We start from the raw sequence: 243,793 nt of genomic DNA, 5'->3' as shown, positions 1-243,793 counted from the left end.
ATTGCGGCTGGGAAATCCCTTCTCCACCACAGAAAAAAATCAAAACAGTGATCCTTATTAAAAGAAAAAAAAAATTTAAAATGAATGGCAGCTGCTCTGAAACAGACTTGGTATTCAGGCCATATAGGGTAAGATTATCCTGAGACAGCTTTGAATATAGTTAGCACAGCTTCCTTGCGGTGGAATTGATTATCTGGTAGGTCTTTTGCTCCGGCTGCCATTAACTGTAGATCTCAGCTCTGGGCAGACCCAGACGAATTCAGCCGGAAAGCTGGGTCTGGCTTGGGGTGGAAAGCCCACGGGTGGCAAACACGACCCAAATCCCACCCCGTGAGACCTAGCTGGGTGGATAACGGGTCCTTCCCAACCTCCCTGCAGAAAGCCCTGCTGTGCCGACTGCTTTCGATGCGTGTGTGTACGGACATGCAGTGTTCACAGTTGCCAGAAGTGGGAAAAACTGTTATCTCCAAGCTCAATTTTCTTAAATATTTCTAATCCTCTTTAGTCATCTAAAAGGGGAGCCCATCAGCAGTGGAGGCCAGCAAGTTTTCCCAGCCCTGGCAGGGCAAAGCATTGAGAGCAGAAGATGCCATCTGAGCTGTTAAAGGATAGGTTATGGCTCTGCTAGTTGTGGCTTTTAATCATAAATAAGTGAGAAATGTATTTATTTCATTCACAATTTTATACGCACCTTAAAAAAAGCAGTATTACTTTTACAAAATGTTAAGCCAGGAAGCACATCTTGCTACTAAAAATCTCTCAATATAAAAGGCAGCGTTTTAAAAAGCAAAATGCAATATAAAACAGTATATACTGAGAAAAATGGGCATGCAGAAGAGACCAAACCCCTCCTGCAGGCTCAGTACCTAGGAAAAAGCTCCCTCCAGATTAATCCATCGCCCCGGTTTTCATCCAGCCACTTCCCACAGGGAAATATCGTGGTCACACCAGTCGCCGAGTTGGTGATCTCCACCCGCTCCACCAGCCAGCCCGGTGCCAGACCGCTGTTGTCGTGCTCAATCCGGACTTTTTTTAGCTCCCCCATGTCCAGTGTTTCCAGGTAAAACCTGTTGGTTTTGCCTCGTTCAAAGAGGTTCCTGAACTTCTGCTTCAGCGCCCGCTTTCCCGAGTCCCCGTTCAACCCGAAGATGGTGATGAACACATTGGCGTCGGTCCCCGCGCCCTTTTCAAAGCCTGTGACCACGATGGTCTCGTATTTGACTGGCACCAAGCTCCGGGCTTTGCTGGCGAAGCTCTCGGTGACCTTGGCACACTCAAAGACTTTGTAGTCCCGTCTCTTGTAACGCAGAGGGATTTTCACATTGCACCTGAAAAAGTATCTGCCGAAGGAAAAAAACCAAAACAACATGTTAATGGTATGGTTGGCCACTTTATTGAGCAAATGGTATGGACTGGGCGTGCTACTAAATTGCCTAATATCAATGCTGTTTCAATACTTTTCCGTATAGTAGAGTTTCTCTCTAAAAAGACAGCCGTGATTGATCATTGCAACTGGAAAACCCAACATCCCCACAGACACCCTGCAGGTGAGAGGGTTGCTGTGGGGCACGTGTCACCTTTTTTTGCCCGTGCAATGGCACGTCCAGTTACAGACCCACCGAGGCAGGACAAGAAATCAGCCCCACAGCCCAGCACCACTGATTATAACTGGTCTGGGAGCAGGGAGATCAGCAAATATCCTCACTGATGGTATGGTTAAGGTTGGGCTAGGAACTAGAAAAAAGGGAATTGGAAAGATGGGAGGAGGAGGAGGTTTAAATCCCCCCTCGTTCCTCATCTAGATCACCCAGCCCGTCCTTAGCAGGCAAAAAAACCCCCCAACATCGAGCGCAGAAATGATAGGTACCAGATGCCGAAAGCCCTTGGCTCTGCAGTGGTGCCTCTGGTGATGTGCAGGGAGCACAGAGCACATCCATAAATTACCGCGTACCTGGCAGCCGGCCAGAGGCTGGAGCACTCTGCTTTTAATGATGTATTTCATTTCCAATGATGCAGATCATTTCCAAATGAGTTTTTTTCCCCCCCTCTCCCCCCTCCTTCGTCAAACTGCAGCAGGTCCTCCTGGAGGGAGCGTAGCTGGATTGCAGTGCGTGCGCGTAAAATAAACACCTGGAGGAAGGGTTACTGCCATTCCAGCAGTACTGTGCTGCTTGAACACTTCCAACACTTTTGACATTTTTCCGCAGCCAAAGTAAAGCACTCCTTTCTCTTGAAGGAAGCTTTGTAAATGAGATATTCTGGTGGGAGCAAAATTTTAGGCTCAAGGACAGAAAAACTGCATGAGAGTAAAGTGGAGGGGTTACCTGATGCTGCAGTTTTATTTCTTGGGCTATGTAATATCTCATGGTCTGGAGTTATAATGGAGCATGCCAGTCTTCACGAGGGGCAAGAAGAAAAATGATGACCTTTCTAGCCCTGGGATTTGCAAGAAAAAGCTTCTAAATGCAGCCCTTTCACATACTAAGATCTACTACTAAAAGGCAAAAATCCCCGTATAATTCAAAACTATTGCTGCAGCAGTATCATAACTCTTTTAAATTGGTCTTTGGCTTGACCGGGTAGGGGTTTTTTGATGTTTGAGATCGGGAATACCTGAAGTGAGAGCTTGCTTTCAGAGTGCAATCTGCTCCAGTTGCTCCTTTGCAGAGCAAACACCGCTGTGAAGTGCTGCGTCTGCAGAGCTGGAGCCCTGCTTCAGTGCAATGACAGGCTGCAGGCTTTACCGGTATCTCCTGGCTGCCCTCTTTATTTTAAAACAACTTTAAAAAAAAAACGGGGCTTTATGGGAAGATCTTTGGCCCCTTCAAAACACACTGGTTCAGCAGTTTCAGCATGCTCCCAGTGAGTTTAGTGCATGGATTTGATTGCACAGCTGTACTTTAAGAGTTCCAGTTTTTTCCCCACCAGGAGAAAAGAACATGTTTTAGTATGTAATTGACTGAGTTTTCACTCAGCAAATATTATTGTGGCTGTTCTGCTGGCTGATTAATTTGCTAGGAGAGACTCTTAGCTTCTAAAAAAAAAAAACCCAACCACTTCAAGGATTTCTTCTTAAACACTCAATTGTCTCAGCTGGAACAAACTCCTTATAGTTAAATTCCTTAACAGCAATGGAAATATCATGGAGAAGAAAAGAAATCCACAATTAACATTGTGGATGTTTTCTCTGAAGAGCAGTTTGTTCTGCAAATGGATGATCTTCTCCTGTTCCTGCAGGGTCGCTGTGATATCTGCTCCCTGAGTCGTGAACGTCAGCCCTTCCAAAGACAGGGCTCAGACCAAAGCGTGTTGGATCTGATGCGCTCAGGGCTCTTCAGACATGTTCATTTTTCAGCCATGGCAGATTTCAGTCATATTCAAATCAGAGTAGCTGAGCTGCATGACTGCAACCTTTCCAGTGGGCCTTTTGGACCGTACCAGAAGGATCTCTCGTCCAAACTGGTCTGAATTGGAGGTTCAGGTTTTGTGTTTCTCTCACCTTTTTTTCTAGGAGCTCTTTTTCCAAGACTTACCTAAGGGCCAGTCTGTTCAGACCATGCTACAAATGCCTTAAATTTCAGTCACTCTAAGTATTTTCCACAAGCTGAGGCATTACTTTGTCATAGCTGCGAGATTCACCCAAGTCAACTTATTTATAAACTTACCCGCACATATTACTGCCCTCTCTAACAACTCAGACATTGCACAGGCAAGTCAGGCAGGGATGTTCTGTACCCGACACACTAAACAGCTTGTCCTTAGCTTTCAGAAAGGGATGAAGATTGGTAAGACTTTCTGCTATTGCTTAAATCTGAAATGCTTCAGGAAGACGTATGGAGAGCTTCTCAGCTTCCCCACGTCCTCCTGGAGCGGCTCCTTCAGGTGAGGAGGCACTTACTTGTTGCAAAGCTCCATCTCCGTTATGACAATCTCTTGGACGTGCCAGAAGATGTCAGCTTTTGCAGATGACTTCTTCCCATCTTTTGGGCAGTGACCAACACAGATGGCTGCGATCTCACCAACGTTCTTCGAAGAAAACTGAAAGGTGTCTGTTGCTCCCCTAGAGGAAACAGGGAGCAGTTTCAGTGCGTATCTTGAAGGCTGGCAGTGACTTGTCTCATATGGACATTAAGTTAATTTGCACACGGGTACAGAAGATAAAAGATAAGCCTTCATTTAAAGTCATTTGATTTAACTACAATCATTCAACACAAAGTATAATTTCCATATTTAAATTTAGTATTTTCTCTGATTAGGGGTGACACTTTAAACTGTTGCCACTAGGACTTTCCAGGATAAACTTGAGCTGTTCCACATACAAAATCAATTTGCCTTATTATAGATAAAGCTAAAGAATGACTAATTTCCCCTCCAGCACTTATTCATTCATCCTTGACAGATACTGTATCTGTTACACATCTACCCACCATAGCTGTTTTAAATCTGCTAGTTCAGCCACCCTTCCCAAAGCTCAGCTTGAAAACAGTTTAGAGAAACGATAGGTCTCTGTCAAACCCTTGGCTGGCTCCCTGTCATGTCCCCTGCGTACCTGTTAGGTTTATCTCCTTGGACTGGTCCTTATTCTAACCTGCCTCCAAGGACAGACTGTGACTAGTGCTTTGGAGATTGGTGTCTTTAACTCCACTGTAGACACCATCAGCTTAAGGTCAGGAGGAAGCTCCTCCCCATCTTTCATGTTTCACATGAAATCTCAGCCATTCACACTAGACTCCACATCAGCTGTAATTTCACCTTCCTTTACAGACCCTCCAGAAAAACCTTTCCTCCCTGCAAAGCAACAGAGCATCAACAGTGTCCATGACTTTGAAGAGGTTCCCGTCTCCTAAGGGCATGCTGCGTCCTTAAATAAAGTGGAAAACCCATCTCACATCTGGAGCACGTTGGTCCCACATGGGAGAAGGAATCTGCCCCACGTTACATAGATGTGCCTCCAGCTCGTCTGCACATGAGGCTGATATTTGGCTTTCCTCACGCGACAGTGATCTTTCAGCCTTACTCCCCAGATTCGTCTGGAAAGTCAAATCTGAGCAGCTCTGACAACATTTAGCCTCTAACTATTTTTACTTTCTCTCTGATTCCCGCTGCCAGTGAGATGCTGTAAAAGGAACTAAAACCACCTCCAGCTTCCTTCTGCTCCTCCCAGCTCAAAAATACACAGCCTCCCCCGGGGGCTCGCCAGAAGCCTGTTTGTATGTACTAATACAAAAGGACACACACATGCATCATCTACATTTCCTTTTACCAAATGCCTTTTTCTTATCATTTTGAAACCTGCTCTGTGTCTGCCCATCGAAACCTAATTTTACATCTTCCTTTTACTCCAGGTGAGAAGCCATTAGGCTTTTTGGAAGGGGGCTGAGGAAGAGCATGACACAAACACAACTGTGTAAACCACCCTGGAGAAGAGGTGGCGTTTGTGGAAGACACACATCTGGTGGGGAGTTCCTCTAGCCCACCATCCTGTCCCACTACCTTTCAAATCTCCTTTTCTTGGAAGAGTTTTCCATAAGGAATTCTTTCGAGCGGCCCAGCTTTCCTTCTAAGATGATCCAGATGTTTTCCTTTGTTTCTGCATCTTCTCTGTCGCTTGTTACTGTGACAATCTCATAGGCTTTAAAGCATAATTAATACACACGTTAAACAGAAAAGGAAGAGCAGATGGCCAGAAAGATCTCTTCATTGGGCTGTCACTTTGCTTAAAATCTCTCTTCCTAATATTTGTCACAGCACACAAGAAAGCATTTGCAAAATAAGGATGGAGCCACGCTGAAATCTGTGGGACTTTTGACTTCTACGTGCTTTGGATTTCTTGCAGGGATAGAGTACATTAAAAATACAAGTACAGCTCAATCAGCTAGCAAGAGTAGATGGAGCTGCTCTTGAACAAGTTATGTCCAGCTCCCTGCTGTGCTAAACACTCTTTTTTTAACACAGCCCAAATCCAAGGTTTTGTACCACCGTTCCTAACAGGGACAGTGAGGATATCCAGGCACCCAACAGAATGTGCTCGGATGCTGTGGTGGCATGAAAGTACCCAAAATGGCAATCACAAGACTGAATTTTTGCAGGGGCAGAGTGAAATCACACTGAAGTAATGTGATTATTGACTCTCCAGGACTCTACTAAAGAGCACTGTGGTGCAGGAGTTCTTGAGATGCACTTTGCATATCATCAGTGCAGTTAAATAACTCACTCTCTCACTAGCTCACCACATTAGACACCAGTGTAATTACCTTGGACTCAGTGGAATTGCCCAGAGCAGACCCAGGGCTATGGGGTGTTAAGCTCAGCTGTCATGTTCAGCTGGGACACTTGAGCTAGTAGCCCAGAACATGTTAAGGAGGAAGCTGGAACAATGTTACTCACAAAGCTTTAAGGATTGAACTGATTTTCCACCTCAAAGACTCAAGCCCGTTATTTCTAATGAGACCATAACCATGTGTCCTTACGGCTGGATTGAACCATTGCAGATGGGCTCCTCTTCGGTTTCAACTCAGAATGAGATCTTTTTCTTCCTCGTAAATCCTGAGTTGTTTCTTTCCTATCACAGCATGGCGCTTTTAAACCAAAGAGTGCCTTAAATAATCCAACCCTTAAAGCCTGCAAATACAAATGCCTATTGCATGGGGACGCTTAGTGGAGCAGCTTGCAGGAGATACAGTTAGGACCACATGGCCTCTGAGGTCCCTCAGCAAATGCCACAAGTCAATTCTAAACTTACAGGTCCGTTCCTTCAGTTCCAGGATGTCATTATTGGCACAAGCCAGTTCCCTTATGAGCTGCCCATCGTCTTCACCTTTAGCCAGCCAGCGATCACACTGGAAGCGAAATGTCTTGTCCATGGCCGAGTCCTTCACGTCAATATATTCCAAGTGCCAACCTGGTGCGATTCCTAGTAAAACAACAAAATCAAAAAAGCTTTGGGTATTTTCACATAGCTTGGGTAAGGAGGTGAGACACCTTTCCTCGGTAGCATCCTGCTGGTGCTAGAAATGATTTGTATTTGCTTCAGATGATGTCACCAGTGAGCACGACATTGTTCTGATACTAAAACCGACGTTGACTTGCTCAAGACCATAATCTGATCTAGAGTCAGGCCGTGCTTTTGAGGGATTCGCTGGCTCTTGATCAGATATAAGGGTGTTAGAGCATGGTCCTGGATAAGCTAGATTTCAACCTCTTTGGACAAGACACCATCGCTTGTCCTTGCCCAACACTTTGCACAAGACAGGGCTTCTGCAATACCAGTAGCAGCAGCAGTGAGAAGGGAGAGATGGGGCTGGCGTGCCTCCTGTCAACGTACCAACCCAGGAACCATCCCAGGAAGAAGCACTGCTGTGGCTTAGGGACAACAAACCCTTACAAAGCCCCAGAGAAATCAGGGCCCTGTTTGCCAGAGCCAGAAGCACAAAATCTCCTGGAAATCAGGGGGTTTAGGGGCAAAAGTTAATAGAGCAGCTTCTGTCACAGAAACTGCTGCTGATTCTTCCTTCCATTTTAAGGGAAACATGAAGCCTCAAAGCCAAAAGAAAGACAGGAGTTCATGTTCCACCTAACCCCCACTCCTCCACCACAGATGTCTGTAGCTATTAAAAAAGACATAGCAGTGTGTGCATGGCTTGTGGTGGTCCCTTCACGTCCTGGGAGTGCTAGCTGGCCACAAGCTGTAGGGTTTAGTGTCTTTCTCTATGGCCTGTATCACCCCCAAACCCTTCATACTTGGATTTGAAGGTCAGAAGGTCAGAAATTACAGCTTGCTGCTTTGACCCTGCCAGCTAGCCCGTGCAAGGAAATTACCCATGCTATCCTGACTTTGACAAGCAACCAGGGTGAATTCACTAATGCTGGGACTGGACACGAGCACAAGACAGACTAAAGTGATGGATGTTCTAGCAGGGACCACCAAATCACCTAACTTTTGCCTTAGGGCCTTCTGAGGAGTCATAGCTCCCTTTTAGTTTTCTACTTCCTTTTTTTTTTTTTTTCTTTTCAGTGGAAAAGCAACTTGAAAATGAAGAAAAGGGCATTTGGGAACAGTTTCCTGATTTCTTTGTTGAAACAGAAGCAGCCCTTGTTGAGCTTGGGGGGACAGGAGGTTCTGACAGTTCTACTTACAAGTCTTGTTATTAGTCAGAAAAAGAAAGGTTATGTTCATGATGAGAGATCTCTGCTGACTTATTATTTACATCCCAGAGACATTAAACAACTCTTGCTCTTCCAAGAACTCACTGCCATGTGCCTACTTCCTTAGTTTGCAAATATTAACCTTCTTTAGCCCCGAAAAGAAAATGATGGCACCTTTTTGAGTTATGTCAACAAGTCACCCTGGTCCTGTGGACTGCGATCCCTCCACACCATGTGTTGGTAGTTCTCTACCAACCTCACAGCCATTCCTGTTTGGTACTTTGGGCTCCTGAACCTTCTTCAAGCTAGGAAACTGCCCGCTACAAAGCACAAAGACACCAAAGATACCACTTGCCCCTTAAATTTTGGGGGCACAGAACTGCAAAATCATTGTGGCTGGAAGGAACCGCTGGAGAACATCTAGTCCAACCCCCTGGTTAGAGCAAGCTCAGCTAAAATAGGTTGCTCAGGGCTGTGTCAGGTTGGGTTTTGAATGTCTACAAGAATGGAGACTCTACAACCTCTCTGGGCAACCTGTGCCAGTGTTTGATTACCCGTGCAGAGAAAAAAGCTTTTTTTCTTATTTTTAAATGGAATTTCCTGTATTTCACTTTGTGCCCATTGCCTCTTGCCCTGTCACCGGGCACTGGTGAGAAGAGTCTGGCTCCATCTTCTTCACTCCCCCCATCAGACACTTGTACACATCAATAAAATGCCCCTGCGCCTTGTCTTCTCCAAGTTGAACAGTCCCAGCTCTCTCAGCCTCTTCTTATACAACAGACGCTCCAATTCCTTAATCATCTTTGTGGCCCTTCACTGGACTCTCTCCAGTATGTTCCTGTCTCTCTTGAACTGGGAGGCCAGCGCCACGTGCCAATGACAAGACCTGTGCAAATACCAGGGGTGCAACCCCCAGGCAGGGGAGTTGGATGCACCAGCCAAACGTGCAAGACCTCCTCCAGGTTCCAGCAGCAGATCTTATCAAGTTCCCCAGGGCTCCCACTGCACTCTAACTGGAGCAACTTGCTCTTTGGGGCTGTTTGGAAATGTATTCTAAACATGTTGGCAGCGTCGGCCCTTAATCTTTTTGGCAGGCTGATTTCCACTTAAGTTCAATGAAGATCTCTGCAGCATATTCAGGAGGCTGCTCCACTTCCATCAAAACTTTAGCTAGAACAGTACAGAATGAAAGAAAGAAAACATCTCATCCTTCTCCAGCAAGAGAGATCAATGACTGCAGCCCAGGATAGAATAATTTGGTGATCTTAGTCTTGTTGCCAGCAGTGAACAGCGTGACTGGGACAGGATCAGTGCTAAGCAGCGGTGTCAGAAAAGCAGCTGAATGAGATGCACGTACCCTCCTCCCTCTTCTCCAGCCTGCTTCCAGCAGCTGCTCACCAGCAGAGCTGCAACAAAAACCTGCTTTTATATCACAGGGAGAGATGGACCGGAGCTGACTTTCCAGCACATGTCAGAGCTGAGGGCAAAGCAAGCACAAAAAGTGCAGTTTTTCCTGGTGTTCCCTACAAAAGGTGCATTTTTCGGCTCTGGGCTATTTAAAGAGCAAGCTCCGGGCTCTGTCAGGGGATCAACACAGAAAAGCAAATACAAACAGGTTGTTCCTTATAGCATAAGGGTACCTCAAATCAAGGAGCTGGCTGATCACTCTTAGAAAAATGGTGCTACCCCCCAAAGCACCTTCCAATCTGCTTTAAACTAAAAAATACTTATCTTCCCTCTCACTAGACCTGGTCTTTCCTTTTTCCTGTTTTCCTTCCTGATGGTTAGCAACTTAGATTAGGAGACCTGGAAGCTGTAGAAGCATCCTATACTGCTGTTCATTTCTCAAGAGAAATAATTCACCCCAGGTGAAACATCAAGGGTTTCACTGCCACAGCATTAAACCCCATTTAAAAGCTCATATGGAAATGGAAGGATTGGTTTGGGGTTGAAGAAACTATTCCGCTTTATCAGACAAGGTGCTGTTTTCCTCTTGATTCAGGCTGGGAAAAGATATATTTAATTTCTTTTTGCATTGATCTGGAAAAAAAAAAAGCAAAGTCCAGTAATGCACAAAGTCTAAATGTGATCCTTTCCCTCCACTGAGCTGGCTCTGTGTGCTGGGGAGCACATCAGTGGAAGGAGAAAAAAACTGTTCTTGCAGAACCACTTTTCAGGTCATGAAATCCTGGTTTCAGGTTATAATCCTGTTTACACCTTCTGTTCCTGTGTGGCTTTTGCTGAGCAATGGGCTCAGAGACATTACAGCACCTAAAAAAACCAACAGGAAAGGAAAGTACATCCCATACAGACGTAACCCCAGAGGCATCAAATCCTCAGCACAAGCTGGTTTATGGAGTGGGCATCAGTGAAGAAGTGCAGGATCTCTGCAGCAACGGCTCACCAGCCTTTTCCTTGGATACTGTTGGGTGGTGGATCCTGATCTGCCGCGAAAACCACAGTTGCTCCATCGCTCAACTTTGGGTGCTTGCAGAAGAGCCGGAGCAGATCTGTTTGTAACCTGTTGGCACTTCAACCAGCAGTACCAGGAGAACAAGGGCTCAGGAACAAACCAACTGCACGAATGCCTTGGAGACCATCGTGGGCTTTTCTGCAGTGACCCCAGTACAAACCAGGACCACTACTTTTGTCTCCATTACAGGTTTGGGGCAGAAGGGAAGAAATAGCACATATCTGAGCGGTTTCTGCTTGATTATGCAGGTCTCAGTCTTTAAAATAGTTTGGCCACCGCTGTGCCTTTGTGGAAGATCCCCTATCACCATAACTAGTGTTCAGCGTTTGTAACAAAAGGTACTTTGCTCCAGGCCTGTTTTGCTGCCATCGAAACCCCCAGCAGCAAACCTGCCCTAATAAAACCCGTGGCTGTGCCACGTATGCTCCTTAACGGTCCGCAGCTGGAAGTGACATTTTCAATAGCATGCAAAACATTTCAAAAGTAATTAGAGGAGGAGAAGAGCTTTGGGGAAAACAGAATCACTTTGCTTGCTTGACTCTGGCAGTTGTATAATTTAGTGTCATGTAGGGAAATGTACTCTCTTCCCCAAGTGTCCTTACCCAAAAGAGCAGGTATTTGTCCCGTTTATCGTCCTTTTCAAAAGGACCCAAGCTGACAAGCAGGTGATGTTGGGTGAGGACCCTCTGTGTATGTCTGCAAGGTCTTCACAGGACCATCCTGCCTTTTTCCCAGGCAATGCTAAAAGTGTGTGCTTTCCTGACGTTGAACACGCAGGTTGGATTGTAAGCTCCTTGTCATGCATTTCTGCAGTGATTAGCGCAGTCAAGTCTGACTTTAGAAGTAATAGATGTAACACAGATAATGACATTACTGCTTCATTTAACTAAAACCCCAACTTGCAGCACCAGAAGTTTCCTTTGCCTCTCTTGGGAACAGCCACCGCTTGCCCCAGCCTATATTCACCCCTAAAATATTAAGCTGTTCTGACACATGCAGACACATGGAGGATGGGAGAAAAAGAGTGAGAATGAACCGAGTCTGGTGTGTTCACCGCTCATGAGGCACCTGGTCCCTGACCTTGCTTAAGTGAATATTAATTGTTCCTTGCAAAGCGAGAGCTGGTGGGATCAAATCTGCGCTGGCAGAACCACATCCAGGCTTGGATACACACATGTCCATGGAAGTTAAACTGTCTCCACTGTTTGCAGCCACGTTCATCGACCTTCTTCTCTATCCCTTGTCTGTCTGTAGCAGATCTTCTTTGGTTTGGTTTTGAAAGCAGTCAATGCCCAATCAAGTCATTACTGGTGCTTATGTTCCCATAGGAGTAAAAGAAAAATCCTGTTTGGGACATTGACTGCTCAGGGGCCAGTGAAGAATTGCTGCTGCCCAGCCATTCGCAACCATCAGCCAGTGCTGCTCAGCTCCCTAACTGCATTTATTTTTTTTTACTTTTCACATTTTCTGAAACATAAAGTAATGACCATTACAAAGACAGTTCATCAGCCTTGTGTCCTCCGATATTATTTATCCCCTGCCTGGTTAGATGACCATCCATCCCTAAACACCACCACATGAGACATCACCCAGAAAGTGGTGGGAGTTTTGATAGCGGCGTCAGATTGCTGGAAATGGAGCGTTAATTGTGAGGTGTTAAAATGATAGCATCTAGCTTTGCATCAATACATCTCAAAACACTTTAAGAAGGTGAATAATTTTTATCCCCAATTTACATAATTGAAAATGAGGTACAGGGATGTGATTTACGCAAGGTCATTCGGCAAGCCAGTGGCAGAATAAAAATAGATCCATTTTGTATATCTCTCCTTTAGGATCATGTTAGTTCACACCACAATATTTCTCATCAGAGCAGACAGGCAATGCAAAACCTCTCACAACCTTTGATAAAGCAAAAGCTTAACACTTGGGACAGTTTTAGAAAATAGGTCCCCTGCCCCTCCTCCTCTCTGTTCAACTTGTTCAGTCCAGGATTTGACTCAGGTCAAAACCACCCATAAATTACTCTCAGACAAAAAACCCTCCACATCTTACAGATAAACTGCTCCTGTGCAAAAACACTTAACAGCTCAGAGTGAAGATATAACAGTTTCTTAGATGATATTCTTGCAATTGAAGTGTATTTTGTGTTTTATTGAGGCATACTTGATGCAAAAGCATTTAACAAGGATGCAGGATAATTTGTCCCCAAGAGGAGCAAAGGAGGCTTGTACAAAGAGAAGCTTTTACAGAATTTATAATCCTACAGCTCTATCTGGCCTTTTGGGTTCTTTCCACTCCGTAGTGAAGGGTTGTGCAGTTACAGGAGATTGGGAAGAAATGAATGTCTGTGCAAGGTCAACACTGAAGTCTTCACCTTCTCTCCAAGGCTGCTGTTTTGTTTGCTTACATCTTTTTTTTTCTTCTATTTTATGTCAATTCTGGACTGTGAGATCTTTGCGTTGTCTTCTGCTTGCGCTGTAATGCCTGTAGCACATCTTTGTGATAGGACTGTTGAGCGTAAGGAAAAAAAACCTACCATTGAAAAGAGAGGAAGGTGTATGGCATGTGAAGAGGGCTCTGCGGGTCGGTGCTGGGGTCTCCCGAGGGGCTGAAGACAGATTTGGGCAATCTGAAGGGCTGAGCAGCCACGGCACGGTTGCTGGTCTGCTACTTGCCGTTTGTGCCTTGCCTAAGGCATTGACTTGAATCCATCCAGAAAGATGCAGGAGTTGACGTTGTCTCCCTCTGTACTGACCCATCAGCAAAAGAGGGGGGATGAGGGACCCTCCTCTCCTTGGACAGCTTTACACATCTGTTTCTCTTCTGCTCACTTTTTATTTAAAGCAGGAACTATTCAACAACTCTGCCCCACGGATCAACGGAGTTTATGAGGCAACAGTCAAACGCTGAGAAGAGGGCTTAGAAAAGCCCTTCTTAAATCTGATAGCTGAGCAAATCCTTACAAAAGGCTAAAAAGGCAGATCTTTAGGTTTCTTTTAATAATTTATAGCCTACAAGTGCGCAGAATCCTGTCCGTATATTGCAGAAACATATCTCTGGAAAAACTGTGTGCTGTGAGTTCAAGGCTGGGGCAGTTTAAGATCTGATTCAAGATACTACTCCTTAAAAAGGTAGCTCCTTCAGAGAAAGAAAAGGAAAAACAAGGGGATGCTAATGTTTTTGAGTTGGGTCCAGATCAAGAAAGGGGAATAAGATACTTCTCCATTGGAAGAGCCGCCCAAAAGGACTCACTGGGGCAGTTAGACTATTTAAAACTCAATTAGACAATGCCATAGCAGTTGGTGTAATTGAGAGAAGGGCCCTGTTGAGGCAAAGAAGAAGTTGGGCTGCATAACCTTGTTATTTACTTCTGTCTTTGCTCCTATAATAACACAGAGAAGTCTGGTTTATCCATAATTAGACTCTTCCTGGCTCCCCTTAGCTGATGGCAACTGAGATAATCAAGAATCTGAAATTAATGACTGTAGAAAGACTGTTTATCATCTGGGTTCAAATCTACTCAAGCAGATGAGGGAGCTAAATCTAGATTTCCCATATCTCCTTGTTGCAAGGAGAAAAAGGCAATAAAAAAGGGGGGAAAAAAGCTTTTTCTAGGTAAATAATTCCATTACCGAGATACTGAGAAACTTTAAGCCATTCTTCCAGAATGGTGATTTAGTCCTTAAAGCAGAGAAAAAAATGAGGCCTATATTTAGAAAGCCAGCATTTCTACAGACCTACAGATACTGATCTTGCATAAATGCAGAAGTAAATGAACTGAGATATGAGAAAATACATAGTGCCTATCTGAGATCAGGAGATGGGGAGTCTGGAAACGATTAAATTTGCTCAGGGAGTCTAAATATATTAGGTAGAACATCGGTATCTCAAAGTAAACAGGGGCAAGATAAAAAGACATGGAGCAAAACTTAGAACTAAATTTCATTCACAGCAATTCATTGTTACCAAACTCTTGCTGGTGAGCTCGAAACATCTAAAAAAATCAGGAACAAGTTCCTTGAAATTGCAGTTGTGAAGTCTCTAAACTGCCTGTTTTCAAATGAGCGCTGACTTCCTCCCTAATCAATTTTGCTGAAGTCAGAGGAATTGGATGGGGGCTTCATTCCTCCTTTATGTCTCATACAGAGATGCCACTCAGCAGTTTTTGTGGAGAAAATGGCATTTAAAAGCATTAAAGTGGGACCATAAAACTGACATGCTTTTCCAGAGGAGGCAAACACAGTGTTTGCAATTTAAAGACGTTCTGTCAGTCTTTGCCATTGCAATTACAGTCTCTTCAACTCTGAACCCCCCCCCCGCCACTGCAGTCAAATTTCAGTAAAAAGATAAACAAAAGTGGGATGTGAACTGGGAACGAAGCCACTGCAGCAAAACTTCGCTGATGGGGACGGATGCTGAGCTGGACTTCATGGCAAAATAGCCACCTTGGGCAAGCCATTTAAATGTATTTTATCCTGAAATGGGGGCAGATTTGTTGACTTCTTGCTGGGACCAGGTGGTGTCTGAATGAAAAAGAAGCCTTGTGATGGTTCCCTTAACTAGCCCATAGGTGCTAAAGGCACCTAATGTGAGTCAAAACAGGCTGATGTTGTCATTGAGGCTGATTATTAAGAAAATCAGGAAAAGAACATCGACCGTGTTCCAAGTATTCAGCATGTGAGGAGCAATGGGGGAGGTCAGTGTGAGGCTGAGTCCTCCACAGACCATTGGCAGAGAACCATTTAGTCCAAAAAAGTAAAAAACTAAGGAAAGAATGATCAACATCTGATGCCTCAAAGTAATGGTAAATACAAGCACATTTTTCTTTAATACCCAAAGTCCCCTAAGCATCTGACAAAAACCATACACAATCCTCAATCCCTGACCCCACTACTCCTTTCCAAAAAATAGAGCCAGGAATTTCTAACTAGTGGCATAGCCAATTTATATAAATTATAGAGAGAGAGCAGGCATATATGCAAAGGATAGCTATAGCCTGGGATCCCAGCAGTAATAAATACTCTACCCACCCAACAAACTGTCATGCTGCATTGTGTGAAGTTTTAGATAGGATATGCCTTTCACATGACTAATGCAAGAACAATGAAGACAACATATGTTATGATTTAAACTACAGTTGTCCTTCTTTCTGGGGAGAAAAACAAGTACATTTTTGCTGAACAAAACCTGAGCATGTTGTTTGTCCAAGGCTGAACCCTGCAGTCAGCTAGGTCTGGTAAAAGCCCTATTAACTATTCTTTATAAATGGAAACCAGTGATATGAGGGAAATAAGGAAAGAGGATATGAGGGAAATAAGGAAAGAGAATATGAGGTTGCAGTGTGTATTTATATCCATAAATATGAAGGGTTTTTTTCAGGTTCTGGACACATGGTTTACTATTTTAGCTGACGCATGGTGGCTATCTGGGTACGTGCTCTTAGCCCACAGCAAATTTAAACTAATTGAGCCTATTGACTGCTTAGCCTAAAGCTAAACTCTTTGCTTCCTTCTGCCACTAACCAAGAGCATGCAGGTAGCAATTACCATAGCTCAGCTGCAATGTGGTAACTCCCCAACCTCTACCATCATCATCATCAGTGACACGGAGAAGGTGAACCGTGATCACCCGCGGAGGAAGGAAAAGGCAGCAAAAGCACCTAGATTAATAGGATTTGCTTGTCACGCAGCAGAGCAGACCCATGGGACTCATTGCCATGGGATGCCGTAGGTGCTAAATGTGTCCTGGAGAGTCTGGACGAGAAAACTCACTGAAAGTTACTTAATGGACAAAAATGATATCCAGTTCAGGAGATGCCCTGAGCTATGTATAGTAAAATGTAGAGAACTAGAGAAGGATTACACATGCTCGCTCAGTTCATCCTCTTCCTCAGACAACCAGTGATGCTTCTGTTGGAAAAAGCTGCTGGGCTCGACAGACCCTCGGTCTGACCCAGTTCTCATCTTCCTACATGCCAGCCTGTTCGTGTGCTGGAGCCCGAAGGATCAGCGCTGATTTTGTGGGCGTATTTCATTCTGTTAGCACGACCAAGCACTGGGGAGCCATAATGTCTTTTGAGGAAAATGTTCTTTTTGTAGACATTTTAGCTGGTAATATATTTGAAAATGAACCTGCAAGTCCATGTTGACTTCTTGCTGCTCTCGGAAAGACATCCGAACCACTCTTGCAGCTGCAGAGATGCTTGTGTGCTGAGCTGAAACTCTAGTGGGTATTTTGATAGCACTTTCCATTTCTGCATCTAAACTGCAGATTCAAAGAATAACTGGTTTGGTAACTCACATCAGGTAAAAGCAGCTCTCTTACTGCATTCAGCACTAGATATATAACATGATATTACAGAGGTTAATCAACTAAATTGTACTCTGTTGTGGGAGTGATAAATACAAGCCCAAAGCTTGCAGTGGCTGGGAATAAACGATCATGTTAGGTAGATGGTTCTATTATTTCCCATATTTCACAACAGACAGAGGATGTAATAAGATTTCTTTTCTTTTCTTTTCTTTTTTCTTTTCTTTTCTTTTCTTTTCTTTTCTTTTCTTTTCTTTTCTTTTCTTTTCTTTTCTTTTCTTTTCTTTTCTTCTTTTCTTTTCTTTTCTTCTTTTCTTTTCTTTTCTTCTTTTCTTTTTTCCTTTCCTTTCCTTTCCTTTCCTTTCCTTTCCTTTCCTTTCCTTTCCTTTCCTTTCCTTTCCTTTCCTTTCCTTTCCTTTCCTTTCCTTTCCTTTCCTTTCCTTTCCTTTCCTTTCCTTTCCTTTCCTTTCCTTTCCTTTCCTTTCCTTTCCTTTCCTTTCCTTTCCTTTCCTTTCCTTTCCTTTCCTTTCCTTTCCTTTCCTTTTTTTAATAAAAATAAGGAGGCAAACTTCCAGTGGGAGAATCTGATGCAGAGGTAGCATCTTTTATTAATATCACATGAGTTGCAGCCTTCTCCATCTGCCACAACTTGGAGATGTCACGAAGATGACAGCCAGGACATGTCCATACTGACATATAACCCCAGCCCAACCATCAGCCAGCTGCCCCAGTACAACCAGGTAATGACTGGGTACTCCTGCTGCCATTCCTCCCAGGACTTCGATAAATGCTACTGTCCAAGCTGCCTTGTTAATACTGACCCAGGTGGGTCTATGGGAGCCATCAAGCTTCATCTTTGGGCTGCAGCAAGGGCCTGCCGTTAGCAAGCCAGTCGTTATTAATGCGAGATCATCTCTTTTAGATGAAGATGGGATGGGATGGGATGTCATCGCAGCAGTGCGAGTGACGCCTTTCTTACAAGATGCTGCTTGGTACCTGAATAACAACACAAATGGCTATGGCAGCGGTACTGAGTGCTGCTCTCCTGTTTCTGAAATCTGTTAGGGTGTCCAGCAGCTGGGAAATGTCAGAATCTCTCTCGGCAGGGCACTGCACACTCACCGGCTGATGTAGTGATTTTAATAAAGACAGACACAGATCTTTATTTCTATCTTCTAAAGCTCCCTGTGTTATGCCAGGCTGCATTACCCCATGTGTCGGTGTCAGGCTGATAGCATTAAATTGCTAGGAAAGTGCCGTACTGGCCTGTGAAAAAGGTATTGCATTAAGAGCGTCGGTGTGTTGGGATAACAGGCTGGATGGCTTTGCTTTGGAGGAGCCATCGTTATCCGTGCTGCAGCGGTGGCTGTAAGCTCACACTGAAGCTGGGGGCCCATTAGAGCAGATGCTACACCAGCGTGCAGGGAGATGGTCTCCTGCGTGAAGGGGGGGTATGTCTAGACAGGCAAGATGGGACACAGGATCCAGGTAAAACCCTTGGGATTACCCAGCCTGCAGCAGAGCTGGGAACAGTGCCCTCAGCCTGCCCCATCTCCATGGAAGAAAATGTGTTTCCTCGAGTGAAAACGTTGTCCCAGCCTCTCCCACCCCCCAAAATCACTGCCCTGACCTTTGTTGTCGTGCCAGATCCGCACTTTGCAGAGATCTCCCAGGCTCAACATGTCCGAGAAGTTGAATTCATCCATCTGGTTCCTCTCAAACTTGTTAGACTTGTTGGACTCCTTCAAAGCCAGGGTCCCGCTGTCCCCATTCTCCCCAAACAGGATCAAGGACACGTTGGCGTCAGTGCCCGCTCCTGGAAGGAGAAAGCAAAGCACATCGTCACGAGCTAGCCTGCCATGTAGGGCTGACACCCAGCCCCTAATTGCATGGAAAAAGAGGCAGCAAAGGCAGGCTGGACGAGGCTGCAGTGATGCTCAGGTTTCTGTGGGTACAGCCGAGGAATTTCAGTGAATTTGTGCAGGATCCTGCAAGGAGGGCACTAACAAGCTAACGCACCAGCCCTTCGAGCCCATCCCACAAATACAGCTGGAATGCTTCCCCCTTGCCTTCGAGGTATGGTGACCGTGATGATGGCAATATTAATAAGAAGCAGGAGTATCTGCTCCTAACAGAGGACTGTGCATCACGTTGCTTTGCAGAGGATGTCAGTGCCGTGGCTCCCATTTTTCCAAGCAAAATGACTTACCCAGCAACACGCAGCAATCTGTAAAAGGGCGTTAAAGAACATATTTTGACGTTTCTAGCTACAAAGTATTAGTACCCATCGTCCTGGGCTTCCCACTGGGCCACAGTCCCTTTTCCAGACTTTGGTCTCCCTCTGCAGTCCCACAACCTCCTCCAAGCTGTCTTGTGGCACCGAGGACACTTCAGCTGGGCTCTGTCTTGGACCGTTTTCCCTGTCTTGCATGGCACAGGGATTTGAAAGCAAAGTGTAGATCATCAACCAAACCACTACAGCATCTTGTGGCACGCTTTCCCCTCCCATAGGTCTTCCTTCTGTATTCCTGTTTCTCAAAATATTCTCCGTGCTGCATTTAATGGAAAAAGTCGCAGTTTCTCATACAACAGTTTGCCCCATCGACTCCCACCTCTTCTTATTTATATTTGTTAGGAAAAGAATAATTTCTAAGATGATCTTTATTACCTGATATTGAATTTCATATGCCTATTACTGTCCATATTTTGCCGCATAAAACAGCCGTGCTGTCAATTTTCCTGACTTTTGGAGAGTTCAAGGCCAAACCATCACCTGCGGTGATCTTACGAACATTTTAGCTTGAAAGCGTTACAACATTTTTACCTGGCACTATTTATAATTTGACCAAAATTATTGCTTTTCATTTTTTGATGCCATAATAAAAAAGCAGATGCAAAGAAAGAAATTTGATTCCACATGCGCAGACATTTATTGCTGTGTGAAGAACCAAAGCCCTGACATTTTGGAAAATGAAAATAAGATCATCAAACCCAAATCTGTCTTACAAAGAAACCCAGCATCTGCTGCCCTCGGTTAGATAGCCCAGCTTTGAAAACTCTAACCGCCTGCCAAGCCATTTCTTACACAAGAGTACTGTAAATCCACTTTGGGCCACAAGGACAGTATTTCCCACAGCTCCATTCACAACACAATGCAGAGACAAAGTTGGGGGGACTGAAAACTTTTTGAGAAAGCTACTACTTCTTCGGGATAATTATTTGAATACAGAAATTAGGAATAAATCACAAGTCTTCTTGTAGAAGGAATGAAAAAAAAAACTAAAAGAAAAAAAAGAAGAGGAGAAAAAGAGTCATACAGAGAAAAGGCAAAGTAACATTTGGTGTCCACGTGAAAAATTGCCTGTGTTAAATTGGGGCTAATTTTCAGCAGTTCCCTGGGAAGGACTTAAGAAGGAAGAGGAAGCATCAGGGATTCAGGCGGTTCATCTGGCAGTACCTTTTATGACCCTAAAGCTTGCTGAGGTGAGGAACAAAGCAAACTGAAGTCCATTTCCTTACAAGGAGCAGGCTCCCAATTAATGCAAGGTCTCAAAAAGCACAGAACCAACTGTTTCTTAGCAAAACCTTCCCCGCAGGAAGAAGCTTATGAAGGCCTCATGCTGTGACATTTCCCTCACAAGCAATTAGCAGGAGATGGGAAAGAAAAGAACAGAAATTGCTGAATCAATGTACATTTCACCTATTTGGGTCTCTGATTTTTTTTTTTTTTTTTTGTTGGCGTTGTTGATTCCAGGAAACTGTCAGGCACATTTAGGAACTGTAACAAATTTGACAACTGAAGAGATGAAGGTACCATGGTTGCACAAGCCTTAACTGGCAACGAGTGCAATAGCTCATGGGTCGATACTGGGGTCTGCAGCACTGAACCTCGCCATCAACACCCCAAACAGTGACAGAGCGCATCCTCAGCAGATTTCTGGCTAACATTAAATCGGGGGGAGTACTGACTTGCTGAATGGCAGAATTCCAACCCGGCTGGACCTTGAGAAACTTGAGGACCGGGCAAGCAGAAATCCCATGAAGTTCAGCAAGGAGAAATGCAAAGTTCTGCATCTGGGGTGGAATAAACCCTGCATGTGTACATGCTGGGGAGTTGAAGAAGACCGAGAGGATAGAGCAGTAATATTCATATTTGGGTTGAATCTGAGCTAACAGCAAGTTCTCAAGTGTTCAATGCAAACCACGTATTTGGCTACATCAGGAGGAGCATGGCCAGCAGCTGAAGGGAAGCTCTTACCCCCTTTGCTCAGCGCCGAGGAGCCCATACTCAGACCACGGTGCTGGTTTGGGTCCTTGGGTCATGCCGAGACACTGAGGAGGGCTCAGTAGATGGTGCCAAGACGAGCAGGAGCTGGGGCGTACAACTGTGAGGAGAGGCCAAGGGAGATGAGCTGGGGCAGGTGAACAAGGACCTCTTGACCATGTGGATGGATAGTGATAATGATGACAGGGTCATCCGCTCTCGAGATGTCAGACCGTACCCCAAGGAGCCACAGCCACAAATTGCTGGGGAGGTTCAGACTGGGCATCATTTTCTTAGGAAAATGGTACCGGTCTGGATCAGGTGCCTGGGGAGGTGGTGGCACAACCATCCCTGAGGGTGTCCAAAACTCGGCTGGGCAGAGTCTTCACTGATTTGACCTAGTGCTGGCAATAGTCCTTTGAGCAAGAAGGTGGATGAAATAAACTCGAGAGGCCCCTTCCAACAAAAGTGTCTATGATTTTATGCATCTTATTGAGCAGCTGCCTTATTTTTAAGCAAACTGTAAGCTTGAGTCACAGCCTTCTGAGGCCAAAGAATGTCCTTCTTTTGACTTAACAGAGACTTGTATAAGGCACTAGGAACTGACACCAACTGTCCTAAATTATGCAATTTCTAGGCTGTAACTGAGCTGACAACATACTAATTAATCTTATAACAGCAGAGAGAAAAACCTCCTGCTTCGTTAATGCTTGGAAAATGAGAAAGCAGTATTTATTCTTTCTCCATCTTTATCGCATTACCATGTATATGACGCTTGCATATAGAATACAGAAAGTTTGTGTAAATCAAAATTAACAGGCGAGGACATTTTTGTGCCACAGAAAGAGCCATCAGGTGGTCTGGCTCTATTGCAGCTGTGTCTGTGGGTCATACTTTGAAGAAAAGGAGATTGTGAGTTACTTCTCTTGTGAGATCAAAAGTAAATCAAGATCTTGGTTTTAACCAAAGATTACCCATCTGACTTGGCATGTATCTGCCATAACAACCTCTTCTCCCCTTATCTGTGTGTAGTCTGAGAGCTGCCATCTGAGGTACTTCTGGTGGCGTCTGGGTTTGAGCCTTGAAAGGGAGATTTGACGTTTGCAAGAGAGGAGACTTTCCCTGACGCAGCCTCTATGCTACGTGATCATCCAAGTTGGGTGACTTCTGGAAAGTCAAACTGTAACTCAGAGGGTTCTTTGAGGAAAAAGTAAAACAGGACTGTTGTTAAATATGTGTGTATGGTGGCGAGGAAATGACTGCTGCTTTCTAGTTCACTGCAGGACATTTTTTGTGGGATTCATTTTCCCCAACTTTAGCCATCCAGCCTAACTTAATTGTGCAGGCTCTGCCTGAATCTGATGAAGACAGAGTGACAGAGACCCTCCAGATGATGATCCAGACCACTGATTAAGACTCCTCTGGTCCCTGAATTGACCAGAGACAGTCTGGCCTAGAAGGAGTTAATACCACAAGTATAATTTTTTTGAGAGTGACAAATAGGTTAGATGAATCCTACCCTACATTTTCTTTTTGTTTGTTTGTTTCAATGCCTCTGGTGCACTGGAAAGTTGAAAGCTATTGCAGAGAAAAACTTTATGCTTAGAAATAAACACGTCTGGTTCTATTCACTGTGGAGAATTGCTGTCCCTAAACGATGTCAGTGTGGCAGGAGATGATATAATATGTTTAAACTAACCGTCAAGGATAAAACATCTTTTTTCCTGTATTGGTCCAACCAGGAGTAATCGTGGAATACATAATGATCAAAGAGGGGAGATGGTTCATGACTTGTACCCTCTTTAGATAAGCTGGATAAAGTTCAGCATTATGTCAGTGTGCTGTGTGATCTAATCATAAACAGACTCTCTGAAACCTCTCTGTAATCTGCTCTTCCCTACTGGTTGTCGCTGTTCAAAATGAAATAAAATGCTTCATCATTAATACCGGTCATCCTTCATTCAATGGGAAGGGCAGATCTGTCTGCTGTTGCTGTCATCTTCTATTCTCCTCTCATTTCTATTTCCATTGCCTTTGTGAGTTAGGGCTGGATTTCACAAAAAGGTCACAGAAAGATCTACCATTATATTAGATGGATTGCCAGATACATAAACAAATCTTTCTCTCTGTCTTCTGTTTTTCGTATTTCACTACATGTTTTTCAGACAAGCAGCAGGCAGAGCAGATATAGATAAAAAATGGTGAGGTGGCACGAAGACACTCTGCCAGGGGAATTTTGATATTCTTAGATCAAACCTCACAAGCGGCCTAAATTACCACTGGTAAATCCAGGGGGGGGGGGGGGGGCGGGGGGAAGGTAGAGATCAGGAGGTGATGATGTGCACTGGTGTGGCAGAATCCCCTTTGAGGGTCAACCTTTCAAACAAGGTGTCTGCGTGATAATGTCTAACTTGTCCCATTTTGGCACAAGGCAGCTTGTATGTGGTTGCAGCTTTCATTTAGCAGCCTGACAGAAGTTCTCATGAAAAGAGGCAGTGATCCCAGGAAACGACATAGCAATCCCATTTCTTGGCTCTTGAAGCTCTGCAGCTTTCTTTATACTCTATTCCACCTCTTCTGGCTGGTGTGCATTTAGGGATGGTTTTTCACAGCCTGAGATAAATGGTCTCAAAACACTTTGAAAAGGAGGGTGAATTATTGCTGTCGTCTTTGGGCAAAGCAGATAGGGCTGACTGAATACCTGGACCCCACCAGCCTTGATTGTAGCCTTTTTTTCCCATCCTGTGTGGATGGATCTGACCTGACCAAAAAGAAAAAGGGGGTTCCTGACCATTGGAAAATGGTCTGGCAATAGCTTCTATTAAGGTGTCTTCAGAGGAAGCATCGAGCAGTCAAATCTGGGCCTTGTATCTAAATATTTTATGCCCAGAGCTCAGATGAGGATGAATCCCACAGTATAACACTGGCATGATGAACAGCCAGCCAAAATGCCGGTGTTCCAGCACAGTAGGGCTAAATCATGCTTTCCTTAACATAATTTCAGATTAAGCAGGAGATGTTTTCCATTGCTAAAAATCAAACTTCATACCAGAAGAGTCATAAAATACCCACCATGGACGTACCTCCAACATCACTGGTTTTAACCTGAAGAGTGTATGTTGTGTCCTCCATCATCTGCTCACCATTTATGACAGCTGGCATCTCACACACAAGACTTCCCTTGGCATTTTTCAGCTTTGACAGCCATTCACCATAGGTAAACGTGGCCACTTCTTGATTACTCAGGTTCTTCAGGATGATCTGCAAAGAGCCAAAATAAGGGAAAAAAACTTCAGCTAAACTTCAGCTACCATTTGAATGAGGGCAAAGTTTAAACTTATAAAGTGCACCGTGTGGTAGGACATGGGTAGAGCTTGGTCATAGCTTCAAAACCTGTACTGAGCTCTTCTGGGATAAACGGAGCTCTCTCATATGGACGATATGTGCTGTGGTGACTTGACCTGAGGAAGAGTCTTCAGAATATTGGACCTTTTCATGCATGGGGTAAAGCACAGGAAGAAATTTGCTCCTCTGGCATAAGCTTATCTCTAAGAGAGACAGCCCTTTCCTGGGAGCCAGTATGGAATTCACTCCAAAGAAGAAGTAACAGAGAGTAATTAAAAACCTCACTACCTCTCCTTGAAGTACACAGTATCTTTCTTTTGTCTGCCTCCTCTGTGCAAACACACCGCAATCATTGAAAAGATATGCAAACCAACCCCAAACAAGTTAAAGCAATGCACAAGATAAAATTAGGCCAGCAAAACTTAATGTTTCACACATTTCTCCCTCTGGGAAAAGGTGACAGAACAAACAGTATGCTACAGATATTAGTCACACTGTCTAACGTGTCACGGGAAGGAGCTCAGATGCTGTGGTCATAAGAACAGAATAGGAACCTATTTAGAACAAGCCTGAGAGCTGCTCCACCAAACACCTAATAAGATACCCACCTTTATGTGTCCTATTCCACATGAGCTCAGTGGAGCACCAGTCCACTGGGAGAAAGGCATTACACTTGCCTACAGCAAAACCCTAGCATAAATTCTCACTCAACTGGGGGAGTTGGAGGGAAGAGAGGAGACAGGGCTACAAATTACCATTTGTGGTACCATCTAACAGAAACAGAGACCAATACCTGAGTATAGCAGTGCATCAGCAGACAGTGTCTGGCAAGATATATCTCTGCAAAGGCCATGGAAGCGTGAGCCCAGACATGTCAGAGAAGTATGACGTGATATTAGGAAGAAATGAATCATGGAGCCGTGGAAAATGTTAAGTTAAAAGGGATACCTGGAGGTGTCTAGTCCCACCTCGTGCGCCAAGCATGGCTAAGTGCAAGGCCATGCCCAACCGAGTTTTGAAAATTTCAAGGGTGGAGATTCCCCCAGCACTTTGGGTCCCCATCCCAGGGCTGCACCACTCTCAGTGGGAAGATGTTTTTTCTTTACATCTGATCAGGATTTTCCTTGTTGCAACTTGTGTCCATTGCCTCACGCCTTTTCACTGTTCACCTCTGAGAAGAGACTGGATTGATGGTCTCTGTAACCTCCCTTTAAGCAGCAGAAGACTGCAAATAGATTCCCCCTCAGTCTTTTCTTCTCAAGGCTTAAAACTCCATTTACCTCAGCCTTTCCTAGTATGCCATATGCTTCAGCCCCTTGACTATCTTAGTGACCTTCCACTGCACTCTCATATATCAGCCTAAGAAACTTATAAAACTTATCTTGAGATAAAATGTGCTCAAATTCTGTCCTCAAACTGCATGTGTCCCAGTCCATGGCCTTCTGTTGACCCCAACCGAGCTTTGCCGGAGCCTTTAGCAGTTCAAAAGAAGAACATTGCCCCAGGTTATAAAAAATGATTTTTAAGGATGGCGGTAGCTACACTGAAGCTGAAGCAGTAGCTGTGCTATTTGTGCATTGTACAGTCCTGTGGGTAGGGCGCTCATCCGGGGTTTTCTCTCTGCCTGATGCTAAACAGGGAACTGTAACACAGCACCTTCATCCCAGAGGTACAGGACATTTTGGGCTGTGGAAGCTGTCCCACTTTTAGAAAAAGCTGCTTTTTTTCACAGCCAGTGACACTATTACTTTGTGGTCAAAAAACTGCTCTATGAGTCAAGAGATGTTGAATTAAATCCTTGCTTTGAACCAAACAGAAATCAGGTCTCCACCACCCCAGCTGGTGCCCTCTCTGCTGGGGCACGGACCAGAAGGAAGTCTCCTCCCTCAAGGATGCGTGAACGATGTCTACATCCCCTAAGGATTCCAACCTAGAAACTTTTCTTTGGCTAAAATTTGCAAATTTAAATCCTGAATAATCTCAGGTTGACTGAAAATGCCTTTTTTTCCCCCCCTGGGTGCATAAACTCTTTGCTGGAAAAAGTTCAGCCAGCTCTACCTCTGCCCTGCTGGGGAATGACAGCGACACTGTTAGTACCGAAACGTCCTGAGCAAAGCTTGCAGGGAAATGTCAGGAAAGCAGCGGGGGGTAGAAGCAGATTAGAGTTGCCAGCTGGAGTGCACTCGCAGGCAGAGAGATCAGACCTCTCACAAATAACCAGCCCATGCCCAACGCTCCAGATGCTGTCTGGGAAAAAACTGTCTGGCTACTAAAACTGCTGGAGCAAAATGCCCTCACTTTCCATCCCCAGCCCCTCACCCAGGATGAGTGATTTCAGCTTCATGTAAGCGGTTAGCACAGATGCAGAGAGCAGCCTCTGCTATCTCGTTCTGGGACGCTGCTCCAGAGAGGAGCAGACAGGAGGCAGAGATTCATTTCACCAGCTTCGTTTGCTCAGGGGAGATCACAGCAAGGGACGTGGGGGTAGCGGGGAAACCTGTGGCAGGCTGATTGCTCAGTCGCTACGTGGGTACGTTGCCTACCTTACCCAGCACGGATCGCCTAAACGCTGGGCATCCAGCCCAAGAGCATCCTATCGGTCCTCCCTACGGTCAACGGTCGGGGCTGGGTATCAGCAGGGAAGCAGCGCATCCCAACAAAGCTGGGAGCAGGCGAACAACCACTCAAGGCATCTCTCCCTCTCTCAGATCCATCTCTCTTTTAACTACAGAGGAGGCCTAAATAGTTTGGTAGACGAGGCGAAAGCCAAACATAGCTTTTTCGATGACTAAACCAGCACAAAATGAACGCCACCCTACAAGGAGATGTTTGTGGGTGTCGCCCGCACACACACAGAGGATGATGCAGGATGTTGATTTGGATTGTGAGGGTCAAGAAAGTCATCTCAGGGAGCTGCGCTGAGGGTATTTTTATTTTCTGTCTCTTCCTCTCAGAAAAATTAGCTGCCGCTTGGCAATGAGACTGCTACTTTACGTTGCAACTAAATATTTTTTAGGGTACCTGGAACTTGCTATGGACAATCTGCATGCTTTTAAGCTCAAACTTTATCACTAATTATGCATCGATTTTAACAGGGCTGTAGAACACCTATAAACAATGAAAAGAAAGTGAGCGCAGTGTATATGAATAAAATGTTGATCATTTGCTTTCGAGCTGAGCAAATATCGTAGCTGACAGGAACTTTAAACCAGCAACGTGAAATTAATTGTGCGCTGTATGCTGTAACAGAAAGGTTTGACATGTCCGATCATTTGATTTACCTCTCCCCAGCCTTCTCCCAGCTGCAGTGTAAAACACACTCCGCAGGGTCTCACACCCCACTAACGCCAAAATACCTTCATCCTGGAATTCATCTTCAAAGACTCAACCACAGGTTTTTATGGCTCTGTTGCATGTCTCTAGTCTTTCACTTAAAAACAGGCTCCTCTGACTGTAAAACAAAAAGACTTTGCTCTGTTGCAAAGAATAACAGTCAGCTTCAGCTATATAATGCATTGTCTCAAATTCTCTTAATCTCTTTTATATAAAGGAAAAAGAACTGAATAAAGACTGAGTCCCACATTCAGGATTATTTGTGACATTTGAATGCAATGCAATTAGTGCTTCATTAAGGCAGCTTCTTATCTGCCTGGCTTTGACAGCACAAAGTAACATTAAAATTCTGAGGGAAGCAACTCTGCAGAATTCAACAGTCTCACAATTCCTGTTATTTCACTCAGACAGCTTTCATCCTTTCTTATTTCTAGCTTTTCAGCTTTGTATCTAAAACACTGGGCAGCAGGTGAAATCATTGCGTAGACTGAGGAACCAGCTCTCCCAGGAGGAAGTTTCCAAAGCATGCATTTAGATAAGGTTCCTAATTAGAAGTCACAATTTTTTTTACAATGAAATGGTGAAACACTGGAAGAGGTCGCCCAGAGAGGTGGTGGATGCCCCATCCCTGGGAACATTCCAGGTCAGGTTGGACGGGGCTCTGAGCAACCTGATCTGGTGGAAGATGTCCCTGCTCATGGCAGGGGGGTTGGATGAGGTGACCTTTAAAGGTCCCTGCCAATCCAAACCATTCTGTGATTCCATGATTCCATGATTCTATTCTCTGATTTTTCAGAAACACAGAGCAGTGTCATGGTAGCTTGATGTGGAAGAACATGAGATTCAGCATTAGGTCAGAGGAAAATATCCAAACTCTAAGTCTCTCCCAGCAGTGGTGAGATCGGAAAGTGTTGTTCAGCTTTGGAGAGTTTTCGGCATGTCTTTCTGTGCATAGCAGCAATCAATAATATTCATTGTGGTCCAACACATCACTAAACAAATTTTATTCCCTCTGGAGGGCTAGGTATCAGCATTTAAAACTTATTCCCACTTTTGGTGCAGTTTGAATCTTTGGCACCAAGTTCATTACTTTGCTGAGATTCTGAATGAAGTTTCAATGTATTTTATCTAGACAGAAAAAAAATATGACTACTTCCCTGCTTGTAAATTGAATCTTTTGGCTGTGTACAACATCATTGATAATTCATGCATTTTAATTGGTATTTATGCATTTCTATTTCTGGTAAACTAAAAGCAGTATAAATTATGACCAGCAACAGTTTACAAAAAGACCGAAGAGAATTAAAAAGATCATTTATTGTTATTTTAATAGAACACGAAAACTGAGAAAATCCTGTAGATAAATGGAGCAACAAATGGTTAATTACGGGGTTGATGGCTTAATCTAGCTTCTCATTTCACTGTGCTAGTTAGCACTAACTGTGAACCATCTGTCTGAGAGTTTAGCACTACCCCCACAAGTATTTCATTATGCAGTTTTAATATGCACTTTTGACAGAAATGGAAATGGGCTCAGATCAGTTTTCATGTCACACCAGGCTACATAAGTTTTCAAGGCTGGAATACAAATCAGAGAACACAAATCCTTCCTCCCCTCTTCCAGAGTGCTCCTGTCCTCACTCTCTGCCTGGGAATGCAAATGTTATGCTTACCTTTGCAGGGAAGGTGGGAAAGAAAACTAATAAATAAAGTTCTTGAACTATCACTGGAGGTAGAAGATCCTCCATGCTCTGTTTCTCTAAGAAAAAGAGAAACTACGGGTGCAATTCTCAAAAGCTTTTAAAATCCTGGTCTAAAAGAGTTGCATGCGTGGTCCGCCTGTTGCTTCTGGAGGGCTATAAACCCATCGGATGGGTCCAAATGAGAGACTTTTTTGCCCACTTCCCTGGGAAAGCTTTGCTTTGGGTGGGACAGTCCAGCGGGCTGGATGACTGGACAGAGCTGGGACCAGGAAGGTGGGAAGGTGCTACCTGCCACTAAAGATGCCACCGTCCCTTGCCTTTGAGCTATTACTAATTCATGACTGCAAGATCTGGAATGTCTCTGGATGAATAAGCTTTATTTGATTTCATTTTATATGAATATGATTTATAAAACTCAGGGGAAAGTATCGGATAACTGGCAAAGGGAGTTTGACCAAGATGACTGAATCAAATCAGAGAACAGATTGAGTTATTCCTTAGGCACAGAGAGAAAAATTGTGTGTCTGTGGCATCTATTCTGAAGATATATGCTGGAGGCCTGATGCTTTGGAAAGCTGCACAAGAGTTGCTGAGAAAAAAGGTTCAAAGTGGTACTGCTCAAGTAAAAAAGGTACTGAAATGCTTTTTAGACCATGCTAATGGAGGTGAAGAGCAGTTCATCTCTTCACTGGAAACTGGTGGTTGCCTAGGACCAGCATTTAGAAACACATTATTTATGGGAAAAAGAAGGACAGCTTCAGACTAGTCAAGAAGGATGAAGGACTCAACAAAAAAAATCGTGCACTATTCTTTCTGACCATGGGCTAAGCTATTGGGTCTTACCCTATTCTCATAAAAAAGTCACAATACAGAAGTCCAGCGTGATACCTACTCCAGAAAAAACCATGCTAAATAAACATGGCAGAGATGTGTGACTCTCTTAATCACATCTGGTGGTGTGGAATCAGCACATCGATCCATCTCTGTCTTAGAAATATAATTATAGGGACCAGTAACAAGCAAACTACATTTAACTGCCCAAATAGAAGTGATCCTTACAAGGAGCTGGTGGTTTGGTAGAGGAGATAAAGGCAAGCACTGTGCTTTTGTGCAAGATAGGACAGTAGGGAAAAAAACCGCAATCAACAGAAGCTGCCGGAGCCACTTTGCATGTTCTATTCAAAATGCAAGAAGAAAATGACACCTTACTTGTATGAACAGGAAAAGAAAGAAATCTGCCTGTGTGCTAGAGGGAGAAGGGAAGGGGAGAGATGGGATGCTTCACCTGAAAGGACGGATTATTTGGAAATGTCCCACCCAGCCCAGGCCCACGCTAGCTGTCCCTGCCTGACAGAGGGGGATCCACTCTCCCACGGGGTCAGAGCCCGGCAGGGGTCTGCAGGAGCTGAGATACATCCCAGGGACCAGAAAATACTGCAGGTGCCCTGGGTGGCAAGCCAAAGCACTTTTGCAGGGGGGAGGAGAGTGAGATCTAACAGCAGAGACTGGTAAAGCTTTACAGCACAGCTTTGCCCTTGCTCTCTTCTCTTTTTTTGACTCAATTCGTGCAGGAAAAGACCAGGAGAACCCAAATGGAAAAAACGTAGGAAATTAATAAAAGCGAGTCACTGGCAGCCTTTCTCCTCTTCCTCAAAGGCTGAGAGGCCTCAACACAAACAGGTTGCAAAGAAATAGGCGATGTGAAGTGCATTACCCTTTCCAGGAACCAGTGCGGGCGAGTCCCCTTCCCGTCCATCCGGATCCTCATCTTCCTGAGGGGTGCGATGTCGGCGATCTCCATAATAAAACTGTCCTCTTGGCCTCGCTCAAACCTGGAGGGATGGAAAGACTGAGGAGGTTTCCCGCTGCTTTACGGCATCGTCGCCTCTCGATCCCCTGCCCATGCTGCAGCTCGCGTCTTGCCAACAGCCTCAAATTAAAAGTTTATGAGTGCACTTTATTGGACTTGAGCTTTCCCGTCCTGCGATCACCAGCTACTGTGTTTTTGGCAAGGCACCTCAGCACAGATTTGACAGGGATTCCTCCTCCCCTGGAAAATCAAGCCCATACGAGGCACCTGGAGCCGTTCCAGGCAGCCTGTAGCATACATTATCACTCTGTTTGTAACCAGAACAATACAGACAAAGCCAGGTTTCTGCGCATCGCCTTCCTCCTGGCGTCTGCCCATGTGCCTGCCCCTTAGCCCATCCCGACTAGAAGGCAAAGCAATTTTACTTAATCTTCTTTCGCTAAGATGCAGCGCGTAACTTTGCATTTGCCGCGGTGATAGACAGTTGCTGCGGCTCAGCTAAAAACGGCAACCTGATTGCAAGTCAGAGCCCAACGCCTAAGTTTAGTAAGCACAAGCAAATTGTGTTAGAAAGGAGCCAAAACTGACCATCCCGCACTCTCCTGCTGAATTTGAGGAATTTGGATTTGCAAACTAGCTCCATCTTTGGTAAGAACCGGGGTGGGTTTGTGTAACATTGCACGAAAGATCTTACCCTATGCTTGGCTGCTGTATATAGGCACAAGGATGTGTAGGAGCTGCTCATCCATAGCAATCAGCAGAAAGCAGGAAAAAGGGAAAAACAGCTAACATATGCTTCTTGAAGAAGATATTACGCTGGCTAGGACCGCAGCTACCTTACCTCCCTCTCAGCATCAATGATGCTAGGAAGAAAACCTTGCTCCAGTAAAAGTGTTGCCTCAGGCTCAGTATTACACTTTTAGAGCAAGTGTATCTTCCAGGTTTGCCCTCCAAATACTCTTGGCAGAACTGCTGTGGGCTTGGAGGTAGAAATCCAACCCTTGCTAAGTAGAAGGGCAGCCAAATCCAGGGGGTCTACCAAGCACGACCGTGACCAGTCTGCTGTTGAGGTTCCTCCTTCATGCAAACTTCTCCTTGGGAGTAAAGTTACCTGAGTCTGCCGAGAGGTTTGGGGAGAGCTCTGCAAACTGTGGGCACTACCATAATATAAATAATCCACAACGACGATATCTCGTTCCTGGCAATGTACACAGCCTCCTATAGCTGTGTGGTGCCAGGATATGGAGAAAAACCCATTTCTTTACCAACCTCTGCTCAGATTACACCCTGCAGCATGAATGTGATTATCCTCACACCATTATCTGAGCCTGCAAAACTGCAGATGTTAGCAATAGGGATTGGCTCGAGCCTCTCAGTTTTCATCCAGGCATTGCTTTCCCTGCACTCCCAGAGGCATTTGGATAGGGGGGTTTGGTCCCAGTCCATTTCCAGTTATTAAGGGTTATGTTTGCTCTTTGAAAAACTCCCCTCTTGTTATTCGTCTTTCTGTGGCACCGGATACCAAGACAGCCTGTCTTACTGTGAGAAAGAGAATGTGCTTTTGTGCCTGGACTGGATTTATTTCCACATCTATTTAAGAAAAAGGTGTGACCCTTCCAGCCTAAATTATCCCATGATCCTATGATCAGTTTTCATTACAATCACTATTACCTACAAAGCTTCAAAGAAGTCTCTCACTCTGATCCTTGCCAGGCTGAGCAACTCTAAGCTAAACAGTCTGTTAGCAAAATAAACCATTATTTATCTTCAGTAAATGCCCTGTTTACAGTTTGTAAGGCTGATACTCACCTGCTACTTCCAAGAAGCCATTGTACTAGAGGGAAGAAATTGCTAAAGTGACAAACTGGGTGACCCAAGAGCTCTTTCCTATTCCTAATTTATATGAACATGAACATAAGCCTGAAAAAATTGAGAAGGAAACAAGTACCCAGACAAGCTGACTGCTGCTATTCCTTTTCCAGGACACTGAAGCATTTATCTGAGGGTTTTCATTAAGCTTTCCTACCCATGCCTGCACTTATAAATATTTCTATTGCCCAGAGGTCTTGGCAATAACAGTAATGTAGCTAAAATTGCCTTAAATCTGCGGCAGGTTAGACAAACGGTTCTTCGTAATGCACTAAGCTGCTGTGAGTGAATTGGCACTGGATGGCCCCAATAAAGATGAAGTGCCTTCTACCACGCGGCTGCACCCCTCGCTGCTGGCGCAAAGGCTGGAGCGATTTCCGTGCGAAACAAAAGCTGGGGAAGCCTGTGCTGTTAACAGCTGGATGAACACCGGTGGGAATGGGGTGGAAACCGGTGGTATACGTGTTGGGGGACATGCATGTCCTCTGCAGAGGGTGCTAATGAGATGATGAGAGCTCTGTGCTGTTGGAGGTGTGATACAGAGCACCTCCAGCTAGCAGAGATGTGCCAGGACGTCCTCAAAGAATAGGACAGCATCCTGGGGGTATTAACTTATTAGTAGCTGGGTTTTACATATCCTTCTTCTTTATACAGCCCCAATGAGTTTTTCAACACCTTTTGCAGATCTTCTATTGGCAGAACACAACCCAAGCAACTAATAACATACAAACCGTGTGGCTCTCCTTTATTGCGTTTTCATATCCTTATATCAGAGGTTATCCATCCCACCCATATAGACTAATCTGATGGTTTTTTATAGGCCACATAGTTTAGGGATATCAGTTGCCTGGTCAGGTGGAGCAAAACTGCAAACTCTCTTTTGAGGGGCTGGAGATGTCTTAGTCCCTTTTACAGGCTTTTGGTTGATGTACCCTGATGTGAAGTCTGCTTTACTTTTAAATACAAACTGTCATGGTCCATTTTCCCAACTACCAGAATTGAATGTTGGGCTTAAAGTAGTGGGAGACAGATCAGTTTGGGATTGCTTGGGGTCTTGGAAGGGGGATGTCACCGATAGCCAGACATGCTGGTAACGCAGGTGCATTGCCCCACACATTGGATGTCTCTCTGTGATGGAGAGCAGGTCCAAGAGCTGTGCTTTTCTGTGAGACTCAGCCATGTTTCTCATGGAGATTTTAGTCAGCAGCACCTCTGCTGCATTTTTTTTCAGAGCAAACAAGGCTCGTGCTTGTTACTAACTAAACCCATGAAAGTTTCAAGCATAGCTGAACACGCTTGCCCAGACACCCACTCTGCTATGACAGCTGCAAGTAAAACATCCCCTGAGCAAACACCTCTGCGCAGGGAGCCTTATCTTCAATGATCCAGCCCACACGTGATATGCAAAGCTGCGGCGGAGGAACTGCATCACCAGGATGCTGGGGGAAAAGTCCAGCGTCACCTCAGCAAGCTGAACTCAAACTGTGTGCCCAAACGCTCCAGTTCTCCTGACGCTCTGTAGCTGCTTTGCTGAATAAGATCAGAGGTAGTCAATTAATTAAGTTTAAGCCTGATTAAAGCAGTCTCTAAAAGATGGGTAGTGCCACGTTCATTCTTGAGCATGCCAAAACTTTCTATACCGAGGCTGGTGCTAGAAAGGAACAGGAAAGCGTTAGGAAATGAATCGGTGGCACGTGGCTTTTTTTGGCTTAGAGAAACACTGGCGTCAGACTAGGGTTACAGTGTTTCTTAGCTGGTTCTGCTGAAGAAAACATGAGATTTCACCTTTTTAGTAAAATGAGAGCAGGCAGCGCAGCTCGCAGCCCGTTTCCATCTCTCTCCGCCGTCAGGCCACATCTGGGCAGACAGATGTTGTTGTGTGTCCCTTTCGTGCCAGCTGCAGACAAGCCAGCTCCAGTTCCAAACCCGCCCGGTTACATTAGCATGGCACAGAGCCTACTTCTCAGCAGGGCCCTCCGCTTACCAGCTCAGGTTCTGGCATCCCTCCTGCGGCTTCTGGACCAAGCTGGCTGACATCTGGCCAGCTCAGCGAACGGGAGGAGCAGACGGAGGAAAGTCAGCGCCTTCCCATCGCAGGCAATTCCCAAGGCAGGTGTGTGCCTCTTGGTTTGTCTTTCTTCCACTGTGCAGTTACTCACGTATCCCCATTAAATAATGTCTAAATTAAATGACTTATTTTTCCACAAAAGATGTGTTTTGCTGAAATTGCACCCGTGGTTTCAGGCAACGTCCACAGTTTCTCTTGGAGCCGATGCAGGACTTCACAATTCATATTTTTGCTCACAATACTTCTCCTTAAAGCCACTGAGGAACAGGGTAAACAAAACTTCTACAAACGACAAAGGATGGTTTCCCTGGCTACACAGTGCTCTCCTTTCCTCTGCTCTGCTAAATAAATTACAATAACACTTACAAGGGGCCCAGTTCTGACCCTATAAAGTCAATGGGAGTTTATCTTTGTGTTTCAGTGGGAGCATGATCAAAGCCTCAAGTGTTTCTTGACTTGATGCTAGAATCTGTTATCGCTCCACTTGTAACCAACAAAAATGACAAAGTTACTGTACCTGTCTCCATTTTTTTCCAGCTGCATCTCCTCAGTGTTCCCATTGGATCCAAAGACAGTCATGAAAATACTGGCGTCGGTACCGCCGCTTTCGATGTCTCCAGTCACAACCGTGACTTCGTAGAGGATCTGGTGAGAATTTGAAACAATCAGAAGATCTCATTCAAACAGCTGTCCTTAACCCAGGCAAAAGCCTGGGCAAAAGGCGAGACAGGCTTTGCAAGAGATTTACTTCTTTGCCAGAAATGGTTACAACACAATTTCTTGGTTTCTCTCCACACTGTGGTTCTCAGAGGCAAAGTTAGAGATTGAAATTTGCTATGGGACCTTCGTCTTTTTGCCTCATCTATGACTTTTTCTGCAGATTTTCTCAGCCTAGATAGACTCAGAGAGAGAGACACGTTCATTTTGACAACCGTATGCTTGGGGAGTGATGAAGACCTGGTAAACTGCTTCTCCACGGGAGTCACAACCTTCACGTCAGTGGGTAGATCTCCAACCCTCTGCTACTGGCATCTCCTCCTGGCCACCTCCCAGCACTCCAGACCTCCATACCGCACCAAACTTTTGCCATTTTTAAAAAACATCTCCTAAAGTCACAATTGTTTCTTTCCCTTGACCGCAAAATGTTTCCCCAAAGTGTTTGGTGTCTATCTGGGCCACATTTAGTCCAACATTGCTGATAGTTTTGAAGTCTATACATCTGAACACCCTCTACAGCAGAAAAATGCAGCTATCCTATTTCCCAGTGGGACACACACCTCTGCATTGCATGCAGAGTGTTCCCAGATCTCGTACATTAAAGGTATGTCAATTTATGAAAAGATGTTTTGCATCATTTTCACTTTATTAGCCTAATTTTGCTCTTTTCTCCTGACATGTGAATAGTAAGATTCAGAATAAAATATTTCAAAAGCATGCAAGTCCCAGTGGCTGTCAGTGGCGTTAAGACTTTTCAGCCACTTAGACGCTTTCAAGATTGTACCTATGGTAACAAGACCTCTGGATTTAAGAGGTGGAAGGATATCAAGAAACAGCCCCAACAAAACTTACTTCAAATAGTGCACTGCTAGGCAAATTTTATTGGCCTGAATTGTGATTGCCACATAAATAAACAGTGCAAAAGAATATTGTCATAGATAAATTATTTTTCATGTTTTTTTCAATTCTGAATAACCTGTCCATTACATATTCATCCATGCACGTTTTAAATCATAGCAAAGCATCATATTTGCTATAGGTAGGAGAAAAAAACCCTCTTCTACCAATGCATTAAAGGTTTTCAATGACTGTGGTGGACATTGACTAGTTTCTCTATGTATGGGAAGGCAAATACTCAATTTAAAGCACAAAAAGGGAATATCAAGCCAAGAAGAAAATTAAATTGAAATAGGTACATATGGCTGTGCAAGAGTCAAGCAAAAGCAAAATAAAAAAGCATTAACTTTCCCAAAGATGTTAAATGTATTAGTCTTCTTGAACTCTAAAAAAAAAAATTTAAAATCAGTTTCTAACTACAGCTGTTTATGAGAGAACAGTCCCAAATTCCCTCAACTAGGAGACTGATCAGAAAGTCAAATGCGCACTTCTGATTTCATGTCTTAAGCATCTCCCCTGATTTCCTTCAAACCTTTCAGTAAGTTTCTGGCCCAACACCATAGAAAAAAATTAGTTAGATGTGTCTATTTTTGGCATGCTTATGAAAATAAATATTCAGGATTGGGCTTTTAAAGGAAAACTGAACATCAGTCTTGATTAACATCCACTTCAATCTACGGGCAAGCCATCAGCTCACCAATAGAAGGTTGGAAACCTTATCTGGGAGGTTAAACAACTGATAGGAAGTTTTTAAGAGATTAGGTTTTAACCTTGATATTCAGTCCGAGGAAGGGTTTTTTCCCTCTTCGGTCAATTCTACCACTGAAACCTGTGTTGAGTTGTTGAATCCTTCACAGATGCTAAAAATGTTATCACATTTTAGTGTGTCTGGGGAACAAGAAAGATTTCAGGAGAATATCTTTAGCTTGGGAATCAAGAGCAGCATAGAGAAAAATTAATGTACTATGAAAGAGTAACCTCACTGTAAATAGAAACACATCAATAGAGATTTTAAATTGCCATACAGGTATTAAACACGGTATTATTGTCCCATTCATCCAGACTGTTATTTCTGTTATAAATCTTACATCCAAAATCAGCATAGCTCAGCTTTCCAATTTGTACTTGGTTGAAATATGGCATAGCACACATTAATTCAAATTTCATATATATGGATGAAAAGACTATATAGGTTTTTTCATTGCTTATTCAACTTTAATCAGTTATTCATTTCAAAGATCCAGCTTACAAATGTCTCCATGTTTTAACAACTTCCAATTATTATTAGTTTCTAACTGAATTCAGTTTCCTTATCCCGTATCGTAAAAGCTGATATGTAGCCACGCTATGCAGAGAAGAAAAGATCTCCATTGCTCTAATTTGATGAGTTGTTAGAAGTATCTCCTCAAACAAAACACGATGGAGTTAGATTGCACCAAGGTGTTCACCTTGCAGCTACTCCAGCTCCATGGGTGATGGCAGTGGGTGCTCCAGGTGTGGTGGCAAAACGAGGACACGCTGCTGAACCACGTCCTACCTGCTCTGCCTTACCTTCTTGTTCTGCCTTACCCTCTTGTTCTGCCTATGCCATGGCTGCATCCAGCCAGCATTATTAAATAGCGCTCTAAGTGGTAATGATGCTAAACCATTCCTAAAGGTTCTGCTAAAGAAATAACAAAGAAACCCTCTGCAAATAAAAGGCTCAAACCACGTGCAGAAGTCAAAGTATGAGAAGTGCTGGCACACAACCTACATCAGCACAGGGCCATGCAACAGCTAAAGACACAAGATGAGCCTAGAGCCTACCTTGAGGCCAACGTTAACGCAGTCCGCATCCAGGATGTTGAGGATTCGTGAGGTGAGTCCATCACCTTTGTCTCTGGCCAGCCAGCACTTACAGACAAAGTTATACATGACGCCTTTGGTGGGCACGACGATGGTGAGCTCTTCCACCAGCCAGCAGCTCTCAGGAGTAGCACCGTCATGCCCCACCTGTGAGAATCAGCAAGAAACCACCTGCTTGTTAAAGGGGATTTCTTCAGAGGAGAGACCCCGATCGGGTGTTTTAACCGGTGATGAAGGGCTAAGAGTGTTGACTACATACACCGTCACACAAACCACTTCTGCGGCGGAATGGAGGGAGCTGTGAAATCGTTCCTGCCGTTGCTGCCCAACAGGCAAGACATCAGCGTACACGGCAGCTGACGTGGGCAAGGAAGATCAGATCGTCAGCTGCTGAGCATGAGGGAAGGCTGGACACTGCCAGTCCCAAAAGTAAGCGAGGTAGACTGAACTGACCTACATGAAAACACGTCCAGTCTCTTACTACTATTCCATTGATCTCTATCTGCTAGTTTGCTGATCTCTGCAGGCCTGTTCCTCCACCTTTCCAACCCCTCCACTGCTGTTGCAATGCTTAGAAGCGACTACCCAAAGCTTCGTAGCCAATATGAAAGATGCAGCTACGCAAACACCCACATGTATTATTCAAGCGCTCCTTCCCTCACAAATCCACACCTAAGTCAACTATACATATCAAGCTGTTTCTCTGCTTCCCATCTCCTTAAACTGCAAAAGCTCCATGTTTGTATATATAGGACCCAACAGATGGAGCTTTTATCTGTAGCTGGTTGATTTTCAACGACCATCTCTTCCAAGCTCAAGAATGGTCCACCCTGGAGAGCAGGAAGCCACACAAGAGTGGGAGAAAGCCTGCATGGATAAAAAAAGGGCTCCTGACAAAACTTAAATGGAGAAAGGAAGAATACTAGAAGTGGCAGCAGGGGCAGGGGACCTGGAGAAATATGGAGACACTGCCCAAGTGTGCAGGGATGAGGTTAGGAAAGCCAAAGCCCACCTAGAACTGAATTCATCAAGGGCTGTGAAGAGCAGCAAGCAATGTTCCTACAGGTATATCAGCAGCAAAAGGATGCTGATGGTGCAAACTTCTCCAAGAAACTGCATGTGTCCCTCTTAAAGAACATGGGCAATTAATGGGGGGGCAGGCTTAAAAGCATAATTAAGTATCCCAGCTGATGTATGAAACTCAGTCAGTCAATCAGTCATTCCAATGAGCTATCTGTATATAAAAAGTTAAATAAAAGAGCTACCTGCAGTTCATTATTTTCAGAGCAAGTGTTGTTTTTGTTGTTACTAGCCAAATGAGATCTTTAGTTCTCGCTGGGTTTGGTTTTAAATTATTAGGATATTTAAGGTTGCTCAGAAAATAATTTTTAATAACAGGTTCATCTGGGGTGATATATCTGTGGTATCTTTTTTTCCCCCCCAAAAACAAGTGATCTTTTTTATCTGTCTCAGCCATCACTGCTATTAGGAGTATTATTACTATACTAATGTCTGTGCAGCTGCAGAAAATTAGAGTTAACCACTAGGGAAATTCAAGTCTACAATGGATGCATTAATTCTCAGATTCTTGGGGTGTGAGGGGAATGGGAATGTAACACTTGCCTTCCCATTCCCTCTCTGCCAGCTCAACTGCCCTTGTCCAAAACCAAAGCCCCTCCGAGACTGCACACAGCCTCTCGAGACCTTTTGCAGGGCAGCACGGATGAGGCGGTGGGGAAAGTTCAGGGCAATGGCTCTGGAGTGAAGCAGGGACAGAGCAACCAGAGGAAAAATCCCGAGGAGCCCATGAAAGTCTGCTGCTCGTTTGGGTTTGTTACAGTCACCTCCTAAAACCTCATTCCCAGACATTGCTAGGCACCAGATTTTCACAGCAACCTTTAACTCCTTTAGTATCAGTGACTGGCCAGAAAAAAGCATCCTGCACATCTAGCTGCCTTGGAAAACCTGCACACAAGCAGATTTCCAAGGGCTCCAAGAACGACGTTGTAAAAATCTGGGATAAACTCGTCCAGTGCTGAGTCTTCCGTATGGCTGGTCTTTTAGAGCAGAACGCTGGGATTTGTCTTTCAATTCCAAGCAATTCTTTAGCCAGACCATGCCAATACAGTGATGATCCAAAGCCATGGCCACACCAGCAGCGTAGCCTGGACATGCATACCAATATCACAACAAGTTTTTGGGGCTGAGATGTTTGGACTAAGTAAGAATGACAGAATTCCACAGGCAGCTTTGTCCTTGGGCTGTTTGAAAATCTGTGTAACTCATTCCCACCGGCCTTGAGGGACTGTTGAGTACTTCACATCACCAAGACTAAGATGCACAATTTGCACTGAGCCGCTCACAATCACTTTGAAACCGAATGCAACAACAGGGGAAAATTGGAGAGAATTTGAGTGGTGAATAGAAGGAAAAGATGCCAAGAAAATAGGATTACTTGCTTATTCTGGAGGGTACAGGGAATATTAGAGAGACCTGAGGGTCTTCCAGGATCAGGTCCCTAGTCAGTGAGGGAATGGATGCAACACTTTATACTCCACCACATTTTACTCTGTGCTTGTGATGGTGAAAGACTCTGAACCAGAAGTGGTTTAGAAGTGCAGACCAATGCAGGAATCTTCTGAACATACCTGTGTCTCTCTGCAGCAATGGCAGTCTAGGGACAGAGATACTTTCATTCATTAGGAGAAGAAATATTAAAACTTGTTTTAAGAACACAGTATAAAGTGCCTATACCAAATAAGTTGTATTATTTATTTTCATGTCAGCATGTCTATTAAAGTACACCAGTAGTAAATCTTATATCTGTAGGCTTACAAGACAGGTATAAATGGGCCCCTTTCGAATTACTTCATGTTCCACTGTTTCTGCTTTCACTAGAGTATATTTGCAGCAGGAGAATAACACCGAACTAGAAGTGGTATCATGCTGCAAATCTTACGATCCTACTAAATCCTGCAGTCTGCTACCTTGGTTATACAGAGGGCTTCTGGAATCTTAATCCCCATGCTATGTTATTTTCACATGGTAACTGATATTCGGAACTTCTTGCCTTCCAGAAGCAGCCAAATGCCAAATCTGAGAACGAACTGTTCCTCACTTTTCCCAAGTAGATAACTAGCAATTTTCTGCAGTGTCCCTGAACACTGCAATTTTCTACAAGGAAAATATGGACTGATTCCATGGCAACCACAGCAGACTGGCACATCGATGTCATCGCAGGGATGTGGATCAGCAAGAAGAGACCTTCCAAGCAGAGGGCACTGCATGAAGGAAGGCAGAAGGCCAGGAGCAGATGGCTCCTCCAGCCACGAGCTGGGGGGTTACAAACTAAAAGGGAAAAATGAGCAAGAGGTGAAGCGGTAGACTGGTGAGATCACTGAGGATAGGGGTGAAAGAGTGCAGAAGAACGTCATGCAGCTTGAAAGCTATATGTTTTTTCTTTTTCTAACTCCCTGCATTTCATTTGCAACTTTTTCTGTTCTTTCCCATTTGTAATCCTTTCCAAATTATTTCTTTTCCTTGCTTCTATTTCCAAGTGTCTCGTCCTATTTTCTCCTATTGTCTGTCCTTTCCTCACCCTACTCACTGTGTCTTTTCCAGCATCCTATTTATTTCTTCAGCTTGCTATTTCTGTCTCCCCGACACTGAGGTGTTATAGAGGTTTTTTCCTCCCTCCCTGTCCCAGCCCATGGCTCTTTCCATGTGCACACAGTCTGGAAGAGAAGGATTTATGTACTTGCTTCACTTTCAAAGTTTGACCTAGAGATGGCTAGATAGAAAGTGCCACTAATACTCATAATAACCAGGCACTTGGAGTGCATTAAGAAAATGGCTTGATAATAAACTCAAATCTAGTATGGAGACTTCTCAAGGTGTGAGAATCCATTGCTTGAATGAAAGCTAATGGGAGTGCTTCAGACTATCAGCTGCTACAAGAGGACATACAACGGCAAAGTTTTTTTAATTAGTTAGGATTTCTATATCTTTTTATTTTCACACATCTTCCTCCAAATACACAAGCATGTGCATCAACAGGTAGCTTTACTGCAACACAGGGCATGGGGTAAAAATAAAATTAAATAGGCTCTTGGAGTCCTCACGTGCTGTGGGTTTCAGCACTTGAGGGGCTGGAGCAGGCTTTCAGGAGATGGAACTGCCATATGAAACAAGAATGATGTACACAAACGCTCCGGAAGATTCATGTGAAGTTTAAGCTCAGTGATGGAAAGTCTATGCAAATTCTGTCTCCCTGAGCCATAGCAGAAAAAATGGCTCCTGTACTGAAATCTATTTGTGCACGTTACTTATAAATGATGATTAATTTTCTTCTCTAAGCCTGGGTCCTCCAAGCTGTGAAAACAATTTTCATGTTTAGCTAGAAAATTATACAAGATGTGTTTCTCACTGCAGGCACAATTTATGAAACCCAACTGGAAGTAGCATAAAAAATCAACTAGGAAAAAGACTGATGGAGGACTGCATCCTAGGAACCTTCACTGCATCCATCAATAACAGGATTTGACTAAGACAAAACAGTGCCAGAGATGGGACAAAACTGGGACATGTTACAACTTCCTTATAATTCAAAATTATCTTCTGCCTCCCAAGGATCTTGGTATCTTTACACAAAATATAAAGTGTACTTATTTTGAGGATCAGACACATGTGAAATCTCATTAGCACGTCCCTGTTTACATTCCTTTTAGACCCAGGTGTCTTTCCTTCACTGCTAAGAATAACAGGAATATGGGCTTTCTTTGGCCACGTATTTCATGTGCCTCCAGCACTTGCGCTGCATTCACAAAGTACCTCCACTTTTTTGATCTCTCCGACATCTAGGCCCCAAACAGAGAATTTCTCTACAGAACCATCTGCAAACTCGTCTTTTCCTTCTGGGAGATCCAGCCACAGCCTCTCCGTCTGCACTTTCTGAGGACCCATGATGATGATGAATACCCGGCTGTCGGTGCTGGAGTCATATTCCGTGCCCGTCGTGACGGTGATGTGGTACGGGATCACTGCAACAGACAGAGGTTTAGTCATCAGGAAACCCACACGCATACGCATTTACATGAGACTTCAGAAAACCAGGGACTCATCCCATCAGAGGGAGCAGTTTTGCACCGTAAATAGATTCACATCCCATCGAACTCATTTGGAGAAGGGATAACACCACGTTGCATTGGGCTACAAATGTGCATGGAAGACCGCTTCCCTAGACACACTTGGGACTGAATTCTGCAAGGGTTAATCTCCCCAGACAACCCTACTGGCTGCAAGGAGGTTATAAGTCCAAATTTCTCCCTAAGTGATGACAGAACAGCAAAGGGTTTGAATCCTTATTTACACTGAGAGGCCTTCCTGAAGATGAGGCTGAGCACCTAAATCTTAAATAGGCTATTAGACCAAAGTGATCTTATGCTCACTGTTCAATAAAGGCAAATAAATCTGTGCTGACTCCAAGGTAAACTATCACTGACTGAATGTCCCAGTACAACTGCAAATGTTCTCCTTTGTGCTTCATTCAAGGATTGCTGTGATCTATGAGGCAGCTCAGGGTTTCAGCATCCCTTTGCAAATCCAGGCCACCTATGAATAATCCTTGTCTTAAAGGTGGGTCACTCAATAATTTTATACATTGCATAGTAATATTGATTAGGAGAAAAACTTTCAGGCCAAGGCTTGGGACTTAGCAGGTTTTTCTGTGTTTTTCAGAAATTTGTGTTCAGCTGTTAAAAGAGAGGAAGTGCCAGACTGTTTTTCAAGTGCTTTCCAAAAGCTCATTTGGATAAGCCAAGCGGGTGGTGCAGAATTAGACACTGAATACTGGTTTGATTTCTCAGAACATTTGTGCAGGGCTGTTCAAGCCATTCTGACAAGACTCGGAGCTCTGAAACTTGCCTTGTCACAGACTCGAAACTCAGCCTGGCTTCATCATCACTGTTTCAATTTAAAAAAAAAAGGTTTATAAACCTTGACAAAAAAACTTGGTTGGCTTTCAAATCATCTGGGATTGACATCTAGTTTTGCTTTATGATGACTAACAACATTTTGGGGGTAGGGCTTGTACTGGAAACTTACATCAAGCTCAGAATATGTGTGCAATATCAGGAATTCACGTCGACCAAATCTGTTCTTACCTCTGGACAGAGCAGAACCCAAAGAGATTCATTCAGCCTCAGTTCGAGGATTTCATGTACCAACACAAAATGAACTGGTGATTAGGCAAGACTTATTCTCCCCTTTATGGTATCATTTACATTTCAGCGTGCACATCAGCATAATGATGTGTAATGCATTCTTCACAAAATAACCATTGGAGCTGCTGGTATTAACAGGAGAAAGGGTCTAGCTGTAGGCAAGACAGATTTTATGAGAATATCTTGAGGGGTCATGTTTAGAACAGCTCCAGACTACTCTTTTAAATCAAGTACATTTTGAGTAGGGACAAAATTTTCTTATATACAGTTTTTACCCTGTTCTCCTGTGACAGACTAAGTTCACAGAACTACCATCATTTCCAACTGAAGTTGCACCCTCAAGCCAAAGCACTTGAAACACATATATAAAAAATGAGAACTATGAGAAATTGTTATAATTTCCCACTTTAAATAATGGATACGGAGACATAGAGTAGCTTGCTACCAGACACCAGGAAACAGTTTGCTGTTCTTTCCTTTAAAAACCAGAAAAGCAGTCCTTTAAGTTGTTTATCTCCCTTCTCCATTGTCTCCCTCTTTCTCTGGGACTCCACAGTTCTACTTCTTCAAACCTGGGAGAACGCAAAACCTGGGCACAGCAGGACACCAGAGGTTCTCCAGCCCATCTCTCTTTGCCCCCCGCTTCCTTGAGTCCCTGCGCAGAGTTCGGGCTGTTTGAGGGCGCGCGTCCCCCTCCCACGGGGTTGCGTTTCGTTAGGGATGGAGACCACACCATCTCTAGCGCTTCTTTCCAGCATGGGGCAGGGTTCCCAGTTCGGATGCAAACAGGTTCCTAATCAACAGGACCTTTCTCTGTGCTCCATCCTCACATCACCTCCTGCCCCTCAAAGGTATTCACCGATTTGAGCGTGAGAGAGTCCGAACTGGGCTGCCCAAGTTGTCACTCCCTTTCCCAGGCAACTCCTAATACCGCTTCCCCTAATCAACTAATTAACAGCTGGCTTTTTATCCAGCTCAGGAGGTGGCTGTCTGGCTCGCACAGTCCATCTTATCTGACATTCCTTCGAGATGCAGTTTTCTTAATGAGGCCATGTCACTGCTGCAGAGATAGCGGTGATGACAAGCTCCAGGGCTCAGAGAAGAAAGACCACCCTGGCACAATGGGGATGATGGGAACTATCCTAGCTCTGCTGGAAAGGGGTTCTCCTGGGAGATGCTGATGTTTTATCCATTATTTGTGAAACTACATGGAATGCCAACGTGGCAGATGTTATCCATTGTCTCACCACAGAAGTAATATCAGACGGAACATGGGAATCACTTATTTTTCGTTTGAACACAATGCGGGATTACAAAAGAAGGGTTGCCCCAAGACACATGGGTTGCAGACCAGGTTAAGCAATGTGCAGCGTTGTGTCTGCTTCACAACTTAAGGGCGTGGGACATGCAACCCAGGTATCACAGCCCAACAAGCTACCGGGCATCAGCTGAGCTGCAGTAACCATTTGTGTGAGTTCCATTGAACCATGTCAGTAAAAGCTACCTGAAACTCCTAAGCCAAATTACATCATTTTACACTTGGCTTACTGCGGAAGTTTAAGATAAGTTTAATTATTTTGCACTTGCTGTGGACTAAGAGCACATATACAGACAGTAACTGTGACTCAGCTGCTGCCCAGTTGTTACAACACAGTGTCTTAATCACACCTCTAAAATCTTAATCTAAAGCTAAAAGACCCCATGTAGGTCGACAACAAACTGTAGATGCAATTTAGATGATAAATCATTGTCCTGGAACACAGAGGTGGTTAATCAAAAGCTATATAAATATAGAGAAAAAAGCTTGTGTGGTAATGAAGTTGCAAGGAAATATCAATGGACTGGGGAAGTTTTCTGCAAAAGTTAACCTCAGCTGATGGACAGTGATCTTCCAGGCTTCCTTCACAGCCAGGACAGAAACAAAACCTGCACAACTTTCCCACTTCCCATTGGCAGCAGCCGAGCAAGATTAGCTTCCCTGCATGAAAGTTGTCCTTTGCAGACAGTCCGGCATACTTCACTTTTTATAATTTGCAGTCTAGAAAGAGATTTTTCTTTTATATTCAGCTTTGCTTTGTCTCAGGAACCAGAGCCTAAAGATGAAAATCTACACTAGAGCTATCAACTGTTTCCATCGGTTATTTGAGCAAGAACCTCAGTCCAGATTTCATGAACTCCTTGTCTTTCAGTGACAGTGCTTGCAGACCCTCCTGCCCAATTATAAGACAATCCATCTTGTAGAAAAGAAAACTCGCCTGAGCTTTCCTAGTCGAAGCTTGTTTTCTGGGAGCCAAGAGACTTATCTGTGCTTTTGCTCAGCTCCCATATCCCACTCCCCTCCCAACCCAACAGCTGCTGTGATGCAGCTACCTGTTGTAACGAAAAAAACCTGAAGGGTTCCAAAATAAATGACATTTAGATTCATATTAAACAAACATCCTTGATGATGAGGCACTACTAGCCTGATCCTGAAAAGGGGAGATGGCTTAAGCATGGCAAATAATGTCTCAGGAAATTCAAAGCCTTCTTTGGTAACTCAGATCTAATATGCTACATGAAACATCATCCTGAGTAGGTCAAAGAGATATAGGAGGAAAAAGGCAGCTGCTATCAGCAACAAGAGCTACTTTAAGGAATCGTGCGGAAAAGAGCCTCTGATAATCCAAAGGAGGCTCTTTTGGTGTTAGCATGTCTGATTATCGTCCCTCTCACTGCAAAGAGCTTTGGATCCTTTGAAGGACACTTCAGACAAAATTATACAAAACTTGCATAAATTCTTCCCTTAACTCTATCAGACCCTGCTGTTCAGAGGGCAGTGTCACGTCTCCTCACCTCTGAAGTGCTGTCTGCAATGAAGTTGTTGGCGGAGGAGAAGGAAAAGGGAGTATGATTCTTCAGGTCAGTGGGTTTCTTTCTGAGGTGGCCCTATGGATGTTGTTGACTAGCTCCTTTTCCACATCTGATGGTGTGGAGGCACTCATCTAACTTTAGGCATCTAAAAGGGACACAACTTGGGATTGTAGTTGCCCATAGAGGTCCCCTGTGCCTTTTACCTCACCACAACCAAAAACCTTGAATAACCACCTACCGAATGATATTGCCACATTGTCCAAAGCACCACGTTGTTTGGAGAACCTGTGTCAGCTGGCAATGGAGAAGTTAATTCTAACAATCTACAGCATCACAGATTTCCACAGGAGAGAAAGAAGAGGGTTGGAAACACTGAAGTCGCTGTGAACTTCATGGCTTATCCCACTGTTAGGGTAGGAGAGCTATAGGAAAAGCAGCAAACATAGAAACTCAAGCACTGATCCAACCTTTCCCAAAGTGGTCGCAGAGAAGCAATTTGCTGTTCTGCCTCTCCCTGTTCTTCATCAGGACGAACGCAACCTCTCAAGGACTGAAAGCCAAGAACACATGCATGCATGCAATCAAACACGGTGCTCGCTCACATGATCCTTTTTCTGCTGCCTTGACCAAGCTGGATTTTCTCGTCTCCGTCACATTCGCATTGCTGTCCTGACTCGACAGGCTGACAGACGAGCCATCCAGGCTGTTTCGCTCACCGTCATAGCCCTAGTTGGAAGGTACGTATGGGAGGGTAATGAGGTTGAGTACTCAAGTGTTGTCAGCTGTTCCCATGTGCCTCCAAGAATGTGAGAATAAATCCCTGTAGTTTCCCAGGTAGCGTTTTGCTCGGTGTAGCTCAAATAAATGTGACTTGTAATTTACTGCAGGTCATTCATTTACTTCATTGGTAACCTTGACAGGCTATTTTGGATGCGTGTTACAATAGAAGAAAATATAATGGACCTAATGGACTTTAATGGTGTGTTGTGACTTTTCTCTGCTACCCGTGTGAGCAAGAGCCACAGACAATTCAGACGGATGGGACAGTGCCAGATTTGTTTACCAGGGCACACACTGTGGTGTCAGACTAATTGACCTGGTACAGGTCAAAGAGCGTAAGAGGGAGAGTACTGCAAATCTGAATTACATGAAACATCTATTGTATTTGAGGAGTTACTGCAGATGCGTTCAGTGTTGTTGTCCGATAAATGTGAGGCTCTTGTGACACAGTCACGTAATTTTTAAAAAAAAAAAGTGATTAGCTTTTCCTCATTATGAATTAATATGAGCAACAGGGTAAGTGTGACCACAAGAATTCATAGCATTGTCTGCTGCAATTTTATGAGGGAGCATATGGCAATACTCATCCATGGTGTAACTCTTCTCACATCCATTCTGTTGTACTCAGGATGAGTCTGGCCCAATTTCGTTGATGATCATTTTAGTGGTAACTGTCAATTAAAATGTCACTGAATTTTGCAAAGTGGACTCCTTAAATACAATGGACTTATAATCAGCTGCTTTATTATGCCTCACTGTATAGAAGCAATAGAGGTCTATTAATCTTGTTTCCTAATTTTAATTAGTGTATGTAGCTCGAATTCCAATTAGCTATATTAGCCTGAGAAAGCAACAGAGAATGTGCAAGTAGAAAGGGCATTTCACTAAAAACCATTTGGTGCTTTGAATGGTAGCAAAGAAACTAGATTTTTTTATGCTTGGCATTGGTGGAAGAAGTTGCTGAAAAGATAAATCCATTCAGTCCAATGAGGCTGAAGTCAAAGGACCTAATATTTTGGCTTGATGACTTTGAATATTGGGACCCATAACTAACCTACTTTGTGGGCACAGCAAGGAGAGCAGCAGGGAAATATACTCTACTGTGCATCAGCAAGGTACTTTGACTCTCAGCTGAAGATTTTCACTTAGAGTCCTAGATTTTCCTGTTGAAATTGCAAATTACAGAGGTAGTGATACTGGGCTGAGAGTGGCCATACTTTCAGCACTTGTCTGAAAATCACAAATTCATTTTGGACAAGTCAAAAAGCGTAAGTCCCTAAAGATCTGTCTTGGACTTCAACCAGACAGACAATGATTTTATATTTATTAGTAGCAATGGGTTGGGATCACAGCTTGAGCTGTAACCGTACCTGTTCATAAAGCGTACGCTCTATCTTTTTGTCCTCTTTCTTTTTAGAGAGCCAGCGCTCACACAAGAAAACGAACGACTCCTCTGTGGTCTCATCCAGGATCTCTACTTTTTCCAGGAACCAGTCAGGACTGAACATGCTATTGTCGTGACGAATCTTGATCTTGTACAAAATCCCAAGGTCCACGGCCTGTATAGTAAACGTATCCTCCTGCAGGGTGTCCAATAGCAGTTGCTTCTGTTAACGAGCTCTCAACAGATCATCTCCCAGACAAAAGCAAACGGAGACTACAGAGCACAATATGTGTTTAAATTCCGTCTCACATGATGGTGTTTGGTTAAAAGCTTTGCAGCAGTCTATAGAGGCATACCTGCACGCTAAAACTGTTCTGCAGGGAAGCGTTTTGAAGTCTGCTTCTGCTATGAGGGGAAGCTGCACAAAATGTCACTTTTTCAATTAGAATATTGAATTCCTGGAATTTTACATCCTGATTTTTAAGTCTAAGTATACTCCCTTTCTAATCCAGTTAGATTTGTATGGGCAATCCAGATAAGACAATCTTTGCCATCATTATATCTGAGTATCTCCATATGAGGCCATGAATATGACTCATGGACTGGCCACAGAGCACCCCTTTTGAAGTTATTTTGTCAAACACAGATGCAGTTTAGGCCCCATCAATTTCTCATGCTCTGCAGTGAATTACAATATATATTATGTACGTGCAAATCAGTTGCACAGAGGCTATGAGAATGAGAGACCTCAGGTTTTGTGCACTCTCAAATCTGCAGCTAACAATTCAAGCCAGTTTATATGGACCAAGCTCATAATTTGTCTATCAGTGACTTTGCAGAAACATCTACCCATTTGCTGCAGTGCCTGTCAGTTGTAACACCCAGCTGACAAAATCCATACAAAGCATTTTAAGAGGTAATGAACACGGTAAATGGAATCAATCAATTCATCCCTCATAGGAAAACTCAGGCTATAAAGACAGTCATGGACTTTTTAGGTTAAAGACTGTGAAATGGAAAGTATTGTTAACCCATTACATTTGTACCTGTCCTCTTTCAAACTTGTTGAAGTTTGTTTCAGATTTGCTGAGTTTTCTCTCTCCTGTGTCCCCCAGATCTCCGTAGATATTTAGGAAAACATTAGCGTCTGTCCCAGCACCATAGATATCTCCAGTGAACACACTTATCTTGTACGTGTGAACTGCAGAAAGAAACAGAGGTGTGATTTCTGGCCAGGTGAATTATCGAAGCCTATGTTAGATACTGAATTTACCTAAGAAAATGGTCCCCAAATTTCTGCTCATCACTCAGTTCTTGGAGGTTTAAGATCCCATATGCTTTATCCTTCCAGGCTTCTGGTAATAATCCAAAGGTTGGGGAATCACTGGGCTGAAATTTGCTGACTTTCCTTTTTTCCACCTAATCAATGCCTGTGCATTGCTTTGATCACATATTGAGCAGTTAAAAGTGCAAAGAATCATTATGGTGATTACTGGATACGATGTTGATAGAGGTGAAGGAACTCAGCACCTTTTCATACTGAGGCTCAAGGGACACACGTCTGAGAACAAGTGATTCAGTGTTGTGAATTCTTAATACTCCATCTTCCATAAACAAACTCCAGGGATTCAGATGTGCAATTACTATCAGAGTTAATGGCATGTATCTCTATAAATTCCCCAAACAGAAAGAGAACAGGTTTCTGGGTCCTTTTGCTGAGATGGTATTTAATTAAGGAAGTGTTGGAGCTGTATTGTTTAAGCACCCTTTCTCTTTAGCTTGCTCAATGATGATCCAATAAAACCTCATCAAATCTTTAGTAATGTGCTTTACTAACCCTGTTAAATACTCCTATTTTTATTTTGCTACTCTTTTCCCAATTACACAGGGAAAACAAACAGTTATCGAAAGCATCCTCTCCAGGAAAACAATTAGGGACTGTACAAGTCTCTGATTACCCCAATGGCATATGAGCCCCCGAGAATGCCTCCTTGCAAATCTCAGGGCAATGCAACCGAGGAAGAGGCACAAAGTCTTAGTTAGGATTCTTCTTTGTACATTAACAGAAAATAGAGAAATCTATATTGTTTTTTTCTTCTGTACCTAGCTTTCCGTGTAAAACAGGGCTCCTTTTGCTTCATAGTCTGTGAAAGATCTCCATCATTTTCTCTAAGAAATGAATCATGGCCATTCATCAGGCTAGGTGCAATGCCAGGTTTTCTGGTTTGCCTCTTCACATTATGTCCTACAGAATTACAGCTTCATATTTGCAAGACAACTGCTACACTAGTAATGAAGGAAGCAATGCATATAGTCTAATAATTGGTCAATTCATCCCTCTTTGGTTTTTGCTTGCCAGTTTTGGGGACCTTCAGGACTGAAATGCAGTCTACTGTATAAAAGATGATGCTCTGAATACCACGAGCTGATTTGCCATTGCTGTCATTTACACTGCGTCAGTGCTCAAGATGTATGCGGACTCATAGAGATGCAGAAGATGTAATTCCAGTCCCAGGTATTTTATATCTAAAGCAGAAGTTCCCAAACTTAGCCCTAGCTCCCAGCCAAAAGAAACCTTCAGTTAAAAAAAAACCCCTATTCCATAGACTGTAAAACTTATTTTAAGGCTTTGCCTTTAGAAGGAAAAAATGAGTCACCTAGGTTAGTTAACACATGGTAACTAATGCAAGGTAAAGCAACAGAAGTAGGTAAGTTAAAGAAAATGCCATGCAGGCATCTAGCAGTCATGCCACTTACTAATTGATATTAAAACTGCCTTTCCCTCTGCAGGAAAAAAATCTCCCATGGGCTATCATGTACTTCCTAACAGGGGAAAAAGTACACCTGTCTCTTCTAAAGGCACAGGGCAAAGGCTCCAGCCTTCCTTACAGCAAGGCACCTCTTCACTTGGCAATGGAAAACACTTACAATCCATATAAATTCCACCCTGACAATGGTAAATGCAAATGCAAATCAGACTCTGAGAGAAAAGAAACAGGGAAAGGAATGATTTTCTCTCTTGAATCATCTTGTTGCCAGATGCAAGAACTGAGAATGAAGGTGGCAGCTGAATTCAATTTGCTCTGCTCAGGATGTAGGAAGGTTCATGACTTCTCTCAAGGGCAGAGGGAGCGTGGGGTGGGAAAAGGAGGTTCTAGAAAAAAGAGTTATGAACAGCTGGGTGTACAGAGAGGCAATGAGTTTAGGATGAAACTTCAGTTCTTGTTCAGTTCCTTCATCTACCAGGAGGACCAAACACTGAATGTGAACAATTTATTCTCCTCCCCAGAAGCACTTTAATGAGGTGAGGGTGGCTGCCTAGAGCCAAATTTGTAGAGGGTATCCATATGTACCTGAAGAGCCGTAGGAAAAAACAACTTTGGGAGGAAAGAGGAGCGTGAATCAGACTGGTAGGGTAGGAAAGGAAGGAGCAGAGTGCACAGGACAGGTGAAGTTGGACAAACAAGTAAGGATGTTTGCAGAATCATCCACAAGTTTTGTTCCAAAAAATCAGATGAACAGGTCTGTACCTACTCCTAGGATTGTATTACCTTCTAATGGTTCTTCAACTTCTTCCTCTATCTGCTTGAGTGTCCCGTCCTTCATGAGTTTTTCAGTAAAAATATCAGATGGTACCAGTTCTCTGACAATCTCGCCATCATCTTCAGATTTTGCAAGCCATCTTTCACATGGAAATGTGACAGTTTCTGAGCCCTGAAGTAAACATGACAGAGATAATCTCTTCAAAATAATGTGAACACGTTAGCATTTCCCCTTTGAAAATACTCTGACATGCAGGCAAGGATTTTCAACTCATGTATGTATGCATGTGTATGTAGATGCAGACCTGAAACAGTATCTAGAAATAGATTTCCTCCAGAAAGAGGACATCTGAGGACTCTGAGAAGAAGCACTGAATGTGTAGCAGAGAATAGGATTCCCAATGGCTGTGTTAGACTGGCTGTATGATCCAGTAGATCTCTGCCCTTCCCAGTTTTCAATCGTGCAAATTCCTAACCGGGACTGCACCATTCCTGCTGAAGCTGTGTTTTACTGAGACTCTGCAATCCCTCTTCAATCCTTACGCAGGGAGCATTCTCTTTGAAGTCAGTAGGGGGTTTATTCTGAGTCAATACTTCAAGATTTTTGCCCTATAATTCTGTGACTGAAGCTGGTTTCCAGGCAATTCCCATACGTGCATTAAGAGGAGAAAAATAGCGATTTAATTTTTGATCTTTTGGTTTGACTTCACTTTGGTGGAAACAAATATGATTTCTTTCATCAAACAAACAAAAACAATAGAACATGTGTTTTCCACTTGGTAAACAAAATCAATCCCAGACTACTCATTAAGAACAGACTCCCATAAGGCCTCCGAGATGGTAAGATGCAGGCAGTTTTCTGTGTGCTGGGCACCCCAGGCTATGTCTCCATAAAGAAAGGGGCATGAGCCGTCATGCAAGTTGCAGAGCCCACAAGTCTGAACAGAAAAAAAAAGTTAGTTTTAGTCTCACAGTGACTAAATAAAGGAAGAAAAAAAAAAATGGCCCTTTCCTTACTGACAACTTCATCATTTCTCTCCTGAGTAGCCCAGGGACTTTCTGCCCTTTCTAGTACTCTGTGTGCCATCACTTTCACGTATAATATAAGTATGAATAGTGTCCACCTTAATTACTCTCATGCAATTATTTATCAAACCAATACAGCGTCCTTTCTTCACTATGTTTACTATTTAAATCCTAAAATATTAATATATAGTAGAAGAAGGGAATAGCTCTCCCTGTAGCAATCCTGAATGTTGTTATCACTGTGTACTACTGCACTGAGCAGCCTTGAGCTGCAGATCCTGCCCTCCCTGACACGGTCACTGGGGAGGAATAGGTTGTGCACCTAAGATTAGAGGTGCACCCCAGTCACTGCTCACCTGGAACGAACAGGTCATCGTACCACCACGCACAACTCCCAGACTGGTGGATCTGCTTGAGCTGAACCTCTCCCAGCGGCTTGTGTGACTTGAGCCTTGAGTCTGCAGCAGACTCAGCCTTTGAACCCACATAGCCCAAATCTTCTGCTGTCAATAAAACACCATTTCTTCTCCTCTCTGCTGCTCCCTGCGGTGCTGCTGTTTAATCCCAGACTTGCAATGTTTAACTCCGTAAGGCGGTTTGAAGCATGACTTTTACAGAACGGTGTCAAACAAAACAGGCAGCACTTGAGATGTTCTCAAATATTTTACTTTCAAGTGTTATTTGTGCTGTACGAGCAAAATACAGCACCTAATGACCGGCCACACCACTACTTCTGCCTCCCCGTTTCTGCACGGCTGTCTGACCACATAACCTGTATTATCTCACTGTATGCTGAGCCAATGAACAGTACTTATCTCCCCACCTACAGTCTGTGAAAAGAGGGCTTTCCAGAACGATGCTTCAGTGCTGAAACTCTCTCCTCCTGGTAGAGATCCCACTTCAGTCATGTCTCTTGCTGAAGCTTTTAACTGCTCTTAAACATCCATAATGTTGGCTGTACGTGCCGTTGATATGAACACTGTTTATTTGGTAATAGGATATCAAGGGACTTGAGTGCCTGCACAGTGGGGCATAATGTGCAGTTACTGCAAGAGTTAATTGTATCATTATTGTTAATCACCATGTCATTGCCACGGTTTTTATTGGAGTTTCCTTGTTAGTGATTGTATTAATATTTAAGTGACATAAAGTGCACTGTTTTATGTTACCCACGGTAAAATCCTCTCGCAGCTCCTAACAGAATTTGTTTCATTAGAGTCTGAGTCTGGCCCTAAGCTAGAAGCAGGGTATGATAGTGTGCTAAAAGTCAGTGCTTTGCCCTTCTCCAAGTTGTAACAAATGAAATAGAATTATCAGATATAATTGGCATGCCAAGACAGAGCTTTATTGGCATGCAACAATCTTAGTTTCCTACCCAAGTGCTTTCAATTTAATCTGAAAAGTTACTGACCTCATTTTTCTTTTGCAGCATTACAGCTACATCTAGACACATCTTAGCAGTCTAATCAGGTAGCATAGCTTTTAGAAGCGTTGGCAGCAGCATATTGCTATCCTGTGGCAGGTCATAATATCCTTCGGCTGATCAGCGGCATCACGCAGTGCTCCGCTTTCTTCTTTTTTCCCATGCCATAATCAAAAGATCAGCAGAATTGTGAATCTCTCAATTTTTAAGTTGTTCATGGTCTTCTTCCCTTCCTCCACCTTCCCAGCTTTCTCACCATCTGTCCTTCAAAGCTGCTGTAACGACTGCAGAGCCCTGCAGCCCCGAGACCCTTTCTGGGCTAATGGAAGAGCACCCAACACGGAGCTCTCAGAAGCTTCCCAAAGTGCTCAGTTAATGGTAGGTGTAGAAAAGGGCAGCCCAGGAATCTGTTTTCCCTTCGTTTCCATACCTTTGTGCATCCCCCTCTTCATCTTCCCTAGCCTATGACCAGTAACAGTATCTCCAAAAACCAACGTTCATTAGCCTAATGAAGCTGTACAAGGCAAGGGTTAGTCAATACACAGACAGAGGGTCTGATAATAACAGACTGGCAAAAAGGTGATCGTGAGAAACGACCAAAGGGTATTGGCTTGTGAAGAAGCTTGTACGGGAGGATACAGGCTTGAGCATGATGAGGAAGGCTCAAGGCAAACCTTTGAGTTGATCGTGAGGCAAAGAGACTAAAACATATCCTGGAAATTTTGAAGGAGGAATCAAGTAGGTTCACCGTGACTGAGGAGGTCGTGTTTACACCAACACTTGATATTAGAAGTCACTTCAGGAAGGGGCAGACCTGAGCATTGAGGTGGAGGTGAAAGCTGACCTCCCTTCGGAATAAGGGGAGAAAGGACAAGACACAGGAGAGAGCCCAGGTGTTCCCAAACACAGCTACTGCTCCAATTCTGAACTGGTCCTGAAGTGGTGATTTTCTCCTGAACTTCCCTGCAGCCAGATTCATTCCTGTTCCTACAGCCAGCATCTGAAAGCAGGGCCGAAGCATAGTTTCTTATGCGGACAAGATCAAGATGACTGATATGGCTGCACTCCCTTAATCCTGTTAACATGAACAAACAAAAGTCCTAGGACCTAATTTGACATTTTTTATATGAGTGATTCAGGGACTTGCACTGACAGACATTTTGCTTGTCTTAATTGTACTGGCTCCCTGCATTTATTTTTCCAGAATTAAGGGATGAAATTATTTCTTGTCCCTGTTTAACCACAATACTTTTTATTTTAAAATGGTGCACCCACATCCTTCCCTGTGATTGTTCAAAACAAAACTACACATGAAAATAGGAAGCTTTGGCCTCTCGTGTCACCCAAACCCACCATTATCTAAGTTAGCCTTGGGCCCTGGGGAATGTTCAGGCACCGTGGTGCAGTGCTCAGCCCTGTAATTTATTAGCTGTATTTGTACAGCAATGGGTACAAACTCAGGAATCTTCCCTCTCAGTCCAGCAAGCAAGTTATGATAACGTTGCCTCCAAACCCAGCAGATCACTCTTTCCCACAAAAGATAAAGAGTAGTGAATGTCTCCAAAAGGATGAGGAGCAACATCGCTGCTTTGCTCCCATCCGCTGCCAGGAGGAAATAACTCTATTCTTGTCAAAAGGTACAATGAGAACAGCATTTTTTTAAAAAAGCAATGATTGCAGAGTCTTATAATCAACATTTGAAGAATAAAACATGGTAATACATGTTTCTCGTCCCCAGATCTCCAAACTCTAGCAAGTTCATTAGTGTGCATTGTTCTTTAGAGAGTCATTTTTCACTGTTAATCACGCTTTGTATACAGAAGATGCACTTTGGGAAGTGGAAGCGGCTGCTAATGGAAACATATGGCAGCGTTCTGGGATTTGCAGCCTACCTTTCCGTTTGGTAAGAGTCTACGAATCGTTACACGGTCCAAATGCCATCCAGAGTTCAGTCCTCCACCCTTGTGTCCTATGCGAATCTTTTCAATAATGTCACCAACATCCTCCAGCTACAGAAAAAAAAAGAAAAAAAAAAAAAGAGAAAGATTATGCCTTGAACAACAGGTGCCTTTTGAGGCACTACTTCTTTAGCTTATTTCCTATTTTTCCAGTCTGTATGAAGTCCCAGGGGAGCAAATATTAGTGTTGATGCCAATTATGCCCTAACTTCCATTTTAGCTAAAGGGTTGCCCTGAATTTCTGTCCCAAAAATGGAAGGAATCTTGCTCTACACAAATTACCCACTGTATGAGATAGGTTTGGTTGCACAGCAGCAGTCCTGCATCTCAGGCTTCTCTGTATGAGTGGGAATGAAGGTAATTTTTTAGAAATTGCAATGGTGCTGCATCTTCAGTTGTTCTTTTTATATCCCTTTCCTTCTTAAACACTTATGTGCACTCTTATAACACTGGAAGAATAGCTTGGAGGTCAAAGTACAATATTAACAGCCTGGCATTTTATATTGTCTCTCTCCTGCCACAGAACCTTAATGCCATTCTGAGCAAGCCAACAGAATTGCTCTCATGCAGTGGCTACTGGTATTTTTATGCCTCACCTTATTACTAGAGTAATTTGTAACCAGTTCATCACTTTTAAGTCACCTCCCTTCCAAAGGCTTGAACAGGAAAAATGATATTTGCTCGTAAGTAATAGCTTTTGGTTATTTCAGTGCAAGCTTTTGTATAGTTGGCCTTTAAAAAAAACAAGGCTGGCTGCAAACCTCCTTTGCATGTAGGAGAAGCGCACTGAGCTGTCTTTCTGTCCATAGGGACTTGGAGTCTTTTTTTTCTTGGAAACATGAGAAAACTGAACATCTCAATTCGCACCACTGGAGACTATTCCCTTCTTCTCTTCCCAGCTGACAGAATTGCCCCAAACTGAAGCAAAGACGTCAATAATTTTAGAAGACTCCTCAGCTCAGTAAGACTGACCACACTACTCAAGGGGTTCACGCTCCGAACAAACTAGGTTTGACTTCACCAGCCCTGCCCTGACTTTAGACAGCATAAGCATCATTGCAAAATAATTAAATGATCCAAACTCATTTCTAAAACTCATGCATGCACACAAGTATGCACTAGGGGAAAATTATTTTCTCCTCTTTTGTCCTGTCCAAATACTCATCTTTCAGTGAGGCTTTTAATCAATACATAGCAATAAAGTGATGCTTGACCAGTGAAGATCCGTGTTAAAGAGGACGCAGACTTCGCCCTGCTGCAGGCATCTCAGCAAATCATCACTTGGGAGCATAGCTGAGACCAGTCTTTAATCTTTTTTTATCTCTTTTGCAAAATACAAAATGGTAGAGGCAGTTAAAAACACTAAAACAAAGGGGCAATTCTCAGTTTGTGTTTCCTGAGATCCCCGAATTATTTTTAAGGTCCGTTGAACTCCAAATTATGGCTCTACACAAGTAAGTGAAAGAAGAATATATTTTGCTTCATCCCCATTTCCTGCAGCAAGAGGAACTGGTGAGGAGAGAATGAAGTTTGGGGACAGGTTAATGTGATGTTATAAATCTGGAGAACAAACTGCATTTTCATTTTCTTCACCTAAGAAAAAAGTACTGATGTTTCAGATTCTACCAAACCTAAAATAAATCTTATGGAATAAAGAAATAACAATAACACTCAGTTTAAGATTTATACCTGTGGATTAATGCAACTCTATTATGAAAAACTGTAGAAACTCCACCAAAATAAGTCTTATTCTTTGTTTTTAAGGAATCACACTAGAGATTTATTTTAGGATTCATGCCATATAACAACAATGTGGGCTGGAAGCATTTTAAGTTGTTAAAAAGTTTAGTGTAAGATTTCCCTTCAATTACAAAAACAAACCAAACTCAAAACACAGAGAGGTTGTAAGGTCCTCTACGAAGTCAGCGTTGATGTTGCAGCCAGGGAGGGAAGGTAAGGGCATGAAACAGTACCAAAAGGATAGGCCAGAGAAGGACTGCCTGTATTTTTGTCTCTCACAAATTCTCAGCAGTAAGAATATATTATGAATAAGAATTGCTGAATACTGTAGAAGTAAATGCGCTCACTCACTGATGTGCACTGGTTTAATATTTGCATACGGTTGTGCAAGCATTTCAGGAAATACTTGATAAGATCTTTCAAAAAGTTAGCCTTGAATATTCAAAAATCATGGTGTCTGCAGCAAAGTAATGGTCTCTCTGTCCGAGGATACGGAGAAAGACAGCATGATGCTTAGGTTGCCATAGAGTTAGAATAAATGAATAGACCATCCACCCCAAATGAAGTGCTACATAAGTAGTGAGCACCATGGACCAGCCCCTTCAACACGATCTGCTGAAATAGGGACATGAAATGCTGCAGAGACCTTAAACACAAGGCAACTAGTTTCAGCGATACTGCAAGCACTTGGTTCCTCTTACCTTCCAAAGTATTGCAAACTGTAAGAGAGAGCAAATATGCAAGCAAACAAGAGTGATAAGGAAAGGTACACATATTAGATCTGGCATGCATGGAGACTGGTACCCTCTCTTTACCAAGTATGGTCTAGGAAATGGAAGATGTAAGGACCTTCCAAAGGGGCTCTCAACTTTACCTGGAAGGACAAGCCTCCGTATCCATGTATTGGTGCATCTCAGCTCCATGATAAAATTGCACCAGCCTTTACAAGGCTTAATATGGCATTAGGCCACAGGGACACTGCATGTTGACAATTTTGGGTTGCTACTAACTGGAGGTCAGTGAGAAAAGATTTGATCCAGTACACAGTAATTCTGTTGCAGAATAGAGTTTTGATCCCACATTCTTTGAGTAAAAGAGCTGACTACCTTTCCCTAAAGGAGGAAAAGTTCTCACTTCACTCCATTTTCTCTTCTTAATCCCCTTAGGGCAACCTAAGATGAAAGCGAGCATCTTTGATCTTACCTCCACAATGAATTGATTCACCGAGTTCCTTTCGAAATACATCCTTTGCTCTCTCTTGTTGAGGCACAAGGACTTCTGCTGAGTGCAGATCCCATCGCTTCCATAGAGAACAATGAAGACATCCGCATCCGTGCCAGCTCCAAAGATATCGCTGGTGTAGACTGTGATCTCGTAAGGAACAACTGATTTAGGAAACGGCAGAAAATTTAAAAAAAACAACAGAAGTTAGTAAGCGGCATACCAATGCTCCCGAGAAAATTTTAATGAAACAAAATCTGGATTAGATCACTCCTCAGTTAAAGAGAACAGGGTAGGAATCACGCACTTGTGGTCATTTAGATCAAGCTGGTCAGTACTATGAGAATCCAGAGGGATTTGCTTTAACCCTATAAGGCCAACTGACCTTGATGCGTGTTCATTTACTGAGATTTGGGGATTAATCACATGATCAGAAAGCATACAGTATATTTATACCTGACATCTAAAGTTATTGGAACAGGATTTACTTCAACAGCTCAAGTCTTAAAGCAAAACACAAATTCAAAAATTTTTGAGCAACTAGGCAGATGGATGAAGTTAAGCTAACTGGAGGGAGTATATAGGTATTCAAGATAGCCTTATTGATAAAAAAATCCATTATTATTTTTGTTACTAAACAAGTGACAAAAATCAATCATAAGGAAAACAAATAAAACCCTCCGCTGTCCACTCTGACCTGGTTTTCTCTTGGTACCACCTTCTCTGCAGCACCAAGGCAAACAGGTTAAATTACTACCAGGTCAATGGTTAATGCAGAACAGTAAGGATCAAGTCCCTAAATACTTCCTTATTCTGTTCCCTTGGTTTCTCCAGAACGTCCCATGACCCCAACATCTGATGCCTCTTTTTGTTCTTTTCTATCTTCACAGCTTCTCAGTCCCGAGTCCTGCTGGAGCGTGACTCAGACTTGCTCAGGAATAAGACTGACCCAGGAATAAGACTGGGGCTCTGTTCCTGGCTCTGCCACAGATTTGCTGAATATCCTCAGCTTCCAAGGTGGGACGGTGTGTAGCTCACAGAGTAAGAAACCTATGTTCAGCTGTCTGCACATCTAATAGGTCTGCGCATCCAATAGGTCTGTACATCTCCAGATGTAATCACTAAAGTCAATGCAGTTTGAAGAAAGAGTGAGACAAGCAAATGCAAGCATCTTCCCCGGGGTTAGCCGAATCATTCTCCAAATCCACCCCCTGTGAATGACCAGTTTGTGGATGATAACGGGAATTCAGACGTTCGACTGCCATGAGGAGAAGTAAATTCAGGTGTGCCATTTGGCAAACGGAATTCTATCCCTATTTCCTTTAAATCCTTTCTGAAATCTACAGGTGAAAAATACCAGGTAAGGCTTGGGCACCACTGGTTAACTGCAGGGACTTCTCCTGCCACAAAGAGACACAATCCCTGTAGCGCAGGTCGATACCCATAAGCACAGCCTTCGACACCCAGTGCTATCACCAGGATCCGCTCCTGGCCATCCCTGTCCCCTACACCACCCACCCAGCTCCCACCGTTGCCCATCCCTCACTGCAATCTTCTCAGCTGCTTCTCATCCGCATCCTCCTATGCTGCAGTGACTCCAGTCAGCTTTGCTATTTACACGACAGCACTTTGTGATGTATTTCAGATTCAGCATCTCTGTTAGGGTAGAGAGGTTTCTGGCACCATATCTGTTACTGTTGGAGTAACTCTGATTATGCGTATCAGAGACTAATCATTCATTAAAAACCCAGGCTCTCTAAAAACAGCTCTCGGGAGAACAGAAATTAAGGAGTTTTCTTCTACAGAGAGTCAGCCTGGAGGTACTTAATATTCTGTCTGCCCAACCCAATGAAATCTGCTCTGCTGTGCTGCAAGTAAACTGGAACAGTTTCTCCAGTATGTAAGAGGGGGGGGAAAAATCCTGTAGACCAAAAATCACATGCTACACATTATGAATTAAAAATGATGTTCTCTGCCGAAGTCCGTGGCGCTTGCTCTTGTTGCTTGAATATTAACGTCAGCTTAGAACTGAATCAGCAAAGCGGCACCGTAACAAGGTCACCAGCAGCAGAACTTTCAGCTGTCAGACACCCATTTCATTTACATGGCACTTTTAAAGTTGTATCCCCACAGGGATGAATTTAATTGGACTGTCGGTGACATGTTTTCATCATTTGTTCGGCGTGAAAAAATTCTGGCGCGAGTCATCATAAAACAAATCAAACCGTTTTAGTTACCTCTGGCAAACTGAAACCCCCAGGTTAATAGTTAGGAAACCAGAATGCAGTAAATAGCACAGTGGGAATGGTTTAAATGGTGGAACAGCCTAAGCTGACACTGAGCCTGGTGCAACTTTTTTGCCAGAGAGGCCTGACTATTTTCAAAGGCTGAATGTGGATTGCTGATAAAAATCAGGTTTACACGAACTATGTACTCAAAGGCATGGTATGCCAGAAACCCTTACATCATTGTAATATACAAGGACATTAATAAATTATATAGTCAACATCTGCATCAAAATATATATCAACTGGGACAACATGGAAAAACCTGATGAGAAGCACGTACAAGGTCTCTGGGTTATATTCACTGCTATGAACATACTCACTGTATCTGTCTACCGATTTATTTTTTCAGACACAAAGACTATTATGTCTTCCAGTTGACGGACAAAAGTGAGGAAGGGAGCAAAGAGTACCCATTCTTCTGCTCCAGACATTTTAGGTAAAGAAAGTAAGACATGAGAAATAAAAAATAGCTTGGTCAAAGCATGCAGGAGGCACAAGGAGATGACGTTGGCAGATCCTCAGAGGAGAAAGATGATTTTAGCTTATAGACTGCAGGATACGAGGATCTGGACACTGGAGTGTCGGCCAGCCAGTGTGAAGGAGACCTTCAACATGATCCACAGTGTTGACAGTAAAAAAGAAGGAGCCAAAGCAGCTGATAGTCTTCTGTGTGGTTATTCTCACAACTACTTATGAAGAAGGAAACTGAGGCAGAAAAAGAGAGATTGGGCAGCTCTAACTTTTGATGGCTAAACAAGGAACTGCAGGAGATAAGGCTTTTGATACCATCAATGCGTACGATAAGGGATGCAATGAGATAGCAGACAGCTTTGGTGTGAAAAACTTATCACTTGTTCAGAGAGACCTAGGAAGCACGTGGCAGGGCATGGGGTGGAAAGCAACTTTCAGGTTCCAGACCTTGTCCCTCATCATTGTGGCTTCCAACCTAATAAAGGGAAAAGGCAATTTTGATAGTCCCCTGAAGGTGGGCCAGTTTGAGGTGCCATAGAAGGCTTGAAAATTATAAGCTTAGTACTCAGAAGGAGCTCCCAAAAGACACTGGATTTACCCCAAACATTAATTTAGAGGGGAGTGAAATGAAGAGTAAGGAAAAATTAGAGAACGCTAAAAGAGGCAGACTGGTGCAATGCTATCAGAAAAGCACCACACTGAAGAAACTCTGGAAGAAGGTCTTTCAGCAAGAGAGGGGTGTGCAATGCCAAAGGCACCGGGGGATCCAAGGCTTGGAAGCGAGACCGAAGTGTCTGCTTTGACAACAGAAAGAGCAATATTAGAATGGAGCAAGACCAAAGGGAAACTGGAGACAAGGAAGACAACTTGGAATGGGCTGAGGACTTGGAGATGACAAGAAGGAGCAAGAGAGACAATCATACACAGCCACAGGGCTTCTAGTGACTCTCTGATTTGGCAAATACAGGAGAAGTTAGTCTAGAGCACCCAGAGGAACCTTCTGATAGTAATTGGAATAGTTGGCATGTGACGTATTTATAAATTTTTAAAAGCCAATTCAAGGGAGAGGCCAAGCCTATAAAACTGCATGAGCTAGTGAGATTTTATCTTCTGTAATGATGGGTGTATCCTGGGGAAGTGGCATTCTGCTCACATGGGATATACTCTGTTGTCTGCAGTTCTGCAGGGAAGATAATTCTCTCAATGGCTCCATCATCCTCCGATTTATCCAGCCAACGGCCACAAGGGAACTTGAGGCACTGTCCCAGTGACGGGGCATCAATCTCCACCCATTCCAGAAACCAGCCAGTTGAATTACCTGTGGTTGGAGAGATAACAGTGAATAACCCACAAAGCCTTTACAGACAACAGCAAATGAATCATTGCATTTCAGATCTCTGAGAAATAAATCATCCTCTCTTTTGCCAATGGAAAAATAGAATAGATACCATAACGATCATTGTAAGCCATTGTCCAGGTTTGAGCTAATGTGCTTTACATTTCTATATGCATCAGGTTAAAGATGTGCACATGGAAGTGCTAATTACTCCATCGCTTGGATTAATTTGCCTTTGTAATAAGACAGAGGAGTTATCAACAAACATGTCCCTTGGTGCCCCATAGGGAAGGAATCCACGTGTCCTTCCACTGCTTCCCTTGTTTGTAGTAGAGACACAGCCACATCTAAAAAGCAGCCAAGATTGATGATCAAAACAATAAAAATATTGATAAAGAAATGAGACGAGTCTATAGGTCCCATGTGTGACAAGAAAAAATATGAGGTTTGGTGATGTATGAGAAATCTCTCTAAAGAAGTATCCGGAGAGCTAAAGAGCCTTTTACAGAGAGAGGTTGCAAAGCTACCTGCAAGCAGCCACCACCGTGCTCTTGTTGCCACAGCCATGGGAACGATATTAGCAGTAAAGATAGTAGCAGCAACAGCCAAAGTGACAGCAAGGATCTGTCACCGAAAAGGTAAATTACGTTTGGGATCTTGGAGGCAGGTTATTTTATACAACGATGTGCCTAATGCACTAGAAATACTACGTTACAAAGCAGATTCTCTTACCTTTATTGTCATGGCCTATCTTGATTTTTTTCAGGTCTCCAATGTCCACAGACTCCACTGTAAACTCATCTACCTTCCCACGCTCAAATTTGTTCTTGTTAATCTTTGAGGCCTTTAGGCTGACTATCCCTGTTGTGGCGATGCAAAAGGACATTGTTCAGCATGTGAAACAAATCCTCTGGGAATGTCAACAGTGGAGCGAGGGAAGTGGCTAAAACGTAAAAACTGGCTTTTCATCTCAAGATCTGAGCTTTGTCCCTCTCTCTGAACCCAAATCTGTATCAACACCCAAAATATACAGAATTCCTTTCTTGAATGATCCTCTGGCAGTGCCACAGGGACGATGCTGTTGTGCTGCGTTCAGAGCTAAAGAAATTGGTCCTACCCATCAGTTCCCTGTCACTCTCATAGGCATCCGAGTCACTGCACACACAGCTCGGCCGCTTCCAAGAGGATTTGCTCATCAGCTGATTAAATACTTCTGGGCCACTCAAAGAGGCAGAGGAGAGCTGGATTTCAGGAGCATGCTGATTCATTGCTGAGGAAAGCAAATCATTCACTGCATTCACTACTCAGTAATGTAGTCCCAGTCAACTGTGCTGTTTCTATAATTGAAATTAAAGCCTTTAGATCGGCAGCTGGTGCAAATCAGCATCGTAAAGTTCGACAGTGATTTACAGCAGCTGGTGGTATGCTCCCAGTTATCACGATGTATGCAGAGACAGCAAGAACATGAAGTTGTATTAAAAAGGAGTGAGGAATGGGTATCGAGGAAACAAAAGGAAACCATGACCTGTCTTTTCAGGTATCCAGCAGCGAGGTGCTATCCTGTTCCATCACGTGAAGCCATACCTGTATCGTCTTTACTTCCATAGAGAGTGATGAAGACATTGGCATCTGTCCCAGCGTTCTTCTTGTCCCCGGTTTTCACTTTCACCGTGTATGTTGTTGATTTAGCTGTCAGATAAAATATCTTAATTTAGGAGTGTGAAATCTGAGCAGGAATTAACTCTACTTCTCATTGCATACGTGTGTTGGTTTGGGTTTTAATGTGACCCATTACAGCCGTGTTGTAATCCCTAATTCCTGTTGCATGCTGTGGTAACTCCTGGGGTGAGCTGGGCTATCTGGTTGCAGAGTCTTCTACTGCTCCAGTCATTCAGTACATTGTCTGCATATCTACAGATAAGAAATGTGCTCCAGCATTCCCATTTGCTTCCTGGGAATCATTAAGGCACTTCAAATCTGCCTCTGCCTATAATGCTATTTCATTTAAAAAAAAAACCCACAACATCCCGTCCCCGCTTTATTCTAATAGCACCACATAATATATGTGCCTATAACACATACCAGAAAGTATGTACACGTTGACATATACAGTTCATATTCATCAACACACCCTTCACAATAACATCATTAGGGAGGTTTCTATCTCACCATCATCTAGCAAGCGCAGGAAACTCATAAAAATTGTGGAAAAGTCTAATATAGTCTTCACTGCGCCACAAAAACATACTCAAGATTTCCAAACCAGCACCTTTCTTCCATAGTCAGACGCAGGTTTCCAAGATGCTGCTCAGCCAGAAGGCCCTCCTGAACCAAAGGGCTATCCAATTTGTGGAAATTTGTTGGCTATCGAATTTGTGGAAATTATTCATATATTCGGAAGCATCTGAGGCGGGGAGTTTAAGACCTTTTACTTGCAGCGAAGCCAGTGGAAGTGCTGGGCACTCAGCACCTTTCAGCATCAGACCCAGGAGTGTGTTATTGCTTTGTGGTTACCGTGCAAAATTATGTACAAGAGAGACAAAGTTGTTTCGGAGGACAACGGACACAAGCAGCAAGATGGAAACAAGTTTAGGTCCCTTCCTTTTCTCTGGTCATGTTTGCTCTCTGCTCGGTTTCACGCTGGAATGTTTAACCATTCCAGTACATGATGCGAAACGGCTGGGATTTGTGCTTTAGATATTACCAACGAATGTGTGTTTGAGTTGAGAGATGATGACCAAACATGTTATCCATCTTCCTAGCTTTCCCACTTTCGGTCCAATCTTGCAAGATGATTAAATCACCTAAAAATGAGGAGTGTCCGCTCCTGGCTGGATGACACGCACTTCACACTTCATTCGCACCTGAAAGCTTCATGGTCAGGGCAGAATTACTCACAGCCCACTGAACGCTAACTGCTAATGCCCTCAGCAGTGCTAATAACTTGGTTCCTTTTCAACCCCACACTGGAAGATATACAAGGCTAACATAAACCTTTCTGTTCCAGGCCCAGCGTTGCAAGAGACTGGCCATCATTTTCCGAATCTTTCTTTACAAATGCTTCATCCACTGGGACCAGCTCCCTGACAATCTGACCGTCATCTTCCTCAACTGCTAACCACCGCTGGCATGGAAAATAATACCTACAAGAATGACAGCAGCACCCAGCACTTACACAGGACTTCACAGGCTTTAATAACATAAACAAGCACAGATCAGAGGCTACTTTAAAAAAACAAGATTACTCAAAGCTGAACAATATATCTCTTTTCATCCTTGAAGTTCTGGTATTTCTTGTGGGAACTAAATCCGTAAACAGGTTAGTGAGCACTTACTGAAAAGTGCTGTTTCTGAGCTGTCAGCCCCATATGATTGATTCCTTTTAGTTTTCACTCCCAGAAAAAGTTAAATAACTCGAGGGAACCTCTGATCCCCCAGGCATTTTATGTTTATGAAGAGTAGACCCATCTTAAGTCCTTATGAGCAGTCCCACCCACCAAAGCGTTGTGCAACTTTTAAGCATGTGACTTCAAGCATGTTCCAGCTCAAAGGCAAGCCTGTATTTCAGGTTTCTAACAGCCTAGGCTCTGCTCCTCCAGCTGTCCGTGAAAATCATGGGAGTTTGCTTAGATCAGGACTTGCTTTTGGCCCAGATCTTTGCATTAGGTACAAAAGACAAACAAAATGTGAGGTCAGGGACTTCCAGAGCGGAGCCTTGAAAGGAAACACAAGTGCAGGTTCTGCAAGGGGACCTCTTCAGGAGGGAGAGTCCCTCCTAGGAGAAACAGAGAAAAGCTGAGGTTTCCTTCCAAAAACTGCTGGTTCCCAAACTGCAGAGAAGCTGGGACAGCAAAACCCCGCAACGGAGGTACCCCAGAACGACCCCACACTCAGTATAATGGCACAACCATCACAAGGCTCCCAAAGGATGCCTGTGAGTTGGTGGGGAGCTACGACGATGCCCTTCTGCATCTCCTCTGCCTTCCTGCGGTTCTGCAGGCTCCTGAGAACGTGGCCCCTTTTCTGACCATACGAAAAGGGTGCGACAGGCTGCTCACGTGGTGCTCTCCTTGAGGTCAACAATCTCTACCCTCTCCAGGAACCAGCTTGGGCTAGTGCCAGAGTTATCGTGGCGGATCCGCAGCTTCTTCAGCTCACCCAGGTCAATGGCTTTGATGGTGAACACATCCACCTGCACAGGAGGCAAGAGGCAAATGACCGTGTTTCCCAGAAAAGGGGGAAAGGCAGGCAGTAAATGGCCAAAGGTAATCTTTTTTCCATTAAAACAAAAGGTGTTTTAAGTCCCCCTTGATTTCTTTGGGTGGATGTACTAAAATAACTACTGAGCTGTGAGCTCTGCCATTAACACCGAAGCTTGGCTCCTACAAGGCAGTTAACAGCCATGGAGCTGCACAACCCTTCACTCCTTTCTTTACCTCATCCCCATTTCGGCTTCCCCTGGTTTAACTCATCTTTCCTAAATCTCATTCCTTTCAGGTTTAGTATTTTCCGCCAGATTGAATCTGGAACTGGACACAAACGTATGGACTCCATGGAAACTCTCCTGTGCACCTCCATGTGCTTTATTTCAAGGCACAGAATTTCTTCCTTTTGTCATTTACTGCAACCAAGAGGTTCGTTTATTAGCTGTATTAGTGTGACAGGATGGTCCTTGTTATCATAATACTTTAAATATCTTAATGTGATTAACTTGTTGGTAGACTCTGTGTTTCTGCTCCCAAGAGCAGAGAACGTTACATTTGCAGCTTGGAGCTCTTCCCACTCGATGAGGAACCATGTGCAGGTTGCAGTTTCACTGGTGCCAAGCTCATAAATCACAGCTAACTGCTTATTTAACAACCTTAGGCTCTTTTTTGTGATTGCAAGTTTTCCACAGCTGCTTATTGTTCCCATAATTTTTCGTTATTCAAAATTATTCCTTGAACAATTCCTGGCTATAATAGTAGCTTGTTAATTGTTCATAAACATTTTTATGGCAAATATTCAATCTACAAGAGAGGTTGTTTAATTGGATTGGATTAAAATGTAATTATAGCACACCATGTAATATTGCTTTTATTCCCTGACTGGTTGAGTAGAACATTTAGAATCATATTTGCAATCTAAATACTGACATACTTGAGCTGCCTCACAAACACTCTCCAATATTAATTTAAAGTTTGTGGTTTTCAAGTATTCTTGGCAGGAAACATTATTACCAGAATGCTTACAGGAAGCAGATGCTAAAGGTGGCTCCGATGTAGAATTGGTGTTCAGCTTATTATTCAAATGAATTTCCCCTGGAAAATGTTGTGAGGCATTTTGTTTTAAATAATATATTTAAGAAATAAAACACATCTGAGCTTTAAGCTGAAAGAAGGAGCCAAGCCTTGCAGAGAAGAGGCTGTAATGAATGGCCAGCATAACTAAGAAAGCTCTGCCAACCTTCTGCTCGCTTGAGTAAGTTGAGTTCATGCATTACCTGGCCCTTTTCAAACTTGTTGAGGTTATTCGACCTTTTCAGCTGGCGCTCACCCGTGTCTCCTCTTCCTACACCATAGATGCTCAAGAAGACATTAGCATCCGTCCCAGCCCCCCACACATTCCCAGTGAGGACATGGACTTCGTATGTATTCTCTGCAAGTAAAATTGCAAAAGCAGATCAGGAGGAACCCAGAAATAGCCATATTTCATCAGATCCGTGGCTCGCCGTGCAAGCATGTAGCCCAAAAATGCCAGCACAGTCACCTTTAAGAAAGATTTTGTCTGGAGTTTGTTTGCATCTATCTTAGAACAAGAGCAGCTTCATCTTTCTCCAGCCTTTGTCATTAACCATATAAATAGTTACAGCTTGCTAAACTCCCAGCTATGGTGGTAACTTGTGAGACTCATGACCCAAGTACCCCAGCCAAGCCTTGGAGAATCCTATAGAAGTCCTTTAGGATACCAAACCAAACCACATCTACAAAACCAACAGTGGAAGCTACACTGCAGGCAATGGGACGACTGGGGGGCTATAAATGGTCCTGCAAAGCACCAGAGCATGGTTATCGCCCTTCATGCAACCGCTGTATCCACATCCACATGCACATTCCCTCTAGTATTTACCCTCCAGGGCAGATTCTCCATCAGGCACCAGCTCCACCACAAGCTCCTTATCTCCTTCATCTTTAGCCAACCAGCGGTGTGCCACAAATGTATAGACTTCCATTACTTCTTCCACCATGGTCTCCTCTTCTTCCTCCTCATCAGACTTCTTTTTCTTCTTCTTCTTTTTATCAGATTCCTTCGTCTTCGTGGCAAGCCGCTTCAGCGTGACGCTTTCCAGGAACCAGCCATCCCCAATGCCTTTCCCATCGTGGCCTATCCGGATCTTATAAATCTTGCCAACATCTGCAGCTTCTCTCTGCCACCAAGGGAAAGTCAGCACCCAGGAGGATGTAAGACATCTTAACTTCATAAAGTGCATTCTTAAAAATGAGGAGCATCGCCTCTATCACCCAAAACATCTAAGCAAGGATAAAATTGATTTTTTTATCCAAGTTTACCTTTACTTTTTATTCTTTCACACCTTCCATCACCAAATCTCATCTGCACAGACTGAGCTGAAGATATTCAGCGCAACCATGGTGAGGATAGGAGCTGAATTCATATTTACTGGGCTCCCTACTTCTCCATTGCTCTCCTCACCAGCATTGTCTCTATGTTGGCATTACAGGTGAATATGCCAAAATAACATATTAGTTTTTTACAGATTCTTAGTGCCTGAGGGGTTTTTTAAATGAATAATAAGATACATCTAATACTTAGTACAAGACATGAACCAAGAAAGAAGTAATAATAGTACAGCAAAAAAGCAGTAAACCTGGACTCATATAACCTGACCTCTGACAAGGACCATGGGCTTGGATTGCCCTTCTCCTTCCTTCTCATCTGGAAAATTAGAAAAGTATTTTCTCACTTTGCTAGTGTGCAGAGAGGATACAATCATTAGTGATTACAATGCATCAGTGGCAGAAGGCTGTATTAGTAAGAAGATTTCCATCTCTCTAGTCGATACAGCAGATAGATAATACAAAACCTTGTCGGTTTAGATTATTTGGCCGGATTACTACTTAATGAAGTTGGATAGAAGGTTTTACTCCATGCAATCCTTCAATAACCAATGACTTGTTTCTGATGATTGCTTATGCTGTTAGGCAGTGTTTATGTTATAAAACTTGCAAACATTTGCTTCAGGCTGGAATCTGGCAACTTGGCATATAAGGTTTCAGTCTAGAAACATTTTTTTCTATAGTAGATTAAAACAAAATCAATTGCACACAAGATGCTTATCAGAAAACTAAAATTGATCCAGCTGTCCTGGCATAAAGAATGTGTCTTTCCTTACATCGCTTTATCCTTAGACTTGCTATAATCATCCTGCATGCTCTGTCTATAACTGATGGCATTTCCTATTAGCATGTAGCTCACAGAATCTTATTCTTGCCCATATCTTTCTGTAAATATTCATATCATGGAGGAGATAAAGGATCTGTCTATTAATGCTTCAGAGCTTCTGCCTTGTATGCTTATAAAAAAAAATCACAGAAAATGGGCAGAACTTTAAAGTCCGGCAATAAACATCTGAGAGAGGATATAAGCGTGGTTATGTAAACAGAACACTGTACGTATGGCTTTATTATAAATCTGACATTGGCTGATAGCTTTTACTCATAAATTTTGGAAAGCTTATTTCCTTTAAAATCAGTGAAACCTAATCTTAAACTTATAGTCTTAAAAAAGCAAGCATTTATAAGGTGCTAGTTGTCTTAAATCCCAAAGAACTCATTAAAAATGGATAAACATCACTAGCTCCATTTTATAAAGCAAGAAACTGAGCCAGGAGGAGGTGAAACGATCTCAAAAATACACGTTACAAAACTGTGGTAAAGCTGTGGATAAAGGCACCCCCGTTTGGCCAGTGACAACGGGAAAGGACACCCCAGCCTTGACGATTCAGGGGAGTTGCCATGACTAGCTCCAAGTAGGTGGTTAACCGTGATGAGATGGATCCCGTGTCTGTGGGACTGCAAATTCACCAGGAGATGTAGGCACCACCATGCTGAGCCTTGTGCTGTGAGCACATGAGACAGATGTGCCTTAAATCCTGTGTCCATCTGGACTCTGTGCTTTACGGTCCAGTTGCTGGTGTCTCCTGACGTTACTCCGATACAGAAGGATGTGGCTCTTGTCCTTGCTCTAACCCCACACCAGGGCGAGAACTTAGACCATTCCTTTCCCCTAGACCTTGGTTTCTCTGGACAGAAAACCCAAGCAAGCAAGCCAGAAAAGGGTGGTGGTCCAGCGTAGCCAACCCCCGCTCGTGACACGATGCCCAACCACCCTGCTCAACCTTGTCGGTCCAGGACCTCTTGCTGGATTAGCCGGGTCCTGGCTTACACACCTGAGTTACGTCTGAGGCTTTTCACCCCTGCAAATACTCTGCTTGTGATGCTTAGAAAGAGGGGTGGACACTGTGGTATAAAGCTAAAAGATACTAGGTAAAGAAAAGGGACAATAACATGTGGTCAGGCCCAAAATAGAAGTTTAAGGTCTTTTGAGATCTAACCTGAGTACCTCCTTTTGAAAGTAAAGGTAAACAAATGCTGCTATTAGACCATATTCTTCCACGACACCTTTGCTACCTCAGAAGATGAAAGTCGCTCCATGAAACACAAAACTTCTCAAAAGAAACACAAAACCTCCCAAAAATATGGACTGAGGACAGCAGATACCAACAGACCTGTCAATTTTGTTAAAAAGTCAATTGTTTTGTACGATTGGGCCAATTATTCTGTTGATGTCTCAGTTTTGGCTGATCATTTTCCCCTCACAGAAGCGACAACAACTGCCTTCATCATACCTTGAAGATATCTGTGGCTCCCCGTTCAAAGTTGTTTGATCTGTTTTCTAAGATGATCAATTCAGTTTTGCCAGTCTCGCCGTAAATCTGCATGAAGACTTTGGCATTGGTGCCTGCGGCCCGCACGTCTCCGGTAACTACAGACACCTCATAGTTTATCACTAGTCCAAAAATAAAGCAATTAAATCAGCAGAGAAGCTCAGATAGCAACATTCCCAAGGGCTTAGGTTCAAAATTAAATTACCTTGTCTTAACAAATGACCATGCAGCTGACCATTTGCTCTTATCCAAACCAAATGTGAGATAACACAACTCTTCACTGAGGACTAACCTAATAGTTTTCCTTTTACAAGTATTAAGCCAGTGTCAGAGGGGTGCAAAATAGAGCCTTAAAAGGGAATTTCACTTCCGTATTAACTACAGAGTGGTTAAATGATCTCCTTAATATAATACAAGGAAGGGAGTTACACAGAGCAGTGATAAAACACAGCATCCTTTCTCAGGATCCCAAGGCAAATTTTAACCATAACCTTAAAAGAAAATGCATCTACTGATAAAAGTCAAATAGCCAGTAGGGATTTGGGCCTTATTTATCAAACAGCTTCTCTCTTCCAGGCAATGGGGTAATACAGGCAGGATGGGGCATGTGCTGGTGCAGGACCGGGGCAGCAAGGCAGGTAAATGTGAAAAAAGGAGAACCCACAGATATTGTAATGAAAAAGCACAACACCTTTTGCTGTGTTACGCTGCCCAGGCAGCAAATTTTTCATATGATTTCAGGAAATGGAGATGGACAACTCTGTTTTGCTTTCCCAACTGTTTTAGAAAACAAAACAAGAGCAGAACAATTCACCTTCCTCACCAACGTGAGCTCTTTGGGACAGGGGCTTTTTGGTTTTGGTATCTAACCCGGTCCTTAAAAACGCTAGCAATACAAATTTAGTCCTAGCTATTAAAAAGGACGCATTTCTCAATGTGTTTTATCTCACATTTCTCAATAGGCACAATCTCACTTGGGTAGACCTCCACCTCCACCCTGCCATCAGCCTCATCTTTGTCGAGCCATCGGTTGCAGGGGAACATGTACTGCCTTCCCTGGACTGGAACCGTGATCTGGACACTGGCCAGGAACCAGCCAGACCGGAGACCCACGTTATCGTGTCCAATCAGTATTCGGTTGATCTTTAAAAAAGCACACAAAAACCAAGAGGGCAGAAAAAAACCCCAACACATCAGAATTTACTTAATATATAAAAATCTCCTTCCCCTGGCACCCTGTTCTTCCACCGTATTCATGTAAATAATTTTTATATGTATTTAAATATAAGCTTCAAACACTCTTCACATTCCAGCATGTACGCTAGACTGCCGATATACTAGTCTGTACCAAATGTATTTCTTAATATTGAATGTAAAGGTCAGAGATTGTTATACCACATTCAATCCTGAGTATTATATTGATTCTGAACTCAGACACTTGCACAAAGTACAGAGCCACCTGCAATTAATTCTTACCTTCCCAATATCCATCGTATCTAGAGTAAACTCATCCACTCGACCACGTTCGAAATAATTGCCTAGATCATTATCAGAGACTAAGAGAGGCTCTTTGCTGGAGTCTGCTTTTTCACCATAGAGTTTGATGAAAACTTTGGAGTCTGAGCTGGCACCGGGGATATCTCCCGTCTTCACGCTGATGTGATAACTGACATCTAAAGTGAGATCAATGTAGAAAACACAGACACTTGAGTGGCATTTCCAGTCCTCAGCCAGGCAACTGGCTTCAAACAGATATAGGGGAGGAGGGCTCCAGCTACAGACACAGAAAGGACTCTGCTCCTCCATTCCTGCATCCAGCATCTTAGGGCCACGCTGGATAAAGCTGTCACACCTTGGAGTTATTCACCAAAACTTAAGAGATGCAACAGTTACACTAAAAAGCAGAAAATATTCTGTACTCCTCCCTCTCACTGTTAGATGATTACCAAGCCATAAAAATGAGCTGAGGCAAGGGAGGTGATTTCACTTCTTTTATACTTACAATTTAATTCAATAGCTTTGACTTTTTTCCTAAAACAAAACAAAAAGCATCTCAACCTGAGCACTGTAAGTACTGTTTTCTAAAGAAAATTGTAGTAGTGGAGCCCTGGTTCTCCAGAAAAGGACAATGTAATCTTTTTGGCAATTTTCTTCTGGGAATACAATGTTATTTAATGGAATTTACTCCACTAAAGCAGTGGCAATTCAAGATTCTTCAGAGAAAGCTATACAAGAAAGCAATTCTTAAATTGTAACGTTAAAAAAAAAAAGTTTCTTTCTACATATATAAAGTTGCAATTATTCTCTTTTATGCAGATTAATGCCATTCATAAACTAGGATTTAAGGGTCAGAGGCATTTCCCCCCCTCTCCCCCGAGTGACCTACTGCAGCTTCTTGCATAAGAATGGAAAAAAAAGCCCAGTAGATTTACTGTGAACTGACATGAATTATTAAGTAGAATAAAGCAAGTAAATACGTGCATACACAGCTCAAACCCACACCTTCTTTTTTCCAAGCTAAACTCACTTTTTAGCATTGGTGACTCCCCAGCGGGCACTAATTCTCGGACAATCTGACCATCATCCTCATTTTTGTCAAGCCATCTGGTTTACAAACAGAAGTAAGTTATCTTTGAATAATTAGAGCCTATTAGAGCTTTCAAAATCTAGTCTGGCTCCACACATAGTAAAAATCCACACCACAGTCAAAAAGATATTTTTACAAGGCTCTGTATCTCTGTTATCTTTGCAGGAGCTTGACCAGACCCTACGGCAGTCACACTGTAAACCTCCATTTTTCCAAGAAGAGTGATCACGACAGCCCTGCTCGCAGCAGATAAGCATCTGCTGTGATGTCCATCTGTCTGGAAAGCACAAACTCCGTAGCCACAAGTTATTCCTGTAAATGGGCAGTCTCAGCCTCTTGAAAGCATCGACCTTCATTGACCAGAACTACTTGCAGGCTTTATTACTACCCGCCTTGATTACAACCTTTATAGCATCTAAGTTACTAAACCCCCCTTATTTTTACTGTTTGCTTACTCTAGTTTATCGTCACTTTTCCCTTCCTTACAGATCAGTATATAACCTTTTTTTCTCCATCAGGAAGGGGATGAATTATGTTGTTCCCATTTTCAGGGCTGAGTATGTGCAGGCAGCTGGCACCAGCAAAAGGAAGGATTTCCTTTGTTTCTCAACATTAATCTAACGATCCAACTACACTAATTAAGAAGAAGAGCCGGGCACAAAGCAAAATGTAGCATGATCTCAAGGGAAAAAAATCTGAAAGGAAAATGGAGGGGAACCAACTGCTAGTCTGGTAACCTTCACAGCTGCTCCTTCAGCCTCAGGGATGAAGGAATTACAACCCCAACCCCATCATACGCCATAAAGCAACCATTGTACGACAACTGCAAGGGCCCTGGCAGAGATTTCTCACTTTCCACTTCAAACCCAGACTGCTGCAGCACTCGGGATATTCCTGTAAGCATCTGCTTGGGGTCAGGTTTCCCACAGCGGTGCACCGAGGCCGTTTCAGTCCCCGAACAAAGCATCGTGAGAGCAGGCGCAATTCCCAGAAAACCCGTCGTTCCCAGGTACGCAGCTATCTGCGGCAGCATCTTTTGCAGTTAAAAATACTGCTTAAACCCAGCGGGGGGGGTGAACGAAGGAGAAGCGAGCAAGCTCTGGCAGGTCACGCAGGGTATTTAACTTGCTATAATTATTCCCAGAACTCAAAAAAACAAATCCCCAGAAACTGTTTCTTTTTAAAGGCGGCCACACAGCTACGTGAATGACACCAGACCACAGAAGAACTGCTTCTGCACGAACACACGGAGCACAGCTGTACTGCAAGCTTCCCGCAATGCCCCCGTGCCACGCGCCTTCTCCTTGGCTGACCCTCACGCCAAAAAGGAAGGGAGCTCGATTCCCGTTTAAGTTTCCACCTCTGATTTTGCTGATGGGCCAGCACACGTGGAAACCAGCAAACGACCCTTTTAACAGGGGTTTGGGGACATGAACAAATGCCCACTGGGAGCTGGATCAAACCGATGGTATCTCGCTGGTAATAAGTGCAGCTTACAGTCGTGACCAGGCAGACTTGCCATGGTGGCCAAGAAGTAACCGAGTATTTTGGAAAACCAAGGATGGTAGGTCTCCGTTTCGTCCATCTGAAGGAAGGTTATCTTTTTTAATCTCCTCTCCCTTCCCATGCACAAGAAAACAATAAGCACAAAGAAACCATGCAGAAAACCGGCACTGGGAGAGAAATCCAAGCGTGAGCTAGAGCTGGCCGGTCCCAGAAGCACTAACACCCAAGTCCCCATGCAGAAGAGGTGCATACAGCCCAACCACAAAGACAACACATGTCCACTCCCAGGTCCCCTCTGAGCTTTGGCGGGTTGTCGGGTATGCAGTCTACCCCGTATTCTTCCCTTTCACTCTGTAAAGCAGGTGGCCGTGTGCAGGTGGCTTAAAAAGGGCTAAAAGCTAAGGGGGTCAGCATGAAGGCGATGAACACGTGAACGTGTGATGGTCACATAAACACCATGTGAGGGCATCGGGTGCAGTGTTATGCCTCAGTGGAGGCTGAGAGGTGTAGTGGGGACAGAGGAGCAGAAAAATCTGTGGAGAAGACCATGAAATTGATGCCAAGAACTGAGCAAGGGTGGAGTGCAAGGAGGACAGAAGAGGAGCATGCCAAGACATCACTTTGTCTTAAGAAAGGAAGCCTTTGTTGATGTTTTGGGGTTGGGGGATTTTTTTTTACCTGTTAGAACTGGTCCTTAGTACCTTTGTATCATGTAGTTCTTGATGCTGGCTCAGGATTCACGTCCTTGGACAGGTATCCAATGGCTAGGGGATCACATCATCCCAAAAGTCAAGATGCTTCTGTGTACATGGATGTTAACTGGCAGGACCTACAAAATTTGAGCCTGAACTCCACCACCCCATGACCGCTGAATTAAGCATGGCCTTCAGGAAGGCAGAAGCTCACAAGATAGACACGCTTCTGCTCTCCTGCTGCTGGTTTTTGTGCCCTGCAAGCTGCTGTTTCTGTTGCCGGCGTACATGCTGTTGTTTTCTGTCACCTTCACCGTTGCTGATGTTTTAGGGAAGTGTGGGACGAATCTGGGGGAAACGCTTCTGCGCCAAGGTGGCAGGATGAAAATACATCCCACAAGAAACAGATCTCTGTGTGCAGCATGGCAAATGCTAACTGCTTTGGCAGTGAGGACAGAGGAGAAAAATTAATCAAAAAAGGAGGACATGCTCCTAGATAAAGAAATTCCCTCTACCGATGTTGGGAGCTACTGATGGCAAGAGGAAGAGTATGTCTTGGACTGGAGGAGGAAAAGGGAGGTTTATCAACAGAAGTGGCTTAAGGCTCCTTACTTTGTTCCAGCCAAGAGAACAGCCAGAAGTGGCAGAAACACTATTTTCTCAAGAAAATGATTTTAGTGACAGAGGAAGTATTTGGATGAGCAATGCCACTGTGTTCATTCCTTTCAGCACATATGCTGCAATATCCAAATTTTACTTCACTGTAATTCCAATAGCATATCACTGAGCAGCAGATTGCAACCAGGGGTTTATAGTCTTACACTGAACACAAATGCATTGACACATTATAAACACATCAGGCTGCAGAAAATAGAATTTTTCAGTATAGTGCCATCATATTCCCAGTACAAAAGACCTGTCAAAATCTTTTATTCTATTTCAGTGCATGTAATTCACATGCCACCGTGGGTTTTGCAAGGGTGTAGTCACGTCCTGTATCACATACTTGGTTCTAAAGAGAGATTGTATGTCCAACAACCCAAAGTGGACACAAATATGACATAAAAGCCACTTCAGAGACAATTTCTAGAGGATCAGAGAGTCAGGGAAGCACTGGAAAAAAATATGGTATGACATCATCTATAGCGTTTCAAATACAGCAGATGATAGCCTGTGTGCAATTAGAACAATTAGCACATACATTAGATTTAGAGATACATATGTATTTGTATGTGTCTTTAAATATAACCTATAGACATAAGTATGTGTAAAATAGAAAGACATTTCAGCATGTTTTTAGGCAACAAAAAGAGGTTTCTCTGAATCCTTTGTATGATGAACACTTTTGGCATTTGATTGAATAAATGTTCTTTCACAGGAGTCTCCCAGTGCATCATCCCATTCATAGTCTGTCTGTTGTTCTTCAGAGAATTAACGATGTTCCCTTATGCTTGTGCTGGAGAAAAATTAGGACGGTGCAGTCCATATGCTTAGAAAAAAATGTAATGAAGTATCATTGAGGATTTCAGTGGAGCTGTAATGATTTATAGCATATAAAATTCTATCCTATCATGAACTCACGACTTTGATTGAAAATTCATTTCTGTCTGGGATATAAATATTATAAAAAATAGGCTATTTTAGGGAATGTCAGCTAGCCTGTTCCTGGACTTCCACAGAGCCTTGAGGAGAAAATGAAATCTGAAGAACTCAGTTCTGAGCTTCAAAAAGTTTTGGCTCCAGTTCTGGGCAGAAAGGTGAACTCCATCATTTTGAACTTTCTAGCGGTATTCATAATCACAATACCTAAACCACATCAGGTATTGTAAGGTATAAATTGTTCAGTTGTGCCCCTGAACGATTCAGTGTTCAGTCCCTAAAAGCATGGATATTATAATGTCATGTGGTCATAAGGGAGGAATAATACTGCAATGCATCCAAGTGATGTACTAGTAATTCTGCAAATAACACTTGGAGAAGTTACTTGCATTTACTTCTTGCAAGCACCGATCAAATGACCACTTTAAAAATCACTGACTCTAAGAAGAGCGACAAGCCATTCCCTTTACAGCCAGCTGTTTCGAGAGCTGAAAGCACAGGCCTGAGAGTCATTATTTCTCGATGCTCTTCCCGAATCTGACACAAACTCACAATTAATCCACTTAGCTTCTCTTTATCTCTGCTGGCTCCCTTGTACAGCAAAGACAGTTCTTCTCATAGAGCTCTTGTGACTATTAGGTAATAGATGTTCCTACAGAGTCATAAAAAAGCTTTCAAATTAAAAGACATAACATAGCCTTGTATATGAATATGTAAATAAGAAGAACAGAGACTTCAATGAGTTAGATGCAATGAAGATCTGTAAGGACATCCTACAGACATTAGTTACAGTGGAAGCTGGTTAGCCAGCTCTTTGCTATAATATCTGCTCTCCACATGCCGGTACAGCGCAGTTTTTACAGAGGTAAGAAGCCCATGAGGCTTCTGCACAGGGGAGATGTGTTTCTGCTGGAAGGCATTTTGTCCTCTAGCTGTCTCACAGCGGCAGCTGAGCGGCAGAAAGTCAACGGAGCAGCTTTCAGGAAGGACACAGCAGCAGAAGTTATTTTCTCCAGACCATGCCACTGTGCTAGAGTGGAAGTTAATCAGGTCTTGGAGATGAAGGCAATGAGAACAGCAGCATGTCTCCTGGCTGGCCACAGGCTGGCCAAGCAGAAACAGAAGCTTCCCTGGTGTGCCCCGATGGAGTCTCTAACTAACCTCGCCTGCGTCGGCTCACCAAAATGAGGCTGCTCTTCTTGGCCAAGTCTTCAACATCTTGGCTCTGAAGCAGCGGATGAAGCCGGCCTCTCTGAGCACCTGCCAAAGCAGCGAGGACATAAGCTGTCCTTGGCCTACAGGACTGGAGGGGAACATCCAACCGCTGCAGGTCATGGAGATGTTTATCCCTCACACGGAGGATGCAGTGGGTGAGCACCTTCGCCCTCAGATATCTCCAGAATCCATGACGACACCCGTATACTGCGATGATGCCCCAGTCTCTCAAGAGACACGGGCACCAAAGAAAGCGAGAGGGAGCAGCTGTCCCTGTGTTTGGAGGCGATCAGTCATGTTACCTTCTCCATCTGAGAGGAAGAGATAATGCTGGCACAAGGACAGCAAATAAAGCCGCACGGACAACACTGATATCACTTGGGAAAAAAAAGAGACATTAAGAAAGGTAAGAAGAGTGGAATTCCATTGCTTGTCACTTGGAGCCTGAATGCACCCCATGACTATTTTGGGGATAAGGTCTTGGGTTTTCTTTCTCCCTCCTTTTTCAGTCCCTGGCCTGAGGGGAATGCCCTGTGGGCTCTGATGCTTCTGACCCACAGGTGTACAGCTGAGGGGAAGGGGGTCATCACTCCGAGCTGAGGGAGGACACCCAGTTAAACAGTCAAGTAAGTAGGCAATTCGAAAGGAAATCTTTAAAAAGAGCCAGCTGCACGGTGCAGTTAAACACAGAAATATCTCTGAGGAGTCTGAGCAAAACAGCTCTCCACGTGGATACTTCATGTCCAAGTAAAAACCTGTCTAGCTTGCTTGCTTAACTCAGGAAAACATATGGTTGTTAAATATGTATCAAAAGGCAGCAATGACAAAATGGTGGTTTGTTCTTTGAAAAGGGAGAGACTGGCTCGCTTTTCACAACCAAGATGACATTGCATCTGCTGCTCCGTGCTGTCTCCCCGGTGAGTTTGCTCTCTGATGTGACGTGGCTTTAGCAATGCAGAGAGGCTGGGGCTGGCTCCTGTTTTGTATTTGGCTGACTTTCCTCATTACAGTGGAGTTCTTCTTGATTTACAGTGACAAGAAGACAAGTAATCAGCTTAGTGGTTTTACCTTTGTTTGCAAATTAAAAATAATTGTGTTTGCGTTTTGCAATTCCACTTGTCCCCCAAGAGATGACTTTTCAGAACAGGTACTTGATGTCGTTAAGTGGAGCTCAGTGAACTTCCATCCTACAGGGTGGACAACCTGAGAGGGCAAGTGGGACTTTACAGGACACTGAACTACACTGAAGGTAATCTCTCATGTTTTCACCCAGTTCTCTCCAGTTTGTGCTGCAATGTTGAGGCAGACCCCAGTTAGTGGCAGGACAGATAGTGCATCTCGTTCCCCACGGGTAGCCTCAGTGCAGCACATTTCTTTTGGCCACTTGATTGTCCAGGAAAGAGAAGAATACATTTATAACTCACCCAGAGGGGTAAGTTACAGCCCTCTGCTCTACTGCTGTCTCTGTCTGCATTTCCCTTCATGCAAGGAGCTCTCAAAATGGCAGCATAACAATTTTGCATTCTCCCAACACAAAAATAGCATCCCATTGCTCCTGGAAAGATGGGATGTACATGCATGTGAGGGACCAGAACCTCATCCCACGCATGCAATAAAACTAGCAGATTGCAGCAGATTACAGAGTGTGTTTCTGCAGCAGGCAATTGCAGTGACACTGGATGTGGTACTGGAAGGTTGCATTTTAACTTTTGGAAATTCTCTGTATCGCTGAGCTAATTGCTGAGAAGTTCACAATTCAGATTGCTGTAAGGGGAGTTAACCGTATCTTAAACCTCCCAATCCACACTCTTTGCTTTCAGGCTTAGCAAAGCTAAATGAATGAATAAATAAAAAAGGATTAAGCTGTGCTCAGAAAATTCCAGTCTTGAAACAACAGCTAGGCTCTTCAAAGTCTGGCAAATGCATAGATGGAGGCATAATTTGCAAGCATTGTTTCCAGTACCTGTAGCAGGGGAATTCCACAGCCTCACTTTCTGGCTGTCCTTCTTCCCTCACTATCACTTTGGCAAGGTACCAGCCACTGCTTCCTCCTTTGCCATCATGCCCTATCCTCACCCTCCTCACCTGCTTCAGCGTTACTGCTTCGACGAAGAATTCATCAGCCTTTGAGAAGGAGAAGAAAAAAGGTAAGGCAATATTTCTCCTTAAAAACAAACAAACCAACCAACCAAATTTATTGTTGCAATCAAATCAAGATCATCAGCATGCTGCAAGATAATTCTTCACAAGATGAAGGAGAAAGTACAAATTAATTTACCAAAGAATGAAAGCCTCAATATTTGTGCTAGATGTATAACAGTAGATTTACAAATATATGATCTGCCAGCATTTTAAGTCTCCCATGTCATTGCATGCCCTCCACAACTGTAAAAAAAAAGAGTAATTTGATTATTAAGAAGTTCAGATGGAGAGGCAGGAAATCCAAGTTCAAACCCTTTCTCAGATACCAGCTTTCTGGGAAATCTGGGGCAGGTCACTTCAGACCAAATCCACAGAGGTATCTAGAGGTACAGTTCAGAGACTTTACCCAATGTTAAATTCAGACGACACAGACTGCTGAGCAGAATTGAACCCCAGCCATTTCCTCCCATGCAAGCGTTGAGCATGGCCGCACAGGGGTATTTCCAGCTGCTCCATGAGTTGTGCTCAGAATTTGGTGTGAACCCAACCCAGCAGCTAAATACCCTTAATACCCCACGAGAGGCACGAATTTATGTCTTTTTTTTTTTTTTTTTTTTTAAAAAATTCCCGTGGAAAAGGTCTCAAATCACCCACCTACTGCCAAGGAATTTCACTCTCTATCAGGGTGGGTGTACCTGCCGCACACCTACAGATTAGCCGAACTGATGGCCCCTCAAGACCAGAGCTCTGTTACCCAAGAGCGTACTGCGAGCAGCGGCTCCTGATGGCTGAAGGAAAAGAGATTTATTAAAAGAATGAGTTACTCCTCCGGGAATCAGGCCAGACAAGTATCTACGTTACCTGTACAGATGCACACACATGTAAGGTAAATCCTGGGTGTAAACACAGAGCATATGGGAAGCATATAGTCCAACAAACAGAGATGACTGCTGTGGGTACCGTCTGGCTGAGATGTCTCGCTAGGTAAGAGAAAGCTAACCAAACACCGCGATTCGTTCAGTCTTCATCACCCCAAAGCCCGTGAGACACATATGGTGGTAGCATATATCCAGCTAGCTCCCAGAAAGCGTGGTGGCAAGGCAATATTTTTTTAAATATTTAAATTTGTTAAAACGATCGTATTTTTTCCATCATTCAGGACTCTGATCTGACCTTTCAAATAAAGACCACTAAACAGATTACCACTGTTTTAAGTGTTAATGATTAGCTTACGTACATGAACGAGTGTTACTTACATACTCAAACTGCTGAATCAGGGATTTAAGTTATCAAAACCTCACTGAGTCGGTCTAAGCCAATGAAGTCTAATTCATTAGGCCTGATGTTCATCCTACTTATTAATGGCTGATATAAATTAATGAGTAAGTAACTATCTGGAACCACAGCAGGGCAAACACCTAATTTAGAGGCATCTTTAAATTTTACCTTCTACACAGGCTGTTAGTTTGCATCTGCAAGCAAACTTTTCAAGCTAAATTGGTAATCAAGGTACTATTGGTTTAAGTGGCTGTAGATTAGAGACCGCACTGACTTAGCTACATTTCTTTTTAACAGGGTATCTGAGCTAATCAGTGTAGAAATACTCATTCAGTCTCTTGAATATATGAGCTCTAAGTTTGTCAGGATCAATCCTTAAACAGCTTCCAATTTGTTCACCAGCTTTCAGCTCCTCGTGACAAGAGAGCATTTTTCCATTAACAGGTTCCAGTTTTGTTTATATCATCTGGATACTATTAATCACATGAAATGACTTCCAAAATTATTTTCCTTTTTTTTTTTTCCCCCCCCCGCTTCATACAAGTTACCCTATAACTCATTTTGGGGAGTAAAAATAAAAGAGTCATCATTTGTGTTTAAAAATATTTGTATCTTCTGTGAACCAAGAATCTTTCTTTGGAACTTAATTGAAACAGTCTTCACAACCAAAACATGACTCATTTTGCTACCATTTTGACAAAAGTAGACTTCACCAAGTGACAAAATGCTGTCCTTTACAGCTTGCACCTACTTTTTAAAAATAAAAAACTATAATGTAAGTGCATTGGCAAAAATATGATGTTTGCAACATCCATGTCTGCAAACTTTTATATCATTTAGAAGCAGAATGAACTTTCACACTAGGTAAATGCCACATCTTTCCACGGACAGGCCTTACAGGCACGAGAAAACCTTGATGAAAGTTCTTTTAAGGTCTAAAAACCTCAGTGATTTCAGTGAAGAATTGGAAATTCTGGACACTCAAAGGGAAATCCAACATGTTAATGCATATTTCAGAACCCTAAATTCAATGGTCAATTTTGAAAACTTGACCTCCTTTTATCCCCATTTTCTTTCTATTCCAAATCTTCAGTCAAATAATGACACAAATGATAGGAAATCTTCAGAGTTCTCCGATCAGATTCTCAAAATCTCCTCCAGGAGATACTGATTACATTTTAACAGTCTAAGTTGGACCCTAGAGATCCAAAATGTGCCTCATAATTGAATACATATTAAGTAGGTTGACCCCACAGATCAGATCAGCACACTATTTGCTTGTTAATGCTGCAAGGGCTTTAACTACCGTTTGACCTCTTCATTATCTCCAGCTTTCCAGGGAACAAGCTCTGTCTTCAGTTCAGGCCATACAAAAACATATTGAAAACCGGACTGAAAATAAGACACAAAAATTGAGTCCAGCATGGTTGAGGGGAGACTGGAGGAAATATAAAGGAAATGTGTTAGGCTTTTCGTTCTGATTTTGACATTAAATAAGATGCTTTTTTCTTCCTTTGCCCCAGGAGCTATTTCTTTTTGCCATGGATGGAGGGGGAAAGGCTCCCTCTTGTTCTTGGAAGATGGACAGATTTCCCAGAAGTCTTCCCCAATCTGAAGATGCAATTTCAACAGTCAGTACTTAGCTGGGGAGCAAACCAGGAGACGCTTTTATGAACATACCAATGCCAAGCATGGGCACACCGTCCCTGACCCAAATTTCTCTCCAACTGCAACCTGTTATGATGCTCTGTGGACATGATTTATTTCTCCCTACTGCCCCAGCCCAAACTGGCAAGGAAACCAGCCAACTTTATAAATACACATCTAAAAAAAAAATAATAAATACCATCACACACTTTAAAACCTGTCTTAAGGACCTGCTGTGTGAACTTACGTTGCCTTTTTCAAATTTATTGACAGTGTTGATGCAGTTGTAGAGAACGCGCTCTCCCGTGTCTCCCTGGTCGCCGATGAGGCAGACAAAGACATTGGCATCTGTGCCGCTCCCACTTACCGTCCCAGTGCAAACCGTCACCCGGTATTTTATCACTGTGGAGACATAAATTAATAAGACAATTTCAGCAACACCATTAATTGCCATTTAAATTTACTGCATTTTCCACAGACTGACAATTAATTTTAAGTGTTCATACTTCCAGTTGGTACTTCTGCTGATGTATTGACTTTTACACTTCCATGCTATCACTAGGAAAAGAAAAAAGCCAAAATAAGAAAGCTTGAAAACCCATAAAACCCCTCCAAGGAAGAACACAAAAATGCTGTCCCCTTCAGGTAAAACCTCATGAATTGGAGTGCATAGCATCCTCGGGGCCCCAGCCCTCCTACCTTCCCTCCTGCCTTCCAAGGGGGTCCTGGTGATGGGGGAGCTTGTAACTACATGTTTGGGGAAAATATAATTTTCAGCATCCAGGGGCATGGCAGGCAGACAAAAGTTGTTAAAAAGGGCTGAGCACTCAAGGATCTGAGGAACGGGCTCTTCTGGCTTTATGGGGCAGGACAAGCCCAGTTGGCCCCCTTGCCTCAGGACCCTCATAGTGCAAGAGGTTGGATTGTGTCTTGCCTCTTTGTCACCCTTGAGATCTTTATTTAGGATTTTACTGGATGGATTTTGAGCTGCCGCCTTCCTTCCCCCCCACCCTGCCCTCACCCCTGCCCTCCCATCCCTTCGGGTGAAGGATTTCCAGAAAAAATTTCGCAACGAAGAACCAGCCCACAGACGAGAGAGAGAGAGAGAGACATTTTATCTCCAACATCAGGAAGAGGCAAGAAACAATGCTCCCACCCTTCCTCCGAAACCTGCCTGCAAGCCCAACACGCGGGTGCCGCGTCTCGCCTCTCCTCAACACAACTGCTCCTCACGGGAAAGTGCCTGCATTTGAACTCAAGCAGCCCTCTCCACAGTTGATTAAAAATACATCTCAAAACCAGGTTTATTTACATTTTAATAACATCTGCAATTACAATTACTCTTCCTCTTCTGAGGAACTGCTCGGCTGCATGCAGATCACTGAGTTCGTCAGAAATTTCAGAAAACACGGGATTCACGGTCTATGGAGTGTGGAGCCCCATTGGGTGCTTTGGTGGAAATAAGAGAAATCCCAATGGCCACCTTGAGATATTCCGCTCTCCAAAATTCTCCCTCCAAGTACATTTAGTTCCTGTGACACAAGGTCAAGACAAAAGTGACCACTTGAGGAAGCCAACACAAAGTTCTGCAGCTTTCCTTAATTAAATCTCCAGTTCAAGCATAGTTAACCCAATAAATAGTTCAGATTGCTCACACGTACTGAAAGGTGCCTACTCTTTTGCACAACTGTTCTGTACAACTTCCTATACATTTATACATATAGCTGCATAACTGTGCATATAATTAAATAAAACTTTAAAGCCCCAAAATGATTTTTTAAATTTTAGATTGCATTTCAGCTAAGCTTGCTTTCCATGAACATCTCTTCAAACCTGGCATTTCACATTTTAAGGGAGACTGGAAAAAATACAACTTTGAAAAAAAAAATATATAGCTCTGGAAACAATTGTGCTGTGGCCAGATGTCTCCCATCTCCCACCACAGAAGAATCTGCTTAGAATAAGAGCCTGAGATTTCTGACGCTTCATGCAGCTAATGATGCACACAGAAAAATACTGCAGAGAGAAAGTGCCAGAAAGAGGAGCTAATTGAATTGCATCGGTCTGCCTGTGCATCCCTTTTGCACAAAGAGGGTTTCTTTCTATTCAGGTCCTAAGCACGGAGCCTGTGGCTCTCACCTGGCATGACTTCAGTCACTAGAGATCCCTCCGCAGGGAGCTCCCGCACAATCTCATTGTCGTCTTCATTTATATCTAGCCAGCGGCCGCAGTTGAATGAGTATTTTTCTTTTGTCAGCGTTTTCAGCAGAGTTACCTTCATTAAACCAAAACACTGCGTGAGTTCAGAGGCTTAAAGACAAAAAAGCAACAAGCTCTTGACAGGTTTTTGCCTGGGAAGCAAGAGTAGGTAGCAGCTGAGAAATAACACACATTAATAACGAGACCGTCATTCCGACTCGTGCACCGCAGTGATGCATGGAGCAAAGTCTGTCATAGCTGACGGCTTTTCGTTCCTCCTTTCTCCAATCAATCCATGGTGTTGTAAAAGTTTTGATGGATACTGCGGCTCTTAGTAATTGCTCGTCATATGCCACTGTATAAATCCACAGAGCAAATTGTGGCTGGCACTTGCACTGCTGGTTCTCGCGGCTCAAAATCAGTGCGCGGCACGTTGAGAAAACACCCAGAAAATGGCAGCAAGCATGAGTGAAGACCTGCAGTAGCTTCCAAAGAAGTGACGAGCAAATAAGGTAGGGCTCTGCAGATGGCTGGCAAAGCGAGTGAAGGGAGGGTATGAAGGGGGTCTACAAAAGCACAGGTGACATGAAGAAGGCAGAGGGGGGGTCAACTATTCACTCTTCTGCTACAAGAAATACAGGGCATCAAATGATGCTTGTAGAGTGAATTTCAAAGCAAACAAAAAGACACAATCAACCTGTGCAGTCCTTGCCAGAAGCTATTATGGTTGCTAAAAGTTGAAATGTTCAAGGGGAGACTGGAACCTTCGAATGAATAAATGGAAGAGAAACCTACTAAATGCTTTCCATTTAGTAGATCTGTTCAGGAAGTAAGTCCCCAGCTGGAAGCAGTTGAAAACCGCTTAGGGGGAAGTATCATAAATGCTTGTCCTTTTCTTACTGTTCTCTAATCATTCACTTATGTGACACAGGAGAGAGGATATTGGGCTAGATGGACTTTTGGCCTGACCGGCATGGCTGTTCTTGTGTTCTTCTAACAGAAGATGGAAGCCTGCCCCGATATGAAGCAAGCCTGGCATGAAACGTGTGAGGACTGGACAAAACATCATCAAGGCTTCATCTAAGTTCCTGGATGCTAAAAGGGATGCACAAGTGATGGAATTCATGTGCCATGAGCCTGATGCATCCAGAAAGCATCAGACTGACCGCATACGGGCAGATTGATGTCATGCATCTTCATCACGTTTGCTTAGACAGTTTGGCCCAAAGTGAGTCCTAGACACACTGTCAGATCCCTCTTGTCCTCCCTGAACACAATTACTGTGCAGAAAAAGAGACTACCCCAGGGAAATGTATAGCTATGGAAGGTCTAAGCATTCTTGCTCATCACCTCTGAACAAACTAATAATGACGATTGCAGTGACCCAAATTCTGACCAGTGCTTTCTTTTTGGTAAAGACCACAGCCAGACACCTTGTCCCACCATATGGTGAACACAGCAGTACTTGATGCCCTCTCCCCACCGAAGAGGTGTTTGGCTGCGTATGCTTTCGCATTTCCCTGACAATGCAGGAGAGCAGGATCTGTCAAAGCACATTAGAGGCACGCAAGAAAAATCACTAAGCGGTAAATTGTGATTTATCATCACGGTTATTTATGGCTGCAGAGCAAAGTGTATGTTTTGTTAAGTGCAGAGAACGTCTTCCAAGCTCTGCAGGAGTATGGGTGAAGCTTAGAGATGAACTCGCTGCCTTGCAGACCCTGGTGAGGGCTGACAGCGCAGTAATCGTTGCTGGTGGAACAAAGGATATGACTGAAGATCAAGCTAATCACCCTTTTTATTTCCCGAACAGCATAGGGCTGCTCTCTTCTGCACAGTCTCCACGGGCTCCTCCAGTTTGCAAGCGTCCACCTCCTGCAATGGGGCTGTCAGCACTTCAGGGCAGGTTACGCTCCACTGTACAATAGGTCTCTGCCGTAATCAGGTTTTCGTTAAGACCAGCCTAAATAGGCCACAGAAGGAGCGGGTTTGCCTCTCTGTACGCTAATGATGTTTAAGAGTAGGAAGCTTTCTGAAGAGCAAGGGAAAAAGACCCTGGCAGCAGCGAGGGGGGACTACAGTGGTCTGACACTGGAAGGATGGGGAAACGTGATTTTCACCATCGATCTGGGCTGTTGGGAGCTGCCATTTCCCGTTGCTCTTATTTCCCTGAACTGAGAGGGGTGGGAAGGAGAAGGAGTTTCCTCCAAAAACCACGCAATGAATCCTTCTTTCCGCCCATGTTTTTGCAAACGCTACGATGCGCTCTCTTCACGTCCCATTTTCGTGCAGGATTTCCACTTCCACTCCTCAGCCAGCACCATCAAACTCAGCTGTCAGCTGGGGAACGCGGTGACCCAGGACTAGCAGTGCAGACCTCTGCGACCAATTTGGCTTTTCAGGTCTACCTTCCCTTGCAGTCCCCTCACCTTATTCAGATGCCAGCCAGCAAAGGGATTTCTTTTCTCGTGCCATATCCGAAGCTTATAAAATGTGCCCAGATCAGGGAGCTCGATCTGTAGAGGGGGGAAAAAAGTGCATTATCCATTTCTGTAAGTCAGCAAAGCATGCACACAAAGGACACCTCTGAACATCTTTAAAGAGCCACATCAGAGAGAAGTCAAAAACTAAAGTAAAAAACCCCTTATGTTCTTTAAAAGTAATAAACCCTACCCTGCAAAGATAGCTTGATGCCTCTCTTTTCAGGAGACGAGAACATATAAGATGAATCCATGCACTTTTGATAAAGAGAGCTCCTTGAAACCACTCTTTCCAGTAACAACTAAGGCCAGTTCTCAAGCTTCAGCTCTTTCTCAAACAGGGTTTGCAAAGCACAGCCATGCTTCCTCCAGAAGGCATCTATGGCTGCTGGTGCAAAGGGGGTAAATATTTTGGCTCCAGCCATGCATTAAAATCCTCCGTTTCTCAATTTTTCTCTGACCAGTCCCCATTTAACTTTTAAACATATTTGTTCTTAAACACAAGAACCTCCCCAGCCTCCAAACTCAACATGCTGTTGAGCTCAGCCCCAAACATTCATGGAGGCTCACGTCCAAGGACGCTGAAGACCGGATCACCGAGGTGAAGAAACGCTACTGCTAATTTTCCTGTAAATAGCTAATGACCAATTAGGCACTGGAGGAAAAACAGATCCATTATTAGCTTTAGAAAGGCATGGTCTAAATGGGTGGAGCAGTCTGTGACATGAGTGGGACTGTGCCTGAGGGGTTCACTATCTGCTTCAGGAGCCACAGAGGAGATGTGGTACTTAGTACCACTATGACTTGAATTCGTCATCACCTGAGCACCCGGGAACCCCAGCCTGAGCCCTGTTTGGAGAAGACAAACCCTATCCATAGGTGGGGAAATCATTTGCATCACCACCAAACTGCATGACTTCACCTCCACTTCAGAAGGATCTACTGAGATAAAGACCTCATGCCGATGATTTTCTGTGCAGGGTTGAAGCTAATGCCCTGGAAAACCATACCAAGCCAAATTTACCACTTGTACAAGATTCATACCATGAACTTGTCGGTCTGCCCAGTTTCAAAGTTGTCTGAATTGTTGTCCAGCTTCATCTCATCTGACTTCCCCTTGTCTCCATAAATCTGGAAGAAGATGGTGGCATCTGTCCCTGCGTTCTTAATGTCACTTGTCCAGATCCACAGAGACCAGGGGCTTTCTGCAAAGAAAGGTTCAAGATATTTTGTTTAAAAAGTAATTTTTAAAGGTGTCCCAATAAAAAACATATTTCTTATTCTTTCCGCTGGGTGGTAGAGAAGGCAGGATGATATGAAAGAACACCAGGACATTTTATGCTTTTCTGCACAAACATAATCAGCTGCTACATGACATACAGGAATGAGATTGCCTGGAAATATAAATCTGTGTTTTCATTTAAAATAAAATGAGAAAACCCATAAATCACCACTTTCCAGGTAAGCGATATTCTTCTATGTCATACATTACTAACAGGGCAATCCAGGCACATGCTCCATCTCTGCAGTTTCAGTATACCTCTCCAACACCTACAACTCTAGCTTCAAAGACCATTTTAAAACCAGGGAAACACTGTCAGCTTTCCTTTTGTCAATGAGAAAGAGTCTCCAGTTACTTCTGTACGGTGCATTGCAGCTCCAGGTAGCTCCTAAAACTTGCTCCAGATGATCTGTGTCTGGAACAAGGAGGAGTACGGATACAGCCATGTATCACTTCATTCTGAGCTAACGAGCCTGCCTGAGACTGGACCAATTAACCCAGATATGCCTTCTGCAGGACAGGCTGGCTCGGGGTCCGTTCAGGTATCTCTAGCCAGGCTGCATCATGTGGGGCAAACATGCTCAGAGCGATGGAAAGATATATTTCAAAAGTTTTTAAATTATTTAAATGCCAAAATCCCACCTGACTTCAGTTAGCACTTGTAAATGACATGCCCAAAGATCGTGGCAAAGCTACGAAATTTTTATCTCTTAAGTCTTCACCCAAAATTTTAACTGTAAGAGCAGTCCACCTGCAGCAACTTTACATTGGTTTTCGTAACAGAGGATGGTTGCATATATAAAGGTGACATTATTTCCTCCAAAGAGCCCCTCATCTGCATTCTTTATTGATAATAATGTGTTTCACTTCTGCAGGCCTTGCAGCACCTACAGAAGAGGGAACAGGCTTCTTTCCTGACTCAGACATCAGCTGAATTATTAACAAACCCTAATGAAAGAATTGCTAACCCTTTCGGTATGCCTGAGCCCGCATGAGCACGGCTTGACCTTCAGAGCCCAGAATGGAATATAAAAATATGATGACATGCATATAAATTAGATTTTTACTTATCTACTCAGCATGTGACTGCAAAAAAAGAGGCAACAGCTACTCAAAAGATGAGGGGGCAAGAAGGAACTCTCTTTTAGAAAAAGTTTCACCCCTATTTTAATAATATTTAAAATGTTCGTGACCACTCCTTTCTGAAAAGCACCAGCAAGTTTTACCTAAGCAGAAATGAAGCCAAGGCAAGTTTGCATATGGCATGTGATAGAGCAGCCTGCTCTCCCTGGGGAAAAGAGCAAGGGCAATTCAGACACCAGAGACTTCTCTCATCTGTCTGGTTTGGCCCCCCTGACCTCTTGCCGAAGGAAAGGAGAAGTGATGCATGCAGGGAGGGGGAAAAAGGGAACTTCTACCAGGATTAAATGCTGATAGAGGGCTGGCGGGGAGAAACCACACAGGGAGAAATGTGGGTGAGCTAGGTCTGCAGCTGCCGGAGGAGACCAGGCATTTCCCCAAATACCCATCATCATCCTCCCAGGGCTCGCTGGACACATTCCCCTGTTTCCTATCCCTTCACATCAAGGGATCCAGGCAGTTTGGAAATTCTCAGAGCCAGAGCAAATATTCCCCAGGGCACAAACACCAAGGAGGGCTAGACCTGACACAACAGTTTCCAAGATAACATTCAAGATAAGGGGGGGGGGGGGGGGATAAAAAAAGACTGAGAATAAATACAAGTTACACATCGAGCTGCAATCCACTGAGGGAACAGCTTGCAAACGCTGCGCAGGGAGCCATTTCACCATGGATACCCAAAGTGAGGTTGAACCAAGCTTTGATCAGCTCTACAGAAAGGGACAGTCCTGTGTGCACGGGGAGATAGGCGAGATGACATAATAGGTCTTTTCTAACTCCAAGTCTTACGCTTCTATAATCTGGCAGCTAAAGGTCACAGATTTCTCAAGGCTAATGCTCTCTGTCTATCTCCTGCACTGCGGCAGCGGGGGAATTAGCCTGTCAATAACAATCAGAGCTGATAATAGAGGGTTAAAGGTTGCAGATGCTTTAGTTAAATGAACCGAGTCAGAGGCGCAATGTGGTTATAACACTGACTAACATTTAGATAAAGCTTATTTAAATGAACTGCTGTTTAAGCAGGAGCCCACCCGAAGCATTCGGATTAAACCGTCTGTATTATCCTAATTAAAACATTCTGCTTACACGTACGCGCTGGCGCAGGCGAGACGGCAGCGATGCGTTTTGCTTGGTGCAAAACCAGCCGGCGAGGCTGGGTGTCGGAGCTGAGTGTGGATGGATGAACACGCCGGTGCGCTGCCCGGAGGAGCACCTCCAAGCAAACCATGTGCCATTGCCTCCCTCTAGAGAAGAGGCTTCAAATGCAGCACTCGTGTGCCTCGGGAGGCACGTTTGGCAGCTGGGCAGGACTAAGAGCTGTTTTTTTCCTCTAAGGCCAAGTGTAAAAAAAGTTGAAGTTAGTGGGAAGAGTTTGTTTTTTCTTCCTGTTTTCCCCCAGGTTTGTCTTGTTTTTATATTTAGGTTTTGTTTCCATCTGGAACAGGAGAGCTTTGCTTCTGTAGCGATAAGAAACGTAGCCTGGCTTGTCTGCAAATGTGAGATGGTGGTTGAGGCAGCCCTAAGTCCAGTGAACCTAGGAAGGTTGCCAGGTCCAATTTCTTCCCTTAAGAAAATGAGTGCAATTCTTCAAAATATTTTAAAACTTTCATTTTTAACTCCCCAAACCAGGGTGTTCAAAGCTAAAACTCATGAAGGACTCAATTCACTCGAGCCTCTACTTGACCATGGGTCTACCCACGTCATGTTGAGTGGGTGACACTCAGGGTCCTGTTGTGTGTCTGTGGTCACAGGAGGCTCCTGGGCATTTGTACCTACTTTTCAGTCTTCTCTGGCGCAGGGACACCATTTCGTAGAGTTCCCGCTCTATGAGACCATCTCCTTCATCTTCATCCAGCCATTTCCCACATGGGAAGGTTTGCTCAATACCAGTGAATGGGCAGTAAACGACCACCTAGGAAAAAAGACTGGGAAGGTAAGTTTGAATATTCTGTTACTGGCAGCCCACAAAAACTTAAGTAACTGAAGCAAAGACAGAGCTGGAGATGTTGGTCCTGCTCTCAAAATCAGGTTTTCTGCACCAACATGAACTGGACTGGTTACACGATTCCCAATTTGGAGTATAGCTAGGACCCATCTGTCCTGTAATTCCCACTTTTCCAGAAGTATATCAAAATGAGTCAACCCAGAAGAGGTAAAACACCACGAGGGGAACAGAACAGGAACAGGCAGTGTGGCTGCAGGAGTCAGCGTTGGGTAAGCGTGCAGCACGCACCCTGCACCTCACCAGTTCACAGTAGGGTTTTGCAGGAAACACAAGGTTCAAAAAAGCCTTCAAACACATCCTAAGCTGATTTTGCTTTCCAGGAAAACTGCATTTCCTCCCAGCTTCAGGGTAGGCATCTCCCTCCCATTAGTTCCTGCTGATTTTGTACACTATCTCACATCACATATTGCTCCACTACTTCCCAGTAAGAGCTGTGGTCAGCTACTTCTTTTTCTGAACTCCAAAGCACCACCTAAAAACTTCAGGAAAGTCTGAGTATAGATGATAACTTTGAAATGCTCAGCACAATCCAAGAGCACATTTCTGTCTGGCCCCTTGGGCGAACATCTGAAGGTGCTTTTGGCGCTGAGCAAACAATAATCTTTATCTTTGTGCCTGCAAAGGGGCAATCAACCCAATTAGCGAGTGATTGACTTATGCATCTAATGTGCCTTTGAGGCAATCAGCTACTACCATGCATTATGTATAATATTGACTTTTTAAACCGAGGATATTGTCATCCAAATAAAAGCAGATTTTTTAATTTTTTTTTTTAACAGTATTTGTTTGTTGGGGTCAGGTTATGAATAGGAAACAGTCTGACAGCTGCCTTACAGACAAACAACTTAGTCTCACCTTCTCGCAAAACCAGCCAGAACTGACGCCGCAATTATCATGCCCAATGGTGACTCTGCTGAGAGGGCTGAGAAGAGCAGCTATCTCCACGTTAAAGAGATCTGTCCTGGCACGCTCAAATTCACCTCCTTCCAGGAAAATCTTCCCACTGTTCTTTAAGCCTTTGGAGCCATGGAGGATTACGTGGATCTTGGAGTTTGTGCCAGCTCCTCTGATATCTCCTGTCACTACAGCAACGTTGTACACAATACCTGAAGGAATCAGGAATTCGGTTAGGAAGAAAAGAAGGGAGGAAAAAAGGCTGAGAGTAATAATTTTGATTGGATTTACACTGGGCTCCACTGGTTTCCCACTGGTCTTTTTAGCTTTCGACTTACACACAGTGCAATGCTTCACTTGGTTTTTGTCCTACACATAGCTCTGAGAAATGCACAGCTACCTTCACACTGTCCAAGAGAAACAGATTTGTGGCAACAAACACCCTGTTGCATGGCCAATGGAAAAAAAGTGTGGGTTTCTTATCACCGTGTGGTGATGATTAGGGTAAAAAAAGGCAAAAAAATTGAATTGGCAACTAAGTTGCTTGATTTTGAGAGGTACCAAGCACCAAACATGTTAGAGGATGCTGAGAGGATGCTGAGAGGATGGAGAAGTGTTGCTTGAAACAGTGGTGGCGAGATCTGCAGCATCACAAAACTCTGGAAATTGGGGTCAGCAGTCTATAATGCTGCTGAAGCCAGCAGGACCTTCGTTGTCACTGTGAGAGCCTAACGATCTCAGCAAAAAAAGGCTCTTGGGAGAGGTATTAGCCTAGCTGGAAGAAAGAAAAATATTTCTGAAAAGAAGTTTGTACGCATAAAAGTTTGCTTATTTTTTTCTAGCACTAACTGTTGGTCTAAGAAAGACAACACTTCTTCCTGCAAGCCTTACTTCCCAGAAGGTTCATTGACAGGCATATCTTAGACCTGTGTCATGGCATCAAATAAAGAGACACCTCTGTAACTACAACAGTGTTTCAGGGAACATGCATAAAACAGTTGGGGCCCAAGCTAAAATCTTCCTTTGCTTAAATCACCCAGAAATTTCAATAGGGACTTTGGATGAAGTAGAAATCTCAGAACTCGCTCTCTTCTAACTAATCCTCTCTTTGAAGTTTAATGTTAAAAATTGTATTCAAGCATGTTTTACTGTACATATATCTTCAGCAAAACTCATGAGGGCAGGAAAAAATGCACAGTCATGAATGGTAAAAAATAAGGGAAGCTTTTAGTAAATGAATTGCATTTTTTTCAGATTTCTTTCCCATCTCCCCCTAATTTTTCTCAACATGCATCCTGCAGTCAGAACTCTGCACCCAGACCACTTTCCTCATGCACATGCAGGAAGGAATACGAGGACTGCAGATGTTGAAGACCATGCAATGAAGTAAAGAACAGCTGTTATGTGCACAGTCAAAGCATCTACCTTTTTACACTAATGAATAAATACAGGCAGAACACTATCCAAATAATCTTCTGTCTCGTGGTAAGTTCTTTTATTGACTTTACATCCAGGTTTCTTTTAACAGAGACATAACTTTTGGTTGTCTCTGCTCTAACCATGTTGGATAATAAAAAAAAAAAAACAAAAAAAAACAGTTTTAGGGCTCAGCACTGCCTTTCTTCTTTTGTAAAAGATGCAGAGTTCCCCAGCCAAGAACGTGAAGTACAATATGCACTACTGCATGGCACATCGGTGACTGTGGAAATAGCAATCCACTTTCTGAAAGCTGCTGAGCGATTTGCCAAAGTACGAGCTGCATCTCTCATCCTCTGCCCCTCAGCCCCTTATCCAGGTGCACCAGGTGATAAATCAGCACGTAGGTCCTGCGCAGCTTCACTAGTGAGATATGGAGGTGGGAAATGTGATGGTAGTTCAGGGACCCTGGCACAAAACAGCCTGTCACCAGCAGATGGTCCACTGCAGGTATCCCTAAGGGTAAGGCATTCAATCTTCTAAAGAAAACATGGCTAGTAGCATTAATTAGGCCTTTGTATCTTTGCATTTCCCACCGTGGATTCAGCCCATGACTTTACCTGTGGCTTCGGTGCCCCCAACAAGAATGTCCCTCTGGATTTTTCCATCATCTTCATCTAAAGCAAACCAACGTCCAACTGGGAATTGGTACACGCATTTATTGCCAATGTCTTCAATGATCACCTAAAAAAAAAGAAACAGCACTTTGCAAAATAATGTGGAAAAAGCAAAGGTCTTACACGAGGGGGTGACAGAAGAGCAGAAGCTTAATGCACACACTCTCACCTGATTTAATATATTCCATACTCAAGCAGATCCCTCCCCGCTCCCTCATTAGCACTGATAGAATTTCAGACAATCGGCGAGTAAACCACCAGGCTTTTTTCTTTTCTTTTTTTTTATCCAGTGAACTCAATCTGCATCTCTCGCAGTGTAGGAGACCAGATGTCTCTGCTAGCAAGACCAGCTGGTTGGCCTGTCTTCCTTCTCTCCAGAGCCCCTTTGCTGGCTACTCTTCTCCATCAGCTGAATGGCAGCTCTTTGTTCTGCTTTGGGAACAGGCTGTCTGCTTTTTCTCTCGTTTTTAGAGACTTGTTAGAAAAGAATACCAAGGAATTTCAGGACAAATCAAGACCATCAGGTCAGCTCGTGTGACCTAGTAATATCCTGTCGTCCCACTCAGTTACTCCAGGATGGAACAATTGCAAAGACAGCCATGAAACCCTGTGGTAGGAATAGTTTCTAATTTGGAAGGATTTGGCTCTTGGACCTATCTAGATACATATTTTACTGACACAAGCCTGGGAACAATCTTCGCCTTTAATACTAGATTAAGCCACTTGAAGTTCCTTGTACCTCCTGTTGAGGCATTTCTTATCAATATCTTCTTCTGGGTTCCTGAAGCTTGCCATAGAGTTACTGCAGTATTTTAAAGAAGCGGTGAAGACTACTGAAGATTTTCAGCCAGAAAAGAAGAAATCAAAATCTCTACTCACCTACATGGCTTATGTCTCTAAAGAAAAAAAAAACACTATTAGGGATAGAAAGTCTTTGCCACTTTTCTCTGCTTTCCCAGCAAACAGGGAAAATCTGAAATCTGTCCTTTCTGATAGATTTGTGAATTCCCATACTCTGGGAACCAGAGCTTCCCCTCCTGTCACTCATCCCACACTGTGCTGTTGCCCATAGCATTACCAATTCTCATTGTACCTCCATAGACACAGACGGCGGTGTCTGCTAGGGCTGGGATTGTCAGCCTGAGAGAGCAGTGCCGTGCTGGAGTGTTCGAGACTAAAATATACGAGGTTCAGGAGAAATAGCAACACTTAGATTCCCCTCTACCAGCTGATCCTCTCTGGGTTCCTGTTAATATGTTTACTCATATATTTAGAGGTGCAAAACAAGCTCTGAGTATAAGCCGTGCTGAAAACACAAGAAACATGTCAAGAACTTCTAAAGATGCTGAGCAGGAGTGACAGCGCAAGAGTTCCCAAGTCTTGGAGCAAATTACAGAAAAACATTTACGATAGGCGGTAACCAGGCTGTTTTAGCTTGGTCCTCCAAGCTTCCAGTTTTATTTGCAAGGCAAAAGTTGCCTTTTACTTAATCACAAACACCTTGGTGGTTCTTGTGACAGAACATAGGATTAGAGGTCACTGCTTCAGGCTTTGGGACTTAAGCAACCTAACCAACATCAAAAACCATGTCATGCAGACTACATCTGTAATGTGAGAATGAGGTTCCTTTTCTGTGGGTTTTTTCCTCCTATTTATTACAGGGAGCTCAACAGCTCTGTTTTTCATCTTCTGCATTTTTCATGGACAACAAACGTAATAACTTTCAGTGCAGCATGTGGTGATGGTGGAAAAGCATGTGCTAGTATTTGCATTTTTAATACATCAAACCACTCTGTTATCTAGGATTTACAAATTTGGGGTCAGATTTTCGGTGGATTAAAGCCAGCTGTGTTAAACTACACCAGCAGGGGAAAGAAAATGAGATTAGAGGAAAGAGTCACAGATTTCTCCTTTTAAAGTATTCCTTCAACCACTTCACGAAAAGCTGCAATACCTTCACACCTTAGAGCAGGAGATGAAAATGAGGAGGAAGGTGGAAGAAAGGGATCTTTGTCACAGGTATATGTCTTTTGCTGAGCCAATGCTAAATCACTAAAATTTGGCCAAGCTATAAGTCTTTGCAAATTTCCAGTGTGAAGAGACTCAACAGATAGTTTTTAGACTCTTGTATCTTTACCATCTTGGTAATGAGTTAAGTCAACAGAGCGAGAGGGGGCTTGAAGGCTCCAGCTTGGAGAATTTCCCCCCTCATCCGTCAAAGAAACTGCAGTGACTGAGACAGGAGAAATATTATCAGAGCAGGCAAATTCAAGTCTTACCAACTGGATTTTCTCGCTGCCACAAAGTCACCTGAGATGATACTCTACAATTTACCCTAACTCATTTTCTACCCCCCCAATTTGAATCCGCTGCACCTGATTTAGATGCAGCACGCTGTTGTGCACCAGGCTGCTGCCAGCGCTTCATCAGCACCCGCTTTGCTCTGCAGAAAAAACAAGTGCTGGAGAGGATGCTTCTGGCAAGGTGAAAACTTGATTTGTGCCTCTCTCAGTAACCTGTATCGCCAGCAAACATCCTTGCATTTCTTGAAATCGGACCACCGAGAGGGTAAGTGAGACATTTTGATCCCCCAACGTGCTTATGTTAAATGCCTCGGGAGTAACTAACCTTTGCGAGGAACCAGCCAGCAGAGCCACCCTTGTTATTATGCCCTATATTAATTTTCCTTAACCTTCCCAAATTCGGAGCATCGAGTGTGAACTTGTCTTCCGCTCCCTTTTCAAAGTTGTCTTTGTCATTGTCCAGTTTCCTCACACCTGAGAAAAAAAAATAAAGAAAAAACAAGGAGGAAAGGGTTGCTGGCACACATGTGTTTGTAAGTGAAGAAATATTTAGGAATGTCACCACTGACTGAATCAAATATTCTCCAGGTAGCAGCTCTCTGCAACCAGGCTTCAAGGTAAAGGCAGAGGACTTTTTATTCTAATAAAAAAGGTACCTTTTCTTGAGCACACAAGAGAGCAGGATTTTCACTCTAATGTCACAGTTACTTACAGCTCTCAGAGTTTTCAGAAATATATACCCAGATGGCTCTTGCATCTTTTTTTTGTACCACCACATTTCCCTTTTATTTTTAATATCTTTAAAAATCTCCAAAGTGTTTAAAAAAAGGCTTCGGTCACAAGCTGCAGATTTTGACATTTGAGGACACAGGATTCTTTGCTGCATCACACAGGAAGGATTTCTTTTCAAATTAGGACCCAGCCAGGGCTATTGGCTTTTCCTGATCTCGCAGGAGCTTGCCTTTATGAAAAATATTAAAGCGCTGACCCCAGTTACAGCCAACGCTGTTCCTGTGCGAGCGATGCTGCGAGTGGGATTGAACCCACCCAAGGCACCAGCGCAGGGAAAGGTGTGGGAGGGTAATTTATCCCCCTTACCTTAGAAGGGGATGAATGATTTTCTAGGGGTGTTATTTCTCTGTGTAGATAGGACAGAGTCCCTGGACAACCAGCTTTGATTTAGATTCCCACTTTCAGATGTCTCCAGTGAGATCAGATGAATTCCCTTCTAAAAGTCTGGAGAATTAATCAAGGATGACACCTATCCACTAGATTTCATAATCTGTTCAAGGACACTTGGCAGACTTCATATCATTATTTCTTGAATTTGACAGGATAGGTGTGGTGTAGAAAAGAGGATGTTTGCTCTCTGGGTCTCCAGGAATTTCCACCCGCTCTTCTCCATGGCGTGACCCAGAAAGTTTGGTCTGGGCACATCTTTTATTATTATTCAGTTAAAAATATTTTTTAAAAATTAAATTCAAGTTCCTAGACCACTGTTGTAGTACAATCTACATTTTAAAAAAAAGAAAAGCTACCACCATTAATTTAAAGCCAGCTAATATAAATCTTGGTTAGATTATCTTTCTAAATGGCCAAACAGGCTCAGCCACAACTTCTGCCACACTGAAAGGACAATATTACCCATCCAGGGACACAGAAGGATGGGACATGCAGCTTTTGCTGCATACACTGTAAATACACATCGGTGTTGGATCCCTCAGCAGACTAGCACTTACTGCACTGGTTTATGCTGGTGCTTTCTGCTGCATTTTCCTGGGGTTTGAGTTTTTTGGCGGTAGGTAACTTCAGTCACCTTCACAGCCCAGCCACGACTGCTGCTCTGCAGATGCAGCTTCCAGAAGCTGTGGATGTGAGAAACCCCAGAGCTAACACCACCGTTTGTTGTGCATTTCACTCAGCCAAATTATTCTGCATTTGCCAGATTGCTGCTGCGTGTTGTTCAGATCGCAGGCCTGCAGAGCAGGAAGAAATATTTTAGGAAACGATTTGCATTTGAATACCTGTGTCTCCTTTCTCACCGAAGATATTAATGAAGACATCCGCGTCTGTACCACTGCCGCTAACTTCACCCGTGAAAACTCGGACCACGTATTTGTTGACTGCAAGGAGAGAGGCAGAAATCCCAACGCATTAATAACTCAATGGATTGATACAAAACATGGTATTACAAACCAATTTGGGCTGTGCTGATGCTATCTTGAAAGCATGTCTGAACCATGGCTCCTGGTACACTGACCCTCTCCTCCGTAAGAGGAATAAAATCCATAAGCAAAGCTCTGACACTGGGTATTCACTGCCCAGGGCAAGAGGAACAGATCACTCAGTTCCTGGCCTTGACACTGGAAGTTGAAACGGACCAGAAGAAGGTGCAAATTTTGATGGTGATACATGGCCATTAACTGAATGTGGACCTACACACCAGCCTTGCTCTTTCAAAACATCGCTGACTTACGGAGCCAACCAATTGCCCAAGCTCAGACCTGACCCCTCTGGTCCAAACGCTACCCTAGAGCTATTTTTGCAGCTTAGCCTATATTAAGCCTGGCTGGTGACAACAAATATTTTGAGGAAAGGTCAGTCGCACTGCACGAGCACAAAAATTTGAAGGTGACCACCTTGCTAATCTGTGCAGTTTAAAAAAGAAATTAAAAAATCCACTCCTTTCCATTTATTGGAGAAACAAGGGTAAAGCCCAGGAGCTGTGACATTGAGAAGCCACATCACGCGTGGCACCAAGTGAGGCAGAAATCACACGGGTGAGCCACACCATGAACATTTCACACCCAGCGAGTTTGAGAAGCAAGTTTTTCAGAGGGATCAGGATGGGACTAACTTGGCTCTGAAGGACAGCAAGGGTGAGCTCAGCTTCTTCTGAAACCAATGAGAAAACTCCCATGGGCTTCAGTGTGGCTATATTTGGGGCAAACATGAGCAACTTTCAAAATCTACCACCAAAGTCTACCTGACTACCTTGGTCCTCCAAGCAAACTCAGCCATGACTGATGTCTGGTGCCGAACCAGTGCTGGAGACAGACACCGAGACACAAAACAAAACTGATGAAGATTAATGCAAAATCTACTACTGAACAGTACATGACGTCATATGTGCCCTCAAAAAAGTATCTGTTATACTTTGTATTAATGAGCCCTGGCTAGCTGATCCCAAAAGCTCTGTCCTACACCACCTCTTTATTTGAGTCCTGGGCATGCTGCTTCTGCAAAAAGGACAAGTGCACAGGCCACCTCCCACATACCTCTCTTGCAAAAACACAACTTTTTGCACCATGATGCACGGTGAGCAACTTTTTCCCTTTGGCGGGTGCAAAGTTAGGGAAGAAGGTTGTCTGGGCTTCCTAGCCAACACCAGAAATTAATTCCCTCAGGAGCTACAGACCGTCACAAACCCTGGGTTACCACTCCCAGAGCAGGTCACCTCCCTCCTCCACCATAATCAGTGCGTATTAAAAATTATTCTAAAAGACAGCAGACACTTCACTGCACATGCTCCCGCGGAGGCAGAGGATGTGAGAGCAAGCATATGAGAAGCGGTTGTTGGATCATCCCCTGAATTACAGAGATGCACTCAGCTCCCAGGGTGAGGAGTAGAAGGGCAGAGCCTAAACAGAAGGGAAAATCACCTGTCACGGTTTAATGAATGTGCTCTGAAAAGGCTAAAAATCAAGCTGACATTCTTGGCGCCCCATCACAAAACATGCCACTACAAATAAAATAATAATGATAAAAGTGCAATAAATACTAAATAACAAGAAAGAGGAGGACAGAGCCAGGCTCAGACAAGGGATAAAATGCCTTAATGTTTCTCTTTAACTCTTTTACTTCAGTTCATAGAGCTCTAACAACCTGCGACAGATATGCCAACGCCAAAGGATTTCATTTTCATTAGCCAAGGATGGAGATGGTGCAATCTACAGCACCCATTTGGCCACTAAGCTGCTCTAACTAAAAGTGCTCCATTGTACATGGGGATCTTTAATCACAGACCACATTTTTCAAGAAGTTCGGCTCCTTGCACCTCCTCTGGAATATTTATTCTGATGTCAGTGATTAATTTTCCACTTTACTTTTCAGGGGCCAGAAGAACCCAACGGGATAAAAAGATCCACAAAAGGACAAGCATCAGCGGCTGAACTTAGATTACCCTTGTAGGCTCAGGTTTTATGCCTCTAAAGTACAGACCAGAAGGATGCCTGGACACAAGCAGAGCACCAAGGAGGACATGTAGAGAACAAGTCCATGAAGAGCAATCAGCAGCAGTGACCAAAAACAGGGCAGGAAGGGCACCTTGTACAGCTTCTGCAGAAATACGTCCGGTCAGCAAGAAAAATGCCGGTAAAATTATTTGCCACATCCAACACCTTGAGACATCTCTCAGCATCGCTGTATTTCAAATCTAAGGTTTATAATGACATCATTTGACCACCTGCTCAGCAATCCCAAGGGCTCTAGACACACACAACATCGCTGTCAGAGCGTCAGCAAGGAGAACCCCGTGGCGGAGCTGATTCCTGAGCCCACAGAGATGGGCAGTGCGTTGGGTTATCATTTTGGGCTGATGGCAATCACAGGGCACTGTGCTGCAAGGGTTTTCTGTTGTCCCCTGAAATATAAGCAAGGCTGGGGTGCATGGCATGTGCTGGCATGCCTCTTCTCCGTGCTCCTTGCAGATGTGTTTCCATAGGAAAAGCTACTCCAAGAGCATTAGTGGTCTTTGGCTTAGGTCGCAGCACATCCCTCCTTCATGGACCAGAGGTTCATGCCTAGTGTATGCTCACCAGGTCTTCCGCTTAATTTTTTTTGATATGTTCCCAACTCTGAAACTGTGCACTCAAACCAGTCCCCATACCTGCCCCACTCAGCCCTGCGTGCAGGACAATTTTAGTTGCTTCGTTTTCAGGAAGCAAACAGGATCAATCCCGAGCCACGCTGAATTTTTGCCAGCACTCTCCCCCTCTCTAAGCAATTCAACACTCAGCTGCAGCAGAGAGAGTAGCTCTTCATTCCGCTCAGGGGTCCTTCTGTGCTTCATACATCAGCACATCTTACAGAATTACATGGTGGATGTGCAAATTTAAATAGCAAGGGATGCTACATCTCCAAAAGACAGCGAGGATTCAGCTGCTAGAAGCGTGCAGGAAAAGGCTCTCATTGCAGGCAGGCAGAGATCTGGCTGAAGTCAAGTACTCTTCATTTTAAGCATGGGTGGATGTTGTTCCCTGTTCTGTAAGCCCTTAATCATGCATTATTTAAAACAGTAACATCATCTTTTAAAAAATACCCACTTGGCTTTTTTTAATCTCAATACATGGCTCTGAGTTCATCTGCAAAACAGAGATCAAGATGTTGCCTGGATATTTTTTTTTCAGAATGCTTCTCCTAGCACTGGGAACATGCAAAATGCTAATGTATGGCTGGTAAAAGCTGTGACTCCATCTAGCAGCGCAGGCTTGCTGCAGCACAGGCACAGCGAGGGGAGCTTTCCTAGAAGCAAAATTAGCAGCTGCAGAGGCACGAACTGCAAGATGCCAAGAGCAGAACAGCTAACAAAAATTCAGTAGCAAGAGCAGTAACTATTTTACTCTGTCTTTCTTCTTCCCATTGCAACACACAAGCGCGAATGTCCTGTGTGGTTACAGCACCTTCCTTTTCTTTAGAGCTGGGTGTCCGCTCCGTTAGAGACAATCCAGCTCCCCCTGACATCTCTCATCCAACACACTGACACACACAGAGCTGTCCCAAGAAGGCATTTGGAGACGTTGCCAGGATTCCACCTCCGGGAAGCAGTGGGGTGGCACTAACTGATACGACCCCACTGCGTTAATTTAGCAGAGGTGTGACAGTCAAGCAGCTTGTCTGTTACTAATCAACTCAGCCATAGCTTTCAACAGCTAAGAGGAAAGATTACTGTTCCACCGTGGGCTATAGTCAGGCTTTTTCCACCGAGAGCCAAGGGGTTTATTTTGGTGAAGGGCTGTGATGCTACAGGCACTCCTGACGCCGCTCCTGGGGGAAGAAGGGCATGGGGCTGCAGCCCTCCTACCCCCCAGTATACCCCATTAGGCTGGCCCCACTGCCGTCTCTATCCCAAGGAGCCAGGGTGCAACGCTAAGCCCAACACATCGCCCAGGATCTTTTTATCCAGCCCCAGCACCCCTGGGTGCTCGCGTGCAACTTCTCTCCCACCTCCGACCACAGAAAACGCATCCCAGCCAAATCCTTCCGCTAGCAAGCTGCAGCTTGACTGCTCAGCCGCGAGATATTCATCTGTTAATGCCATTTATTTAGCAATATGATATCATGGTCACCTGAAATGCCACAGGACGCAATTGCCTAAAGAAATCTGGTAGCTAATATTATTTGGGGCATTAGATAGGGTGTTTATGCGCAAGCTGCTGAGCTTGTAGCAGCAGGAGCACCAGATTTAGGCAGGGAAACAAAGTCAACCGTGCTTCATTACTTAGAGTTACCACCTCCTGCGGGGCACAGTGAATTTTCCGATAGACATCCCTGCCTACCTCCGTCGCGCATGACCTGCCGCGGAGCAGGGCAGCAGCCCAGCATCCAACACCAAGGCAACGTTACAGCCTTCAGGAGCAAAACACGCTGGGTTAAAAGCGGGGAGCTAAGTCGTAGGCAGCGATGGATTCTTCTCATAGGGCAACTTCTAGCAATTATCCTTCTGTTTTCGCAGCGCTCCCAAGGGTGGCGATGTTTAAGATCCATCCTGCGCTGCTCAGCACTGAGCAGGCAGATTTCAGAAGAGAGAAAGGGGGGGGGGGGGAAACGGGTAGGGGAGAGGCAACGCTGCTGTCTCTGAATCGCTGCTAGCAAAGAAATACATTTACGGTTAGTAGGAAAAGCGAGAAGAATTGTTGCTGGAGGGAGAGGCAGGGGGCTGGATCTGCAGGCAAGGCGCAGTTTCGACCCGAGTCTGCCGCAGCCTTTTTGTACGCGCCGAGGAAGGTGGTTTAACGTCCATATGCCTCGGTTCCTCGCTGTCAGGTTGAGTCAGTCAATCCAGCCCACCAGAAACCGTCTGACAAAATCTCTTCTTGACGGAAAGCACTGACTTGTCAAAATGGAAGCTCCTTTATACCCCTTCTGACAGCATATTCCTCAGTGACAGCTAGACTCCTTGGTCAGAGCAACCTTAAAATGTCAGACAGCCTATGTTTAGGGCACAAAGCAGGGATCTGGCAGCCCAACATGCTCGATTCGGGGTAAGCATTTGAATTTAGTTCTTGTCTGTCCTAGGAAAGAGCTCATCCCAGCAGGCTAACACCACCTCTTCCTACACCAGCTTCTCCTGACCTTCTGGTGGAGATGCCTTCCTGCGTTTTCATACACAGCACTATCCCTGGCGTCTCTGCAAACACTGCAGAGAAGAAAACTCACCCAGCCCTAATCATTACACCTCTCTCCGCTGCAGTAGCAGAGACCCTAGAGATAGCAATGCAGAGCGAGGCATAACGAGAACCTAAAGCAACCCCTGTAAAAGCAGAGGAGCCCTGCTGAGTTCACTGGGAGCTAGCTCGGTCTCAAAAGCGTGGCCTGTTCTTCCACAACGCAACTGCACACAGTTAAGGAAGAATTTTTCTTCCCCATCCAGCAAAGGGTTGAATTCAAAGGGTTGGTTTAGAGCTTGAAAATAATTAATCTCTGTCAAGAGTAATTGACGACTATCTTTCTTAATGAGCTGCACCTTCAGAGGTGGCAAACAGCTCCTTAAGCCAAGGGTTCAAACTGAAAATGCAGATTACAAGCGCACCTGGAGAGCAGGGAATGCTGATGAAGAAAGAGCTTCGCGTTGCTTTTGGCCGTGAGCACCTCTGCCAAAACGCGGCGTTAGTGGGGGAGGAATGCCGAAGCGCCTTTGCTCAGCTTTGGGCTGCCGCAACCTCGGATCAGCGTTTTGTTAATCTCAGAAGAGCTGTCTAAAAGTGTGTTCTTAAGAAAGAGATATTTTTGCTACCACCCAAAGAGGCATAACATCTGCGAAAAGGAAACAATGATGTTTGCTCTGCTGAATATTGAATTACCCTCAACCGCTGCCTCGTGCCCCTCCTATAACAAACTTGGCCACTTGGTCTCCCCATCCAGCCCAGAGACCACGAGATTCAGCCCCATTTTTTGTGGCTCTTACGCGAAATCAAAGTACGCATCAAAACAGTTAATATATTAGGATTCAGCTTGGATCATCCCTCTGCAAAGCCTGTGAGAGGCAATCTACCACATGCAGGAGTCTTTGCTTGTAGGATATGCTAAACTGATGTTCCTACTGCGACTTCAAAGCGATGATGACATTTTGAAGTGAGCTTTAAACGACCTTGCTCAAGAGACAATAGTGGTTTAGCTGCAGAGGCACGGAGCTTAGCACGGGGCAACCCACCTTGTGACAGTGGCATGGAAAGCCTCGTTCATCTAATTCTCCAAGATTTCTCATTATTTTTCATTAAAACAGCCCCAGTGTGGGAGCCCATGGAAAAAGAAAAAAAAAAAAAAAAAGCAGACATTTCACAAAAGAAATATCTGCTTCCTGCTTTCCCCAGATCTGCTATTATCAAAATCGAGGAAATTAATGAAAATAACCTCTTGGGTTATTGCTCAGAATGAAGAGTGAAATAATTTTACAATATTGTTTAAAATCGTATTGTCACTGTACTTCAGTCTTGCTTTATATAAAGAAGATATTTAAATAAAGTTACTTTATTTCAAAACTGATAGTTGAATTAATTACAATAGCTAGACATAACTGGTCAAAATTATCCCCCGTCTTCACAAACATGCTGCACTGTCTGTTTTTTATTGGATACATATAGAACTATATACCAGCCACACATAGCCACACATTTTCTCTTGAAACGTGAGGTCCTTTATATGAATTACGAATTTCTATTTTCATCCCATTTCTGAGCTCTGTGCATCCTGTCTTCCTTGTGGTTTACAAGTCACCAATGTTTCTTTTTATTTCTACATTTCAATTTCTCATTGTCCTTACCCATCTTTAGAGACAAAACAAAAGGCAAAAAATAAGTTACAAATAAAATGTCCATAGCTGCCTCATTTTAGACACAGTGATATAAGATGGGCAAAGTTTGCGGGGAGAGTAAAATCTTTATTGGAACAACTGAAGTATTAGGGGGGAGGGGAGAAAAAAAAAAGACATTTTTGGATACTCAGTATGCTAGCTAATACTGGGAAAAAACTGTCATGCTATCAATTGGGTGGTAAAAGGTATTACTCCCCCTACAAATCTTGTTTATTGAATATCTCAGCATGGAGCAAGGCCTCATCCTTAATACAGGGGGTACTCACCGTTATTCAAAAGTAAACAACTCATATTTATTTCATAAATATATTTAGCTGCATTTTCCTGTGCTGATTACACACTTCCAGTCCTCGATGTAAATAAAGATGAGTTTTGATGAGCAGGTAGCACCTATTAATATTTCATTGCCCCCCCTGCTTCTACATCCTCAGAAATAATCTTTTGAGTTTTTCTAATTGTGAAAGTTTCCAAAATGTGACAAGTCATTCTGAATCACAGTCCAGGGGAAACAGGAGATGGACCGGTGCCATTCTCCAGACCTGACGCTTTATAAAATGAGGTTGCAAAGCCCGCGGCGCATCATCGACTGGTGCCTCACATCCAAAATGCTGCTCCTTAGCGGAGCTTCTAGCACAGGTACGTTATTGAGAAATATTGGCCGCGGCTTCAGTTCGGATCCAGTCCAGCCCTTAGGGACATGCCCATCCTGCTGGGACAGGAAAGATTTCACTACTGACTCAAAGTCAAGCATATGCATCAATACCTGCTGCCCCAAGTGTTTCCTCAAGCCACAGCCAGGTCGGTGCCTCCAAAGTCTTCAAGTCAGCCAGCATTAAAACTCTGGGCAATGAACTGTGAAGTCTTAACACAAGCCTCCTTCGCAGAGGAAAGAAATAACACAGCTCACATTCCCAGCTCAAATATATGAGTTTTAGGTCCTAGCGGATCTAAAACCCACGGAGAGTATCCAGAGCACGTTAACCCTATGTGTGCTTGCAGAGATTGCTCTCGAAAGCACACCAGGCAGAGAATTCCAGCACAGGCTCCCTCTTCACGTGCACGGACTGCTTTTCCTACCTTCGAAGGAAACTGTTCTGGGGGTCGCCCTGCCCACGGTCTTCTCCTCTGACCCACCACGAACACAAAGTGCCCAAGTGTCCTCAGGTGATCACATTAACTCTGCCCCAGACAAGGCCAGACCAATGACTCAAGGAAACTTGTGGAAGACTAATGGATTGGGGCTGACCTGCAACTTGATCGGCTGAACTTCTCCCAGTTGTAATTATAATAAATATCGTTCTCATTTTTTTAAAGGCTCTGCATGCGCAAGCACATGGGCACATTTCAGCATTCGTCTGTCTTTACAGGAATCCAGTTCCCCATTGCTCAGCGTGACCTGACAGCCATTACCCCTCAGGACGTATCCACGCAAACTCTCAGATGCACCATATATCAACCCCAAATCAGGCCAGAATTGAACACAACCACCGACCTTCCAGTTCAAAGCTGGTTCTCGTCTCAGCAAGGCAGAAAACTTACGTCTGCCTGCAAAAGACCACGCAGACTTAGCCCTAGATACAGCGCAGATACCCCGATCTGGTCTTTGACATGACCTGCTGTCCCGTGCACATTTATAGCCCATCGTGTCTAATCCTAAATAATTTCGGGGTGCTGATGGCCAAAGAGCCAGCTGGAAATCAGTCCGTGGCTCTCAACATCTTTTGCAACAAGCAGGTTGGCAAGACTTGACCAAAATTTGACAGGTTAGCATAAACTGCAGTCACACAGAAGACTGAGTTAATTTTCAGGTATCTGTGCTTTTGAACATGGTTTTAAGGACCAAGTGAGTAAATGCCCCCTTTGCAAATGAAAGGTCCTGCTTTCTCTCAGTAAAAGAGCATGTACAGAGAATTGTTTTGGTTATGGACAGGTTTCAAGGATAATCAAGAATAGCCAATATGTGTTGGTGGTACCTAACTGCAACTTTTTCCCTCGTTCTGAGAAAAACTGGGAGTCACAATGCAGAGAGCCTAGCCTAACCTCAACCGGCTAAATAACGTTAACAGCCTGTTGTCACCCCCAGAGAGAAGATGGTCCATGGATAATTAACATATCACCTAACCTCACCAAACCTCAGCTTCTTTTATGAATCAGGACAAAATGTAGCCTTGCAAAAATATTCCAGTATTCCATCTTGAGGCATTCTTCAATCCACCTGAAGACCAAATCTCAGGACTCATTGCTTTCCAGCTGGGTGATAAAAGCTGTACCCATCCCACACAAGGGTGGAGAAGGACACAGCCCCCGTGTCCCACCTGCAGCACATGCAGAGCAGCTCTGGGGCTGCAGACCACCAGGGAAAGACGGGTGAAGTCCAGCCAAATAAGAGTCACCACGGGGTGGGAGACATAAGGGTCTGTCCACAGAGCGGCACGGGTGATTCGGGATCAGTCTGCAGAGAATCAAACAACGGGCTGGGAACTGGATGCAGAATTTCATTTGCTTTTGCATCCTCGTTGGGTCAGTAGTTTTTATTAGTGCAGCTACAAGCTATTATGAATGCTGTCCTCCCCCACTGCTTTGGTAGGACATCAGACACCCTCAGAGTGAGCCAAAACCCGCAACACTCCAAGGAAAACCAGCGCCTGCCTTCAGTTTTGAGCTGGTCCCTTGCATAAAGGCTCAACCATAGTCATATAATCCTAAGGCTTCATAAACTCAAGTGAAGCAGCATAAGGCTGAACAATGGCCCTTCCTTGTAATTAATACCTGTAATGTAAATTAATCCAGGCCGCCAATAGCAGCTGCTGGGTAAATAAGAATCTGTGGCACTATCGCTGTCAAAGGGCCGTGGGCATACGATGCCGTGGATGTGAATACAGGGAATAGAGGATCATTCAAGCAGGAACACTGAAAATGTAACCTGTTCTCCTTGAGAAATGTGTGGCATTCAACAGGGAACCTGACAGGAGCCATTTTATTCAGATAAGTACATGCAATCACTCAGGCATCTGCGATCACTAAATGTTCCTGCCATCCTCTGTAACTCTACTTGGATCATGAAAAGAACTCTACTTTTGTTTTGTGTGTGTGTGTGTGTGTGTATGCAAGTTTTCAATTATATGTTGACTATTTCTTGGAACATACTCTTTTCTGCATTTTTTAATAATGCCTCTGGGTTTTTTTCCTTTAAATTAACCTCTTCAAAGCTCACAGCCCTCCAGGGATTCTCTGGCTGGCCTGTGCTCCTCACCAAGAAAAATGCCGAGTCTCCCCACAGCTTGGTAGGTTTTGGTCCGAGCACCAGCAACCTCCTTCAAATATGCTTCAAATGCCTCTACAGAGCTTCAACAAAGAAAAATACAACCAAAAAAAAAACCATTTTTTCTCCAGTCCACATCCCACACATATCACAGAGAAGATGTACATCCCAGCAGTGACCTCCAGTTCAAGAGTGGAAGGTAAATCCTCATGACAAAGATGAGAAAGCTCTCCAGGAGATCAAAAGCTGAAGGTGTTGCAGGAGAGGGAACGCGAAGGAAATTTATTTGATTACCTCCAAAAACATACCAGACTGTGGCAACAAATGGAGCATGAAAGCAAAGCATGAGGCTAAGGTCGGTAACAACAGTGCCCGGGTGGTTTACAGAGAAGAACTAAAGAAAAAAGGGGAACAGTGATTGAAGAGGCATGACCAAAAAGGAGAAGAGTATGGCACTGAACACTGCTAATGGAAACACAGACTTAAGGAGGAGTAACTAATCTTTCTTTACAGGCACATAAAATCACCAAACCACATAATTATTCATTTGTCTAGTAGCCTAGAAAATATTAATACTCAAAGAGTAAACACCACTGTTTAATCCATTTGAAGAAAAAAAAAAAAGAAAAAAACACAACCAAATTTAGGGCAAATGACTTGTATGTACAAAGAAAATCATATCACAATCTCATTTCAGACCTTTACGGATCCAGAGAGAGCCAAATTAATTCAGATAAATTTACATTTGCAGTTGACAGTTCACCTCAGCAGCCTGGGAATGTTTATCTTTCATTAATTATGGTTCAAGGGGAACTGCAACCCGAGATAGCTGAGCTAACCCTCTCCTCTTACAGATTCAGACCCGCCACCTGGAAGGCATCCAACCCTTCACCCGTGCCTCTGGCCTCAGCCCAGCTCCCTGCATTTATACGGGCGGCCACAGAGCATCCAGCCTATGCCACTCAGAAGCGGGCTTTTTCTAGCTGGTAAGGGCGATGAGAACAGATGCATTGCTGACAAAATACCTGGTTAAATCCCTTCTTTCATACTCCTAAGGCAAGAGACAATCTTATTCATATTTATCCTGGACCAAGCACATAGCGAGCAGTTGATCTATAACCCAAAACCACTTCTCTAGAAGAGCGGACGCTCAGGACTAGCTTTTCAGCTGGTGAAACGCAACGTTGCTCCAGCAATTTCATTGGAGCTGCGCTGATTTGTACCAGCTGAGGGTTTAGCCCACAAATCTTTTCCTGCTGAGAAACAGGTGTTGAACAGGATGGAGGAAATCACATGCATTCCTTTGAATCAACTCTCCAAGGCAGGAGCAATAATAAATTCAGATAAACTGTTGTGTCATTTAAAGATCTATTAAGATGGAATGGTTGACTTCCTCCTCGAGGGAACCTCTTGTTATTTGTGTATTGCTTTGACTCATCCACAGACCCCTCCCGCCCCTTAACTCTTCCATTTCACAACCTGAACAGATAAAAGAGCAGCAAAGGACTTTGGCACACGCAGCCCCAGCAGTAACTGGGTGGGTTTTTGGCAGAGCATCTCCAGACGTTATCTCATTCCCCTGTGGCAGCCACCCTGGAGAGGTCTGCATTTACAAAACGCTCCTACATACATTTCTTATCAATGGATATTTTTTGCGCACGCTAACTCACATGCAGTATCCTTTAATACTTACACTTTCAACATACTGAAACTGTTTTAGGGGGTTGTATCTTAATAGCGCAAAATTATTTAACAATTCAGGGACAGTGTCATGGTGTATTGTGTCATTGTTAACTTCAAACAGGATCTCAATAAAAATAATAATACTTTTCCCTTCTAGAGCATCTATCAACACTCAAAGCACTGTTTTAAGGCTGGCAATAAACTGTTTTTTACCAAAAAAACATTCCTAAGTGGTCACATCAACAACATTAGTGCAAGAAATCAACTACTTATTCTCAAAAAGATGTGATACTAGCAAAAACACATTTCCCCTCTTTTGCACGAACTGCCTCCCCTTTCCCTCAGACCTGTGGCTGGTGGTGGGTGTACTTCCCTTTCCATGCCCAAAATTAAGCTCCCAGAAAGGAGCAGTGCACTGGTGAGGTCATCAGGAAAACACAACTCGGTTTCCTCATTAGCACTTGCAGATAAACTGCTGACATACCACCTGAGGCTGCTTTGCTGGCTCCACTTTCACATCTCGATCGTCTTCCCACTCACGTTACATGCACTATACATCACCGCATGGCCTACACACTGATATCAATTTGGGAGTACATGTCTGGTTTGCAAGCTGTCCTGGCTTCGCTTCAACATCATTAGCTTAAAACCACTCTGAAAAATAGGCACCAGTTCAATACGGATATCATACACATACAGTAAACCAGCATGGAATTACAGCGAGAGGGTTGACTTGTTTATGGAAATTTCCTGCAGGTCATCACCAGAGCCTGGAAACACTTAACGTTTTATACACAGGACTGCAACCACGCTGCCTCTTCTGATAGCACACAACGATACCGGCTACGTCTTCTGGGGTAGGATGCCTCTCATCTACATGTAGCCATTTAATCTAATTTAAAGTAGTCATCACAGATCCTTCAGTACTCAACCAACAAGCGGAGCTTCTCCAGATAGTGATTTATCCTACGCTACGGTGTCAGGTCTAACACTGGAAGAAGGAATTACCCTCTGGAAGCATCTTGCACTTTCCTATTTCTCTCTCCGCTGACTATAAAGAAAATTCAAATTAGCTTAGCCTACGCGATTACTTTTTATATGGCTGAAGTCATCTGAAAACAACCCTGTCCCTTCTGACAAGGCACCAGAAAGCCGAGCTTTTGGGAAAACCCTTACTTTTGGGCACATCCATGGGATTCAGGCTGCCAATGAGGTCTCTGACGTACAGTCCGTCGCCGTCCTCCTTGCTCAGCCAGTTGTTGCAGGGGAAATAAAACCGGAGGTGAGGTCTGTTCATGTCGGTCACGATCACACGGTCGAGGAACCAGCCCGCGTTCAGTCCGGTGTTATCATGCTCAATCCTAGAGGAAGAACAACCCTGGATTTGATATTTGGATTAAGACCTGCCACTAGCACTGTAATTTTGTGGAATATTTTATATTAGGCAAGGCTAGAGCAACTCTACACAAAATGCCTGTTTATACCTGTCTAGCCAAAGTGTTTCATGAGACTTATGGGCTTTTACAGGGTATTTTGAAACTAACAACCTTCCACATGTATTTGTGAGCAGATATCATAGGTGCATACATGGGCTATTACCTCCAAGGGGATGCATACAAAATATACGTACACCTGCATGTTCATTCAACATACGCACTCGCTCACCTTACACTGCATATCTAAAACATAAGTGACTCTCCTCCCGCCCTGTATCCCTCCTGCTCTTTTCTCTTCTTACTTTGTTTTATCCACCTATTCCCATTTTTCCAGCTTTCTTTGTAGTAGTTAATAATTTTTAATGTTATATAGGTCAGTCAGATGGAGGTTAAACATAATAATTATCATTTACATTACACTAATTTAGCATAAGAGGATAGCGAACCCCATTTACCTCCATCGGGACATATAAAACAGTCCTAAACACCTTCCTCCATGATTGTATATGACAGAAATACAATTCTTGGTGGGGAGCGTGGATAGTTATAAGGAATATGGTAGGTGATTTCACGCTTCAGTTCAAATCTTAGGCAGTAAACAAGCTTTTACCACCCCTTAACTTCACCTTGATAGGAGCACATTAACAAATATAATGAATAAAACATGACAACGCTAAAACCTCTACAGCCTGTCATTCAATTAGCACCTTGTGGAGCCGGTACCTTATTTTCTTTATTTGTCCGACATTGTTGGTTTTTACTCGGAACACATCTGTTTTGCTCCTCTCAAAGGCCGTGCTGCTCCTGTAATACACATGCACCAAAAACTATGGTAAGAAAATAACAACCTTGTCAGCAAGCATACCTTGTGGCCTGACAGAGTGCTACTGTTTAAGGATGAAGAAATGTCATTTCTAGCACTGGAAAGACCTACTTTTCCATGCCCTCTTCCCTGTGACAAGTTTTGGATAGCTCTAAGTACTGACATTTAAAAGACTTTTTCCCTTCTCAAGCTCTGAGAGTCCTTCCAGAAGCTGAGATGGAAGCTTTGGGGGAAATGCAATGCTGGCCCAAGCAGATGCAAACCTTGGATCACATTCCATATCACCTCCAAGAATAAAACATGACAAAGGTTTTTCAAAATCCTCAACTAAATTGCCTGTAGAAGTAAGAGCTGGGGAAGCCTGCAAGACTTTCCCATCAGCAAGTGGCTTTTGGAGGTGTCTGAAAATAATCGTCAGTGAAAATATTTCAAGGCAGCACCAACAAAGCAAAAATTACATGAAGGACTCCAACTGTTTGGTAACACCTCATCTGTGGTTCCTCGACTCTGCTAGCCCACCCATCGGTTGATAAAACGTAGAGGTAACAGCAAAAAACACGGGGATGTTTTTGCTGTTCTCCTCCAGGGTGGCTGGAAAGTGCTCGTTCGGAGTAATCGAGTCACAGCTTCATTTCACCCTTATCAACCAGCCCTTGGCCAACCAATGTGGAAGACCCTGGTGAATCTGGAGCCCTACACATCCACCTCGGTTGCATCACAGGGCCTCAATATGCTTTTCATCTCTGTTTCCCACTCCCAGATGTGTCCTCTCCTGCCATCCTCGCCTCCGGGCATCAAGCGTACCCACTCTTGCTGATGGAGCGGAGGGGCTCCGTAGCCCAGCGAGTTCCCTGCGGAGCCACAGATCTGCCCAGAGCTCAGCCAGAGATAAAAGCATCCAACCGCATCAAAGGTTTCTTTCCGTGCCCATCTTCCAACATTTTTTTAACGACTGCTGAAGCTTCCTTTGCAACTTTCTCCTACGATTTGTATCTCATTCAAAGCAAACCAACTGTAAGATAGGGATTAGTTTGATTTTTTTGTTTTGGTGAAGTGTTAAGTGTGCGGTTTGTATTTCACAGGTGCAAGTAGAAGGCAATGTAAAGTATATTGGCCCAGGTCAGGGGATGTAGAATTTAATTCCCAGTTCTGCCTCTAGCCTGTGGTGTGATCTCTGACAAGCACCTCCATCCTTTCTGAGCTCGTATTTTCCACAAAAACACTATGAATAACATCAAGGCAAAACCCGTCCTTGCTCTGCAGACACAGCCTCTCCCACCTGCCCTCCCTGATGGGCCCCCATTTCACCTGGGCCACTAAGCATCGCTACAGATGATTAAACACAGCAAAATCCAGAAGTCACGTTAAAATGAACAAGAAACCACAGCGCTCCAGCAGCACAAAGCCACAGTGACAAGCAGCTTGTACTCGGAAAGATAATGAATATTAATAATCCAAGCAAAGGGGTTCCGTTTTGCTCGGCTCTCTTCTCCACATCACTGAAGGATCTGCGTGCGCCTTTGTTTAAAGGTTATTTTGTGTGTTCTGCAAATGCGTGCGCAACCCTCCTCCTCCCCCGTTCTGCTATTTCAGACACCGCGCCAGGAGCATCGCCGCTACATGAAAAGGCTAAAACGGTTAACCTTGCCACGAAGACAAGAGACAATTAAATCCATCCCAGCCTCCCCCAACCTAGCTGTCAAGAGAGAAAACAGTCAGCGAGTGCAAGGCAATTAGTTTGTCAGGCTTGAGCGAGCATCGTAATGACAGCGTCTTCTCCCCGCATCGGCTCGGAGATCAATGCAGTGCTGCAGACTGCTATGGAGATGGCACAAAAGTATTAAGTGAGACTAATTAGCCCAAAGATTTCAGCACGCTGGTCCCCGGTGGGTGCTGGTTTACGGCAGTTCTGCCACGGTGCTGGGCTGTTTCGGCTGCTGGGATGGTGGGAGAGCGGTGGGGAGGAAATTTGGTGTTGGAGGAGCAGCGAGTGGGCATCTGAGAGTGCCCATCGAGGAGATGCTTCACGCATCTTGAAAGAGCTTGGAAAAGCACAGGGAAACATGACTGTGGTCCAGAAGCCAAACTCCTGGGGAGCCTTGCTGTCGAAAGGTAGGAAGAATTTGACAAGTCTCTTCCCTTGAGATGGATATGCAGCATCAACAGGACAAACAAGGGGAATGTTTGAAGGAAAAATCCAATCCTGCCCTCTAGCATTTTTCTAGCATTGTCAATTAAGCAAGAAGAGAGGGAGTGAGGGACTTTCCCATGGTGAATGGCTATACTGAAGTTTATGCAAAAAAAAAAAAGAAAGAAAAAGAGAGAGAGAGAAGGAGAAATGACAGCTGGGCTATGTCAGAGTCTGGTCCAGGTTGGAGCTGGGGTAAGAAATTCATAGCCTGTTTACCATAAGGAACTCATTACACCGAACAATGCAGCACGCTGGCTTGCACAGCTCCGGTGACAAATAAAGCAGGGAAAAATCTGACTTGGAAATTGCAGCACTAAATTTCTAATGTTCAAGCTTGACTGGTTTCAGAATCAAGGGCTGGGCATGGGTAGCTGTAAGCAAACACTTAAAGATCAGCAGAATTTCACTTGGAGCCCTATCGTTTGTCTGGGATATCAGGCTAGGGCAACTTCAGAAATATTTCATGTCAGTCACGATCACAATCAGGTTTTTTATTTCACGTATTTAATTGGCTTTAGCAGCTCTGTTTTTTATAGTCTGTTGTAGTGGTTTACCCAATTGCTTTGTAAGAAACACCCAAGAAACTTCAACAAAAATTAGTATATTAAATTGTCGAATATTTTTTGTATCTGAAGCTGTTTTCAGATTCTTCTGGTTGAATGATTGCCTACAGGTTGCACTGCTCATGGTACTGCAAACGTACAATGATTTAGAGCACTATGTCTCTTGGTTGGGTAAGTCGCGTTGCTAAAAAGCACCACAAGAACTGGTGCATATTTGAGCATAGTACTTATAAATCCCTGCATGCACGTCTTCTGTAGGCCATTGGCACAGAGAACAGAGCCAGGGCCATGAGAGTTTCACTATTACTTGGTATATAGACAAGAAGACACTATCAATGATGCATGTTAAATGCAAAAGTACATAAAATAAATATTTGCACTAGTAAATCACCTTTTTTTTTTTTAAAGTAAAGGGGAATTCACAAGACATAATCCCACCACCTAAATGAAAGCCACATTTGAAACTGAAATTTTGAATATTTGTAGAAAATAGTCTTTACTTCTGATCAGCTAACAGCACCCTTTCCAGAGCTGAGCTCTTAGGAACAGAGGGAAAACCTGGGTACTGATCACAGCAGAGGCATCAAAATAATAACCACAACCTTTAGCAGCGATGGAGTAACCTGAACCAATTCAGCTTTGAATCACTGCATTAATGATCATTCAAATTGCCTTTTTATCAGGCGTTTTATCTGGCAATGCTTTGTACGCACAGGACCACCTGCGAAAGCACCGTGGACGAAGGGCTGCACAGAAGCACAAAGTGTTACTGTGGATGTCAGTTCGAACAAAATTTTAAAGATGCTCCGTTAAATCATCAGAAAGAGTCAGTTCTTGGTGGCATCTCCCTGCGACCCTGCCCGCAGGTCTGCCTGCTCCTGCCACCGACGTTTAGCAGCACCGGGAGGGAGTTGGGTACCGGGGATGACTTCAGAAGGTCGCTCACCAAAAACCACCCTACAGCCTGTCACTCTCTAAGGAAAAATAAATGCCATTTGGTTCACCTGCTATCTCATGGGAGGCGAGTTTCTCATGACCTAGGGGTGGGCAGCGTCGTTTTAACATACGTAGGTGGCAGGGATGAGCGCTGATCTATCCCTGTTGTTCTCCTGGCTTGAAAGGACAGACAGCTTTGCTCATCTTCAGATTATCCAATATATGTTATAGGCTGGGTGTATTTGTGTTATCAGGCCTCTGGCTAAGACGGCAGCTTGCCACAAGATGCAAAAAGATACTGGAAAAATGCTTACGATGCGTTTGCCTCATTCTTCTGTTTCTCCCTACAAATCCATATGGATCACTCCTGGAGAGAGGACACTGGCCTGGATGGATTTACGGACAGCCTAACTGCAAAAAAAACCCCTGTATGTTCAAACCGTATTTACTCTTAACACAGAGCTCCAATAGCAGCATCATTAACCTCCTTCTTGGAGCAAGGAATACTCCAGGGAGTTTGGTCTGCAAATATTTTGCCAAGACTGTTGTCATGAAGCTGACAATATCAGTCAGCAGGCGGCTGGAAATACTGCATAAGGCAGCATACGTCCAAAAATACTCCAGATGGAAAAGAAACCAGACAAAAAGCACAGCGACTGCAAACATCTCTGTACCAAGGACATTAATTTTTTTTTTTTTCCTCCCAATAACCTGACCAGCAGAAGGAATCTTGCTTAAACAAGCACAGAACAATTAATGAAAAAAATGGTCCCACTTGAAAGGATTTAATTGAATGAGATAAATTGCTCGGGGGTGTAGCAGCATGATGACACCCAGGAGCCAAACAGCAGCCCAAAACCATGAGAGCTCGTGTCTGAACGTACCCTGAAACTTTACAAAGTGCCGTAGGGCACACTGAAACAGCCCCTGCCTTATCCATAAGCATTCCCAGCACAGATTTCGATAGCCTTAATGGCGCATCTTGGACATGCGTTCCTTCACTTTGTACTGCAATACAATGGAGCAGCAGTATCTTACTATCAGTTTTGCATCTTTGGTGGCATGATTTACATAAAGAAAATAAAACAATGGTATTTAATTTAGATAATCTCAGCTATGCTGTATGTCTTTGTTATCTGCAGTTTGGTTGTTATTTTCTGGAGAAACTGTATCCAAAGCAGATAGAGCCATCGATAACGGTGCAAACATTGCTCAGCATTTCCCAATATTAAATTACATTTTGAAATTGCACCTACTCTGCCAAATTTGGGGGCAAATTTTACTTTGCTGAAAATTTCTATCCCATTCCCATGGAGAAATATTTTTGAAGATTTTAATGAGAACAAGGTCAGACATTTTTAAGACTGAGCTGGGGGTAGGGGCAGGATTTTGAGCAAGGCAGAAAGGTTGAGTTTATTCCAGGAAGGCACCTTATACTCATCCCATGGGAAAACTGGCCAGATTTTACAGTCTGAAAGTGCTGCTGGCACTTATCAGCAGGGACCTGGTCTAGCAGCTAAATTCCCTTAAAAGTCTGCCTGTTTTGAGTAAATCCCTGTTTCTCCCTCTAAGGCTTGACCTTTCTTGTAGTTGGTACCACCTGCTGCTAGTTGCGTAGCTGCAGGTGGATTATAATTTATACATACACCAATTCTACTGGCTCTTATCTTTGGGTTGTTTAACACGGCTGCCCAAGTACCCTATCAGGTGGTTTTGTTCTTGAAATGCTAGGCACAGGCTAGTCAATAAGCCTGAGCAAGAGAGAGAAGAAATTTCCCATTTTGTTTCTTTTTCAGAAGCGAATATAGACTCCAAACTGTGCTCTCACTTAACGCTGCCCCAGATCATTAAGTCTTCAGAGCGCAGTCTAAGTGTTGCAGATTTGTATGGGCATTAATCAGAGTACAGTTAGATACACAAACAGCTTTTAAATGGGAAACATCCCGTGTCATTAAAGGAAAAGCATTGCAACTCATCTCGGAAGAAGTGCTTCAGCAGCGATGCGAGAAGCCTTCCTCCACTGCACTTGGGGTTTCTTTGCTTCCTAGCCTGAATAGTCCCTTCTGTATCAACTTTCTAACACTTCCTACCTTATTATATTAACTGTTTGGAGTAAATAAGCTTGCTCCTCTGTATTTGTTTATTTATTCCAGAGCAGTTAAACAAGAAAATCAGATCTTCTGCAACTTGGTATGGCTTAGCTGTAGTAGAGCTACAAACATTAACATCCTCGAAAGACCATCATGTACATACTCTGCAATTCCTGTGTATTTCCTGGCATTAGGAGCAGGAAAAGCTCTGTATAGTGACTCATGACCAGGTAGAAGGGACTGCCAATTAAAGGTATTTAGCATAGGAAATAAAAAATAAAATAAAATCTGTTGCACCATTCTCAAATTCAGTAAGAAGCCAGCTGTCACTTACCAATTATTCATCTTTCTTTGCCATAGAAGCTAAATCTTTTCTATCTTTTTTTTTTTAAAAAGGGAAAATCTCCCCATGAATATTTATTGCAGCTGTCACAAGCTGGACCAGGTAAGCCTGACACTGAAAAGTGGTTTCATTTACACTAGCAAAAAATAAAAAAATTTGCTACTAAATACTGCAAATGAGCTGGCAGCGGCATTCCCTGCTGAGTTTTGCAATCAGTCCTCAGCCCTAGAGTGGTGGAAGGCACATGAGCAAAGAGAAATAAAACACTCTGGAGGATCAGCACAGTTTGTTCGGCACTGGACCATGGAGAAGCAGCTCATGCCTGTAGGAAAGGTCTCGGCGACTGCCAAAATGTCACCAAGCAGTGCCTTGGTGTCCCCCCATGTGCCCGTGATGGAGCCCGTGGAAAGAAACTTATTTGTGGTGGTGGTTTTAGCTTTGGCTGAGCTGTAGCTGGTGCAGGATGGCAGGTGGGGAACTGGAGATTTGCGTAAACTGGGTTTTGAAGTGGGATTTTGCCCAGAGCGGCCAGGACCGAGCAACGCTTTGCCAGCACCCATCCACCATCTCCAGCACCGGTGGGGAGGTGCTGCCATCGTGTCCAGCCCCAAAACTGGCAGATAGCGACTGCAAAGGAGGATTCCTTCCAGTCCCTCCCAGACCCAAACACTACTTGGCTAAATCTCCTTGCCTAAATAAACGCATGTTTTGGGACAGAATTTGGGCGCTGCCGCTTCCAGGACTGATGGTCCTCCTGACAAGTCATGATGAAGATTTGTGTCTGTTTTTCACAGTTACCTTATTGTTGGCCAATGTTAAAAACACATGATATTTCATCAGCTTGCCATGTCTTCCCTTTACCGCGCATGACAAAAAGATCTGAAATGTCATGTATTTCACTACCAGCACACAATCACAAAAGAAATAAGAAAAACCTATTCTAACCAGAAGCTGAAATGGTAGTACCGTCTTTAGGCAATGCATGATATTTTAGCTTTCTGTCATACAGGGGGAAATGTAAACACCTATAAAATGTCATGCATTTGCAGTCATAAGTGAACTCGTGTAAACATTTAGTTGAAAGATGCATGAGATTCCATCCTTTTGCCATATTCACCAAGCTGCATAATAAATTTGGGGGCAAACTGGCTATTTCATGGTTTGCTTCATATTTAGGAGACAAGACTACCAATTAAGCAGATCTGCGGACACTCCTACACTCGGACAAGCTTTTTTCTCACTGTTCCTCGATGAAGCACTGTAACGGGCCAGACTTTGCTTAGAGATGCAGCAATTTTGCTGACGTTTGGGAAATCCCCAGTGGAAAGCTGTAGTTGCAGTTCCAGCGGTCACCTCCTACGGGACCAGTTTGAAGAGCCCTGAACTGCAGAAGGTTGGCTTCCCGTGCCTTTCATCCTTGCTTACCAACACCTCAGCCATCTGCTCTCTGCAACAACAGGGACCAAGCCCAAAATGGTAACCCAGGTCTGAACAAGCTCAGATGGCTGCTGCTGCAACCTAAAATAATCCCTGCGTGTCCCTTCTTTCTTTCTTTCACAAAAAAAAAAAAAAAGCGGTGAGTCCAGGAGGAAAGAGCAGGCGTTAACCAGAGTGCCAGCAAAGATGGTTTGTACGACCCGTAGCTCATTTAAGGCCACAGCTGATTAAGAAATCTATTCTGGGGATCTCTTGACTTCTTCTCTAAATGACACACAGGGTTTTTTTGAAGGTAGTATTTGGATTCTTCCCATAACCACGTGCAGAAGAGCGCTTTGACAATGAAATGGCTCTTTATGTAAATGCTGACCACAAGAAAACTCCCTGGAAAGCAAATGCTGCTTTGATGGCTTTGCCAAATACTACGAGGCAGGTTTGGGTGCTAGAAGCTCTTCCCGCAGCAGAGCTGCTGCTGCTCCCAGCTCTGCCACTGACCTGCTGCGGGACCATGTCATCTTTTACCTCCTTGCCTCAGTTTCCTTCCCTGTTAAATCAAGAGAAACGGTATTCCGCTTTGTAAGTTCATTGGGATGTCTGGATGAAAATCACAGAACAGAGACAAAGCATTTTGTATAGATATACAATACACAATCAGCAAGTTCTCCCTCGTGTTTCTAAGGGATGCTGGGATAATAAAACTTCTTTGCCTAGCTCTGATTTCTGAATTTCAAATATGGCAAACAGGGCTGAAATTTCATGTATTTTCTTTACCATTCCCATATCATTTTCTTTACAGACTCTCATGTTTGAGTTGCTTCACTGGGAAGAGAAGCTCTTTTGAGGGTAAAATTTAAAATAGCTGCAGGTACCTCTTGTCGGTGCTGTAGAAATGGAGAAAATGTGAAGTTACCGTGTGACATTAGCACAGGATTAAAAAATCTGAAGCACATTTTCAAGAAAACCAAAACAATAAGAACAACGAAAAACAGAGACACACAGCCTCTCCTATACCCTGTGGAGAAGGGATTTCTGCTTTATCTTAGTGCAATTGTCTGGCTAAGAGGAAATCAGTATATGCAGAGCTGGGACTTTGTTAAAAGTCACCTTGCTTTCACGGGAGCTGAGCACCTGCGGGCTCTGATGCTCACTTCTTTTTTTTTAAAAAAAAAAAAAGCTTTTGAGAGAGTCTAAAACCTCATAGTGGGTTCTTATATTGTAAAACATAGTTTCCACTAAGTTCAACATAGTGGTAAGAATTGAGAAGGTGCATCCAGTGGATGTGCAACCGCAGCGGTGTGCAACAAGGCATACAGCAGATCGAATGGAAACAATCTAAATTAGGAATCAGCTGAAATTCTTCCATTTCTGCTTGCCACAGATTTCCTACGGCTGGGTGTGGGCGGTTACTCATCAACAACATTACTTCAAACCCACTGAGTTACTCTTCAGAAACATTTAGGGACATTTGTCTCTGTACCTGACTTAGCATGGAGACCTCAGTGGGATTTAGGCATGCGAACGTGGCCCATCATGCCCACTCCAACAAGCGACGAATATTCTCAGCTCCTAAACTGGGAGCTCCTAATTTAAGCTTTAAGAAAAGCAAGTGTCCCCACACCTTACAAATGTGAGCCTTACATAATATGGATCTGAACGCACATTTCCACCTACAGAAAGGAATGCAGGTTTGCAAGGGATTTGGTAAGAAACATGCAACGGTAAAAATTCAGATTTCCCTGGTGATCTCGAAATACCTTTTAGATTTATTCCCTCCGCATCCATCAGCACAATATTACGTTTCATCAAAATGCAATAAAAGTTACCGAAGAACAGGCCTCAAAGATATAGATTTCCTTCCAGGTACTCACTTGCTGGTGAGATGAGTCTTGGGAGTAATCCCAAGCTCTCCAAAGAGAGTAACAAAGACGTTGGCATCAGTTCCTGCTCCCCGGACATCTCCTGTCACTGTCACCACCTCGTAAACTGTGGAAGGAGAAAAGAAAGATCAAGACAACAGGAGAAATCCCTCACCCTATACATCACAGATCTGAGTCATCCCCAAACCTGAGCTGAAATACAGACCCCAGAGATGGATGTCTGCACCCCCCACTGAAACAAACCCAACTCTTGGCCAGGGCATGGTCACTGTTAAGGATCAACACAACTGGTGAAAATCATCACATCAAACTAAAACTGCTGGAGACACTTTGCATGGGCAGAGAGGGCTTGAGTTAGGAGAGATTTTGCTGAAAATAAAACGCTTCTCTGTGAACACATCGCCTCCCCCACCGTAATGCATGTGCATGTATTACATATAAGAGATGGATTTATGTGAATTTTTAGAGTAAAGCTGCTGAGCCATTTTTCATTTATGCACATGTCAACGCAATGCACACTTTCCTGTTTGCTCTGATAATATATTTATATGAAGCTGAGAAATCACTGCAGCCAGAAAGTTTGCATTTCAGTTGTTCTGGAGACTTTACCAAAGACCAAATGTTAAATCATGATGAGAATAAGGTAGGAAAGCACTTAAATTAGAGTCTCAAAGCTCTATCAATTTTCTTTCCAAGTAGTAGATTGAGTGGTGACTCTATTACCACACATCGATATCTTCTTGGGAGACACACAAGTTAAAAATAGCCTTTTACTCAAGTGGAGAAAGGCATGACAAGATCCGATGGCCAGAAGGTAAAGCTAGATAGATTCAAATTACAGTCAGACACACGTTTCTTAAGCAGGATGACGAGCAAAGTTAGAACAAGACTTAAGGCTTGAAAACATGTTACCTTTCTGACGGACGTGTCTTGGATGGCTCAGTACAGAAGGAATTGGCAGAAATTACAAAACTTTGCCTATGGCCAGACCAAGCATCTTGATGGCCCTTTTTGGCTTTAGACCACATGATGGTCATTAGCTAATCAAAATATTTCAGGCTCAGACCTATAAGCTGGAGGAAAGGTTAAACTTTCATCATTTCATCTTGCACAGTCTGACTGCCAAGTATGTGATTTCTCAGATCTAAGGCTGTAAAAATGTCCTTCTTCATGGGTGCATCAGAACTGTTATGTATTTTGTTAGTGCCCATCTTTTCCTCACTACATCATATATATATTCAAAAGAGACAAAAAAAGTATTGGGACTCTACTCTGAGTATCAAATGTTTTTCCCCACTAACACTCATCCCTCAAAGCATCACAGAGAAGAAATTAAATCACCATTTTAACTGAGAAGCATGGACACAGAGTGCTAAAGCAAAACCCAGGCCACTCATGTAAAACTGATTAAAAACTACTCCTCATTTCCAGCGCCTCTATTGCACTGAGACAGAAAAAAACCACCATAATATTTTCCTAACCTTGCCTTTCCATGAATGTAAATAGGACAGAAAGGGGACATTATTATAATAAATACAGTAAGTTATGATCTGTGCTCAGCTAAATTTTAAGAATCCCTTGGCTTGGCGTATTTCATTTATGGGCTCAAAGGAAGAGGAGATTTCTTTGCAAAAAAAAGAATATTTGAAATCCACAGCTTGCATATGAGTAATATGTATGAACAATGTTTTCATTTCACCTTCCTCCTGTTAGCATTCACACATGCCAACAGGAGACGTTTGGCGTAGCGCGGAGAGACAGACAATATCCTCGCATCAGCCATTAAGAGGAGGAAGACTCGTAATCCACCCTGCCCCAGTGATTCACCACCGATCGCTCCACGGTTTTCAGCGCTGTATTGACTCTGCTTTGGAAACAGCGAGCTTATGTCATTAAATTATAATATTGCTGCGCTCGTTTATAGCAGCCTTTTATGTCTGGCCATCCCAAAGCGTATTGCAACTTCTCTGTACCGCTGAAGTACTTATCACTGTCAGAGCATCCTATAGGCATTGCCAAACTGGCAGTTACGCAGCTGAGCACCCCTCTGCAAGCTTTCATTCGGGAAAAGGGACTTTAATGTATCGTCCCCACAGAGACTCAGCAAAATTTGGCCCTGTTCCTGTTTTCAGGGGCTGAGGTCGAGTTGTGCCCAGCTTCGTGCCCAGCACATGGCTGAAGGCGTTTTTCCTGTGAAAAGGGAGAAAAAAAAGTCATCACAACACTCTGTAAGTTCCCAGAGACCTTTTGAAAGCTCAGGCAGGTTTTCTAGTGAAGTTTTTTTTTTTTTTTTACTGCTAGAGAAGTGCTAGGATTTACAAGTTATATGTGGCAGGCAGACTCTGTCATGTTACATCTGCCCATGTTACATCAAGTGAAACCCATTCCTGAACCGGTCTGCTGCACCTCTATGGGTATTGACGTCACCTCACCTATACATTTAACAGTAATTTCCTTACAGAAGATGTAAGTCAGACTGATCTACTTCCACTTTTCAACTCCTAACAAATGAGATGATGGGATACAAGGAAATTAAGTGTCTAAGACAACACCATCAACAAGCCACAATATACCCCCCCCCCTTAAAAATCAAAACCCTTCTCTAATTCCCACAATGGGAGTCTCACAGTTGCAAGAAAACACAAGCCATAAATACACACAAATTTGCACTTTAGGTTCACAACCCCAAATTCAGCCTCCACATACCGCAGTGAGCAGGCAGCACGCGGAATGAGCGGTTTTTACCGGGACAGATGTGCTGAGCCCTGCCTGACTAACACATGTCATTACTGAGCATACGCTGTGGTTAGCACCATTTTAATTAACTTTGCACAGAGGGACAAAAGGAGGGGCTGGGTTGGTGACACCAGCATTTGACAAGTGCCGTGGTGCATTCCTGGAAGAGGAAAGGAGCCCTCCTGCCCCTTCTCTAGCAGTACAGCTGTGCAGCCAGCTGTGCTTTTGGTTGTCTGACATGGTTGGAAGTTATCGTGGGGAAACTTTAAGCTCCTCAAAAGAGATCGGCTCTCGAAGTGGAGTTTGGGAGGACTGGTTCAATCCCATTGACATCTCCACAGAGTCAGCTGAGAGACCGGTCCTGAGCAGACACTGCAATGTTTTACCAGCTGCACACGTCAAGAGTTTCTGGTTTTACAATCTCAGTCAGCAGGACTTGAAACATGAACGCTCTTCAGAGCTTTGCAATAACTTTTGGCTTCCATGATGTGAAAAACAATTCCTCATACGTGCTCCTGCTGATCTTACACATTGAGATGTACTTTGGCAGAGATCTCTTCGCCTCTCCAGGGATGGATATCTTGTACCCACCATACCTGTATTTCCTTCTTGGTCAAACTTAAGGTGCAAACCATGACATTCCCATGTCCCTGTGGTGATGTGCTCTCTTCCCCAGCCTGACCTGTATTTCCCGTAACCTTCTCAAGTGATAACCACCAGTGGCAGACGTACGGGATGCGTCTGGTCGTGATGGCTGCATCCAGCTCAAAGTAGATTCAGGGGAGACAGATAACAACACAACAGCCAAGGGCTAATTTAAGCAATGTGCCCACCTAACCACAGTGCTGGTCGATGTCCGACTCCAGCTACATTTGGAAGAAGCTAACATCTGTAGGCAGTATGCAAACACGACTGAGTCAATTATCTTACTCCATAAATAGTGGACAGCCCAGGGCCCGTCGAGGTTTCCTGCACGGCAGCGGGCTGCATGCCAGGATCTCTCCTTGAGGATGAGAGATTCCTTGCCACAACAGATTCGCAGTAACTGATTAATAGCTTGCTAAACTTTGAAATCTTAGCTAAGTGATGTAAAGGATTGATTGCGCATATATAATCCTTTAGACATAAACCATTGACCAAGTCTGGGACTAGGATTGGATCCAGCTGCACCTAAACTCCCCTCTGAGAAGGAGTTCAGAATGCAAGGGGGTCCTTTCTGAACCTTGTGACTCAATGAGAGGGTCTCCCTGACAGTTTTGTCTGACCCTGTCCTCTATGAAGCAAATATCAGGTGAACCTTGTCATCAGACTTTGATAAATCACTGTTGCGTTTACTATCAAACTTGGTTAAATCGCTGGTTTATATCAATAAACATATTGCTACTTCCCTCTCACGAGTGAAGTGTGTCACTCCATCCGCAACAGTCCCCAAATGTCAAATATTGGCATTGGTCATCCGCCTCCCTTCAAACACGGACAGGATGCCCCAAGTGTCCGTGCCTCTTCACCCAAGCTGCTGCTTGGTCAGGTTGTTAAGCCAGTGTTAAGATGCTCCTGCCTATCTGTGCTCTTCCTTAATGTTTTTCCTACCAGTGTTGGCCAAGTTCATCGGGCACCATGGGTAGAGGAGCCCCAAAGAGAGGTCGTGAAAGCAAAAGGGAGAGCACTGGATCCCAGTTTGAATGTTGTCTTGCTGCATGGGCCACTGCTCACAGGAAGACACCTACATTTGGATGCTTTCAATTGGCGAACAATCTCACCCCCATGGTCAAGATAAGTCTATTCTGAGTGCCCAGAACATGGCCAAGTTACAGTCATCTATAGTGTTAGTAGGGGAATGCTTGACTTTCAGGCCAGTCTCCAAATCTTGCTTTTCTCCCAGTGGGCTAGGCAGAGTCAATACAAAGCTTTTAATACAGCCACTGATACAGACCCTTTTGTTCCAAATATTATCTCAATCAAGTGGAATTTGGTTCACTTATCTCATCTGGTAGATATTGAATCCCCAGCCGACTCCACTGTTCAGCTATCCAGCATGAAGATTTTGGAAAAGGGAGAAAGTTTCAGCAAGCTAAACAGAACTGATTTGCTATGGACTGCAAACCCATTACTGCTTTTCGTGGGCATATACAAACTCAATAAAGGAAATAATAGACACTAGTTTCTTTGCAAAAATAAGCATTCAAAAATGGTCATTTCAAGTGCAAGATACAGACAGCATAAAATCAGTATCAAGTTACATTGCAGTGTTGCTGGAAGGACTTACATCCATTTCCCTGTCTTGCAGAAAGAGCTGATACTATAAGCCTGTCCGTTCAATGGCCAGAGTAGAGAAACACTTGCTTCAAAATGGGTACTAAAATTATTGTAAAGCTGTAAAGGCTGACAAGTGGAGACTGAGATCCTCTAGCTAAGAGCATGCAAAATTCCCTTAGCTCCACAAGGAAGGAATATCTTCAGGGCAGAAGAGTGATTTGGCTGATAAATTCAGGTTTTTCTGACTCTGACAACATGGGACTGCTTAGCTCTAATTATGGCAGTGACTGCAGATCCCTTCAGGTCACGTCCTCATATGGTGAACATGGAGAACTGAGCTGGAGCTCATGATGGTGCCTAACTGTTGTCTAGCAAGAGTGGTCCTTGGTACAAAAAAAATAAGGGTTATGCCACAGGAATGATTAAACAGGTGGAATAAGACAGCAAAGCTAGGGAGGAGTCATCAAAGAATTTGGCTAAGGAAGAAGGAAAGCAGAAATAAGAGCTGAGCCATGCCATGAGCACGGCCAGGGAAACGGAGGGGAAAGCTCCAAGGTGGATGTAGACATGAAAATCCTAGTGTCCACAGAAGCACCGGAGTCCTGGAGGCACCCTGCCACCCTCCAGTATCTCTGCCTTTTACTCCTCTCCGAGCTGACCCATCACGTACCACCATACACCGCTCCCACGGCAAATCTCGCCTCCCTCATCGCTACCTGCTTCCTCAGAGGTCCGCAGACCCACACCTCCAGGCTGCACGCACAGGGTGAGCAAGAACTAAACCCTCCTACACCAAAGCAGTGGGAGAAACCAGGGAGATGCTGCCTTCATCTTGAATATAAACCCAAAGCAAGACAAACTGCTTTGAAGCTGTGGCTATCAGAGCTACCTTCGGATGCGCCCGTTCAGCAGGATGCATTTACCTCAGCAGCAGTAATGGTTGTTTGCACTTCACCGTAGTTCCAGTTGGGAATTCACTGATTATTCTCAATATTCACTTAATGTTGATTCATGCAAAGCAGCAATCACTCCGGCTCCTACTGAAGCACTTCAGCGTGTGTTTGCCTTGGAGCACCTGAAGAGTACCTTGACATTTATGCAAAGTACTTGGAAGTTTTTAAGGGTCTGTGCTGACTATTACGGGTTATGGTTGCCAAAATGATGCTCTATGCACGTGAACACAGCAGTTAAATACTTACTGTGGTTACAGTTTTATCAGGACCATCCTTTACCCACCGTGAAGATGGGCCTTTGAAATCGGCGCTTGTTTGTTTTTACCAAGCCACAATTTGGGCAATAATCTCTTGTCATACACAAAATGAGTCAAATTCTTCTCTCATTCACTCTGGGGCAAATCCTGACTAACTCCATTGACTTGAGCACAATGACTTTGGATTCATATTGGCAAAACTGTGAACAGATTTGGGCCTCGCACACTATGAGAGATTGCTTGCTCTTTATATGCTTTAGCGAAAGCAGCTTTTGAGTCCGGCATGGATGCCAAATTAATTATTCAAAGCAAAAGAGAGGGATTTTTTTTCCATGAATATTTGGACTGTCTGCACACTGTTATACATTTTGTTATTCATAGATTATATAAAGAATTGCAGAATTAATAGTATCTTGCATTTTGAGACACTTCACAGACATGAATTAGGGAAGTTTCCTGCAAACTTCCCACTACTACACGCAGAAAGGATTCTCTTGAGCTCTGAAACATCATTTATCTCTTAAAATTTAAATCCAAAGCTGAATACTGTCCTGTCTGTTCCCACAGACAGACTAGTTGTGGTTTGGAGTTTGTTTTACCTCATCAGTTATTGCAAAATCAACATTTCATTCTCAGGCACCTTAGGAAGCCAAACTCGATTCAACTCATGCTCCAGCTATCACCTAAAAGTGCTTTTGCCTTAGCACCACCAGAAGAAACATCATCTCAGTTCTTTGCTGGAACAGCAAAGTAGAATTAGGTTAGCAGTCGACATCGTTGTTATTCAAGTTTAAATTGCACTGGAGGAAAACACTGTGCCTCAGGGAAGAGAAACATTTTTGAGAAAAACCTCTTCCATTTCTTTCATTATCTTTTGGAGACAGGGAGGACCTGCCAGGACACGGAGTGCCTCTGAATCACAGCTGTGGCCAACAACATTAGATGTTTGTGTCCAACGGGGAGTGTAAAATGCAACCTGGGTTAAATATGATATAGATTTTACCTGCAACATTGAGCAAGGAAAGTCTGCAGTAGAGCAATGTGTCTGCGGAACACAACTGGAAGTAATTCCCTGCTGTCTGTCACGTCATCCCAAGCCCAGATTCAAATAAGAGCCCACTTTCTTCTAGTTGTCCAGGCAGCAGGACAGCCAAGACCAAGGAGAGATGCTCTCCTTGCTGTCAGCTCTGACCCCCAACACCCAGGTGGTGGGAAGGGCAATTTTACCAAAGATAATTTTTTAATTATTTTTTTTTTTATCAGCAGGGAATGATACCTGTCAGAAGCTTGTCATAATTACAAGTTATGTGTTACCTATATTTACATGCACATTGTTAGATGTCATGAATTAATCATAACTTCATGACTTAATCATTCATGACAGACAGCTACTACTATCCAACTGGCACCTTAGAAAAGACTTTTTAAAAAAAACCAACAACAAATATTAATGGATACGAACTATAACCTTCCCACCTCGTACCTCTTTCTTCTCTGCAAATATCTCCTGCTTAACACTTGCAGCTCACAGAGCAAGTCTGATAGAGATACTACTATGATACAGACCTCTATAAAATGGAGGACACCAAACTGATGTGGAAAAAAATACAGCGGATCTGAACATGAGGGAGTGAAGTGCCAAAAAGACCAAGAGTTTCTAACAGCCACATCCTTTTACAGCAACGATGAACAACTACTTCATGATATGTCTCCAGTGAGTCTTGCAATGCACATAAATACATCAACAAAAGCCACAATTATTATTTTCAGGTTGTTTTTCAGTGTTGCCGCACAGGTATTTGTGCCATTGTGTTGCACAGCAGCGTCCAGCAAGGCAGAAAAAACAAAGGCAGAAGAAAAACTCTCTGACGATGCTTGGGGAAACATCTATGCCCACGAGGTACTGAGAATAAAGAAATATTTGTTGAAGGAGCAATAACCAGCCAAAAGGAGGCCTTAACTGGAGAAAAAGTATGTTGTGAATCTGGAACTTATGTCCTAGTAGCATCCTCGACAGCCGACATGGAAACCCCAGTAAATCATAGCGTGCTGGCAGCGGTCAGATGCTCTTAACACCGACCCCACCGCCAGTCTCTGCTTTCCTGGGGGTCAAGTGGATAAACAACCTCACCTGAGGCTGTGCAGGGAATTGACTCAAACTGGAATAAAAATCTGACTTGCCTTGGTTCCTTGTCTGTGCTTTAGTCCCTTATAGCTCGGTACAATTTTCCACCCAGGATTTCCATCTGGATGGAGGTAATTCTGCTGTTTTAATGGCACAGTATTCAGATACTTGTCCAAATACCCAGAGACATGATGATAAAGAGCTTCACGGAGAGCGTGGGAGATGTATATTTAACAAAGTATAAATGGGGACTAAACTCATGGTCCTTTAAATACCAATGCAGTCCTGCAACCGGGAATTTGATGTACTAGCGGAGAGAACTGCAGTACCTGTGAGCAAAAGCAGCTCCTCAGTTTTCTTTCTGCAATCAGAAAACGAAAAGCTACCCAGGCAAATCTTGGATTTTATAAAAACACGGGAATCTTGCTTAGTTTCTTAAGGGTTAAAAAAAGGGGGGGGGAGAAAAAAAACCCAAATCTTCAATTATTCCAATGTGATCAAGTTGTAGTCCTGCATCCTCTAAAGGTCACCTTGCCCCACACCTCGGATGTTACAGATCGTTAAATCCAGGCTGATGGGACACATGGGTTGGGGGGAACATGTCTAAAATTGAATATATTAACCTGCATTTAACATCTGCTTCTCAGTGAAATCTTGTTCAGTGTCTCTCCAGCAACTCCCTCGTATTTTCTTTTAGAGTCCCAAACCCAAACATTCGGCCTAAAAAGTAGCCACAGACAAAGATGTAAAACTGAACACGCCATTCCGTTCAGATTTAAGTATTTTGGGTGCGAGGAGAGCAGCAATGCTGGAGAAGCGCAGCCCTTGCGCCGTGCCTTCGGCAGCCCGGCACCTACAGCGGTTCCCCAACGTTGGTTTTGGTGCTGCCAGCTGGGCTGAGCCATCGCAAATGGATCGTGTGCGCATAACGAGGACGGCTTTTGCATATGCTTGGGGCTGCTGGGTCCTGTCCGGGGAAAGGGAGAGGTGTGGGGTAAAAAAGTGTTCGCCCCCCCCCCCCCCCAGCCTTGGGCTTGTTGAACACGCACCTGCAAACGAACGGAGACTTCTGCAAGGGCTTAAACCTTCAGATCCCAGCGAGGGCTTGCTCTGAAAGGTTTATTTGCACTCATCTGCTTTACGGTACTGATTTTCCATACCAATGACTCGCAGCAGCCCCGCTGCAGGTCAACGGCCGACCGCGGAGGTCAAAGACGAAGAGCCACTGCGATTCCTTGCAAAGCCCCGTCCACAGCATTTTAATTACTCATTTCCAATTTGTAAGACCCCATTTCAACATGACACCTCCAGGCAACTTTAACTCTCCAGTGGGACTACACAGGTGTCTAATAGCCAGGCCAAAGATTTTTTGGTGCCTATGTAAAAATATTAGCAAGTGCTCCTGCAACTTAATCAACACTTTAAGATCACAATTAGTTTAGTGTTGGCTTGTTCTGTCTTGCGTGACAGTCTTGTGCTGATAGTTCCTGGGTACACTCATCTAACAAACTCTAAAGGTGATCTAAACTTTTCAAAATTCATATTTCATGCAGCCATTTGTAGCTATAGAAAATGCTGAGACGCAAACGGGTGAGATCCACCACATCTCCAAGGCAGGTGCAGCACCACCTTCTCCTCTTGGTATCACACTTTCCACGTCCCACTGGCTCACAAGACCTAAAATTGCCACTGGTACAAAACTCTTCTCTGAATGTTTTATGCCTAAAACCAAAGCTCATTTTAGCAGTAAGGAGAAAAAAAAAAATCTGTCTTCCAAAGAGGAGACCTTGTTCCTTCTGATCGGGAATATTAATCAAAGCCTCGATTCGGGAAGATCAGTGGGTGCAGGGCACAGACGAGGTGATTTTGCAACTGGTGATCATCTATCATAAAAGTATGTGATACATCTCTCCAGTTCTGTATATAGCACAGGGAGAGAGCTGGCGACCACACAGCCCTTTCTCTCCTCCTCCATTCTGCTGCTAAATTACATTAAACAGAACTTAGCAATAAACTCGGCGTGTCCTGAATGCTTTTTCTGTGTAACCCTTTGCTGCAGCTGCTAAAGGAACACGATGTGATAAATGTAACACAATAAAATGGATGGCGCACATCAAAAGAAATTATGAGCAGCTTGTATATCTATTTACAAGTCAACAGTGGCCATTTCCCTCCTCCCATCACCATTTGAGAGAATGTGTTAATAAAAACGTGCACTTCTTGAGTAGCTTTCTTCATTTTATAATTATTATCGGCACTGCCAAGACCACTGAAGTCCAGCTTCACCCTCTGTGTAATTATGGACAAACCAGCAGTGTTTCATACAAAGTGGTCAGCATCTGTCCCTGGAAAAGACGACTCCAGCCTCTAAGTACTACATCTCCTGGGAGTTAATCCAAGCTTTTCTCCCTTGCATGGGAGTGTAGGTTTCCCATGGACCTCTACGGCGTCTTTATCATCATGAGTCACCTAAGCTTTTCTAGTCATTTAAGAGATTGCATGTACGGAAGTGCTTTACCCTTCATCCTCTAGGAAACAGTCCTGGGAACCTTGGCCCTGGAGATTGGTGACCAAATGAGCATAGTGCAGCAGGTCTGACTACATGCTACAGTAAAACTTCCAAGAGACAAGGAAAACCCACTAGAGGATTTGTTTCTCTTTAAAGGAAAGTTACCAATTTCTTAATATCCAGGTCTGAAACTTGACAGGAAAAAAAAGAGAGGAGAAAAGAAAAAAAAAAAAAAGAGAGGAGAAAAGAAAAAAAAAAAAGAGGATTTTATCATCAATGGGACACAAAAGAGATTGTTTTCCTCTGAAACGAGATATGCCTCTTGGTGAGCTGCAGCTCTGCAAAGAGGGAAGCCCCAAGATCTCCTGAGTCAGCCGCACTTTACTGTGACACAGTACAGGAGGGAGATTTCCACCATCTGCCACAGCCTGTGGATGTCTCAGGGCTGGAGTCACCAAGCCAGCAGCTACCAGCGGAAGACTCAGTTAATGGCATAAAAGCAAGTTGGGAGAAGGAAACGTTTTCTTTCTTCCTACTAACCCAGAGCTACCCATGGCTTTGGCAGAAGTGACCCAGAAAACAGATAGTGACACTTGGTCCCTCCCTTCATGGTTCTCTGACCCCAAACCTGAGCAGAAGGATAACCAACGGTGCCAGTCTCCCTCTTCCCTATCACAGACAAGATTTGAGATATCAAGAGAAAGGTATGGAGAAAGAAAGAGATGGAGTTCCTGCAACGGGTTGGTTTCAGGTCTCGGACATCCACTCTGAACCTGAGGTAGCTGGTACTTATAGAAGCTTTAATGATGGTTTAGGCAGCCAGGGTGCTATATGAACAGTCTCTGGATACCTACTGCACTTTAAAACTACTGATGCCACCAATGAAGTTTACATTACACGGTGTGTCCTGTTCACACGATTATTGGCAATTCAAGATCATATAATTACAGAATGGTTGGGGTTGGAAGGGACCTTTAGAGGTCACCTAGTCCAACCCCTCTGCCATGAGCAGGGACATCTTCCACTAGACCAGGTTGCTCAGAGCCCCGTCCAACCTGACCCTGAACTCTTCCAGGGATGGGGCACCCACAAATTCTCTGACCAACCTGTTCCAGTGTCTCACCAATCTCATCATAAAAAATTTCTTTCTTATGTTCAATCTAAACATACTGTCTTTCAGTCTAAAACCATTGCCCCTTGCCATGTCACTACAGGCCTTGGTAAAAAGTCTCTCTCCATCTTTCTCATAAACCCCCTTTAAGTATTGAAAGGCTGCAATAAGTTCTCCCCAGAGCCTTCCATACTGTACTGTAGAAATAACTTTTCAAATACTTATTAATAAATAACTAATCTCATTAACACCAGGATCACAGGGATGGACAACAGCTGCAACTTAGTTAAAAATGCTCGCTATCTCTGCTATAATTTTCTCAGATACACTATCACCCAGTCACTCGATATCTTTTGTTTTCCTGTCCCCAGGAGCTGGATTTGCCTTGTTCTTCAGTCATCGATCGAATGTGATGGGGGGGGAACCCTTCTCCTGTTTGCTAATACAGTAAGATAAAGAGGACATCAGATGACACAGGCACCATTGACTGCCTGCTTATAAAACATTTAGAACATCTCTTTTCTTTTTACAGCAAAAGGAATCACAGCTTGTGGACTGAAATATATCTCTATTCAATATTCACCAGCACCAAAGGCAAGCTGACATCCCCAAAGCTTCTGGGAGGCTTTTTGCAGAGGTTACACGTTTCTCAAAAGCCTGACCAACAGCAGCCACTTCCCTCAACGGTCCTTTGGAAGAAAAGCAGCAGTGGCCTCCAAGTCACACAAAAAATCTGCTGTTTTGAATCAAAATAGGAAAAGCAGCAGCGCAGTGCATAGCAAAGGGAATAGCTGAAACTCGAGCAAGAGGACAAGGCAGTTAGAGTTTGCTTCGAGCTTCTGCTTTTTGGTGTCAGATGGCCCAGTAGCAGGTTTTCACTGGTGGAAAACCTCAGTGGCTCATTGACTGAGTGTGTCCTACCCTGCATCCTTCTCCTCTCCATTTCTTCCCTCACATACATGCTCTCGCTCCCATAAATATCTAGAAATTGAGGGTGCAAAATACCGAGACACAGCCCAAGAAGGAGAGTCCACAATCCAAGGGAGCAGCCAGTGGTTCACCCTTGGGACTTTTGGCCCCTTGACAAAGTTCTTGGAGGTCCTGGGGCTGTCACATTAGTAAGTGTTGCAGGTTTTGGACCAAGTTTTTTAATTTCTGATAGGGACTATGAGAGTCAACTCCCAGCTTAATTCATTTCCCAGTGTTTCAACCACAAGCTATTAACTTCCCTGCAGAAATTGTTGACAAACTGAGCAGAAGACCATGGAGAGGTTATTAGAAATATTTGCTGGAACTTCTCTCTTTGAAAAATGTAAGTTATTATTCTTCTACTATAAAAAAATTGTAGTACGAGGCAAGACAACATGTCTCCCGCTAAAGAGCCATCACAAATGAAGAAGGTTATGTACGTGGCCTAATTAGTGTATTGTATATGGGACGGCCTTGCTTCTCCCCTGCATCAGAGCAACTGAATCATTTTTCTTTTCCCACTGCAGCCATACGGCACCATTACAGAAGTCTTCAGTTATAGTTAACCTACAGCCACACCAAAACCATGAGCTGCTTTACGAGATTCCTTAGGCACCCTCAGTTCTCCGAATTGCCACATACAAGACATGTTATTACTCTAATGAACCGATGGGGAAACCACAGAGCTGAGAGGTTAAGTGTCTTTCCCCAGTCACACCAAGATCCAGTTGCACAGGTAATCCTCAGCAGTCCATTACCTCTTTTGCTGCCCACCTCTGTGATAAGGAGATAACCTTGCTGGGTTTGGGAGCATCCTCCTACCTATCGAAAGCCTTTTCTTTTAATCACGGAGCCACACCATGGGTCTTTGCTGTTCACCTTGCAGTTTCCTCACCTCTCTGCCACAGCACTGCAGGTTTGCTGGGAGACAGGGTGGGAATTATTAGCTGCCACCCAGAAGATAAAATGTTTAAGTACAGACTTTTTCCACAAGCTGGCTGGATGTTGCCAGGCTGATGGCTGCAATCCCTCTCCAGACCATGCTCTTCTAATGAAACCGAGTGCATCATCTACACCTCAAGTCACTGCACAGCTCACCACGCATTGAACTGAAGTACCCTGTGCATATAAAATGAGCCGACTATTTATTGTACCGACACAGTATTAAGGTTTAGAGATGAGTAGCAATATTTCCCCAGCCTATTTGGTTACTTACAACAGTCAGAGAGACGGTGGGCTGGACCTCCTGCTTCTACACCAAACCTAAGTGGTCCACTGCCTGCTCATCTGATTGCTGAAGTGACTGGCACGCTCCTGCTGCATCTGCTGTGCACCCTTCCTACAAATCCTGCTTACACAAGGGAAGTCATCATAGAATACCAGGTTGGAAGGGACCTCAAGGATCATCTGGTCCAACCTTTCTTGGGAAAAGTATGGTCTAGATGGACCAGCACCCTGTCCAGCTGAATCTTAGAAGTGTCCAATGTTGGGGAATCCACCACTTCCCTGGAGAGATTATTCCAGTGACTGATTGTTCTCACTGTAAAAATTTTCCTCTTGTGTCCAGTTGGAATCTCACCAGAATTAACTTGTACCCATTACCCCTCATCTTTTCCATGTGACTTCTTGTAAGAAGAGAGTCTTCATCTTCTTTGCAACCACCCTTTAAGTACTAGAACATGGTGATAAGGTCTCCCCTAAGCCTTCTTTTCTCAAGCCTGAAAAAACCCGGTTCTCTCAGCCTTTCCTCATATGACAGGCTTCCCAGGCCTTTGATCATCTTTGTGGCCCTTTTCTGGACCCTCTCCATGCTGTCCACATCTGATAAGTGCAGCTTCTGAATGGCACCACAATGCAAATACTAATTAGGAGAATGTGTAGTTACAGCAGTACCATGCACACAGCAAAGTGACTTCATAAACCAAAAAGCTAATACAGACACGATCTGTCAGTGCCACCTTACTTAGTAAAAATCCTTATTTAATTAGAAATACTCCCCACACAGGAAAGACAAGTGCCTGCACCCCCAGGAAGGGTCCCGAGATGGGAATTGGCAGGGCCGACAGCATAACTGCCTGCTCAAGAGGTGAGATGAGAAACGATGGAGCTGACCTTTTTTTTTGTTGTACTCATCTTCTGTTGCATTGGAGGAGTCCGAATGATAGTCCCGAAGCTCCTGTTCGTACATCTCCAAAAAATTCTCATCTGTCTTTCCTTTCTTGGACTTGTCACCTTTCTTCTTCTTCTTTTCTTTGCCTTTTTTGCCTTTTTTCTTCTTTTTCTTTCTGCGCTCATAGTCATCCTCATCCTCACTGCTATACTCTCTTCGCTTGGTTTTTTTCTTTTTCTTTTTCTTCACTTCCCCATCAATCTCCGAGTCCTCAGACTTTGATTTCTTTTTGCTTTTTTTCTCCTGGCTTTCATCTTCCCCATCTTCCTCAACTACCTCTTCCACTACCTCCTCTTCCTCTTCCTCCCCTTCCTCCTCCTCTTCTACTTTGTTCTTTTTGGTCTTTTCTTTCATGTCATTGTTTTTCACCCTTACGCTTTTAACAACACTCTATGACTGCCTTAACCTCACTTCTGCCACCTACCCCAGCTCCTTTACCAATTGCCTTTAGTCGTCCTCTACCTGCCTAGGGCTGGGGTGCCCTCGTTTTGCCGTGTCCTTCCTCCCCACCAGCTCAGCGTAGGTATGTCCCGGAGTCCCTTGTCCTTCCCGACCCACGGGTGCCGACGGCTCACCTTCTTCTGACTCTCCCTGCCTTCCTTCACCTCCTTGACTGAGGCACCTTCCTCTCTCTTTTGTCTCTCTTCGTCTTTGGGTTTTCTCTTTTTCGTTACTATTATTTATTCATTGGGCTGTGCTGAAAACTTTCCTCTTTTTTTTTTTCAGAGCTGCCTGAGCCTCTGCTCAGGGTCAGTTGACAATCTGGGTCTTCGGTATCAGGATGTGCCAATCAAGGTTGCAGCTCCCTGGAAAATCGGTCAGATGAGGGCACATGGTCAAGTCACTTCTTGTCCTTCATATGCCAGCTCAGGAGGGGGGAAAACAGAGGCGCTTCTCCTCCTCATAACGTATAGAAGCTTCAGAAAACTCATGAAAAATTACTTAGCGCTATCCAGTCATGTGGTTATAAGACAGATGGGCAGGTGAAAAAGGAGACCCACCAAGCAACCATATCGCACTGGTCTGTATTTCCTCTCCATTATTCATGGTGTCAGGATCACCTTACTGATAACAAAGGTCTCAACTTCACATGGATTATTTTTTTTTCTTTTTTTTCTTTTGGACCAGCCAGGCCAGTGACCAGAAAAAACAAAGACCTCCAGGATCTCTGTCTAGAGACCTTCAGCATCAGCAACGGACTCCTGCATCCAGCTCCTCCGTCCCCCAGTTACTGTGCTGCACCTCCAACCAAACGAAAAAATCAATGCTCAGTAAATAAATACGGCAGTCAGAAGATACCGAATGCGCTTTACACAAGGTGCCCTTATAACAGCTCATCTTGACCAACCAAAGAGAAATAAACCTTAGATTAATAACTGAGCGCAAGCACAATAGACCCATCTGACAGCACTCACAGACCAATATTCAGGTGAGATAGGTGGAAGATGGGAAAAATAAATGATGTAACATCACGGTTGGAAGGACACCACAGCATGAAGCATGCCCAGCACCCCACTTGTGCCCAGGGATGTCAGCACGGGGCTCACCTAACATCTAGTACACCCAACAGGGGTTTCACTCCCGTACCCAGAGGCAGATATGCCAGCGGGACATAGGAAGGGATTGAGGGTCCCTCAACCTCTCTCTTCCCACCCGAGCCACCGGTGTAGCCATGGGCCAAGCCCCGCAATGGTGTAAGCCTACAGCCCCAACCGTTCAGCTCGGGTTGGCATCCAGCCCTGCAGAGGCTCCGGCTCCTGGTAAAGGGAAGGACAAACATCACGAGAGCAGGTCAATCTCGGTTGCAGTCAGGAGCAGATGATTTAAAGTCTGACTGAGAATGGGAAAAGAAAAGAAGAAAAATCATCTCTTCTTCAAAGGTGCTGTTATGGGTTTTGTCACAGAAAATGAAGTTTAATTAAAAACCGTGATATAGAAAACCATACTGAATTTCTCTGGTGTAGCTCAAGTGTACGTAAACCAAGCAGGGCAGTCAGCCTGGCGCTAAATCACAGTAATGGAAGAAGCGAGAGCTGAATTTATGACAGAGCTGTAGGATGATGATACAGAGCCTCCTGCTACCACCCGCCCTGCCTGTGGGATAACTCAGCCCACTGCTTCTTCCAATGATAAATTAAGGGCGATTTGCTTGATGGTATGCTGCCCAAGTTAATGATACCGTAAGTATTGGTAAGTCAGAGGGTTCGGCCATGCTAAGTCTTTAACGCCCATGATTTAAAACTCTTCCTAAATAAATCTGGGGGTTTCCAAGAGCCAGCCTGGAAGGGAGGGATGGCATCGGCAGTGGGTTATCAGGAACAGGAGGAACAGATGTCTTGATGGCACGTTGTGCAGCCGGAGCAGGATAACAGCGGCATTGCCCTGGGCAGGAGTGGATGGAGAGCACGAGGCTCAAATGATCCAGGGTTGGTGGGGGTCTGTCCTACCCTCCCTAGCAGGTGTTTGGCACCAGTCTCCAACAATTTAATGTGAATAATAATGAGGAAAAAAAAAAAAAAAAAGCACTGTATTTTCTATGGTCTCTGTTGCTGAATGGAAATCTTTCTATTAAGCATCATAAAATGAATTATTCAGGGACAGCTTCCAAGTAGGTTAAAGCACAGGTTTGGGATGAAACACAAGGATGGCTTTTCCAAGGTCTGAAAATCATAAGAAAAATAATCACTGTCCTTCCTTATGATACAGCTCTCACTTGCCAAACTGCTGGGACATCAGCACTACAGGACCCGCACCATGCCTGAAATCCCCTGTTTACTTTCAGGTCTTTATTTTCTGGAAAGCAGCAGAAAGGCTCAGAGTGCATCTCTGCAAGGCACTTCTGAGAGTGAGCACGGCACGGTTGGTTCAGCAGGCACCAAGGGCACACCGCTCCGAAGGAACCGTCCAGGGACGAGGATGCTGCCGGTCCTGAGGATCCTGCAGAGATATCTGATGATGCAGCACATTTTCTCAGACAGATGCTTTGCAGTGCACTACGTTCATAACTGTTACCTTTCCCCTCTCTGGGACAGCCATCAGCCCACAGCAGAAATTGCAAGCACAAACATTTCAGCTTAAAGCTGGGAGCTGGATTTAAGATTTCAGCTGCAGAAAACCCAACCCTTTCCACAGAAATAAAAAAACCCGAACAAACAAGCCACAGAACAGAGCAAAACCTGCCTTCAGAAAAAGAAAAATCATGAGATCTCTCCGAAAAGCAAAGCTCATATCTTTGTTATGCTTTTGCAAGGTAGACTCTTCATCGAACCGAGTCCCTGAGTTCTGCCGCTCCCAATGGCTCCAGCTCTACGCAGCCAAAGGTTGACAGCAATCGACATCTAAGGCCAAAAGGCAGCATTACGATTACTCAGGACAAGTCATCCAGGTGCAAGATTGGTCCCTTCTAGCCCTAAAATAGTTCTCCTAATATCTACTTACCCCCACCCCCATAGTAAGTAACCTGCTTTTGACAGCAGGGCTGTTGGGGTAGAAGAAATCCCTTTTTCCCCCTCCTACACTGGGATATTCGGTTTTAGGATGCTGGGGGCACCTCTGGGAGCAGCCTCAGGCTGATGCAGCCCCAGCAAGGGCTGAGGCCATGCTTATATTTGCAGAAATACCACAATTAACAAGTCATGTGTCAGGAAGAAAGATCCGAGGCACTAAAAGCACCAGTGGGACATCACGGTGGTTGCCCCAGCGAGAACAACCCCTCTGAGCTACCTCTAGCCTTGTATTTTGTTTTCTCCTGGTGCAGCAGAGCAGGACCTCAGGTATAAGCCAGAAATAAATCACCCCTATCAAATGGGCTAAAATGATAGGGGAGAAGAGATATTTACCATGTCTCGTTCAAACTTTGCTCCATACGCTTCCTTCGTCTGTTGTTTTAATTAAAAAGAAATGTGCCGAGAACACTCCAGCTCGCTTTTGTTCTTTTTGTGAATAACAGCTGGGAGAAGAACAATGGGGTTTATTGGTGCATAAAGAACTACCGGGAAAGCAACCAAGCTATTGGTGAGAACCATTAGTTAAAACTGTCAACAGTATTTATATGGGTTTATATTCCTACCCTGCATTCAGCAAGAGATTTCCCCAAATCCTCCCTCTCAAAAAGACTCAGGCCAGAACCCACCAGAGCGACTTCTTGAATTATAACAGATTTAGTGGAGTACAAGAGGTCAGAATTTGGCTCTTTGTGGTCCTAACTCACCTGTAACCTTTTTTTCCTGGGATGCAAAAACGTGTACAGAGCTTAACCTGGAATTATCCAATTATTAGATAATCAGATGATTATTATTAATAATAATTGTTAGGTAAATGTTAAGCAAGGCATTAACACACCTTTTCTTTAGTTCATTCTCTTCTACGTGGTTCCTATTTTGCACCTATCACCATTAAATCCAGATGTCCTGCACCCAGGTGCCACACAACATAGCTGACATATCCCCAAAAACCCATTTGTTCCAACCTCCTTCCCAAGGCAGATGCGGTGAAGCCTCTTGTTTCAGGAGAGGTTATTTTTCAATACATGTTTCTCTGCACTTGCAGAGTCTGGGGGCAATTTAAAGAAAAAGTTGGTGTCTGCGTGCATGGTCTGTATTTAGATGCTTTTTTTGGTGACCAATACACCCCCCATGAAGATGAGGGTAAAGCAACTGGCTGTGAAAAACAGCAAGACATCGGTCAGATGTAGGCAAAGCAGTTTTCTAGATGTTTTATGAACCAGCTGTTTTAGTCTGCCGCCCTGACTGCTCCTGTGGGGTTCAGTTTGGGGTATAATCCCCCCAAAAAATAAAAATAAAGCGCATCCTTGAACTCTAGCTGAATTACCACAGTTAGCAGAGCTTCAGGGGGCTTTGAAGCACGCGATGCTCTGCCCAGGACACCTGCCAGCCCCAGGTCCACAGCCTCAGCTTTAGTACTGCACGATTCTGGGTTGTTTTTTTTTCTGTTCATATACTTGGCAGTAGGGCAGAATCTAGCCCCATGTCTGACTAGGTTCTTGAAAATACTCCCTGCAGCCCAGCACGCCGTATACTGAGATATACACATAGTCCATCTCCTTCAGGAAATAAATGTATTTAATGCTACAGAAATAAATACCAAAGGATTCCTTTAATAGAGCCATTTCATTTCTCTCCCGGGTACGTGAATAATGCACAAGATTACGCCAGGCTGGGCAGAGTCGGTGCTGGGGGACCCACTTGCCAGTCTTACAGCCCCAGTCATTGCAGATTTAATCAGACCTCACGGTGCCTACTAAGAGCTTTGCTTTTTCTTCCAGCCCCAGTTAGCTACTCATTACTCTTTTTTATTTATTTTTTTTTTAACTCAAATAACAAAATCTGCATCTGCATTGCAATCCCATCAGCCCAGGAGCTCAGCGAGAAGCAGTTGGAGATATTGGACTACAGAGTCCCATCCATCTCAAAGCCAGGCTGGAAAGGTTTTAGGATGTCCATGGGCTTCAGTGGGAGCTCGCTGCCTTCAAGCGTATGGGCATAACGGCCTCTGCTGGTAAAATGGGGTTTAGCCAAGAGAAATATTTCCCTAGCAAAAGGCAGAGAGATGCTAAGTGTCCCGCAAGGAGAGGAGCAGCAGTTTTTGGTGGCTGGGAACTGCAGGTATCCATCAGCAGGGACCCTGAGCCCTCAAAAGCCTCGAAACAGCAGCTCCTGTAGCCATCTCCAACTCAGGACTTGGGAAACTGCTTTACTAAAGGTCATAGGAAAAAGCCTTCAAGACAGGAATAAAGCATGAGGGCTCTTAACAGAATTTGCCTGAAAAAAAAAAATTATATATACCAGTTCTTGCAAGAACGGGCGATTGAAGTTGGCATTCTTAAATCCATGTCACGATAGGGATTTGTGTGACTCTTCCACAAAACGGAATGAAGTCTCTCCCAACGCCTGACCAAGCAGGCACCGGAGCACAGACCCCACCAGCATCCCTGGCACCTCCTGAGACACAACCAAGCAGGCAGCAAACATTTTCTACCCAGCTTCAGGTACCAGAGGAGCTGCAGGAGCACAGAGCTCAATGTAGGTTCAACCTCCGAGCATTTCCCAGAGGTTTTTACCCTGACGAGATTTCTGATTGAAATAGGGAGGTGCTGGGAGAGTGCAATGCCCTCGTCTACTCTTCCCTGGGGCGGTGGTACCTCTGATTCGAAGGCTCCAGCCGGACACGTAGGATCCGCTCCAGATACCCACAGCTGGCAACTTATACGTGCAGTAATCCATTAAAGCTTATTCACAGCCATGAGTTGCTTTAAAAGCCACAAGACTGGGAAGAAACAGCATCTTGATGCTGCTAGTATAAAACAGACACCTTACAAGAACAAGTGTGTAAGGCTGGTGAAAGAGGTGCTCTTTATTATCAATTTAATTCACAAGGTTTAAGCATTGCTAAGAATTAATTAGTGACAATTAAAAATAGATTGAGCTGTGATTATGTGTCCTTAGAAAGTCAAGCTGAGCCTACATGTACTCAGCAAATACAAGCTCCAAAAAAAAAAATATCTCTATTTGCAGCTTTTTGCATAAACAGAGGGGGTCTCAAAGCCGAGAAGTCAACCGCTGTCGCCAAAGCAGCTGTGAAACATGGGTTTGGGAAAAATGTAATATAAACCTTCTTGTTCAAGGGAGTTTCACAACATGAGAAAAAAGGAAAGGAGCTGACTGTGTTTTCCACCTGCTTTTCCGACCACCTTTTCACAAAGCGATAAGAAAATAAGACCCACAGAGACCAGGAATTTCAAGTGTACATAGATACATTCCAATGAATAAGGGACTAGACTATCAGCTAAACAACTTAAAGGACATTATTTCTGTTTAAACCAGATGTGCAGCCAGCCCTAATTAAGGCATTAGCTACAATCACTAGTATTGCAAGTGGTTTCCTATTGAAGATACTCTTTCCTTAAAGACTAATAATTTGAGTCTTGCTGATTCCAAGAGAATAAGAGATTCAGCCCCAGGATTGTCATTCATCTATTCCTTTTGATCATAATGTACATTAGACCAACCACCAAAAGTGAGAAGAGGGATTCAGAGCACCGGCCACTTCTGTACCAAGTACTGAGCATCCCTGCAGATGGTGAGGCTCCTTCATCATCTTGTGCAGGAGTTATTTTAAGTTTCCCCCAGGAGGGATTAACCTACCTCCTTGCATCCTAAAACTTTCTGACATACCTCTTCTGCCAGAAGGCGATAAAATCCAGGGTTACTTAAAAAGACTGTGACTCACATCAGCTTAAAGTATTTCAAAGGACGCTGTTCTTTCCCCCCAGTGAAGAATACCACAGATCACAACAAAAGGCAGCAGCAGAAGTGACTAAGTGGCAGGGATACAAGGAGAAAAGCAGCTATCTTCAGGCACTGTGGCAAGGGTAAAGAACCAAAAGTGTTCAGTTTTGCAAGGTATTGAGCACGGTGAGATTTAAAGCACGAATAGAAACACTGAAGTCAATGGGATCAATCAATGCTTGAAGAGCCACCTGAATCAGAGCAGATCTAAGCAAACCCAAGAGCTTTGCTCCTATCCCAGTACACACAGCATGTCACCGCTGCCTGCTTCTCCCTGCAGAGCCCAAGCAGAGTTCTGCTTGCTCCTGCCCAACTCCCAGCCTCCACAGCCCAAGAAACCAGCTGCAGCACCAGGTCCTACTCGGCTTCTCCCTTGCCAGGGCACCAGGAAGGCACAGAAGTGGGAACGTGAGCCCATATCAAGTCATTCCATACCACCCTGTTGAATCTATTGTATGCAGTGGAGGCCAGGCACCATCCCAGCCTAAAATCCCCAACACCCTGAGCTTCCTCCTTCTCACTCCAGTACCATCTTTAGCAAGGACAGATGGACATTGCAACCATCCCAGCACCCACTGGCCCAGCCCTGATCTTCTTCATCCCTAGCTCAGTGCCTTTTTTTCCGTCACGAAGAACCATCAAAGCCATCCCTGATCTCCAAGGTGTATGCATTTCACACCTCTCCCCAGCTTGGGTTTACAACCCCATATCCATCTGTACACGGGGCTGCCACTTCCACTGGGGAGAGGAGATTTAAAGAGAAAAAAAGAGAGGCAGTGTGTCAGATCCACACTCCCCTGCTAATTCCTATCAAAGGACCAGGCTGCATTTCCACCCATCTTCTAGCTGTATCATAAGCAGCACATCTTTGCTACATTGGTCTGTCAGATATAATAATCCTTTTCATTAACCTGGCTGCTCCTGGGACTAGATCTTCCCCTGAAAACTGCTATAAAACAAGTTACAAGCCAAAGGGCATGTTTAGGGAGCACCAAAGTGGGCAAGTCTTCTGCAAATTGTTTCACTTGAACTTGCTTTCTCTTTTAAAAGCTTGAGGTAGACCTAAGAACAAATGGTGACTGCGCTGCGTAGCAGCATTAGCCCAAGATGTGCAAAAAGAGGATTTTAAGGTTGGCTAAGAGAAACAATAAGGTCAAGAGGGCAGAAAAGTCAACTGCCTGCTGTCCTTGCCAGGGCAGAGGTTGCTTATAGCAGACTAGAGACCGCTGCAGAAGAGAAGATGGGGAGAGAGGGGAAATCAGCTAGCACTTTCCACGCATACTTCACTGATTATGTCTCGCTTTCCCGCGTCCCCAGTCGGCATTTCCCTATGGGACATCGCGGGGCAGAGCCAAGCACAGAGGGACCGACCGTTTGCTCCCACCAGTTGCAAACACCCTGCTCATGGGTGGCCAAGGAAAGAGATTCTCCCCTGGATTAAGAACAAAACCACCTCCTCCTTTGAAAACCATATTAATTAATGGCATTCATTAGGGACCTAGCCAGGAAACTTAGGTAATTTAATTTCTCAAGTACACAATGTCAGGAACGATAGTGGGCCAAAAGCCAGTGCTGCCAACAAGGTGAAACCTCTTTCATTTATTATCTGAGAGGTGGGGAAGTCAAGCATGAACGTCAGAGTGTCACTAGAGAAACCAGATACACGGAGCAAGTACTAAATTATCCAAATGAGTCCATTATATCTATTGCTGTCACACACCGCCCGAGGGAGATGGGGAAGGTCTCCCAGCTCACCAGTGATGCCATGGGCCAGTGCTCTCCTGCAGGTGAGAGGCTTTGCTGGGCTAGACACCACACAGAGCGAGTCAATAATTTCAGAGAAAAGAAAAAAGGAAAACCTACCAGCCGGCAATTTGCCATGGGAAATCATGAGCAAATAATAATTCAAATAACATTCCTCTAAAAGACATTGATGCCCATGAAATGCTGATTTAACCAAGAGCTACAAAACCAACTTTAAATCCCCAGACTAGTTTGCAGCATTAAATGCCCAGGTAGGCTGGGTCAGTTGTCTCTGCCAAAAGATGTCCCATCTGGACTGTGTTTGGGGAAACAATGGAAAAATCAGGCCAGGTGACTTTCTTGCCATCAAAGAAGTGATGGAAACAATCAAGCTTAGTCATTTTACTGCACATTTCTTGTTTTCTTCCAAACATATCGGAGAACTTACACGCAAATCAATCCTTACAGCAAGTAGTCAAGCCCAAAAGCTTTGCCACTCTCTGAATTTGGGGTTTGGGGAGATAATGGATTTATTATAGCACTTGCCCAAGCTGATTTAGCAAAGCAGGGATAGAAACATGAGCAAAGGAGTCCTTTCTCACCCCCTTAAATATCCACCATGTCAATACATTATTTTTTGTAATTAACATCATTACAGTGCACCATTAAATTCGCCCAATTCATAAAAAGGACTGCACTGTAACACTATATCCAACAGGGGAAATAAATTCTTTAATTTAGGACAGGTTTGAAATTACTTTTGGATACATCTAACCCCTTTAAAATTGGAATTCAAGCAATTTCACTGAAACCCTGTTTGGTCTTTATATTCAGGAACAGAAACCCTATCCAGTACATACCTCCAAGGGAAAACATTACTGTTATCCAAAATGACATTAAGATTTAATACAAACAACACAGTAATTCAGCCTTTTAAAATTCAATAATGGTTCCTCTGATTTGACACATAGTGAAGTTGATTGCAGAACTACCATTAACTTCAGTGATTTTGCTGCGAGCTTCCTGACAAATTCAAAATTACATCCAAATCACACAACATCATTTAATATGATGTAAGCTATTATATAGTAAATTAAAATCAAAGTTAGCATATGTTTCTACAGCTCTTTACTTAAAAGTTATACAACTAAAGAACACCATTTTTAATTTTTTATTTAAACCTATACACAGGCTACTGAATCTAAGTATATTTAATATTTAATGCAAACAGTAAGATCCTTACGAGAATTTAGTGCTGCCAGCGAAGCCAGTACCACTGTTGACATTAGATAGCAGGAATAAGTGTTTGCAGAGCTCAGACCCATAATTGACCTAATGACAGTAAATATGCAGACCCTGATGCGTGTCCTCCAACTTCAGCAGAGTTAAGCTTCCGAGAGGCAAGCTGGGATTTCTCTATCAGATCCACGTATCGGAGCCCAGAAGAGCAGCAATGATTAAGGCCTGTAGTACACAGCTTGTTGCTGAATCTGGGGACTTTTGCAGCAAATGTGCCAACTCTGTACGCTACCTTCGCCTCCCTCGCTAAAAGATAAGGATCTAATTCAATAAACCCAGTAGGGCTCAAGCGCTCAGCTCTTCGGATGCTGCCAAATTGCCTCTGCAACGGTCATTGATTTCCTCTCCTGCACGCCCACAGCTTCCTCGAAGCCCGCTGCAGGGCTGCCAAAATATTGCTCAGCATCCGTGGGCTGCCTTTGACCCTCCTGCCCCGGGGGATGGAGAAGCTGCGTGGCCCAACTCCACTTGAGCACATCCGTGGGCAGAAATTTCCTGGCAGCGATGCCCAGACACACCTGTATTTTATACCGTAAATACTTTCCCGTGCTGCAAATGTTTTATCTTTTAAGACAGTCGTTAGCGATGTTATCAGCACCAGAGAAGCCTCTGCGTACTCTGTTCCCAGATAATGGGGAAAAAATTGGTTTTATTTGTTATTTCGTATTTGCTCTGCGGTGACATTAGAGTTCCCAGCTGAGACTAGGTCCCTGCTGTGCCAAACGCTGCAATAACCACATCAAGAGGGAAAGAAAGTCCTTGCCCCAAAGGTTCTCTGTAGACAGGAGAGACACAGAGCTAATAGGAAAAAAGCAAGAGCATAGCCACAAGCACCGAGCAGGACACCCCAGGCAAGCTGAGGACACCCCCTGACTCCATTACCTGCCCTGATCTGCTAATCACTGAGTCACCAGCAACAACACGCACAAAAACTCCAAAATTTACTGTCCTCGCATCTTCCTGGCTGCATGCAGCCACAGGCGCGTAGGGAAGCGGGCTCAGGGGCGTAATAGATGCTCTTGGCAAACAACTAAAGAACTATTCCAGCAGTGGTGGCTCCTGAACAAGCTGATGGTGAGCAAGTCGAAGGTTTTCAACATCAGAGCAGGGAGGTTCTCAAACAGCCCCCCAAAAGCAGTAGGGGGCAGAAATCCACAGCTGGATTTGGCAGGGACCTTCACGGATTAAGTACTTGGTGGGTTAAGCTGGGACTAGACTTGGTGAGGCACGTGGTCTCTTACAACCCTGCGTGCTCCAAAAGAATCACTTTGTGAGCAGGTGACGTTACAGTGGCACGTCACAAAATAAATACTTCCTATGCACGGTCCAGGGCTCATCGTCCTGGTATTGACTTCTCAGCGTTGTCCGTCCTGGTGGCACTTCTCCATTCCCAGGGCCTGATCCAGCGATCGTTTACACCAATTACAATATAGCAGCACTCGCCTCACCAGTGGACTTGTCCCTACCAATGGGTACCTGGTCACAGAATCACAGAAAGGTTTGGGTTAGAAAGGACCTTTAAAAGTCATCTGCTCCACCCCCCCTGCCAGGGTTGGCGGATGACTGTTAAGATGAAGCGTACCCATACACAGGGATGAATCCCACCCAAGAAAACGAAAGGGGGGCTTTTCCAAATCCAGGAGATGTAGAAGTGCTAATGAAGAAATTGTGACGCTGCGGTCACCTCCTGAAGGAACTGCTTTCTGCCCATCACACGCCTTCACGCCGTTCTCCAACCTACCAGAGGTTTTCTGCTATTGTTATACAAATTGGCTCCTTTCTTCCTTTTCCTCATGGACAGGGTAATATCCCATCACTGATTTAAGGCAGGCAGCTTGCAGCAACAGCTCTGATCACAGCCAGACACAGCTGTCAAACATACTCTACGAGGAAAGCCAAAAATCCTACAAATACCTCACGTGCATCTGCTAGCACCCACTGGAGGACCCGGAGTGACACAGCTGCTTTCATCTCTAAATCCCAGAAAACATAATAACCAGCTCTTCGCAGACTGGGCCTCAAAGAGGGAAGGTCAAATGTCTCTTCAAAAGTCAAAGCTAGGGCCCTTTTTTCAGAGCATGACACTTGTCTCAGCTGTTAAAAACAATCATTTCTTTGCACAGCACCCTGGAAGTAAAGCACACCAAATATTTGGCATCTTTTCTTTCAGATATGGGTGTTCAGCACAATGCATCAACCACAGCTTAAAATCCTCTGCATTAACTCTGCTCTAGGAGAGATCAGAGAGAATGGAGAGCTGAGAACAGCTGCAATACTGCTGGGCTTTTATTCCCTTTTAAAATAAAAAATAAAATAAAATAAAAATAAAAATCAAAGCTTTTTTTTTGCAATCCTGCACAAACATGTGTGTTCTTTTCATCTTTTCCACCTTTCAAATACTAATCATCCCCAGGAAGTTTACGACACAGGTAAGGGCTGAATTTCTAAGACCTATGGATAGAAAGGAACCAAAGAAAGCCTTCTGCAGTTCTTTCACAGCCTGGAAACGCTATCAGTCCTACAAACCCCATCCAAATAGCGATATGGGATTTCAAGTGGTACCTACAAGTCTGCTTACACACACATGGGCTGAATGGGGTTATTTCTCTCTTTTTAGTCCCATTGAATCTCTGAGTCACCCCGGTAGCATCATCACCCTGGATATTACCATCCGCCTCCTCCCAAGGATCCTTATCTTGAAGAATAACTAAGGCTTTGCAGCACACAAACTACTCTAGACAGGCACGGAAAGAAAGTCAACTTCTGGCCAAAGTTTCTTCTCTCAAATAATTTTTCACCTCCATTCTTGTACCAGCGATAAATTTATCACCAACATTTTTTTTGTTTCATTTTTCCCCTAAGAGAATTAGTTCAGAAGATTTCTGCCAGGGAGGATTATAGACATTGTTACAAGCTGCCAAGAAACAAGAGCGCAAGTGTATACATGTGTGTCTGGGAAAGGATGAAAGTAAAATAATTGCAGCTGAACTTGCGCAGATAGCACCAAAGAAATACAAAACTTTCTATTAAGCTGACATAAAAATAGAAAAGCTCTCAGAGTTACAGGGACCCAGCCCCAACCCAAGAAACAGTAATACCCCTTATCTGTCTGTGCCATGGATTTACTCTCAGGCTGTCAGAGTTGATCTTAGTTATTTCCTGCAGGACTTGCTTCTTGCTATATCTTATCTGAATACGGCTGTAAGTAGCTGTAAGCACGCAAATAAGCTTCCCCAAAATGCACTACACCAATTCCCTCCCCAAGCATCCTCTGTATTATGTGTCCATAGGCAACTCCGTCACAGCTGCACAAGTGGTCTCCCTCCTGCGGCGGCGGACGAGATGCAAACGCTCAGGTCCACCAGTAACCTCAGGGAACCAGATAACCACCCTGCCCTGAAATTTATTTCTGAGCCCCATTGATTTCCTGCCCCCTCTGAAATCAAACCACCCTCCACCATTACAAATCTAATGGGCCCTCCAGAGATAAAGCTCTGCTTCGAGACAAAACATGCTTGGCTACCTCCTGCTAGCAGAACGACTAATAAATTATATTACAGCACAGGTGAAGAGCAAACTAAGTTTAACGCCTATTTGCACTGACACTTCTACCTCTTATGGTAAAGAGCTGGATTTTGGTCTGGTGCTTCCAGGTTCCTACTGCTCATATAGTATTGAGACTGGTCAGATTGGATGGCAACATTTATACCTGCAGTTAAATGCTTTTGTTTGTTTGATTTATTTAGATAAAGCTTCTAGTATTAGAAAATTCAGCATAGTCACAATAAGGGTTCATTGTCTTTCCGGGTGAATATCTCCCATCTCTAACTTCAGCTTCCAACAACGTCTTTTGTTATTGGTGCCCAGGCAGGCACTAGCACGCAGAGACCACGGCGAGGTAAACTAAGGTGCTTGACTTTTTAGTTTTTGGGCACATTTCCAAGCTTTTCACTATTCTCCTTTGAACTCTCTACCATTTTGCAGGCTTGACGTTGAGACTGTTGCAGGGGTGTTTTGTCAGAGCCACACGGGGAGGTGATCCCACACCGGGACACCTATTTCCACAGGGAGACTTCCCACTGCAGTAGGAGTTCGTGGCAAACCTGCTTTCGTACCTGCAGACTTGTTTCGTGTCACTGCATGTATTGAAGATCAGCAGAGAGATTTCTTTTGTCCTGTAAAATGTAGATTAAGAGCCAAAAGTACCTAACTGAGTGTCTGACTCAAAACCCAACCCACCGAGCCTCCTGAGAAGGTTTTGCACCAGCCCTGGCATACTTTGCACGCAGAATTACGTGGGCAGAAATCCCCACTGCTCTGTGTTGTAGCACCAGGTACGCAGCTGTCAAGAAGCAAACAAGCAATGATTTTTTTTTTATTTTTGTTTTTCCCCATGCTGTTAGCTTTGAAATTAGATTCCTGGAAATACTCTTTTAAACCCAACCCCCAATATCTACCTAAATGATCATAAATAAGCTTTGCGTTACTACACAGCTGAACTCCAGAAACAAGAGGAAAATGACAGTTCCTTGTATTTCCTATCTGCTAGGAGAAAGGGACAACATGGCAGGAGCACAGAGAGCTTGTATGTGTGCACATATATAGACACACACATATATACACACATACAGAGTATACAAGCACATACACCAATGAAAAGGAGAGAAAGGTAACCGAGCCAAGCCAGCGATGTCTTTGCAGTGGGCTATAGAGCACATGAAGGACAGACATGAAAGAGCAAAGCAGATACATGACAGCAAACCTGCTACCAAAAAAAAAAAAAAAAAAAAAAGTAGAGGGCACCTTTACGAGATGGGATGAAGAGGGAAATTTTATTACCACAAGTCCCCGGTCTGGGAGTCATAAGGAAGTCATAATCCACGCCGATATCAGCTCTGCCAACTAATTGAACTGAAAAGCCAACTGAAAGCAATCTAATTCCCAGTGTTTTCTAGGGGCCAAAGGCTCAGTTCAGAAAGCACTTTTGCAGCTGATCAAATCTAAGCGTGTAATTAGACCCAGAGGGTAAAATCCTGGCCTTAGTGGCGAGTTCTGACTAAACCGGATCGAGGCAGGATTTTGCCTGTTGGACTTTGTGAGCGCTTGGGGACTTCCCTGAATCCAGAGGGGAATTTCAGCTCTCTGCAGAGAAAGCATTTGTGAAATTTCTTTCTGTTCCCTTCACAAAGGAGTTGCACAAGGCCCAAATTTCCAAATCTTGTTGTCCTAAACTGAGGCATGGTTTGCATTATTTTCACTGGGGCTGGACAACCGCAGCTTCCATCGTCTCGGACCCATCCTGCCATAAGCCAGCACCTTGCAGCCAGGCGCGGTTCCCAGCTTTAGCATCTCAGGGGCAGCTTTTTGTGACTGGCCTTGAGACTTAATTTCATCAACCCAGCAAAATAATCATCTCCTTCACTGTAAACCCGTCAGCAGTCTCAGCGGAGCTAGCACATGCCAAACCAAACAGCCCTTTAAGTGCTGCCGTGGATGAAGTTCACTGCTGCCTTTGCGGGGAGCGCGATGCTCTTTGCAGCACATAATAGCGTTGGATATGCAGCCACTTAACGCGTTCAGCCGTTGAACCAGAAGACAAACAATTTTTTCCCCTTTGTGTGAATTCTTCAAGTTGGAAGGTTTTCTGGAAAAATTCCCCGGGACATCTCCGACTGGTGTTTTCTTTGGATGAAGGCCACCGATGCCGGCTGACATAACTAGAAGAGCAGTCTGTGCGCTCCTGAGGGGCTCCGGGCAGAGCTGAGGACATATCTCCCCCTCATTATCCCTTGCCATAATGGGAAAAGGTCTCCAAGATATTCAAAACCCATCCAAAAAAATCCCTGCTTTTGGAGGTGACAAGCAACATATGGTATTTTGTTGGATTCTTAAAGTGGAGCTGTCAAAACCCCCTCACACCTGCATACTTCAGCATTAATATTTTTGCAACTCACTTAACCAAGGACTATCGTCCAAGTATAACATTAGTTAACCAAACCATGGCACCCCACCCACCACGGGAGGTCAGTGATTAGGACCATGTAACACTCTACCTCCTCCATCCTCTGCTTGGGTTCCAGTCCAGCAGCACACCCAAGACATGCTTAAAATTAAGCCTCAGACCCCCAGACTCCAAAGTAGGGATTTCAGTGGTGACATTAAAGCTGCTCAGAGAACAAGGCATTGCTCCAAAATTCAACAGTACGTTGTCTCCAACGCATAAAGGACAAATCATGCCTTTTTTTGAAAGGCACGCATCTTTTCATGAGAAGCTACAAAGCGAAATAATTCAAATATACAGTTAATAAAGAGCTTGTGAAAGTATAACTCTCCTTCGTCTTTTGAAGAAGACGTTTGACAGATGTTCGATCTTCGACAGAGACTTTTAAGATTTACTAGCACACTATTTCACATGCAAATAAAGAGGAATAAAGCAGCGAAAGCACAAAAGGCTCCTCATCCTTTACCCTCTTGCCAGCAAGATTTTCAACACAGTTCAGCCCTCATTGCCAGGGTCAGATCATAGAACCGTTTGGGTTGGAAGGCACCTTTAAAGATCATCTAGCCCAACCTCCCCAATCTTCAAGGCTGTATTAGTCTACATTATTTCATTTAAAATATTAAACAAGAAACCCCTTGTTTCAGACTGCAGCAGGCTAACCTATGCATGCACACACACACACAGACCCCAGTCCCATGGATTTGGGGAAGCTTATTATAATCATAAGCTATCAAAGCATCATGTAAGTTTTTAGTTCCTCATTATTAACTTATGTAAATTCAGCTTCTTTGAGGGTGAAGCTGTGGTAAGGCAGTGAATAGGACACTCCGCTACTCTTTGCCCCAGTTCAAGTATATTCTTAATATCTTCCACCTGTGCTAAAGAGCAGCACTCATTTTTTATGTCATCTATCTTCTCCAATGTGCTGAGACTTTAAAAAAAAAAAAAAAAAAAAAGGTGTCAGTTCAGGTTTTTTTACCTGACTGCAAAAATATTGGTATGAGGCTCAAAGTGAAGAGAAGCTGTTATGGCATTTTGTTGCATGCCTCCAGCCTCAAGACTTTTTATCTGCGTATTTTAACTACTTTCTCCTTACAGAGATAAAAGATTCTTAAGGCTGTTTTTTTCTCCTGTAATTAAGGCAGGAAAAAAAAAAAGTCACATTATAGCTTTTGGATATACCTCAAATTACCACTGTTGGGGCTCACTTTCTGGAAGAAGGGAGGGAAAAGGGGTCTGTGTGCATCTAGAGTTTGGGGTATAACAGCTAGAAAGGTGAAAACCATTACCCTACCAGCAGACTGGAACTTCTTCCCCCACTGCATGGCAACTGCTCTTGTTCTAGAGGTGATCAGCCAGGTCCCTTCTTCAGCTGCTGGTTGCAAATTGCTAAATGAAGTCACCTGGGAGAGAAAAAGTTCTTTCTCAGGTGCCCTCGGTAGAGGAACTGGTGGAGGCAGCCAGGAGGGGAGTCAGGGTATTTATGAGCCAAAGGCAGTCAGCTGAGAGCCCTCCTGGAGTTAATGAGGGCTTTAAAAAAAATATGAAGCCAGCAAGGACCTATTGACCTCTGAGAGATGGTGGGGAGAGGGTAACATGAGGGGGAAAAAAAAACCCCAAACAACCAGGAGGAATAACTACTTGCACATTAGGCAGATGTTCTACCATTGCAGGCTTCACCCATAATTTCATTTCTCCCATTTAACTCACCTTGACTTTCTCCATATGCTATGGACTAGATCCACTTCATCTTTTTGTACAAAGGAGGGAAAAAACCTCCAGTTTCTGACACTTAACATCAGTGAAAGAACAGTAAAATCCCCTTCTTGAGGCACAGACCAGGTTTCTTTGATGGAGTCTATCCTACATAAATGAGAATATCTTCAGTCCTGAAGTTAAATGGAGCTTATGGTATTTTTTTTACTTTTCAGTATTCAGACCTAAGCACAGATTTTTCCTGCCTCTTTCCCAAGCATTTTCTACTTGGGCAAAAGAACAAAGGACAACTGGGGAGAGTTGTGTGTGATGGCCGGCTTCACTTGCACTCGACCAAAGGGCAGGTCGCCGCTGCTTTGCAATAGAAAAAACACTAGGTCTGTGCAGAAGTCTTAGGAAAAACTGATCCAGAAACCCTACATTGAAGACACCATCTGCAGTTCTTCCTCGGGTCACAACTCACCAGATGCACTTCCTTTTGAAAAAGGAAAAAGTTTTCACTGTAATTAAAATACTACATAAAGAGTGAAGATCCGGCCATCGCTGCAGGCCAACAGCAAACTAGAGCAAGTGACGTCTCACAAAGTCTCTTTGGAAGAGCAATCTTTAAGGCTTAATATTGAACTTGGAAGACATTAAACATACTGACCCTGCCACAGGGTGCTATGGGGGGTGTTAGGAGAGTTTCTGCTCAAGCACTAGCTGGGCTTAATTCAGCTGCAAAAGGTGTGGACGGATTCAAGCATTTTAGGGCAGCGAAGGGGAGACAAGGGGTTTTGCTGAAAGGAGAATAAATAAAACGGGGCTTATCAAATGGAAACCCAAGGTGGGTGGGTGTGTGAATGAAAGGCATGGATAAAAAATAAAATAAATAATAGTAATAAAAAAAATTATGGGAATCATCAATATGAAAGAAAAGGTCTTTTCATTCCTTTGGATGAAAATATGCTCCAAGCATATGGAGGAGCTCCAAGCACACAGGACCAGTGCCAGCCTGCCCACCTCATCCTTCTCACCTTGGGCTTCCTATCTGGCAGCTGGCCGTTGGGTTGGGTTGGGATCTTTTCCTTTTTTATCTATTTTTCATATCAGTCCCACTGAATGTGGTAGTGACAGGAAAAATGCTACTGAGGTGCTGCATAAATATCCTTATTGAATAATAATTTTTTTCCTTGGGAAAGTTTTAAACGTGCTTCATTTGGCATCCTTTTGATCTGGCAGCAGTTACCCCTCCTAGACATATGTGCATCACTAGAGAAAACCCAAAAAAAGGAAAGAAATGTGGAAAAGCATGCAGACTGCCCTTGCTCAAACCAGAGAGCAAGATAACGGTGGGGTGAAGATGATAGTTCATGCCACAAGCAGCAAAGCCATTGCGATCTCGAGCTGTTGAATGCAGCAAAGAGCAGAGGAATGGTGCTGCACCACCCTCATTTACACAGAGCACCCTCCTAAATCCAGTAACGGCTGACTGCTTTGGAGACAATATCTTAGCTATTTTGCCGTTAAAACCAGACTTTCTGCATGCTTGTGAGCTAATGACCACGGGGAGCCAAGGGCTCTGCCGGCACAGCCAGGATGGGTGGCCCAGCACCACACTGATGGACCCACAGGTGCTGTGAGAGGGTATCGACATCCCAAATTGTCTCACATACAGCCAGAATCGGGGGGGTTGAGGAGCCTCCATCTGACACAAACATCAGTTAGCTCAAGCCATAATCAAACCCCTCAAACGGTGATAGAGATGATTGCCGTCGGGTGCCTTAGGGCTCCCTGATTAGCATGGGTGCAGATACAGAACAGTGAAGGATGTGTCCTTGGAAAGGTAAAGGCAGGGAAGACACGGTTCGAGCAAGGAAAGCAATGCACAGATGCTGAGCGTAGGCAATATCAGCCTCCAACATGCACGGGGCAAATTACAGATGATGGCCAGAAACGCCTCTGCGCGTCACTCCTTTGCTTTCCTTCCCTGGGCTTTTCTATGCCCAGGCTGGCCCTGCCTCCTCTCGCCAGAGGTCATGGAGAGCTGACTACATCGATATTTTGAGTTGGACTTTAAGCCAATGAAGTTCCCGCACTCCCCCCAGCCCATTCCAGTCTGTTATTTCACTTTGAAGAAAATCAGAGTAATCTGAAATCCCACACCAACAGTTTCCTGCAGGGTGATATTTTTGTATATACGATTTCCAGACTGTGGATTGCAAAGATATTAACAGACTCTAGTGAGAGTTTGAAGACTAACATTGCCTCAGTCACTGCTGATCCGATCATCTTTGGGGTGTGTGTCCTGCTCTATTTTCCCTTCAAGCCCTTCTCCTGAAGAAATATCTAGGAAACACGTAAGACATATTTCTGTGTTATAAATAAAGCAGCAGCATTAATACTTAAAGTATTTAATAACCACCTATCAAGATATGGCAATAAAGTAAATTAATACTCCAAAGTCCTGATTTGGATCTCACTTACACTGGTGTTATAGCACTAAAACTATTGGTTTCAGTTGCAGTTCATTTACAGACAAGTAACTGAGGTTAGCCTGACCTTGCATTGCTCTAATAAATACATTACAGTAACAACAGACCTGGAGTCAAAAGGAGTTTGCCTCTGGTTGCAACAGTAGCATAGTGTAAATAATACATGGATATTAGAAAGGCAATTACGTCACAATATCAGAGCCCATATCATGAGCACAAACTGCTCTGCAACACAAGCCGGCTCTGTTGGGATGAATGCCCTTTCTAAATTACAGCGTTACAGATCGACTAGATATTCACTTTGTTTCTGTAGTAATGCAAAACAGGAGACTGCTCCAAGTTTAAGGTCAGCGCAATTTGATTTTTTTTTTTTAAATAGATCTTTTTAAGGACACAAGTTCATCTTTCAGAGAAAACAAAACCTCACCTTGGCCTTGGACAGGCGCAGGATGATGTCTCCGTTTAGCTCTAGTCCCTCTGGGGTGATGGAGAGGAGGGAGAAGAAAGGCGGGATGAGGAGCGCTCAGGAAAACTGCCATCAGTATGATGCCCTTTTGGAGGAATAAAACCAATACCTGGCCTAAGCTGGTAAATCTGGGGCGTGTTTCTACAAACAGAGCCTTGGCAAGGAGCTCACCTGTAGGCTCTACGCTTGGAGATGCCTAAAATTCTGAGAGATTAATTTCACGCTAAGTATTGTTGCTTTGTATTTGCAGGAGGTGCAGACTCAACTTTTCTCTGTCTCTGTTTTTCCATCTATAAACTGAGAATACGAATAATGTACAGCTAAGTTCATTAATGCTACTCAGGCTGTTGGGAGATCAATGACCAAACAAATAAGTTCTCACCTCGTCCTTTGTCAGGGCTTTACCACTTGTGGTTGTTTCTCAAGTGGTCAACAAGCAAGACCTTAACCTCAGCTTTGGACAAAGCCATTTGCTACTTGGCAGAGATCTCATTTGCCACACAAAAATGATGAAACTTAACACTCTGAGATGAGCCACATTCAGTTTTCTTGTGCAAAGAGTATGGCTGGACACAAAAAGAGACAGTCAAGGCTAACAACCCAACCAGACCCATCTAAGTCTATGTGATTTACAGTTGGATTACTGGGAGGCTTTAACAAATACCTGTCCTTTGTAGCAAGTCCCTTTAAATAGCCATAATCATGGTATAAAATTATGCGGCAGAAATCAATAGGGTTTTTTATCAAATTAATATTGGCTAGGATAAGGGGGCAGGGCCAAACTGTTTTAATGTCTTCTCAAGCATCCACTGTAAAAACATATATTTGATTGCTCAGTGAATGCATCTTGTTTGCTTTTCCTGTTGGTTATTAGTATAAAATTAACAATCAAAATGCTAATAGATTAAAAACTTGTTAAGGTATAGGTTAATTAATCCCCAGAAATTAAATCTTTTGCTCATGCAGCTACAAAGTTTGCTAATCATAAAAATACATTTTTCAAGCAAAAGCTTAGCAATACTTGCTAAAAATTTGCACTACGGGTGGTGAAAAATACTCAGTGCAGAAGATGGAAATGAGCTGTGCCACAAAGCCGCACAGCTGATGAGAGCTCAGAGCATTAAAGATCCTGCAGAGGACAGTCAGCATCTGGTGAGCTGGTTGAAAACTCACCCAAAAACTTTAATAATAAGAGCTTACAAAGAGGCAAATGCTTCCTACTTTTCCAAGAGAATCACCAAGTCACATTTGTATGTGTCTTGTCAGCCTCTTCTCTGTGACTCTTTAGCATCAGCCTGGCAAAGTGTCTGCATATTCACTGGGATAAAAAAATAGTAAGATAGCAGAGCAATTATCAGGCAAGTACTTAATATTTGGGGTCAATATTGCCTGTTGACGTGATTTCTTCTAGAAAGGGTTGTGTAAGCCCCCTGCCTGTGTCTGTCAGTTCTTCCCTTCTGTCTTCCAACTCCTGTGCTAAATTTCAGTCAGGGCTGAGAGCAAGTCAGTTCTCCCAGAGACAATATCTTCCCAGTTTATGAAAAATTTGGGGAAATAAAGAGCTATTGTGGATAGTGCACATATATTTGTACTTTCATTATAGTGGAGAACTTGCAAAGGGGAGAAATCCCAACCAAGGAGGGGTGTCTCTGGTGTCTAATATGGCAGAAAATCTGATTTCAACTCTCCTGTTCATTCAAGCATTTGTAACATCTCTCTGCTGGGTCTGCCCTACAAGGCCTTATGTGGGATAAACCCACTGCTGCACTACTTAAAAAAAAAATCTGCCCACCGTGATCCGTAAATCTAGAAGAAGATAATTTTCCTCAGCTCCACTGCTCACAAAACTGTTCTGGATGTGGTTTAGATGTTTTTAGCTTGTGGACACGCATGGTTCCTCCTGCTGTGATGTGTAAACATTTAATTCTGCCAGCATGTTAAATAAAGTGATGCCAGCAGGTTTATTTTGCAGAATAAGAGGCCTGTGCAGACACAGAGTCAAGATCTGCTCTCTGTAGAACACTGTATACGTTGATTTTTACTAATTATTCTTTATTCAGACAAGTGAGGTAACACACTGATCAGATATAATCATAGAAACAGAACCAGATTGTCTGTAACAGTGGATAAAGAAATACTGAAAGGCAAAAGGTGTTTTTCTGCCAGTGTTAACAGGTCTGTGACTTGAGATGAAACAACTCCAAACCTCCAATTAAAGCAGCTACTAGATATGAGCAAGTCATTACGGTTGTCCTTCTTTATCCCTAAGAGTTTATAATAAACAAGAATGACAAATTAGCATATAGCTCTGGGAAAAGTGAGTGGTTTGGGGAAATAAAGAGTGTTCGTGCCTGGGTGAGCTGGAGAGGTACCTGGAGGGTGGGTTGGACCCCTGCAGCCTACATGTCCCCAGCAAGCAAGGGGACAACCCTTAACCCTTATATTCACCAGCAAATATAGCACTGGCTTACGTACTGCTGCCACTGCTGATTCCTGAAGCAACTGGAGGACAGTGGGGCTTCTCTGCTCCCCTGAGCATGGAAAATCCAGGGAAATCCATCTAATCCCAACATCTGCATTGCTACATACAAGTCAATGTCTACGGTTGCAAGGCAAGAGAGACTAAAGAGCCATAAAACTGTGTTAAGGAGAAAAAGAAATGCATTAGAAATGCATCTTCATTAGAAAAGAAGTTGGCTTGAGCAAGAACAGGAGCCTCCTGGGTGCAAAGGTGCCAAGCAAGATTGGCTTTTAAGTTTTCTCAATGGCAGGCAGGAAGGCAGAAGGTCAGACCAAGTCTGGTTCTGAGGCTGGTCTGAGACTGGCGCAGTGATGTGCAGAAGCTCTGCAGCATCCTCCTGCCTCCCTTTGGCTGCTGGAAAAAAAAGAAGCAGAGAGATCCCCCAGGCCATAAACAGCAGCCCGAAGATTGCTGTGGACCAAAGTTTTTCTAGAGTTATGTGGTCTGGCAGAACAAGGAAGGACCCCTCATCACTTCCATATTACCTCGTAGAGAAAGCAAACAAGATTCCCAGAAAAAGGCAGGAGGAACAGTGAGATTCATCCCGCTTCAGCAAGGGAAGGGAGGTGGTGGACAAAGCAGCTTGAACCACACTATGATACTCCCTTTCAAGGGGTTGTGGCTGCACATGTCACACACCTTAAATCTCAGCAGGAGAGCACGCGTCGAACCACCTGGTTATGGGGGAGCTCCACACCCATGGGGTGGATGGGGGGGAAAAAGCCACCATCATCCCTGGTGGTCTCCTCCCACAGGTGGCAAATCTGGGTCCCACCACCCATGGGACCTTCAGTAGAGGCAAGTTGGTCATAAAATGGGCATATTGGGTAAACAGAGAAGGCTATTCAGTCAAGTACCCTCACTGCTCCAGAGACATGGCTATCCTTTCTCCAAAATAAGTTGACCTTAACCAGTTTTATCTATGGGATACTTGGACCATCAGAATTGGAGGAGGAAAGGAGACCATCTCCTCTGGTTGCAAGGATAGCACCAGTTCTGCGTAAGTGACTGATACTCCATGAAGAAGAAAGAGAAATATCTGATGGTGTTTAATTTTCATTCTCACCATCATTCGAAGAGCCTACTCAATCACTTTTCCACATAGTGAGATATGAAATCCATCACCATTGCATAACCTTTCCCAAATGTTGCCACATGAAGCAAAGCTTCTGAGAGATTTATTAAGGACGTGATTGAGGAGACAATTCTGAAACAAAAAAACCATTCTCAGTACACAGTACTTCATGAAATACCTATACGGGAAGTCAAAAAATGCCATTAATCTTTTCAAGTGAAAGGGACCCATATTCCATATTCATCATCCTGCACCACATGTTCACGGAAACATCTGAAGAGCACGGCATTAGGGACTCAAGTATTTTATTTTATCGCCTGATGGCATTTGCATTGAGCGGCAAAGATGGCAAATTATTTGCAAAATTATCAGACTCCCTCAGTGCCTCAGCACTTCTCAAGGGAAATAACGTGCTCAGAAACACGGATGTTACCAAGATTAACTTCCACTGCCTGAAAGGCATTTGCCTGCCTGACCTGACTACAGCCCACAATTTTATCAAGCGCCGCTAAGCAAACAGGCAGTGAGATGAAAACGCTCCCGTGAAGCTCTAGGCGTCAGCTCAGATGCCTCGGCGGCATTTCATTCACCTCGTCTGGGAAAAGGATGAACTTCATTTTCCCAAAACTGACTCGAAATAAGTCCAGCAAGGCAGAAAGACTGGTAAAACTGACAGTGTGACAGTCCTGGCTGTCAGTACATCTGACAAGATCTATTCCTTGCAAAAATAAACAAAAGATGCCCTGTGAAAGGAAAACAGTGGATTTTAGCCCTTTTTATATCGAAAGATGCAAAGAAGCCCAGAGAAAGCTTATTTTTGTTGATTAATTTTGTCGTGCTGTATCAGACCAGTTAAACCTGGCCTGGCAGCAAACCTTCCATCTGGGAGACCCTTCATATTTCAGCATGTCAGGTCTCAAAAGGCAGCACCAAATCCCAGGAACTGGGATGGAGACAAGAGCCCCTTGTCCTTTCCCTGCAGGACCAGCTGCCCCAACAGCAAGGACCTCTGTTCAACTCAATTTCTGACCCACTGGTGACAGAGGCTTCAGTGACTCCCCAGGAAACACTTTTCCATTGCCAAACCCTCGTTATCTTCCTGATAAATCCCTGCCAGTTGAAGCCAGAGGAAAAGGGGTTGCGGGCAAAGATGTCCCCATCAGCCCCAAGGCTGTAGGCAGAGAGGGGCGAGCACCCGGCGGGATGCTGTCAGCAAGGAGGGAGGACATCAGTGCCACGGTGGTTTTCTACAGCTCTGAGCAGAAAAGAGCAGGCGAGGTGTACCGGACCTCCGATTTCACCTCCACGAGTTGTAATGAAATGCAAAACAAAGCTGGTGATGATGAGCTGAAAGGACCGCCCGTTGATTTTGCAGTTTTGTGAAATGATATCCGACACATCCAAGAGAGAAAAAGACGGTGCGTCTGTACCGGGTAAAACTGTGGGCTTAGGTGACAAGAATAATCTGAGTGTGTTGGAGGATGTGTACATCACTCCTTCAAAAGCAGAGGAAGAAAAGGATTATTTTGTTAATTATTTCAGAGTTCTGTTTTGTGTCTCTGCCTTTCTGCCTACAGATGTCTACTTCGGGCTATCACAGTTGCTAGCAGACACCTAGTGAGACACCCTCCTGTAGCGTTTGTGTTCATTCAGTGGTAGGATTTGAGGTCTGTATTATTGTCTCAGGTCTACATAGCCATCTATTTTCTACACCCCACCTTCAACAAAATACTCATGCTCAACAAAAAAACTCTTGGTTAAGACCTGAACTTGCTAACTCAATAGTTTTCAGGTGTAGAAAAAAATTAGTGGAGTCTGAGTTTCTACACATAGGAAGCTTTGGAATTGGCATCCTTGTAACCAGGGTGTATTCTCCACCTGAAAAAGTGCCTGTGGCAGCAGTTATACACACTTAATGGAATATTTTCCCTCTCTGTGATGGACAATAGTTCCTTTATGGACTTAAATAGTTTATTCCTCTATCCAGATCCACTGGGAAGGCTTAGAGATGGCTGAAGCCTTAAAGCAAGAAAAGAGTTAACTAAGTGAGAAAAATTACCTGACTCCTAGCACTTCACCTCCCAGGAGCAGATTCTGGTTAGCAGTGCTCATCACAGCTCTAGAGCTGGTTGGAAAAAAAAAAACAAGAAAAAAAAAAGATAAACAGAGATTCATAAAGTTTTTATTCCAAGAGGTGATGCCTGTGACGACTGTGGTGGAAGAAGGGAGGTCAGTATCTGCCCAGTATCACCTAGCAGGTCCCACAACCCAAAGATGTCTTGCTGGGCACCCTTGGGAGAAAGCAGCAGCTCACAAAAGCAAAAGGAATCACTTCATCACACGAGCGCAGAGCTAAAATCTGACACTCTGTACCACATAGCGTTGCTGAGGCCAAAAATATAAACTGGCAATACAAGTTTGAGGGAATACCAGCAGAAGGGCCATTTATTACTTTCCCTATTTCTTCTGTTTTTTCTCTAAGTATCCACTCCTGGGCACTGTCAGAGACAGACTGTGGTGAAACGTCTCTGTAATTCACTACGGCTTTTTATTGAGACTTTCTCAGAGGAAAGGCTGCAAACGCCACTAAGGAAAATGACAGATGCTGCAGTCTTTAGGAAATGAACCATTCTTTGATTGCTTGCTTAGCTGAGCAATTTGCAATGTGATAGACAGCAATTATATCATCCAGTGTCAATTTGTCTATTCATTTTTCCCTCTCCACATGTTTCCTCTTCTTGATTGAATAATCACTAACAATAATCACAAGCAGCTGGGGGAAGGAAGTACATCCATCGGTTTTAATGTCAGCAAGAATGAGAACTGATTCCTCCAGCATTCACCACAGCTCTGCATCTTCGAAGTCATTTACATTTTCCTTATACCAGTGCTAATACCAAGATTGTATTACTGCTGTTACCTACTCCTATTTCAGTTTATAATCTCGGAACAATAGAATGCCGCAGGAAAATACCCGATTTCAAAAAAATATATGGTTGTTTCATCTGCTATTCTGTATTCCCACAAATATTTTTGCATTTATGTTTTAATTCTCCGGATGCTGAGAATATTGATGGAAATGTAAGCTTGTAAGACTGGGGCTCAATAAGATACACCAGACCCAAGGAAGATAAGTTTATGTAAAGGGTAAGGACAGTAAAGGACAGAGCTGTTAGGAAGGAGTAAGTAGGCAAAACCCAGGGATTGCAGCGGCTTTTCAAAGCATGTCTGTGCACAGATTGCTACTTCTAGTAATAAATTACCTTACTGTGCCCATATATATTGCAGGCTACAATCCAGAATGTAATATTGAAAGTCCAGTGATCAAAATACCAAACTCTCAATTTATATCGTTGTATAGCCCTACATATACTTTTTTATATCTGTATATATATATGATATCATCATATAATTCTACAGTGGTGTGCTCTAGTTATATGAACCAATTTCTGTCAGCTGAGCTTGCAACTCTCTCTGTTCAGAGACACAGAACAGCAGAAAATACGAAATGAGTTTGAAGGCACAAAAGGCAGCTCAAAGATTGCCTTTCCCATAAAACTGTTAAAGTGGTTTATTCAATAGAATTAAATCATCTTTCAAACACAGTGACACAGACCAAAAATATACCCTGATTACTGTTTTAGTTATGGCTTACATCAATTGATAGGCTTTCTATTACAACCATAATACAGCTACAGAAACAATAAGCAAAAATTACAGGGTGGAAGGTTGAAAAAAGAAAGGTGACTCAATGGACACAAGGGATTAACATCAGCATGAAACTACCATGACTATCCTTTTGTTTCTCCACCCCCACCGTCACCGCCTTACAGAAATAACAAACATGAAAAAACCTTTATTTTTGTAATAGCCCAAGCTCCCCTAGCGTGAAGACACATAGTTTTGCTCCGCTATTTCCAAACTAAGCATTTGTTTCCCACCAGGTGAAAACAGGGGACATACTCAACAGGCAGCAGCTGTTCAATACGATTTACATGGGCTGAATGCAGAGGTTTGATCAGGGACCTCATGGTTGACAATAAGGAGGACCCAGAAATGAAGCAAAAATCACCACATCCTGTCCCAGATAGAGCAGGTACAGGCAGTTTTCCTCATCTCTAAGGGGACAGGCTCTAGTGTCACACAGAAGTGTGTATCACTTGGTCAACACGAGGTTAACAAAAAGGGATTAATTCAGTTCTGCTTGCTTCCTGCTGCTAAAGCAGGTAATAACCAGAGTCTTCATAAGCCGAATGGAGCACTGGAGATACTTCAGTGTCTTGGTCCATCAGACAGTTTCAGGCAGAACAGACATTTCGAGAACTAGCCAACACAGTATCTGATTTTCCTGGCTTAATTTGTCACCATTTTACATGCTAACACATTTTACAGTGATTAGTACAGTTAAAAACATACATCAGTTTACCCAAAGATCAAACACTGAGAACATTTATGGCTTCTAAAGGGAAAGTCAGACACGTCAGTAACGTATTTACAGCTTTCAATCCTTGAAGTGCTGAGGCAGATTTGTCTTTCTTTAAGTTTCCCACTATGGCCCAGTCCCTCCTTTCTGATGTTTCTCAGATGCTCAGGGCTTCAGGGAGCATTGGGGGTGCTCATGGCCTGGGACTCAGGCTCCCTCGCTCTAACGCCTAGCATACATTTGGGTTTCCCTTAAGGTTATTTTTAAAAGCACTTAAGTACAATTGCTTGTTGATTTTGAAAACCATGCAGACAACACAGGGATGCCCAGCAGCCTCAGCCACATTAGACAGGATGATAATAAGACATAAAATGGTAATAGTCTGGGAGGGGTTTGGGGGAGATGCAGGTTATTGGCTTAGAAGCATTTGACCTGATGTTTTCTTCTGTTGAAGCCAAAAGCCAATGTTGTTCTGGCTTCAAAGGGAATGGGCTGAATCCTGCCTTAAACACATTCATATCACTGATTAATTCCATTAATTCCATTGCTGGTATTTGAAAGCAAGCAGAAAAAACTCTTTTCTCGAGGCATGTATTTCGCATACATACAGTCAGGTACAGAGGATTCATTTGTGATTTCATATGGTGATTTACACTACCACAATGAAATGCTTTGCATAGATGAGTTTGAAAGGATGAAAAGTGCCAAAATCTGGAAGGGAGAGTGACAGTCACAACATTTCTGCTTCCAGATAAGTTTGTTCTTTACGCACACCATTAAAAACACAGTATTGCTACTGCACTATATCTACAATACATTAAAAAATGTATCTGAAAACAAGTGAGTAAGAAACAAGAGGCTGCTCTTCCTGCCCATGATCAGGGCCTGTTTCTGGAGGCTTGCCCTGAAGTACACCGAACTTTCCACAGACTTCACTGGATTTTGGAAAAAGCCCTAAGCATAAATACTGACTCTTTTATTCTTAAAAGCTCAGCTCACTCCAGAATTTCCCAGGGAATTTGACCCTTAGGAATTGCCGGATTTTGCTGTTTCCTTCTTCATATACTTGTAAAAGCTCTGAGGTTCTCTGCACGCTCGGATTCAAGCAAGACAGGGGGAAAAGACCACTTCAGAGCTCTCCATTTTCACTACCCAAGCTTCTGCTCTCTACAATCAGAGCTTTGCTGGCAAGCCACCAGGCCTCAGAAGATTAAAAAAAGATAGATTCCCTCTTGCTCCATGTCTCAGTGTTTTATCCGCCTCGGTTTCCCTCACACGCAAACCAGAGATTGCTCCTTCCTGCCACGGAAAGCCAAGCACGGGCAGTCCACCCACGGAACTGCGTCACCACCAGTGTTTTTGCCTTCAAGGTCTGAGCAACATTCCTCCTGATTCACCGAACCCCCACAGAGCGGACTATTCTTAGAGTTGATTTCCTTCCATCTACTACATCTTTTCCTTCTGTCTACTACATCTAACCATCCCGAGTGAACATCGCCTTTAATTTATCATCAGTCAAGCCTGCATGAGGGCAGCTTTTGTCGGGGAGCAGGGGAGCTACTCCTGCCCGTTGCAAGCTCTGAAGCTTCATCGTATCTTCTCTGCCATGTTACTCCACAGCGCTAAAGGCTCTGGACCAGAGTTGTGGTTGCAATCTCCTATATTCCCTTCACATCGCTTTTCCAGGCGGCCCCGGACCTACTCACCATGGTGCCTCTCCTCCTCGAGATCGCAGCAGGAGGAGCTGCCACGGCATGGCTCTCCCTTTGCAATTCATGAGCTGGCTTTGACAACTCCATTGCAATCACAGAAAATATGCTAAAATATTATAATGGCCCTATCACCATTTAATCCATTCTGTCCAACAGCAAAGCTGGATTTCATAAATCAAAAGCAAGCAGCTAAACTATTTTGACTAAATACTTCCTTCCCTTTGATGAAAGCACTGACAGATTCATAAGCCTCCTCTGTTGACCTGAAAATAACGGAGGAGCAGAAAAACGGAGTTTTTCTGACTGAATTTGCATTGCCAGTGTATGCAGATCTCAGGAACTTCTTAAGAGATTCTTCTAAATAATATGAGGAGTTGGGGATTAAACCATGATATTATAATTTTCTCTCTCCCTGTCTCAGATTTCATATCCTCAGCAACAGAGCTGGGATTACAGTTTGAGCTCAGGACGTGGTACCAGACAGCTGACAGCATTTCTTCTTGGACAGATCAGATTTTTGTATCGGGGGATTTCTCTGGGGCCTGCAGCCTTTTCTGTGGGAAAGCATGACATGCTATGCATGTCCTTTACTTGCCATAACAGTGTGGAGCAAACATACCTGGCTTCCTGACGGTCATTTCTTATCACTCAGGTATCCCATTGTTCAAAGAAGGTTAAGATTGGACATTTGGAGCTTTGACCGCAATGGGAGAAGGGAAAACAAAATAGCCTCAAACTCAGACAAATTCTTGATGTCAGAAGAGTATTTTCTTATGCTCAATACACAAAAGAATCATGGCAGAAAACAAGGAGGGTCCTTCTTTCTGCAACAGCCCTTCTTTTCATCCATTTAAGCAGGATGGGCAGAAGCTCAGGCTGGTCGCTGCTGGCTCACGCACCCCACAGTGACATGGCACAGGTAGTGACCTCCGTCTAGCTAAAATCTCCCGGGCGGTATTTATTTGCCACCCATGGAGAACAGAGCAGCAGGCAGGGTCCATCCTCAGGCCCTGCTCCTGCAAGCTGCCACCACACCATTTCCACTTGGCCCCACAGGTGCTGCGGTACAGCAGCAGGAATCGGATTTTCCAGCACCCAGTGCAAGGTAAGGAGGCCAAAAAATATCTGAAAGCTTCTGCATATGGCATTTCTGAAAAGTGCCATAGTTTTTCAATCATTTTTTGAGCAACATCTGAAAAATGAATCAGAAAGTAAACACATTGCAACATGCATTTCAGCTTGAGGACTATTTTATATATATTTCTTTAAGTATCTTTCTGGCTTGCAAATCATTCCTTATATCTAACTATACACCTATGTACACCTTCACAGACATGTCTGGGCCTGTTTCTGCAGTCCCTACACAAATAAAATACCCATCCACTTGAATGGGAGCTCTTTTCAGATAAATGTGGCAAGATTGGGCCTTTGGTGCATACGTGCAAGTATCCTGCACACACATTTTCAAATCATTAAAAAAATAGAGTAGCTATAGATTTATAACCAATCAAAATCTAAACACAGTAAAACTGCACTTATTACAGTATAGCCTAGGTGAATCTACATTGCTCATTTATGTGAAGCAAACAAAGGAAAGGAAACATCTGTAACCCTGTAATTACAGGTTAACTGTAATTACAGTTCTGCTTATCCTTTTGTCTGTCCAAAAAGTCCAAAAGGATTTTTGCAATTAAAAAGAGGGATTTGCACCATTTCTTTCCAACATATGGATGCTTCTCAAGTGCTTTCCCATCTTTTTGGAAGTATCTTTTGCAACATAGCAGACTCCTTTCGGTTGCTTTTGTTCACTTCAATCACCATAGTAAAGAAAAATCCCTTACTAAAGAAGGTAACCTTAGCAAAGCAGCAGCAGCAAAGCAATACTGAAGTCACTACTAGTCCCATACTCAGGCAGAATAAGGAGCAAGGGCTCTAGGTACTGGCTTCAGCGCCATTCCTGTTATCATAAAGCCTAATGCACAGCAAGATGGCCAACCCACAGGGTCACATTGCTCTCTAAATAGCACTTTCATTACAGCACTTCATTATCAAAGCCCTTTGCACATAATTTTACAAAACACAGCAAAGACAAAGATCTCTTTTGCATATTAAATCAAGGAAACCATTTCATCTATATGTTCATTCTTAGTGTGCTGCATATTTCACAGCTAGCCAACACAAAGTGGTGCTCACTAACACATGGTATAACTCTAAGACCAAAAGCACAACAACACAAATATATAAAGTTTAAGCACAGGTCCTTCACCTACCCCTGGTTGGTATTTCCCAAGTGAGCTCTGACACCTATATCAAGGATATGGGTTGCTTTTAAAGTAATCAGACCTCTGGAGACTAGTGTAAAGTTAAGGAGATACACTCTCACATACCATCCAGGTCACTGCTGGTCAGTAGGGACTTTTGAAATGGTGACCATCGTGCTTCACTTCCTTTTCAATCATTTTATCTGTAGCATGAGCAACTTTCACAGCTCTCAGCATAGCACAGAGGCTTTTAAAAGAAGCTTTGTGCATTCATGCATTACAAAATCAAAATCCAAGTCCAGATTCAGATTTAAACCCTCTCCCTCCCCCCCAAAAACTATCCCTCATGTAGAACTAGCACTTTAAACTCCAAATCCTTGATCAAAGGTCTTGTAATCTAAGACAAGACAAGGCACTGGACAACAGCCCAAGTGCTTCAGACTAAGAACTTATACGAGGAAACTCTGTTCATTTAACTATGCCAGCACAGCTGAAACAGCAAACCTCACCCTCCTGTGTATCATACCAGTATGAAAAGGCATATACCAGCAGCCTACTACACCACGGTTCAGTAGCCAAAATAAACTCCAGCAATATGTGGCATCTTTTCTGCATCAGGATTTTGCCAATTTGACTGTATCAGGTGAAAAAATTAAGCTTGGCATAACTGACAGAGTTACATAGGTAACTTTTTAAAGAATCCAGCAGCCCTTTTACTATCCTAGTAACATTCTCAACATATAAAAATGTCACGTTAAGACATCTGACATCTTGAGATGCATAATTTTAAAATAAGCATCATAATCCAAGCCACAAAGTATCTTCACTGTATTTTAAAATCATTTTCTGCCACCACTTATCACAGATACCTGGAAGTATTTAACTCAACCTGCACAACAGTGAATCAACATTTAGATACTCTTACAAAGTCTTTAAAAAAAATCAAACAGGAAATGCTTTTTTTTATCTTATGCTGTGATATTTGAACCAAAAAATCAACTCAGAAAATATAACTACACAATCTCCTTGCTATTCAGCCTGAGAAAAGCTTACAGAAGTATGAAGGAGCATGTTTCTTCAACAAGAACTCCAATCTGAAGCTGAGATGGTCACTGTAGGAGGAAATACACACATGCGTTAGCTAGAAGGAAAGCATTACAGACAATGAGAAAGAAAACATGATCAGCAGAGGGGATGAGAAATATAAGACATAAGAATGAGAAAAAGAGAGAAACTCTAAAACAATTGCACACCATGATCCACAGTTACCTGTGGCTGTGAACTGGAGTTTAACATTCTTTTCTACCTCAGCTGAAAAAATTCATAGTGATCTTGTTTATTCCTATCACATCTATCTGCTATTTTTCACCAATACTTCGTGACACTACAGAACAAAGTCCTCAAGTTACATACTTCCCCTTAAAACTATAACGCTAAAGGGTATTTTCAAAAACCCGAATACCAGAGAACAGTGCTTTCAATAAAATCTGGCAATGACCCAAGGTACTTGATTCAGAAACCTATGTAAAGTCATACAGTCTGTGTTAAAATTCTCAATCACTGATTCTCCTCAAAAATTTGGTGCTTTTCTTCATAGTGAAATGATAACCACATTAATGTGCTCTGTTTATCCCTAAACCTACTGGAAATGTGCTTCTTATCTGACTTGCTTTCCAGGGCAATGTACACCCTGGGACAGAGGAGTTTTGCTTCTCCTACACTGATATGGACCCAACTCTGCTAGCAGGAAAGATGCTGGTATCCTAGACCCTATGGGATGCAATGCCTTGAGGAAATTTATATCAAACATTTATTGCATAATCTCAGGGTGTAATAAAACCTCCTACACCATACACAGGCATCAAGTTCCTGTCACACTTTTGTGTCAGAGGAAGAAGTACCCCTGTCAACAGCAGCTACAGGTCCCTGTATGAACCCGCAGGATCCCCTTGCTGTGCATGTGGAGGAAGTTGAAGATTTCTGAGGGCATAGCATGAAAACCAGGGCGAGGTTTCACATTGTCATAGTAGTGGTGAGTTATAAAAATCCCTGAGGGGTTCATGGGGAAGGCCCAAAAGCCAAAAAGGTGGACCTCTTCACAGAGCTCCAGGGCAGCAGTCACCAGGATCAGTCCAGTGCTAATCCGCTTGGCCCGCACCCCTTGGCCGAGCCAGTAGCGTGAGACGTTGATGAGATACTGGGGATGAAAGTAATAAACAGCTTGCTGAGATTCAAAATCATCCAGGACATATTTGACCCGGATTGAGACGTCCGTGTTGCGAGTGTTGTAGAAAGCTGGCAGCAGCACGGAAGCGTTCTCGTAGACCTGGAGCACGTCGTAGAAGGGTTTTCTCCATTTTTCCAGCCTATGAAATCTAAAGGGAAAAGGATGTGAGTGATGGTCAGACGAGCGCAGACTCAGTCTGGACCCAGCAGACAAGAAACTTCCAATGGGCTTTTACTGAAACATTTCTGATACAGAGATAATTGAAATGCTGTTTCAGTTAACAAGGGGAATACAGTTAGATTTGTAGCTAAAGCATCAGTATGAAATGTAGGGCAAAAATGCAGGGGATAAAAAAAATATATATTCTCCTTTCTTTTGGCAATACATTCATTAAACAGTGGACGAACTTTGTAGACATTTCTGATCATGTCTCACTTCTCATTTTATTATGAGAAGTATGCCGTTTTTCCAAGGTGTGGACAGCTGTATAGTGCACTATGAGGTGCAAAACTGTATAAAAAACTAGCAAATACCAAAGCAAAGCAAACGTCTCACTGTAACATTTAAAATAAATCCAAAATGCAAGCAAATTATTTTATGTTGCTTCAGAAAAGAAACACGTTCCCCCAGCAAGAAAGGAAAGCAGTAATTAGCCCCATGGTCCCAAACCTGTCAGCAAGGTGGCATTAAGGTATTAACAAACTTAAAATTTAAAATCACCCAGTCAATCATGGCTACAAAGTTTAACTGCATTTTTAAAAAAACATATGCCAATATGTGTTACTTTATTTAAGCTTTTAGGGTAGGATCCAGTTGCTTCCACCCTGAATGTTTCTGAGACCTTTGCCTGCGGCTTGCAAGCACAGTACAAGACTTCCAGGGAAAGGATGGCTCTGCTGTTATAATTTTAGCTCATCAGCTTTCCACTTTCTATCACCAATGTGCAGGTCTAAGTATTTAAGAAGTTTCTATAAGTTGTTAATAATTCCATATACTGAATAACTTCAATTCAGAATGAAATGTATGATTCATAGTGTCAGTTTAAAGTAATACCGGGAAAAAAATTCTCTGTAACTGTTAGAATTAAGTGAAAGGTAGATTTGGAAAAGCAATAGAGATGAAAATACAAAAACTAGAAATGACCTCTCAGTAATTATACTGGGATTCACAGTCACGACATCCGTCTTTACCCCAACGTCCGTGAAGTATTTCTCAGATATAGGAGGCAAATTGCATCTATAAAGGAAAGAAATCAATAGGAATGTTAAAAAATGCCTTGCACTTTTTCAGGACTAGAAAGTAGAATCGATGTAAGCATTTCTTCCAAGGAACAAATCTAGAAACAGATTGAGAATTTAAAATTACATCAAGACATATTGATGCCCACACTGTGCATTAAAGTAACAGGTTCTTAGAGGCTGTATGGAGACCTCTCTTCTTCCCTGAGTCTCAGTGATGACCCCTTTTTGCAGATGTAGCCAATGCTAACTCATTTTGCTTCCTTAATGGCAGTTCAGCTCTTTACTTTGGCAGTTTAGGACAAGAAATAGGATGAAGCCCCAAGGACAATCAGCCTATAAAATCAAAGACTTCCTCAGGAGCAGCTAAGCAGTATTCAATAATTAATAGATAAGCTGTATCTATAACGTTGCCTTTAACATGCTTTGTTTTATACCTGAGAGAATTTAGGGGAAATGTTCCACAAGAGACAAATCAATCCAGTCCTAATTAATCCAAAACTATCTGCTTCTTTTCCGTTTCCTTTCATAAGTATCTCCCAGCATAGTGTAAGTGCAGCAATTCTGACTCTACAGATTCACCAGAGGATGTCAAAGCTAATAGGAACAAACTTGTGAAGATTTGCAAACCTTGACTTTGCTCAGCCTCCACTCACCTTGACCTAGATTCATCATCTCACAAAATTTAGAGCACCCCTCAAGAGATGCTGAAGTTACTGAAACACACACAAGCTAACACACAAGCTTCACTTCCATAGGAAACCTAGCTAAAAAAAAAGCTTCGGCATGTGTTATCAGAGGCAACATAAGTGGCCTTTTACAATCAGTTTAAGCTAGCATTAGATACTTGCTGACATTTTGAAAACTTTTTGAAGTGATCTACAAGCCTCAATAAAAGCCATTACTGTTAAGATTCCCACATCTCAAAAATCCTGCTGTGCCTAATTCCCAAACATCCCCATATTTCTGAAGATCAGGGTCAAATAGGAGAAAACTGTGAAGGTATTTAGGGTAAGTGATACTCAGTGTTTTCAGAATACTACAGTTCAGCTGTCAGCATAATTTCTCAGTCACAGGGACAGGGCAAGTGGGGGAGCAGAAGAATGCACAAAAATCCTTCAAAGTCCTTTTCAGACTTAGGAGGTTCATATCTACCTTCCAGAGAGTCCCTCTTTATCAGGTCAGAGAATTTTTTTTTAGCCATCTCATCCTTCTCATAGGCAATGTTATTTCCAGAACTTTTCTCTGCTAGGTCATGCAATGTCCTTCTAGTATCCCCAGTTCCACCTAGCACTGGGCACTGTGCTCATTAGAATATATTTGAAAAAGTTTTCAAATACTCAGCTTCAATATTTTTGAACAGCAACTGCCCACCAGGCGTAAGAAAGACTGGATTTGTTGAAAGTGATAATTCCTTATAAAAATGATACAATCTGCATAAACTGTACTTTTGCCATAAGACTCCAAAAATTCCTTCCTGCAGAGAGTAGTCCCATCTCTAAACGCACCCAATGTTTCATCACAGATCTCTACTCTGGCCAGTAGATGGAGATAGACAATAACAACTAGCAAATGCAATTCCTGTGTGTGTATTTTGTATATTCTATTGTACTATAATAAATTGCTATCGGAATTTATTTCATAGAAAACCTTGGTTGTATCCTGTTGGCCACAGGCTTCCTGACAATAAAAGATTTTGTCAGGTGTCCTGAAAGTATCACTGAATGTTAAAAGTGCTCCATAGGCAGTTTTTGAAATATTTCAAAGAATTATTTCGCTGGTGACCAAGAAGGTCATTCCTGACAGTTTGGTGAACTGGTGTTAGACTGGAAAGTGGATGTGTTCAGACCTGACCTTAAACACAAGCTTTACTTTAAAATTGATGTCAGCAGACCTTAAGCTCTTAAACACTAGCATGTCTTTGTGCATAACACTGGTCCCACATATTTTGGAGATGGTGAACCAGGGATTTCTTCTGCACAAGTACTGATGTATTTATTCATATTTCAGTTCTACTTAAGCCTCTATTTAATTTATTACTGGTACCAAGAGCAACCCCATTTCTACATTCTGTAGTGATCTGATCTGCTCTCCTCTTTTTGATCAGTTTTGGTACAGTTCAAGGAAGAGTAACAGTGGTAAAAAGGGACCTCCACTGAAAGTTCTTATACATAAATGATGACACTTGCTGCCCATATTTCCACTTCCACTCAACAGCTTGTCATCTCCATGTGTAACATATACTGCTCCTTTCAACCATACTAATAGCTGTGATCCAACATGATAGAAGGGAATCTACAATAATTATTTAATGTCTATGGGGTACACCAGGCTTTTAAGAAGCAAATTATTGGAAGCCTGGACTGTTTCACAGATTAAAACTAAGACAATAGTTTGCTATAAAGTGGGAACAAGAGGCAGACACAAGGGTCTGAAAACAATGAATAGTGAAGGTAGGACCTGCAAAATTTTATTTCTCATTTGATGCCAAATTAAATTAAGAATGCAATGAGCAAAAATCTGACCTAATTTTTGCTGGTATGAAATCAGAGAAATTCATTGATTTATGCACAGTTACTCTAACCTGACAGCAGCATATCCAAGATGAGAAAATAGGCCAACAGAAGTAAAAAGATTTTTCTGTTCTACAGAACAGGTCATGAATCTGTGAGCTAGCTGTCATATGCCGTGACCCAGGCAAAGAGCTTAACAGGATTTAGAGAGGGATTAGTCATGCATATGAATAATAAAAAAATCTTTCCCATATATAGTAAGGATGATAAAAGTGCTGCTAAACTCTGTTATCCAGAGACACAAGTCGTGGGCCGTCCCCGTCTATGCAAAACCTGGATAACTCTACATATGGTGGGGAGCACAATATGAAGATACTCAAGCTTCGAAGTTATTCAGGCGTCTCTGCACACCCTGGAGTCTACAGTACTGATTACTGTAACTCCCATTATCCAGCACTTAAGCTCTGTACCTCTTCAGAAACACACCTCTGAGGCACATGAGCTGCACAGCATGGAGCTTTTAACATCTGGCCAAGCTGCTTGTTACGGCATACAGGTTGTACCTCTGGTTCAGAACTGCCCCAGAAAATCATGGCCACATTCATAGGACACTGCTTATGGGTTAATGTCCATGGAAAGATAAAACCGCAACCTGAGTGACAGGGAATGTCCTGAAAGAGCACAATAAACTGTCAATAAGTCAGGTGGGTTTTTTGAAACATTGCTTTTTGTGCAAGAAGCAGGCTTGATATGGCCAGTTTGGCAAATCCGATGTTTCTACATGAGAGAGAATAGCTTTGAAATCTTTTATTTTTCATTAAAATGGGAAAAAAGAAAAATGGTGCTGTGGTGATTACCGAAACACGAAGTCTGCACTGTCAATCTCCCGGCCACATCTGCTGTTCTTCAGAATTCCTCCATTCCCAACCACTGCACATTTCTTAAACTGGGAGCGGTGGTATGGCATATCCTGCAACATCACAGCAAGGAAACAGTTAAATACCCTGAAACATGGAGGCAACAAGTCTCTTTTTCACTTTTCCCTTTTTTATGTGCAGCTGCATCTTGCTGCAGATGCACTAATCATAGGAAGTTGACACTGGTTCCGGCCCGCAATATTCCCATGGTGTACTTAAATGGATGGGATTGTTTTCTGTGCAATTAGAGATAGTATGGGCAACTAACTCAGAGAGAAAAAAAGCAATAACCTGGTTTTGTCCAGACTTAATAGTGGAAGAAGTCATTTTAGAAACTTTCTGATTTCCACATGAGGGCATGAACCATAAAATTAGCGTACCCCAGGCATTGCCTTCTGAGCTGCCTGCAAACTACTCATTCCTCAGGCTCTGATATGTCCTGTTTTTGAGGAGTCTGCACACATAGTTCCAGAGCAGCTAGTTAAGCCCAAGAAGTTTCTCTAAGTCAGACAGCACGTTACAGGTATTTATCAGAACCTAACCCAAATTTTAGTGCTTGCTACAACTAATTGTACTAATAGTATTAATGATTATTAATTAGCACTTGTACTACCAGCAGCGCCTAAGGCCTTTGGTCAGGGACCTTTTTGGACTTGTGTAGGACGCATCTTTCTGTAATCTTCAGGCAAAATTCTGCCTTCATATGCAGACGTGCAGCTGCTGCTGAAGCCAGAGAGAGTGAAAATCACATCTCCAAGAACAGAACTGGGCCGTTAGGGTGAGAGGGTTGTGACGCAGAACTGTGCCGCGCTACACCTTATGAATATGTAGAGAAGTGCTTATATAAGCATGAGAGTGCTCGTTTTGGTACATACATATTTTATCAATAATTTCATACCACAAACTACAGAGAGATGCAATAGTGGCATGACATTTCTGGGTGATTATTCCCAGCATCTTTCCATAGCATTCATAAGCCATGAGGTAAAAGGGCATGCAATTACACCTGTCTGAGAAAAGCAGCAGCTGTCTAACAGAGAAGCAATATAGAGTTATAGATTTGTCTGTGCTTTATCCAGCGATTTCTTAACACAAAATGCCTTGGCAGCGCTGAAAGGGAGATCAGAAGCCAGCCCTCCGCACTCAGCACAAGGCCCTTACAGTCCGTCTTGCTCCTGTGCTTTCAGCCCTTTATCTCCTACATTTGCCTTGCTGCAGCCCTGCTCCTAGGCAGAGGGTGGCTTTGGCCACATACGTGCTGCCCAGTGAATCCCAAAGGTATTTTGGCATGGGATAGAGCCTGCAAAGCATCCTCAAGGCATACCTGGATAAATACAACAGCAGCTGTAGGACACTCCTAGCGAAAGTGTAGATGTCTAGTCTTTTATGCATTCATCTGTGCAATCTGGCAGGGTTTTGAGGATAATACTCCTGGACTTAGATGTACCCATTCTTTGCACGTCTCCAGATGCCAAAGTGCTTTGCTGGATCTGAGCCTTTCACCTGCTCTGCCTCAGTTCCCCATGTGCACATTTAGATAAGAGCACTACCCTACCTCTTAGCAGTGCTCAGAAAGCAATTGGATTAAAAATGGTTAGACCCTTAAGGACAACATTAAGGACACAAATCTATGTATTTCACTCGAATATTTTTCTGACTTTCTGAAAGGGATAGATTTCAGTTATTCCCTCCAAATATGCCATTTTAAATTCATGAGGTGTACTCCATGATAAATCAGTAGTCACATAAGCCCATTTCTGCACATCAATCACTACCTGCAATGGGAATTGCCCACTGGCTATAACTTTGAATGACCCTCAGGTCAAGGATTATTTGCTGAAAAGGTTTTGAATAATCATTGTGATGAATATATTTTAAAATTGTGCAGCCTGTTCACAGATAAGCTGCAAACAGAAATAAGTATAAAAGTAGTCATTGTGAATATGAATTATAAAATAATTTTGCCCCTAAAAAAACAGACCTACCCCAAATGTTGGATTTATTGTATGTGAGTATTGTACTCTTTAAAAGTTCTGATCAGTCAATGCCTCTTTTATTCAGCTTTCTTAAGTTATTTCATTAGCCACTTTGCTACTAGGTCAGTAATATTCTGCAGGAAAATATATATATGTATTGCATACTAGAGCAGATGACCACTAGAAAATAGGATAATCAGCTAAAATATCATATCAAAAATAAACATTTTCAAAGTATAAGTGATGAAGTTTGTTAGAAATGTCAAACAGCCAACTGCTAAATGCTTGGCTATGGGATAGTATCTAATGAAGCAAGTAGAGTGAAGTTGATTCTGCAATGGGCAGAGGCATGAGGCACCTTTGGAAACATTTTGAAGATTTCTTGGTTGATATGGAAGATTCCACTAGTATCCACTTCATATTTCAGTTTAGTTCCCAAGGGAGTATTTTTCTGGGTGGTGAACAGAAAGGCAGGGGCATTGCAACACCTCGACAAAGTAGACCTATAAATTGAAAAAGAGAGAAATAAGATCAAGGAGCTGATAGCATGCTTTAGGATTTGCAATTACTATTACTCCTAACAAGGCATTTTTCAGCAAAAATAAACTTTTTAGCTGTAGGAGGGGTAAAATGGTGGTTTGCTGGATTTTCCTTTAGAAAATTTCAGATTCAGTGAAATTTTGCTTGACTGAGGAACTTATGGTTAAAAAACAAATAACAAAAAAAAACACACACAAAAAAAAACCAAAAACAAGACCAAAAAAAAAAACCAAAACAAAAACAAACAAACAAACAAACAAACAAAAAAAAAAAGGGAAGAAATTAGATACCTGTACCTGTCTCTTCTAAGGTGCAGGAAATACATGTGCAATTTCTGCCCTGCTTCAGACCCCAAAGCTGAGCTTTTGCCCCCAATATCCTGGGGAAACCATCCTGATGAATTAGTCCCTCTCTGTGTTAGAGGTCTTCCACTTTTTGTAAATTATTTACTCATCACTGGGCAGGAAATCCAGGGGATTCATCTGAGGATGTGGAAGCTTGGCAGGGCAGGGACTTAAACACAGCAATACCGAAACACACAACCCCACTTACCAGACTACTGTGGAGCACAGCACACCTTGATTACAAAAAAAAAACTTTTAAAGGTCTTAGTTTTGCCTTTCACCTTGCATATGTGCATCAGGAAGATGATGTGGCCCCGAGAGATGGGTGCCAGGCAGACTGGTCACGGCTAAAACTCCAAAATCTCAGACAAATGGCCAAAATTTTCTTTGTCCTTGGGACAAAATGGCAGGTATTCCAAAGCAAACAAGAACAGTTTTGAAATGTCAAAAATGGGATTCACAGCATGAGAGAAAAATAATTCAGTTCTGATCCCCTTACCATAAGTTTCATATGAAATTTAAATAGGAAAAGCAGCTTTCCAAATAGGGACCCATTTCTTAGCTCCCATCTTTCCCCAAATGCTTTTCTCCTTTTACTGGTAGAACTGAAAGCCCTTAATTCATCTTACTCTCACTCCAGAGACAGTTTGTTTCTCAGTCAATGAATCTTATACCTTTAATGAAAAATACATGTCATGGCAAATGCACAAACATGAAGACAAAGTCAAATGGCTCTCAAATAACCTAGATTAAATACCTTGCCTCTAGGGTATGTGGCCTCATTATGAGTTGGAAGAATAAGCCAGTCTTCTTCATGGGCTTTATTACAAGCACCAGAAAGCAAAGACAGAATTATGCAAACACTTCATTGATGTCCAATTACTATTATATACTTGACTCATGCAGAATGACACAATATGATGATCAGATCAAGGCAGCAATTGAGACTGAATAAGTCAATGAATAATTTCTAATAACAAAATCATTAAACAATTACAAGCAGGTAGTGGGATTGAATTGTGATATTTGAGATGTGAAAAAACTCTTCATTAGTTCTGCATTAAGAAATTGAAAGAGCTGTTGTTCTTTAAACTAATGTCCAACTGGTTTTCCAGAGGTACGTTCCTTAATGTAAATGTCTGATATCTGAAGGAGGAAGACTGTCAAGGAAATTGTTTTCCTGTGTCTCCAGACACAAAAGCTAGTGTGATTTTTGTGCTTCCTCCCTCCCTGCTGCTTAAGGAGCTGTCATTTAACTTTTGTTGGATTCTCCCCATCTCACCTGATGGTCCAGAACTGGCGAAGTTTGAAAGCCCACAGCTCAGTGTTGTTGGACCACCACCTGTTAGCCTCCTACGAGTCTACCTCCAAACTCAGAGACTTTGGTCTGCTTTTAAGGGACTACAGTTTCCCCACACATTCACACACTGAAGTCCCTGTCCCATAAGACAAAAAGGAAACAGACTTTGAACTTTTTTTTCATGACTAGCATGATTATTGTTCCTGGAACGAGCTAACAAAGGTTAGGTTACACCTAGGTGCCAGTGGGAGTTTCTTAAGCAGTGATATATCAATCAGGCAGGTATAGTCAGTGACAAAAGTCTTTCATCTCTTCTCTCAATGCACTGTCTAGGATGGAGAGGGGTTCTTTGCTTAATGTGCTGGTGTTGGTGGCCTGAGAGAAAGTTATGGTGCTCCTGATGGTCTCTAGATAGTCTTTTCTCATTGCTTCCACCACTGGGCTGGCCTCCATACTTCAATGTGCTCTTCTCCATACTTCAATGTGCTCCTTGCACTCTGGGCATAATCATTAGTTCTCTTACTCCAAGCAATCTTTAAGATAGTAGGCTTTCATCCTGAATGGCTCTGATTATTGCCCATCAAGTAATTTCCAGAAAAAGATATACTAAAAAAAACCTAAAAAACTTATGTGTGGAACTCACGTTGGAAAAAGTGTTATGAGCCTGGGACTAACAATTAGTTATTTTTAAAGATGTTAATGACTAACTCAGCACATGCATTCTCACATTCTCTCATTCTCTCATTAACTCGTGACAGCTATTTCCTGGAATCATGCAAAAGAATTTGGGAGAAAGTTGCAGGGCCATATTCTAAACAACAGCTCTGAATCATGCCAGTGACTTACAGATTTAACCAGTCTATATTTCACTGACTCTGAAATAATGTGCTTTCTCTAGACCTACTCAAATATGGCCCTTGAATGTATCAATATACAAGATTCAAATATTGTTTTGGCTTCATTCTACTATTGCCTTCACAAGACCAATTTCAAAAGCTGTATCTCAAAAGGACCATGGAGGACCTTCAGCAAAGAGGAAGTCACATGAAGGAAGACAGAACGCTACAGAAACAATCTGCAGAGGTCTCCACAGACCAGAAAAATTATCTAGCTAGTCAGGGAGCAATAGCTGAGAAGCCGTTAAAAAAAAGGAAGTCATAAACAAGGTCTGACAGTACCTAATGAACCACAGAAAAAATCCAGTTTGAGTATTTTGTAGGCCAAATTTGCAGTGTCACCAATGATATTACCATTTTACACCACCAGAGATTTAGGTTGATGTATTAGGTGCAGCCATTAAGTCTTGGCTCCATCCTCACTTCTGCCTGAATCATACCTGGAAGTCTTTCCCATATCAAATTCCCCACCTTTCCTGGGAAGACTGTTCCACATGCCAGAAGAGTGCTTTCACTCTTACTGTTCACTTTTTAAAAGTAGAAAAAAGTCCATATTTATTCAAAAGGATGGTACTCCAGCAGTAACAGTGTTAAAATGCTTACTCTTGCTATCCATATGAAGGTTTGATCTCTCTACGGAAGCTAAACTCAAACTGAAATAAATCTTACTCAGTTTCATTAATGTGGACCATTCTTACTTGAATAAATTAGCTTCTGTGACATTCATCTCCCATTTGCACATCTGTAGGCTCTTCCATCTGTCAAACAATTCAGTTTGTTTCACCCTAAAAGATAAAAAGAAAGAAAACAAAAATTCACGTTATTACAAGGGCTTCATTTCCTAAAACAGCTGCAGCCAGAGTACCACGCAGTAAGCTTTTGATAGGGCAAACCAGTCAGTCTAGCCAGTGCAAAATTTATCATTCTTATTTCTTTTTCTGCTCAGACATAGGAACACTAAACCATGTATACACAGGTACTGGTGGAGCTCTTCAGATGTTTGGGACTGATTTCTATTCCCTGCTAGGCATTCTCCATTTCTTAAGGATAAAAAATGCAATATCGAGCAAGAAGCATCTACTGTACCGAAGTCTGTCCACAGTCTGCTGGGAAGCTAACGAGCATCTGGCAACTACAGCAGCTTTGAGGGGGGGGAAGCTAGAAGAAGGGCCCAGCAGAAGGGGTATTGGAAATGGGGATACTTTAGATAATTTGGCCAACCACATTATATTTTGGTGAGGTTATCTTAATCTGTGAGATCCTACAGAACAGTACTGTTGGTAAACCCATTTTATGAACTGCAACAGCACACGTAGGGATAAGCATCTGTGATGGTAAGAGGACATGAAAAGCTCTTTACAAAAGCATCTCTCCCTCCCCCTCTGTTAATAAATATACTTTTAGTTATATCAAAAAATGACACTCCTCTTTCTACTAGGCTGATACAGGATGACACATTTTTGGTGATATCATCAGTTCCAACCACTTCTACTTTAGAGTTCATACATATTCTTCTGTATTTGGACAACAGAGATAATGAAGGCTTTGCAAATATCTAGAGCTAGGGAGCAATGTCATAATCTGGCTAGGAAATTTTGAAGTCTGTGATTTCTTCAAGACTGATAGGTCTTAATGAGTTCTCTTCCAGCTTGAGGGCTTTGAATGTTTGAATAAAGCAAAGACTTTTAAGATAATTATATATTTAAAGTGAGTAGAACTTAGGATTTCCCAGGCTGTGGAAGTTACAGGAAGGAATTAGGTCATATTGTACTTTTTGTAGCCCACCAGAGCACATTAACTTGGAAATCTTCCACTACCGTAAGGGCTGACTTAGAAAACGTAGCACGTTAGAAGCAAGCACATCAGAAGAACCCAGCCTAGTAAAAGAGCTTAATGACAAATTGCATCTATTGTAAAAGTAAGGCTAACTCTATCCAGCTGAGCAGGAGTCCACTACCTTCTGTGTGCCATTGGATAAAATGAAGAGGCATGAGTAATTTTCTGTACCATCTGATAAGTATGCAGAAAAGCAATTCAAAGCTCCCCATCTTCAGCAGAACATTGGCAGAAGTGTGACATTCTCACCCCTTCTATTTATTTTTAAGCACTGCGAGTCAGCAAGCAGTGCAAAGTTGTTGCTTGTGTATCCTTTATCCAGCACCAAATACAGAAGACAAGGACATAACCTACATTTTTCTGTGCATAAAGTCAGTGAGGAAGACATGCTCAAAATCATGCAGACCTGGAGCAACAAATTGTATTTTCTGTAGCCTTGATTGCTTAAGGCTATGCACTTGTATAGCTGCACTTTCAACTGAAATTCTCAGTGCACTTTACAGACCTTAATAAGCCTTGTGGATTGTCAGTAAGATTACTAAACCACTGTTTTAGATATGGTAAGGGATTAGGCATAATCTAAGCACCTAAATTCAGTGCAATGCTGAAAATGCAGAAGGGCAACACAAAAATACCCTGCTATGCTCTGTCCAATGAGTTCCACTGGCAACCTCACTTTTTTGCCCAATTCCATCACTATGGCTTCATGGATACATCTCATTCAACTCATTAGTTTCCTGATGTACGTATATAGGACCACAAAAGACAAAGTATAAATATTTTATTGTTTCTCAGAATCACATTTTCCTACTTTTTACTGAATGTTAACTCACTGGTGATTGAGGAGGTCAAAAGTACAAATAGGCTCAGAAAAGACCTAAACAAATTAATAGAGAGGTTTATTGTCCACTCTGAAAACTGTAGCCTATTCACCATCTACCACTCAGCAAGTCTCCATGCCAGTATTTGTTACCAGGAAGGGCTAACATTTTTGCTTTGTTTTTTAGCCTTTACTACTGGCCACTGTCAATGATAGAGCCTTAAGTGTCCTAGAGTGTCCTTAAGTGTCCTAGATGGACACTTGCTATGAGTCAGTCTGGCTGTTCTTACTCTTCAATTACCTGGAATATAATGTTACAAATAATATTACAAACACCGTATTTAATTCCAAACAGTGATACTGGGCCTGACCAAAATGCTTCAATGTATGTGAAAAGCCTCCACTTTTTTCAAATGGACCGCAGATCAAATTCAAATGTCACTACTTGCATGTATAAGGGAACCCTAGGAATCCCTGATAAGATCCCTATCGATGGGATCTCTTGAGCCTTGCATCTTTTGGCAATGTCATTGTAAGTTACCATTTTCATCCTGCCTGAAAAGTAACCTTTTTAGCAAACATTCGTACTTACATAGACAAAACCTTCACTTCAATGATGTCCTGCCGTAATTCCAGGCATTTGGTAGAGTTGTACTCCAAAGGCCCTTCATAAAACTCAAAATACCTGAAGAAGAACAAGAAAAAAGATTATAAATAAGGCTTAGACTAGAATACTTGTCTTACACATCAACAAAAATTTGCTTAAAGATGTCATTTATGATTTCTGCCTAACTTGAGACTACACTGTCTGGCCCATAAGCAGGTTATTACTTCACAGGAAAACATAGATGTTGTTGCTGACTGTAGAACAGCCACCCATGCCCAGTTTGTCCATCCCTACAAGAGTTCATCTATCTTGCAGGCACCAACAAGGACCAGCTGCCTTCTCCAGCAGTCAGCACATGGCAGCTGCCGCTGAAAGTCAGGGGAAAAGCAATGATCACTTAAGAAACACTGCTCCCATCCTTTGGGTGTCTGAATGTGCTGAGAGTTTAAAAAACAGTACCTTAAATTTTGCTCTCAGGTAGAATGCAAAGTGCTGGGGGTTGCATCTTGTCTATGGAGACTGTTGCATAGCCCTACACAATTGAGCTTTTCATTGGGATTTACACTTTTGGCGTATTAGGAGGGCAAGGGAAGCTGGGATTTTCTTCTCAAAAAATTTGAGGTGGTTTTGAGAATGAAAGGATTTGAATGCTCAGACACAGCACAAATGACAGTGCTATTCTTAATTAAAATAAAGACATAAATATTTACTTTTTTGGTTAAATTCCTCCATCTTAGCCATCAGACTGGAGTGAAGGGGAAACAAAACACAATGGTAGTTACTCATGTTTAGGGGCCAGAGAAAGCCCAGGCTGTCCAGTGAATTCAATGAGACTGTATTGAAATGACAAAAAAGATTTAGGGTTTAAACTAAATTCTGTACCAGTTTCACCACTTATCATTAGAAGTCTGTGTTAAAGCCTAATACCTAAGAACTGTGCATACCCATAGGGCAGTTATTAATATAATGAAGAAATACGAGGTGACGACCTGGAGGAAAAGGTATTATGACCAAGGCTAGAGCAAGATATTTTGATGGATCATTTAAAATCTCAGAATTCATGAGGTTGTAACTCCAAACTATCTTTTGAATTTTCAATATGAAAGAAAAATACAAGATTCCTGGAAGAGCTTTATTTAAACCATCACTGGAAATGTAATATTTTGGGTTAGTGTCATTTTAAAATAACACCAAAATTCATGTTGGACCTGAATGTCTGTTCAGTTCTGAATATATAATCCTTAAGTAGGAAAGCCTTGTTAGTTTCCTTAGGAGTTCATGTTTATAATTAATATCGGAATTTGGGGGGATCCAAAGTTTGATCTGTTCTGGAGAAGTGCTAAGGGTTCACACCTCCCAGGGGAACTGTAGGAAGGGAAAGTGTCCAGAAAATAACACCTCCAGATATCTTCAACGGGGCCTCCAAAGGCCAGAAGCATCTAAAAACAAACAGCTTCTGAATTTTGCCTTGTAAGTACATCCAGAAATCTGTCTGATAAAGCAGGGAAGAGACAAACCTATAGAAGGGAGAAAGGGAATATAGCACGCGAGTGGAAAAAGCTCAAGAGCTTCCCAAAGCAATCTGCTACCAACTGGGAACATTTCTATCCTGTCAAATGCTGCTTTAGGATAAGTCTCCTTCACCTCTCCTTGAAGTTTTCACCACCTTAGCTTTGCCAAACCCCAAACCGATCATTTCTGTGATCCAGTGAGAAGCTCAAACCTTGAGACTGAAAGGAGGAAGCCCATGCCTAGAAGGTGGCAGAACATCATAAAACCCCAATAAAGAAGTAAAATGATTACTGTCAGAAAAAAACCCAATAGCTTAGCAATTTTTAAAAAGTGTGACTATTAGGAAATGTGTTTAGATAGTCTTCAAGGCAACAAATATATTTTTATGAGTTTTATAGAGGAAATTATGTATTTAAAGCACTCCATAATCAGTGACAAATCTGGGAAAAGACTTCCTCAGCCTCCAGAAGGGAGATATAGTTCATGTAACATGAACCTTCATCTGGTGTGTCACCAAAAGGCTTGGGCTCTCCTTCCAACTCAATCGCTCACCTGGACATTCAGCCTTTTTAGTAAAGAGTAGCTGAAATCCATTGCAGTGGCACAAGTCCTGCGTGCTTGGCTTGCTGAGCTGCAGCTGAGCAACCTGTCTATTTTGAAAGCTGTTCCCACTGAAACTGGATTAAGAGCTCACCTGGTTGCACCAGACTTAAGCCCTGTGTGGATGTCTTCCGGATAAATTTCCAAAACTAAATGGAAATTTCTCTCTGTGGAGAGACTTCTTGCTGGTCACAGAATTTTACTGTATTTTGTGGTATCCATTCTTTGGTTCTTTGAGCCAGACAAGACTGGGACCCTGAATGTGCATGTTCTACACAACAGCTAGAGGCAGGTATACATCCCCATGCAACACTCAGCATGTTACATACCACTCCTACCACTTTGGACATAAGGGGGATAGCAATGGTTATCAGCCTCATCCTAACCTTTCACCTAACACTGGATTTCAGTACCTTGTATGTGCCTCAGAACAGATAAGAATGGCAAAAATCTAGATTAACATGTATTTTTATCTTTCCTGCACACTTCTGGCTTTTCTGATAAGTTAAAGAACTGCAGCTCAGATGTCAAACAGCACAGGCTATCATGTGGGAACACCGCAGCAGGGGAAAGCTGGCCTCAGCCCGTGGCAGTGGAGACAAAGATGTCATTTTATGAAACAGAGATGAAATTTCCTGAGTCCCAGAGATTCCCTTTGATCATTGCCAGCTTACCCAATCCACAAACCAAAAATAGAAATGAAAAAGGGATGTGTTACCAAAGATGCAGAAGGGTGAGGAGGAAAGGATTAGGTAAAAAATATACCACTTCTGGATCTGGAAGGAAATCCGTGAGGCAGCATTGCATTTGTAGCAGAGTTATTCCATTAGCCTACAGCTTCAAAAAGCACAGGACTGTCCTGCAAGTCAATAACTCTGACAATACCAGCTTTTCCAGCAGAGTCGCTGGGAGTAGTGAATCCACCTTTTGGCACCTTGTGGAAGTGCAGAGGGAGGATCCGTGAAACAGGCTGGATGACACGCTGCCGATGGGACACCTACATGCCTCCCACAGCAAAGGCAGGGGACACTGACAGCGGTGTCACTTCTGCACCGACTGGAGGAGAAGATGCTACTGGCCATGGGATGAACTCAATTGAAACTAACTCATCCTGCCTGAGCTGCTGAATAATCATCATCTCGGCCATCATTCATAAGCCCTGAACTGCATCTGAAGCACCCAGGCAGACGCTAAGCCTCCTTAGTGTTAATGCTACTGATGTTGTAGCACTTAGGTTGCAAGCGTTAATGACAATACAACAGCATTAAGGAATTTGTGAAATGGTATCTAGTCAATAAACAAAAAAAAATATTTTTTCTTCTCTTTCTCCCAGGAGTGTTCATGCTATTTATGTGCTTCACAGCAATTCCCCTTCTGCAACAGACACCGAGGCAAACTAGCAGAGGCAGGTGCCTGGAGCACCGGCCAACCTCTTCCCGCAGAAGTGTTTCATGCTGTACTTTCCCAGAATACAGCTTTTGCACAACACCAGGCTCTAGCACAAAGAATATGGGTTCCCTCAACCCCCGCGGATGTCCTTTAAACCTAGCTCCTCCGCTCAGCAGGGTCTGGTCCTGCTGGGAGTGTTTGGAGACCAGCTCCCCCCGCACTCTCCCAGAGGAAGCATCAGTCTCACCCACTCCCTGGGCTCCGAGTGCTACTTCTGCCTATTAACTCCCACTCTAAACCATGTAGTTCCCTGTGAACGAAGAGACATTTGCCTGTCAAAAGCTTAATTAGCACAAATGGAAACCGTCCTCCCCATCATCTTCCTCAGTCTGATATCCAGCTAAGAAGCAAGGGTGTAGTGCAATTTATTTTGATTTATGCTCTTGATTAGTGACAAGTGACATGCCTGACTACGCTACTCCTTTTGCTACAGAAAAGGGCTGTATTTCAGCTTTACAAGAATGACAGTCATGTTTTATATCCATAAAACAGAGTTGATATGTCATTGCCAGAATGTCCTCTCCCTGCATTGCCTTTGCTTCCCCTGCTGAAATCTAAATAACTTTTACCCCTCAAAGGTCACAAGTTTACCGGAAAACCAACACAAGAATTCATGATTCTTTACAATAGGGAACACAACTACGACCAAATCACTACAAAGAGCATAGTTGCACATAGGATAGCATTTTCTCAGGGTATCGGGCACTACACACAACTCACTGCTTTATGTCCATTCAGGTCAATTGTAGCTTCCAAATCTACAACATTTTCCAGGATCAAATCCTGTATCTGAACACCACACAAGCTGCAAGTGCTCAGAGAGGACTCTTTTTTTACCGCACTCAGTACTGAATGCCCAGAAATGAGATGCTATCCACTCTGTAATTTTCCATTTCTGACTAACTGAGACTTTCTTCTTTTCTAACTTTCATGTCTCCCATTGCAACCCCACTTCCAGCTGAACAGCTTACTGAGCTCGATAGTGAGAGGCAGATTTGGTTTCCCAGTCCACCAGCTAACTCTTAGGTCTTTGATCATCAGCAGTTGGGTTGTTCCTGCTTTGATCAAAAGTAAGCTTTTCTTGATCATGCTACATGAATTAAAAAGGCTGAGACTTCAATCCTGTCTTCAAGCGGCACTTGGATTGAGACACTGATGTGTCTGATATATTGAACAAAGGTTTTAAAATATAATTGAGTGTAATTGTCAGGCATCTTTTAAACAAGACCATTTTCCCCTGCACAAGCTGCCTTCCCCTTTTGCTCGTTCCTGCAGTGCCAGTTCTGCACTGTTTGCAGTGAGGCTGCAGCACTTATGCTGCAAGAAAGCTGAGTATCGCAGGAAGGATTCCACCTACCCTCCAGGAAAAACAAAGATCTTTCCAAAAATATACATTATCCAGTGACTAAGAAATGAGAATAAATGAACCAAGCCCTGCAGGCTTCTACTAAACACTTATTAAGAGAACTGTCCAATTAGCAGTGCCTGCACTCATCAGTATGGGGAGATCCATGGCCAACCTCGGGTCTAGATTCACCTTCCCTACTCAGGAACGTTGCAAGTGTGCCAGAGCACGCTCCCCAAAGCACACAGGGACTCATGTTCATCTGGCCAGGCCAGCATGGGATCTTCAGACCCTTGTAGCAAAAAATACTGCTGAGGTGGAGAATATCGTGGCTATAGGGGTTCTGGAAAACTCATCCAGAGCAGAGCAAACTAGGTGTTGACTTCATCAGAGCCCACTGTGAGTGAGCAACCAAATCCCGCTAGCCTTTGCTTCTATTAATATTTCTATGTGACAATATAAAAAACTACAAGGCTTGGTCAAAAGGTTTAAGGGCCTGACATCAATACAGCGATTTTTTTCCCTCAAAGAGTGCATCCTACCACTTCTCACAGAGTATTCTCCTAAGATTACTTTGACCTCATTTGGAAGGCACAATCCCCATTTGGCAGATAAAGAAGCTGATGTAGAGGCTGATTGACAGGGAAGTCAGGGGCAGGCAGGAACTGGGACCTTGGGATCTGCTCTCATAGACACTGCCTAGACTAGACGATTGCCACCAAGAACAAAAGCAGCCACTGAAGTTAATGGAAATCATAATGACCTTTCACACTACACCTTGCAAAAGAAAACACCTGTGGATGTACTGATGTTAAATGAGATCCCCCTGCTTTGAGAATTGGCAAGTGAAGCAGAAACGTTTGATGCCCTCAGATTAATGTACACTCCACTAGGACTGGGGCACAAAAAATCATGTTGCTGCATGTGTTGTTTCTGCTGTTTGAGACCCTGTATTGTCTTGTCCACACCAGGACAGTGCTTGAAAGACTGAAGTAAGACAGAAGGTGCTGTGGGCACAAAGAGGCTGGAAAAGCAAGACTTCTGTACAGGTTGGTGAAACTATTTGATTACTTCCTCCTTGGGGACAACAAATATAAAAAAAGTTGGTTCACATTCCTCCTGGCTACCACCTGCTGATGCCAATGTCACTGGCATTAACCGGTTTAAGTCTTTTACCACCTTCATCTCTAACGTTACTGTAAGTAGTAGGTGTCTAACTGATGATGAATTTTCAGTATGTGGCTGTAGCTAGGAACAAAATGTGTCATTATAAACAGTGATATTTTTCATTATTAAAAAAATGAAAAGATAAGCAAGAGAAAATAGTCATACATCTTTGTATACATTATATGGTAAAAGCTCTTCTGAATTACTGCATCAAGTTCTGATATTTCTGGGCTGTGCTTGCAGCCCAGAAAGCCAACTGTATCCTGGGCTGCATCACAAGAAGCGTGACCAGCAGGTCGAGGGAGGGGATTCTGCCCCTCTACTCTGCTCTGGTGAGACCCCACCTGCAGTACTGCGTCCAGTTCTGGGGTCCTCCACATAAGAAAGAACATGGACCTGTTGGAGCAGGTCCAGAGGGGGGCCACAAAGATGATCAGAGGGATGGAACACCTCTCCTATGAGGACAGGCTGAGGGAGTTGGGGTTGTTTAGCCAGAGAACAGAAGGCTCTGGGGAGACCTTATAGCAGCCATCCAGTACCTAAAGGGGGCTTGGAAGAAAGCTGGAGAGAGATTTTTTACAAGGGCATGTAGTGATAGGACAAGAGGTAATGGCTTTAAACTGAAAGAGGGTAGATTTAGATTAGATATAAGGAAGAAATTCTTCACTATGAGGGCGGTGAGGCACTGGAACAGGTTGCCCAGAGAAGTTGTGGATGCCCCATCCCTGGAAGTGTTCAGGGCCAGGTTGGATGGCACTTTGAGCAACCTGGTCTAGTGGAAGGTGTTCCTGCCCGTGGCAGGGGGTTTGGAACTAGATGATCTTTAAGGTCCCTTCCAACCCAAACCACTCTATGATTCTATGATTCTATTTCAACTTTGAGGGTTTGAGACATTGGCAAGAGTTATGAAAGGACCTGCAGAAACGATTTGGGTTCCAAAAAGTATGAGAGATGTATGAAGCTTAATCCAAACATACGGTTACTGAGTAGGGAGACACTACAAGAGGATGCAATTCCTAGTAACAGGAAGCTTTTCAATACAGCATAGCAAAGAAGGAAAAATAGTATCTGATGCCTGGAAGCTGAAGATAGAAACGGCATCTTTAGTTCGAGGCTGGTTTTCTTTCTAGAAGAACCAGAGTAATCAAACAAAAGTCAGGAGACAGAATTCTTGTACAGGTACTCATGCTTCCCAGAAGATTCATGTAGCTGAGGTTAAAAGCTATTAACTCATGAAGCTCCTGATCTTCCGCCTAGGATATTTTGAAATGTTTAGCTACATTTGTCTCCTTACAGTGTCACAAGTTCTTCTGTTTTTTGGTAATAGATGGCCTCAGAAATGTCCACCCACCAAGACAAGGGCAGTTTCCCAAGATATCCTGCCTATCTTCCAAATTAAAGACTTTTACTTTAAAAAAACCAAAAGTGCTTCCACAAACCAGCCCTAAATCCATAAGTTTGATCTTCCACAGAAGAGGAGTGGGTTTTATATTTCTGTCCTTTAAAAGCAGTTCATTGATAGCTCTATGTACCTCCCAAGTAACCTTAGAAAAGTGCATGCATCCATCTGTCATATCTCAGAGATGTCCCTTTTCTGGATTCCTTATTTGGTTTGGTCCTGTGACTTCACAGATAGTTTACACATCTGTACAGTTAAGATGATAGCTGTGATACCCTGAGGATATGATTTTCATCACAACTATGAAAGCTCCTGGCAAACTGGCACTGGCTGCTCACTGCCATTCTGATTTTTGTCTCCTGTCTTCATGTCTCAGCACACAGATCATTTGGGACTGCTTGGCTCTGCTGCCCGATACCACGTTAGCAGTGTGAATTGACCAAACATCCACTCATGCCAATGCCATATTGTTCCCTTCTCATCTGTCCACTTCTTTGGGACCCAAGTCTCTCCAAAATTTCAGTCTGATATACTAGCCAATACAGCTCTACAGCAAGAGCTGTGGGTGTAACAGCAGGAGCTAAAGCAGAGACAGCCCTACAATGTGTCACCCCCAGAATGATTTATTGGAGAGTATATTGAATTGTAGTTTTGGGAAGACCTTGGTGTTTCTTTTCTTTCACAGTCACTGTATCAAAACAGCATCGGCTCCTGATAAACAGCCGTGGGGTATGCTGCAGGGAGTCCCATTTTACCAATGCCAAGTTTTCAGAACCCTTCCAATTTTTAATAGACTGCTGTTCGGCTGTTTTAATCAAGCCCATTCCCATCATTGTGATTGAAATAAGCTGCTGATGTTGTTATCCGTATGACCACCTGGGAGGCATAACAAACTACATGACAACACTTGTACATCAATAACATCTCAAAAACCACATTTTAGTTTACTGTTGCAAACAATGGTGCTTTTTTTTTTTTTTTTTTTTTTTTTGTGGTTCTTAAGATTTTAGTACCTTTGTATGAGGAGTTCAGCACTATGACTTAAGGAACATCCTCAGCTACTGTCCTGGCCAATGAGTTCTGCTGGCTCAAGCCCTTAAATTCCTTCTTGTAGAATGTGTATTTGATGAATCCAATTGATTACACTTTCTATTTTGTAGCCACTGGGGACAAAGCTCCAGATTTGTCATACTGGAGAACTCAGTGTACAAACTGACAGGCCCAAAAGCATAAAGCTCATGTCTCCTCTCACCCATCAAAGGCTTCTGTGGTCTCATCACCTAAGTCCTACACTGAAACTTATCTTCAGCTCAGATAAGACTGAAGGTGGCCGAGAACACCATAACCCAACCAATATGGCAGAAAGATGATCGTATCATTAAGGCAGTTTCTTGGCAACAAAAAATGCTTTAAGCATGAAGACTCACAATCCCAGAAAGTTGTAAAACACATTAAAAGGAGAACAGAAGAATCAGGGCTCTAGGAAGTAGTTGCATATATTACTTCTCACAACCAGCATCAGACAGAATCCTTTACCTGATTCCCCACAAGGATGCTGTAAGATTTATAATACTGAGCACAAGATAAAAAGCAAAAGGTAGAATCTGAGCAATGGCTCATACGTAAGAACTAAAAATAAGCCAGTATTCAACAACTGGTTGACATTGCATCTGAGTGGGTGTTTCAAAGAGCCTGCAGCCCACCTAGTCCTCCTTTTTCTGAAAGAACACCTCCCTGTGGCTTTGGGGAGGTATTGAGTGTTTCACTTTTACTCCTTGAAAGTATTCACAATTTCTTCACTTCATAGAAGTCCTGCAGCAATGCAATATGCATCGAAATGAAGTCGAGCATCTACCCACAGCAACATTAGATGCCACAAACATGATCCACACTCTCAGTTGCACCACATACTGAGCCGAGCTCATGATACAAGCTTTTAACTCTGTGGACTGGTTCTACACAATCTGAAGAACCGTCTTATGCACTGGGATGAAAAGCTTTGGTTAGCTTGGTTACTCCAGCACAGCAGAGCTGTCTGCAACCAGAGGAGGGCTCATTTTCCAAAACTGTGTAATAAACTCCCCTGGACAGTAAAAAACATCCCAATTGCAAGCCACACTTTAACTTCATGCATTAGTTATGGTCTGAAACAGTTTCTACTGGAATCAGATAACATGACACTCTTTGTTTCTGTCCTACTTGATCATTTTCATGCAATGTTTAATCGTCACTGTTCATTGGTTTTGATATGGTCACTATTCTTGTGAAGTCTGGCTGTCTTGCAGTTCTAATGCACTTATTGTCTCAGTGTGCCTTTGCTCTGGAAGTCCTTCATTTTTGCCTAGCAAATCACTCCTACAGAATAAGTTGCCAATGTCTCTACACCATTTATTAAGTTACATAATTAAAAGATAAAGAATAGTTATAGAATATACATGGGTTGATACCACATATATAAAATAAACATGTGTCTATATACATATAAATATGCATATTATATAAGCTAATGAAAAGCATATTAATATCTATTTCAGTTAATATCTTTAAACACCATACCTTTTACAAGGAGGTGACAACACACAATAAACTGCAGAGCCATGCAATGAAAGGTAATTACTGTGCATATGCTGACATATAATTAGTTTTGTGCACTTTAGACATCTCTCTGGAGACCTGTAAATATATACAAGTAAAACCAGGTTGGTAAAATGTAGTCTGAAAGTTTTCTATTTGGTGGAAAAAAGTATTCATTTGAGGAAGGCTTGTTATCAATTTATATCAACAGCCTGAAGTTGGGTGTCAGATTAAGACTCTCAGGAGATGTCTAGTGATAACACAGTAAGAAAGGTGATCAAAGGTAAATAGTAAACAATTTATGACATAGCTCTGCAGTTATTCACCACACAGTCTCACCTCCAGTCTCACCTCCACATTTATGCAGTTCTTTTTTATTTTGCCATGTTCTCAGCTTTCAAACAGTAGACAAATGGATAAATAATATCTATAACACACTTATGTGCAGTATATGTTGCAGCTAGACTTGTCCCTAACTCAAAATCCCCATCTTTCAGCTCCACAGTCATTAACATGACACAGACTTAGAAATTTGCGTCTTTTGTTGATATTATAACCTTTGAAATTTATACCTAACTTGTGCGGTTTGAGCCTGTTTGTATAAAAATACTTGCATCCTGAACCTCTTCATCTTTGAAGAGGCTAAACAGATTGAGAATAGTACTGTTGTTCAGTGCCTTACAGATAGTATGTATTTTGCAGTCAAGGGTTTTGGTCCCCATCCTGCAATCAATGATGGCTCAGTTGTCTCTGTCAAGGGTGCCTAGAGGGGGAAGACTATATTTATTAGTTTTCTCATGTCTTCAAGAAGATATCTGTCTTTGTGCCACATTCAGTTCTTTTATATGCCAAGTGCCTAAACTGAAGACTGCATATGCAGACTACAGATGCATACACAAAAAAGGCAACGAAAGTAGATATAGATATACACACACACACATACACACACACACATACATACATAGAATGAACCGTTTTTCCCTTGGTCTGAATGAAAAACTGCAGCTTCAGTTGCTTCTTTTTATAAAGAGCCTTAACTAGTTAAACCAGTCCAGTGGCGGGTAGCACTCATACAGGATCACATTACAGCAAAGAGCCTTAACAGGAATTGCAGCATTGCTGCGGTTCAGTGAGACTGGATGATTTTGGGCAGGTCAGACTCTGTATTTCTCCTTGCCTTTGAAATGCTATCAACTCCACAGCTGTAGTGGTGTACGGTTACCAAAATGATGATATTTTAAATAAAATACATAATTTATCCAGAGAGAGTATTAAATGTAAGCTTCTTTTAATTCATTTTATTTTTTCTTTAACTTAGAGTCTTTCTAAGATTTCCCTGCTACTTATTGAACTTGATACTACACATGACTCAGGATTTTTAACCTCTACAACTGAGGTTCCAGGAAGATACCCCAAATATTCACCCTATGCCTGTACCTGGATTTACGCAGATGGCCTGCGATAGCTATGAAGCTCTTTAGGCACAACTGCAGCCAGCTTCCTGACTATGCACATGGCTCTTTATGACCCTTCAGATGTGTGTCAGTCAAAAGGATCCTACTACAAATTAATAAGTGTAAAAAGTGCAACGGCACATCAGTGCTTCTCATATTTTCAAAATAATGTAAATAAAGGAAATACTCTGGTCTTATCTTGATAGAACACTTTTCCCCTACTGGGCCCTGCAAAGATTTCAAGTTAAACTATGTTTTCTTAGAATATATATTCTATTATAAAGAAAGCCTTGGGCCAGATTCTCCAGTGTGCTTTGTGTGCATCAATACTGTCATGTTGGGACATTCTCCACCCAAGTCTCTCTCTCCCACACTGCCACATATTGACACATAGCATTGGTGGGGGAATGGAAATAGGAGAGGCCAGGACACAAAAGTCACCCTCTTGCATACTGCATAGATGCTTATGGTATATTCCAAAATGGTCCCGAGACCTTGAAGGGGGAAAACAGCACAGCAGTTGGGCATCCCTGGCATCTTCTGTGCCATGGGGAGCAGTACCAAGCAGCCAAAGGAAACTGCAAATCTCATTTTTCATACAGCCTGTGCTCACATTTGTGTTTCATACAAAGAGAGAGAGATCTCTGTAATTGTTCCCTCGGGTGTTGGTACCTGGTGCCTGTGTCACTGCCACTCTTCACTGCTCCGTCATCCGTGAAATTAAAGGTGCCGGTCCAATTTGCCAATTCCTCTCCATTCTGCCAGCTAAACTGCAGCCCTCTAGCAAGAAAATGAGGCAGTTGATATTTGATATCATTCATTAGGTTAAGTCTATCAGCATGAGTTCTCATGTCCTTTTTCTTAACACAGAAATGTGACTATGACACATTCATCAAAAACAATAAAAAGATACCAAGAACCACAAGACATCATCTTACTAGTGGAAACAATTAATTTACAGTTCCCATAGACTCTACAACTTCTTGGCTGAAAACAACACCAGATTCCCCAACCAAATTGGAAGGCCAGTAATCATCTGTGCTGATAAACAATATACATATGTGTGGAGCAAGGTGGAAATTTCATTCCCAGACATGCAAGTGCAAAAAGCTGGAAACTTATGCGGAAAACTGCAGGGCCAAAGAAGTAAACCCTCCAAACTTCAATTTTACATGTACAGTAGTTGTTAAATGTGGTGAGCACTGGGTCCTTCCTCTGATTTATTGGCCATGCTAGTAGAGGATTTGCCATTTAATGACTTCTCCAAGTCACACTATAATGCTTCTTTTTGCTGTTTGGGAAGATGATGTTTTTTAAGCCAATGCGTATCACAATCTTCATAACTCCCTGTTTTCCAAACTTCCACAAATTCATTCCAAGACCCATGATGCCTGAAGTCTTCTGGAAACTACACCTATAGCTGGGTAGAAATCCCGCATGTATTTAAAAAAACTGAGTCTGAAAAAAACATTAGACAACACAAGTCAAATCCTTTCCTTAGCTCAGAAGTCAACAAGAAAGAATCTTGCAGATTGTTATTTTTAATCTTCTCCATTTTAACCCAATTTCATGATTTCAGAAGCCTGGCAGCTGAGTTGTGAACATTTGGTGCTGCCAATACTGAAAGTTAACTTCCCAGCTGGGCTGTGCGGGGACAGCCAGGAAGCAATCTGCCAGCCTGCTTTGCCCAAGTGAAAGGACATCCAGGACCCCGCTAGTTTTCTTCGTCAACAGGCTTATTACAAGGACTGGAGAATCTCTCAGACCACATCCATCTTCTAGTCTAACTGGCAGCAGTTATAAGCATAGGAAATTAAGAAGGAACAACATGGGGTGTTAAAATAAGGCCTCTCTGCTTCCTGCAGCAGGAAAGGGGAGTAACTCTAAACAGCTCCAAAAACATACAGTAGGAGTTTATTTGTTCTATATTGTGGAAATGTGTGCACATAACTTCTTGTTGTCATAGTTATTTTAAGACAACCTTGTCTAACTTCAGGTATCAGCAGTGCAGGCATTTCCACATGAGCTAATTGTCTTTCCTCTTAAAAATCAGTAGAGATTGGCTCCGTACTGTTAGTTTAGGGGAAGATTCACCCCATCAAAGGCTGGCCTTCACCCTAGGGTGAACTGATCCATCCCCCAAACTCTCCCTCCATCAGCAGTACGGGGAGGACGAGGTTGCTTGCAGTGTGGGCACACGCGACGGAAGAATCCCACCACCCAAGTGAAGTGCAGTGCATGTCACCACAAATGTTTTTTGACCTAAACTCAAGATATTTTGAAAGAATTTAAGAAGTTTATTCTTGTATGTTTTGTGCCTTTTAATCTTTTTGTTCTGTTCTTTGTTTTACTGAAAACAGACTTTTTGGTAAAGGCATTCTGGGGGAGAAGGAATTCTGAAGAAGGTAGGGATCCATTTCAACACTCTGAACTGAGGAAAGAGCTAGCCTCCTAAACTGCCCTCTCCCCTCCCAAGCTGCCTCCCACCTCCAGCGGTCAAATTTTGCCTTTTTAACTTTTTAAGTATAAAAACAGGAACATTTCAAATACAGAAGCCAAATTTTTGCTCATAGGAGACCCATTCTAATTACTTCTTAGTTAAATGCATGGATGCAATTCTCCTGTTTTCCAAAAAGTCAAAACAAGTGGAAGTGACTATGCTGATCGCCATAAGCAAAATGAGATGATATCATATACTTACATCTTACGTTCACCTTGGAGAGAGCTACTTTGGTGGTCAATTTGCAGAATCACATCAAAGGGTGTATAGGTTTTGCTATAATCGCTATAGGCTAATGTAGTGCTATGGCTTGCCAGGGAGTCCCACACCTTATACGTTGTTTTGACAGTTTTTAATCAGCTGAGGCTGCCCAAGGTACCACTTCCAAGTAACATATTGGTGTGAAGAAAACATGAGAAAATTCTCACTTTTACTAGGACACCTTCACTTTTAGGCTTGTTGAAATAAACACTTGTGATTCTCTCCCATGTACCACAGTCTAACACATTTTTTTGCCACACTGGTATGGAAACACGTTTCTTTTGAACGTGTATGTCTTTGTAAAAGGCATCTAAATACATAGCCTTAAAAATATGTTTTAATTGCTAAGGGCAGCACTGAATGATACATGGAGAGAGAGAGTAGAAGTGTGGGAAAACCAAGTTGCAATTGTACTTTTTAATTGGATTTAAATTAGATATTTTGGGCTTTGATATTTACTTGCAACTGAAATAGAGAGCATCAATCTAGATAAATAGCTGGTGTTGGTGTGTCCTTCAGAGGTGAACTCTCCTAAAGCATAGCTAATATTCAGGCAGATGAAATAAAGAATTAAAACATTTGGTAAAGTCCTTTCGCTTTGTATGTCTTCACTCCACATGTAACAGCTGGAAGGAAAGCTAAGTAAATGCTCAAAGGCAGAGGGGGGTGAAGTCTGTCCATAAAGCAAAAGAAATGATAAAACCACTCTTTAATGCCCTCCTCTCATCAAGCCTTTTTTGGGAACAGTGTGTACTGTAGCTGAGGCACCAAGTTTAAAGGAGGACATGCACATTTTGGGTAAGATCCAAGAGGAGATCAGGAAGACTAAGACTGAGGAATGGTAGATATGTCTTACAATGAACAGCTTAAAATACTTAGCTTTGAAATGGCAGAATGGGGGATCTAACTGAGGTACAAAAATACCTAACAAGGGCAAGCAAGGGTCTGGGTATGACACTTCTACACGGTAAGGACAAAGTGCAAACTTGTGAGCTGAGCTTACGGCCAGGAGCAAGCTAAGTGTCCAACCCTGAACCAGACAGGGAAAGGGGACCACATAGTGTTGTTCTTCCAACAGGTACTCCAGACGTTAGCAACACATAGAATTATATATACACAAAACACACTACCGAAGAAACATTACACAGCTTATAGGACTGTGTGTCTCACTTGTGAGTCTGCAAGACTGAGACCAAGCTGCTGCTCTGCATTTTCTGGAGTGATGGTACAATAAACCTCTTCCTCCTAGTAAGAACAACTCCCATAAATAATGGTTTGTAGTATTAGGACTGAGTAGAAATCAAGGATGAGACATTTAAAAACACTGACCTGAATTAATTCTGTTCCTAACAAGATTGCTGAGAGTTTTACCATTCATTTCAATCAGCCTTGAGTTGGGAGATTTCAATTTTAAAAATATATTAATCCTCTCAGTTGTGAGTCATAAGTGTTCATAAAAGCTGTCTGGCCAAATTTGCAAACAGCCTGACAAAATGAAAAAAGACTTGAACTTCTCCATCGGTGTATTTCTTTTGTATATTACTGTAGTTAAATTCTACCATGTTCACTCCCAGCACTAACTACATTTAAACAGGTGAACAGGAGGTAAATTAAGCTTTTGTGAATCAGAATTGCAATAGGAAAGCACATGCAGGATGGAAACACAGAAAAGGAAGAGAAAAAGAAGCAGAACTAAAAAGAGAGTAAGGAAAGATTAAAAGAAGGGAAGGAAAGCAAAGGAAATGACTTAGACATAGAGGTCTCCTATGTAATTTAGACAGTTCACGTCAGAGTTTTAAAAAAAATCAAAAAGCTAATTTTAAGCCTGGGATCATTAGCAATGATTACCAATGGTGGAACTTTGCCATTTGCTCAATTTGCCTGAATGTTATTTCCTTCTAAAATTAGGATGTTTCCCCAACATGTGATGCTGATGATGACAAGGGAAGACTATGAAAGATGTAATGACCAAAACCACTCTTAGTGCAGAGATGCTATGTTTTGCCCGTTCACTGTAAGCAAATTTCTCATCAAGTTTTATGGACATCATTAATCACAGGACTTACCCCTAACAAATAAGAGTACGAGCAGTGTTGTGCCTTGCATTAGAGAAACTCCATTAAGTTGAATGTCTTAGCAATAAAGACCTTGAGTTTCAGGTAAATGTCAAAGCAATATTTTGATCCTAATTGGTAACTGTAAGTGTTGAATCAGTATGTGGTCAAATAAACACTGGCGTACTGTAAGAATAGCGGGAGGGGGTGAAAAAACAGAAAATTAACAAAGCAGCAGTAATTCTGAAGGGCTTGTCAAGACCGGCTGTCAAGAAGCAGCAGGAAGCAAAGCAAAAAGCCTGTTGCCGCAATCCAAACAAGAAACAATTCCTGCACAAGCAGAGGTTTTAATAGCAGAGGATGTCAAACAATTATGAGGGGTTTGAACTATAAGGCGAGATGGAACAAGTGGATAGATTGCAGCAAGAAGCTTTGCATCCGTGCTGCCATCACATTGAGATCCCACCTCACGGCTGTCTCATTGCCTTTCTAAAGTGTGAAGGTAGGGCAAAAAATCAGCGCAGACAGGAAGGCTTTTAAAAGGGAGCTATGTATGCTACAGCTAAGACTTTAAGCAGAATTTATTCAGGAGAGACCCACATGCTTTCAAGGCATAAGAGCAGTTTGGTGCAAGTGGCTGAGTAACACAGTGATCAGCACCTATGGGTAACGAGGACTGAATGGCAACAGGGACATCACGCAGGTGGTGCGAGGAGAGGGCATGGAAGATGCCACTCCAGTGCCAACCCATTCCCCCAAAACAACTAGCTCATCTCATTTAATCCCAGCCAGCAGGCTATTTCCACTCATCTTTCAAGGTGACAGCTACCACTACTCCCATCCTGCATGTACCAGAGGCAGACTAAACCCAAAAGCAAGCAAAAACAAGCAGAAACCAATGTCATTTTATATCGGTGAAGCTAAGTCAAAATCTGACTCAGCTTCCTGGCCTACCACAGATGGTCAAGCAAGGGGAAGCGGAGGAGTCTACAGACTCCTTCTTTGAAGGGGTGAAAGGGAGATACGAATGTCCCCAAGAGCAAGGCAAATTACTTCATTTTCTTTCTGGGCTCCCTCTCTTATTTGTCTTCACTTTTCCTGCCCTTTTTTTCTAGCAGTTATCATATTCCTTATCTATATGCATTCTCCCTAGCAAAGAGGCCATTAGGTGGTGACAGCAAGCCCAGCTTTTCTGACTCGAGCTCCTGTTTAAGTTATAAGCTAATAGTATACACATTAATTCCATATACATCATTAATAATTTTATAATCATATTTCTACAGGCCTGGTCATGGTGCTGTACTGCACTGTTACATACTACCCAAACACAGAAGCCATATACAGTCCCTGCCCTGACAGACAGTCCAGGCCATGTATACGCTTCCTAAAATCAGTGGAAGATCACTTACTTTCACTGTACCTGTTTTCCCATTTCATAATTCTTGTGCCCTTGAGAGGAGGAACTGAAGACATCAGTGTTAAATGATCATGCTACTCTCTTTGAAAATGTAAATTGATGCCCCTAGCCTACTAACAGGGATGTTACAGAGGTATTGGAAAGTCAGATGGTTAATCTTACTGAAGATCCAGTTCCTTCTTTCTGCAAAATAAGGAAACTATGACTCACTGTGTCCACAGGGCGTATGGAAAATAAAACGAAAACAGTGGTATGCATGAATGACCTGCAGATGAGAGTGATTGAAAACACTCACTAAAATGGATCAGAGAGTAGGAGGAGGTTGGGTAAGAAAGGGGAATATCAGGAGTCTCCAATGTGACAGACTGCTGCACAAGCAAAGACAAGCATAGCAGCCAACAGAGATAACAATAAGAGGAGTTTTGGAGAAAAAACAAGGATCCATTTTTTTTTCACACAGGCCAGAAACAGCAAGTTTATTTACACTGCACTTGAAAAGACATCAGAGGGGCTCCAAAGAAGTAAAGCATCCCCTAGGTAACAATGAGATGCTGAAATCAAACCCAACCCAACAGAGTTAAGGCAGACTAGCTTCTGTGTCCAAAAACTCCCCTTTCCTGACAAAAGGGCCACACTCAGTCCCTGAAGACAGTGAAGTTAGATGACAAGAGAAAGGCAAATGCTTACTTGAATAGTTTTATATCACTTCAAACACTCCAATCCATTTTGAAATAAATATTCAAGGCACAGCAATCTAGAAAGACACAGCACAGATGAAAGAAAGAAATATAAATCTGCCTGTAGCAGTCCAGGTCCAATTCACCTGTGCTATAATGCCAGAAAAATACCATGTGTTCATTGGCCTCTTTCAGTAGAGAATCCATAGGCATAACCCAGCCAGGTACAGCACAAAGAAATAAAACATTTCTGGGGCCAACTCATGTACTTGAGCAGGAAGCTCCCCTTCTTATGTGAGTCCATAATAAAACTCACATTTGCATTCAGTGGAAGCAGAGGTGAATCTGACCAGTCCAGTTTAGAAAAATACTTATTTCTCCAGTAGAATTAGCAAAATGCAAGATTTGGTCTGGATACATTCACATACATACTTCTGCTCACTGCATTAATAGAGACCAGTCTTTGTCTCAGTGACCTAGGGCTTTGCAAGTTGACTGATACTGGGTAACTGCTGAGCTGATTGCTTGCTATCTTACTGGGAGAAGACCATTAGAAAAGGTTTTGAAAATGTATGAAAATATGTGGGAGAGCAGGAATGGTATATTCCCAGCAAATGGAAGAAATGAAATAATATGGATCCCATGAAAAGCAAAATACGGATGAAGATGTGGGAAAGGGGCACGTCTGGTTACACTACACACTTGGCCATACAGTATTATACCAGGGAGAAGCTTGGCTCTACATATTAGAGGGAAATGGTAGTAATAAAGTGGTGGAGGAGTATATTTTGACTAGCACAAAGAGCAAAACTGGAAACATAGGTGGGAAGCTTCTGGATTATAACCACCACTACACAGAAAAAGGTTTTGTTTCATGTAACACATTTCACATTTTGGTTAAATCTTGCATCAGATATTTACATGCAACATCTGAAAAACCTGATATAAAATCACTTCCTAAAAAAGATAAAATAGACTCAACACCAACATTCAACTAGTCTGCTTGAACGGGACAAAGTGTTGACTAGGACATCAAGAACATTGAAGGACACCTTTCGAAACAATACAGTCTTTCCTTTTCTCATCTGTGGCTGGAAGATAAACATCCAAGAAGTAATAGATAATCTGTGTCAATTCTATTTGTAATAATTATTCATAATTAAAATATTATTATTTGTAATAATTAGGGGCAACAGAAAACCCAAAACAGAATGACCTGACAGTGAGGCAGGTTGTTTTCTTTTCAAGAAAAAAGGCCAATCAAGCCCCAAGCACAGAGACTCACAGGAAATCCCAGATATTTTAAGATACCAGCAAATTCTGACATTTGAGATGGTAGCTCACTGCAAAGATACCTGATGCAGCATGGGTACCAGAAGCAATCTCACCACAGCATTAGAGATCTGACTGAGCTAATTGGTTTGCATCTCATGTTCCCAAAACTAATATATTTAGCACCAGGCCAAGTGTCTCTACACTGTACTATATTCTTCAGTGTAAACATACCCACAGAGCCCCATTTGCAGTGAGGACCCATGCTGAAGATGATGAGCAAAATGCCACTTATACTCAATGTGTCTGTATCCCATATCAGCCACAGGAGGAGGCAATATTCCACCTCTCCATGCACAGAAGTGGATGGCACCATCTCCTCCTACCATTTGTGCAAGGCCTCCAAACTGTTGACTGCCCAAGATTTTCAGCTAGGACTGTGAAAAGCCTAACTTTGGCTATATTTGCTCTTATGGAAAGTGCTGTGAAACTACCAGTGACAGAGATTGCTTTTAAGGTTTTCATCATGAGGACTAAAGCATAAAACTAACTAAATAAAGAGGACATGGAAGGACAGTGACTATCTGCAGGGCTGATGAAAAAGCAAAATGGATGCAAGCAACGGAGGGCAAGGACACCTCAAAGAAATGAGAGGTTAAGTCCACAATCTGCCTGAGGGAGGCACGGACTGCTGAGCAATGAATACACTTGAATTAAAAAAATGAGAAATGAAATGAAAAAGCAATCAAGGGTAAGAATGAGGCACAGCAAAAGTAAGAAAATACAAAGCTTTGCACAGCGATTATGTCTGGACCAAATCCAGCGAGTGTAAGAATGATCAGGAAACTCTGATCAGGTCAGAAATAAAAGACCGAGTTACCAGGAGGTCTGCAACACTAGCCATGGAGGTCAGCGGTCAAGAATGGGATCGCTCACAGCTGGGACTGTGGGGGACACAAGTGTAGCACAACTTGAAGCAGGAAGACGGGGTTCTGGATTTGGCTTTATACAAATGTAGGTAAGATTGAACTTTGTACATCCTCATACACATAGAGGGCAAGCAGCTAATTTTTTCAAAATGACATAAAACAAGTTCATGGCAGGTTATAACAGAGATGTTTTTGAAAGAAATGTCATGGGGTTTAAACCACTTTGGATGAAAGGGCTTTGATTCACAGGTGCTGAATTCTGGGCATTGGCAAAACTCAACCATTACTTTGTCATACAGAGGCAACAGATCTGTGGAAAGTGCAGAAAGCAGAGTTAGCCTAGATATCCAGCCAAACACTCAAAAAGAGCTGTTTGCATGGACAGAAGTAGGCCTAGATCCCCACACAACAAAGTTAGTCTGAAGCAAGCTGCTACTGGGTATTATGTGAATTAGAATTAGGATTTAACCGGTGCAGAATTAATCAGTGAGGATAATGGCCACCTTTTGGCTGGTAAACAGGACACCTATGGTTCACTACTTCAGGGCAAGAAGCTTCTGCAGAGCTGCTACAGCCCAACATGATTCAAACCCTAAGCAAACCAACCACTCCTGTGCAGGGTGGGCTTGTGGGAACTGATTTAGGGACAGCCAGGTGGCCACAGCCACAGCAAAAGGGGCAAGTATCTGTAGGTCACTCTGTAGTGACTCACATCGCCCGTGGTTTGAGCTCAGGAAGGACCGTGGTGTAACACACCGGGGAATGAAACACTCAGGGTAATGCAATTTGCACATGTAAAATACTGAAATAACTGACTTTCATTACCTTAATTTACTGTCATCTGGGGAATGGAGAAGGACTGGCAATTCACAGACTAAATCAGCGTTTTTGCCATCTTAACAGAAGAGGTGCCGCACAACAACGCTAGAAATAAAGCAAGTCTAGAGGGAGGAGGGATTCAAACGCTGCCTGTTTTCTGCATCAGAGCCATAGAAAGTACTGCCAGGGAGCACAAGAGGGGAAATAACATATCCTCATGCTCTGGTACTAAATCTTCAGCCACTTGATGCTTTTCTATAAAAGTAAATTAAAATTATGGGTGAGTAAAAAACTCCAAGTAGCAGAAGGTAAGATTTTGGCTTCGGGACACTTTTCACAATAAAAGTCTCTGTTGCAGCCTGTGATAGAGCTGCGGTTGTTTGCAGATTCTTACAGAGCTTTAATTCGCATGCCATGCACTTGTGAGCTCTCTCCTTTTATTTTATGTGGGGAGACAGGAGCATTACGTAAAGCGACCAACAGCAGCAATGAGAAAGGGAATGGGATGACCAGCGGGGGATGATTTTGCAGGCAGCTGAGTTAATCTGTCAGCTCCCTGTTCATTCTGCCCCCTCCATCCCATTGCCATCTCTCCCCTGAGCTCTCTCCCAGCACAGGCTGCAGTGCTCCTCTGACCTCTTGGGGAACTAATTCAGCTCCTTGTCTTTGCAAGGTTATTTAGGCACAATGGGGATGCCAGCACCCCGGTCCCCATCCCCTTGAAATGCTCTTGGGAATACCCTGTAGTAAGAACAGCATCGCTGGAGTCTCAGTTCTCCTGCTATGCTGGAATGGATTCGGTCACTTCAAAGTGGTGGCCATATCCCATACATACACATATTGGTGTACATAGCTTCAAGATTTTGCTGTCTCTTGAAGTTTCCAGTGCTCTTCTCTGAAAAAAATGGACCAAACCCAAAACCTGTGTGGTAGTGCCATCAGGGATTCAGCAAGGTGACTGACAGGTCGCATGTCATTTCATTGGGATAATATTTCACTCTGGTTAGAAACAGAGGGGGCACAGAGAGATGACTCATTAGGTGACCTTCAGCTTACTTCTCTTGGGAAAAATATTTGAATGGAAAGAGACTTTAAACACTGGAATAGATGGTCTTAGGTTACAGTTAACATCTTCACAGGGTGTTATGAACAGGGGACAGGAGCACATGGCAGGTGTGGGGCAGGAGCTGTCAACTGCCATGAGTTAGCTGTAGTTCCTCAAGACCCCAGCTTAGGACAAAATACAACTCAGGCCACGTGCAGGCCTCATGTCCACATTGCAACTATTGCTGTCGCTGGTAGAAGTAAGATCTGATCTTGTCTTATAGCACTGTTCAGACTAAATGATCTCTGAAGGTGTAGTCCAGGTTTATTTTCTGCGGGTTTATTCCATATTTTCCCATACTGTGCCAAAAATGATCATAAGCCATCTTTCTTATATGGGTAAGGAAAGGGGTAAAGATATCTGGGGATTGATTTGCAAGTGTTGAATAAAAGCTGCTTCAGAAATACCAAAATGGTGGTATAACCTGAAGTTATGAGAGTCTGATATTAATTATAGGGTATACACATAAGAGTGATGTTTTATTCTCATTTAAGAAATGTAAAGCTTTCAAATAATGCAGGCTGTCTGCATGGGAAGGTTTGCTGTTTCTTGCTGTGTGATTCTTTGAGTTATTGTACGTGCCCCTTCTGACAGACCCCAGGGTAATCTTTTTTTAAAGTCTTTAATAGCTTTGAAAATGCATTCTCCTCACTTGGCTGGAAAAAAAATAGTTTTAAAGGGGCAGATTCCCTTCTTCAGCTGCCTCTCGCCCTGTGCAGAAGTCAGGTTGTCAAAAAAACAGTATTTAGTGAATTCTCTGCCAATAGAATATCAGTATATAGCTCTGATATTTTTATATTGCCAAAGCAGGCAAGGACTGTCCTATTGATCAATCCCATGCTACAGGTTGGGAGATGAAGACAGGGACCATATCAACATTTTTTACTGTAGTGGCAGTTTCCTGATGTAATCCAGGATTATTCCCTGCTGGCCAAACAAGAGCTCACAAAAAAAGGCCAGCCCTCAGCTGAGCATCTGATTCAAAAGAAAATTCAGCTGAAAGCCGAGCATTGGAAAGATGAGTCAATACAAAAGCAAGCGGCAGCTCTGGATTTAAGCAGAAGTCCACAGCATTTAACCTACTTTAGCAGATCAATGCAGCGGATTTTTAATCATCACATTAATCCTAAAATAAAAATAATTACCCCAGAGATCTGTATTAAAGTCCCTTAATTATATCTCATTTCATCATCCTTTTTACTCAGGATCAGGAGCTACAGAGACCAGAGCTTCCCGATGTCATTCTCCAGCTTGCAGTTTAACTCTCTCATTAGGACTTTAGCTGCTACTGTGGGGATGAGGCATTGGCCTTGCTGAGAGCACCTACAACCATCCCACTTGGGGGAAAACTGAAAAAGTGAAAAAAAAGCTGGTCAGGATTCTGCTGTCCAATGACATGGTACAAAACAGCAGGGGAAGGAGCAGAGAACATTATATGGTGGGTGAAAAATGTGTGAATACCTAGAAATTCAATCTCTACATTCTCTCCTTCTTCCAGAAGTGCCAGGAGCTCATTAATATCTCATTAAGGGGAAAGAGAGGACTTGACCAGAGGCTGGACCCCTTATCAAATTTCACTGAGCAGAGTTTCTTTCCTGGAGCATCCTCTCCTGCCTGCAGTCCTGCCATCCCCACAGCCAGCCTTGGGGAGCATAGCTGTGGAAAAATGCAGAACCACAAGCCTCCATGGCACCCTCCATGGGGAGCTTCAGGTGGGTTTTTATGGCAATAAAACTAGCCCATTCCCTGCTTGTAAGGGCAGGTGGCATGGCACTGCTTACAGTCATCCAGCTAACTTTTCCATCTTTCTCCCAGAAAAGGGTACCTTTGTCCACACCATTTATTGCGACCAGTCCCTAGTCTATGCTGTCCCCTGCGTTGTGCCCAAGCTGCTTGTTTTCAGTCAGATTCCCCCTGCCTTGCTGGCCTTTACCCATTTCCACCATGTTCTTGCAAAGAAACAAGCTAGCCCTGTGTTATATTTAGGCTTAAAAGCACTGTACATTTACTGGAATAGTACTTAAGGGCAATTTTCAGGTTTCTCTAAATACACTAGGGAATTTCTTCCCGCTGCCTTGGGAAGAGGCCCAGAGGCCTGTTATTGTTGCAGATGTTGGGAAGCAAGCAAAGGCTATCATAAAAAAAGCAGCATGTTGAATCCTAGTAAGTAAATGGCTTTAGGTTTAGGCAGCGTCCCCAGGCTCCAGCTTGGCAAGCAGCACCAAATCTATAAATATCCCACTTCCCCTCTGCAAGGATCCTTTCCAAAACCACCAGCTCCTCCATGGTCCCTGGGGGTGCAAGCTAGAACATGTCAAAGGAACCTCACAGCCAGCATCAGCTTCTAACAGGGAACTTAACACCGGAGGTTTGTGAAAGGAAAGAGTAATTAAAGGTTACAGCTACCCCTACACGGAGCGGACTGGCAATCAAATTGCCTGGGAATGGTCACCATAATGTACTGCAGGGCATGAGAGTGAGAGAGGGAAAGAAAAAGTGAAAAAGTAGCTTCATTATAACATTATGCTAACAATGTAGGCTGCTATGTAAATCACCTTTCTGTCATTAATAACTGACAGCCTGAGACTGCCACATCTTGCATTTTCATTTCCATGAAAGATGGGAACTACCACTTCCCAGCAGAAAGGAGCCAAAGTGCTTTTTCCCTGCACTGAGGTGGGGGAAGAGACCCTCTTTGAGACTCTTTCATGTGATTAAAAAAAAAGGAAAAGAAACAAATCATTACAAGCTGGAATAAAAAAAGATTAAATAAACAGTGTTTTCCAGTCAAAGTGACAAATTGTATGCACATGTCCCTGCTTGAGCCCCTTTGATGGCAGAGTGCTCAGAACCAGACTTTCTCCTAGCAAGCCTGGGAATTGGACATCGCCCTTTTTTCATTCCCTGAGGCCCGCTGATGACAGGTGAGGCTCCCAGGGCACGAAGCAGGACAGAGACTGGCCACAGAGATCACTCACTGGAAGAGTTTTAGTTGCATCTTCTCATCATTTTATCTTTACTTTGCCATTTTTCATTCCAATATATACTTGGGATTTATTTTTCATTGCTCTAATCCTGTTGCAGTCATTTCAACTTAGAAAAGCACCTATTGGTAGGGCTGCAAGGCCTCCAGGACAAATGGGAAAAACTGAGAAAATAAGGCAAGATGAGACCTCAACTGGTCATAAAGTCATCCTCTCAACAGCTTGCTACTACCCTTGGCTACCTAACAGGTTCCTGAAGCCCCAAAGATGAAGATTTTATACCTCCTCAGGTAGCCTTTTTCTTTAAAAGTTTCCCTTCATGGTTAAATCCAAATCATCCCTGCTGCAACTTAACTCCATGACTACTTGTCATGTCATGAGTCTTCACAGAGACGTGTTTATTACCTTCCTCTTAGCGGAAATAGTTTGGGGTATTTCAAGACAGATATCATATCTCCCCTCAATTTTCTCCAAGGCAAACAAACACATTTTCTACACCTCTGCTCATTCTTGCCGCTTTCCTTTGGCTCCTTCCGAGTCACGTGTTTCTGGAAGTGAGGTGCCCAAAAGCAGAGAAGAGTCCCCCAGCCAAGGCCTCACTGCTAAGCAAGGCACACAAATTGCTTTGTGGATAAACTACAATGCTCCTGTCTATAGATATTAATATCATACTTGCTGTTCCCCCCCACAGGAAGAAACATTTGCTGATTTGTCAGCAGTTTGCTTGCTCTTGGCACAAGGCAAACAACTATATGAGTTGCAAACCAGGCAAGAACCAAACCGTTGATCTCTTCTGGCAAAATGCAGCTAAATTCCAGTAAAAAATTCCACAGCAGCTGGCTACACCACTGAAACCCACTTACCTCAAAGCATGTAAAAGAAACATTCCCCTTTACAAAATCATACAAGCCATAAGACCTCAAACTAGATTTAAGTAAAATAAACTCTGCATGGGTCAAGGTTAAACACTTGAAGATCCCCACTGGTGTTTGCTGTGAAAAGAGCAGTACCATTTTCAGATCAGAGACTGATGTGCTCTACAACAAAGCAGTCTCAGCAAGTAACTCAGGAGAATACAGCAGTGAAAAAATAAAGTGCTCTCTCTGTTATTTGGAACACTAATGTTGCCACTTTGATTTTAGGAATTGCATCCACATGTTTGTTTCTAAAGACATTAAAGTTTAGGCAATGAGCATGCTACCTTAATTCAACCTCTCCAGCCATTTCAGTTCGAACTTACATAGGGTGAAAAGCCTATATGGCAGGGTCTCATCAGGGGCAAATACTCAGTGGTACAAGTCAGTCTAGCTTAAGTAAGACCTAGATTTTTACAACACCTGAGGACTAAAACACAATCTAAGAAACACACAAATCATTATACTCTGCCTAACGGTCTCCTTCATTAATAATCTAACAGACACTACAGATGCTGGATGCACTTTCCCAGATTGACAAGATATTAATATTGTCAGCACAACACCAAGAAGTGGTTTGAACCGTTATAATGGTATGGCTGGATCTCTGTCTCCATTCAGTCCGATCACACAACTTTTCCTATTCCCTCAAATCCCCCCTTACCTTTTGAGATAGTTTCTCCCATAGAGGATCTGCTGCAGCAAGGTGACCACAGCAAAGGCGCAGATGAATATGAAGAACAAAGTTCTGTTTCCGAGCAAATCCCTGCTTGACGAAGGGTCAGTGTATCCCATCCTTCTTAAAAGCCACTGAAGCTCCGCCGGGTAAAATTCAGTTCATTGTCACCCTCATGCCCTTTTTGCTGGGAAGAGGAGGGGAACACTTGCTGGCTTTTCTGTGAGCAATCCAAGGACAAGGTATCCCATTGTTTGGCCCTGCTGCCCTTTCCTTGCCCCTTTTGGATGTTAGCTCCAGGATTGTGCGCAATTGCTCGCTTCCATGGTAAAGTTTCCAGGAGATTCAGACGTGGGTAACATCTAAAATCATCTTTCAGAGCTCTTTCAGCTCAGGCAGCCTGTGCTGTGCAAGAGGCATTCTGTTCCCTCTAAGCCTCTCTTGAAAACCCGCTGCTAGCAATTATCTACTTCAATCCCATTTTCATATTCCAGATGGGGGAAGCTGCAAATAAACCAGAAAACTGCAGCCAATGGCAAACACAGGGCTCCGGCAACCCGCGTTGGAAACACATAGTCGTCAGCTCTTCTTTGCTTCTGCTCAGTGATTCCAACGAAATGTGCTCGCAAGGAGACGTGACTGGGTGTGCTATTATTGAACAAGCATGTAACGATCATGAGGATTTCATTCAGTCCCCTGCAAAAAACAACAGCAGCAATCTGGTCAGGCTAGCAAGAAAGCTGCATTTTGTGTAGCAGCGTGCCGTCTGTACTGTGCCTTCGGTACTGTAGCATTTGCATGCAGAATGCAGTGCCTTTAGTCATACACCACTCACTATTTGGGCTCCTATATTTCCCCTGGTTATTCCTCCAGAGTAAGCATAAGCAAGGTCACTGTGCATCTCTTCAAGGACAGAGCTCTCAGTTCCTGCATGCTGATTTATTGGAGGCTCTGAGTAGCCTCACAGCCGCAGAGAGGGAGAGTGCCTCTCAGTGCAGGCTCTAAGAACCATTCATTTAAAGAGACAAATATTCTGATTGTTCCTCCACCAGAAACAGTTCTCTTTTGAAAGGGCAAAGCGACAAGACCTTGTCCACGGCCATCATAACTCCTTTAAAAATCTCCCGATTGTCAGGAGAGGCTCAATTCAGCTCACAGAGAAATTAATGGGAGTTTTGTTGCTGATTTCACTGGGAGCAAAATCTGCCCCCAACCCTTAGATTCTTAAAACAAGTTCCAATAAAAGATTTACCCATGAATGAAACATCCTGGCTAGGAGGTTGTTTTGTCCCAATAACAGATGGGAAAAGAATTTTGACAACAAAAAATCCTTTGTCTAAGAGAATGGGAAGATTTTTGTGTGAATACATTTTCCAACAGTTAAATCAGCGTATGCAAAACGTTCTAGTGTGCCAGCAGCCCAGCTGTGCAAAGCAGCAAACCAGCACTGTTGATGCACTTTGTCTCAGCTGTAATTGGTGCTGCATGGGAAGAAGGACCAAAGGTAACTTTGTGCAACCCTTTCAACTCAGTTCCTGGAGCCAGGGCTAGTGCTCAGCATGGCCTTTGGCAATTTAGGTAAGACAATCAAGGGCTAAGGCAGGCTTTGCCTTACCTAATTTTAAGCAACAAAAGTCACAAAAGTATTAAAGATAGGGACTTGTTCACCCCGAACTCCTGCAGGCGGGAACCCCTAGAGGAGACCAGCCCTTTAAACACCCTTGACTTTGCAGAGAAGGTGTAGGAATGTAGCCTCTGGTATGTCCTTCTTCAGTCCCTTTCAAAGTTCCCACACTTGCATTTGTGAACCCTGCTAAATCCTTCGATTATCACCTGTGCATATAAAAAGAGTGGTGATCCTGGGTCAGATCAAAGATTATCCAGCCCAGTGCCTTGTCCTTGACAGTGGCAAGTGATGGATACACAGGGAAATGTAGAAGAGGGCAAGGACAAAATGATACTTCCTTGGAAACACTCTCCTACCATCTTGTGGTTCAGGGTCTTCCTGAACCAGGGGAAGAAAACCAATCTTTTGGTTAAAAAAATAACTGAGTTGGATGCACTCATTTGAACTGTACTGGGAATAATACACATACCAGGGGACTGCAAATTAAATAGCAAAAGCAGTTTGATTCCCTCTTGTCAAAGTCATCAGCTCTAGGGCCAAATATGTTTCTTTTAACGATCAGTTCATGTAAGCCCAAATAATACAAGAATGTTTCCATATAGGAACCATACCATTTAAACGGATCTAACCGCATACCCTTCTCAGTAACAGGAAAAGCAGTATGGCCATCAGAAATCCCAGACTGAAACCCCACAAGATACTACACAAGCAGATTTGTATGGAGAAGCTGTGAGTTAAGGCCAGCAAGGGCAGATGTGAAGGAAAAGGTACTTAATGCTTTGATTTGTTGCATTTTTACAGATAGTTTTGAAAATCCTGTCCAAGAAATTTGTCTCAGGTGCTCCAAGAGTTATTTTAACAATAACCACAAAGTATCAGAGAGTAGAATTTGGCTTCTTAGGACTTTCTATGGGTGTGATGCCAGTTTTGCAGATTTCAATATCACCTAGGTTTTGGTGAAAACACTTTCAGCCTTTCTTCCTCTATTCCCCTCCATTGAATGTGATTTTTTTCTTGAGATATCTGTGCTGTAGTGCACCAAACTCAAGAGCCTAGCAGCCTTTCTTTCTCCTGGACTGATGGTCAGCCTAAGCTGCAGTAAACAGCCCAGAAGTGCCGTGTACTCTCAGTCAGTCTTTGATTTTCTGTGTCCTCTCATCGTTCTCTGCTATGTCAGAGCTGGCCAGAAGATACAGCACCTGAGAGGCCTATATGTAGGAGAGCTGCAAGCCTAAAGCGAAAAGCAAAGTACAAAGATACGTATTATAAGTGGAGAGGGTTTTCTGTGCCAGATGTTGTGCAGACACCCTTCCTGATGTCACATGTAAAAGAAATCTGTTTGCTGCCTTCAGCCCAGTACTACAATAACACTGCAGAACTGGAAGCAGAGCAGCTCTGTGCAAGCATAAACAAATAGGATGTCTATCGAAAAATTTTCAAAGGGTGCTCAGGATTGCCCACAATATTTGTTGTGAGTGAAAACAGTCATATAGCGCATGCAGAAGGGCTGGATGAGCAATGCCAGCACTCATTCCCAGGGCCCCTTTGAGAGTTTGAATTGTCAACTACAGGCCTCCTTGAAAGCATCAGGCCTCTGCAGAGAACAAATTAATTTTTTTTTTAATGATTTTACACCCTGCACTTAAGCAAGCAACAGGCAACAAAAGACCCCCTCCAGAGTTTGAGAAGGGCATGGGGAAAAGGACATTACAGTAAGTTGTGTTGCAAACACAGATTTGCTGGACATGACTGGGCCTCAGGTGCTGTGTACAGTACCGACTGCTAGTCACGTAGGCATTGACTCTGCAACAGGCAATGTAGCTACAATAGCACTGGTAAAATACAGGGAGTCTAGCCCACATCACACTATACTCCAGTCAGCATCATTCCAGAGCACAGGAACCCAGTAAATAAGATCTCTTCCATCACCAGAGGATCAAGTATCACTTAACTAGTATCAGCTACTCAAAATACCTCTTATGAGATGGTGAGAGAGAGATGGATAAGCCGCATGATATGCACAAGCTCAGAAAGGGTATTCCTATATCGTTTCTTGGAGGACAGACTTCAGAGGCTAAAGCAAAAGTGGCAAAATGGAACTGCTCACAGCCTATCATAATCTGAAGCTGCCAGAAGCAGTCAGTCTTACACTTTGCTGGCCTTTATTTGTTGTATGTGAGCTGCTTGCTAAATATCATCAGAGACAATCTCTCACAGGAAACTCCTCCAGCCTGAGCTGTGAGACTCTGAGCCCTCTAACACAAACATGAACATGCTCCAGACAGTGATACCTCCAATGGGAGTTCATCATTTGCTCTTAAGTCCAAATGAAACAGAACTGAATTAAAAAAAAAAAGTTAACATTGAATCTCAAAGACAAAGAAACCTTGGCTAACCACCAAGGCCATGTTTCTGAAGCTCCACACAAGGAAAGCTGAATTAGCAAAAGGACAAAACTTGGTAGGAGTCAGGGTCTACTTCTCTTGTGCAGGGAACAAGCACATCTCTCTCTCTGCTGAAAGGACAATATGCAGCCATTATTTCTAAGCTGCAGTTCATTTTTTAATGCAAATGAAACAGAAAAATTCACTTCCAATGGGTAGGTCTGATTGGGAATTTCCTTAAGTACCTTTCACTGAACCTGTCATTTGAATCAGTGTTTGATTATGCATTCTAATTTCAGCTGAAAGCAAGGGCATTTAGTGTCTCGGATAGCAGGATCTGTCTGTTGGTTGTCTAAATCACAGTATAGGTAACTGAACATGTTAAACTCACAGTATTGTACAGGGTCAGAGTAAAACAAAACATGTTTCACGTCCCCCTTTAGCATTTTTTCTCTCCTGCCTGCTCAGCCACTCTCCACTCCTCTTCATGACTGTTATGCAGATTAAAGAACTTCACACACAGCATAGCAAAATACTATGGGCTGTAAAAGGTTTTAGTAGAACACTTTTTACAACTCATTTTTTCCCCTAATTAAAATTAAATCAAGTCTATTTACAGTTTCTACAGTGCTTGTGTCAACTGCTAGATCCCTGATTTTGCAAAGCACTGGCACATAGGTATATGCCTGGAAGGTTCTGCTGAATATGGAACTCATAAACATACGCTTATCAATATTAATTCTTTTGCAGATATAAAACATGAATTTATCAGCATAATCTAGTGCTTAACACAATGTCTAGACCCCCATCACTGCCACAAATCCATATGTCTTAAACTGGGATACTGAAGGAAGCTGAAAAGATTCAGCTAAGATGTAAACATTTATTTCCTCCTGAGTTGGGCTAAGCCATGAGGAGATGACAATGGCTACTTTGGCACCAGGCCTCCTACCTGTGGAGCTGCCTGAATTGGAGGAAGTGTCCCGAAGATAACATATGGTCTCTGCACTGAATATACACTACATCATCTATTGAATCATGACCAGTTTCCTTCCAATTATGGGTCACATAGGCACTGGGGGAAAAATGACCCAGTGCATAAAATACCCCTTTTTTACACTGCTGACACCATCTCTGTTGGAAAAGGAATTAGGTCTTCCTCTTGCTGGCAGGAAGCTCTAATGTAGAGGCTGCCATGTCTATAGTGCTGTACATTTACTATTAACAGTTCCTTATAGCAGGGCTTGCTAAAACATATAGCAAAGTTCAAAACTAAGCTGGGCTCAATGCTAGGGACAGCCTTGCTTTCCCAGTGGTGTCTCCAGACTGCTAGAAAACACAGGAAGTTTAGCGTGATTATTATGATCCTGTACAGGCTCACAGCAACCCTGCAAATAATTGAGAATGATGGAAGCTCAGTTTCTCTGCAGGGAAAAGGAAATAGGACCAAATTGCTTTTACAGGAATCATCTGTTAGAAGCATTAGTTTGATCTCAGAGCACTGCATGAGAGCCCTGGATTTAGCACCAAATCAACAGGACTGAAATGTTAGCACAACCATGCAGGGGTCAAAGGGTTTCCATGGCCAACACTTGCTCTTAGAATAGGAACATGATCCTGCCTCTTTCCAAAGCAAGTTATAACTCCCACCTAGTTCATCAAAACCACACCTAAAACCTTCTAGTGAAAGCCCCGAAAGTGCTGGAGTCAATGGAATTCACTTTACAAGTTCAATGGCAGTTGCAAGTTTTGATACTTCTTTTTGCTGAAAATATTCTAGCATTAACACTACAATGAACAAATATTTCCCATGGTCAGAATAAGGATCACACATTATCTAATGCTGAAAAACCCAATTAATAATTATTTTGCTATTTTAACAATATATTTTTACAACAAAAAAATAAAAATGTTAATCTGAGATATTTTTAAAAAACTATAATATGGCATATAAGGTTAGACTTAATTCACAGAGACAATGAATCTGATCTTGGAATAGGTTTTGCTGTGTCAGTGAGTAGTACTAATCAGAATGGGGGTAAATATGAACAAGAAAATATTCCTCAATAATCAGCTAATTAAGCACTTCAAAAATTTTACACTATGCTTATAATCAAGATGCAGAAGAGACCTATTATAGAAAATTATTTAGGAAAAGTTACCTTTGCCTTTTTACCACAGTTCTGCATTGATTTTGCATTCGAAGGAATGAAGTATATTCCTCTTGAATTAACTGTCAGCTTCAATTCACACTAACTTTCAAGCAGTCCAGACATTCAGCTTTCAAACCATTCTTCATGATGTCCTCCTGCAGCACTGATTACATTACTAACTACACACTGTAGGCAACAAGTGTTGTCTTGGGTAGTCCACCTGTTTACCTCAGTTACTGTTCTAGGCAAAGCCAATATATTTTCAGACACATCATGATTTTTTTTTAAATAGTCCATGCTTAGTTCAGTCCATGGCAAAAATTATAAATAAATAAAAAAAATCCACCTGGCTTCTGCAGTCTTCAGAAATCCCTGCTCTTCCTGAAATATATTTTATTTCGCTCTTCCAGCACTGTGGAACTGCTCACTGGAAATCTGGACAACTAACCCTAAAGAAAGAAATCTCTATCCTTACAGTACTGTGACTAGGCACATCTTTCTGCCCCTCCCGTGAGAGTGTGGATTCAGCTTTTAAGCTGTGCACAGTGTCCGGTCTAACCTGCATGTGGTTACAGAGATGGCTATTAATAAAACTGGCGACCCTTTCAAATTCCTTCCTTTGGATCTGTGATCTGCCATGAATTCCTGGGTCATGCTTATCTGTATTAGGGTAGCAAATTGAGACCACTCCTGGAGCAGGACTCTGTTAGACACTGCAGCTGGGCATTAGCAGAGCCAGTTCTTGCCATGAGAATTTACAATTTAAGCAGGCAAGAAAGAAAGGTGAGAGGGGGATTTGTTAGCCCCTTTGACAGAGAGCAGGAATTGTGATTTAGAAGTGATGTTTGACAGCATGCAACTTGCTCAGCTTGCAAACATGTACTAGGATGCAAACCCAAGGTGACGACAGTCCATTTTTCTGACAAACAAGTCTGGGAGTCCCAAGGGGACAGCCAGCAACCCAGACCAAGAAACTCATCCGTAGACAGGGTGTGGATCACCCCTAACCTCTACCAGCAGTTTGAGCTTTGCTGGCTTTGTGAACATAAACATCACAGCACCATCACAGGCAGTGCTGACTTGGGCACAGAGATTGAGGGCCACAGCCAAAATGGTATTTAAGCATCTTCCTCCTCTTGAAATTTTGGGAGTTAAATGAAAATCCTTGTTTCCCTCTTGGCTACAGTGAATTGTCCAGGGCTACGATTCAGATAAAGACTTACAGTGAGATCTTAAACCCAACTGAAGCTTGGGGCTAGCTTGGGAGTTGTTCCGACCTGAACATGGCATAGCCCTTGGCGAAATTGCAGCTACCCATGACCCATGAGCCCCATTATACTGGCATGAGTCTACTCCCCACGCTGAAGGTAGTGATCCATGTTTTCCCTGCTCGCACACCCAAACATGCCATGAGTACAGCTGACATACTTTTAAAAAGTATAATTAGTTATCATTAATGAATGTCTGACCAGACTTCCATCCTCCACAATATACTGCCAAGAAGAAACCCGATAACTGACCCCATTGACATTTGCTATATTCCACATCTTTCCAGTGCTTACTTCTCCGTAGCATAGGACCGCCAATACAGCCTCCTTTCCACCAGCCAGAAAGTTTTGCACATTTACCAGCAGTCTTTGGTGGTCGTGTTGACCTTTTGCTAGAGAGCCCGCAACAGGTTATTTATTTAAATAGCCAAGTACAGCTACTCAGTTGTGGTTTTTTCTTTAAAAACCTAAAATGGGGAAGACAGAGTAGTAGTTTATCCACAGCCTATTATTAACCTCCAACACAAGGAGTTGTGACAGCATCTGGCCTACAGGATCCAGTGCTCTACAAGCAGACATTAAGGAAATGCCTTTGACAGGGAGACACATCCCCAGGAGAGCTCTCTTCTGAGGACAGGGAAGCGCAGCATGGCATTTAGCCAGAATAGGGTTTTTTTGCAGCACATTCCTATCATCATCACCTTTATTTAAACTTCACTTTCAATCAGCTTTTTTATTTTCTTCCAGGTGTATCCAGCAGCTCCTCTGGAGCTAAGAAGTTTGTGCGTGGGTTTTTTTTCATGCAGTGTGGGTAGGAAGGTATGTGGGAACTGTAATTCAGTCACTTTAAATCACATGAAGCTGAAGCTTGGAAGGAAAAATAATAATAAATGGTTCAGATTGTCAGGCTTAGTGCAATTCTCAATCAATTAAAGCTTATTTTAGCATCAGGGCACTTTATTTTTAAAAAGTTCTCCTGGCACTTTGATGCTTTCATGTTACTGTGTAGCTAGAAAGGTCTTGCTGGGAACAAATTACTCTTGGGAAAGCATTTTCTGAATTGCATTTTTAGTTTCTGTCAAATGACAATAAATAAGATCCACATGAGCAAACAGCAGCAACAAAATAGCTAGTGGCAGTGAGAGAGTAAGGCTTTGGACCTGGGTAGAAGAGGAAGAAATCTGGGGCTCAAGCACAGTAAAAACACCGTTGTTTGGGCTCAGAGTCTACAAATGTATTCTTCAATGTATCTAACTTTCAATTGTGGTTCAGTATGTTGGGACATTAAACAATGAAAAGTCACCAGTGAAGATACTCTGCATCAGATAGATAGCTGCTTCTTTCACAATCAGTTTAAAATTAAATATTGTATCTGCATTTTGGATCTTCATTTTGTGACGTTATCTTGTTTCCCATTTCACAGATGTGAATGACACAGGAACAGACGAATCAGTATTCCTATTTGCAATCCACGCAGCACTTAAGAAAATGAACCACGGTGCCAGATTCACACTGAAAGTTTCACAGGTCCGAAAGTTGTCTAACTGATGAGGAAAGCTCTTCCCTGATGTGATAATAAAAATCATAACTAGTACTGTTCGTGAGTCCTTGCAGTCTGTGAGAGCAGCTGGCAAACAAGAACAGTGCTGTGAGTTCACCTCCAGTGGAATCACAGACAAAATATTTGCTTAATAAAAGGGGCAATAATCACACTAAAGTCTCCTTTTTACTGTGAGAAAGACAGAGAGATCATGGACGATATATGCTATACTGTTGTATACTGTCATTATAAACTAATTAAACTTTTGCTCTAAAGTTTAACAGACAAGGAAACTAAAAGAAAGATGGAAAGGTTGTATGAAGACTGTGCCTCACCCGTTTTTAATTTACAACTTTCTAGCCTCCCATTGCTGTGTGTTCCTGCTTTCTCTTGCTTTTCCTACTTCAGGCCTGGAGCCATGCCTCACATATGCTGCACTGGGTAGGGTTTTTCCATTCACTTTTCCCAACTGGGAAAAGGCACCATACCAAATACAAAGCAACAGGGAACTTAAGGCCTTTCAGCACATCAGGGAACTATGGTACAGTCACCAGTTTCCCTCTGACAGCTCATGTTCAGGTGCTATCCCCTTGTCTTGGATACCACTACAGGTTTGGCTTGGAAATCCAAGGAAGCTTTAGTTCATATCTATATACATAGCATTTATCTGCTTTGGGCAAAGGAAGGATATGCCTTTTTCCTCAGCATTGCTCCTTCCAGTTGATGAAGGAGAGGAGCAGGCTAGCACTGCAAAAAAAAAGTGCTTTCATGATAAACATTGTTCTGTGGCACATGATCTTAGTTTAGATGGTCACAAACTTCACAGGAATACATACCTTGCTCTGGGGCGCACACCTGGTAAATCCCTACAAGCTCCGACCGGCCCTACACAGAGCAGAGCTTGACTTTGAATGTTAAATACATACTTGAATTCACCAGCTGCTGCCTGGAACCAGCACATCATCCTTCCCTAAAATATGCAGGAAAGCCACTAACTCTGCATTTCATGTCTGTTGCCCTTCCTTGCCATCCCCACTCTCCCATCAAGGCATGTCTGTGCTCCAGAATTCATATATTCCTGTTAAAAGTATTATCTTCCCAGCAGCTAGTGAAATGTTACAGAGCTACAAAAAAGTTGCAGTTCAACAATATCCATCCAAGCTGACTTCAAACATCAGCGTTTCATACTCCATTCGTTTTAATAGGTTATTAATATCAAAAGTGAGAGATGCAATTAAAAAATCATTAACTATTCCCTAGTTTGCTATTTTTGCAAACCTATCCAGTCCTTTTTTAACATAAACCCCTAAACTTCCTCCCAGCAGGCCAAAAGCCAAGTTCATCCTTATCCTCATCCCAGGGGGGGACAACAGCTCTAACCATCATTTGCTAATTAGAAGGAGGTTTGAGCTCAGCTTCATGTGTCACCAGGCTCCCTTCATGACTTCAGGCAGAGCTACACCGCAGTGCTGAGATCTCCAAGCTGGCTTGGGAAGGCAAAACAGCACTTCTGCAAAAGGATGGCTGCTTCCAGCACTTGAACTGTGATTTCTGCATGATGCAGTGGAGTCATCTACTGCTTAGTCACCTCACCTTACGCTCCATATGCCGTGCTGATGAGTATCTTTATCCTCCTCAGCACCTCTTCCCTCCTTTCTGAACTAGCAATCATAGCATTTCTTGGCCTTGCAGGTGTATTGCAGGAGTAACAAGGACAACTGTACAAAGCTTTCCACTTATCGCGTAAGGCAAAAAAACTCTCCTGCCTTTTAACATATGACTTTGTCAGTCTGAGGACTGCGAGAGCAGGATCCACCTGACTGGTCACAGGATTCAGTTCCCTAAGTGCTGAACCACTTGACACGCTCCAGGATCATCTGGTTAAGACAGACAAATATCATGCACAGCTCATGGGAACCAGGAAATCTAGGTATTGATAGCACTAAACATAGATGTACCCGACTCCCACTATAAATGTATGTGCCTACAGCCTACTGAAACCCTCCATGCAGTTAGCTGAGATTCAGTCAATACACTCCCTGGAGACTAACAGTTCTTTTCATCCTAAAGCAAATTTCTAAGCTATGTCAAATGAATCACATCCTAAAAATGCCTTTGTCTTTCCTGACTATAATGGGAGCTTGGGAAGATCAATTCAGTTGCAGGTATCTGCATGGTGGACGCCTAAACGTTGGTAAGAGGGCCAAGTGTGAAAACAGCATGAAAACTAGTTGAAGTCAGTGCCAAGTAAATAACATTCAGAAGTGAGTTATGAATGTTAATATTTAATCCACTGAATGTGCCTATATTAATTCCAGTGAAACTGTCACAGAAACCTGCCATTGAAGGGGGACGAAGCTGCAGAATTTCACCTAGATTTCCAATATTACTCTGGTACTCTTTTTTCTCTCTCATAGCTACTGTAGATGATCATCACTGAATGAATAAAACATACTTTCATGCGAATGAAACATGCGCCAGCTTTGCTGCTGGCGTTCTGTCCACATGACTAGCACTCCCCTTTGCTAACCCTTCTTCCCACTTCTACTGTTAACCCTCCTCTCACAGTCAAAAGGAAGACAAGGCAAATCTGGGGAGTCGTGATATTTCTTTCTCCCATTAACATTAAAAAATGGTCTGGGGTGAGGAGAGAGGGGGAGTTATATTTCCAGACAACATAAGAAAATGAGATACTTTAAAATACCATTTCTCCCAGAACTGAAAGAATTTAAAAAGCAACAAAAATGAAATAGTTTGAAACTATTAAAAGGAAATGCCCAGTTATATAGCACATAGCTTTTGGAAGTCCTTGCCACATGACAAAGTGCTTACTGAGATTGAAAAACTCCTTTGGCAATGCCTGCAAAGGCTAAGAGCATTGACAGTTTCACAGATTGCATATTAACACCACAGAATCACTGTGTAAGCCACTCAAAACTTCCTCAGCTAGGCTATTCTGTAATCACCTGTCAGGAAAGTGGGAGATAGGAACAGCCTGCATGACCTGAAGAATTTATTATTCAACATTCCCTTATTTTCATGCCCTTTGCTAAGATGCCTGACCTCCAGGTTCCCCCCATAGGGATGGCAGGGAACAGTGACAGGAATATAATATGAAAAAAACCCTCTTTTTTGCATAATTTGGCCCCTGGATGAAATCTGAGAGTGAAATCAGAGAAGCTAAGGATTGTTAAGAGAATCTGCCCTGGTTTTTAGGTTGCATTCCACCCTTTGGTCATCTCACTAGGCTGCAGACTAAATACCACCTGCTATGGCAATAACAAATACAGCTTACTGGGACTACAGTTCCTGGTACACTGCTTTATTTGCTATGAACACTTCAGGAAAAGGAATTAAAATGCCTGCAAAAGAAGTCTTCACTTGCTGCACCATTTGAAGGTTAGCAGAGAAACCCTCGAACAACAAGTAGCTAACGATTGGGTAAATGCCAGATTTCACTGAGTTGTGCCAGGGATGTATTTGGCCATGTATTTTTCATTTGTACATCCCCCATAAATTTGAATCATCAGGCAAATTCTGCTTAATCAGAATCTAAGCCAGTACATGCTTAAATCAATGGGAGACAATCTTGATTTCCAAGGGAGGAAGCAGAATCTAAATCGCTTTATTATCAATTCAGACTCAGGGTTTTTTTTGTTCTCACAGCAAAATCTACTGTGCAAGTGGCTTTAACCTACCCCCGTTACCATCAGTAATAGAGATACTTAATCCAGCAATCGGCCAAGCACTCGCAAGCTCTTTTAAAGCCCTAGGGAAAGCTTAGAGCAATTCTGGGAAGCATCCAATATCATACTGGACTGATATGTAGAATAGCTATTTCAAGCTTTTTTCCCTATTTGTTACCATGCCGGATAAAAAAGGCATTAACTAATTATTTTAATTGCACTTTTTGTAGTATTTCTCATGGGACCTGGACTGCAGCTGCCTCAGCTTGATCCCATCTGGCTGGGGGATGGGAAGCTATTCTAAAATGTGTTTTTCCCAGAGTGAATAGGACTTTCTGCTGCAGCTGTCTTTATGGAGGTGTCGGAGCTATTGGAAACAGGTGTATTGCACATAAATGCTCCCTGGCTTGAAACTACCTATTAGACTCCAGCAGGAAAACTTCAATCAACTCCATAGGATCAAAACCAGTCTCCCACTCCCCTTTTTTGCAGGGGGGGAACACACAATGATTACTTTTAAAAGAACAAATATGTTTGTGCAGCTGATGTCTTGAAAAGGTATTTATGGCTTTCCAACAAGAATTGTATTAGTTTCTGAGGGCAAAATACTGCAACTTTTTGGAACAGTCGTGATCTTGCAGGCAACAAATTATCTGCAACAAGATTAAGATCACTTATGAAAAAATATGCTGTTAGGAATGGAGTGAAGGAAACCACCCCCACAGAAACCTGATTAATCAAGTACAATTGGCAGCAAGCATAGAAGAGAGATTGTGTTCTTTAGGAGACATTTTTTGGTGCAGATGAGTTTTTGCTTGGCTGCAAGTGACATTGTCATGTTTTCCCTACTCCTATTCCTGTTTCAGACCTTGTCGAAGGCTCCGTCTGTACCTCAAACTCCACATGTCCTGACTCATTTTGCTTGGGCTCCAGTCTTTTACAGATGCTTGGTGATAAGTAAGAGGAAATGTAACTGGGATCTTCATTGGTTCCAAACAGGCTATCGCTGCTAAAAAATCTGCATTTCCCCCTGAAAATCCTGCTCATGTTAAAGATGAGCTACACCAGTATAACAGGCACTGATCTGGGTATAAGGCATTCCCAGGAGCTGGTCAGACCCTGCTCTCCAGAGGATCCATGATGACATAAACTCCTGAACATGCTCCTGGGAACCTCTTTGTTCCTAACTCTTTTGGGGCAGGTTAGAGGGTGAAGTTTCCCCCCCCACAGTTAGAATTTGATAGCCATAAGTGGATATCGCTCTTTCTCCCTGTCTGATGTTAGGGAGTTAACTTTTTTCCCCCTGTTATTTTAGGTCCTTTTCTGAACATATAACAGATGTGCCCAGAGCCCAGAAAAGGAGCTTTGGGAAACATTTCTGTTTTTTCACTAAACAAATTCTGACAAGTCGAACATCCAAAGTACAACAGCTCCCTTCCCCTCTCTGACCTCTGCCTCCCAGCTTGGGGAGGCTGTCAAAGGCCTTTTCTCCTCCCCTCACATTTTCTGCATCTGCAGACCGGTCTGTGCACTGTGTTACTGCTTGCATGCTACCCTGGGGCAACACAGCATCTCCTGACTGTGGAGGAGACTAAAATATATCATTTTGGGTACAGAAAGGGTTTTCTTTGACTCTCCTACATCTGCACAGTTGCTTAATGAAAGTGCAGCATCTGGTCTAAAGGTCCTAATTGGAAAAAAATAAATACCACTTTCTCAAACATTTCCAACTAGCTGTTCCAGACTACATTATTTTATGGAAATGTTCATGGTGTGCCAGGACAGAGTCATTTATTAATGGCTGAAGATAACATGAAGCTGCAGCTTTACAAGTACTACAACCTGGCCTAAGCTGGTATTACCAACAGAAAAAGCAAACCTATCCTGCTCTCAACTACCTGTCTTTGCTGTTGCACTGCTCCTTCTCTTGTATAGAATTAGTGTTTGCATGGATGCGTCATGACTATCGGAAAGGTAATCCAGTTTAGAGTAAACCCAGCAGAAAAAGAATTTAAAAGGTTAGTTTTCACATGGATCAGCTTCCCAGTCCAGATTCACTGCACAAGCACATAAACACTCCCAAAAAACAGGAAAGGGGATGCTACATGGGAGGCATGAGCAGGGAAGCTGGAGGTGGAGGGGTGAGAAGAACACACTCTTTGGAAGCTGTGCTGGCTTTTGTCAGCTGAAAGTGTTTGCAAAATGATGGCCTGAATAAGTAACTTGTGGTATTCTTAAGCAAGCCCTGCTGAGATATTTGGACAACATCATATCACGTCTATTTTTGCACAGCACAGGCTGATTTTCCAACAAAACCAGTCTGTTCAAGTAGGCAGGTGGATAAAGACTTGTCACACAAGTGGCCAGGACAAAAAGCCTAAAAGCCATGTAGACGTGGGGAAATTTAACGGCAGGAGAGCTATTGCCTCACTGTGTAACCTTGAGAGAGGCGATTGGCCTCAATTTGTCTTAGCTGGAAAGCTGATGGGGAGGGACGTGTGGGTGCACAGGTCTGACAGCATGATGCTGTGGCTGAGCTACATGTTGTGTGGCTGAGCTGGATGTTGTGTAGCAGCTCGTGGGCAATTATGTACAAAATCACAACAGTGATGCTAGAAAGCTCCAGGCATCTTCACCAGATTTTGCTGCCCATTAATCCAGCAGAAGGCTGCTAATGGCATCTGATCACATTCTTTGTGCTCCTGCTATTTAAGGCCACTCTGAAGGACACAAACTCTTCTATATTTTACAGTGTGAGATTCAGGCAAAATAATAATAAACATGGGTTTCAGAGAATGAGTTCTTAAAATGATAATAAACTAATGAGAGGGGAATTCTATTTTTTAAGTCTCCAGCCATGAACTGAAAAGGAATAAGTTCTTGAAAAGCAAGTATCTCTGATAATAAGTGAAATACCACCTAGAGAGAGTGGATGAAGAAATCATCCATGACACTTCCATTACTAAAAACCTTTAGAACAACACTCTGATTATGAACCCCACCCACTGCAAAGCTCCACTGCAGTGCAGCTCCTGTGTGTCCACCTGGCATCACTGCATTTGGAGAAGTGCACATGGAGAAGTGCACATCATCCACGACGGAGTTCACAACATGCCAGTATGCAGTAGTGATTTTCAATATGGGTCAGAGAAGGATATACCAGCACAGGAGAAAGGGCAGCCAGCAGCATCCTTCACATCATTCCTGCACAGAGAGGACCAGACCTGCCAGCTCCAGCTGGGCAAACTTTCAACACCAGGAGTTGGTATCAGGCTTAAGAGCCTTTCAGTCCTGCCTTTGGATGATGACTTTGGATGATGCAGTGCTTATGCAATGGCCAGCGCTAGCTATGGTGGGTTATTACTATTTGTTCTTTCCCAGCAAAGATAACAGATATATCATTCATTGCCTGATTTGAAAAGACACACAGCATCCTACAGCCATTAACTTCAACTATTGCTCAAGTGTTACCCTAACATCAAAGGGTAACAGCTCTTTCTCAGAGTCTGGAGAGTCAACTATCATGTGCAAAAAGAACAAAAATAGAGCCAAGCTATTGAGAAAGGCAAGAACTCTGCCTGTCTTGACCCCTGGGCAGCTCCTTTCAGCCTCAAGGAAAGAATTAATCTGACTCAGAAAGGATGGTGAGCATCACCACATGGGTTAGTTAGCAAAGAGATGTAGCTTCCCTGTAGCTAAAGACAGTGATGATGAAATTGTGTCACTAAGCATGTGTACCACTGCCTGCCTTCCAGTTTGTTCCCAGGAGGGATTAGGCTAGAAGCCCAGTATGATCCCTCCTGCCCTGCATAAGAAAATTCTGACAGAGCAGGTGTAAGAAGTTAGGAGGGTACCTGGAAGTCAGAGGCACGAGCTAAATGGCATGAACCAGACAGACTGAAAAATCCCCTATCCTATGGAACAGCTCCAATATAGGACTAGGTTAGGAACAATGACTCAGCTCTGTCCAGATCTCTTAAAAACAGGCTGAAAACACATTTTAAAACTCTTAAAAATTGGGGGATTTTATTACAGACTACTGAATGTCCAGAGGGAAAACTAACTATCTTGTATAGCAAGTGAGTCAAAAACAATTTTTCATTTGGCTTGCAGTCAAAAGAAGATCCAAACTATGTACTGAATCCTACCTTCACAAGTACATAGGACAGCAGTGTAGTTGAGAGCAAAATTTGATTGGAAAAAAGGAGTGAACTGCCCATTTCAGTCCCTGCTGTAAGCATTCCTGATTAACCACAGCTGATCGTTTTAGAATAGTAGGTCTGAGGATTAAAGTATTATGTAGGCTGAAAACACCACATCACATCTCTAAAATTACTTTGCTTTGTATCATTTCATACTCTGCATACTCTTAGGATGAATTCTTAGGTCCTCATTCACTAATGGGAACCTCCACCTCAAATCTAGTTAATGTTTAGAGTTACTCACTCTCAGAGGCTTTTATAAGAGATTCCGCCTCCAACTCTGCTTTATCATAGTTTCTCATTTGTACTCTTCAAATCCTACCTTAATGGTTTCCCTGGGAAACAATGAACATCCCACACGTAGATTAAGGAGATCTACAAGCCTTATTTTTTCTTTACATGGATAATTCTTGACACAAAATAGTAATGCAATGTCCATTCACTCAAATGTCTTAACTGTAAATAATATACCAGACTATCGGACTACCTTCTGACAAAAAGATTGCATAAAAATGTACCCAGCTCCTAAATTTCATGATCCAAATGTCTTCTTTTTACAGGTCCAACTTCCAGAGTTCAAGTACTAGACTACTTTACCTGTGGGTCTTTGCTCTGTTTACTGAAAATAAAGTAAGTTTTCTGGGTGTCACATTGTACAGAAAGAGAAAAAAAAAAGCATAGTGTATTAGAAGTGGCAAATAAAAAGTCCGATTAGTGTTCAATCTTGATAGCATTAATTACATGTACATCTAATTAAGGATATATTGTGTATGTATATACATATATATAGTATATATACACACTTTTTTTTTTTTCCTGAACTGAAATTTTAAAAAAATTAAATCCAGCTTCCCTTCTGGAGGAAATGTGTGCTGGGTCTTGCTATGGGCCTGATCAGAAAATGTGTGTGGTGTGTAAAAGGCAGAATTCATTTGATTGAATATTAGCTCTCGCAGTGATAGATCTCTAGAAGAGCTGTTCAGCAGACTCCTGCTAGAGTCAGCAGATGAAAACAGGCAACTCCAGAAATGTTTCGTTGCTTTTTAAGGTAGACAGACAGGCAAATCAGCCATTGGGTGTGCTGCTCTCTCCTCACTGACTACAGAAAGTGCTGAAATGACTAGCTTAGATGAGAGCTCTAGCTTCTTTACAGCTAAAACTAAGTGAGATTAATCATAGAATCATAGAATGGTTTGTCAGAATGGACATTTAAAGGTCATCTCGTCCAACCCCCCTGCCATGAGCAGAGACATCTTCCACTAGATCAGGTTGCTCAGAGCCCCGTCCAACCTGACCTGGAATGTTCCCAGGGATGGGGCATCCACCACCTCTCTGGGCAACCTCTTCCAGTGCCTCATCACCCTCATCGTAAAACATTTCTTCCTTCTATCCAGTCTGAACCTCCCCTCTTTTAGTTTAAAACTATTACCCCTTGTCCAATCACTACAGGCCCTACCAAAAACTCTGTCCCCATCTTCTTCTAAGCCCCTTTTAGGTACTGAAAGGCCACAATAAGGTCTCCCCGGAGCCTTCTCTTCCTCAGGCTGAACAACCCCAACTCTCTCAGCCTGTCCTCATAGGAGAGGTGCTCCAGCCCCCAATCATCTTCATGGCCCTCCTCTGGACTCGCTCCAACAGGTCCATGTTCTTCTTATGTGGAGGACCCCAGAGCTGGACGCAGTACTGCAGGTGGGGTCTCACCAGAGCGGAGTAGAGGGGCAGAATCCCCTCCCTCGAACTGTTGGCCACGCTTCTTTTGATGCAGCGAAGGACACAGTTGGGCCTCTGAGCTGCAAGAACACATTATTGGCTCATGTCCAGCTTTTCATCCACCAGTACCCTCAAGTCCTTCTCCACAGGGCTACTCTCAATCCCTTCATCCCCCAGCCTGTATTGATACCGGGGGTTGCCCCGACCCAGGTGCACAACCTTGCACTTGGTCTTGTTGAACCTCATGAAGTTCACATGGACCCACTTCTCGAGCTTGTCCAGGTCTCTCTGGATGGCATCCCATCCCTCAGGCGTGTCAGCCGCACCACTCAGCTTGGTGTTATCTGCAAACTTGCTGAGGGTGCACTTGATCCCACTGTCTGTGTCACCAATGAAGATATTAAACAGTACTGGTCCCAATATAGACCCCTGAGGGACACCACTTTTCACCTATCTCCATCTGGATATTGAGGTGTTAACAACTACCCTCTGGATGCGACCATCCAACCAATTCCTAATCCACCAAACAGTCCACCCATCAAATCCATATGTCCCCAATTTAGAGAGGAGGATGTTGTGGGGGACCATGTCAAAGGCCTTACAGAAGTCCAGATAGATGACATCCGTAGGTCTTCCCTTGTCCACTGATATAGTCATTCCATCGTAGAAGGCTATTAGGTTGGTCAGGCAGGACTTGCCCTTGGTGAAGCCATGCTGGCTGTCTCAAATCACCTCCCTGTCCTCCATGTGCCTTAGCATAGCTTCTAGGAAGAGCTGTTCCATAATCTTCAGAGGCACAGAGGTGAGGCTGACAGGTCGGTAGTTTCCAGGGTCCTCCTTTCTACCCTTTTTAAAAATGGGTGCAATGTTTCCCTTTTTCCAGTCACCAGGGACTTCACCTGACTGCCATGACTTTTCAGATACCATGGAGTGTGGCTTGGCAACTACATCAGCCAGTTGCCTCAGGACTCTGGGATGCAGCTCATCAGGTCCCATAGACTTATGTATGTTCAGGTTCCTCAGGTGGTCACGAACTTGATCTTTTCTTACAGTGGGAGAGACTTTGCTCCCCCAGTCCCCATCTTGCGGTCCATCCACTTGAGAGGTGTGGGAAGACAGATTGACAGTGAAGGCTGAGCCAAAAAGGTTGTTGAGTCCCTCAGCCTTCTCCTCATCCATTGTTACCAGTTTGCCAGTCATGTTCATTAAGGGGGTGTCATAGTTTAATCCCAGTCAGCAACTAAGCACCACGCAGCCGCTCGCTCACTTCCCCCCCACCCAGTGGGATGGAGGAGAGAATCGGGGGGGTCGGGGCGGGAAGTAAAATTTGTGGGTTGAGATAAAGACAGTTTAACAGGACAGAAAGGAAGAAAATAATAATAATAATAGTAATAATAATAACAATAAAATTACAATATTAATAATAAAATAATTGGAATATATGAAATAAGTGAAGCACAATGTAATTGCTCACCACTCACAGACCAATGCCCAGTTAGTTCCTGAGCAGCAATCCACCTGCGCCCAGCCAACTCCCCCCAGTTTATATACTGGGCATGACATCAAATGGTATGGAATATCCCTTTGGCCAGTTTGGGTCAGCTGTCCTGGCTGTGTCCCCTCCCAACTGCTTGTGCTCCTCCAGCCTTCTTGCTGGCTGGGCATGAGAAGCTGAAAAATCCTTGACTTAGTATAAACACTACTTAGCAACAACTGAAAACAGTGTGTAATCAATGTTATTCTCATACTAAATACAAAACATAACACTACACCAGCTACTAGAAAGAAAATTAACTCTATCCCAGCTGAAACCGGGACAGGGGGGTACACTTTCTTTGACTTTCCTTTTCTGGCTGACCTACCTGTAGAAGCCCTTCTTAATATTCTTTGCATCCCTTGCCAAGTTCAGCTCCAGCTGTGCCTTGGCCTTTCCTGACACCATCCCTACACAACCAGGCAGCGTCCCTATACTCTTCCCAGGATACCTGTCCCTGCTTCCACCGCCTGTGCATTTCCTTCTTGCCCTTTAGTTTGACCAGCAGGTCTCAATTCATCCATGCTGGTCTCTTGCCTTCCTTTCCTGATTTCTTACTGGGGATTGACAGCTCTTGCGCTCTATGGAAAGTGTCCTTAAAGATCTGCCAGCACTCTCCTGCTCCCTTGTCCCTGAGGGCAGTTTCCCAGGGGGTCCTATTGACTAACTCCTTGAACAGCTGCAAGTTTGCTTTCCTAAAATTCAGGGTCCTGACTTTACTCTTCACCTGAGCCATACCTCTCAGGTCTGCGAACTCCACCAGTACGTGATCACTGCAGCCCAGGCTGCTTCGAATCTTGATGTCACCAATTAGCTTACTTGCGTTGGTGACCAACAGGTCCAGTATCGCACTCCCTCTGGTAGGGCTGTCTATTAACTGGCTTAAGAAGTGATCCTCAGAGCATTCCAGGAGTCTCCTGGATTGCCTATAGCTTGCCATGATACTTTCCCAGCAGATGTCGGGGTGGCTGAAGTAGCCCAGCAGGACGAGAGCCTGTGAGCGCGATGTCTCCTGTAGCTGGAGTAAGAAGGCTTCATCAATAGGCTCCCCTTGATCGAGCAGCCTGTAGTAGACACCAACCACAAGGTTCCCTTTGTTGCCTTGGTCTCTGATTCTTACCCATAAGCTTTCAACCTGCTCATGGCTATACTTCAGAGACAACTCTTCACTCTCTACCCATTTCTTGATGTAGAGGGCAACCCCTCCACCTCTCCTTCCTCGCCTGTCCCTTTTGAGCAGCCTGTAGCCATCAAGAACCACACTCCAGTCATGGGGTTCATCCCACCAAGTTTCAGTAATGGCAACCAGGTCATAGCTCTTCAGCAGCACAGTGGCTTCCAACTCCTCCTGTTTGTTGCTGAGCTCAAAATGTTTTGCAAGAAACAATATTCCTGGTTTTCATGTGATTTTAATTCTAGATCATAGGACACTAAAAGCTGTGGATTACTCCAACATATAACATAGCAATATTCTTGGGTTTCATCATAAAGGATACAAACTTCTTGCAAAATAGATCTACTGAGGTGTGAAGGGGATAGATATCTACAGTACTTTCAATCTGCTCTTTGAAACAGATATATTTATTATTAGCTGTTTAACTGGAAAGTATATCAATTTCAGCAGCAGGTCTAGGAAGATGCCCATGCTAAGAAAATTATACTGGTTGTAGTCTTATTTCCAAAAATTAGATATCCATTGAACTGGAGGTTCTTAATGTATATATGGTTATCTTTAAACTAATAAGTACAAACACAGACATCCACTAAAACTGAATGATACTTGCTTTTCTTTTCAGAACAGAATGTTGCACTCTAGAAATGTCATAAACTACACAACTCAAGCAAGGAAAGCATATTGATAGATTAAAGTCCCTTACTGGGATACTGAAATATATATCAGAATTGAAATATTAAAAGTAATAGAATTTTAAAATTAACTGTAAAATAAATTTGATGGAAAAATAAGGGATTGCTTTAAAAGAGGAGATAGCAGTTAATAGTTCAGGAACAACAAAACACTGAATGTTTGCCAGGATCACGTGGAACTTACAGTACCTCCAACAAAGATGATCACACACAATTTTTACATGTAAATTCACTTATGGGATATTCACAGAAGCAGCAGCAAAACAGAACTGGTAACTGAGCACATAGTTCTCACATTGCCAGTAAAAACTGGCCAACAGCTATTTCTTTTGCAGATCTAAAGTCAGGATATCTATAACTGAGTTCACAGATTGGGACTGCTGATTTTCCCAATGTTATAGGTCCAAAAAGAGGCATTTTGCTAAAATCACACAAGTAACTAAGAATGCAGAAATACTGTCAATGTTTAAACTTGTCACACAGAAAAATGCTCTTCTAACTTAGCATTAAAGGGCAAAGATGGTAGGGTGATATTTTACTTCAGAGGTTGTACTTCTCTTTCTGTTCTTCAAAAAGAGAACTAAAAGCTCCTTGGTGGGTCTACATCCTCACTGGTAAGACCCAGAGAGACCCAGTGAGATTTTTAGTAAGCAATTTTTCTTGTACTAATTAAAGCTAATTTTCCTAACAGCAATAAATTTAAATATTTTACAAGAATCCTTTTCACATCTTAATACCCAAACAGTAAGAATCAAACTCTTGAGAGTTTTGTAAGGCAAATGTATCCTAATTCTTTGGGGAATCATTGGAAAGTTGATAAATGAACATTAAGGGTTATAACTAATGATGATGAGCAAATGCAATAAAAAGTAATTTTCTTGCTCTGTGACTCTGAGTCCCATTAGAGCAATTCACCTGACCTGCAACACCTCCTCTGGCACCCTCCTTCCCAACGATGAACTATTGATTACAGCTCTATTCTGTCACTTTCAATGACCTAATAAGCATCCCACATCCCAATTTAAAAAACACCTTCTAAGGAAAAGCTGGCCTGAAAAGATGCCAGAGGTAAAATTAGCAAGCTGACATTCCCAGAATTCAATAAAAAGGGGTTATTCTAATTAAATCCTATACCAATACTGTCTATAGTACCAAAACTGTACCGATCCAATTGTCAAAACTCTAGACATCTAGACCTGAGCTCTAAAAGCTATTTGGCAACTTTACAACAACTTAAGGTTGTCCCTTTCTTCATGCATGGCTCCCCAGGTATCATCCAGAGTATATCATATCTATGGGTCAGAGAATGAACAGCTGAACTACTTAATGAGATAGACTGGTTTTGATTTTTCCGAGTTTCCTTTCCCATGTAAGTCCTGGAGGTCAGTTTCCTGGCTGCATATCCTTCATCACATTTAGTGTAGTCAGTGATAGATCTGCAAATATCACACAACCTTTTACTGAAAATGGCCTGCATCTTGGGCAACTTAGTATTTTCAAAGTGCTTCTATATCCTTTGAGAGAAGATGCTATATAAATGCAAATTCTGACTACTCCCATTTTCTCACTTTCCCTGACAGGAAAACACTGCTGGTTTTCAATACTTTAGAAATACACACTTGTGCCTGAAATATGAAGTGGACTTCCAAAAATAAGGTAATATTACAGTAAATAGAATAACAGCCAAGAATAAAATCACTCTGCAAAAGTAGATGTTTTCTTTGCACAACCTATAAGAGTTTAGGTCTGGAGGAAACCAACACTGGTGGTCAAAAATACCCTAGTCAAAAATAGTTGCAGTCTTTCAAAAACCACGATGTGTTCACATATTCATGTGCTTTAGAAACCTTAGAATTATTCTAGAAACAGGTTTAGGTGCTTTTGTACATTGACCCTAAACCAAGCTTATTTTGGCACCGTCTGTTACAAAATTTGGACCATTTTTGAGTGAAAATCAAGTTGTTTGGTCACTGTTCATTTAAAATACTACACCTAATTCCTCCATTAAATACCTCAATCTGATACATCTTTGAAAAAGTCTTTTGAGAAGGTAGTTGTGTACATAAGCATCCTGGCCTTCTGCCCAGAGACAGGGTGCAAAACAGTGCTGCGCAGAGGGCTGAATGGGTGGCTGGAGAGTCATTCAGTTCTTCAAAGCAAAGCTGTAGTAGGACATGGGTGATGCATCATCCCTCTGTAGTGCAATTAATTGCAACTACGCAGCCTGTGTTTGTGGTTTCTGCATTCCTTCAGGAATACCTAAACATTGTTTTTTGCCCATGAGACAAGCGCAAAATAAAACAAGCTGCATTTTCTCTATGGGATTTTATCCGGGAAGTCCTGGTTTGTCATATTTTGAAATCTTGGCTTTTATCTTTTTCTCTTTTCTGTGATGTTTCAGCACTCTTAAAAACCTTGCATGTAATTAGAGCGTGTAATATCAGAGAGGTGCAGTGCTGCTAGCAGCCTCCCCTGGATGTGGCGGAAAGATTCATTATTACAATCTCTCAACATATTGGTGGATAATGGATACTAGATCCTAGATGAGAGATTTATTTAGAAACAGGAAATAAGATCTTAAATCTCCTTCTTCAAGGGCGGAGCCAATGTCACATTTATAGGGTCAGATGCTAAGATACAGGTTCTTTTCTTCTTCCACTCCCATCCACACACTGGATGATCTGCACTGCTATTTAGTTTAATGGGGTTGCGTATGACTTGCAGCCTCAGCAAATGCCCTGATCGCTCATCCCTAAAACTCATGCTCGTGCTCAAATGACTGTTAGTTTGATTAACTTGGCAGCATCTGCACAATGCTCAAATACTGTTTAGGTAGCACAGGCAAAAACACCCTGCAACCCCAGAGAAGTCAAGTTGAGGCAAATCATATCTGAGTCAGAAATAATAGGACATAATTTGACTTCTGATTTGTTTACACTTCATCACACAGTCAGTTTCCATTATGATCCCTCTTTATTTCCTAATTCTACAATTCCACACCATTCTCTTAACATATGAAACTATTATTAGAGTTAGTTAAATACTCCAAGATTTTTTGGCAGCTATGTTCAGTGCAGGTGTTAACAGCTTGCTAACACATTTAAAGGAAGCAATCTACAGCACACATGAAGTTCAGCAGCTAATTGCAAGTGATCTTTAGCTTGCAATCCCCCCTCCCATAACTCGCATGCATCTTAGAGATGTGCCATACCTGTCTCTGAACTCTCATTTTCTTCCATACAAATGTATTTTACTTTTTAAAAAATCACCATTTGAAAACTAATTCTTTTGTGTTTGGGGTTGATTCACAATTCTTAATAAAGATTTTAGATGAATGCAGATCACCTTGGAGCTAGATTTCCTGTAAAGGTTTGCACAAATGTATCGGAAATGTGCTGTAGAGAGAACAGCACATACCATCTGCAAGAAATCCAGCCAGATAAGGAGAGCAGCAACAACGAGATGTTTTCCAATTAAATTTCCCCTTATTTTACTGTGATTACTTATTTACCTTCTACATGTGCTGTGGCTGCCCTCCCATTATGCCAGATTGCCCCTTTCTCTCTGTTTCTCCTCCACTGCCACTCATGGACTCCTGCTTCTTTTGCTCTTTGAATTGCGGGCTGTCCCCCTATTTCACCTCCCCTAAGCGTCAAGCCAAATCCAGCCTTCACCTCTGCATCACAGACAGCTTCCACCAATGCTGGGTTTCAGTTTTCTCCTGATGTCAAATTTCAGCCCAGCCCACGAAGCCCACCCGCTGCTTTGGGTCTTGCATCATGAGCTGGAAAGCCCTCCTGTGCTGGAGAATTTGTAACGGATGTTTGCAGGGAAGCAGCAGTTTTATTTGCTCCGTAGTTTATGTCCTATTTTTTTTGCAGCTTTTCTCTCTTATGTGATAAGAAACAGCTGTTTGTGTTGGGGGAAGCCCCTTTCTTGAGCTAAATCCATGCCTTTGCTGGAAGCAGCTCTTTCAGTTGCTCCAGTGGTGCTGAAATCCCCTGGAGTTAATAAAACTTCTCTAAGGAGCATTTCTTCTATCAAGCTTCATTTTTGTATCTAAAAGAAGCATTTAGACTGTCTTTGAAGAGGTTTATTTCTCCTAAAATGTGAACAAATCTAAATCTAAAATTCTAAATCAATGTAACTTTTTATAGGCATGACTGCTAAAAAGCAAAAAAAGGGCAGAAGACTTATTTCCTGCATAATTGTGAATTATATGCTGAATCTACAGGTTAATCCTGCAAATTGTCTCATGAGTAACTTAAACACCAACCTGTTTGGGGCCATTCACATGAGTATAGTGGTAACACAAAATAGGTTAAAATTTGGAGAATCTGGGCTATTAAATTAATAGCTAATTGAGGCCAGGACTGCCTGCTACCATTTGTTTAACACACAGCACAAAGCAGCTTTCTGCTCCTGCTAAAAGCCTCCAGGTAGATCTCCAGTAAGACTGAACAATAACAACAGATTGCTGATGACATCTGGAGCAATGTCCCTGCCTTATCAACTCACCATCACATTTTACAGCTCAAACCAGGTCTGAAGTTTTAAAGCTGGATAAATGTGCCAGCTTGGTTAGATACACTCATATAGATAGGATAATGAGCACGAAGTTACGTTACAGGACTTGTCTATTTCTGGTGCAATTTGCT

General features: G+C 43.1%; 2 protein-coding genes across 5 annotated transcripts; both read right to left on the bottom strand.

The window, feature by feature from the left end:
* Positions 1–692: 692 nt before the first annotated feature.
* Positions 693–142,730, bottom strand: LOXHD1 (lipoxygenase homology PLAT domains 1). Of its 2 annotated transcripts, XM_075020625.1 has the most exons (41): positions 141,788–142,730; positions 126,751–126,865; positions 117,223–117,303; positions 116,240–116,424; positions 103,052–103,150; positions 101,353–101,501; positions 98,668–98,791; positions 96,593–96,843; positions 95,509–95,644; positions 92,355–92,515; positions 91,260–91,346; positions 88,771–88,906; positions 86,879–87,033; positions 83,528–83,688; positions 76,493–76,569; positions 75,442–75,638; positions 74,916–75,108; positions 73,927–74,087; positions 71,130–71,427; positions 70,504–70,658; positions 69,080–69,213; positions 68,016–68,164; positions 66,606–66,710; positions 65,754–65,882; positions 64,839–65,003; positions 60,909–61,090; positions 57,900–58,016; positions 53,568–53,730; positions 51,063–51,217; positions 50,003–50,212; positions 48,455–48,578; positions 43,612–43,820; positions 38,743–38,928; positions 35,840–35,967; positions 31,290–31,407; positions 24,278–24,455; positions 18,561–18,746; positions 6,743–6,913; positions 5,494–5,632; positions 3,899–4,060; positions 693–1,340 (listed from the first exon to the last, which is right to left on the bottom strand). In XM_075020625.1, exons 1-41 carry the CDS (start codon positions 142,197–142,199, stop codon positions 860–862), a joined length of 6,924 nt encoding a protein of 2,307 aa, XP_074876726.1. In that variant the 5' UTR covers positions 142,200–142,730; the 3' UTR covers positions 693–859. The 2 variants fall into 2 exon arrangements, with proteins under 2 accessions (XP_074876726.1, XP_074876725.1); XM_075020624.1 differs by lacking the exons at positions 48,455–48,578; positions 51,063–51,217; positions 53,568–53,730; ... (25 more) ...; positions 126,751–126,865; positions 141,788–142,730 and having other exon boundaries at positions 50,003–50,116.
* A 32,459-nt stretch (positions 142,731–175,189) lies between these two features.
* Positions 175,190–223,837, bottom strand: ST8SIA5 (ST8 alpha-N-acetyl-neuraminide alpha-2,8-sialyltransferase 5). Of its 3 annotated transcripts, XM_075020483.1 has the most exons (9): positions 223,676–223,837; positions 217,154–217,861; positions 202,230–202,337; positions 190,043–190,135; positions 187,493–187,579; positions 184,073–184,217; positions 181,679–181,791; positions 178,214–178,306; positions 175,190–177,218 (listed from the first exon to the last, which is right to left on the bottom strand). In XM_075020483.1, exons 2-9 carry the CDS (start codon positions 217,282–217,284, stop codon positions 176,750–176,752), a joined length of 1,239 nt encoding a protein of 412 aa, XP_074876584.1. In that variant the 5' UTR covers positions 217,285–217,861; positions 223,676–223,837; the 3' UTR covers positions 175,190–176,749. The 3 variants fall into 3 exon arrangements, with proteins under 3 accessions (XP_074876584.1, XP_074876583.1, XP_074876585.1); XM_075020482.1 differs by lacking the exon at positions 223,676–223,837 and having other exon boundaries at positions 217,154–217,924; XM_075020484.1 differs by lacking the exons at positions 202,230–202,337; positions 223,676–223,837 and having other exon boundaries at positions 217,154–217,924.
* Positions 223,838–243,793: the final 19,956 nt, after the last annotated feature.

Source organism: Buteo buteo, chromosome Z (assembly GCF_964188355.1).
Source record: "Buteo buteo chromosome Z, bButBut1.hap1.1, whole genome shotgun sequence".
NCBI classification, from domain to species: domain Eukaryota; kingdom Metazoa; phylum Chordata; class Aves; order Accipitriformes; family Accipitridae; genus Buteo; species Buteo buteo.
Note: the sequence above shows the minus strand (reverse complement) of the source record. Positions and strands in the feature narration are given on the sequence as shown.

Coding starts and splice junctions, on each gene's coding strand:
- LOXHD1 (XM_075020625.1), bottom strand. CDS start 142,199: ATGAAAGAAAAGACCAAAAAGAACAAAGTAGAAGAGGAGGAGGAAGGG. Junction 83,689..86,878: donor ATAAATTTGAAAAAGGCAAC/GTAAGTTCACAC, acceptor TCCTTCTCAAAG/GCTGATGAATTCTTCGTCGA. Junction 66,711..68,015: donor GCTGGGCCTGGAACAGAAAG/GTTTATGTTAGC, acceptor TTTATCTGACAG/CTAAATCAACAACATACACG.
- ST8SIA5 (XM_075020483.1), bottom strand. CDS start 217,284: ATGGGATACACTGACCCTTCGTCAAGCAGGGATTTGCTCGGAAACAGA. Junction 184,218..187,492: donor ACAGAAGCTAATTTATTCAA/GTAAGAATGGTC, acceptor TTCAATTTATAG/GTCTACTTTGTCGAGGTGTT. Junction 181,792..184,072: donor TCTTCAAAATGTTTCCAAAG/GTGCCTCATGCC, acceptor GTGATGTTGCAG/GATATGCCATACCACCGCTC.